The 288,358-nt window shown below is 43.8% G+C and overlaps 1 protein-coding gene across 2 annotated transcripts; it reads left to right on the top strand.

Moving 5' to 3' along the window:
• The first annotated feature begins 63,870 nt into the window (after positions 1 to 63,870).
• On the top strand, positions 63,871 to 275,623 carry PRKACB (protein kinase cAMP-activated catalytic subunit beta). 2 transcript variants are annotated; one of them, XM_069232203.1, is made up of 10 exons: positions 63,871 to 64,324; positions 153,854 to 153,915; positions 172,001 to 172,129; positions 178,833 to 178,931; positions 185,235 to 185,317; positions 188,325 to 188,451; positions 204,429 to 204,524; positions 229,938 to 230,060; positions 266,572 to 266,736; positions 272,955 to 275,623. In XM_069232203.1, exons 1-10 carry the CDS (start codon positions 64,279 to 64,281, stop codon positions 273,078 to 273,080), a joined length of 1,056 nt encoding a protein of 351 aa, XP_069088304.1. In that variant the 5' UTR covers positions 63,871 to 64,278; the 3' UTR covers positions 273,081 to 275,623. The 2 variants fall into 2 exon arrangements, with proteins under 2 accessions (XP_069088304.1, XP_069088303.1); XM_069232202.1 differs by lacking the exon at positions 63,871 to 64,324 and adding an exon at positions 126,582 to 126,858.
• Positions 275,624 to 288,358: the final 12,735 nt, after the last annotated feature.

Genomic DNA, 288,358 nt, shown 5'->3' with positions numbered 1-288,358 from the left:
CGCGGCGCAATCCTGCATTGGTTAACATTGGGCCCTATGGGTCCCAGGAGCTAATGACAATGTACGCTGGCGGTGACGGTACGCACCGCCATGGACGTGACCGCCATTTTCTATCTGTTCACTCACTTGATACCTGATCTTCGACAGGAGAGGACCTACACTGCAAGTGCTGCTGTGACCTCAGTCTGGAAGCGACAATGGCTCATGTGTCTGGGGAAAGGGCCCCTGCCTTCACCACGGAGGAGTTGGAGAAACTAGTGGATGGGGGTCCTCCCCCAGTACACTCTACTCTATGGTCCTCCAGACAAACAGGTAAGTACAATGTGAGCATGCTGTATGGGCAATGCCTGTGTGGAGTGGTGTGGATGTAAGATACGGGGGGAGAATGAGGCGTGCTTGAAACAACGGTGAGTGTATGTGCGTCATGGCAAGGGTAGGAACGAGGGGCAAAGACTGTGACAGTCCGGACGGTTATATCTTCTCCTTTTCCCCTGTACTATTCCTGTAGCACCACCAGAAGAAAGATATTTGGCGTGCTATCGCCAAGGAAGTCCACCACAGACGGAGCACCTACTGCTGGAAAAGATGGGAGGACATTCGCCGCTGGAGCAAGAAGACGGCAGAGGCCCAGCTGGGGGTGGCCTCCCAACGTGGGAGGGGTGCCCGTCGCACCATGACCCCCCTGATGTTCCGGATCCTGGCAGTGGCATACCCGGAGTTGGATGAGCGCTTGAGAGCATCACAGCACCCACAAGAGGGTGAGTACACTCTCATTCAGCTGAATCAGAGTGCATTGGAGGTTTCTGGGTGGGGGAGGTGGGCTGTGGGTACCCCTAGGCCAGGGCGAGTTTTGTAGGCAAGGTCCCTTCGTAAGGCAGGCCATGTGGCACCCCACCCCATCAGTGTTAAGAGCCAACTACACCTAGTCAGGCTCCTGTGACTTCCATGTGTGCAGCAATTGGGCATAGGCCTTGTACCCCATGGCCCTGTGATTAATTAGGGAACTCTAAGTGCATGGTGCACTGTGCCCCTCTCCTCCTCATCTCCCTCCTCCCTCACTGTCACGTCTCCACTCACACCTGCATGCACTACATCTTCAGCCACTACGTCCATCACCAGCACGCCCATCACCACACACCGCTCACGTGCACTCACCACCCCCACTACCATTCACACATCCCCTGTGTCCTCTTCCAGTGTGTCTGTGAGCCCACCTCCCAAAGTACACAAACACAGTCACACACCCACCCAACAGCCATCCACCTCACGACAGCCTCCAGCCCATGCACCTTCACCCAAAGTCAGCAAACGTGCACCTCCTACAACCACTACCTCTTCCTCCACTCCCAAACCCCCTCCATCTATCCATCCCATTGTGTTTAAAAAAACTTTTCCTCTTAAATGTTGACCTCTTCCCTACACCTCCTCCACCCCTTCCATTCCCTAGGGCACGCCTTTCCCGGCCCCAACCCAGCACCTCAGCCACCACATCACCGGGAACAGTGGTGCCAGCAGTAAATGGCTTCTGGGGTGCGCCAAGCAGCAGGGTAGCCAGTGTTACAAGGAGCCAGACCATGAAAAGTCCCCCACCTCAGAAACATAAGAAGGTGGCCACAGCCCGGAGGGAGAAGGGCAAAACACCTGCCACAAAGGGCTCTCCCAGGACAACAGTTGGGAGTGGCAAGACAGCTGCTCCACCATCCAAGGTGGGGAGGGGCAGAGAAAGAAAGGGAAGTCACTGCCAACCTGCACGGCGGACAAGACCGCCACCAGCACTGCTGCCAAGGACACCGCCGCCACCAGCACCGCTTCCCAGGACACCGCCGCCACCAGCACCGCTGCCAAGGACACCACCAGCACCGCTTCCCAGGACACCGCCACCACCAGCACCGCTTCCCAGGACACTGCCGCCACCAGCACCGCTGCCAAGGACACCACCACCACCAGCACCAGCACCGCTGCCAAGGACACCGCCGCCACCAGCACGCTCACTGAACCACCCACCAGCACCGCAGGCAAATGAGTGGCGTAAGCACCGCCGCTACTGAGGCCGCCGCAAGCATAGCCAGCGACCACACCACATCATGTGCCAGTGGCACCACCGCAGACATGGCTGCCATCCCCAGTGGTAAGTTGTACGAAGCTGGTGGTCAGTTTCAGGGGCCTGGACAGCTTCCATGTAGGCCCACCGTCAGTGGATAAAGGCATCCACTACCACAGTCCTTGGCAGGATGAAGCACACTGGGCACAAAGCCCCCTCCAGAACCAGTGGAGTATCCCATCCACTACCTCAGTCCTTGGCAGGATGAAGCACTCTGGGCACAAAGCCCCCTCCAGAACCAGTGGAGAAAGGCATCCACTACCTCAGTCCTTGGCAGGATGAAGCACACTGGGCACAAAGCCCCCTCCAGAACCAGTGGAGAAAGGCATCCACTACCTCAGTCCTTGGCAGGATGAAGCACTCTGGGGACAAAACCCCCTCCAGAAGCAGTGGAGAAAGGCATCCACTACCTCATTCCTTGGCAGGATGAAGCACACTGGGCACAAAGCCCCCTCCACAACCAGTGGAGAAAGGCATCCACTACCTCAGTCCTTGGCAGGATGAAGCACACTGGGCACTAAGCCCCCTCCAGAACCAGTGGAGAAAGGCATCCACTACCTCAGCCCTTGGCAGGATGAAGCACACTGGGCACAAACCCCCCTCCAGAACCAGTGGAGTATCCCATCCACTACCTCAGTGCTTGGCAGGATGAAGCACACTGGGTGCAAAGCCCCCTCCAGAACCAGTAGAGAAAGGCATCCACTACCTCAGTCCTTGGCAGGATGAAGCACTCTGGGCACAAAGCCCCCTCCAGAACCAGTGGAGAAAGGCATCCACTACCTCAGTCCTTTGTTAGGATGAAGCACACTGGGCACAAAGCCCCCTCCAGAACCAGTGGAGATTCACATCCACTACCTCAGTACTTGGCAGGATGAAGCACTCTGGGCACAAAGCCCCCTCCAGAACCAGTGGAGAAAGGCATCCACTACCTCAGTCCTTGGCAGGATGAAGCACACTGGGCACAAAGCCCACTCCAGAACCAGTGGAGAAAGGCATCCACTACCTCAGTCCTTGGTAGGATGAACCACACTGGGCACAAAGCCCCCTCCAGAACCAGTGGAGACTGTTATCCACTTGTGAGACTGTGGTTTTGCACTCCCCAGGATGCAGCAGTGGGTAAACCACCCACTGTAAAGACTTCTGAGACTGTGGCTTTGCACTCCCCAGGATGCAGCAGTGGGCAAACCACCCACTGGAAAGACTTGTGAGACTGTGGCTTTGCACTCCCCAGGATGCAGCAGTGGGCAAACCACCCACTGGAAAGATTTGTGAGACTGTGGCTTTGCACTCCCTAGGATACATCAATGGGCATGGAGCCCCCTCGTGGATCTGGCGTCGTGCACTCATCTGGCTGAGGTGCCCCCTTCCCTTCCCCCTGAGGTTCCTGTTTTATTTTGATCTGATGCCCCTGCAGTGTTTGCTCCGTTTTGATCGGGTATTAAGTGTGTGCCTCGTCCATGCATTTTGGGCCCAGTGGTCTACGGACTATGAATGTCCGGTACATGGACTTGAATTCTTGTTGTATATATTTGTTAATAATGTATATATATTTTTGAGTAATGGATTTTTATTGATTACAATCGTTCAACTCATTTCCTTTTGTCCTTGCATTCTTCCGTGGGGATTTGGGGGTGTAACTGTAATGTATCAACATGTACTTGTGTGTGTGTTGTAGTGGGTGAGGGTGAGGGTGGGGGTGGGGGTGGGGTTGGGGGTTTTGCGTGTCGCGTGTGTATGTCACTCTCTTTTCCCTCCCCTGTGTCGTAGGTGCAGTACTCACCGTGGTCTTCGCCGCCAGCGTTCCTGCTCCTGGTAGAGGAGCAGGAAGACAATGGCAGGTAGAATATGGAGTTCTGGCTCCATCGCGTCCTGGTTCCTCGTGGGGTGTGTAGAGGTGAGCGTTTCCCCTTCCAAGTCCTGTTTCCGTCGTGTTTTTGTTCGCGGTGAATCCGCCCCGGAAAAGGTGGTGGATTGGCCTCTCATGATACTGTGGGCGGTACATTGTCTGCTGCCTGTCTTTTGGCGGTGACCGCCATGCTGTTTGTTTGTACCGCCGTGGCGGTCAGAGTGTTAAAGTGGCTGTCTATGTTGGCGGTTTCCGCCACGGGTGTGATTCCGGCCCTCATTACAACCTTGGCGGTCTTTCACCGCCAGGGCTGTTTTGTCGAAAGCACCACCAACAGGCTGGCGGTGCTTCACTGGGAATTACGACCGTGGCGAAAGCGCTGCGGTCGTACCGCCGGGACCGTCGGTTTCCCGCCACTTTTGAATCAGCGGTTTAAGTCCCCCAGGGCAGTGCTGCTTGCAGCACTGCCCAGGGGAGTACGAGTCCCCCTCCCGCCAGCCTTTTCATGGCGGTTTGAACCGCCATGAAAAGGCTGGCGGAAAGGGGAGTCACGGGGCCCCCTGCCACAGCCCCATGCAGCTATTCACTGTCTGCATAGCAGACAGTTAAAAGTGCAACGGGTGCAAATTTACCACCCACTGGAAAGACTTGTGAGACTGTGGCTTTGCACTCCCCAGGATGCAGCAGTGGGCAAACCACCCACTGGAAAGATTTGTGAGACTGTGGCTTTGCACTCCCTAGGATACATCAATGGGCATGGAGCCCCCTCGTGGATCTGGCGTCGTGCACTCATCTGGCTGAGGTGCCCCCTTCCCTTCCCCCTGAGGTTCCTGTTTTATTTTGATCTGATGCCCCTGCAGTGTTTGCTCCGTTTTGATCGGGTATTAAGTGTGTGCCTCGTCCATGCATTTTGGGCCCAGTGGTCTACGGACTATGAATGTCCGGTACATGGACTTGAATTCTTGTTGTATATATTTGTTAATAATGTATATATATTTTTGAGTAATGGATTTTTATTGATTACAATCGTTCAACTCATTTCCTTTTGTCCTTGCATTCTTCCGTGGGGATTTGGGGGTGTAACTGTAATGTATCAACATGTACTTGTGTGTGTGTTGTAGTGGGTGAGGGTGAGGGTGGGGGTGGGGGTGGGGTTGGGGGTTTTGCGTGTCGCGTGTGTATGTCACTCTCTTTTCCCTCCCCTGTGTCGTAGGTGCAGTACTCACCGTGGTCTTCGCCGCCAGCGTTCCTGCTCCTGGTAGAGGAGCAGGAAGACAATGGCAGGTAGAATATGGAGTTCTGGCTCCATCGCGTCCTGGTTCCTCGTGGGGTGTGTAGAGGTGAGCGTTTCCCCTTCCAAGTCCTGTTTCCGTCGTGTTTTTGTTCGCGGTGAATCCGCCCCGGAAAAGGTGGTGGATTGGCCTCTCATGATACTGTGGGCGGTACATTGTCTGCTGCCTGTCTTTTGGCGGTGACCGCCATGCTGTTTGTTTGTACCGCCGTGGCGGTCAGAGTGTTAAAGTGGCTGTCTATGTTGGCGGTTTCCGCCACGGGTGTGATTCCGGCCCTCATTACAACCTTGGCGGTCTTTCACCGCCAGGGCTGTTTTGTCGAAAGCACCACCAACAGGCTGGCGGTGCTTCACTGGGAATTACGACCGTGGCGAAAGCGCTGCGGTCGTACCGCCGGGACCGTCGGTTTCCCGCCACTTTTGAATCAGCGGTTTAAGTCCCCCAGGGCAGTGCTGCTTGCAGCACTGCCCAGGGGAGTACGAGTCCCCCTCCCGCCAGCCTTTTCATGGCGGTTTGAACCGCCATGAAAAGGCTGGCGGAAAGGGGAGTCACGGGGCCCCCTGCCACAGCCCCATGCAGCTATTCACTGTCTGCATAGCAGACAGTTAAAAGTGCAACGGGTGCAAATTTACCCGTCGCACAGCCGCAACACCGCCGGCTCCATTTGGAGCCGTCTCCCATGTTGCGGCTGAGATCCCCGCTGGGCCGGCAGGCAGAAACCCCCGCGGGAGTGCGGCCGCATTGGCGGAAAGCACCGTCAACAGGCTGGCGGTGCTTCACTGGGAATTAAGACTGCAGCTTTTGTCCCGGTGGTTTAAATCCCCCAGGGCAGCGCTGCCCAGGGGATTACGAGTCCCCCTCCCGCCAGCCTTTTCATGGCGGTTTGAACCGCCATGAAAAGGCTGGTGAAAAGGGGAGTTGTGGGGCCCCCGGGGGCCCCTGCACTGCCTATGCCACTGGCATGGGCAGTGCAGGGGCTCCCTGCCACGGCCCCATGCAGCTTTTCACTGTCTGCATAGCAGACAAAAACATATCATGCATGGTACCCATGGGGCCGGTTCTCCAGTAATAGACCGGGCCATATCCAAAGGAGGGAGGGCGTGGGAAGCATTCCGTAAGTCATGGAAATAATAATGTCAGATGAACAGTTTGAACACCTTTAGATGTAGCAGGATAAAGCAAGCACATTCTATGATGGAAAGATGGGTTAAAAGAATGTGCCAAATTCTCCAAAACCTCGCATCCGTGCCATGAGGCTTAGGTGTTCAAGTGCCAGGATTTGCCGTAGGCGGGTGATCAATTGTGGTAGAAAGGGTGGGGATTGCTGTTTCGAAGCTAAGGCGATCAACTGTCTCGCTGCACAGTAGTCATGCCTGTCAGACCCCGGGGGCTCTATGCCCAGGTTAACTCTGAGGGAGATGGCAGGGATAGGATAACCCAAAACATCCCTAATGTGACTAAGGATCTCCTTCCAGAATATCTGTATAGGGGTGTTGGAAAATGGGTTATTGGTAAGGGCAGGTAGGTACCTACACTTAGCAACAGGCCACTAACCTCCACTAAGGTCCAGTTAGGTCTCAGTAAATTAAACCCAGCTCAACCCTTGCTAGCTTGGCAACGAGCGTCAAGGCTTAACTTAGGAGACAGAGTGTAAAGCATTCAAATATCACAAAACAGTAATTAAATAAATCACAGGAAACAGTTTCAAAATCCAAAACCAATTTATAAAAATAGGTTATATTTTTATCTTTAAAATGACACCAAAATGAATAAAATCGGATCAGGGGAACCGGAGATATGAATTTTTAAAGATTTTTTTTTTTTTTTAGCACCTAGAAACAAAAAGCGCCAATCGAGTCATCTGGTTGCACCTCGACTGGGGCAAAGTCAAAGTTTCAGGCCGACCGCGATGGAGCCCTGCTCGGCTACAGGCCGCGGGAGGCCTCAGTGAAAATGTTACCTTCACACTTAGTCTTTTTTTCGAAGATTTTCTTCAGCGGGACGAACCTGCCAGTCCAATCCGACCTCCTGGAGCCCTTCTCCGGATACGCGATGTGGTGATCCTCGGTGGAGATTTTTACCTTCGGACTTAGTCGTTTTTTCGAGGTGAAAATTCTTCGACCGGGGTAAACCTGGATCTTGATCCGACGTCCATGGAGCCCTTCTCGGATACGCTGGCTGGGAGGTCCCGGTCAACTTTTTACCTTCGGACTTAGGCCCTCATTCTGACCCTGGCGGTCGGTGATAAAGCGGCGGCCAAGCTGCCAACAGGCCGGCGGTCTAAAATATGCAATTCTGACCCTGGCGGGAACCGCCAACACAGCCCGCCGTATTAACACTCCGCCCGCCACGGCGGTACAAACAAACAGCGCGGCGGTCCCCGCCAACAGCCAGGCGGCAGACAATGTACCGCCCACCCTATCACGACCCACCAATCCGCCACCTTTTCCGGGGCGGGAGCACCGCCGATAAGAACACGGCGGAAACAGACTACGAACGGGAAAACGCTCACCTCTACGCACTCCACGCGAGATTCCGGCAGTATGGAACCAGAGTTGCAGGTCATCCCCGCACTCCTATACCTGCTCATATACCAGGAGCACGCCCGGCGGCGCGGAAGACATCGGTGAGTACTGCACCTACGACACAGGGGAGGGAAAAGATTACCGGCACACACCCACCCACCCACACCCACTACAACACACACATCAATGCATTCCCACAGATCACTGTCACAACCCACAAACCACCCCCCTCCGAAATAATGCAAAGACCAAAATAAGAGATCATAAACGGGCAGATATATTGAAATATGTACACCAGTAATCCCAATAAATAAATAAACTATGTACAAAATATACACAGCTACTAAATGTAGTCCAACCACTGTCCGTGGATCACAGGGGTCCTGTGCAAAGGGGCAAGGCCCAGTCCCACGACAAGAACTCCACGGAGAGAACACTGCAGGGGCATCAGAAAGAAAATAGGACAGGCACCTCAGGGGGAAGGGAAGGGGGGGCACCTCAGCCACTTGCGTACACGACGCCAAATCCACGAGGGGACTCCATGACCACTGGGCCATCCTGGGGAGTGCTAAGCCACAGTCCAAACAGTCCATACAGTGGGTGGCCTGCCCACTGGGCCATCCTGGGGAGTGGAAAGCCACAGTCCATACAGTCCATACAGTGGGTGGCCTGCCCACTGGGCCATCCTGGGGAGTGCAAAGCCACTGTCCATACAGTCCATACAGTGGGTGGCCTGCCCACTGGCTCATTCTGGGGAGTGCAAAGCCACAGTCCATACAGTCCATACAGTGGGTGGCCTGCCCACTGGGCCATCCTGGGGAGAGCAAAGCCACAGTCCATACAGTCCATACAGTGGGTGGCCTGCCCACTGGGCCATCCTGGGGAGTGCAAAGCCACTGTCCATACAGTCCATACAGTGGGTGGCCTGCCCACTGGCCCATTCTGGGGAGTGCAAACCCACAGTCCATACAGTCCATACAGTGGGTGGCCTGCCCATTGGGCCATCCTGGGGAGTGCAAAGCCACTGTCCATACAGTCCATACAGTGGGTGGCCTGCCCACTGGGCCATCCTGGGGAGTGCAAAGCCACTGTCCATACAGTCCATACAGTGGTTGGCCTGCCCACTGGGCCATCCTGGGGAGAGCAAAGCCACAGTCCAAACAGTCCATACAGTGGGTGGCCTGCCCACTGGGCCATTCTGGGGAGTGCAAAGCCACGGTCCATACAGTCCATACAGTGGGTGGCCTGCCCACTGGGCCATCCTGGGGAGTGCAAAGCCACGGTCCATACAGTCCATAACAGACCCCACTGCCACTGGAGGAGGCAAGTTGGCCAGAGGACATCCTGCAGCCCTGCCCGAGATAGATCCTGCCCTGCCACGTCTGCCAAAGGGACAGCGGTTCTTGCCTTGAAGGGCCCAGTTCAGTGGTTCTTGAGACGGCGGGGCCCAGTTCAGCGCTCCTTCCCTTGAAGGGCCCAGTTCAGCGGTTCTTGAGACGGCGGGGCCCAGTTCAGCGGTTCTTGAGACGGCGGGGCCCAGTTCAGCGGTTCTTGAGACGGCGGGGCCCAGTTCAGCGGTTCTGGAGACGGCGGGCCCAGTTCAGCGCTCCTTGCCTTGAAGGGCCCAGTTCAGCGGTTCTTGAGACGGCGGGGCCCAGCGGAGCGGTGCTTGAGACGGCGGGGCCCAGTTCAGCAGTTCTTCAGACGGCGGGGCCCAGTTCAGCGCTCCTTGCCTTGAAGGGCCCAGTTCAGCGGTTATTGAGACGGCGGGGCCCAGCGGAGCGGTGCTTGAGACGGCGGGGCCCAGTTCAGCGGTTCTTGAGACGGCGGGGCCCAGTTCAGCGGTTCTGGAGACGGCGGCCGCTCTATGGCCAACTGCTCATTGCCTGGTGGTGCCCTCCTGGGCAGCGGGGATGGTGCTCCTTCAATGCCCACCTGGGCTGTGGGTGGTGGGGCCCTCCTGGCCAGCTGGGCTGGGTCCTCCCTGGGCAGCGGCTATGGGGGTGGTGGGCTCTCCCGGGGCAGCTGTGCCGGTTCCTCCCGGGGCAGCGGCTATGGGGGTTGTGGGCTCCTCCTGGGCAGCAGGCCTGCTGCCTGACCTCTCCGACTTGCTGCCCTTGCCCTCCTTAGTCGTGGGCCTGTGGCCCTTTCCTCCCTTTGGAGCTGTGGCTGGTGACTGTCTCTGGGTGGTGTCCGGGGGGGATGTAGAAGGCGGGCTCCTGCGGCGCCCCTTCCGCCTTCTGCTCCTCTTCCCAGGGGGTGGGCTGGCTGTCCCCTTGCTGCTGGGCGAAGATCCAGACATGCGGGCTGGCGGGCTCCAATACCCCTGCACCCTTGTCAAGGGGGCTGCAGGGCTGGTGGTGGCTGAGGTGCTCTTCTTACCCCGACGAGAAGGAGGGGGGGGCTCAGGGTCAGGAAAGAAGTTAGTAGTGGCGAGGAAGAGTTTCTTGGGACAATGGAGAGTGGTAGGTACAGTGGGAATGGGAGTGGAGGGAGAGGATGTGGTTGTAGGTGAGTCACGTTTGCTGTCTTTGGGTGCAGGTGCAGGAGGGATAGGCTGTCGTGAGGTGGATGGCTGTTGGGTGGGTGGGTGGCTGCGTTTGTGTGGTGTGGAAGAGGGGGTGACAGACACAGTGGGACAGGACACAGGGGACGTGTAAATGGCAGTGGGGGTGGTGACTGCACGTGTGCGGACTGGAGTGGAGGGTGTGCTGGTGATGGAAACACTGGCTGATGGTGAGGTGAATGGAGGTGTGAGTGTAGACGTCACAGGGAGGGAGGAGGGAGACGAGGAGGTGGGGGTCACAGAGGTGGTAGTGACTGTTGGCATGTCTGCATCGGAATGTTGCGTGTGTGAATGTCTGCGTGATCTGTGGTGCTTATGTTTGGATGAGCTTCTCTTGGGTGTTGAGGTGTGTGCAGGCTGGTCTGATGGTGTGGGTGGGACAGGCAGAGGAACAGGAGACTGGGAGGAGGGAGTTAGTAGAGGGAGGCAGGAGACAGGGACAATGGCTGCCGTCAGTGCTGAGGCCAGAGCCTGGAACGATCGCTGATGGGCAGCCTGACCCGAATGAATGCCCTCCAGGTACGCATTGCTGCGATGAACCTCCCTCTCCACCCCCTGGATGGCATTCAAAAGGGTAGTCTGCCCAACAATGAGCGTTCGGAGGAGGTCAATGACATCCTCACTGAGGGCAGCGGGGGTAACAGGGGCAGGGCCTGAGGTGCCTGGGGCGAAGGAGATGCCCGGCTTCCTGGCAGAGCGGGCACGGGGCGAACGCTGAGGGGCTGCTGGGAGGGCGGAGATGGTGCGCTGGGTGGCGGCTGTACCTGTAATGGCGGGGGGCACGGATGGTGCCACCCCCTCAAGGGAGCCCCCTTCCGAGGACGTGTCCGTGTCGCTGCAGGGTCCAGTCGTCCCCGTCGTGGAGCTCCCCTCGCCCTCCGTCTCACTGGTCCAGTCTGACTCTGTGGCATGGCCCTCCCGGGCCATGTGAGATGCAGCTCCCTCCTGCCCCGATGCCACTTCTCCTCCGCCTGATGATGCTGATGCACACAAGCACAGAAAGACAAACAAAAAGGGGGGGGGAGAGAGAAATAAAGGGATATTGAGTACATGGATCTCCGGTACAGTTAGCGGACATGACAGACACAGATGCCCCCTGCACTAAGTTGCGCACTTGGGGTCCGCTACGCATTCCGTGGAACATGCCCTACACGCCTAGAGTTGACAACTGCACCCATGGATGACACGGCCCAGGGATGGCTGTACTGACAAACTACTGAGGGTGGTGGCTGGGGACACAGGGGCTTACGGGGGTGCCCAGCCTACAGATATCGCCCTGGCCTAGGGGGACCCACAGCCCTCCTCCCCCACCCAGACACCTCCACTGCGCGACAACAGAGTAGATAATGCTTGTACTCACCCCCTTGTGTCTGCTGTGCTGCCCTCACGCGCCCATCCAAATCAGGGTAGGCCACCGCCAGGATCCGGAACATCAGGGGGCTCAGTTGACGGCAGGCACCCCGCCTACGTTGGGAGGCCATCCCCAGCAGAGACTCGGCGGTCTTCTTGGTCCGGCGGCGGATGTCCTCCCACCTCTTGCGGCAGTGGGTGCCCCGTCGATGGTGGACCCCCAGGGTCCGGACTTCCTTGGCGATGGCACGCCAAATCCCGATCTTCTCATGGGCGCGGACCTATGTGACACGTACAGGGAGGGAGAAATACCACGTTCAAGTTTGTCGTCATTTTCCTTGCCAGTGGCCCAACGCCCCCCATCCCCGCCAGGCCCCCGCCATGCCCCCCGCCAGGCCCAATATGCCCCCCATCCCCGCCAGGCCCCCCGCCATGCCCCCCGCCAGGCCCAACATGCCCCCCATCCCCGCCATGCCCCCCGCCAGGCCCAACATGCCCCCCATCCCCGCCAGGCCCCCCGCCAGGCCCAACATGCCCCCCATCCCCGCCAGGCCCCCCGCCATGCCCCCCGCCAGGCCCAACATGCCCCCCATCCCCGCCAGGCCCCCCGCCAGGCCCCCCGCCAGGCCCAACATGCCCCCCATCCCCGCCAGGCCCAACATGCCCCCCATCCCCGCCAGGCCCCCCGCCAGGCCCCCAAGCCAGCCAGTGGCCCCAAATCCAGATTGAATTAAACTCACTTGTTGGTCTGGAGGACCGTAGAGTAGCGCATACTGGGGGAGGACCCCATCCACAAGTTTCTCCAACTCCTCTCCAGTGAAGGCAGGGGCCCTTTCCCCAGGCGCAGCAGCCATTGTCCCTTCCAGACCGAGGTCACAGCAACACTTGCAGTATAGGTCCTCTCCTGTGAAAGTTCAAGTCGCAAGTGGATAAGTAGATAGAAAATGGCGGTCACGTCCGCGGCGGTGCGTACCGCGGCGGTGGGTCCCGCCACCGCCGGCGCCCTTCGCCATTGGCTCCTGAAACCCATAGGCTTCAATTTTAACCAATGCGGCTTCGCGCCGCGGTCTTCGCCCGCCGCCCGCCGCGGTGTGCCACGCCAGCGCATTGACCTCACATCCCATTGTCACACTTCACAGGTCAGGCAGCCGCCATTTCCAGGGCCCACATGGCTCAATTTCAACTGCGTCACACAGGCCTAGGCCTTGCATAGCCACTCAGACACGCCATTCACTGCATAGAGAATCGTTTACTGTGCTAGCTGTGAGTACGTACCTGTGGGTTGCTTGACTGTGTGCTCCATGTTGTCCTTCCTAGGCACCGTCCGCTGGGTTGGGCGAGGAGACGGATGAATCCTCCCGTGTACCGACCGCTGGTGGACCTGTCGACAATGGAAGAACGCCACATTATCCTGACCTACCGTCTTAACCGTGCCACTATCCATGAACTGTGTGCCCAGCTGGAGCCCGACCTGATGTCCCCCATCCGCCAACCCACAGGGATTCCCCCTCTGGTGCAGGTCATGTCAGTACTCCATTTCTTGGCAAGTGGGTCATTTCAGACAACAGTGGGAATTGCTTCTGGAATGTCTCAGCCCATGTTTTCGAAGGTGTTATCCAGAGTGTTGTCTGCCCTGATGAAATCCGTGAGGAGCTACATCATTTTCCCTGAGGTGGGCGAATTGGCTACAGTGAAGGGTGATTTCTGCGCCCTTGGACATATTCCCAACGTCATTGGTGCCATTGATGGGACCCATGTGGCTTTGGTTCCCCCAAGAGACAGGGAGCAGGTGTACAGGAACAGAAAAAGTTACCATTCCATGAACATCCAGGTGGTGTGTTTGGCTGACCAGTACATCTCGCATGTAAATGCCAAATTCCCAGGGTCAGTGCATGACGCCTACATCCTAAGGAATAGCAGCATCCCTTACGTGATGGAACAGCTACAGAGACACCGTGTATGGCTAGTGGGGGACTCTGGGTACCCCAACCTGTCGTGGCTACTGACCCCAGTAAGGAATCCCCGGACCAGGGCAGAGGAACGGTACAATGAGGCCCATGGGCGTACTAGGAGGGTGATCGAACGCACCTTTGGCCTCCTAAAGGCCAGGTTTAGGTGCCTGCATATGACAGGTGGATCCCTAATGTACTCACCTAAGAAGGTGTGTCACATCATCGTGGCCTGCTGCATGCTTCACAACCTGGCTTTGCGCCGCCAGGTGCCTTTCCTGCAGGAGGATGGTCGAGACGGTGGTGTTGTGGCAGCGGTGGAACCTGAGGAGAGTGACGAGGAGGAAGACGACGGGGCTGAAACAGACAACAGGGACAGAATCATTGCACAGTACTTCCAATAGGACACAGGTAACATTTCAAAGATAATTTAGTAAATGTGAACTACTCTCCTGCATCTCTGCTGCCTGTCTATTTGCCCCAGTGTATGATGACTGAGTTGTGGCTTTTCCCTCCCTATTTCAGATCTGGGGTCCCCACTACGAGTCCTGTGCTTCGTTTCCCCATGGACTACAGCTTTGTGGCAGCTGTTTGTTGACTTCACCATGTACAAGGACATATTTGCACTGTCATGTCAATTACAATATATTGAAATCACAGCCAGACTCCAGATAGTTTTGTGCAAAATAGGTGTTTATTTAAGTGCTCAAAATGGGATGGGTGGTTTCAAGTGGGTGGGGGCTATGGTGAAGGAATGTCCATGGCAGAGTCCAGAGTAACAGTCACACAGGTGCATTGTCCAGAGGCATGTGGAGAGATGGAGCATGGGCAGTTCAAGGATGGACAGGGTGACAATGTGGGACAGTGGGATGACATCAGGTGGTATCCATTGCTGGCGGGGGTCTTGACATCCTACTCTGTCTTCTTGCGAGATCTCAGGGCCCTCTTGCGGGGTGGTTCTTCTCCTGCAGGAGGTGGGGGTCTGGTGGGCTGCTGCTGTGCGGGGGCCTCCTGTCCACTAGCGCCGGTGGAGGTGGTTGGCTGTTCTTGGTCCAGGCTAGTGGCAGGGGCCCTTGGGTGTTGTTGAGTGTCCGCCCTGGTGTTGACGAGGTCCTGCAGCAGCCCTACCATGGTAACCAGGGTGGTGTTGATGGCTCGGATGTCCTCCCTGTACCCCCGATAGTGTTCCTCCTGCAGTACCTGGATCTCCTGGAACCGGGCCAGTACCGTCGCCATCGTCTCCTGGGAGCGGTTGTATGCTCCCATGATGGTGGTGAGGACCTCGTGGAGAGTGGGTTCCCTGGGCCCGTCCCCCCCCTGTCGCACAGCTGCCCTCCGAGTTGCCCTGTTTCCCTGGGCCTCTGCCCCCTGGCCGGTGTGCCCACTACCACTGCCCCCAGGTCCCTGTTGTTGTTGGGGTGGTGGGTTATCCTGGGTGCCCTGTAGTGGTAGACACACCGCAGATTGACGCGCCCTGGAGACAGAGGCATGGGCCCGCTGGGTGGGAGCTGTGCTGGTGTTCCCAGAGGGGTTTGGGTCTGTAATGGCCTGGGCCTGTGTGAGGGGAACCGACTGTCCAGAGGTCCCCGATGGTCCGGGCTGGTCATCGGTGTCCAGGTCGACAGAGCTGCTGTCATCGCTGACGGCCTCTTGGGTGGGGGGTGTGGAGAATTCTGGCCCCTCCGCCGCGGTGTGTTGACGGTCGGGTCCTGCAGGGGTATAGAGGTATGGTTATAGTTTCAATGTGTGGCATATGGGTGTATCTATGGGTTCTCGTGTCCCCAAGTGCTGGCATTCGTGTGTGGGGGCTTTGGTGAGGGTGGCTTGTGGGGGGGATGTGTATATGCATTGGGCATGCTTTGGTGATGGGTGTCCATGCTTAGTGGACGCATGCAGGCCTAGGTTTTGGGATGTGTGGGTTGTGATGGTGAGACATTGGCGGGGAATAGGTGTGCTGGGGGTGGGGGTGAGGATGGTGGTGGGGGTGAGGATGGTGGTGGGGGTGGGGGTGAGGGTGGGGTTCGAGGATGGGGGTGAGGGTTGGGGTATGATTTGGCATGCAGGTGGGGGGGAAGCAGTAGTGAAGCTTCAACTTACCAGTATCCATTCCTCCGCCGACTCCTGCAAGGCCGTCAGGATGCAGGATGTTCAAGACTTCCTCCTCCCATGATGTGAATTGTGGGGGTTGAGGTGGGGGTCCTCCGCCAGTCTTCTGCACGGCGATGTTGTGCCTGGATACCATGGAACGCACCTTCCCCCGTAGGTCGTTCCATCGCTTCCTGATGTCTTCCCGATTTCTGGGGTGCTGTCCCACAGCGTTGACCCTGTCGACAATCCTCTGCCATAGCTCCGTCCTCCGGGCAATGCTGGTGTATTGTATCTGTGTGCCGAACAGCTGGGGCTCTACCCGAACGATTTCCTCCACCATGACCCTGAGTTCTTCGTCTGTGAAGCGGGGTTGTCTTTGGGGTGCCATGGGGTGGTGTGTATGATGTGTGGGGTGGAGTATGTGTAGTTAAGTGTGTTGAGTGTGGTGGTGTGTGTTGTTTTGTGTGTGGATAGTGTGTGGGTGATTGTGTTGAGTGGCTGTGGCTGTTAGTTTGTGGATGCTGGTGTCTCGCTCTGGCCTTCTTTCAGAATTTTTTTGCGTAGGGGTTTGTGGGTGATGTGGGTGGGTGTTTTATATTGTATTGTGTGTGTGGGAGTGGTGTGTGTATGTGTATCAGGTGTGTGGGATTCAAATCGTCCAATGTGGCTGAGTTTTGTTCGTTTGTGTGTATTCTGACCGCGGCGGTGTGTCCCGCCAATGGAATACCGCGTTTGAATGACCGCCGCGTGGATTCGTGGGTCGTAATGGCATGGGCGTATTTCTGTTGGCGTGGCGGTGGAGGTTTTGTCACCTCCACCTTTCTGCCGACCGCTGGTCTGGCGGTCGGTTGTGGCTGTCGGATTTTCGGAGGTTTGCCTTCTGCGGGTCAGAATGACCGTGGCGGGTTTCCGCGGCCGCGGCGGGGTTATGGCGGTCTTCTGACCGCGGTAAGTGCATTTTACCGCCGGGGTCAGAATGACCACCTTAGTCTCTTTTTCAGAGATTTTCTTTACCGGGACGAACCAGCAAATCAGGCCGGGTCGCGGTTGAGGCAAGCCGGCTAGAGTTGTCGCGGCGGGTCATCCCTCTATGGAGCTTTTTTATAAAAGTTGTCCAAACTTCTCCAAACTTCTGGGGCTTCTCCCAGATGTCCTTTTAAGGTTCTTTTGGGGTCCACAGCTCACCCCAAGGGTCCAGAAGTTCTGAGATGGTCCTTGGGGGGTGCGGACTACAACTCTCAGAATGCACCTGGCGCAAACTCCTTTTTGCCACTGGACAGTGGTCAGCTGGTCGCTTTCTTCAGGAGTTGGTGCAGGGGACTCTGGATAGCAATTTTTCACCTGTAGCAAACAGGGAGTCCCTCCTTGAACCAGTTGAAGCCAGGCAAAGTCCTTCTTGTGGTGAAGCCCAAGAGTGCAGCTGGTGCAGTCCTTCTGAGTGCAGGTTCCAGGTGCAGGCCAGGGGTCCAGCAGGGCAGTCCTTCTTCTTCTGTTGTTCTTCCTTGTTGGATGTGGTAGGGAACTGGGGTGTGGGTGCAGGTCTGCCAGTTTTATCCTTGTTCCAGGGTGAAAAGCAGGGGGGTCCTGGTTCTCCAATCAGGTGCAGGGTCCTTCCCCCTGTGATGACCACTTCCTGGGAAGTGTGGCAAAAATCAATCCCAGGAGGCAACATTCTAAAAAAATCCATCATGGCTGAATCTGATTTTTGGAGGTTACATCTGGCTGAGTCCACCCACTGGTGTGGCTAAAAATAATAAACACACCCCTCTCCTGTCCTCTCCTAATCTAATCAAGGGGGCACCTAGTTGTCTGGGGTTGCAGGATGTGGGGGTGTTGCTGGTTGCTCCAAATGTCCTTCTCTGCCTTTGAAGACCAGTTTGGCAGCCCTCCCCCTTCCTGCCTCACCATCTGCTGAGGGGAGATTCCCTCCCACAGGCACATTCCTTTGTGTGAAGCCAGGCCACTTCACACCTCATCAAGGCAGCTTGGCCAAGCTTCTCGAGGCTGGCCAATCAGAGCACAGTAGCAAAAACAATGCAGGGCTGAAATTGGCAACTTTTCAGGTAAAGTTTAAAACTCTTTACCTGAACAAGTTATATTAAATCCAACAACTGGAAGTTGTGGGATTTATTACAACAATTAATTTGATACTAAACTCTTGGTATGCATCATTTAAGGAGACTTTAAAAATTAAAATAAAGTCTCCCCATTCTAGCCTATGAAGGCCATTTACTACAATGAGGTAAAAACGAATTTGGCTGTTTTTACCTCACCAGGGCTTATAAAACTATTTTTATAAAGTCCCTGCTTATAGTTACATGGCACCCAGCCCTAGGGGCACACAGGGGACACCATAGGGGTGACTTATATGTAAAAATAAGGTAGTTTAAGACTTTGGAACTACTTTTAATCCCAAAGTCGAATTTGTATATAACTTTAATTTAAAAGCAGCCAGCAAGGCAAGCCTGCCTTTAAAATGACACTGGGCACCTCAGCAGTGCACCTATGGGTGTACTACCTATGCTGTGGTCCCTAAACCTACATGCCCTACCATATACTAGGGACTTATAGGTAGGTTAACTTAGCCAATTATAATTAGCCTAATTTGCATATCCATTTTACACAGAGCACAGGCCCTGGGACTGGTTAGCAGTACCCAGGGCACCATCAGAGTCAGGAAAACACCAGCAAAAAGTGGAAAATGGGGGCAAAAAGTTAGGGGGCCTCTGCAATCAGCCCTGTTTTCCCACACAGGGGCATGAGCACCATGTGTATAAAGTCTCCCACATCGTGTGTACATCTCCAGCAATGAGGGGAGGTACCAGGGAAAATGGTGGGTAAGCGAGAAGGAGTATAGTACCATCAGTACATGTGTTTATAAGCTGTTTCCTGCAGGAAGAGGGCTATCGTGCCATCAGTTGTCCCATTGCTTAGGTGTAATATTGACTGCAGTGTCTCTACTCCATAGGGATTGATAGTAGTGTGTAGTCATGTTTGTGGAGTGCTGAAGCGTGGGATATGTGTTAGAGATGAGTCTTTTCTACCCGCTTTACGTCCGAACCAGAGCCTTGAATGGTGTGCAGGGGTGTTTGATCACCGGGTAAGTGGGGTACCTGCAGATACTTCAGCCAGGCTGTATTCGAAAAGCCATATTCCTCTCGACATTGCTCAAATCTCTTTAAGGCAGTAGCCTAAAAAAAGATCCCTCAGTGTCCGACAGTCTTTATTGCACCATGCCCTGAAAGCTTGAGGGAACAGCACGGGGAGAGGGGAGTCTGGGTTTCGGGAGATTGGAGAATGCAGGGAGGGAAAGGTGGTCAGCCCACGTGTTGTTGCCAGCATGCCCTAGATTTCGAGTACTGTCTTAATCAGTGTTGCTCCTTACACGCTATGGGGACAAGCATGCTTTGGGAGCCAGGCTAGGTCCCACAGGGACCTGCAGACTACTCCTCTAGCCATGTGAAACCAGTGGGCTTAACTTTCGCGTGCCACCCAGGCGGATATAAAGCGCAGATGTGCCACCCAATAGTAATCTAAAAGATTGAAGCATGTCAGTCCTCCACTATCTCTAGGTTGCATCAAGAGTGCAGTAGAGATTCAAGGCTTCTTCCCAACCCACACAAACGACCGCAACTCACACTGGAGTAGTTGTACATCACCTTGGGGCAGTTGGGTGGGAAGGGTTTGGAAAAGGTACAGGACCCGAGGGAGAACATTAATTTTGACAACATTAATCCTGCCCAGCCAAGATATATGTTTTTTCACCTTCTAACATCCTCAGTGAGCACATGGCATAGGGGTGACCAGTTGACTGCTGACAAGGTGGTTAATGTAGGCATCAGGGTGAGACCTACATAGGTATTAGTTTTAATACCTGAGTATTAATGAGATTTTGGGTTAATTTTATTTTACAAAAACAGGTATTTAAACAGGTTACAAGGGAAAGCACTTACTTTTAGGTGTGGGTTACATAGGAATAATAGGTGTTTTGGGTGAGTAAGTGTAATAATAATGAGCTTTTTAGGTAAATTTTATTTTACAAAAAGCAGGTATTTTTTAAATGGGTTACAAAGGAGAGCACTTACCTTTAGGTGGGGGTTACTTAGGAATATTAGGGGGTTTGGGTGGGTAAGTGTATTAATACTCAGGTATTATTTTGTAAAACTTGAGTATTTAAACAAGTTTGAATGAAAGCCACTTACTATTAGGAGCGGGTAACCTATTAATAATAGAGGTTATGGGTGGATGAGGGTATTAATACTCCGGTATTAATTTGAAGTTATTATGAGAAAATGTATATTTCATATAATGGGCATACATAGAAAGTTAATTTTAAAAATTTACAAAAAAAACATGATTACAACAATTATTTTGCTTAAAAAACAACATCAACAAAAACACAATCAGACTGAAGTGAAAAACGACAAACTCTTTAGAAAATCAATGTTTTCGATAAAATCAGAGTTAAGTCCAAAAAAAAGGAAATATTTATTTTTTTATAATAGATACTTTTTACAAAGTAAAGGATACATTTCAAAACACTACACAACTTTTCCAAAAAACGTTGTTTAAATCATTTTTCTCAAATAAGTATATTGGTAGAAAAAGTGTCAAATGTCCAATCTCTAGAATAACAACCAAGCAAGAGGTAAGCAAAATAACTTCATAAAGTGCACTGGGGTGTAGGAGCAACAACATTTGCAACCCAAGAATAGATTATGGTAGTATAAGAATGATTTTGAGTAGATTATTTTAGCTCATTGGTAGTTATCTGTACTGTAAGGTAGAAGTGGGGCAGTTCAAAGTTTAATGGTACATGAAAATACATAGATTTTACCCCCAAAATTCTTTCCCATGCATGTTGCGAGAGTTCACCCACATTCCAGACCATTTGGAAAAATCAAACAGAAAGTCACAAATAATTTTAATAATTGCAGAGGATATGTTAAAGACTAGGGACACAAAAAGCTATTTTACTATAAATAATAGTTTAAAAAAAACAATTAAATTAAGGTATAACATGAAAACAGGCAAGTAATGAACCTAGTAGGTAAATATTGTTAGTAGTGTAGGATGTATGCAAGACTGTCAAGGTAGTCTGAAGCTGCAATCAACGAAAACTGTTGCAATTTGGCCAAAAGTAATTTAGAAATGTTCTTACTGTTTTTTTAAACCCATGGGTTCAGGCTGCCTGACGGTGATTGTGCAATTCTCATTTCTTGAAAACTTTGTTTCTTCTTCAAAATTTCCAAGAAATTATACACATTGGGATGGTGTTTTCCAACTGCTTTGCTGAAGGAATTGTGACATCCCTCTAAGGAATTGTTAGGTTTTGTGCCTCCCTTTAAACAGGTTGAGTAGCAGTTTCTCCATCCAATTGCAAACATTTGGCTTCCTCTTGCGACTCGACCTCCTTAGACGACCTTAGAAAGGGAGCCAATGTTTCGTCATTTTGGAGAAAGTAATCAGATTCAGAAATTGCAATGTAAAATTCTTCCACACTGTCAGGAGGCACAAAAGTTAACGCAGTTAATTAAGGTCATTCAAACTGTAGCTTACTATTTCAAAAGTAATCCTCAACTAAGGATGATTTTTGTATTTTACGCCAAAACACCTGAGAAAAGTGAAAAAACATCCTTGAATTTGACATTTGGGGTACAATTTTTTACCATATTATTCATTGATAATTCTAAATCAATTACTTTTTTCTCAGACGTTTACTCATTGTTATGGCTGTTACAACAGATAAAAAGTCTGTATAGGTTGAGGAATGCTTATCAGGTAGTGAATTATACATCAAATGTACAGTTGTATTATTAATGCTAGTGTGAATTGTGTAAATTTGGGAGAAAAGATAGGGTGTGTATGGGGCGTGGATTTAAAGGTCCCATCCATCATCCATATTTCAGAATTCTCAAGGGTTATCAGATCATGTGCCGTGCTAAAAAATACTATTTTTCTTTGAGGATTTTGGTTGTCATGGAGGAGGAATGGTTCATCACTAAAAATTAATGTTAGTACAGGGAGTATAACAATATCAGAGTATGTGTGAGGGGCAACATGCTGCAGATTACTTACCTTTTTTCTTCATTGCACCTTTCTACTGAGGTTAGTAATGGAGGGCATACTGCTAGCAACATACATGGAAATATTTGTGATACCTCCCATAAAACTGACCCACAGGAAAGGAATCATTGGTGGTGGATGCAAGCATTTTATGTGCTGTACATGTTCTCTAAATTCTGTCTCCATTGCAGAGTGTTTAGGTTCAGTTGTACTAATCACAGTCTCCTCCTGAGTAACTCCTCTGAAATACGATGAGCACACACCTCCAATAAGTCCTGGGCTCAGTTATCTTCTCCTTACAGTAAAGATATCTGTTGTATTTTAAAAGTCAGTTTCCTCATGGAGATTTGACATACAAAGCTTGGCGGGAAGCTGCCATCTTGTTCAGGCCTCCAAAAACAAAATGAAAAAAAGAAAAGGCACATTAAGTAAATCTTTTTAGTACAAAAATGAATTGTTTTCTTTTTTTCTGTAGGTTAGGTGGAGAAATAACATGCTATAAGCTCCTGCAAAAGGTGAAAAATTGACAAAGGAAATTTAAGTTTTAAAGACAATGGGCCTGACTTAGAGTTTGGCAGATGATGCTGCTCCGTCACAGACATGACAGACATCCTGTTTGCCATATTATGATTCCAATACATCCTATGGATAGCGTAAAACAGCAGTTGGGATATCTGTTACATTTGTGATAGAGTAACCCATCCAACAAACTCTAAATCAGGTTTAATGTGTCAAGAGTTCCAAATCTACACGTGGCCTTGAAGGCTTAGTGTTTTGTTTCAAACATAGTAATATAGCACAGTTTGCATACAAAACCTGACAGAAATGTAATACCTGGCAGACTGAGAGTATTACATTTAAACCCCAGCCAATGTCCAGCACCTGCCCTGAGGGATGCCCCTAGCAGAGTGGGTATAGAAAATTTGAGCCCCCCAAGCCAGTGTCTGGCACTTGCCTTGAAGGAGGTCCCCAGTGGAGTGGGAATAGCAGATTTGACCCCCGGCCACTGTTCAGCATCTGCCCTCATGGGATGTGCCCAGGGGAGTGGGAATATACATTTTTGGCCCCCTAGCCACTGTCAAGCATCTTCCCTGAGAGACATCCCCAGCAGATTGGGAATAGTAATCTTGACCCCCAACCAGTGTCCCACCTCTGCCCTGATGGACACCCCAAGTGGAGTGGGAATCGTAAATTTGACCCCCAGCACTGTACAGCACCTACCTTGAGGGACACCCTCAGCAGAGTGGGAATAGTAAATTTCACCCCCAGCCAGTTTTCAGCACCTGCCCTGAAGGACACCCCAAGTGGAGTGGGAATAGTACATTTGACCCCTAAGACAGTGTCCAGCACTTGCTCTAAAGAATGCCCCCAGTGGACTGGGAATAGTAAATTTGACCCCCAGCCACTGTCAAGCACCTGCCCTCATGGGACACCCCCAGCGGAGTGGGAATAGTAAATTTTAAACCCCAGCAACTGTCAAACACCTTCCCTGAGGTATGCCCCCCAGTAGAGTGGGATTACTAATTTTGACCCCAACTAGTGTCAAGCACCTACCCAGAGGGATGCCCCCAGTGGAGTGGGAATAGAAAATTTGACCCCAACTAGTGTCCAGCACCTACCCAGAGGGATGCCCCCAGTGGAGTGGGAATAGTAATTTTGACCCCCAGTCAGTGTCCAGCACCTACCATCAAGGACGCCCCCAGCAGAGTGGGAATAGTAAATTTGACACCAGCCACTCTCCAGCACCTACCATGAAGGACTCCCCCTGGGGAATGGGAATAGCACATTTTAGTCCCAGCCACTGTCAAGCACCTTGCCTGATGGATACACCCAGTGGAGTGGGAATAGTAAATTTGAACCCCAGACAGTGTCCAGCACTTGCCCTAAAGAACACCCCCAGTGTAGTGGGAATAGTAAATTTGACTCCCAGCCACTGTCCAGTACCTGCCCTCATAGGATGCCCTCAGCTGAGAGGGAATAGTAAATTTAAAGCCCCAGCCACTGTCAAGCACCTTCCCTGAGGAACGCCTCCAGCAGAGAGGGAACACTAATTTTGATGCCCAGCACCTGCCCTGACGGATGCCCCCAGTGGAGTGGGACTAGAAAATTTGACCCCCCAACCACTGTCCAGCACCTTCCCTGAGGAACACCCCCAATGGAGTGAGAATAATAAATTTGACCCCCAGCCAGTGTCTAGCACTTGCCCTAAAGGACGCCCCCAGTTTAGTGGGGATAGAAAACTTTACCCCCAGCCACTGTCCAGCACATCCACTATTGGGACTATCCTAGCAGAGTGGAAATAGAAAATTTGACCGCCAGCCAGTGTCGAGTACCTACCCTGAGGTATACTCCCAGTGGAGTTGGAATAGTAAATTTGACCCCAGCCAGTGCACAGCACCTACCCTGAAAGACACCCCCAGCAGAGTGGGAATAGTGCATTTAGCCCCCAGCCATTGTCAATCACCTTGCCTGAGAGACGCCCCAGTGAAGTGGGAAGAGTAAATTTGATCCTCAGCCAATCTCCAGCACCTGCCCTAATGGACGACTCCAGCATTGGTAGAATAGTAAATTGACCCCCTCAGTCACTGTCCAGCATCTACCCTGAGAAAGGCCCCCAGCATAGTTAGAATAGTAGAATGTCCCCTAAATCCCTGTCCAGCTCCTGCCCTGATGGACACCACCATAAAAGTTAGATTACTAATTTCACCACTCAGTCACTGTCCAGCAATTGCCCTAAGAGACACCGTCAGCAAAGTTAGAAAAGTAAAATAGTTTCCCAGCTACTTTCTAGCTGTTGCACTGAGGGATACCTCCTGTGGAGTAATTATAATATACAATTAGACACCCAAACAATGCCCAACACCTGCCCAGAGGGATTCCCTCAGCAGAGTAAGAATACAAAGTTAATTTCCCAACAAGTGACTTGCATTTGCCCACATTGGTACCCTAAATCAAGTGACATTAGAAAATTCCCCTCCGTTGCTAAACACAACTGGTCGAACTTAGATGTACGTTTTAATTTTGGAATTATTTTTCATACATTTGATACATTTATGTGTTTGTAAATTATGATAAATGATTACAAAAAAACAGATCAATCGTTTTCTTTTTAAGGAAGAAGCATTATGGTACTGGAAAGCAGGTGAAAGGAAAGTTTGCTTCTACTGCGGGAAAAAATGGCATGTAAATATGGTGAGACACTATTGTTTAAATATTTTGGTAAATTTCCAATGACCAAAATTTTAGCACCTACCCTAAAGTATGGAAACTGCAAATACATTATTAAGAAACATTCTCCCAGACGAGTCATACAACTAAATGAAACCCTCCAGATTGTGTATAGTATGAAGATCTGAGAGAGCACTGAAGCACAGTTACATTACTACTATAATCACCCTGTTAATCTCTAGGACCTCTGAAATAAATGTCATCATCTCCGTTGCTTCACACAGCTGTTAAAATAGTTTTTCACTTCAGCGATGATTTGGGAAAATATTTGTTTGTCCCAATATTATATTGTACCTATCCGGAGAAGTATAGTTGTAAATGTGTAAATAAATAATTATTTCAAAAATAAATTCTATATTTAATTATGTAGCACACAGTAGATTGTGCTTACTTCAATGGTACATCTTTCATAGCCAATAAATAAAGGCAGCAAACAGTGTGTCAAGTTATCTGAAAATATATTAAAAATAAATTCAGAATGCATTTCAAGGTTTTCTCTTAACCAATATAATGTATATATACTTATGAAAAAACTATACTTACTTCAAACACTAGGTGGCACTACCTTAATATACATCTTCTTTTCACTCAAGAGGTCTCAGGCGTACAGTAGTAATTGCGGTCAGAGGGCAACTGAATACAAAATAATGGTGGGCTGCATTTTATACGTTTTTAATAAGGTAAGTAATTTTATAAAAGAAAATATGTTTGTGAATGTATTTTTTAAAAGTAATTCAAACATGGCAGAACAATATATTTTTTTAAATATGTTTCTACTTTGATGTTTCTCATAACAAACATAAAAACATAGACATTTTGGTTTCGGATTTGGTTTCGGAACGTTCCAGATTATTACTGGACAGTAAGTGCTTTAAATGGGCCGGTACTCTCCGGTACTGAGTACCGGCACTTTTTTATTTTGGGAGGGAGAGTACCGGCACATCTCAAGAAAAACGTAATACTTTCAATTGAAGAGTACCGGCACTTCTCAGAAACAAGCAGGCACAGAGTACCTGCACTTTAATTTTTCCATTTCAAGCACTGGGTATGACTATACCTACATTAGTATACTGTATATACGCGCTGGAATGAAACGTTGCAGTGTTGATTTTTAAATCATGTAAGCATTTTTCCAAAGCAGTTACGTTCTGTGGCTTATCCGCAAAGGTCACAAATGTAAATTGGTGAGTAAAAAGTTGTTTTTATATGATGATATGTTTTCAAAGTTAGGTCTTTGTGATACTTTTTGTTGTACTAATGGTAAGCATTAAAAATGTACTCGTCAGATTGCCCTTTGGTAATAAAGTAATTTACATGTTTTCTTATATGATAGTGTGATACTTTCATTCAACATAGAAACTGGTGTTCTAAAGCTGTCTTCGTTATTCCTTGTTTGTCCTAAAAGCCGTTGGAACTAAGGCTTTCGTTATAGTGTCATACAACCCTAGATGACATTCACATTTCCATCACTTCTATGCATGACAGTACATCATGTGGCCATCATCAATGTGGCTTGTGGCTTGTGGCTTGTGTGGCACTCTTAAGGGCACAGTGAGTCATGATATACCTCTCATACAAAAGTTTGGCAAGGCCAGATGTAGGCTGAATGATTTGTGCCACAATACACATTGCTTACAAGATCCTCCAATTACTCAAACAAGATGCATACATATTCATGTTGTTATGCACATACATGTTGAATGACATTTATAACCATTATATCCAAAGATATGTGATTGTATGGTTGTAAAGTTTCCTTGTCTAGATATATGAATGCAACACAAAGAGGATCTATGCCTCAAAACACAACGCACAACACAGTGTGAATGTGTATTACATATAGTACTTTTTTCCAATACCTGCACCACTTACATCCCATTTATGCCACACAAACCGCAACAACAGGCACACCAGAAGTCTAACTGCCACACAGCGGCACATTGTAGTGTGTTAGGAGGGAAAGGATGGTGTTGAACAGAGTCAATTGTGCCTATGAGGTTCTTACCTGTTCCTCTGGTAAGCCACAGAGCTGTACACACAGGGGAAGGGCCTTGTCCACTAGCTTCTCTAGCTACTCTGGAGAGAAGGCAGGGCCCCTTTCACCTGCTGGCTGTGGCATGATTGGTCCTAGAGGCAGCACACAGCAGCTGAAGTGGTGGAGGTGTTGATGGCAGTAATGTCAGTAGTAGGAGTCAAGTTACTGATTTTGCAAAATGCGGTATACACGTACGCCATGTATGCAGTCATCACTGCCAACGGGCACAGCGATTGGCCCTCCACTGCCATAGGCCAAAGGCTGTGTCCTCCGCAGTTACAACCGCCCTCCATGCAGACGACTTCTGCCAGTGGCCACAGCCTGTTCCTCATGTACAGTGAAGTAGGTCAGGCATCTGCCATTTTGGCAGTTGGAAATACAGTACTAGGCCCTGATAAATGTATTCACAGCACGAATATATGCGCTGGATCAACACAAACATTCTAAAGCAAGTTTTGTTTTGTAAGTTTTACTACACAATCATCAGTGTTGTGTGTTGCTGGGCACAGATGGCATATGACCGCGTTGCACTGTCCACCGCCGCTGATGTATTTTTGGTGATCGGAAGAGACAGATACATTTTGAGGGGGCAATTGAACAGTAGATAGTTGGGTGTTGCCATAATCCATGTTGTGGACACATGTGTTGACAATCATGGGGTCACATTTGACCCTTGTGTGGTTGAAAGCTGTGATGTGTACTGGGCGCAATATATTTCTAGTCAGAAATGATTTGTCACAGTTTTGTTGGTATGCATCAGGCATGTTGGTGTGGACACAGTGACCAATGCTCCAAATCATGTATTTTCACACACAGATACCACCTCCAGTGTACCTTCCACTGCCAGACCTTCAAACCATTGAGGACCACAACATCATAAAACTGTACCGCCTGAATAGGAAAACAATAGTGGATTTATGTCGTCAGTTGGAACCAGATCTGATGCCTGCAACCTGGAATCCAACCTGCATACCATCCATTGTTCAACTCATGACAGTATTGCACTTCCTGGCCACAGGGTCCTTCCGATATACAGTGGCCATATCTGGTGGTATGTGCCAATCTATGTTCAGTCTTGTGCTGAGATATTTTAAATCAGCAATGATGAAACACATTGACATCTATATCATGTTCCCCGACATAAGGATTTAGCCAATGTGAAGGCTGACTTCTATGGTTTTGCTCATCTCCCACACGTGGCGGAAGCCATTGATGGCACACATGTTGCCTTGGTGCCACCGCAGGCCAGTGAACAAGTCTATTGCAACAGGAAAAACTTCCATTCTATCAACATGCAAGTTGTCTCCTTGTCGGATCTCTTCATCTCAAACGTCTGTGCCCGGTTCCCTGGTTCAGCCCTTAATTCTTTTATAATGCATAACAGCACCATACCCCACCTGATGTCACAACTGCAACCAGAGAGGGCCTGGCTGGTTGATAAGTAACATCAGTTCTGATTTTGTGTGAGCAGTATCAGGTGCTGCAATAAGGAAGTGAGTGACTCATTGTTGCACTTGTGTCTAATTCCTACACAGGAGATTCAGCATATCCAAACCATCCTTGGTTATTGATGCCGCAAAGAAATCCAACTACACCAGGTGAAATCCTTCAATGAGGCCCAGAGAAGAACACAGCAGCCAGAGGAGTGGGCTCTTGGGGTCCTGAAGGCCAGATTCTGCTGTCTAGACTGGACTGGTGGAGCCCTCCTATACTCACCAGGAAAGTGTGTCAGATCACTATGGCATGCTGCATGCTCCAAACCAACGACCTGCGGAGGAATATCTCTTACATCCCAGAGAAGGGGGAGCCTGCAGTGCCAGCGGGTGAGAATCCTGAAATGCCAAATGAAGATGATAGGGGTGAAGAGAAAGAAGCTGACTTAGGACAAGATCTCATCAACAGCTTCTTCTCACAAGTGTAAGCATGTCGTGATGACATGGCTTGGCCTGTATAAAGAACTGTAGTTGTGATGTTTGGAAATAGTTAGGGAAATAGTTAGGGAGCTGATTCTTAGGCAAAATCAGCCAAAGGCTGTTTGATGAGATAGCTTTTGACATTTTCACATCTTGATGATGTTGTTTTGTTTGTGTTAGATTTATTGCAATCCACTTTGTTTTCCAGATGCTTGCTATGTGATTTGTGTCATATATACGGTTTTATAACTATACACCTTGTTTTGGTCTCTGTTCATGTACCTTCATCATGACATATTCATGTGGACATATCAGAGTTGGTACATTGGCAGGTATGTGATGCTCTTCTGACACACGAAGTGGACATGGATTATTCCAGGGAATGTAAGTCAAAGACTTTGGGTGTAGGAGACATGTTCCAAGACAGCTTGCACAGTGATAGGTTGGAAGTTTAGAAGACTCCACTGGACTTGTTCCTTGTCATGTGGTGGCCCTGGTGCACTATGTGTGTCATCATGTGGTCAGAAAATATGTAATCATAGGCCAAAATCATGTTAGTTACCCTTCACATTGGCTAAACACTATTTTCATATGACCTGTATGTAGCTTTTGAGGAGTTTTATCATTGTAGGCCAAAGTGCCTTGCCACATCAGTGACATGTGTTTGTGTCATACCACCAGATGTACAAGCATTGGATTGCAATGACCCTGTGATCATAAACTGTTGTAATGTTATCTATTTGAGTCTTGCATGATATGATGTTGGATTACTTTTGTGTGGTAGGTGATATGGCTCCAACTGATGACATCAACCACTTTAATGTTTGCCTATTCTACAGAACAATGTCTGACAAAACCCTTCCTTCCATGGTCTAGCGGTCTGTACATGTGAACATGTTTATTTACCCAGTATTATTCAGTCATGTATGATTTGCTATGTTTCAGACATATTGCAGCCAATGTGCTGAACAATGTAATAACATTTCTTCTTTGACAACACCCTTTTATGTCTGTAACACAGTGACTGTGTGTTTGTAATAGGCTCGGTAGTTGGCCCCGATGCTGAAGGCGCTGAAGGTCGGACTGCCTAGCTACAAGACTGCTGGTCTGCCTTTTTGCTTGGTGGGCGGAGGTTCTGCCTGTTCCCATTGTAATACGATGGGCTAGGGAAGGCTGGTGCAGCTGTCTTTTTAAGACCACCAACATGGAGGTCTTGAAGACTGACCACCAAACTCATAATCAGGCCGACTTAGGGCCTGATTACAACCTTGCTGGATGGGATACTCCATCACAAAGTGACAGGTATCCTTGTCCGCCGTTTTACAAGTTCCCTAGGATATAAAGGAACATGTACTACTGCGGACGGGATATCCGTCACATTTGTGATGGAGTATCCCATCCGCCAAGGTCGTAATCAGGCCCTTAATGTTTCTCAGAAATATTTTTCTACACTTTAAATTTCTCCCATTTAAAAAATTAATGTCTTTTTCCGTTATAAATGTAGCATAGTGTCTACTAGCCACTGGGAACAAGAGGTCTGCTGTTGTAAATGTGACACTTTAAAATGGGAGAAAACTTAAATGAAGAGTTAACATAATTATTAAGGTAACTTTTCATTTTATTTTTCTTCCATTTAAAAGCATTCCAAAACATAATTTTGTTCTCATGCTGCAATATTGAGTTGACAAGGGCTTTTATTTAAGAATTAAATACCTCAGTGTTTCATTTCCTCACCTCTGTGCCACAGCCTGGGTAATAAACCCTGGGCACTGCTCATTATCAGTTGAAAGACTCTCCTGTTTTAGAATCACTGTTAGATATGTAATCAGATCCTGAAAATAGCATTCTTATACAGAGCTATAAACATGTAACAACTCCTGGTGGCACTCAAATGACTTAAAGAGACAGCAGGTGAAGGTACAATGAAGTTATTTTTGCTACTATGGTAACAACCCATAAACGCATGTTCCAACGCACTGGTTCTCCAGCTCCAACTGTCAACAGCCGTAGAACAAACAACGACGAGCTGTGATGACTGATGGAACAAAACAGACAAAAAATATGTGGGATTTTAAGTCAGTTGTAAATTCATTGCTAAGATAATGAACACGTGCTATTGAAAAAGTACTGATAAAACCCTGAAGAAGAGAGTGCTCATGAAACACGTATTGGATGCACAAATTGAATTTAAAAGGCTGTACTCTGAGATACTTACCAGGAAAACTCCATTTTATACTCATATATGGATTCTTCTAAAACTATAGATTTAAGAATTTGAAAGACTGTACTTTGGCATATGTTTTATAGAAAAGAAAAGAAATGATATGTTCAGATATATAGCTATGTGACTGTAATTGAAAGTGGATTGTTAAATCCTCCCTGAAAATAATTGTTCTGCACACAGCTGGAACAGAGCAGCTAGTTTATGACAGAGCTCAAGAAGCACAGATATGGAATAAACACAATAGTACAAAATATCAAAACATAAGTAAAACACGGTACATACAAGAACATGACAAAACAAACAACTGCAACACAGTCAATAAAAGTAGTATATCAGTGTATATTTGATATTTTATTTATGATCTCTGCCATTGGAATTATGCCTCATGAGAAGACCAAATTATGTGGCATTGTTCATGAAATTATGTGCAAGAAAAAACAAATTATGCCGCAATTTTTGTGATAGCATTACTTACTTATTTTACAAATTTTGCACATGTTAACTCTGTTCGGGGAAATATTTCACCTCCTTCTTCTAAGTTCAATATTCACATACAGAAATAACGAACTGAAAGGTGACCAGTTAACCTTTGCAAAGGGCCTTCCACCGCGCTACAACATGTATTGCTGCAACTTTATTAACTTTTGATCCATCTGAGCTAGAAACAAAACACATTTTTGTTAAAAAATTCAGAGTATGTGGCAAATGCCATGAATTCATAATTAGTTGGAAAACACATTGCCTGGTGAATCGCGTAATTCCAATGACCCAATTATGATCCTCATGACATCAAACCATTGACAGTGGTGCCATATTCAAGAATAACCAATAAAAATTGTTTGTTTACCATTCATGCACTCATGCTTTTGAAGTGACTTACTGCCTAGGTATTTTCGGTTAACATTAATCAAATCTGAATTTGGACACACATGTGTTGGAGTGTTGATTACTGGACTCGATCCTGTCATTTCAGTCATGTTCCGTGTCTTGTTGAAGGTGTGTATTTGCAGAATGTACATTGTGACATGAAAGTAGAGTGTTCATGCACATAAAGCTGTTTTGGCCTCATGGACAGCTATTCTTCAATGACTGTGACATGATCATTTGTATCTTATTTATTAATTTCTTGGAGTACATGAGTCTGGCCAAACCTAAACGTGTGATTTGCTGTATATGACTCGAAAAGTAAACTTGCCATTTCAATTCATTGAGGAAATCAACCCAAGTGCAAAGCAATTTGGTGTTTTTCAAGTAACAATAGTCCTACATTTCAGAGAAATGCAGATTATTGGAAGGAGAGAAAGGAAATGATGAAATGTTTGTGAGATTAAAGATACTTTAGAGAGTGGTCGTGTAGAGGCAGCATTTACTCAAATATTAAATTAAGTATTTGTATAGTCTAGACAATATTTTTAGTAAATTTGTACAGCCAGATTTAACAAGAAGAAAAAATGTTTGGAAGCATGTGACCTATCTAAGTAGAGCTGATTTCCCATGAGCTCCTGTCTCGATGATGTTGATGCCCTAATTAAATAATTTTTTCTTCTTGACTTTGTGAGTCTTTGTAAGACTCAGTCCAAAGCTGTAGGAAGTTGGCTCTGTATGTGCTATTTCAAAGTAAGGAATAGCATGCACAGAGTCCAAGGGTTCCCCTTAGAGGTAAGATAGTGGCAAAAAGAGATAATACTAATGCTCTATTTTGTGGTAGCGTGATCGAGCAGTAGGCTTATCCAAGGAGTAGTGTTAAGCATTTGTTGTACATACACACAGGCAATAAATGAGGAACACACACTCAGAGACAAATCCAGCCAATAGGTTTTGTTATAGAAAAATATCTTTTCTTAGTTTATTTTAAGAACCACAGGTTCAAATTCTACATGTAATATCTCATTTGAAAGGTATTGCAGGTAAGTACTTTAGGAACTTTGAATAATTACAGTAGCATATATACTTTTCACATAAAACACAAATAGCTGTTTTAAAAGTGGACACAGTGCAATTTTCACAGTTCCTGGGGGAGGTAAAGTATTGTTAGATTTAGCAGGAAAGTAAATTACCTACAGGGTTCAGTTTTGGATCCAAGTTGCCCACCGTTGGGGGTTCAGAGCAACCCCAAAGTTACCACACCAGCAGCTCAGGGCCGGTCAGGTGCAGAGGTCAAAGAAGTGCCCAAAACACATAGGCTTCAATGGAGAGAAGGGGGTGCCCCGGTTCCAGTCTGCCAGCAGGTAAGTACCCGCGTCTTCGGAGGGCAGACCAGGGGGGTTTTGTAGGGCACCGGGGGGGGACACAGGTCCACACAAAAAGTACACCCTCAGCAGCGCGGGGGCGGCCGGGTGCAGTGTGCAAACAAGCGTCGGGTTCTCTGTAGGTTTCAATGGGAGACCAAGGGGTCTCTTCAGCGGTGCAGGCAGGCAAGGGGGGGGCTCCTAGGGGTAGCCACCACCTGGGCAAGGGAGAGGGCCTCCTGGGGGTCACTCCTGCACAGAAGTTCCGATCCTTCAGGTGCTGGGGGCTGCGGGTGCAGGGTCTTTTCCAGCCGTCGGGAAATTAGAGTTCAGGCAGTCGCGGTCAGGGGGAGCCTCGGGATTCCCTCTGCAAGCGTCGCTGTGGGGGCTCAGGGGGGACAACTTTGGTTACTCACGGTCTTGGAGTCGCCGGAGGGTCCTCCCTGAGGTGTTGGTTCTCCACCAGTCGAGTCGGGGTCGCCGGGTGCAGTGTTGCAAGCCTCACGCTTCTTGCGGGGAGTTGCAGGGGTCTTTAAATATGCTCCTTTGAAACAAAGTTGCAGTCCTTTTGGAGCAGTGCCGCTGTCCTCTGGAGTTTCTTGTCTTTCTTGAAGCAGGGCAGTCCTCTGAGGATTCAGAGGTCGCTGGTCCTTGGGAAAGCGTCGCTGGAGCAGGTTTCTTTGGAAGGCAGGAGACAGGCCGGTAGGTCTGGGGCCAAAGCAGTTGGTGTCTTCTTTTCTTCCTCTACAGGGGTCTTTCAGCTCAGCAGTCCTCTTCTTCTTGTAAGTTGCAGGAATCTAAATTCTTAGGTTCAGGGGAGCCCTTAAATACTAAATTTAAGGGCGTGTTTAGGTCTGGGGGGTTAGTAGCCAATGGCTTCTAGCCCTGAGGGTGGGTACACCCTCTTTGTGCCTCCTCCCAAGGGGAGGGGGTCACATTCCTATCCCTATTGGGGGAATCCTCCTTCTACAAGATGGAGGATTTCTAAAAGTCAGAGTCACCTCAGCTCAGGACACCTTAGGGGCTGTCCTGACTGGCCAGTGACTCCTCCTTGTTTTTCTCATTATCTCTCCTGGACTTGCCACCAAAAGTGGGGGCTGGGTCCAGGAGGCGGGCATCTCCACTAGCTAGAGTGCCCTGGGGCATTGTAACACGAAGCTTGAGCCTTTGAAGCTCACTGCTAGGTGTTACAGTTCCTGCAGGGGGGAGGTGTGAAGCACCTCCACCCAGAGCAGGCTTTGTTTCTGTCCTCAGAGAGCACAAAGGCTCTCACCGCATGGGGTCAGAAACTTGTCTCTCAGCAGCTTGCTGGCAGAGACCAGTCAGTCCTGCACTGAACAATTGGGTAAAATACAGGAGGTATCTCTAAGATGCCCTCTGTGTGCATTTTTGAATAAATCCAACACTGGCATCAGTGTGGTTTTATTATTCTGAGAAGTTTGATACTAAACTTCCCAGTATTCAGTGTAGCCATTATGGAGTTGTGGAGTTCGTTTTTGACAGATTCCCAGCCCATATACTCTTATGGCTACCCTGCACTTACAATGTCTAAGGTTTTGCTTAGACACTGTCGGGGCATAGTGCTCGTGCTCATGCACATATGCCCTCACCTGTGGTATAGTGCACCCTGCCTTAGGGCTGTAAGGCCTACTAGAGGGGTGACTTACCTATGCTACAGGCAGTGGGAGGTTGGCATGGCACCCTGAGGGGAGTGCCATGTCGACTTAGTCATTTTCTCCCCACCAGCACACACAAGCTGGCAAGCAGTGTGTCTGTGCTGAGTGAGGGGTCCCTAGGGTGGCATAAGACATGCTGCAGCCCTTAGAGACCTTCCCTGGCATCAGGGCCCTTGGTACCAGGGGTACCAGTTACAAGGGACTTACCTAGGTGCCAGGGTTGTGCCAATTGTGGAAACAATGGTACATTTTAGGTGAAAGAACACGGGTGATGGGGCCTGGTTAGCAGGGTCCCAGCACACTTCTCAGTCAAGTCAGCATCAGTATCAGGCAAAAAGTGGGGGGTAACTGCAACAGGGAGCCATTTCTTTACAAAAGCCAATAAAGAAATCCCTCATAAAATGTTCATTACCTCAAACATAAATAGTCAAAGTCATAATCTGTGAGTGCCACGACTTGAGTGCTTCTTACCGCTATAATCAGCCAGTCTCTAGGCACCACTTGGTTTATTGCTTGTTCTGGATTGACCAAGGTAGGGGTGACACTTTCCAGTAGCCACGGTTCTGCTGATAATAAAACACCAAGCAGAAAAAACCCAACGTGGGAAAAACCTTATAATCAAGGACTCCCTAAAAAAGAAGAACAAACACACAAAAAAGAAGTGGAACAAGCTGCAGGAGGAAAAAGAACAGGAGAAATCCAAAATCACAGGATACAGGAGCGAGTAGCACAAGCAGAAAGGAAGTGTTTGAAACGCAAGGAACAGAAGACCAACTGTGCATATATACTGACAAACAGGAACTGACATGCAGGAAGTATTGAAGACACCATCTTCGATTGGGAAAGACCACATTCAGGTGAATGGGAAAATAGCCATATTATAGAAAGGTAGTGAGCAAAGCATGCAGGGAAAGGAACACAGACTCTTGGGAAGAAGAAACGTGGCTAAAGCAAGGAAAGAAAAAAGGAAGAAAAGAGAAGAAAAGAGGAAAACAGCAAGAACAGATAAGCAACTTAAGAGGGTAAAGAGCGAGGGCAGCGTAAACAGTTCCCAAAGGGAAAGTTTAGCCAAAAAGCGGACCACAGCAGAAACGGCCATCTGAGATGCAGACTGCCGATCTGACCGCAGCCCGTAAGTGAGGCGCCGCCGGTCTTCATGGCGTCAGATTGAGAGGACTAAAATAAAGTCAATCTCTGAATCAAGCCAATAGCCAGACCCAAATACAAAGCAACAGGGACATCTTAAGGATTTTGGGGGCCCTGGGCCAAATGTATTTTGGGGGCCTTTTGAAACAGCTGTGAATTTATGATCCAATTTCAGTTTTTTCATGCCCTCTTTGGCCAGGCCACTGACGGTGCACAGACGTGCTCTCCAAATTCTAAATACGTCTACATCTAATATTTACAGATGGTGATGTGTTTCCAATATTGTAACACAGCATAGACTCATTCATATTATTGCAAATAACGTTAGTGACACCCTCCCATTTCTCACACGTGAGTTCCTGTTTTGATCTAAAATATTTTTTATGTATGTTGCTTGAAACATGAACACATTTCTCTGCGAAATACATGTAATAGACTCTGACACATCACCCACATTAAAAATAAAGAAATAGAAATGGTATTTAAAAAAACCTACTTAACAACTATTCAAGGTCATCAGGGCAAGACTCTTTGCAGGCCAGAGCTGGCTCTCTCTGCCACCTTCCCCAAGAGCTGGAAACACGCAGAAGTCAACGCCCTACTGAAGAAACCTACGGCGGACCCCAGCGACCTGAAGAACTTCCGCCCCATCTCGCTCCTCCCCTTCCCTTCCAAAGTCATAGAGAAGACCATCAACAAGCAACTTACCAACTTCCTGGAAGTCAACAACCTACTCGACCCCTCTCAGTCCGGATTCCGAACCAATCACAGCACAGAAACCGCCCTCATCTCAGTCACAGACGAAATCAGAACTCTGATGGACAACGGAGAAACAGTCGCCCTCATCCTCCTCGACCTCTCGGCTGCCTTTGACACCGTCTGCCACTGAACCCTAATATCCCGCCTCTGCTCCACTGGGATCCAAGGACAGGCCCTGGACTGGATCCCCTCCTTCCTCTCCAACCGCTCCCAAAGAGTCTACCTCCCACCTTTCCGCTCAGACCCCACTGAGATCATCTGTGGCGTCCCACAAGGATCCTCGCTCAGCCCGACTCTCTTCAATGTTTACATGAGCCCCCTCGCCGACATCGTACGCAAACACAACATCAACATCACCTCCTACGCCGACGACACTCAGCTGATACTTTCCCTTACCAAGGACCCCACCAGCGTCAAGACCACCCTGCAAGATGGAATGAAAGACGTCGCAGAATGGATGAAAATCAGCCGTCTGAAACTGAACTCAGACAAAACGGAAGTCCTCATCCTCGGAAACACCCCGTCCGCCTGGGACGACTCCTGGTGGCCCATGGCCCTTGGCACTGCACCAACCCCCTCAGACCACGCACACAACCTCGGATTCATCCTGGACCCACTTCTCACCATGACCAAATAAGTCAACGCCGTATCATCCTCCTGCTTCCTCACCCTCCGCATGCTCCGAAAGATCTTCCGTTGGATCCCCACCAACACCAGAAAGACCGTGACCCACGCCCTCGTCACTAGCCGCCTGGACTACGGTAACACCTTATACGCAGGAACCACTGCTAAACTCCAGAAACGTCTGCAGCTAATTCAAAACGCATCCGCCCGCCTCGTCCGCGACATACCCCGCAACAGCCACATCTCCGCCCACCTGAGACAACTGCACTGGCTTCCCGTCAACAAAAGGATCACCTTCCGACTCCTCACCCACGCACACAAAGCCCTCCACAACAAGGGACCCGAATACCTCAACCGCCGCCTCAGTTTCTACACACCCACCCATCAACTTCGCTCCGCCAACCTCGCTCTCGCCGCCGTCCCTCGCATTCGCCACACCACGGCAGGTGGGAAATCCTTCTCCTACCTGGCGGCCAAGACTTGGAATTCCCTCCCCACCAGCCTCAGGACCACCTCACATTCCGGAGGCAACTCAATACCTGGCTCTTCGAGCAGCAGTAACCCCATCCCCCTAGCGCCTTGAGACCCTCACGGGTGAGTAGCGCGCTTTATAAATGTTTATGATTGATGATTGATTGATATGCCCAGACATGGTTTCCATTCTCACTCTGATACTGGAACCAAGCAATACCTGACTTGTGAGCCCTCGTGCGCGTGAAACAGATCCTAGGGTTCTTGTGTTCTGGTTTAGTGAGAACTTCCCCTGGTAGTGCCGACTGGACTGTTCTCATGAAGAGCAGGATCATGGCTGATTTCCATATGGCTGGTTCTAAACTGAGGTAACATGGTGAGCAAAAGAATGATAGGTTGGAATGCTACCCTGAGTGATTGCCAGGGTTAGACAATTTGTAAGCATCCCTCCTTCCACCTTTTGTGCATTTGATGTATCACCCTATGTGCCAAAAGTATACCCAGACATGAGTCCTTTGCTCACTGTGCCACTGGAACCAAGTTACACCTGTCTAAAGAACCCTTATCAGGATGAAACTGGCTTGTGTTCTGGTCCCTAGAGGACTTCGCCTGGCAATTCGGGCTGGACTGTTTCCATGAGGAGCAGGTTCAAGGCTGATTTGTACGTGGCTGGGTCTAAACTAAGGTGGCATGGTGAGCAAAAGAATGATGCTTTGGGATGCTAACACAAGCAATTGCCAGTGGTTACACAAACTGCAAGCATCACTCCCATTACCCTTTTTGATGTATTGCCCTAAGTGCCAAGGGTATGCCTAGCCGTGAGTCCCATGCTCACTGTGCCACTGAAATCAAGCTATACCTGGCTGATAAGCCCTTACCAGAGTAAAACTAGCTTGTGTTCCAGTTAAGTGAGGACGTGGCCTGGCAGTTTGGGCAGGACTGTTCCCATGAGGAGCAAAGTCAAGGCAGATTTGCAAATGGTTGGGTCCAAACTGAGGTAGAATGGTGAGCAAAAGAATGATGGGTTGGGATGTTACCCATGCTATTGCCAGTGGTTAGACAAATTGTAAGCATCCATCCCATCACCTTTTTTGTGTTTGATGTGCCGCCCTAAGTGGCCAGAGTATGCCCATAAGTGGGTCTCATGCTCACTGTGCCACTGAAACCAAGCTATACCTGGTTGATGAGCCTTTATCTGGGCGATACCGGTCCTGAAGAGTGCTGTGTTCCAGTTCAGTCAGGACTTGGCCTGGCAGTTCAGGCTGGACTGTTCCCATGAGGAGAATGGTCAAGGTTGATTTGCATATGGTTGGGTGACAACAGGGGTAGCATTGTGAGCAAAAGAACTATGGGTTGGGATGCTACTCTGAGGGAATGCCAGTGGTTAGACAAATTACAAGCATCCCTTCCATCACCTTTTCTGTGTTTGAAGCTCATACCTAGGCATGCCTCCTTTTTGACTCCCTAGTAAGGCTGGTACCATACCGAGTGGGAGGTGCGGAATTGACCAAAACTGGTTTAGTGGACAGACAAAGACTTGCCTTCCACCACCAGGCTGGCACTGTGCATAAAAGTAGACCCCACAGACCTATCCTCTGGCTACTCCTGGACCTGTGAAGATCGGAAGGAGGACTGTCCTGCTGTCTGAAACTGAAAAATGACTAAACCTGCTGGCCTTGAACTCAGGAGGCAAGAGGTGGTTCCAAGAATCAGTTGGTTGAACTTCTGTTTAAGGTAAAGGGATATAACAAGCTTCAAAAGACTTCTCACCCTTCAACTGCCTACCTGACCAGTTGTAACTGGACTTTACCTGGAGCCTGCTGCTGACCGATGTTGGAGTGAGTTATAATCCCCGAGTGGTGCCCTCTAGGTCCTGAACCCTTGGATGGTGTAAGAGTGTACTCCTGTTGTGTGGAAACCTGCAAGAAGTGGGATAATAAACATTTTGCCAATTTGCTACCTGGAGAATCAAGCAAGACTGGGATCACCATTGAAGCCACAGCAGTCAATGTCCAATTGCTGGTCAGCCCCAACTCGCTGGTTTGCCCAGCTAATGAAGCAATGACTTCCAGAAAAGTTTCTAAGTCTGAACATAGAAGGCTTCATCAGGACCAATGCTGAGTAGTATCTGATCAACTTTGAGGTCTTCCAGGGGACAGACTTTGGATTTCGTCTGCTCAAAGCTTTCCCTCCTTCATCGATGTCCACAGGGGGTCTCGTCTCTTCAGCAGCCAGTTATCATTGAGCCTGACCTTGGATCCAACTTGCAGCCATCCCTGTTGGCAGCTCATCAATGAGAACTATTATGTCCAAAGCTAAACTTTCCACTGGGACACACCTGGTCCCTGTATACAACCAGTAATCCATCAAGGTCAGACTTATCTTTTGGCTTAGACCCAATCTAGGACCACCAGATAACTGTGGTTGGCAATTTATGTTTTTGGTGCATTGTTTAATTGAAACTTTAAAAATGAATATCTCTGGTTCTAATTATTAGATCTTTTTGACTTCTTGGTATAATTTTATTTATTAAAATATTCTGTATTTTTCTGAAATTGGAATGGAATTTTTCCTGTGTTGTGTCTTCACTTTATTACTGCTTGAGTGCGGCACAAGTACTTTATACATTACCTCTAAGTTAAGCCTGACTTTGTGTCAAGCTACCAGAGAGGGTTAACCACGCATTTATTTAGTGACTTTAGTGGTTCATTGTGACAAAGACTGTAATTATCATTCAAGGTGGGTTCTCACCTCCCTTAACTAGTACTTCAATTTCTTACAAAGTGTGCATATGAAATAGAGGAAAGGACATAACATTTAAATAATACAGAACTACAATAGACACGTTTGCTAATGAATGGTCCCTAGAAAAGCCCTGAGAAAAGGACCTTAACATTTTACAAATTCAGGAACCTCCTGAACATGACTTCCTTGAGAAGAAAACACATTAATACAATTTATTAATACAGATATCATTGCTTAGGCTTCCATTTCACTGATTTTCTGAATTAGAAATCACAAAGAGACATGCACATGGAAATGCCCATCCACATGAAAACCACAGTGCACATTCCTTTTTGCAAATATGAAAAGAAGTAATTGCAGGCCATCTGAGGATTAGTCAGGCTAACTAAACCACATATAAATTAGGCATTTTATTTAGTTAGTAAATATGCTCATACATTGGGAGAAGCATACTCAACTTTATGCCACTCCATAATTCTGGAAGCAAAACATCAACTGACATGTTGACATGTCTAACCAACTTCAGGAAATGTCAATAGAAGCCAGTGCCCTGAACACTGTTCACAACAGCTGAATGAGCGAACATATGGTAAATGTCCAAATGAACTGTCTCTATAAGCTCATCATCTTTAAACAACACAAAGCTAAAACGAGCACCAAGAATCTATAGGAATATTTCAGGTATTTCCTAGCTCAGTAAAACAATCTATTAAACGTACTACCCACACTGTTGCGAAGTGCCTGTATGTGAGCTCTGTGGTCACTTTAGACTAATAGGTGTTTCTCTAGTACACGAGAGGTCAAACAACTCTGAAGCAAAGGACACCATAACTTGGCAGCACACACCCCGGACGGATGAAGACATTGGGGAAGTGAGATATGTACAACAGGCAATGTGACACAAACATGGAATGAGAAATAAAGATGACCTTGTACTACAATACTTATTCATGTGAAGGTTCAGCCAACTGTATCTGGTGCCAAAGGAAGAAACTCTGTGATGCCCCTCATTCTCCAAAGGGGTGAATGCAGGTCAACATAGCTGATGGAAACTGCTGTGCTTGCTTATACAGAGAGGAGATTTCCAGTGGGAGTGGTGTACCTAAAACTGTAGAGGTTAAGCAGACTGTCGGCCTCTGGCTGGGGGATCCCTGAGCATTTCAGGAGTGACAGAGATGAAGAGCATCAGGAATACATTACTTTAAATTAGCTCCCCACAATGTCTCACAGAATCATAGATTTTAGTAGCAATCACTTTAGGAGGTGGCCATCTGAGGCTCAGGTTACCCTAATCTACAAAGGAGCACAAATCACAGCCTAATAGGGCATCCATATTAAAGTGAGGTTCGCACAAGAGTTGTGAATAAAACATTTTTGTTAAACTGCAGCTGTGAAAAAAACAACAAAAACAAATCAATTTCTGTATGAAATGAAATATAACATACAGAATTAATTAGGTGATGTTTAAGTGTACGCTCCTTCAGAAGTAAAATAGTCCTACATGCTTCCAAGTCCACAGCATGTTTCATTTTGTTTTACATATAAAGTAAATATATAAAATGAATTTACATTACTACTTAACATAAAATATTTTAAATATTTATTTACAAGTTGAATATATTTTTTCAAATTTTCCCTAAATTTTACAATAGGCAGACTCCACAGTTCGGGTGGAGATCTCCATATGGTAAAGTGAAGATTTTAGTTAACTAAAAAATAAATATTACAAATACTTTTATGTTAAATAGTAAGGGAGATGCATTTTATTTGTTCACTTTATATGTAGAAAAAAATAGAAAAATGTCACAGCACTATTAAATTATTTTATCTTAAATCTTGCCTTAAAGGAAATATATAAAATTAAATTAAAATCATTTTCTGAAGTTTAAATTAAAAAATAAATTCCTAACTAAAGAAATACAAATGTGCAATAATAATTATTAAAAGTGGTGTATATAATTATTTAGAATTAATGTAATTATTTATTAATAAAATGCATTGTTATATTTTTTTAAATAAAGCAAGGTTATTAAAATATTTTATGGTTAAGTAATGTGTACTTCTTTATAGTTTTAACAATTTATGTTTATTTATATTGTTACCTATTTTAAATCATTTAATTTAACATAATTTCTTGTGGGGTTTTATTATAAGTCTCTAATTCCTTTGCTTTCTAGGGGAGTGCATTTCAGTACCAGTGGATGACAATGTGTGTCACTGGACTTACTAAAAAAATGTGGGTTACTACAAAAGTGTAAGTTACTACAAAAATGTAGACCCAAGCAGAAAAATAATTCAGATGAATTACGGACAATGGCCAAAAGCTTATCAGACTACAAATGACAAATACAGATGTACACAAAGTGGTTCAAAAATATTAGGGCATTCTGGTATGTGCCCTAATGTGACATCAGCTATGAAAAGTAGATTAAACCACTGTGCTTAAACTCGAAAATTTGGAATTTCTGGGAAGCATTAAGGATCAGCAAAAACAGATACTAAGCACATGGTTGTGTTTGCTGAGTTTACATTTCTCAAAGTGGCTTGGTTTATAAGATCTAAATTATTCAATCCTAAAATTGATCTGCACTTTTCATATTAACACCTGCACAAGTAACTTTGTCACTTTGCCTGTTTGCCTGTTTGTCTAGCCAGGTTGCTAGAGTGCATCAGATACTCTGAGGAATTATAGTCGAGATTTCAATGTAAGTTTAAATTTAATCTCTTGTTTTTATCTTTTTAACCTTTTTTTATTACTTTGTTGTTCAAACAGTTAAATAAATAAAGATTACCATAAAGCAATTTGGTGAAGCAGGAGTACCAGCATCACAGTGCAGGACTCCATGTTTCAAGATTCATTACTTTCTCACTACACCATATATTAGTGAGAGTATTTTCAGACAGGTTGTTCTTTTCTGCATGAGTAAAATCAAATGTTTGTTGGTTTACAGTCCTGTTTTCTTTGTTTACATACTTACTACCAGAGTTTACTTTGATTTAAGTATCTCATATGTCCCTTTAAAAAAGGAGCAGAGAAATATGTTCAGAAGCAATAACCCAAAAGTGCACAATTTACCACCAAGTGAGGCTGTGATTAATGAAAATATGTTTTAAGGTTCCACAGTTTCCAACTTGCTATTTGCACAACTGATCTGTGAGTGGTTCCAATTGTCTCAGTTTCAGAAACTACTCACAAAAAATGCTACTGTACCTGAAACCTGCCAATACTTTGAAAAGCAGAGCTCACAACCAGCATATTTTAGTAAAGTGGTAAAGACAGGATTAAATGTCAAATCTCCTTTTACGATGGCTAAAACTTTAGCAGTAAGGGTTGGGTGTTTTGTGTCTGCCCACCTCAGTGAACTGCATACTTTGCTGGACATTCTTTGTCAATTATTTTTTATAATACTTGCTACTTTCACAGAGCCTGTGTCTAAGCACTCCTAATGTTTTTTTAATAAGAGAATAATGACATTAGGAGATTGGGAGGCTGAAGATTCTATTTAATTGTAATTCAATAATCAGGTTACTTCAGTTGTACACTTAACTTACCAAAGGTAGTGATAGAAACCAGAGAAGGCATACCCAGGGAGCAGTAGCGAATTGCCGTCTCTGATAAAGCATAACACAAGTTTGTCAAATCTATGACTCTTCGAGAGGCTAGGGGCGTAAGTAGAGTGCAATATAAAATAAAATACTCAAATATCTTCATTACTCACTGTAAACACCATTGACTCAGCCCGACGCTTTTCAACAGCTACATAACCCCGCTTGCCAAGATCACCAAACAACACGAGCTAAAGATAGTCCCCCACGCCGACAACACCCAACTGATCCTTTCCCTGTCCAAGGACTCTGCTCAAGCCAAGAGGAATTTCCACAATGGGATGAGAGCAGTAGCCACCTGGATGTAGGACAGCTGCCTCAAGCTCAACTCGGATGAGACAGAGATCCTCGTGATCGCCTCCACCCCCTAGGTCTGGAGTGAATCCTGGTGGCCCACCGCTCTGGGTAACGCCCCCGCCCCCACTGACCATGCGTGTAACTTGGTCATCATCCTGGACTCCTCTCTATCGATGACCCACCAAGTCAAGGCCGTCTCTTAGTCATGCTTCCACACCCTCTGACTCATGTGGAAGATTTTCAAACTGATTCCCCTCAACACAAGGAAGACAGTCACCCACAAACTCATCACTAGCAAACTGGACTACAGCAATGCACTCTATGCTGGCATCACCAAGAAACTTAAATCAAGACTACAAAGAGTCCAGAATGCAGCAACCAGACTCATCCTGGACATCCCCCGAAACAGCTGCATCTCCTCCCACCTCAAAGACCTACACTGGCTCCCAGTCGACAAGGGGATCACATACAAATTCCTGATCCACACCCGTAAGGCACTGCACAACATAGGACCGGCATACCTCAACCGCCGCCTCACCTGCTACATACCCAACAGACGCCTCCGTTCCTCCCAGCTCACCCTTGCTGCTGTCCCCAGGATCCAGAAAAGTACAGCAGGAGAAAGATCCTTCTCCTACCTAGAAGCCTGGACATGGAACGCACTACCTCTGAAGCTCAGGCTGACCGCATCACTGAAGTAGTTCAGTAAGGATCTCAAGACCTGGCACTTCGACTGAGCAGCACGCCCACATACAGCGCCTGAGACCCTATGTGTGATTAGCTGTGCTCTACAAATCCTTGACTGATTGATTGATTGATTGATATACATGTTTGGCTTCCCCTATACTCACTCTACAACCCCCCATTCAGCCTGGTGGTAATAATGTGGCCCTCCTTTACACCACACACTATACTTTTTGGCCCCTTGTTAAATGTTTGTGAGTACGCATTCCCTAGATGCTGCAAGCTTTCATATTCAAGTTCAGATACTTTCTTGATAATTCAAATCTAATGACTAGAGACAATGAGCTTTGTACAGGAAATGTAAGTAGATAGTCCATGTTTATACCATGGAGCTGGTATTTGACACAAAAGTACTGCTTGGAGTGTATTTTCTCTTATTTTAAACTGTCTTTTGTCACCAGACAAATATGTAAGCTGCTGACAAAACTTGAATCTTTGTCATTAATATTGTTAAATGTTTTCTCTGTGTTACATACCTACATCTGCAGCAAGTGCAATGGGATGGCTAGGCTCATAGTACAATCTCCCCTGCTGACATTCCATGTCAAAAACCACAAGGGGTTTGTACACAAGTTAGAAGGGTCCCGTCGCTCCACCACTTCAGGACAGGGAGTTTATTGTCTTTGGTAGTAAGATAATGTATTACACCATTTTCTTAAGAGTCTTTCTGTGCTCCTAGTAAGCTGATGATATGGAGAGCTCTTTACCCCTTAGTACAAAAGAAAGGCTCAAAACAATTAGGTATGACTAAGATCGATGGTTTAGAAGAGTCTACCATCAGCTGTGATGTGATTGTCCTATAAAGGAATAACCCTTTCACTTTAGGTCCAGGAGATTGTTGTTATTATTAGTATTCCAATATCTAACGGACATATAAGACTATACTCCATTTTAGTCTTCCGGGTCCAGTACATTCACCAAACATGTACACTACCTTGGCTACTCAAAATCCTTTTCCAGCAATATTCTAAAAATTATCTGAGACCTCAGACTCTTTGAAAGCCCATGGTTTACAGGGATTCAGTGATTTTCTCCAAGGGATCACTTTGGTGTCTGTTGCCTGAAAGTGTAGGCATTGTTCTGGTGCCTTTGGCAGCTCTTTCCTCTATGCTAATCCTCCATTGCTCCAACTTCGCTCCTATTCTCCTCAGCTTCACTCTCAATCTTCCTGCATTTCGTTCTCTCTCCACTGCTTTGACAATCTTGTCCTCCTCAGCTATGTTTCTGATAATCTCACTCACTGTACTATCTGTTCACTTTCCTCTCTCTTTTGTTCTGCCTCTGCTCCAATCTTGACCTCCTCACACAATGTACTCTATCTCTCTATACTCTGCCTCTGCTCGTTTCTTGATCTTACCACAGACAGTCTCTTCTGCCTTACAATGAGCAGTGAGGATCAATATGCCCATGAGCTTCTGGTGTTCTCACCTGCAGCAGTTTTTTGTGCAACTGTGCCCTGGTAGTAAATGAAATATTTATTTCAGGGGATTGCAAGTCACCTGGTAGTTTTGTCTCCAACTTTATGGACACCATCAATCTTTGTTGCCCCCGGCCACACACCATTCTTACTCCATGGTCAAAAAATTGTGATCAGGCACTTTTATAAGCCCCCAAATGTGAACCTCTAGTGAGGTGGCTATGCCAGTTAACTACCTCTCCTTTGCATCACAAAATCCATTTATAAACAGGTTCTGGTCAAACAAGTGTTGCACCATGTACAAAGTTGAGTTCCAACAGATCGAGCCTTCTGTATTGGGGCTTTAATGGAATGTTGATTACTTCTCTAAATGAACCTCAAGCTCTTCTGGGTTTTAAAGGAATGGCTAAAATGATGTGTAGATATAATGTAACTTATGGAAGTAATGTAGGCAGGCAATTTAGAAAAGTATAGATTGCGCCCAATTATGGTTTTCCAATGATTTTATGAAATGTTATTGACAGATCAGACCATTATGTTTTGTAAACATTTTTGTAAAGATTGATTTTATAGTTAATATTTTAATGAGACCCTTTCTTTCAGGAAATGCAAGGGATATTTTTGATGCGTGAACACAGAGTATGTCCCCCTACTCTTGTGAGGTCTAAAAAGAGCACCTTCTGCTTTTTGTGTATACTGGAAATGGTGCCAGTGATAGTGTCCTGGTGATGGTGTCATGATTTCAGACACCTGGTCAATAAGATCTAGTCATGGTGCTATCCTTTTGCTGATGTTCTGGTGTAGGTATTTTATAATGATATTCTGGTGTTAATACGCTATAAATAATATCCCAGTGACTGTGTGACAACATTGATATTGCAATGAAGAAGCACTTTGTTAATGGCGTTGTGATGACAGTCTGGCGATGCTGCTTTTGGGTTAGAGTCAAGACCTGCTAGAAATAAGTAGTACATAGCTAGATTTTTTTATTTATGGGTTTATAGCTAAGGTCATATTAATGACATGGTATAGAATAGTGTGAACATCATGAATGGCTGTGCAAACTGGCGAGCGCATGACAAAAGGTCATGGACCTTATATGACTAAGGTCCGGGTGAATGCTTAGCTGTGGTTCACTGAGGGTGTTGTGCTGGACCATGGTCACTCTGGAGTTCTTGCAGTTCAGTTTAGACTGTGTTGGGAGGCCAAGTGTGGGCTGAAGTTGAATGGGGATCACAGTCCTGCTGCATTTGGTGCCACCATATGGCTGGTGTATGGGCAGGGTTATGGTTATGCTGCATTTGAAAAATTGTAAAATTATTTGTTGTTATTGGCCAGGGGTCATGATCATTCTGTGTTTGCCGGGGGCCATATTGGAAAAGAGTACCAGAAGTGGTATTCTAATGGTAGTGGTGTGTGAATAGTAGGTCTAGTAGCTCTATTTGGCTGGGAGTCAGAGTAGTGCCATGCTTGGATTCAGGGATTTGTAAGAGCAGTGTTTTACCTGGCAGTGAAAAGCTCTGTGATTGGCTTGGGGTTTTGCTGGGTGCTGTGCTTCTTTGGGGAAAATGATGCTGGCTTTCAAAGTGGAGGCAATGCTTGGATGTGTGACAGTGTGGGGATGTATGGGTTGAAGATTGGGATGGTATTGTGAAATGTAGTGAGTCATGGTGGTGCTATGCTTGGCTGGAAATCATGATGATGCTGCATATATGTTGGTTCACAGTGAAATTGTACATGGTCGGGCATCATGCTGAGTGTTCTGCTTGACTAAAGTTCAGGGTACTACTGTGCATGGCTAAGTGTCACATGGAGAGTTTTGCCCGTTTGTGGGTCACAGTGAATAATACACATGGCTGGCAGTCATTTGTGATGAAAAAGACCCTTAACACAGTGTGTTTTGTAATGTTTTGCCCCTCAGTAAACATGATATTAATGTGTGCTTGGTGTGGTCTCTCCCATGATGACATGAGGTCCCAGAGAACAGTTTTGATATTAAGAAGGACGACTAAAGTGTTTATAAAAGTGTTGTACCTGAGTTAATATAAGGATAGGACTCCATCAAGGAACTCCTGTGGAAAGGTGAATAACAAAATGGACTCTGGAAGTAAGCCTGCTCAGGTTCTTTAATGAAACAGGATAGGTCTGGAAACTTTATAGCCTTCTGTTGCAAATTTAAAAAGCTGGATCCAGAGATAGTGGTAGCTACATTTATCCAACATGGTGCTACAGACAACTGACTAACCATGTTTTGTTGAAGCAGCTGAGCATTAGCGTTTTGTGCACTCAGCATTCTAAACAAACAAGGAAACGATACTGTACATACTAGCTGAAGAACACCTCTCTATATGTGTAGAAAGTACAGGTTTTCTGCATAGTCACCCTCTATTTTTCGTCTTTTGCTGGGCCCTATTTTTTTTCTGGCATTAGACATCTCTGCACTTTAACCCTGCTAACCAGTGATAACGTGCTTATGCTCCCCCTCAAAACCTGGTTGAATTGGCATATTTAACTTACATATAAGTCCCTAATATAAAGTACAAAATGGACCCAGGGCCTGTAAGTTAAGTTAAATGTAACTAGTGGACTGCAACACCAATTGTGCCATTCACTACAATATAAAACATACAGAACAGTGTAAAACATGAATTTAGGCCTATTATTGTACCCTGACTGTAGCAGAGTAAAAACAGCAATTTGATCTGTCAAAATAAACCATTTTGACAGGTCAAAATGTTTTTTTAAATATTAATAAGTTACCACTACTTAGGCCTTGACGCCCATAAGGCAAGGTACATATTATTTAAAAGCAGGATATATAGAAATGTAATGTCAATATGTCTTTACAGTGACTAGCACCCAAAAGCTATTTTTCACTGTGGCACGCCTAGCTGTCCTATGTAGAAAACCAGAGTACAGATTAAAATCCTAATGCTTATTCCTTGGGTATGGGACTAGCTAGAAAAATAATTAAACAAGTACTTTTAATAGTTATTAAAATCGAATTCAATAATGAAGTCAGATTTTTAATTAATATTAAGGAAATGTAATTTCAAAAAAGTTACCTTTTTCCTGCCTGAAATTCCTGGAGGCTAAACTTGCATTTGCTCTTCCACTTCTGCCAGTCAGTAATTAGCATTTGAATGGGTGTGAAAATTGTGTGAAGTTCCTCGCAGGACCAAACAATAGGCTAACCTGAATGAGCTGAGATGACTACTCTGAACTGGATAGAATATCGAGGGTGGGACTGTCTGCATCCGTTTTGACATTAATATGTCAAATCCTGCTTGAGTGTCAAACTCTGCCTGACAGGTCTGCTACAGTTACATCTCACACTTTGGGTGTACTTGAAAGGAAGAGAAAAAGGATGCCAACATAATACCTGTGTATCCACTGTCTGGTTGTTGGAAACCCTTTCGTTTTTTCTACCACCGGTCTGTCTCTGGATTTTTACATACAACAATCGGGATGCACTTGAATGGAAGGGAAACATGATACCAGAACAACTCTCAAGTATCTACTGTCTGGTTGCTGGAAAACCCCGCGTTTGTTCTACCAGACTTCTGTTTCTGGGTTTATTGTGGTATCAGTGACTGCTCCAAACTGAATTTTAGTGCTAGGTGTGGGAGGTCATTAGCATTACTATGGTATACTCCACACACACATCGTCAGCACCTGGGATGCTTCTGAAGTATACTCTTGTGGTGAATTGGCAAATCTTTAATGAGGATGAACCTGGCTTGCTTAGCCAACTTATGCTCCATCACGGTCAGTGTCAAATCGGGCCTAGGTCCTAATCTACCCCAACCATAGACCATCATCACATTGTGCTACTAGGAACTAATTCTACTTAAAAGTTTAAAACTGCATACCGCCTTTCACCCGTATTGGATTTTTGTCATCTTGGTGACATTTTGTTTAATAAATTCTAATCAATTTTTCATTGTATGATTTTTATTGTTTTGCATTTCAACTTTATTATTATTTTAGTACTGCATAAATACTTTACACATTGCCTCTAAGTTAAGCATGACTCATCTCTGCCATAGCTACCAGGGTGTTTAGCTCAGGTTTATTTAGTGACTTTGACAGTTAACCCTTACAAGCATTGTGATTATTTAGAGGAGGCAGGTACTTACCACCCTCGACTAATTAGCCATTTTCCTACAAAAAGACATTCTTAAGAGACGGTGCATGAAAGTCTTTTGGTTTAAAATGTCACACCAAAGACTGTGTTGCACAGCGGTAAGATGTTGGCCCAATTGTTGCCTAAATATGGTAGATTTAAAAGGCTGTATCCACATATAGAGGTAAGCATGTTTGTTCAACACAGTGCTACAGTCAACTAACAGTGTTTTTTTAAGTGGCTGGGTGCTCACCAATCTAAACAAATTGGAAAATTAGACTATGGCCCTCATTACAACCTTGGCGGTTAAAGACTGCCAGGGCTGTTTTAGAGGTTGCACCGCCAACAGGCTGGCGGTGCAATCTCGGGTATTACGACCGCTGCAGAAGCACCGCGGTCGCACCGCCGGGACCGGTGGATTTCCGCCACGGTAGTCCCGGCGGATTTAATCTGCCAGGACAGCGCTGCTTGCATCGCTGCCCAGGGGATTACGAGTCCCCTTCCCGCCAGCCTTTTCATGGCGGTAGGAACCGCCATGAAAAGGCTGGCGGAAAGGGGAGTCGCGGGGCCCCTGGGCACAGACAGCCTCCTGGTATCTTCCTGCTTCTCCTTACTCAGGATTGTACCTGCAGACAAAATTCTGTAGTGACCAATTGGGATGGCCTATTTCTCTTTTGTGCCTTTGTCTCTTTCCCTGCTAGAGCACACCAAACTCCACTCTCTACATCCTGCTGATCTTGCAGATCAACCTAGATGGCAGTGTCAGCCTATATGGACTCCACCAACACCCATAAAATCGGAACAGGATGTTGAAATCCAAATTTGGGACTACAAGCCTGGCGTGAGTACTGAGCGGACACCCAGTATTTTTGTGCCAGAACTCCTTACCACAAGAAAGGTGCACACTGGGGTACTTGAGTTATAAAGCTGGGGTTTCTGATGACTAGCATCCTTACCAATCAGGAAAAGACCTGGGAATCGGAATGCATTGCTAAAGGTACTATTTGACTGTGCTTGATGGAAGGCCAGCTGTTGTGAAGAGAGTTGCTGGATATTTCCTATAAAAGAGATGAAAGCTGCTCCGAGGAGAGGATCAAAGCCCCAACATGTGAACTGAGGAAGCTAGAAAATATCCAACAACACTGCAAGGCCTACTGGAGGAGTTTCTTGTTGGCAATTGTGCTGAGGTTTCTCCCTCTGTCCTTCACTCCCAGCGTGCATCGCTAGTTCAGCCACTGGACCTCAAGCTTGCTAGGTCTGTCTACAGAGCTCGGTAACTGTCATGGGGTACAGACTAATCATTCATATCCTGCCTGGCATTTCCAGTACTCTATAGAGACTATGAAGGTATCCACACTGTGACCCCAACTTCATGAAGGTTTGGCGCTGTTGTGCCTGTGACCTGAGAGTGCAGGAAATCCAATCCACGTGCAGCACGTCTTGAAATATGTACCCATAAGTGTGGGGTTCCCAAAGAATCTTCCTACTGAATACAGCCAATCAATTAAAGTGAACTGCGATCCCAGCTTGACCTTTACAATTGTCACACTTACAGTTTCAAATCTCTGTGCATTGCATGGCTGTTGCCCTGTTTCACAATTGGGCCCAGGGATTCCGGTGCATGGGCACCAGTAGCTCGATGCGTTAAGGTGGATTTTTGAGGGCCCTGAAAATACATAACTTGGACCCACCGTCCAGGACAACTTTATTACCATTTTCAGTTACATCATGCCATTGTAAGACTAACAATATTGAACTATAAGTAAGGCTTGACTGGATAAAGGGACCCGGTTAGTCTCGCTGAAGAGTTAACTTCTGAGTCTCGCACTGTAGAGAAGGCCACAAGCAGCAAGAAAAGCATTGTGGATGATCATCGCTGCAGTGTGAAGAGCAGGTCTGGTGTCGCAGACGGTTGCCACTGTAGCACAATGAGTCAGCTGGGAGTCACAGAGGTCTTTGCTTGTGCCTTGTGCTGGCGGTCACAGAGGTTTGTCCTTGCTGCAGCGCGAAGTGTAGATCGCCCATTGCCAGTCATTGCCGGCACTCACTGCAGCAAAAACAGCAGGTCTCACCAGAGCTGAACAATGGCAGTCGTGGTCGACAACAGAATCTTGACATGAAAGGGCCCTGTAGGGTCACTCCCAAACTTTTTGCCTTCCTTCTACCCTTTCTTATGAATTCCTTTTTGTTGGGTTTAGGACTTTAGGCACTTTATCACTGCTAAAGTGCAGGTGTTCTCTCCATAAATAATGGTAACACTGGCATATAACCAACGGGCATATTTAATTTACTAATAAGTCCTTAGTAACGTGCACTACATGTGCTAGGGCCTGTAAAATAAGTTCTAATATTGGGCCTGCAGCACTAATTCTGCTACCCACGTAAGTAGCCCCTTTAACATGTCCTATTACAGAGCCTGTATGTGTAGTTTTAAACTGTCATTTCGACCTGGCAAAGTAAACCATTTCCCAGGCCTAAGTCCTCCTTTTAATACATACATAGCAACCCTATGTTAGGCCCTAGGCAGCCCTAATGGCAGTATGTAGTGTATTTAAAACGTTGGACATCTACCTTTAAGTTTTACATGTCCTGGTAATGAAAAAGTCTTAAATTTGATTTTCGCTACTGCAAAGCTTATCTCTCCCAAAGGATAACACTTGAGTTGCCTTATAATCCTTAACATTGTTAGAGCTGGCATTCTTGGTGTTGTTTTCCCGGTCTTTTTTTGTCTCAGCTTCCCATGCTTTGACTGTGTGCTGGATTCTGTTTTTGCTGTTTTTGGTACTCTGGGCACATTACCACTGCTGACCAGTGCTAAAGTGCAAGTGCTCCCTGTGTAAAATGTATATGTAATTGGCTTTTTCATGATTGGCACATGTGATTTACTAGTGAGTCCCTAGTAAAGTGCACTAGAGGTGCCCAGGGCCTGTAAATCAAATGCTACTAGTGGGCCTGCAGCACTGGTTGTGCCACCCACATGAGTAGCCCTGTAAACATGGCTCAGACCTGCCACTGCAGTGTCTGTGTGTGCAGTTTTAAACTGCCAGTTCGAACTGGCAAGTGCGCCCACTTGTCAGGCCCAAACCTCCCCTTTCCATACATGTAAGGCACCCCTAAGGTAGGCCCTGGGTAGCCCCATGGGCAGGGTGCAGTGCATGTTAAAGGTGGAACACGTACTGATATGTTTTACATGTCCTAACAATGAAATGCTGTCAAATTCGTTTTTCACTGTTGCAAGGCCTATCTCTCTCATAGATTAACATAGGAGCTGCTTTAAATATCTTTTAAGTGCAGTTTTCCTTTGAGAGTAAATAGGAATTTGGAGTTTGGTGTCTGTGAACTCACAATTTAAAAATACATTTTGGTATAGTTGGTTTTTAAATTGTCAGTTTGAAAATGCCATTTTTTCAAAGTATGCATTTTCTTGCTTAAAACATTCTGTGACTCTGCCTACTTGTGTATTCCCTGTCTGGATCAGACTGACAGTTGGGCTCTTTGTCAATCCCCTCTAGACAGTGACACAAAGGGAGCTGGGGTGTAGCCTGTATATCTTGATGGGCCATCTGAGCTAGAGTGGAGGGAGGAGTGGTCACTTACACATTGAAAATGCTGTGCCTGCCCTGACACAATGCAGTCTCCAGCCCACTGGTGTGAGTCTGGAGCTAGGACTAGGCAAGGCAGGATCTTGTGGACAACAGAAACTTTCCTTTGAAGTTTGCCTACTTTAAAGGCAGAAAAGGGTATAAATAGTGGACCCAAAACCCCAGATTTTGTATTACTTCTAAAACCAAGAGGAACCTCTGCCAAGGACAAGAGCTGAAGAGCTGGAGGAGGAGTACTGCCCCTTTGCCTGTGACTGTGCTTTGCTGGGTTGGCCTGAAATTGCTGCTTCTGCCTGAGAGAGAACAAATACTGGACTTTGTGGTATATATTTGCTTTTGAAGAATCTCCAAGGGCTTAGATTGAGCTTCCCTCCTGTTTTGAAGTCTCAGGGCCACCAAAGACTTCTTCTTCCAGCACCTGGACTCTCTGCTGAGAATCCTACCCTACCAAGTGTTGCTCAGCCCCTGGGCCCTTAAGAGGTGTGGTTGGTATTATAAGGACTTAAATCCATGCACAGAACACTGTGCGGGGAAAATTTTGACGCACCACCTGCAAAGCGGCTAAAAAAACTGCACACCATCCGCTTTGTGGCTAAAATCAACGCTCCACCTGCATTGCTGATGGGAGATAAATGGATCGCGGCTGGAGAAACACCCACTTGCAGCTGCTAACGATGAAAACCCCACACAGTGCAGTTTTCAGACACCGTACAACCGGATTTCTCACGCAGCACCAATGGGCATCAAAAATCAACACAAGCCTACGTGGATCACAGGTGCCCTGTCCAGAAATCAACGCGTCGCTCTCTTGCGGTAGGGAAAAATGACGCATCACATATCCAACTGAAAAAGAAATGACACACAGCCTCACTTGTGAGTAAGGAATCAACGCATCACTGACTTTTTTGACGCACGCTGGGCCGTGCGTCTTTATTTTTGATGCAAACCAGGTTCTTTGTGTAAAATCAATGTTCTCACTGTTTTCTATGGAGTAAGACTCTTTTTACTTGGAAAATTCATATCTTGACATGTGTATGTTGGCTTTTTGTCGTTTGGGTCTTGTTTGACTAAGATAAATATTACCTACTTTTCCAAACTCGTGTGGTGTCCATTTTGTAGTGTTTCACTGTATTACTGTGTGTGTTAGTACAAATAATTTACACATTGACTTTGAGATAAGCCTGACTGCTTGTGCCAAGCTACCAAGCAGGTACCCAGGAGTTTTCTAAGTGTGTATCTCCATTACTCTGACTTGAGTGAGGGTCCCTGCTTGGACAGAGTACAAACTGACTGCAAACCAGAGACCACATTTTTAACAAACGTTCAATTGGGAAGGGATAGATTTTTCAAGTTTGGTGTCTCTGGAATCCCAATTTAAAATCACAACTTATGGTGAATGTCAGATTTTAAATCGCAATCTTGAAAATAGCAGTTTTAGAAAGTTGGCATTTCCTTACTTTAGCCATTTGGGGCCATATGCATCAAATGTTTTTCCATTTGCAAGCGGTGCGAATTGCTAAATTCCGCTGTTTGTGAATGCAAAAGTGCCCTTGCAAATGTATGAAAAGCATTGGCAGTCCCATTTTAGGGAATCACAATTTTTGTGATTTCCTAACATTGCGACTCCAAATAGGGAATCGCAATTAGCAATTTCCCAAGCATATGTAACAAGCATTTTCTAATGCGAAATGGGCAACTTTAAGTTGGTGGTAACCATGTGCAATTTTTAAAAATGCATTTTTTAAAGTGCTATCTAGTGTACACATGCTCCTAGGGCATGTGTGTGTTTCACGTGCGCAAATTATTTTTGGGGTGCATCAAAGGGGGCCTAAGGCCCTCGGCACCCTTGGTTTTGCATTTCACAATTTTGCGATTTTCTAATAAGAAATCCCAATTTAGGTAATGCAAAACCATTGACACCTATGGGCATAGGCTGATAGGAACGAATGTTTAAAGGGCTACTTCAGTGGGTAACACAATAATGCTGCAGGCCCACTAGTATCATTTAATTTACAGGCCCTGTGTAGATGGCTACCATTTTACTATGCACTTACACATAAATTAAATATGGCAGTTGTGCATACACCAATGTTACCATGTTTAGGGGAGAAGCTATGCACTTTAGCAATGGTCAGCAGTGATAATGTCCTCAGAGATCTAAGGCCAACAAAAGGAGTTAGAAAAAAGGGAAGGGCAAAAGACAAAAAGGTTGTGGTAACCCTTCAGAGAGGCCCTTTTTCCAATACCCCTGGTTACAAATATAGAATAAAATATAATGAATACAACAAGACCAAAATGACAAAAATCCAACCATTAGAACTGGAGTTATAATTTTTAAAGAATATACCGCAATACAGCGCCTAAAAGCATAAAACGCCAACAGCAGCTATCTGGTCATGATGAACTAGCTCAAAGTCAAATATTCCAGCTGCCGTATCTCGTTTGCGTGGAAGATGATTGCCAGGAGCAAGAAGAGTGTTGCTGGCGGTGGTTAGAAAGGCTAGAGGAGCAAGCCAGGCATCGTGGAAGGGTGGGCAGGAGCCTCGCGTTGGCAGTCCAGGTGAGTGATTGATGCATGCTGAGCGAAGAGAAGAAATTGCGGCAGCTTGTGCCGATTTTCTGTGCAAACAGCACAGTGTCCGGTGCAAACACGCCCAGTTGCAGTTGCAAAAAGCTTAAAAACTTAAATTAAAGAGTTGGAGAGCTATACCAAGGGCCGACTTAGAGGCACCTCTTGGTGGTCGGAAAATCATTGAAAACAGGTCCAGAAGATGTGGGGAGCCTGTTATGTCCCTGAGGCTTGGATCAGGAGGCCAGCAGACTACCCCTTAGAGTCACTCTGGGGGTCCTGGGTTCAAAGATTGGTTGCAGGTCCAGTTCTACTTCCCCGGACAGAAGGTCAGCACAGCAAGGCAGGAGCTCCTTTAGATAAGCAGTCCAGTAGAGTGCAGTCCATATAGCAGCACAGCAGTCCTTCTTCCTGGCAGAGTATCCACACCTCCAGAAGTATACTGAAGTGGTGGTGTCTGAGGTCCTTCTTTTATTCACTGGTGCTCTGGTTCTGCAAACTGAGAGAAGCTTCTAGGCCGTGTCTTTAAAGTGCAAGGAATTCCCTGCCTCCCCTGCCCTGGATCCAAGCTGGCTGAAGTGACAATGCAGAGTTGTTAATCCCATTGTGTAGAGACAGGACACAGCCTATTCAGGTGTAAGCAAGGCTGAACCCAGATCCTCCCTCCTATCCTGCCAGTGATGGCCCATCCAGTCACACTTAAGCTCCCATTGTATGTGGCTTCCTAGGAGGAATACACAATGCCCAACTGCTAATTACACCCAGTCATGTGCATCAAATGGCTGAAGCAAGAAAATGACAACTTTCTAAAAATCAGCATTATCAAAACTATAATTTAAAATCTGATTTAGGGTTTAAAATTAGGATTCCAGAAACACTATACAAGAACCAGTTATCTCTTCCCATTTGGAAATTACACTTATAAAATGTAATAAAGTGGATCCAATGTCATCCTAAGGGAGAGGTAGACCTTGCAGTGGTGAACAATGAATGTAAAACTTAAAAGTACAAGTCCTACTTTTTAAATACATTTTACCCTACCGCCTTCGCTGTCTAGGACAAACCTTAGGGGTGACATATGTATAAAAAAGGAAGGTTTGGACATGGCAAAAAGGTTTATTTTGAAAAGTCCAAATGGCAGGTTAAAACAGCAAACACTAGCTCTGCAATGGCAAGCTACAGACATGTTTAAAAATCTACTTAATTGGATGGCGCAATCAGTGCTGCAGGCCCACTAGGTAGCATTTAGTTTACAGGCCCTAGGCACATGTTTTACCTCTTTACCAGGGTTTTATGAGTAAATTAAATATGCCAATTGAGAATAAGTCAGTAATATCATGTTTTAAGGATTGAGCACATGCACTTTAGCACTGGGTATGAGTGGTAGTGTGTGCAGAGTCCTAATATCATCAATAATGAGATTGTAAAAGATGGTGGAGTGGAGCACAAAGTTGGAGGGGGAGACCATCCTAAGGTGGACAGGTCTAACAGTTTGCAATTTGAAGGAGCCATATTTGCTGGCAATGTGCTATCTATGGGCTGTCAGTTCTTATTCCCTGATTATTATTATTATTATTTTTTTTCTTTTTTGTGATGAGCATTTACAGAACTGTCAGGATTTGAGCAAGTAATATATTAGCTAAGTGACTTTTTTTGAGTTGGCCCCAAAGGATCAAAGTGAGCAAAATGGTTTTGTTGCATAAATTTTTTATGACTGATTTGGGGGCTCGAAAGCACCATTAAAATAAGTTGGTGCTAGACTGTTTTCATTCTTTTTTTTCAATTAAATTAGACAGACTGCAATGTAAACAAGGCTACCTAAGTCAAACGTTCAGATATTGTTAACAGGTTGTTCTAGAAGGTGGGTTTCGATCTTTAATTGCAGATGCCCAATAACTGGTGTGTTACTGAGGCAAATTTTGGGAGTTTTGTCGGTTTGCTGTTTTTCACATTTCAAAGTTCTGGTGGTTTTGCTAAGCACAGTCTGACTGTTTTTCAGAACCCTCCACACTTGGAATTATTGGGATCAAGAGTTAGGGTGAGATTCTTACACACTGAGGTGCTAGACAGGGAAAGGATTTTAGACATTTGGCGGGGTTAATCCAAATGTGATCAGAGAGGTAAGGGCAAGTGAGTAAACATCAGGTGCTTAGGATGGCATGTGTTATGTCCTATAGCAGCATGGCAAGAATTTGGGCATGAATGCTAAAAACAATGATGTACAACGGTGGGGTAAGAGAAGAATATGTTATGGCAGTTGTTCCCCATATTTGCAGAATTGTTTTCAGATGGGGTTTCCTGATTTATTCTATATTTAGGAGAAAATAATCTAGTTCACTTTTAAGGGCTCTTGATGTTGAAGGTGGATTTGTTTCACATCAAACATCTATATGTCGGCACACTTTGAAGGACCAAGATGGTGCAAAAAAGGGGGTGTGGCTGGAGCCCATAAAAATTAATACAACGAAGTATGACCACGAGATGGTCAATAGGGAGATGAAAGAAATTTGCAGGAGTATGGCCTTTGGCATAATTTAACATATACGCATTTGCCAGGAGAACTTTTTGGGCATGATTTATCATTTTTTAGGAAACCCCTATTATTTGCTGGGGTTAAGGGAGGCAACTTGTAAGACTTTGAGTCAGACGTTGTGGGACAAATAGGGGATTACTTAGGCAGGGCAAGATAGAAGGAGCTGGGTAAGAGCTGGAAAACACCTAGCTTCAAGGAGAAGTCATAGATGCCAACATTAGGAAGGAGGACAAATGGAAATTTAAAAAACTAAATCAGGGGAATGTATTTTCCCATTGACTAGCATTGAAAGGGAGGTAATTGAGGTGGGAGAAAGATAAAGTAACTTTTGCTGTACTCCAACTTTTGCTGTGTTTCCCGCTTGAATCGGGTGTTTTGCATTTATGGGAAAGCACACGTCAATTAGATGCCTCTCAAATGGGGTTGAGGACTGAAGTGATAAAACTTCAGTGAGATAGAAGCATTTTTTGTGCGGGGACGATGGAAGTTTACAAAGAGAGTGACGGAACCGTTAGACATTTCTGTATTATTAGTCAATTAGATAGGGGCCTGCAATTTGAGCATAGTACATGTGGCTGGAAAAAATCCAGCAAGCAAAGCGGAGTTTGCTTAAAATTCAAGACCAACTAACAAACACGGGACCTCGTGTTAGCTGTCTGGCTCTTTGCTTCAGGGCGTAACACAAGCTCCGAGAGCATGGTGTGAGGAGCAGGAGCTCCAACCCGTGTTTTCTGGAATTGAGTCCCCACAGTCACCTCAGGGGATACAATATCGAGAAAATAACAGTGAACAACGCATCGAAATGCTGTTTTTTCTCCTTTGACAAACAACTTGCTACAAATGCTCCCGTGTTTTGGAACTAAAGGTTGAAACTGTAACTGGTGCCTGCGCGCCGGGGCCTTCCTTTCGAGGAGAAGGTGGGGCCTTCTTCAAAGTAGATAAATAGATACATTTCAGTAGAAAGGAAATTGGACTGGAAAGATTTACTTGTCTGAACTGCCACTGCCTGGGCGAAGTGTTACAATTATCAGTGTTACAATGCATCACTGCCGAACCCTGTAAGTTTCAGAGGTGAGCAAAGAGAAATAAAGATTACACTGTTACGTTGTTTCCAGAGCTCTACTGTCACTTGCGCCATGCAGTGGTATCCCATTGAGACTTCCACAGAGCTCCTGCAATGCTTTTCTACTCTGACCTTTACTTGTGCCATGAAGTGGTATCCATGGAGCTCGTTCAATGCGCCTCTACCCGGACCTGCAGCATATGCTACTATTCTAGTAAAGCTCCAGGGCACTCTCACAATGCATCTCTAACTTCCCTTCCTTGCACCCTGCATTACCACATCAGGTGTACATCCGTAGAACCCCGACCCTCCCTCCCCACCAACCCAGTGGAGTTCTACCATGAAGAAAACCATGCACAACCATTGGGTTAACAATTTCACGAAGCTCTTGCGGTGCATCTTTACCCTCATTTGTACTCTGGTTTTCTAACCCACCGTGCAGGGTATCTAGCTCTAAATAAATGCAACTACAATATATAATACAAAGTTAATACTATCATTCTGGTAACGTAGCTCGGTTGTCATACATCTACAGCAGAGATATATGTATTAGAAATGCATAGGTTCTGATTTCAGAAGAATAGCACTAAGTAGATAAACACTCATCTCAAGGTAACTATTTAAAGTATATATACATTTTTAAAATGTTCTCATTATAACTGAGGTATTATGTCAATCTATTGTATTCGAAGGGGTTCAACAAAGCCATATTAAAGTATGGAGGATTCTGTGTGCTTTATAAACAGTGTTATGGTACAATAGCTCAGAGATGTGAGAACGTACTACAGAGATCAGTGTGTTCCCTGAGGTGATAGGTTCTTATTTCAATATTATGACTCTGGGAGATCAGCACAGGTTCCAGATGTCTGTGTTACCTGCAGGCCATGTTATGGAGTTACAGTAAAAATAGTATGGCTGGTTATCATTCATGCTACAGAAATCTGGGTGTAACCTAGAGGGTAATTTTTCCGTACCAGTAAAATTCAGCCGTGCAATGTTCCTGCTGAGATTTGTGTGGAGCCTGTTGGTCACAAGTTTCAATCCCAGTGATATAGCGCAGTAAAATAATCAACTCACTGCAGAGATCTCTAATCAGCTTTCAGATCACAGGTTTGACTCTTAGGAGCCACCTCTAAGCCTTTCGTGCTTTTATGGGTAAAAATGTGTTCAATTGATGTGGGTGATAAAAACAATAGGTTTTGAATAGCCCATCCCCCCTTTTCTCCTCCTCACTCATTCTTCAAAAACAGAAACAGTGTGTCTTTTAACCTTTTTATAGTTCAAGGCCATGTAGGTCATGTCAGAAGAGATTTGTCATTATAATGTTTAGGATTGTGGGCAAATTCCATGATTCCCTTCTAGGAAACCATAAATGTTCTGGAACATTTGAGTACATTTTTTCCCCTCTCCAAAACAACAGAAGGTATTTGGAACCTCCCCTCACCTCTTAGATCCCCTAAATATCATGTCTATTTTCCCTTGCTCTCCTTTCCCCATGACAGCAAACCTATTTCGACATTGAACGTGTGTGAGGCTCTAAGTAGATTATCTCAAAGTAAATTAATACACCCTTTTAATAATGCTAAAAGGTTCTTAAATGAACACTCAGTAATGTGTAAGTGAATGTAAACACTACCCTTATGTTTCACTGCCCTGCTGGACCCAGAAATCTAATATTCAGAGGGATACCAAATGAACAAGTAAAAGCTGTCAAAAGTGGACGGTTCAAAGGTACAGGTTCTCAAAATCTTTATGTCACTGGTAACATCAGTGATTAAGCTCATGGGTCGATTTACATAACTTTCTGTACTGAGAAGATGTGCCTTATTAATGGGGATTGCAAGGGCCACATGCATCTCACACCTATTCAGTTAAAGCTTTGTGAATCAGGCTGGATACCGTGGCATAACACAAAATGATAGCCTCCCCTGAAGAATGTGATGAGGGCCCTGAGTCTCCCCTATCTCACAGATACTAATTGGCCTTGGGTTGAATAGTGGTCCACTTACGCCTCATGGACCCATGAAAGCCCTAGGGACCTGTGTTATGCCCCTGGCTGCATAGGAGTTATTTGGGGAAATGTCACTGCTTTCTGAATAGTTGTACGATTTCCATTTAAAAAAAATAAAATAGAAAGACTCAGTAGTACTCTATGGTCTCCATTACAAGTTAAGCAAAATTCCCAATTTGCTGTACCCAGTGCTGTCGGCTGAAAATTGAATTATAGCATGTGTAGGAATATCATGCTTTCAATTTGCTCCACCACCAGGCACTTCACCAGCCAAAGTCAGGTGAAATGTCTGCATGGGAAAAATTTAAAGGATGGGAAGTTGTCACAGGAATCATGAACTGTAAGTCAGAAATACACAGAATTACACCCATTTGTCATGGAACACTGAGTGCAGGTGGGATACCAGAGTATTGCTGCATCTTAGATTTACTGTTAACTTTGGTAATTGTAATTGTGGAGAGGGATACCACAACGATATTTCTGGACCCCCTCAGAATGATGACCAACGTGCTCTCTTACTCACTGCTTTAAATTGAAATTGCGGCAGTGCTGATGCTAGCTATCAAGAGTACCTATTAGCTCCTGGGAAGTGTCGGTACTCTCCTCCTATAAATGTATTGAAGCAGAGCTGAAAAGTGCAGGTACTCCCTCTTTCAAAAAAGTAAAGTGCAGGGACTCAGGACTCGACAGAGACTGCTCACTCAAACCACTATCCTTACTGCTGAAGCCTACTTGAACTTTTCAATGTTAAAATAAGGATCTGGTTACATTTCATATCAGTTTAAAATGCAATGCTAAAAAATGTAAATACATGACATTGCCTGATTTTTCTTTAAATGCACTGCTACGACTGGCATAATAGAAAAGGCATGTCGAAGTTTGTTTGGAGGCTGTGCCTTTTTATCTCTACAAGGATACGGAGTATAGAAAAGATGAGTTTTTTTCTAGGTCATTCTCTGGTCAGAGGGCACCAGCGGAAGTTTACGAGGTTAGAGGGACTCGGGGCTCGATGCGACCCCTCGCTAGCGTGGGTTGGGGTCTCGGTGGTGCTGAGCAAGGCCAGAGATCGCGGCTGTTCCTCGCTGAAGTCTCGGCGGGGCTGTGCTAATGCCGCGGGACGCCCTGCCAGCCGGGAGCACAGCGCGATGTTGTGAAGTCCCCGGAGCTCCCAGGCCCGCCGCGCTAGGTGTGCGCCGCACGCCGCTTGCTAGCCTCTCCCTGGCCCTGCCTCCGCCCCTACTGGACGCTCGTCTCAGGGTCTAATCCGAGAGGGTCGCCCATGACAACCGCCCCCCGGAGTCCCCGGGATCGTTCGTCACTTCCGGTGTGTGCAGAGCCTGTCCGTGGCCGAGGAGCGGGAGCATATCCAGCCGAGAAGAAGGAGGAGGGCCTGGAGGAAGCAGCCACAGCCCGCACCCCTGCAGGCCGGGCTCACCGAGCCGACCGAGGGAGCTCTCCAGGCCGCCGTCTGCCGAGCCATGGGCAACGCGGCCACCGCCAAGAAGGGCAACGAGATCGAGAGTGGTGAGTGCGGCCATTCATTGCAGCCCCGGGCAGGCCCGGCCAGCTCCTGCCCAGCATTGCGCCCGGCCCTACTCCCACCTCCATGGCCTCGGAGTTCCCTGCCCCTTCCTGTCACAGGCGGTTCTCAGCCTCCCCGTCCCTGTGCAAACTAGGTTCGGAGCCGATCGGCTCATGTTGTTGTTTGGCACTGACATGGTGTGCACTGGGCGGGGGCAGATGAAAGTGTGTGTGTCCAGTGGGATGTGGTTAGCTTTCTAGCCGTCAAACTACCCAGGGCGCAAATGTGTTTAAGCAGACCTATATGGAAGACGGGCACCTCACTACTTACTGGGTGTACACATGCGCATGCCGGTCTGACACCTGCGCCTGGTCTGTAGGCCCGGGTCCTTCCTCTAATGGGCAACCATATCCGACACCTGCCTCTAGTCAGGACTGCCCTGGTTTTGCTTTACAATTTGTTCACTTGTGATACGTACGAGTCGAATGCGCGCTGTTTTGCTTGTGTTTGCAGCGCACGCCTGGGTGATAAATGGTGCTATTTGTTTTGAACACGTGGATGATACATGCCTTTCTTGACAGTGATCTGCGTGACGTGGATACTGTTTGTGCCATGCACATCAATCTGGCGCATTCTCTGCATGCTAGTTTGACATTTAGAAAAACCTTCAGGCGTCCGTCACATGTGGGCATGCCTTTCCATCATTTTCGGGCTGTCCTGTTTGTTTCATACGTGTGCTTGTGAGTACCTTCAGGCGAAGTTCTTGCTTCCATGGAAGCTCTTTCACCAAGCTCTTATTACAGCTATAATGCATTTGTTATACATATGCTTGTTCCTGATATGTACGCCCTGTTTGGAGTTCCTGCGTCATGAGTGTAACACATGTGCGTGCCAATCTGACTCCAGATTTCACTGTTTAGATTAATATTCTCTCCTCCACCAGACCTCATTCAACCCTCCCACACACTGATGATGCTTCAAGTGAGTAGCATTGGGCTCAGGCCTTTATGCCTGCAGCAGCACCTGCTGGAATTCACCCCAAGAACGTCTTAACATCACACATTGGATCCCAAAGAAGCGCTGAGTTCTGCCTCATTCCGCAATTATAACAGCTGTAAAGCATAGTGTTAAATGCCCGAATCTTGTTTCCTGTCTCTGAAATTGTCAATTTTGTTAATTGATATCGAAATTGCTGTGGCACTTGCTCATCAAGGAAGTATAAATAAACGGCGTTGCTTGTTCATTGAAACGTTAGCCATAAACAAATCGAAGTTACATCATGGGCACACATTGATCACATTTTTCTAAGTTGTGCAGAATAGCTATGCCGCCATGAAGCTCTCTTCCTTAATAAACATTTTAGTCTTAGATTTTTCAGCACTTTTCTTCCTATTTGGAGGTGATGGCATAGAAAGAAGACAAGCTTCTTACCCTCATTATGTGTAGACTTGCATTCAAAACTGAAACATGATTCTGTAGATAGACCTTTTCCTTCAGCATCATCATAGTTCAGTAATGACAATATTTCACAGTATGCTGCAGGTGTCAATCACTGCTTTCAGAGATCTTTGACCTATATAGGATGGATAGTTCCTGCTGTTCACCAGTTACTAAATGGCCTATATTTGGAGGACATACAGATGGTCATCCGTAGTTTTATATCTTGTACTCTGTTTCGCGTTGGTCATAGGCCCTGATTCAGTTTGTCACAATCCAGGTGCTTTTTATCGTACTAGATAAATAGCAATACCCTCGCGTACGTTATTTATCAAGTGCGATAAATAGCACTGATTAGGTGTTTCTGTGGAGTAACTTGCAGATTATGGTGCCCACTGAACCAAAACCTGAAATGTATGGTAAATATCATACACTTTTTCCCTGTAAAATTCTGTCAGGTTTCACCTGACATTTAACCAGAGATGACATATTTTATGCACCCCGTCATTACTGGTTGTGGTAAATACCACCCAACTCGTAATTGCTACCCCTGTGCAAACCTGTTTACCCTGGTGTCAGAGAACAAAGACTCTGAATATGAGTGTTTCATTGTTTTATGACCCTTTCATAAACTCCTGGAGGAATCCACATCGTTCTTAAATTAAGATAAATGCAGATGTCATGCTACTAAGGAGCATACTTAAAGTATGCAGGTGCCACTGAATGTGTCCCAGTCTTGGCACATTGCATCAGGAAAAAGGTGAGATGCTTTTCAGTGGGGACTCAATAAAAGTTGCTGGAAACATAATGTGTCAGTTTTTAAATATATGCCTTTTGAGTGTATGTAGATTCTCAACATTTCTATGCCTCGAGCCATCATGCACTTGTAATAGCATAATCCCTTTTGAAGTTTCTCGTGAATTAGTGGTTGGTGGTCTTTTTTAGGAACATCTGGAGATGTTAAATGTATTCAAGTAAATCAGGAGATTTGGAAGGTAGAAGGAATCATAGGAGAAAAAAACCTACTGTCCTTGTACTGTAGCAACCCTAACTAACAGGAAACTGATGTCAGTATAAACGGTGGGTAGTCAGCCAACCTCAGGAAAACCAGTAGTTTTGAGAGCAATTTGCATTTTGACATACTGTCATTAGATTCAGCAGCTCGAAAACTTAAAAATGCACCATTGTTAAAGAGTAATCACATAAAAACCATAGACATTTTAATCATATTTTCTATCTTGTAATACTATATATTAATGGCTGATATATGCAAAGACACACATTTGGCTTCTAAACGTATCAAATCATGTAAAAGCCAAAACTGATTAGTGAAACAATGATTTGTCTGTAAGTCAACACATGTTCACAGATAAAACTGACCACTTCTTCAAAGCTTTTTAATCTAAGTTACAATCGTACTACTGGACTAATAGCAAGATGTAATTACTTTTAAATTAACAGCAGAAGTATACTTAATGTATTTCTAAGGCAGAATACCACATGAATAACTACAACAGTTAGGTGTTATTAGGAGCTATATCACTGATATTGCTGCATAACATGTTTGTTTGTTCTCATTTACAAGACTCAAAAAGGGCCCCTCTGATTAAAAACTGTTATCGTAAGTTCATCAGCCATATCAAGTCTAATATTTACAGGAAATAGATTTTCACATGAGCAAATCTACACATGCATATTTGCTCATGCTAAAATACAGTTCACAAATATTTTCTAGGAGTACGATTTCTTGGTCTATCTCTGTAAGTTCTTGTGAATTAATGAAAGCTACTTATTCAAAAACATATAGCATAGGTGCACTTTTGTAACTTTCTTTAAGAATTGGTTCCCTAATTAGGTCTGGCGTTAACAAAGATATTTTGTTTTTATTAAACTTCTATTTCTCTCTCTCTAACGGCTGGCTTTACTGTGAGTGATCGCATTCTTCTCTTACAGAAGGAGCATATTGGCACACATAGTTTTTTCTTCAGTGCCAGGATCTACTGTGGCAATCAGTGTTGTAACGAGCCTGGAGGTCCCACCCTCCAAACTCACTCAGGGCAGGTGCTGCGTTGAGAGGCTCCCCGGGAGGAGGCTGCAGAGCCTTTGTTATGCCATTGGTGGCAATGTGTGCTTTTTGAGACCCCAATTTTTTTCTTTTTCTTTTTTCTTTTTGATAGTGTTTGTTACAGTGGTGAGGACCCGACAAGTCCCACAACAATAAAGTGTAACAAGCCATGTCAAAACAAGACACACATTGACAAAACCAAAAGGCTCCCAAAAATGTTGGCTCGGTTTGATTTGCCAGTGCTTGGTTATTTTCATGCTTTCAATAATCTTATTGTAAATGGTTACACTGATTTTCCATTAGGAATATTGTTTGGAAATACTAACACGCATCAACACATTTAACTAAATGATGTTTCAAAGATATACCACCTAAAATTGAATAGTAGCAAAACTTATTTTCCTACTTGCATTTTTTTTTTAGCATTTTATTTTTGAAAGCAAAGAATCATCACTTTTGCTTACAAGCTTCTGCAAACATTGGCATCTAATCGGAGAGAACTATGGGAGCATTATACTTTGTCTCATAATACTAAACTTTTCAAACATATGTTTACAATTTATTTTTATTATTATTACTATTATTATTTATTTAGTTTTTTACTGGAACCACTGTCAGTAGTGCAGTGTGACCCTAAAACATTTATTTACAGCGCTCACCCTAATAATGAAGGCTTTGATCCATAAATACAAGTTTGAACAACATTAACCTATGGACACACATATTACCTCAACTGCAAACAGTTCCCTTCTCTGTAAACTGGCAGCCAAAGGGTTTGTGCTGCAGGGGTTGGGCCTACTTGTCCCAAGGACAAAATAAACATGAAAACTTGTTGTCCTTGACCTCAAACAATACGTTCCGAGCATCAGGCGATAGGAATTCCACGTCCCTGTTTTAGTTATATATGTTACTGTGATCAAGACCAGTAGGTCGAAACGCGTCAGTGGTGAAGGATGGTGATTTAATCCTGACTGCAATAAAAAGGAATAATTTCCTCCTGGAGTGCGGTGGTGAAGTTGCTTGCAACTGTTTGTTTTTGGATTCATGAGAGGAAATGGTCCATTCCTCACACCTGCACCAACATGAAAGAGCGCGCCAGAAGCAGGACCAGTTTGTTTTCTCATATATATATATATATATATATATATATATATATATATATATATATATACACACGCACATTTTTTTTATATATATTTATGTTTTTTTTCTTTTTACAAAAAAGGCCTTATTTCACATTTCTTTGCACTGTGTACATAATCAGTACATTTAAATCTCTGTTGTAAGCATGTATCAAACACTTCTGAGTTTTCAGGATAATAGTATTTAGTTAAAAACCTAAAAGAAATAGTGAATGGATATTCTAATAAGTTTTATATAATGCAAAATTGAATGAACATGTAGTTATCTATAAATACCTTAAAATGTTGTGTTGTTTCTCAGTTATTAATCATTACCACTAATATTTATTGAGGCTCACAGATGTTTACCCCAAAGTGGCAAGTTTTGGAATATTTTTCATTAGTGGCTCTACTCAAATAGTATGTTGAACATAATTTGTAGGTATTTGTCACTGAAATAGAGTTAGGCAAAGTGGTAGATCAATAAGTAAGTGCATTGTAAGGGAAAAAGTTTCACAATAGCTGACGGCAATACATGAGTCACAAAATAAACATTTAATAAGCTTAACGTCTAACTAAAATAATGTGTGATATCTTTGGCATAGTGTATTTGGCATGGAGTATTAGCTGCCATTGTTAAACACCTTCTATACTCTCCAATTTGATGACATTAGATCGGATGTGACATGTAAATTGAGCATAATACTGTTGCTAGCATCTAGACCAGTGGTTCCCAACCTTTTCACTTCTGTGGACCCCCATTTTGTCAATACTGGAGCCCGGGGACCCCCACTGAATCATTATTGGAACCGGGGGACCCCACTGACTGAATAATGATAGATGCGACCTAATATTATCACATTTTTTAAGCAGCTGCGGACCCCCTGATGAGGCTTTGCGGACCCCCAGGGGTCCCCGGCCCACAGGTTGGGAACCACTGATCTAGACTGTCATCTATGGTTGATAGACTGGATTCAGTTTGGTCACTTCCACTCTCTCTCACAGGAAAAAATACATAAAAGTTATGTTTGAGAGATTGTTAAAGACCTTAAAAACGGCTCAGTGTTTTGTGCATCCTAATAATTTATCACACTCTGTTATTATTATGAAAGAAAATATTTGCTTTGACTGAGTGTCATAAATCCATCATATTAAAAAAAACAGGATTTCTACCATAAAAATGAAGTTTTTTGAGTCTTAGTGCTACTGGAGTTTTTATTGAAGAAATTATTTGATCGGTCGACTTTAGCTTAAAAAAAGTCAATGGCACATAGATATGTTACTAGGTTATAAAGGAGAAACCATTCCATTTCATAGAAACAAAAATGAAAGTAGAATTAGAAACATGAGTGCATTTTTTAAATTGCTGCATTTCACTATGTATGGCAAAACTATCTGTGTTTAGTCTGCCTTTTATTGCTTACAGTTTCTTGATGAACCAAGTTTCTCACACTTTTTTCTCCCTCCCAACCTCATTTGTGTGGGCTTTGGCACGGTACCCCCTCTTTAATTTCAACTGTTTACACTATGCAGTAGTGAATACTTTTGCAGAATAGATCGCTGCATGGTAGTGTTTGTCAAATGTTTTGATTGCTCTCAGAATTTCTCGTCATCTATATTTGAGAATACTTTAGGATGGACAAACTTGTACTTAAAAAAACAAACACAAAATCAAGTAGATGTAAAATGTGCTATTGCAGTTGATAAAATTCTCAATTTGGTAAGTTCCAAACTTGTGTATTCCAAGGTGATCTTATACACTCATTCATATGTTTACTGCAAATAGAAGAACCCCAGGAAGAACACTCCTTCTATAATTCACTTAACTGTGTAGTTTTTATTCCTTTTTAGGTCAAGTGTGCAAGTGCTCTGGCCTGTTGTATTATATCTGTGGGCTTTTCACCACGCCCACCGCACACTCATCACTATCAATCGTTCATGGGCTTGCCTTTTAAAAATCCTTTGTTATCATTGGTAAATGCTTTATGTATGTCCCTCCTTTAGGACAGTTTTGTTATCGTCTTTGCCATCGACCCTGTTACATGGATAATTGTACGTTTGCCGATACGTTTGACTGCAAGCGAACTTCTTTTACTTTTTCAGTCTCTCCTTCGTGCTCACGCTCATGGCAGCCATGGGGCTTTGAATCAACTCGCTTATGTCAACTATTTTTTACTTTTTTTTTTTCAGTTTATGTGGCAAGAAATGTCCAGTTAGAAATTTACAATGCTAATAGTTCTTACTTGAGCAAATGCCAGACACTTTGCATTGCAAATGCTTGTTCATGTGTGTACTCATATTGCTTCAACTCAAATAGTGTATCAAATTTGATAAAGGTATCTGTTGATTTTTGTTGATACATTTGGATACATCTTCTTGCAGTCAAGGTGTTTCAAGAAACCCTTATAGCCTGCCTTAGTGGGCTATACTGGCCATTGAAGGCCCTCTCCAGCATTATAGGGCTGAGCCAAAAGTGAGGGCATGTAACAAGGGAGCTGGACTTTAATGACCAGTATACCCCTCTACTGTGCTCTATACGGCTATTAGAAAATTCCACCCCATTAGAGTGAAATGTCCCAACTAAAAACAAAGGCCCCTTGGGAGACAGACCGGGTTGAAACCACCTGAGGCTCTGAAGCCCTTGTTTCACAGCTCTTGCTGTGAATGTTCAACAATTACAACCATGTGCATAGAGGGCATGGCTATTAACTGTTGAGCATACACAGCAGTTGCTGTGAAAGGAGGCTGAAGAGAGGCCCTGGTTCTCCTTGGGCTCTGCCGAACTGCTTTTAATCGTTCAGTTGTGTCATGGAGACCCAGGCGTTGATCATAATTTCCTCCCTGTCTCCTTTATGATGCTCCAGTGGCGATGTGGGATTAGGAAATTGGAATGCTCCTGTGTGCTGTGCTCCACAGCCTCTGCCTCTGTGTCCTTCCCCTGCCCAAATCTCGTATCCTGGAGAGTCAGGGGAAAACGAGAGGGAGAGGCTATAGGCTAGGACAGTGTAATTTTGAGAGCAGCTTAACTATACCAGTGTTTATAGGTTTCTGCTGCTCCCTAATCTTCAGTGGCACGCTAAACATTCCGCTGTTCTAATGCTACTTACACATTTTATAGAATACGTGATTTTCATCAGGGAATTGCTTTAATGAATCTAATAGTAACCTCCGTTTTATTTGATTTTTCTTCTCGGTTTTCCTCAAGAGTTTATCTTGATAATTGCCATAATTTTGCCACCAATTTAATTACTTTATTATGATAGCCTTTTCCCTAAATCAATTAATGCTCGATCTTGTTTCGCTTGATAAATGTCATCATCATTGTAATTATGGTTTAGACTTAATAGTTTTCTTAAAGGAACATTACTTTTTTGTTTATAAACAACAAAATATAGTTTGTATATTTCGATTTCCTGAATGGTTTAGGCTGTTTTTTTTCCCTCCCTCTACGTAGAGGTCTAGGGTTAAGAAGTGAAATGACTGTCGACTGCACTCAAAGGATAAGCTGACATTTTCCTGATTATATGCACAAAATGGCGGTAATCAATGTGTCACCCTTAAGTACCTTCCCTTATTAACAGGGTGCTATATTTTCATTATTGAATTTTTGGTCTTGTGGCACTGGCTCATTTATTGTGTCCTGTAATCTAGGTGAACTGAATACTTACAATGGCTGCATTTCGGTGATGTAGCTCCTAGTAACAACACCTGTCTGTTTTAAATACCCACATGGTATAATGCCCTAGAAGATTACTAATAATATTTTGGCTGGCTGTTTTGGTTGAGTAAATATTGATAGTAAAAGGTAAATGCCTGTAAATGTTTTTGCATATTTAAATTTATGCATGTATAACCCTTAGTTGTCTGCATCATCTACGCCTGAACACTCTTTTTGTGTCTATCTTTTTGCAGTCATAGTTACAGCCATGGAGAAGTGAGCTTAATGCCATGTCTGCGTGTAACTTGGAGTAATGTGCTATTAAGTAGCGGAAAATGTGTTGGCATAAAGAGAAGATGTTTTCAGATTTTTTTGTGGCTGTTGGTTTAAAGTGACTTTTTTTTAAAAACCTTTGTTTTTTTGCATTTATTGCCGACAAAGCAACACAACAGACAGTGCATGTTAGCAAGTGCAGGTGACATAAAACACATCGAATTTGTCTGACAGTGAGAGCTATCACAGAGTAAATAACATTACATATATCAAGTCCGTGAGCTGACATAAATGACCATTCCCAGAGTGTTGCTTAGGTGCCACTTCTCTCCTATGCAACAAAGCTCTGCATGCCCTGACGTCTCCAGGTCTTCATTGTCTGATTCAGTTTCTGGGTCACTATGTTCATTAAAATTGTCTAACATCAACCTCTAGGCTGCCGAATCCTCAGCAGCTTTTTTGTCAGTGCAGGAAAGATGGGGAAAGATTAGGACATCCCTAATCCACAAGGCCTCACTTGGGACCCGATCCAGCCAATGGCCACTCTCTGTTTGGCTAAGAGCAATGCCAACTGTAGGAGCTCATGTGATATCTTGTATCCCCTAGGCTTCGCCCCCATTCCCATCAGGCAGGCATTGGGTGCTTTGAGGGATGGCAGTGCCCATGGCCCCTCAATTCTATGTGTCACCTCTCTCCAGAAGGTATGTACCATGGTGCATTGCCAAGCCAGATGCAAAAATGTGGCGCTCTCCTCTCCACAGCGCGTACGCCTTGCTGGTATCTATGCTACTTAACCAGGATGGTGTCACATAAGTGCAATGTAAACAATTGAAGTGCAATAATTTAAACCTGCTATTGCAGGAAACCGCTCTCACCAGGCTGCATGTACTTCCCCAATCCGAGTCTGCAATACGTTCCGCCAGGTCCTCCTCCCATGTCGCCCATAGGGTGTTTTCTGGTATGGCATATTGAATGTGTCCTGAACTTCCTAGAAAGTCAGAAAGACCTCTCTCGGGTACAGATCACCCGCTAAGGGGCACCCACCACCCCTCAGTCTTTCCAGGGATATGTCAAGATCAATAGAACAAAAGGGTTCAAGATGGCAAAAGTGTAACTCCCTGTCAAGGAGGGTCCTACACGCTACCTTCTTCACCACTGTCTACCATATCTGTGCTGTGTGGCTCACTAAATAGGAGACTGGAACATCCAATCGGCCGCCTCTTATTACAGCTGTGCTAAAATGTCATCCTCAGTCATGCCCCGTAGGAGCTTTTTTTCCAGTTGTCGGTCTCTACCAGCCACCGAGGAACGTGCTGTAATTGTGCTGTAAAATAACAACGTTGTATGTGTGGTACAGCCAAGCCCCCTTTTCGATTCCCCTCTTCAGAGCCGACAGATCCACCCTTCTGTGCTTTCTTCCTACACTAGCAAGATTAATAAGCTGTTCTAATTTTGAAAAAAATAGCTCCAAGAGGGAACAGTGCGTTGTGGACCAGATACAAGCATCTCAGTAGGAAGATCATTTTGCGATAGCCACTCTCCCCATGACTGATAGGGGCAACATATTCCAGAACTCAGTCGATTCGGCCAGACCTCGCAACACTAATTTAGACGCTGATGCTCAGCCATCGTGCTTGTGACCATAATTCCGAGATACCGGAAACTGTCCCTTTACTATCAGAGTCCTAGGTCAGGCAGCTGTTCTAGATGCAAGGCCAGTCTCCCCACGGGGGAAAAACAGAGTTTTCCTGATGTAAACTTGCAGGCCAGATACTCCACCGAACTCCTCCATGTGCCTAATCAGTAAAGGTACCGCAAATGTAGGTCAGTGGACATATACCAATGTATTGTCTGCATATAGTGAGATTGTGCGAGTCAGCTCTCCCACCCATTTATCTGAGGGCTGCAGTTCCCTGCACAGTAAAATCGCCAAAGGTTTGAGCACCAAGACAGAGAGGAGGGATGAGAGGGAGCAGGTCTCCAAGAACAATCCTCCCAGTCTGACATGGGCTACAGGGTTTGTAAAAAGGATTTGTACCCATTCCCTGAAAATTGGGCTGAAGCCAATCCATTGTAGTACTGTCATGAGATAACTTCACTTGACCATATCAAATACATTTTCTAGGTCAATCGACACATGCGACATGTCCTCATCTACCCCTCCGGTTTCATTAAGTATGTGGGTCGGTTGCAAAACATTGAGAGCCATACTGCGTGCAGGCCTAAATCCACACTTATCCTCCTCAACCAGGTCACGTGTCACTCCCTTCAAGCATTTCACTAGCAATTTACAAAGAACCTTAACATCTGAATTGATCATGATGACTGGTGTGTCTGAGGAGGGGTCCTTAGGGTCACCCCCTGGCTCAACATATGGCATATGATGCCTTGCACCTGGTAGGGATCAGGGTTCTGATTCTCTGCACCTCTGAAAATACCTCCAGTAATTTCTCTGTGAGTGTCTCGGAGTAGATCTGGTAGGATTCTCCCCCAGTGGCATTGGCTCTATTCAGCTCCTGAGGGAGATCTGAGCTTCTCCAGTGTGAGGGCCTCTTCCAAGTCACGTACGCTTTAGGGTGAGAAGCGAGGCAGGGATACCCATGTGAGGGATGCCTCTGTCTAATCCGTCCGACTCTCACCACCCGCACGATAAACGTCCTGAAAGTGTGCTACTAGGGCTGCCGGGATGTTGTCCCGGTTCATTACCACTGGTCCAACAGAGGTCCGCATCCTCAATATGGGTGTGGCCTCGGTACCCGGGCCAAAAGTACTCCTGCTTTATTGCCCTCCGTCAAACGTCGTTCGGATGTGAGAGTGTGCCTATCTAAGGTTTCTCACAGCTCCTGTAAAGAGTGTTGGATACACATAACCTCTCTACATGCAGATGCCGAACCCTTCTCATCTTTATGAAGGGCCGCCAGTCACCTTTCTCGGCTCTCAGTATCCACAGTGAGTTGTTGTGTGACCCCACAGATGGTCCCTATGCAGACCCTTGCATGACTGCCTGAAGGGCTTCCCACTCTGTGTGGTGCCCCTGTTGTTTTTCAAGTAGTCCTGATGTGCGGGTCCCAGGAAGACATTGTTTTGTTAATCAGATTTGTCTGTCAATTCTTATTGTAGTAATAAGATAAGAGCATATATTTATTTTTTGTGTATATTGTCCATTTATCTATAGTAATGAAAACTAGAAAATACGATTAACATTTCGTATATTTTTTTCTAAATTTGATTAGTTTCATGGTTCTACATTCATTATTTATCGTAAGTAGCGTTTGAAATTACATTTTGAATTGGTGGTTCTGTTTATGTTGGCTCTCCAGCACCATTTAAATCGACATAATCAGGAGAGTCCAAACCACTATTATGAAGTCAATATTTGTTCGAAATTGACTGTAGACAGTAGGGTCAGTGGTGAAATCAGTAAAAATAAAATGTATAGCAGTACATTTTGACTCTAAACTGATAACAAAAAACAATCAAAAAGTTGTTTCCATTTTTTAAAAAATTTAAATGTTTGGGCTGAAATACTTTTCAATTGCAAAATAGGTTTGCTGTCCTTGTGCAAGCTAAATAGATAATGCAGACTAAATTAATTCAGTGGGTTGGTACCATACAAGACTTTGCAAAACCAACTGGCGAGCTTGGTTACCTGCAAGTGTGTGGATGATTGCAGGCAAAGTGAGGCAATAGTGCAACCGGTCATTCACCTATTCGTCCACCCATCCACGCACTCACTCATTCAAACATGCACCCATCCATTAACTGATTCTTGCATTCACCCATCCACCATACCACATACAATACTGTCAATCTGTGTACTTTCATGACTAAAAGAAGAGCACTGTTTGTTGGCCTTAGCTTTTTTGCTTCTAAGCTGTTCTAATCCATACCTACCTTACTTTGTGGAAAGCACTTTGCCCTTGCGATCACATCCATCTTAAAGTCTACATAGTTGTTTTAAGCGTTTTTCTATATAACAATCTAATGAACCCAACTCTATTGTTGCTTGGTCCTCTTTGAGTGTGTTGCAGTTGTGGTTAAGCTAAGATAGCTCAGTTGAAACACCTTGAACTAAAGCATGGCCCATGGTCAAGTGCGAAGAATCGAGCTAATTCCTCCCAGAACCACAACTGTACTTTTAGTAATGCAGATGTGTTGCTTTGGAGCGCTTTTCTATGTAATTTCTGTAAAATGTTTTTCACACAAATCCTCATCTCTTCACAATATGCTCAGCAAGTGCCCGTGTCTTTTCGGTTGAAAGATGACTCATGTGAACTTGGCCCTGAAAGATAAGTAAGCTCGTTAGGATAAGGTTTGGTTTTCGAGGAATTAAGTCCAGAATGGAGAAACTGTTTTCTATATCATATAGCAGGATAGCACAAAAACACACATTTTGTGTTGGTCACCACTAGATTATTTTTTCCTGTATACTGAAGAAATTCCTTATGCGTGTGAGCCTGTTTTGGTAATGTGAGGATTGTCCATCCCTCGGTTTTTTTTTTTTATCACAGGAAACACTTTGCAAGAATGTTTTATCTTGAAAAATGTGGTTCTCAAATTGTGGCAAGTTGAAGTACCTGTACACAGTTATTTACCTATCTAAGTATATTGTTTATGGTGAAAAGCTTCCATTTATGAATGCACATTTTTTAATGATGGAATCGGGAATGGTATAGATTTCCACTGAAAATGTTGGTAATCCGTATTGGGTTCACCTGCAAAAATTAGCAAACACTCCAAAACTTGCAGCTTTGTTGTTGCTTATATGACTTTTGCAAGCAGCTTCCCACCCACAAAATGATTGGAGAATTTCCTTTATAAGCTTATCCGGTTTCTAAGTGGAAATGTGATGGGTTACCCCTGAAATAGGAGGAAGGTCATTGGCAAGGGTATAATATTTTCCCCTTGGATAGAAAAACTAAACAAGCCAGAAAACGGGCTTTAGAGTGACATTCACTTGCCGGAATGTAATGCACCAAGTTACAAATCTGCAACAAATGCAGCGTCCCAAAAGTATTTTTTTTTTAAAACTCCATTAAAGTTGAAAATATAAGTTTATGTTTACATTTCCAGCTTTCAGCCAATGGTTTTTCGAGAGTCGTGTCCATAGTTATTATTTCTATTATTCTATTAAATATATTTCGTTCGGTGTCAGCAAGATGCTTGATGTTCAACCAGTACCTGCTGGGAGTAATTTTGATAAAACAAATTTGATATTTTACTTCATCGTTATTAGGCTGGTGGCAAAGCAGTGTGGAAAGTGGTGTTTTATCTATCAGATTTCCAAAATCCTGTTATCGGTTTTTATTTGTCCCCTCAGTGAGGTATACTTTAAAAAAAAATCATCTTATGAATGCAAACATTTTGCTTCTTTCGTATAACAGATTCCTTCAGGATACAGTGCTACCTCGATTTTGTATTTCCTTGATGATTTGAATATGAATGTTTTAGTATGTCACCCTTTAGTGTTAACTTAGGTAAACTCGATCAATGATGTCCTCAAGATGTATTTTCAGAAGGGATTTTCCAAATTATTGGTCCATGAGACACTATTTAAAACAATCATAAATAGCTGTTTTGATAGTGGTAAGGAGCTTTTCTTTGGAAGATGGTGGTACTGAATCACACTTTACATTCCAAGAGTGATCGTTGATAAGGTGTACACTCGGGCATTTCTCTTTCCTTGAACACTTGACACAGGGTGATTTTTCTGGCTAGTTATTCAGTGACGCTGAATGAGAAAATATTGCAACTGAAAATATAATTTGGTACCATTGTTGTAGTAATTGTGGTAGAAACCATGTTTAGCAAAGAGTCATGCCGTTTTTGTTATGCTTTTGTTCTAGTAACAAATGTAGCAAAGTTACAAATTAATATATAGTTTCCAATAACTAGGGAATGAGCTTTGCGAAGGAGGAGCACAGGGGTGGTGTCTAGTTCCTTAGAAAAGAGGCCCCTTTGGTGTCCTAAGCAATCAAGCAGCCCCATGTGACTGCCTGAGTGTCTTGCGTGCTGTGATGCCTTGAGTATCTCATGAGGGTGAGCTGCAAAAAGGCCACCAGAAGTAGTATGTGCCAATGGGAGCAGCACGCTCGGGCAGCAGGCCCCTGCTTCAGAGGCTGGTCGGCAGTCCATTTGCACTTACATTGTTGTGATGCTGTCTGTGTAAGTGATGGGTAGCATGAAGAGGCTGAATGTTAGATGTCTGGAACTAGGCAGGTATAGTGTGGCTGGCGTACTGGGCTCCGTGCCATCCCACCTTGTGAAAGCATAAGACTCGAGCATGGATCTGCATTGAGGACACTGGGGCTGCTGCAGATCAAGATGCTAAATATATGAGAGGGGATTGGTAAGGAAAGGAACGAACAAGAGGAAATGGACAGAAATCATATAAGGAAAGGAGGAAGCAAGGTGGAAAGAGGAGGGGAAGAGAGGACATGCATATAATCTCACCTGCCTTTGAAATGTTTTCCTTCACTCATCTGCATGAATAGACCTTACACCCACAATGGTAATGTGTCAGCATTCGTGGCGAGCAAGACTCCTGGAGAAAGAATTGGTGTGTCTGGCCTTGTGGTTCTTTCCAATCCCTTCCATTGCAACACTCACTGAACAGGCGATAGTTGTCCACATGCCCAGGGGTATAGGAATTCAGCTGTGCTCTGTCATCTCCGAGGAGTTGCAGTGAGCATTAACTAAAACACTAAATTTCACTAAAACTAAAAAATCAGATGTAGCAGAACTATTGAAATGACCACAGTGTGGAGGGTTGGAGAAGTGTACTCGAGTACCTGAGGAGTAAAGTGGAATACTACAGCTGTGTGTATATCTCCAAGTTGAGATGAGAATAGGAGTGGGAGAACAGGAGAGGAATAAGGAAAGGATTGACCATCTGGAAAAGGAAGAGTTGCAAATGGGATAAAAGGAGGTTAAATGGAGAAATCAGAAAAAAATGACTAGGTTTTAGAGATGACTTGCTCAGAGCAACAGTGTTAGCTGTTCAGCAAGAGCAGTAGTACATTGACACATGGACAGATGAGGAGGTACTCATGGGAAATGTGGTAGGAAGATGACTTCTGACGTCCTGCAGACAAGTCCCTTCTTCTACTTTATTATTTCACACTGCGTTGGTTTACTCTTATTCCATATGACACACTTGTGTTCCTTAATGCAGTCCTCAATGATCCTCTTTTACATTTTGTTTTTTTAATTGTCTGTTATGTTATTATCTTTCTGTGTGTGTATAGCTTGTTCTCCACATTGTGCTTTTTTTTTAGTTTCATTTTGTTCCTCTGTTTTCCCTGTCCTCTTTTTTAATACAATTTTTCTCTTATTGTTTTACTACTTCATCTTCCTATTCTCTTTTTTCCTCATACCCCTCTTGTACCTTTTTTGTTTCCTTTTCTCTGCTTCTCCCCCCCCCCCCCCTTTTCGTTTTTTTTCCACACTTATTTTGGTTGTGTACTTTCATCTTCATGCTTGCTGTCTGTTTTATTTCTTTAATTTTTGCCTTTTAGTTTCCATCTTTCAAAATTTTCTTTCGTCTTTTTCTTTTTATCCTGTCTTTGCATTGCTTTCTTCAAGTATTCTTTGCCCTATTTCCAAGTCCTCTGTTCTTCATAGACCTCATTTCACACCCTTAATTCTTCACCATGGCTCTAGTTTTTTATAGTCTGGCTTGACAGTGACGCAGTCACCAGACAAATATGTGAACATTACTAGAGAGTGGCTTTGGCTCCACCCACATGATGGAAGCCAGGAGTATATGTTTTGATTGGGCAGAAGTTGTGTTCTTGTGCAAGAGTTCTTGCCTTCCACAGAGCTGTGATCGTTTTATTTATTTATCCAGCTACCTAAGTGTACATTTCTGGAGCATACACATGACATTAGAATGCTATTAAAGTGTCTTGGATAGCTAGAAAATGTTTGTTTTTCTCTGGCAGAAGTACAGATGATAGGGAGGCATTCATTAACCAATGTGGATCTTTGTCTGGTTTGGTAGTGCAACTGTCACCTGACCGTACAGCCTAAACCAATATGATTCTACAGTTCTTTGCTTCCACATAAATACATATCTATTCCCATACTATTCACATGTGATGCTTCACATTGACATACAACATTCCTTTAAAACCAGACATATTGTCACTGCCAATGCTTTTGTTCCTTTTCTGTCCACCATGCCATAAATCAGTCTCCCACTCTCTAAGTGCCACTTTCTGCTCCATCCGTCTTTCATCATCCTTATCTCCTACCTGCTCTGTACTGCAGCTCAGCATTTCTTCTGACTCCCTTCAGTTTTAAATCCATTACTGTTTCATCAAACTTTCCTCTCTATCTGAACACTTCACCTTGTTCTTATCTCCCTCATTTTCCTTCTTTTCTTTCACTGTCCTGTTCCCTTTTTTTTATCTCAGTAATCAGTTCCCTCCTTTTCTTTACCTACCCTCTCTCGTTGTTAACACTACATCCATAGCAAATAAACACACCCATCAGGCCTTAATACGTGCAACAGGTAGTGAGTGTGAGGGTTGGGGATTATGTAATACACATCTTACCTGAAGTATGGCATTGCACAATTTTGTGCATGTCATAAGAAACAGGCAATCTTCTTTAAATGATTTGTAAAACAAGAACAAATTGGGAATGCAGGTGTTCTCTTTCTGGCCTTAAAAACATGAACGTACAACTTTAGTTCTGGTGATACTTTTATTTATGCTGTTATTAATTTAAGGCTTAGCTGGCATATTCCTTAGGCTGACACCCAAGTGGACTAGAACAGAATGTGTTAGAGACTGGATGGAAGGATGGTGAATAGAGTGTGAAATGGTTGGAAGGGAGATAGGAATCGTAAAAATAAGGAAAGTAATTTATTGGAAGAGGGACTTCAGAGGCAATTTACAAAGTGGCTAAGGACATGGATGAAATTGGGAAGAAGGTAATGAATTGATGGGAAGTAGACAGATGCAATGCTAGAAACGACTGTAGGGGTTAGTGAATGAATGAGGATGGTATTAAAGGTAAGGTGGAAGGGAAAGAAGCAGGGCAGATAAACTGAATTAACAACCAAATTAAAGTAGATCACCCACAACAAAAATGTAGTATTACCGCCTGGATCCATTGATTTGGAAGAAGTGTGGGGCTGAATAAAACCTCACAGAATTAATTTCCTGATACCTATACCTGTTTAGCAGGTTTAAAATACAAGCCAGGAGATTTGCTGAAGGTCTGGCCTTTGGACTGTACTTTTCAATTGAGGCCTGAAGAAGGGCTGTAAACGGAGGGAGAGCCAAGTGCAGGACATGTGTTATTTGTAGAGCGGAATCCCGGCAGTCTTGGGGAGACTGTCCCAGAGGGATACAGAATTCTGAGGCACTGGGCACAGGAACAGTTGCTGTCCTTCCTTGTGGTGTCAAGGGCACTTAGTGCCCTATGAGCCAGATCCGAGATCCTGCCAGCAAAACCAGATACTAGAAGGTGCTGCTCAGATTGGGCATGGTGTGGTGGTAGATTTTAGTGGTGCAGGTATTTGCAAATGAAGCAGGGTGAAGGTGTCAGGCAGACAGTAGCAGTCTGTGAGGAGACCCCTGCCAAGCCTTTACTGTCCAAACCAGAGGGAGCTTGTATGTCTTCGAGGTGGATCACATAGTTCATTCAATCTTTGGAGCAAGCATTTAACAACATTCGTGGCCGGTTACGGTTAAGGATTTGGGTGCCTTCAGCAGTGTTTGAAATTTACAAGAACCTGCACAGAGTTCATGTGTATTCACGTCATTGTTACATCTGGAATTTAAAGTAGAATGTTTGGCAAGTGAGACCCTTTCATCAAAATTCGGATCTTGGGTATCACAGTCCTCTTTAAAGGAAGTGATCTGAAGAGGTGCTCAGCAGTTTATACAGGCTATGGTTCTTACTGAGAACTCAGAGCAGTCGGTTTTGGTTGTCAGAAAACATTTCATGACCACCTGGAAACCTGGGAGGAAGGATGCAGACGGTAGAACAGTTTTGATGGAGCTGGGAGATAGTAGACAAAGGGAGTTGATTACTAAAGATGTGTCAAAGAAAGACATGATGCTGCCTGACTTCAGAATACATGTTTTCCAGATCTGAGTTTGCCCACGTTGAGGCATCAGCAAGCACTGGATGTCAAGAAGAAGCTTTTTGTCTTGGGGATTGAAGCCTTGTTGTATTCCCTGGCTTGTTAGTGAGGATTTCAAGGTATCTATGCTGTTAGGCCACCCATACATTCCTTGCATCTGTGAAGGAGCATGGTGGTGGCTACAAATAGTGTTTCACCCTAATATAAGTGGAGCACTTGTGATACATTGGGTTGACTTTATGATCTGCTGTGGAATACACTTTGAGCTATTCTCATGTGACTGTTTTGTGCCTTTGCCTGTCATAGGTGATTATATGGTTTATTTTACACTGTTATATTGCGTATTTGTTCAGCGGTTCTTACGGGTAGATTAGGTTGAACTCAGTAATTGCATTTTGTTTTTCCTTTTCTCTAACCCTCCTGAGACACCCCCACCACCCTCCCTACGCCCAGCGACCCTAGATTGACAAGAATGATCGTTCGGTAGCACAGTCCTAATACTTAACTGTATTACCTGACCATCATGGAGAGGAGGAGCTTGGCCGAGAGCAATGAGCCTCAGTAAACAGAGAACACAGAGCATTGTGCCTCTAATAGTGATCAGCATCAGTGTTCGGGTCATGATGTAGCGTTTCAGCATGCACTTACAGCTGCAAGACTGACCAGCCTGACATTTGCCAAAGTTCTTACCTCTAATTTTCCGACTCCCCTGATAAGTTCTCGATATGCATTTCTCTGGCAGTGAGAAGTTCTTGAAAAGTATTAGACCCCTTTTTAAAATGCTAAAAAAGTACTGGTAAACGCCTGCTGAAGAGTGTGATACCAGTATTAGAATAGTTCTTTAAAACGTTAAGAATGCAGCAAGCCCACAGTGAAGGGTCCCACATGCTCTTTAATGTGTCTTACAATCTTGTGTACTCTATAAAAAAAAAAAATGGTTCCTGCCAAGGAGAACCTTTTTGAATGTATGGAGGATTACAGCCTAAGCTGAACATTCACAATGTAGGTCTGTAGGGGAATAAAACCTGTATTGAACAATAAATCACAGTAAAATTCTATAAGGGACAATCATCATTTCAAACTTTACATTATGTATTTTTATTATACCAGCATAATATACATTGACAATAGGTTAAAAAGAAATTGCAGTATTGTGCTGAGCTCAGTGCAATATGAGTGTTACAAGGATAGTGTGGAAATGCAGTCACAGAGTCAAAATGTCTTGGGCCTCAAATGTGTGGGTATTTACAACAATTGGCAGCAGTAATTTAGGCCGGGACTTGATCCATTGAGAAGCCTAATTCCAAGGCACTGTCCGAGCCACTTATTGAAAGTCAACATTTCAACCCCATTGGAAGAATCGTAGGGTCATCCTCAAGGTGAAAGGATAGTTCAAAAGCATCTGAGATGACTTAAAACACGAAAAGGACACAAATGGATAGATGTGCCAAGCTGAATCCTGGAAAGTGTCCCAATAAGGATGAAGGGCAGCTTAAATGATTCCAATGTACAAAAGGTAATTGTGGTGAAATTGACCTGTTAAAAAAAGGAATGTGAACATGAGAACCAAAAAGCGACAACTAACAATAGTAAAACATATTTATAAATAGTGTAAGTTTGCCACGGAAGGAACGTTTTCCAGTTAAGTGATTGAATTCACGTTGTCAATTGAAGTCATATATAGTCTTTGAGGGTTTACTTTACTAAATCAAGGCAAAGGCACACCAAGAATTCTAATAATGTATTACAGGTTGTGAAAGATTGAACTTTCTATTAGCACAGAGTTAACTATATGATTGTCCATGTGCCCCAGAGGTATGCACCGTGCTACAACAAACGCTTGCCGAACGGCTGAGCTGAAAAGTACAGCCACTGTCATTTTCTTTGTGTGATTATTTGTACTTGGTCTTTTGAAAAATATAGGGATGCTCCTTGGGCAGTGCTTGAGCATTTTGAATCTTTACTTGTGTTTCTTCTTGAACATCAGACTTTTTAATACAGTAGACATGTTAGACATTAATATGAGTACTCCTCTTTTATTAAAGATCTAGGCTTGCCGACGAATACTCATTTTTGAGAACGGTTTCCTTTGCATTAGAGATGTGTATGCAATGGGCTTGAAAGGCCGACTGAGGAAGGGTTAGCCTTTTAATGTGAGTAATTGACTAAAAAATGGAGAGGTGGCTTGATCATTTTGTTAACACCATTTTTGGTTTATTGTAGAATTTGTTGTAATTAGCATTGGATAAATACTTTCTAATGCTGATATCACATGACCCACAACAATACATTATAGAGAAGGGTACATTGAGCAATCCCAAATATGAGTTCTTCATTGCAGTCATCTGTTATCCTGTTTAATCTGTAACTGCGAGTGCTGATGTGTGAGGTTCAGAATTCAGTGCTAGTACTCTAATACCATCAACCATTAACCTAATCTTGATAGTGATACGTCATATGACCTTTTCAAGTCCCGTTGCTTTGGTTCCCAACTATGTTGCCCCTGATGAGCAATATAAGTAAAAGGCTGGGAAGAGAGGTGATATTGTGCCTCACTGTCCAGGGTTATACATTAATAATTCCATTGATTGCTTTCGTATATAAATCATGATTCTTTTAGGCTAGAAGAACCAGTAAACATATTTTTCCCTCTACAGAAATAAACACTAAAAATAGAACCTAATATTTTAAAATATAAATTGCTTAACATTTAGCACAAATAATCTAGTTTTAGCATACACGTTTTGCTTTCATCCCTATGTAGAATTGCAGCAAGCTTCACTGGAAGGCTTTAAGCAACCTATTCTAATGACAAAATACATAGCAAGTGGTTTGAACTTATGACCCACAAACTTTAAACAATCAGTCTTCCCTGCTAAGACCATGTAGGCTCTTTCCTTCATAACCACCTTTTTCAAACAACTATGAACTATATCCGCATATGCCTATGTGGATAAATATTTTTTTCAGATTATTTGTATATTTCTATTTATTTATAGTTTCTTTGGAAAATATGTATTGCTACTGTCATAACAATAAAATACACACACAATCTTTAAACCTGTCTGACTAAGTATTTTTTACCCATTATGCTAATTATGTATTGTATGTGCATATGTGTGTGTATTCGTGTGTGTGTGTGTGTGTATGTATGTATATATATATATATATTTATATGTGTATATGTTGTTTCTGTACTTGGCATGTTCGTGGATCATTGCATGGCTCCTGGTTTTGGGTTGTTATACTAGATATCTATGAATTCCTGCTCTCATCTTATCACACGTATCTACTCATCTCTCATGTCATGTCTCTATCAAACTATCCTCCATTCTCACTCTGACTCATCCCAAATCCCTTCTACCACCTTCATCTCCTAAATATCTCTGCCTAAGCTCTTCCCTCCACCTCCACATCTAACTCACCAAACGTCACTCTACCTCTGTGACCTCCCACACAACCCTACTAAATTCTCCTGCATTCATCTCACACTGCTACTATGCTCTCCCTAACCCTTCCACATACTCTTCCCCCTCCGCCCCCCTTTATTCATCCCAAGCCTTTGGGTTGAGTAAATTAAGGATATACTCCCAATTAACACTTATGGATTTCTTTCCTCCTCCACCCCTCCATTACTCCAGTCAATCTAACTAACAAACTCTCATATCCGTGGTTCAAATTAACTCATAATAATACTAAACTGTACTCATTATTAAACGATACTAATCCATCACTAATTCTTGTTGGGTCCCGGAGTAGCGTGCTACTCATCGAAAAGCGATTCGACAATACAATACATTTACAATGTAGCCATTGTACCGCAAGACTTGGGTAATCCCCTGTCAGAGTGCCCCATAAAACTATGCATCTCCAATGAACAGATCACCCCCAATAGATAGTTATTTTTGTTTTAGATATTAGTCGCTTTGAACAATAGGCCTAAGATAATATAGCCTTAGAAGCCGCGGTAGCGGGCTCTATCGGCTATTAAAGGCCCTCTCCCGCGTTAAAGGCCCGAGCCTTTGGCTTTGGCTCGGGCCTTTAACAGGGCCTTTAACAAGGGAGAGGGCCTTTAATAGCCGGTAGAGCCCGCTACTGCGGGTTCTAAGGCTATTAGAACATTCTGCCACTCAGGGCAGAATGTTCTATTAAATAAAACAAATTCCTCACGGAGCCTGAGGGGATTAAAATCCCCTCGGGCTCCATGAGGCTTTGTTCACAGCTCTTGCTGTGAACAAAGCGAACATTGGAATGTTGGCGCTGCGGGCTTTTACTGGTCAGTAAAAGCCTGCAGCACTCCATTGTTTTCAATGGAGCTGCCAACGTTCCAGTGTTCTAATAGTAATTACATACTTGTAAAAACAATGTTCCTCATGGGTACAGTTTTGTAGTTTGCTGCGGTTTTAAAAAAAAAAAAAAAAAAAAAAAAAAAAGAAGAAATCAGTCATAGTTCACCTGGAAAACTGCACCAGTATCCAATGCCATAATGCAGGCCCCTGCACCTCTTGGTGCGGGGGAGAGCGATGGTGGGGCAGCACAGTGTGGGGGTAGAGGGGTGGGATTTGCAATGTGGGGCAGGGCGGAGGGCGATGCAACTCTTCAACAATTCAACCCCCGAGCTTTTAACTGGCCCCCTTCAGGGCAGAGTCCATGAACAACTGTGAGATGTGGGAGAAATTGGGGGCCCTAATGACATTCTGCGGGGGGCATCATTTTGTGTTACGCCTCTGTAGGTAGCAGTTTTCCAAGTGTGTTACTGGTTGAGTTATGTTTTTATTCATTAGAGTTTATTATTTCACCAATGTATTCTTGTAATTCTGAAATGTGGAAAGACAGTGATATGTACAATTGTATGCCTTTTTTATCTATTTTTCTCTTTCTTCCATTTGGATTGTTTTCCTTTGTAGAACCCCATACCCTCACAATTTAGTGGACCTACTCCCCTGCAGGGAAGTGGGTACACCACTGTGTTGAGGTAAATCTCCAACCGTTACCAGAATAGGTGTCACTTCAGCCCTTTGCTGAAGTAATTTTCTGAATGTTTCCAGTGTGAGAAGGGGGTCATAGAGGAGTTTGTGAATGCCTACAATCTTGCACGTTTGTGGATGTTCACAAACTTCAAGCCAAATCATGTCTTTAAATTTATATGCTCCAACATTGCATAGTATTTACTACAGTATAAATGGGCACAGTTGTGTGCATACATTTACTCAGTTGTAAAACAATTTATGCCTGGCAGATTTTCTTTTGGGGATAGACCTTCCTGACCATCATATAAAGATGACTCACTGCGATTAGTTATGAACATTTTAATGCCATGCTCACTACACTTACTTGTCTTAGAAATACAGAGATGTATTGTCTTTATTTCTCATTTTAATTTTGTCAGAAATGCTATCTAAAAAGCACGTATGCTCTTTTAAGGTAGTGGAGATGGACATATTGCATTCTGTTAAATTGATAAATGATTGCCAATGGGTCAATCTAAAAAATAGTCTTCAAAGAGTACCAAAAGCACTTAGAAAATGCAAATTGAATGATTTAGTAGTATACAGGTGGAGTCTAATTGTATAGGGGGCGGGTGGCAGCAATATAATGGGGAGGGGCAAGCAACACAAGGGAGTGGCAGGGGATGGAGGTTGGGCAAGAGCTTCGATAGTGAGATGGAAATGGAAAGGAGAAAGCTAAATCTCAGACAGTGGGGGAGGCTTGATAGACTGCAGACATATGCGCTCTTATAAACTGCATGAAGAAAAGTAAAAAAAAAAAAAAAAGTACCTTCAAAGCAGTGGAAATACACTGGCTGCAGACAGGAAGCTGTAGGTGGTCCATTATCCATAGCAGAGACAAACACTAAAACTCTCAGCAGGAAGCAGGAGGCATTGACTAATAATAGGCAAGGAAACGATAGTGACATCAACCCCAACCCTTTAAGCTTTTAGTGTTAAAGAGATTTTGCTGCTAGTGGCAGCGCAAAGACTGTGTGAAGACAAAATCTAGAAGGAGACACCAGTTCTGACTAGTGCAGGTCAGAATGAGATATAGCAAGTTCAGTGTTGTGTCCTTGTGTCCACTGATTACTTGGTGTTTCACTGTAGTTCCATCTATTTTTCCTGGAAAAAGTCTGGCAAATTTTTCTTGTCTGAATGCTTCCATAGAGAGTTTGGAGGAGTGTGTTAACTACAGCGTAATCTTGATTCATGCTTAAAGCTCCGGGTTGTACAGGCATAAGGATTTCCCACTACTCAGAATGCGCACCAGTGAGAAGCCTGGTTTAATTATACATTTATGTTTTGTGCATCTACCAGTATGGAATATGAGGATGTTTTGAAAATGTATTTATTAAAACGAGAGATGTTACAGATGGTGTGAAATGGGTCTTGAAGTAGCGAACCGTGGTTTGGTTGGTGGTCATCGTTTGGATTAATAGTAGTGCAAAGCTGGTCACGTTTAACATCTAGAACCATGTTTTGACCGTCTACATGTACATTTCTTCTGTAGGATTTTTAAAGCATTCATTAGTGGGAAGAGATGGTTGATAAGTTTAGATTTTATTATGTCTTACTGAAATAACTTTATAGGATCCTATTTCCATAGCTGAATGCTTAGTGACATTTTAAATCCAAATGCACTTTTTAATAATAATAATAAAAGCGTGCACTATGGTTGCACATGTTGTTCTTGCCTTGTGGAAATCGAAAAATATTTCCACTATACAGGAACTGTTGGCTTAAATGGTGAATGTTTGTTTGATTAGATTTTGAACCACATTCTTTGCTTCTGAATGGGTCTCTATGATCCAGAAGCTGAAAAGTTTATTATAAGTGATCTTCTTCAAGCATCCTCTTAATATTTGTTATTTATTTTAATATAATTTCTCCTGTTATTCTTCTATTAGGATTCCATTGTACAGATGTTGAATTTGCATTTTAGCAGTGCATTTAGTTTATACATCTGTCTGCATGTACAAAGCCAACCCTTACTTTCCTTAAGTGTTTCTGAAAGTGCACCAATATATTTTTAAAAGTCAAATGATGCTGCTTGCCTTTTTATTGGAAACCAATCTATTGGTTGCACAAGCAATATCCTATCCACATACAATTTTAGGAAGTTATTCCTAAAATATTACTTAGCTGGGGAACAAAAAGCTTTTTTCTGTAAAATGTAGACTATTAGATTCTTGTGGATGCTTGAAGAACTGGCAGAGATATTCCCCTAGTCATACTCCCCACAATCATTACCTGCACATGGCTGCTCTATGGCTGTAATGTTTGAGTCACCTTTATTGCCATAATTGACACAAATTAGCAAATTTTGCTGAACATTTCGCGATTCGTTTAGAAATATACAGTATGACCTTGCTTTATCAAGTAACATGTTGCATGATGCGAGCTTCATCTAAATCTGTAAGGTAGGGGAGCAATTTGTTTTAAGTACATATAAGAGTTGTGGATTCTGAGCATATATGCCTTATAAGCTGTATTGATCTTCAGGAAAAAAAATAGTGTCTTCCCATTGAGGAAATTGTTTATAACAGAATGGCACTATACATTAATAAAAGTAATCTTTTGCATAAGGAAACAAAACTTTTGAAGTGTACTTGAAATTAAGTAGGCCCATAATAATTTCCTGCTCCGGCCTTCTGTATGCATGACTCATTTAAACAATCTAATCTAGTCTGATGGGGAGGGATGGTTTTTTTTAAAATTTATTTTTTTATTGTATTTTGAATAATGTTTTCCCCCAAAACCTGTAATGCCAAAATTATGGATTTGCTTAAACCTCTTTCAAGAGATGCAAATGAGTGTATTTTTTTTCAGTAGTTAATACTGCCTTTAATTGACTCCATTTATGATTTATGTATTCTTTGAAATTTGTAATCTATTGATGACATTTTACCTGTGTATTCTGCTACCAATGTTTGACAAAAGCTGCCTTTCTTCTAAAAGATTGTTGCTTGTGAGCTAAAACTGCATCAACAGACTGCACCATCGAGATAAGCAAACATTTGTTTGATAAATATGTACTTCGATGTGTATTCATAATCATTGAAGTGAACAATATTTACTACTATTTCTAGAGTTTTGTTTTCAGCTTCTTAAATCGTGGATACTCCACAGATCATTATGGACATTTTCTGTTGTAGAAGATTTCAGGGTAATAGATCAAACTCTGCTTGATCATTGTCAGGTTAGGACTATGGAGAATTACTCCGTTTTGCAAGTCATATGTTTAGGAACTGGTTAAGCTAGAAGGACATCTATTGCTGAATTCACACTTTGTTAAAATAAAGAACCTGTTAGACAACATCTTCCAACAGGTTTCAGACTTAAAAGAGAATGTACACAACTGTGACATAAGTCACCCAGTGAGAGACTTTAATTACAACAGAAAACGTGCTTTCTGCCAACAAGAAGACAATTCTAAATATTCAACCCTACATTTTTTATGTAATTTGTCTCATTAAAAAAACCTTTCTTCTCAGCCGTCTGCATTGAACGTTTCTTTGTTTTTTAAACAAAACAGATATGTACGTGTATCTAACAGGTTTCCTGAATTTATCCCTGGGGCTCCTAGGTTGCATCTTATCAAGGGTTACTTTATTTACAATGGTATAAACAATAGGTACTTTTATTTTTCTGGTAGATTTCCCCTATATAAAGTGTAAGTCAAAACGTATCTTATGCCTAGTCCAAGTGTAAGTATAACACTCAAAGGAAAGCATTGGGGGGCTGATTTAAGAAAAGTGCAGCACCACTTTCTTTGTGCCCCTTAGCGCCCTCCCTACCGCCACCATGTGTGCACCATCTTTAAAATACAGCACACCATGGGGCAGGGTAGGTAGCAATAGCATCAGAATTCCTGACGTTATTGATATACTCTGCAGGAGTTGCCCCAAAATGTTTTTGCTACTCCTGCACAGTACATATGGGCCACTTGTATTCAATTGCATGACACCTTTGAATGCCTGCTCTGAGCCTTAAAGGGTCTTAAGAGCCGAAATGTTTTTTTCGGGGGATGGCCCTCTTGCATACATTATGCCTGGCACATGTAAAAAACCACATTAGCATTTTAAAAAATGGTGCTACGGCAGCACCTCTTAAATCAGGCCCTAGGATTGTTATTTGAATGGCCCCAGCTTGAAAAAAGTAAGGGCACTCACAGGTGCATTCTCTTTGACTGTTTTGATCTTTTTTCATTACTTTTGAAAAGTAATAGTGTTATAGGTGGCTCAAAATGTGGCCTTCATTGACTTGCATGAGACTGAGGAAATGGAATAACCGAGAAGTGTGTTCCTTGAGTCACATAAATTAGCCACATGTAGTTATTACGTATTAATTTTAGGTAGAATGTATTGTGTTCAGAACTCAACAGAATGTGGCATGTAAGAAAGTTACCCTGCCACCAGCGCTTAGGTGTCTGTAGTACCACCAGATGATTAGGGAGATAAGAAAGACCTTGCTGAAAAGGGTTATTTTAAGGTGTAATGGTTGTTTATCATAGACTTTTAACTGAGTCCCATCAAAGTTCGATGCTTGTGTAATTTCCATTCTAGGTTGCTACTTGATCTTTTGTCCTGATGAAGACGAGTCTTAAATTACTTTGAGGATCGACACATCAGCAGTTGTTTGCTTGGTCATGAATTAAATATTTTTACACCATGCCCTGAACATTGATGAATGCTAGGGTTTAAAATGACTGTACTTTTGATGACTGCATTTGTTGTTTGTCCATCTGTCGCTTTGTCACTGTCCACTTGTACTGGGCACTAGGAGCACCGATTATCAATAAGTGTGTTTTACCATCTGAAAGTTATCTATTCCGAAATGTGTGTTCTGTTTTAATCTTTTTTCTTTTTGATTTATTCCCCTAATGGGTTGCTTAAGCATACACTTAGGCTCCTGTGAACCACTATTGAGATCTAAATGAATACCTAGGAACCCATTTTTTGTTAATACTTAATAAAGAAACATAGGCATGAGGAATGCAGGGAAAAGCTGAGGTTACCAATATTGTTTTGGTGAGAGATGGTAGTAGTTGACTGAGTGTATAGTATACATTCTATAGTTGGTTACATTTTGGTTGTAAAGTGAACCCAAAATCACTGTAATTTTCAATTTATTGTGAGCTGAATAAACTAAAACCCCAATTCATGCCCTCGCATAAAATGTGAAGAGATGACTACAGATATCAACAAATCCATCATTTAAAAAAAAAAAAAACATAGCCAGCATGTTTCTGTCAGTGCCAATCACTGACCCATCCGTTTATCATGGCATCGCCAAATGCATGAAGCTTTTCTTTAAAAAAAAATAAAAAAATCTGTTTTAATAAATTTTGTTCAAAAGAACAACAAATGAGTCAAAAAACACAGTGCAGTGCAAATCAGTGCGAAACATCAGAGAGTGAACACCACCCCAGATTCAGAGAAGAGTAATTTAACATACAGCAACAACCTGATCAAAGCCAAGCAGCACAACATTGGATACCCTCCAACCCCCTTTGCAAAGGATTCGCTGTGTAACCAATCCCTCATAATATCGTAGATACAACATCATAATAATCCACAGTTGGTTGTCCCATCTTCAGACTCGCAATACAACCCACACGTCAACCCTCATTTTCAGTGCTGCAATCAGAACTGGACTCCTCTGAACCCAAGAAGCATGCCAGTAACTTCCCCCAAGCCATTACATCTCTTAGGGCACCCTCCTCCCTGCGTGTCATTCTCATATTCTGCTCTTCAGCAGCACCCCACTCAAGTACATCATGGATCCAGAGAGGAATAGTAGGACACCCAACACTCATCCAGCAAATAGCCACTCTGCGTCTAGCCAACACCAATGAAAACTGTGAGAATCTATGTGGGATATGCTTGCCTTTGGATCTACACATCACACCTAAAAGACAGGTCAGTGGTGTCGCCTCGAGCCCCAATCCCGTAACCCCATCCGTTATCCGGACCACCTCCCGCCAGAAATGTTGCACCTCACTACAGGACCAAGCCATGTGAAGAAAGTTCGCACCCATCTGCCCACATCGAGGACACCCACCCACCTTTGTCTGGTCAGTCTTGTTGAGGTGAGCAGGCGTGAGATACACACGGTGAAAAAGTTAAAGTGCAAGAGCTTAAATCTGTTGTTACACGAAACCGTGCACAACAACTATAGAGCCATATCCCATTCCGCATCCTCCAAAGGGTCCTCCAGTTCTCAGTCCCATGCCCTATGCACCACACACTCTAACCCTGGTTGATTCCCCCTGAGCGCTTTATAAACCGGCTAATCAAGTGAGATTCCTCCCCCCAGTTTATCAATCCTTTCAACACCTGCTTCCATCCACATCTGCTTCACTGTAAGTATGCACATATGGGACACCCGGCGCAATCCAGACCATCACACCCCTGGCATATGAGGAGTAGGACGAGGAGAACACCTGCCCCGCCACTTTTGTGCCAATTTCTGCGACTCCTCCTCCATCAAATGCGTCTCCTGGAGGCAGGCTATATGAATCTTATGCCGCCTTAGGAAAGAGTGCACCCTGTAATCCATAGTACATGTTTTCAACCCCCTGACATTCCATGTCAGTATGTTAAGTTGTCTTCCCATGTCTATGGTGCAAAAACTCTGTCCTTTGTACTTCTCCTCTCCCCCACCTCTCTCCAGAGTAGAGAAAGCAGTGTAAGTCCATACATGTCCCACACTCATCCACGCACTGCTGATACGACCCACAACCATATGCACAAATGCACTAACAAACCCCAACTCCCAGAACCCTCCCTGGGTAAACAGCAAAACAGCAACCTCAAAACATACTGTAGATCCATGTGTATGTGTGCTGCCAGGACAACAACCCACTCCCTACCACAACAGTGGAAGTAAGCATCCCCACCCCGTTCACAAAAATCAATGTGCCCAGGGATTTTATCAGTTATAGACAAAAACCAGAAAAATTCCCCCCCCCCCCTCCCCCCCCATTTTCTTAATCAGCACCATGCATTACCCCCTGGCATCCCCGCATCCCAGAGAGTCCGAGACTCCGGACCACCTGGAGCGCACCCCGCAGACACAGGCCCAAACCCCCAGGGCTCCCAGTTAGGCAGCACCACCAAGGAGCAGAACAGTTCCAGGTATCAACAGAAACCAAATCCATACGAACGGCCAATGGATCAGTACTTTCTTCAGTTATCTCAGGGACCACAACAGCCATGGTACCGTCCTGTTGAATTTCGACCCTGCCGTCGGCACCGGAAGTTCCCTGAGCAGAAATCTGGGTCTGGCTCTCCCCACGTTCCCTGCAGTCTGTATCATCCACGCCAGAAGTACGAGCAGTCCCCCCGGTGAACCTCACAGAGTGTCGCATGCCCGCCTTGTCCCATATCTCCAACCATCTCCAGACCTCCTCAGGATGGTCAAAGAAGTGTGACGTGTCCCAGAAAGCACTTTTAGTCGCGCCGGATATAGCAACATATATCTGATATTCATGGCACGTAGCTTTGCCTTCACCTCCAGAAAACCTTTCCGGGAGGTCTGAACCTTGTTTGTGTAGTCCGGGTAGATAGAGATCCTACTTTTTTCAAAGACCACCCTTTCAGTCCCTCGGGCACCCCGCAGGATACTGTCCCTATCTTTATAATTCAAGAGGCGCGCAATGATAGCTCTTGCAGGAGCCCCAGGCCAGGGAGGGGTGACCAAAGCCCGGTGTGCTCACTCCACCAAAAACACCCTGGACAGACCCTCAGGCTTCACCACATCCATGATCCATCATTCCGAGGAGCCCTCCGCCCGCTCCGGAAACCCCAAGAGGCGCACGTTGTTCCTACGGGATCTACCCTCAGAGTCCTCCATCCTAGCCTCCAACATCCCGACCGTGGAAGTGACCTGTGCCATCTGTTTGTGTTGAGTGGTTACCTCCGCCTGTAGGTCCACAATGGACCCCTCCGTCACCTTGACCTTGTCAGAGACCTTGCGAAGGTCCATCCGAAGAAGATTCACCTCCACAGCCTCGATCTTCCCCTCAAGGACCACATGTGAGCCCTGTATCGCAACCTGTAGCTCATCGCGAGAGGGCTCCTCCACTGAGGCGGGTGCCTCCAGGACCCCCATACGAGTTTGTCGCTGCGAGCCCGGGGCGGGTGTAGTATATTGCTCCATAGGATTGCCCTGTGAGGCTGCCGACTGTCGATGCCTCCCCATCTCACCGACCAGTCAACAACAGGAAATACAGATCCATAGTACCTTATTCCAAGGATTGCACACTCCCAACAGTGCAGCTGAGGGTCAGATACCCGAGAGCCCCGAGCAACTAACCATAGAGCCACAGCACACAGGGCTTCCCAGGTCCAGAGGCCCAAAAAGCCCAGCAGATATTCCCCACAGATGGACGGTCCCTCAACACACCAACAGACAGGGCCGAAAGCGCAACCCTCCAGGCAGCTTACCAGCAAGGCATCCCGGGTCTCCCAACCAGGGCCAAAGTCCAATTCACCTGCTGGAGCACCCAGGCCACGCTCCAGAACTGCCAGGCTAGCACCACCTCCGCGCCTCCAAAATTGCGCCCATCCAGCACCGATCGAGGCCCGAGCCGAAGGAACCTCCCTGGCTCTGCAGGAGGCCAGCAGGCAACAGGGCGCGGCCTGCGGGTAGCAGGAAACGGCGGCCACCCAAACCGCTGGAAACAGATGTAGGCCCGCAGACCAGCCATCAACCCCAAAAATGGGGGAAAAAAGTCTGCCAAGGGAAGGTCTACCGTGCCCCGTCCAGCCCGATGCTTGCGGCCCAGCACGGGCCCACAACAGGTCTGGGGTGGAGGGAAGCCCTGCAGCACAGTCAATTCAGGAGCCGCTACCTTCACGGCACTGTGTTGTGCCCACAGGAGGGGGGGAGGGGCTCCAAGTCCCCCGAGCACACCTGGATCAATGCAGGATCAGCCGGGACAGAGGAGCTCACTCGGAGCGCTTCCCGTCAGCCATCTTGCCAGGCGCCTCCTCCGTGAAGCTTTTCTTTAGTGATAAAATCAATAACCAGCATCCTCCTTATGGACTTTGAGAATCTTCACTGGGGATCTGAAGAAAAGTCTTCATCTGTTATGCGATAGGACATCAAGTGGAGTGAATTCAGCAGCAGCTGACGGGCAACATGATCTTTCCAGCATGTGACACTGACTGATGTGCATACTAAACTGGCTAACTGAACTAATGTCAAAGAGAGAGACTTCAGTTTTTCGAACATTGACTGGAGGACGCTAGGTGCTTCTGCAACTTGGAGCAGGGAATATATTGATTGTGTGGTACATACTAAATATCATACTACATTGAGCACTTCAGGAATTTATGCTAAATGTCCAGTGACTCAGCTGTGCAAAAACAGTGTATTTTCACTTTAAAATGTTTTGAATTGGGGAGTATCATGGTGTGAACGATGTGCCGGTGAAACAGATTTTAGGCCTTGTAATTAATCCTCCTGTCAAACAGAGGTATTAAAGTGGGTATTTTCATGGGGCTAAGAGCGATAAGCTATGGTGTTTCTTGCAAAAAGGCCTCAACGAATAGTGCCTCCTTAAATTGACACTCTTGAAAAGGCCTAGAAAATACCAGGACATTTGGACTGTGCTGTAAAAAGCGTCACAATCTGCATATTATATCCTGTTGCAGCGGGGATAACGTGAAAAGAGCCCTATGTTTTGATCCTGAGAAATTCAGAGCAGTAGAGCAGGCTGATGTTGTGGCTGCTTCCTTGTGTTTTCTCCTTCCCCACCCACTCTCCAGCATCAGCGTGCTTTTCCTGTGGGTCATAAAAGGCTGCAACACAAGAAGTAGTCTGTTTTCGGTGTCCTATTAACGCATACATTTTTTGAGTGATTTCATGATATGCTGTGTGTGAATAAGATATGATTATTTGTGTCAAGTAACTAAAATTGAAACAAGTGCAAACAATAAATCATAAAATAACGATAGTAAAAAGCATCAATCTAAGAATGTCTAAGCATTAAAACATCACTTTGTAAAACAAGTAATTAGCTTTGAAATAGTTAATGTTAGATGAATGGGAGTATCTTAAAAGGCACAGGAGTCTCTTAACAGCAAGGTATAATGTACAGTTTACACATAGAGATACAACGTGTTCTATATGTGATATCAAAGTAAAATTATTTATTAATAAAGAAATCATGGAAAAAATGAAGTAACAGGGACATATTCATAAGGGAATAACATAAAGTATGGCACTTCCAGCTTATCTGGTATAGTGAAAGGAGAGTACAATCATTTTCCTCAAGTTTAACAAAAAAAAAAAAATATATATATATATATATATATATATATATGTGTTTGCTATCACAAATATTATGTAATAAATAATGATCAAGGCATATTCAATAAACAATAAGAAGATTGGGGCAAAATCAGGTGACCCAGTGCAGTACAGAAAATTAGTGTAAAATTCGAGTAGTACCAGTACTCATACAGAGAACCCTATACAAGTATTCAAAAGAGTTAAGGTAAGACTATTGGTGATGTTTCACTCCTAGCTGATCGTCATCAGGACTCAGAGGATTGTGCCTGAGAAGGACAGATAAGTTGTCATCAGTCGTAATCATGTACCAGCTGAAAGGTAAAAGAAGAAAGGGACGGGGAAGAATGGGGCAGAAAATAATAAGAATAAAAATAAGAAAGTGTTTGAGGAAAATTGAAATTAAATAGTTATGAAAAAAAGAAGAGAATTATTTAGTTGCCAAAAAATAATTGTCACAAGATTTCAGGAGAAGTGATTAAATGGTAAGTGATAAGTAAACAGTAGGATAACACTCATGGAACATACATAAAATATAAAGAAAAGTGAAGGTGATGTGGTGTAAAAAGTAGTAAACTTTCATAGACTAGATACATGAAAGTGATGACACTTGCAATGGAATCTTGGCCAAAATATAATAAGACTCCCACATTTAAAGTTAATCAAGTTGAAGCCAAAAGGAGGGGTTCATTGTGGCACATGAAATCTGGGAATGCTCCTATAACCAAAAGAATATACATTATATTAAAGAGTATGGTAGCTGTTTAATAATTTCATAGTAGCATTTGAGGAATGCAGCTTTACTTGTGCTCTCTTATGGGTATGCAGACGAAATTTGAAACAAAGTAACAAGTATATTTTGGAAGGTGGAACAGCCTCCTAAAGGTGTTACACTGTGCCTTGTCCAGTGTTGAAGTGAAAGCCACTAGGAAGGTATGTTGGTCTTAGGAGAGGTTGGGTAGCAGCTTCGCCTGAGTAACTCTCAGTATGGCCTCAACTGTTGGAGAGTGTAGCTGCTGGTTTATCCTGCATATAGCAAATGTAACTGCTTGAGCCTTCCTGTTAATATGTTTGAGCTGGAGGCTTGGGATGCTTGTGTCCATAAACCAGACACCAATATAGTTATGCTCAGATGTGTGAGAAATCCACTGGTTGCCAAGCCCTCATATTAGATTTTTGTGTCCTTGCCACAAATATCACCTTTGTTTTGGCTGTTTTTGCCACCAATTTCTTTATTATGTTGTAAGCGTTAAGCTCATTAAGAGCACTCTGCCACCCAATTTTCATGTGACTTAATATAAGAAGATCATCGACATATTGAATCAGCGGCAGCCTGGTGGAACCACTCTCCTGTGAAATTGAGTTTCCCCTGGCAAGTGAATGAATTAAACAACACAGCCTTGCTTTAGGTCCAGTGTGGTAGAGATTTGCTTGGTCACCGTGTTGTCTCTGCCGATCTTGATACGGACCCTGCCCCTGAATACAGTGCAATAATAGCACTAAGCAAGTTGGCTGGTATGCCACAATCAGTCAGCTTTCCCAGGAGAAGGTTGCGATCAGCACTGTCAAAAGCAGCCGAATAGTCCACAAAGTATGAGAAAAGCGGTGATCTTGAAAGAATTGAGGCATATTGTGCTTGGTATGACAATATTGTCAATGGTGGAAGAATGGTGTCTGAATCCTGTTTGCTAGAAGGGTATGATACTTGCCTTAGCCACCCATTGCCTAGTTCACAGAGAAGAATTTTGGAATAGGTTTTTGCCTTTACATCCAGCAACGTGATTAGCCTGTATTTATGTAAATTGTAGTTTATCCGCTTTTTGTGGATGGGGTAAAGGATGAATCCCTTCTAGGATTCTGGAATTTTAGCTCTTTCAAAACAGTCAGTGGAAAGGGGAGTGAGGTAAGTGCCCCAAAAGTCTACGTCAGCTTTAGAAAGTGCACCCAGAAGTGTACCAAGCACACTTACATTTTCGTAAAGATTTAAAGTCACATTTAGCACCAAGGAGATTAAGCAATACAAGAGATACCATTGGAGCCTGGAAGATATATACCAGTGCAGTTCATGTACTCCGCTATCTTTCAGATTGTGTTCAAGGCTAAAAAAAATATTAAGCACTAAATGAGACTGTTGGTGTTGGGAATATTTGACGTAATTTAGTAATTTGTTTTCAAGGTTCTAACAACTTCAGATACTGATTTGATTACTTACTTTGCTCTAACTCACTAAAGTCCTAAAGCACTCTTATCAAAGCTTGCAATCCCTCCAATCAGTCAGTTCTCGTTTTGTTTCCTTTGAAAACATAGTCTCTTCTGGGATTCAAACTTTCATTTCAGCAAGCACATTATTGAACAGCACTCTATAGGTTGCCTGAGACTGAGCAGAGCTGTATAGCCACTGATGAAGCTGGTAATTGGCCACCAAGGAGAGGTTTATGGGAGGTAAAAAAAAATCTCCATCCAGGTGATACTGATGTAGCCGGCCCAAGTGTCATGAATTTGAATCAGTTAAGTATATTCATGCCAGCTTTCTAATGGAAGGCAAAGTTTGTATTGCTTGTTTAACAGTACAATATTGAATACTGAATACAAAGTGCTGAATGCAACTCGGGGGAGATCTGCAATTAGAGTTTTGGCAACGTTTATTCATCCACAACAATTAGAAATATTAGTGCAAGACCTTTTACCCCTGTTTACAGCCTGACTCAGGGACGAGAGTGCACACTGTCCCCTCCAGTTTCTGTTTTTTCTTGGATGTTGACAGCTACAAAGTAGCACTGACCTTAATAAACTTTGGGCAGATCAGCCAGTTTCTGGCTCTGCTTCCTGTTCTTCACTCTGCTTTTCCATTTTGCAACCATTTGTCCCTGCTTGCCACTCTACACTCCTTCTATCCTTTCCCTCTCCACTCACCCCAGTGTGATTCTGAGCCCTTTGACTCCTCCCTGCCAGCCCCTCACAGGTTGACTGCCTGAGTCTGCAAATCAGTCCAATAGCTGTGCACTCCTTTGACTATAATCAAAGGGGCCCTAAAGCATCCGCTAAGTCCTAGCGGAAGGGAGAGGATGCCAGCTTTAGATAATCTTTTGTGACAAATTTTGCTTCGGTTCACTGTAAAAAGTTTGTGAATTCTGTGTAATTCGGCTTGCCTTACAAATCTTTACCGCTGGAAGAGGCAGCCTTCCTGCCTTCCTCTTCTCCTCCTCCCCTCTTCTTCCCCTCTTCCCTCCCTACCCACTCTAGCAGACACACGTTGTGTAGTGGAAATCTGAACATATCCTCCAGGTGCACTTACTTAATGGTTGCTCGGTAACCACTAGGCTGGGCTGGCAGGTGAGCCTAAAATTCAGAGAGAAGGTCATGTGACACCACAACCACCCTACATTATCTCTCGTCTCAGGATGTCCAGGCCTGTGTGTTGTGCCAAAGGGCGAAGAGGACAAGTGCGTCTTCCTGGTTGGGGATGTTCATACCTTTGACTCGAAATGCTGCCCATTTTTCTAGTTATCCAAATTAGCCCGAAAACATTGACAACTAAAAACAGTCACTAAAACCAACCCTCACCAACCAACTACTATCCACCTCTACAAAATACTCATAAATAACCTTCTACCCCTCCATCAACATGAGGGCCTCTTCACTTCTACTCAAAATGCAACTCTGTGCTAAGGCTTAAAACAAAACACCTCCCCACAATCGTGCACTCCCTCTTCTTTTCTTTATAAATCCCTCCACCACCTTTTTCTCCACTCTGACTCATGCCAAACCTTTCAGGCTTAAACGTCTGCCTTTACCTCCACTCATACTCACCAAACTTCTTATTATTTGTTCATAATTTCAATAAATATTTCATAGTTTTCTAGTTTTCCTCTCTCGGTTAAGCTATCAATTTCAGTTTTGAGTTCTCCATTCTATTTTTGTAGTTTCCCCATTTTCAATTCCACTTGGTAAAACACTATATGCTTGATACTTTCATATCTCCCAGTCTTCTTTCTCATTTATTTGCATGACTTTAATCCAAATCTTCTTTAGCCAAAAAAAAAAAAAAATGTGTGTGTGTGTGTCTGTGAAGAAGGCCCTGTGAGGCTGAAACACGCCATTGCCGACATCGTATTGCTAATATTGTGTGTCGCGAATAAAACGAAATTGTAGTCCACAAGGTATCGTTGTCCAGCTGGTTATTCATGTGGCAGGACCGTTGAATTTATATGTATATTCACAGAAAAAACAAAGGTTACAGGGATGTTATAGTTAAGCTCACATTTTAAACCTACAAAACCATAGAAATTCACTAGTCCTAGTTGGCTCAAGTAACTATAACTTGTGCCCTAAGGTAACTATAACTCGCGCCCCCACCATGCACAGTTTTTTGGTCAAAAATGTTACTGCACACTTTACATTGATATTATCAAAGATGTCATGAGTGCCGTAATTTATGGGGTAATTAGCAGTGCATGGCGAGGGTGCAAGTTTTAGTTACCTTAGGGCACGATTTATAATTGCTTGAGGTAACTCCAACTATAACTAGTGAATTTCTGTGGTTTCATATGTTTCAAATGTGAGCCTAGCTATAATGTCCCTGTAACCTTGGTTGTTTTACGTACATTTCTATGTTTTTTTAAATTCTATTTGCTAACTATAATGTCCCTGTAACCTTTGTTTTTTTCTGTGAATTTCTATGTTTTTTTATTTTTTTTAACATATAGTAATTTTCATTACAATACGTTAAACCAACCAACCTTCAGCCATGCTCGGTGGCGGTTGGCCACAGTACCAAGGCCAGCCCCCTATAAGTACCCAACTTTGCACTGTGCACGGCCTTCAACCATGCGGAGGGAAGGTTTCCCGCAAGACCTGGCCTGCAATGTTTTCCCATTGTTCAATACAGTCATAATTGTGTTAACCTCTAGTGGGTATAATCTTTTAGGATCAAATCATATTTCTTTATCTAAGGATACTTAAAAAATAAATAAAAACAAAATAAAATTCCTACTAGTAATACTTCAGCTGTCTGTCTCTTAATCTTCTATCATTACCCCAGTGGGTATGTTGTCTGCCTACTGATAACCCTCTTCATCTGCAAAAAATGAGGGAAAAGCACAACAAATAAATAATGCTGTGCAGGTCAATGGCTAGAACCACGGCATTAGATTCCCATGGAGAGGTAGGTAAGGCTGCAGGAAAGGGAGGAAATGGGTAAGAACCACAAAATTGCAGAACACGGGAAGCAAGAGAGGAAAATGCCATCTTCAATCAATCACAGATTGCCAACTCATGTATTCATCATACATAACTGTGCAACTCCTCTTCTGTGTATAGTCCTAGAGGTTTCTTACAATCCATTTCTAATAGGAGAGCAGCTTCGCTTCTCCTCAGTTCTAGTTCTCTAGTTCCACCTCTCCAGTGTTTGGGCACATGTATTAGGCCGCTGTATCTCAGCTTTGTAACATCTTTCTCATGTTCTTTAGCAAAATGTCTAGCCACTGAATTTGTAGCATCCTCTTTCCTTATTGCATTCAGATGTTGTAAAACTCTCTTATGGAGTGGCAAGGTGGTACTCCCTATATACGATTTAAGGCATGGACACTCCAATATGTACACAACAAAGGCTTTCTTAAATGTTATTCTCTCCTTAAGAGTAACCCCTTTCCTGCATTTGGTGTCCTATTCCATTCTATGGTGTCCATGCTAACATGCCTTGCACGTAGTACATTTGACAAAGCCATTTTTAGATTTCAACCATGTACCTCCCGGCTTAACTTGTCTCATTTCACTCTTGACCAGAGGATCTCTCACAGAAGCTGTGCGCATATTCTTGATCTCCTTTCCACCAGATTACCTATGACCTGGTCTCTTCTAACCAGGTGCCAATGTTTATTGAGGGCTGTTCTCACCAAAGCATGTTGTTTGTGTTTTTTTTTTTTTATTAGCATTTTTCAGTGTCCGGTACAGAGGATTCAGGAAGTTCATACAAGAAAACCAGTTTGAATCCATCAACAACTATAACATTCTGGTGCGTTATCACATTGTACTATAGTATGCATCACAGTAACTGACTGGATTGATCAAACCCCATTCTGGAACCACCCAGCTTTCAAAACTTCATCAGGCACCCCCAGGAAGCTTGCATCAAGTCGGGCCCCTGGTTCAGGATAGTAGGTATATAGTCAGTGTTATTAGGTGTGCACTTCTCTTTAACATTAGCGGACATCAGGACATAAGGGCCTCTCTGAGCAATACTGAATAGTGTGGTGCATCTGCCACATGTTGGTGAGCAGCCAATACCTGGAGACCAGTTGGTGTTTGTCACAACATCTGAAGATTGAGGCAGTAGTTCTGCATGGATAGGGAGCTGGTCCCTACAATATATCAAATCCTGCAACCATTCCTTAAATATTGGTGCACGACCTGTGCCCCGTTTGCACACCCGCCTCTTAGCAAGCGGTAGGCTGAGTGAAACATACTAACTGAATCCTGCTTTTATGTCTCCTGTGTGTCCTAACACACCAGTGGTGTGAGGGTGATTGGTTGAATAAACATGAGCGATAGTGCAGTCTCGATTTCCTTCTAGTAGTTCAAAATTTGGGGACATGAGCAGGCCAAATATAGAAAATCTGAACTCTTTATCCCACATCTAGCGCACCTGTCATCTTGGTGAAGATGATATTTGTATAATCTTACTGGAGTAGAATATATCCTGTGGAGGAATTTATAATGGATGATGCGCAATCTCTACTTGAAGTAATGCGCCCTGTCACCTGACAGCAGTAAAGCCATTGTGCATCAGTGAGAGGGGCGTTTAGCTCCAGGTCCCAACCCTCCTGGGCCCTTCCTCCCACATATGCCTGATCTTGTGCTTTGTGATACAAGATAGCCACCAGGCTGCCGCCCTTTCCATATTAAGCAGCACATGTAGTGTACTAAGTGTGAGGGGCTCCTGTGGTGGCAGTTTTAACGTCATTTCTTAGCCTGATGTATAGAAAGACATTTAGCGGTGTCTGTGTCTTGTCAGAAAGCAGTGTTTCAGGGTCCGTAAACTGGACATCTTTATAGAGGTTCCCCCAAGTGTTGATTCTGGCCCCTGTTAGCATATTTTGGCATGTGCTCTTGTATGTAACTGATATGGCAGTTTGATGGTGAAGTGGAACGGAGGGGTGAGTATCTTAGCGACTTTCCAGTCCTTTTTAGTCAAGTGCTTCCATGATGAACTTGTGCAGGCTACACTGAAGTCAAGAGGAGCTACAGAATGTGTCCTAGGGCCAAGGTAGGCGGTGGTAGGGATGGGGGCCATATATCCCTGTTCAATGGCCAGGTGTGGTATGTAAGGTGGAGGCTTGTACCAGTAAATGGCATAGTGAGCTTGGGCGCATAGATAATATAATTCCATGTCTGAATCTTCTAAGCCGCATCATTGAAAGCGCTGAGTAAGCAGTTCCCATTGCAGCTGTGGTTGCTTGCCTGCTCAGGCGAGGCAGATCAGGTGTGTCTTGAACATTTTAAAGAAATGTCTTTCCAGTGAGTGAGGTATGTTAAGGAACAAGGAAAGGCAGTTTTGGCAGAAAAACCATTTTCATGAGGGAATTCTGGTCTGCCAGAGAAAGGGGCAGTGATTCCCAGCGAGTGATGCTGTCCATCAGATTAGACAAGTTAGTGCCATAGTTCAATAATCATTAATGGAGGGTGCTACTAAGGAGTAATGGCGCCCCAATACTCTCTATCCAAAAACTCAAATCTGTTATATCACGGTGCTCTGCACTAGGGTCACACCCCCTAAATACCCTTAAAGGTTAAACAACTTAACCAACAATAAACATGAAAAACGTGAAGGCACACGTGAAAAAGATACAATTAACAGTCACAGTATAAAGTGGCCCACTAATATATTTCAAAACCAAATAATAATTTGTGAATATGATGCTTAATTATTTTATAATCAAGTCCGAATCAAATCTCAAATCAAAATCAGCTGTCCATATTCAATACAATTCATTTCTTTATAATTAAGTCCGGATCCAATCCCAAATTGAAATCAGCTGTCCAAATTCAAAGTCTATTTCAATTGTTGTAGTTCACAATTCCGTATGTTTTTCACTCTTGTACAGATGTCCATCATTCACTCATATATTCATTTGTTGAAGTTCCCAAGAGTTCTTTGTTTACCCGTTCCTAATATTCTCTCCTTTCTTACTTGTACAGATGTCCATCAACACGTGTTTCATCCGGGGAGTACCCCTGGACTTCTTCAGGACCTCCCAACGTGATATAGTTTAGAATCATATGACCTAAATCAAACTAGACAATGCATTCCAAGTTAGAATACCAATACTGCAACATTCAGTCTGCAATCAATAGTGGGAAATGTACATCTTTCCTAGTGAAAAATAATATATATTACATTGAAATATTTATCTTTATATATCATTGTAGTCAAACTAATCTAGTCTTAAAACATCAAACATAATAAGTTCTATTAAATGTATTTAGAACAGCCTTCCTCTGTCCCTCAATGTAAATAATCAAGTTACATAATGTACAACCTTCCTGGCTAGAAATTTAAATGACCAAAACGATTCACATAGTACCATGGGAACTTGTTCTTCTCCTAACTACATCACCTACAACAAATCACATCCTTGTATTTCGCTATAACACAAATCAATTATGACTAGAAATATAATTAAAAATAAATACCTTAGTGTGCCTGTATGTGTAAAATCTTGCTCTCTTTACCTCACAAGCCATTCGTATTATTTTCTTGTTAGTATTCCACTCACCTCCTTTCCTGTAATGATTCCATGTGTATTTAAATATCTGCAACTCGCCATATGCGAAATGGTATCTGTTATAATATAACATGCCAATCAGATTATAGCCTCATAATATCATCAACCCACACTTTCCTTCTCAGTCCCAAACCTTTTTCCCACCTCTATGTACACCGTGTGTCATCAAGTATCCGCGAGTACGCCATCTCCGCAGGTTCGCCGTATCAAACCGAGTGCACCCGACTCGGTTTCCTTTAAAGTACACGTGATTCATCAAAACAAGTGACGGACTACATTTTCTTTAGCGTCCGTGTACTATTAACATAGAAAACGGGCTACCGTTTTTCTTTTGCCTTACCCTTGCTATTTTCTAGCGTACTACCATTACGTATTACCATCATTATTTCGCCAAACGTTCTTAAGGGTTTGAACTATTTAAATGCTTTCTATCTGCCGGGTTACCAAAATATAAGCTCTTAGCCATAGCAAGGTTGTCAACATCCCTAGGAGCACCACGTGTTCCTTATTCATTATATTAGTGTATACTTTATAAAATAATCAGTCTTTCTCACATTAGTTATCTGCCAATCCTAATATTTGCATATATTGTGCTTTACTAACTTCTCCTCCACATAATAATAAATATTCTCCATACAACCCATATTTAGACCATATAATTTAAACAACCTACGTATATTTTTAACAATTATTCCCCCCTATTGATATAATACCCATAACATATCTACTAGTAATCAAAGAGAAATGAGATGAAATAAACTTGATAAGTCAATATCTTTTGTATGGTCTGGATCACTGCTAACATAATATGTTAGAATTAAAAACTACATATCACTAGAAAATCTAACAACATCTCAAATTGTATATCTCATCTTAACTGTCTCCAAGGAAGTACTCCATCTCATTATCTGTATTTAGCCCTTGCTCCACCGCCCCTAATCGCATTATCCATGTTGATTCACTCCTACGAAGGGCCAATTCTCTATTACCCCCTCTCGGATTTAATTCGCAATGATCAAAACCAAAAAATTTAAATGTTTTTAGGTTCCCTTGTGCATCACATATTTTCATATGGGAAGCAATTGGGTATCTTTCATCTTCTTGTCTAAATCGCTCTCCAGTGTTCAGATATTCTAACTTTCAAAGGACGTATCGTGCTTCCCACATAAATTCTATCACATTTTCAGATAATCATATAGATAACATATCTTGTATTGCAATCTATATGTGTCTTTATAATCACTCTCTGCCCATACATATCTAAAAATTCTTTTTTGGCTTGCCAGGCCCATTTACACATTGCACAGGCTCCACATCTGTAGAAACCTGTATTCCGTATTGTAAGCCAATCTGATTTCTTCTTATCCACTAAATAGCTAGGGCTCAAAATATTATTAAGGGTACTTCCCCTCCTAAATGAAACATCTGGTTTAGTGCTAATAAATTTCCTCAATGTTACATCATGAGTAAGTAATGGCCAATGCTTCTTCATTATCTTCAATAGTCTCTACGAGCTTTCTGTGTAATCTAATACAATCCTTACATTCTGAGTACAGTCCTTCTTTATTCCCTTGTCTTTCTTGTATGGCTTAAGTGTCTGCGAGCGAGGAATCTTTAAAATCTTCTCTAAAGATTTATTTATCACCGACCTAGAGTATCCCCTTGTAACAAACCTCTGACCCATGTTTTTGATGACATCATGAAAATCTGAAACTCTACTGCAGTTTCTTCGAGCTCTAACCATCTCTCCTAATGGTATAGCTTCTATTTGGTGCTTTGGGTGTGCACTACGATCACATATATTTCCCACATATGATGATTTGGATGTAGATCTACTCAGAAAATGGCAGGAAGAATTGAAATCAAATTCAAACAAACTTATGGATATCTTAATAGAAAATGTGGAAAGAAACGTTATGAAACTACAATCAGACATTACTGTATTAGAGAAAGAAATTAATGATCTGAATTTAAAGGAGGCTACTGAAAAAAACTATAAGGTTTTGAATGATGTAATTGTAAGGTTTGAGGATGAGATCAAACAGAGAAAAGCTAGAAAGCTGAAGAGAGATGAATCAGATTATATAAATGGGAGAGTATTTACTTTCTCACGTAAATATGATCATTTAGTGAAGAATGTGAGATCTGGAATTGAGTCAAATGACTCTTCGGACTCAGCATCAACATCTAGAAGCAGTTTAGTAACTAACGTTAGTGATCTAGAAGTTTCTGAGACACGTAGTATATCTGACATACAAGTGGTTGGTTTTTTACAAGAATTGAGAAGAATAAAACAGGGCAATTGGGAAACAAATCAAAAAAGGAATTGGCCAGGAAAACCAGAAGGGGAAAAAGAGGAGGCAAAAACCGACACATATTCGGGAATGAGGACAAGATCACGAGACAAGAAGAGTTAAGCACATGTACAGAATTGGAGAATAATGTGGTTAATTTGTCCAATAAACAGTTATCGCATGATATGTTATCACTTTTGAATAAGGGATTGGGTTTTTGTCCATCATCTATGGGGGATATTTGTAGATCAAAAATAGACTTATTTAAATTTGTGAGAAGATTAAAATTGAAGAAATATTTTGAAACACGTATTCCGGGTGCGGAGCTTGTGCTGTCAGGTAAGGTAGCGCAGAGTAAGTTGTCAATTCAAGATATTTACGATACTGTGAGATTAATGACAATAGCAGATTATGAAGAATATCCAATAACATTGTCTAATATACTACAGGATTTAAATATACCATCAGATGTGCACGTTACAAGTGGTTTGAGACAAAAATCCAACTGGATGCCAAGATCTTTAATGGATAATAATATTGAGACATTCTTTAAACTAGTATGGCAAGATCTAGATAAGGAGGAGAAGAAGAAAAGATATTTGAGGAGACCTAACTTGAAGCAATCAGAATATATTGCACTGAAGACTTTAAAGTCAGATAAGGATATAGTTATTAAGAGAGCAGACAAGGGTGGAAATATTGTGGTTATGAACCGCACAGACTATGAGCAAGAGATACATAACCAACTGAGTGATAGCAACTGTTATGAAAAAATTTCACATAATCCGATACCTATACTGACAGGAAAATTAAACAGGATGTTGAGAGACTGGAGGGATAGGAACTTACTAGATGATGAGGAATATCAATATCTACTGGTACATCGTCCTAGATTCCCATGTTTATACACCCTACCGAAGATACATAAAGAGTCAGAGTTTCCACCTGGGAGACCGATTGTCTCCGGTATGGGTGGACCCACTGAGAGGCTTTCCGAATTTGTAGACATATTTCTTCAACCTTTGGTGTCCAATTTGCCCTCTCATATTAAAGATACGAAACATATATTAAGTTTATTATCAGACATCCACTGGGAACCCGGAATGATTATGGTAACTTTAGATATAGTAGCATTATATACTAGTATACAACATACATGTGGATTGAAAGCTATAGAATACATTTTAAATAGAAGATCTGTGAGCTTACTTGAACATACGCAAATGATATTGAGTATGATAGATTTCATATTGAATAACAATTACTTCTTAGTAGGAAATAATTGGTTCAAACAGAAACAGGGAGTAGCAATGGGCTCCAGATTTTCCCCCTCATATGCCAATTTGTATATGGGGTGGTTTGAGGAACATTGGATCTGGGGCCCTGGAACAGCGAAATGGCACCCATATATCTTGTACTGGGGTCGATATATCGATGATTGTTTCATGTTATGGACAGGAGATATAACAGCTCTAAATAGTTTTTGTAAATATCTTAATGAAAATGATGAGAACATTAGATTTACATATAAGTACAGTGAGTCTAGTATAGAATTTCTAGATGTGGAGCTATTTGTGAGTAATGATACGATTGAAAGTAAATTATATCGAAAGCCGACATCCTGTAATACTTTATTACATGCATCTAGTGCACACCCAAAGCACCAAATAGAAGCTATACCATTAGGAGAGATGGTTAGAGCTCGAAGAAACTGCAGTAGAGATTCAGATTTTCATGATGTCATCAAAAACATGGGTCAGAGGTTTGTTACAAGGGGATACTCTAGGTCGGTGATAAATAAATCTTTAGAGAAGATTTTAAAGATTCCTCGCTCGCAGACACTTAAGCCATACACTAAGAAAGACAAGGGAATAAAGAAGGACTGTACTCAGAATGTAAGGATTGTATTAGATTACACAGAAAGCTCGCAGAGGCTATTGAAGATAATGAAGAAGCATTGGCCATTACTTACTCATGATGTAACATTGAGGAAATTTATTAGCACTAAACCAGATGTTTCATTTAGGAGGGGAAGTACCCTTAATAATATTTTGAGCCCTAGCTATTTAGTGGATAAGAAGAAATCAGATTGGCTTACAATACGGAATACAGGTTTCTACAGATGTGGAGCCTGTGCAATGTGTAAATGGGCCTGGCAAGCCAAAAAATAATTTTTAGATATGTATGGGCAGAGAGTGATTATAAAGACACATATAGATTGCAATACAAGATATGTTATCTATATGATTATCTGAAGATGTGATAGAATTTATGTGGGAAGCACGATACGTCCTTTGAAAGTTAGAATATCTGAACACTGGAGAGCGATTTAGACAAGAAGATGAAAGATACCCAATTGCTTCCCATATGAAAATATGTGATGCACAAGGGAACCTAAAAACATTTAAATTTTTTGGTTTTGATCATTGCGAATTAAATCCGAGAGGGGGTAATAGAGAATTGGCCCTTCGTAGGAGAGAATCAACATGGATAATGCGATTAGGGGCGGTGGAGCAAGGGCTAAATACAGATAATGAGATGGAGTACTTCCTTGGAGACAGTTAAGATGAGATATACAATTTGAGATGTTGTTAGATTTTCTAGTGATATGTAGTTTTTAATTCTAACATATTATGTTAGCAGTGATCCAGACCATACAAAAGATATTGACTTATCAAGTTTATTTCATCTCATTTCTCTTTGATTACTAGTAGATATGTTATGGGTATTATATCAATAGGGGGGAATAATTGTTAAAAATATACGTAGGTTGTTTAAATTATATGGTGTAAATATGGGTTGTATGGAGAATATTTATTATTATGTGGAGGAGAAGTTAGTAAAGCACAATATATGCAAATATTAGGATTGGCAGATAACTAATGTGAGAAAGACTGATTATTTTATAAAGTATACACTAATATAATGAATAAGGAACACGTGGTGCTCCTAGGGATGTTGACAACCTTGCTATGGCTAAGAGCTTATATTTTGGTAACCCGACAGATAGAAAGCATTTAAATAGTTCAAACCCTTAAGAACGTTTGGCGAAATAATGATGGTAATACGTAATGGTAGTACGCTAGAAAATAGCAAGGGTAAGGCAAAAGAAAAACGGTAGCCCGTTTTCTATGTTAATAGTACACGGACGCTAAAGAAAATGTAGTCCGTCACTTGTTTTGATGAATCACGTGTACTTTAAAGGAAACCGAGTCGGGTGCACTCGGTTTGATACGGCGAACCTGCGGAGATGGCGTACTCGCTGATACTTGATGACACACGGTGTACTTAGAGGTGGGAAAAAGGTTTGGGACTGAGAAGGAAAGTGTGGGTTGATGATATTATGAGGCTATAATCTGATTGGCATGTTATATTATAACAGATACCATTTCGCATATGGCGAGTTGCAGATATTTAAATACACATGGAATCATTACAGGAAAGGAGGTGAGTGGAATACTAACAAGAAAATAATACGAATGGCTTGTGAGGTAAAGAGAGCAAGATTTTACACATACAGGCACACTAAGGTATTTATTTTTAATTATATTTCTAGTCATAATTGATTTGTGTTATAGCGAAATACAAGGATGTGATTTGTTGTAGGTGATGTAGTTAGGAGAAGAACAAGTTCCCATGGTACTATGTGAATCGTTTTGGTCATTTAAATTTCTAGCCAGGAAGGTTGTGCATTATGTAACTTGATTATTTACATTGAAGGACAGAGGAAGGCTGTTCTAAATACATTTAATAGAACTTATTATGTTTGATGTTTTAAGACTAGATTAGTTTGACTACAATGATATATAAAGATAAATATTTCAATGTAATATATATTATTTTTCACTAGGAAAGATGTACATTTCCCACTATTGATTGCAGACTGAATGTTGCAGTATTGTTATTCTAACTTGGAATGCATTTTCTAGTTTGATTTAGGTCATATGATTCTAAACTATATCACGTTGGGAGGTCCTGAAGAAGTCCAGGGGTACTCCCCGGATGAAACACGTGTTGATGGACATCTGTACAAGTAAGAAAGGAGAGAATATTAGGAACGGGTAAACAAAGAACTCTTGGGAACTTCAACAAATGAATATATGAGTGAATGATGGACATCTGTACAAGAGTGAAAAACATACGGAATTTTGAACTACAACAATTGAAATAGACTTTGAATTTGGACAGCTGATTTCAATTTGGGATTGGATCCGGACTTAATTATAAAGAAATGAATTGTATTGAATATGGACAGCTGATTTTGATTTGAGATTTGATTCGGACTTGATTATAAAATAATTAAGCATCATATTCACAAATTATTATTTGGTTTTGAAATATATTAGTGGGACACTTTATACTGTGACTGTTAATTGTATCTTTTTCACGTGTGCCTTCACGTTTTTCATGTTTAGTGCCATAGTTCGCTTGCAGAAGTTATTCCCTATTTCTGGACACCTCATTGCCCAAATACCTGAGGCTGGAGTTGCACCACTTCAGCGGAAGTCTGGCTGGAATCTCAGAGTGGTTGTGGTTAATGGGAAGATACTAGTTTTCTCCCAATTTATCTCGATGTCTGGCAGTCCACTAAAGTGAACAGATTTCTGAAGTACTGCCTTCAAACTGTCCCGGGGATCTCTAAGGTACAGTGTGATGTCATTCACATACGGCGATACTAATATGTGTCTAGTGGGAGTTCTGATGGCATATTGTCTGTGATGCTGTCTAAGCTTAGCACTAGTGGCTCAGGCACGAGCGCAAACAGCAGGGGTGATAGAAGACACCCCTGTCGTGTCCACCCAGTAATATTGAAAGGTGCTGAATACATGCCATAAATTCGAAGTCTAGCAGTGGGATTGGAATAGAAGAGGGCAATCAACGATAGGAACATCGGGGGGAAGCCCGTCTGCTGGAGCACAACCATCAGGTAATCCCACTCCCGCAAATAGAAGGCCTTAGTGGCATCCAGAACGACTCCAACTGCAGATAGAGCCTGATCAATACTCTGTAGTAAGGCAAAACATTTACGCATGTTGTAGGAAGTAGCCCTACCCAGGATTAACCCTGATTGGTCGGGCCTGACCAAAAAGGTCATCAAAAGGCTAGGGTGGTTTACCAGCACTTTTGCTAGTATTTTGGCATCACAGTTAATCAGCGAGAGGTACCTATACGAGTCACAGGTATCAGCCTGCTTGTTTGGTTTGAATAACTGCAAAAGAATCCCAGTTCTTTATGAATTTGGACCCCAAGATACGATATTTCTAAATGTTACCCAAAGTCTATAAAGGGATCACTTCACCCTTAGGATTCCCTTTTGTCTCTGGGATAGGATCAGTACTCAAACCTTATCAAAATTTTGTGATCATTTCTTCATACCCTTGGTACAAAAGACTCCAACGTACTTGAAAGATACCAAAGAAGCACTGACTTTTTTTGAATGAGATGAAGGTTGACCCAGTCACTGGACTTAAAAGCTCTATATACAAGTGTCCCTCAAGAGGAGACATTAAGGGTGGTGAACACCATCCTTCAGGAGTCAGTTTGTGACTCCATTACTCCCAAGGAATTTGTGATGGATTGTACTCACTTGCACTTACGCCTAACTACTTTGAATATGAAGGATAATTTTATTTCTCCAGTTCCACATGACTTCCACGGGCAGTACTTTTGCCTCAAGTCTAGCCTGTCTGTATGTCTATCTGGAAAGACCTCAAATATGTTCTGAGGAGAACCCTTACTATCATTACATCAGGATGTGGAAAAGATATTTAGATGATGTGCTACTGATATGGCACAGGACAAGAGGAGCAGCGATGGACTTCTCTGCATGGTTGAACAACATTGATCCCTTCCTAAAGTTTACTAGTTCCATGAGCAACAGAATTGCATTTCTTGGATCTGAGTTTTTTTTTTTAAATGTCAAAGAACTTTATACATAGGGGCTTTCTACAAAGCGACAGACAGGAATAATTTACTGCAGTATAGCAGTTTCCATCCAAAGAGCCTACGGGATAATCTCCCAGTAGGTCAATTCCTGCTCCTCTGAAGGAACTGCACCCAGAAAAAAGAATATAAGAAACATTGCACCGCTCCTCATAAAAAAAGCTCAGGGACAGAGGGTACCCACAGAGGCTTATAATTGAAGCAGACAAAAGGGCATGCAGTAGCAATATTGGAGACACATACCAAGAGCCCAAAAGGTAATATAATATGTGGCACTACATTGACCCCACTTTCTAATAAAGTAAAGAAGATGCTAAGGAAACATTGGAAATTCCTAAGAAGAAGGGGGTTTGAATTCAGAAATACCTATGTTTTCCTTTAAACTAGCGAGCATTATACGAGATCAGGTAATTCATACAAGACCAAACAAGGCACAAGCAGCCTTGAGACAAATACTGCTCTGGGATCTTCCCCCGAGTGACAGGACATCACCCGTGCGGAGACTGCAACATTTGCCATTTAACAAAAAAAGAAATAAAACCTGGACTTGGGACTCAGCACAACCTGGGAATTACGAAAATTCTCTAATTGGAACACCAAGGAAGTAGTATACTTATTGATACGTGTATGTGGATTAAAATATGTTGGAATGTCTACCTGACCAGTGAAGATACGCATCAATAAACAAAGGAGCACATTCAGGTGTGAAAAGTCATCAACCAAATTGATGAGTCATTTTCTGGAGACAGGTCATAAAGTGGATGACTTTACTTGGTATGTCATAGAGCATGTAGTAGCATCCGATAAGGGACACAACATGAGCTTTGTTTCCAAGGGAACAAAGATAGGTATTTCGACTCCACACAGATGTTTGGGTTCTCGATGATGATATACCATGGGCTCAGCTGAGTAATGACTAAAACGTTAAGTCATCAACAATCTAGACTATAAAAAGGATGGGATCCGACTGAAAAAAACAATCGGCATTTACACTTATATCCCTCCGAGGCAGTATGGTGGTTTCATTGGTACAAGAACTAATGATTAGTGATCACCTAGAACATTTTTAAAAGATGAGATGCGACCAGACAGAGAAAATCGCCATTCAAGTATAAGGACTGATGACAAAAAACTTAGTAATCACAAATGATCTATGAATATAGAAAAAATGAGAAGCGACTAGACAGAGAAAATACTATGTACACTCATACCGATCTGAGACAAGGTGGGGTAGGTAGCATGGGCATACGTAATTAGATCTGTCTAAAATGAGAGACGTAAGTGGGGTCATAACATGTAAGACCACATACGAAGGAAGACATTTAGACCTTAAAAAACGAATTTGCTAATAATTAGGGCTTTCCTAGGAAATAAAAGTGCAACAATACACCATATAAACTTGAAAAACACTCAGGATGTGTTCTCACGGTGCCTGGTAATACATTTAGAACCAGCAGACAACATTTCCCTTGAGTCCACAGTCTGGGCACCCATGATGACATCATCACGGAGGCCCGAAGGGACTTGTAAAGTACGGAAGACACTTTAAAATACCAGAAGCATGAGTCAGCATGACAGCAGCGGCAGTCCAATGGAGGAACTGGAATTCGCATACATCGAAGAGCCCTCCCTTTGACGAAGTAAGCAGGGTGGGGTAGTCCAATACTAAGGCTGACTCTCGGCCTACCTCCAGAAATGCTGAGAAGGTGTGCGCTCTTCATAATAAAGTGAGCGGGCAAGGAGTTCTGATATCGCAGCAGAACCATGGTGTACTGGGCCCGCTGAAAGTAACACAGACACAGAATGGAGATCAGAAGCACTCCCGGGGGGGGATGCAAGCTGGGTAGGAGGTCCAACATTCAAGCTGATACTAACCTCGCCACAAAAAAATTCTGAGACCGTGTTATTGTGCTGTCCATGAAAAAGAAGGGGCCTTGGGAGTCCGATGACCTGGGCAGAACCACCTGTTTCTAGCCCACCAAAAGTTATGATGGAATGGAGATTGGCTCATTCTGCTGTGTTGAACCGGGCATGGCAGAGCTAGCTTCAGGAGCAGTCACGGCTCATGTATGTAGTAAGGAAGCGTCTACATTGCAGGTTTGCGAGTAGTGCACATATATGGTGAAAAATGAGCAGAGTGTTAGCCTGGGCGTTACCACGACGTGATGTCACGACTCACGTGTTGCTTGCGCCTGGAATCTGCAGATCTAGTGGCGTGGGTCTTGAGGGTTCGGCTTTGACCCAAAAAGGGGCGACTCTTTCTGGTAGCCACGGTGCTGTAGGCAATGGATACGCCAAGAACAGACCGTGACCTTTAGAAAATAGCGCCAGAGGGAAAAAAACCCTTATAAAAAGGGGAAAAAACCTCCAAACAGAATGATTCCTGAAAACAAGAACAAAAGAACAGGAATCAAAAGAACTAAATTCAAATAACACAGAATTGGCGAAATCCAGAACCAAAAGGCAAGGAAATCAGGAGCGAGGACACCATCCGAACAGAAAGTGTTGCAGCGCAAAGAAAAGAAGAAAACACATCCCTTAAATACCAAAAAACAGGAAGTGACCCACAGGAAGAAAAAGGACACCATCTTAGATAGGGAAAAGTACATAGAACAGAATAGAGTAGGAACCATAGAGAATAGGGAATAAGGAATGCTGGGAAGAAAAAGGTAACCTGGGAAGGGGGAAAAGACATAAAGGAAGGTGCAACAAAAAGACCCAAGAAAGAAGAAAAGAAAAAGAAGGAGCAAGAACAGGTAAGAGGGGTCAGGAGACCCCAAAAATGCGGAGGGAGAAAGCAGAGCGAGGCCCTATGCCCATTCTGGGGCCTCGTAAAGTGCAGGGAAGGCTAGGGGCGCGCCGCGTTTTAAAAACGCGATACGCGGCACGAGCCGAACGCCCGGCTTGCGCCGAACCGCGCGACAGTAGGTCCCCCTCCCGAAGGCCCAGGTTTGAGAGGAAATAAACGGTGAAAGCGCTGAATCAGAAGAGGTGCGTGAACAGAAGATGCATCTTCCCAAGAGCATTCACTGAGAGGATAACCCTTCCAATGAATCAGATACTGAAGACGTTTGTGAAAAAGACGAGAGTCACAAATTTCCTGTACCTCATATTCAGGAACATCATCCACTAATACAGGAGGAGGACAAGGAAACTGACGAGAGTAAGGGTCAGGTACGTAAGGTTTGAGCTGAGAAACATGAAAGACTGGATGAATCTTCCATGTATGAGGCAAGTGAAGACGGACAGTGACAGGATTAATCAACTGAAGAATACGGAAAGGCCCGTAGTAGCGAGGTGTGAACTTGTTCTGAGAAAGACGTGAGGGTAAGAATTTGGAAGACAGCCAGACTTTATCTTGCAGATGGTAGTCTGGAGTGGTCCTACGTTTCTTGTCTGCTACTTTCTTCATATATCTCTTGGTGTGTAATAGATTGGATCGAATTAGTCTGTGGATTTGTAGAAGTCGTTTGGAGAGATAAGTAATAGCGGGCAGAGGAGAGGTAGACCGAGGAGAAGTAGGGAAAGAGGTAGGATGAAAGCCATAAGAACAGAAAAAAGAAGTGACCTTGGAGGCACTATGGACAGTATTATTGTAGGAAAATTCAGCAATAGAGAGATAAGTGTTCCAGTTGCTTTGGGTAGAATTGCAAAAACAGCGAAGGTATTGCTCTAATCCTTGGTTCAGACGCTCGGTCTGTCCATTGGTCTGAGGATGGAACCCCGATGACGGGGCTCTATTGATATTAAGTGTTTTACAAAAATATCTCCAAAACCGGGAAATGTACTGAGTTCCTCTATCAGATACAATGGTATGTGGAAGTCCATGGAGACGGAAAATATGATCAATAAATATCTGGCTTAGTTCTTGGGATGTAGGTAGCTTTTTCAGAGCAGTGAAGTGAGCCATCTTAGTAAAGGAATCCACAGTGACCATGATAACCCGGTTTCCTGGCGATGGTGGAAGCGAACACATGAAATCAGTAGAGATGGTGTGCCATGGAGCTGGCGGAACAGGCAAACGCTGGAGCAATCCTGCAGGTCTGGTACGGGGAATCTTGACTTGAGCACATATGGGACATGCCTGAACGTATCTTTCAACATCCAGCTTCCAGGTAGGCCACCAGAAATATTGCGAAAGAAGTTCTTGTGTGGCCTTGATGCCTCTATGACCAGCAACCGGTGAATCACGGCACATTTGTAATGCTTTTTCTCTAACTCTGTTAGAAGGGAGGAATAACAGGTTCTGATAATAATAATATCCTTGTCTCTTATGCAATAAAGGTCTTAGTTTCTCTACTTCGTGATCAGATAGGCTGGAGTATTCCAGTTGTACCTCCTCCAAAAAAGACTGAGCTACTCCAATGATCTTACTAGGTTCCAGTAGATACTGAGATGGGGAAGGAGTCAAATCTGGATAACGGCAAGACAGAGCATCAGCCAGAATGTTTTGGGATCCAGGAATTTAAGTAATGTAAAAATCATACTGACTGAAGAAAAAGGCCCAACGAGCCTGGCGACTATTCTGGCATACAAAATTTCGTAAACATTGTAAATTACGGTGGTCTGTCCTAACCTCAAAAGGCTCCTTGGAACCCATTAGAAACTGTCTCCATTCTAGGCAGGCTGTTTTCAGAGCCAATAATTCCCTTTCAAGTACTGAGTAATGTTGTTCTGCTGTAGAGAGTATATGAGACAAATAGAAAACAGGATGTTCAAGACCATCATCCTCTTGTTGTTGGAGTAAGACAGCTCCAATGGCTCTTTCGGAAGCATCGGTAACTACAATAAATTGTTTGTTGGTATCTGGATGTCTTAAGATAGGAGTTTGAGTGAAAGCCCTCTTTAAATCTTGAAAGGCTGTTTCAGACGCCTTAGTCCAGACAAACCCTTTCGTTAAATTTTCCTTCTTTAAAGTGTGAGTTATGTGGCTAGTCTGTTTCGCAAAGTCTAAGATGAATTGCCGATAAAAGTTTGCTAATCCTAGAAAACATTGTGTTTCTTTAATAGAAGATGGGGAAGGCCAATCTAGAATAGCTTGTACTTTTTCTTGATCCATAGCTATGCCGGTGGGACTTAAATGATAACCCAGATATTTGACTTCCGTTTTGTCGAACTCACACTTTTCTGGTTTGCAAAATAGTTGATTTGCCCGGAGTCTTTGAAGGACTTGTTTCACATGGGAAGAATGGAGTTCGGGATTTCTAGAATAAATAAGAATATCATCTAAGTAAATTACAACTGTCTGGTTTAGAAGGTCAGAAAACACTGAGTCCATAAATCTCTGGAAGATTGCAGGGGCATTAGTGAGACCAAAAGGCATAACTTTGTTTTCAAAGTGACCAAATGGGGTCCTGAAAGCTATTTTCCACTTGTCTCCTTCTTTAATGCGTAAAAGGTGGTAGGCTCCCCGTAGATCTAGTTTGGTAAAACGTTGAGCCCCTCTGACTGCTTCTAGAATATCCCTGATGAGAGGCAAAGGATAACGATCTTTAATAGTTATCTTATTCAGGCCTCGAATATCCAGGCAAGGACGAAGATCCTTTGTCTTCTTGGGTACAAAAAAGAGAGGAGCCCCGGCTGGAGAAGACGATGGAAAAATAAGACCACTCTGTTCATTTTCTTCCAGATACTCTTTTAGAACTTCCTTTTCGGGTTCCGTGAGGGAATACATCCTTCCAAAAGGAACGATAGTGCCAGGTTCCAAGGGAATAGCACAATCGTAGTCTCGATGTGGAGGTAACACAGGTCTGGATGGTTTTTGGAACACATCTTGAAACTCCAAATAGTGTTCAGGGATTCCTTGGACTGTATTAATGGAATAACCGGTAGTACCTTCAGTAATTATTGATCTTTTCGGTGACCAGTACTTGTCGGAAGCAAAACAGTGCTCATGACAAAACTGTGAAGACAAGGAAACAGTCCGGGTTACCCAATTCACATACGGATTATGTCTGATGAACCACGGAATTCCAAGAATGATGGTATGGTTGGGGGAAGTTATGAGATCAAAGGAGATGTGTTCCTGATGGTTACCGATCTGTAAACTCAACATCAGGGTAGTTGTATCAACTGGACCAGAGGATATCAAGGATCCGTCCACTGTGTGCACTTGTTCGGGAATTTCTTTGGGTTGTGTAGGAACTTGTTGAGCAGTGGCCCACGTCTTATCCATGTAAATACCACTAGCACCACAATCTAGTAATGCCATAGTCTTTTCTTGACGGCCGTCAGGAAATTGTAACATGACTGGTAATATGAACAAGGATGTCGTATTGTCATTAAAGGAACTGATGGAAGGTATAGCCGATGATCCCGTCCCCTCCCTTCTTACAGAGGACGGGAAGTGGTGTTTCCCGATGGCCTTGGCGGACGTACAGGACAGGTACGAAGCATGTGACCAGCAGAACCACAGTACAGGCACAACCCTTTCTTTCGTCTGTCTTCCCGCTCGCTAGCAGAGAGCGGGCTTTGAGTAGTATCCACCTGCATGGGTTCTCCTTCGAGGTCTCTAGCAGGAGTGCGAGGTTCCTCAGAACGATGCGGATAAGCTCGTGAAGTACTTGGCTGGGAAGACCCTCTACTCCTTCTCTTCTCCGATCTCCGTTCCTGAAGATGATACTCGATTGAAAGTGCTTGATCCATCAGGCCACAAAGATCTTCCATTCTGGTGGAATGTACTAATTCATCCTTTATTTCTTCTTTGAGTCCTCTACGAAACAAAGTCACCAGAGTACGTTCCACCCAGGTGGTCTCTGCCGCTAGCTGACGAAAACGTGTTATGTATTGGAGGACATCTTGTGAGCCTTGTTGGATGTCGCACAAGGCTTCTTCCGCAGAGGCCTCCAATCCTGGACGACTAAACATTTGTTTGAACCGATTCACGAAGGCGGAATAGTCCGACAATACCGGATCGTTGGATGATACCATTGGGGTTGCCCAGGCCAAGGCAGGACCGGTTAAGGCACTGATCAGATAACCCACCTTTGTCCTGTCATGGGAGAATTGGGTAGGTCGGAAGGCGAAGTATACTGTCAATGCATCAAGGAACTCACGCAGTTTGGTTGGTTCACCGGAGAAGCGCGGGGTAGAAGCGGAAATAGTCGGAACATCACTACTGCGGAAAGCCAAAGCCTGTCGTAACGCAGCATTCTCATTGCGTAGTTGTTGCAATTCTTGAGCTTGTTGCTGAATCGTTGTCAGAAGAGATTGATCCGGATCTGCAGCAGCCACCACTGTGTCATCCATGGTGTTTGAAGACGTCGGAATGGTCTGGCGCTGCAATCTGTCACGACTCACGTGTTGCTTGCGCCTGGAATCTGCAGATCTAGTGGCGTGGGTCTTGAGTGTTTGGCTTTGACCCAAAAAGGGACGACTCTTTCTGGTAGCCACGGTGCTGTAGGCAATGGATACGCCAAGAACAGACCGTGACTTTTAGAAAATAGCGCCAGAGGGAAAAAAAACCTTATAAAAAGGGGAAAAAACCTCCAAACAGAATGATTCCTGAAAACAAGAACAAAAGAACAGGAATCAAAAGAACTAAATTCAAATAACACAGAATTGGCGAAATCCAGAACCAAAAGGCAAGGAAATCAGGAGCGAGGACACCATCCGAACAGAAAGTGTTGCAGAGAAAAGAAAAGAAGAAAACACATCCCTTAAATACCAAAAAACAGGAAGTGACCCACAGGAAGAAAAAGGACACCATCTTACATAGGGAAAAGTACATAGAACAGAATAGAGTAGGAACCATAGAGAATAGGGAATAAGGAATGCTGGGAAGAAAAAGGTAACCTGGGAAGGGGGAAAAGACATAAAGGAAGGTGCAACAAAAAGACCCAAGAAAGAAGAAAAGAAAAAGAAGGAGCAAGAACAGGTAAGAGGGGTCAGGAGACCCCAAAAATGCGGAGGGAGAAAGCAGAGCGAGGCCCCATGCCCATTCTGGGGCCTTGTAAAGTGCAGGAAAGGCTAGGGGCACGCCGCGTTCTAAAAACGCGATGCGCAGTCCGAGCCGAACGCCCGGCTTGCGCCGAACACTCGGCTCGCGCCGCACCACGCGGCGCGACACGACACGTGAGAAGCCCACTACATGAGTCAAGATGCCATGGGGCTACCGGCGACGTGATACTTTAGGTAATGTGTCTTGTGCTGTTTCAATAACTGACTGCATGAATATGGAATCACTGAATGATTAAACCTAAAATAAAGGCATAGAAATTAGAAGCTAGAACATACATGACTGGTCACTATGGGGTGATATAATTGGAAGCTTTAACAAGATTGGTTCTGACTCACTAAGCGCTTAGACAAAGGGGCCAGCAGTATAATACTACCCTGGGAAATTAGGATATATATATAATATATCAGGAATCATGTAATGTAGCCAAAGACTACTAAGTGAAGAGGGTGAAACATCCCAATTACATTGTGATCTTTCCTTTTTTTTTATTACAATTTCATCCTTTCAATGTGTTCTGATTGTAAGTGTGTGACAGTAAGGGATACCTCCCCCTCCTAGTGACTGGGAATTTCTTTGCATGCACTAAAGTGACACACTTACCCTGCAACTGTCAGGGAAAAGTCTCATCACACTTGAGAAGTCTAGCACTAGGTCTTGAGGAACAAACAGTTCACGGTTTTGTGCACCACGTGCAGTGTTGAGTTTTTATGCACTTAAGAGTGAATCACATTGGATGACCATTCCACACAACATAAAATGCTGTTTAGGTTTGCAATATACCATACCAAAGTTTTGATTATCTCTTGTGATCCACGTTTAGGAGACGCATTTAGGACAAGGTAAGAACTAATCTTACCTTGTTGCATGTATTATATCTAAACATGTGTTTGACAGTAGGGACTTTGGACAACTTTCTTTTCTACCCTGAAGAAGGCCGGAGGTCCGTAGACCGAAACATGTTGGCAGGAATCTGAGAAGGTGTGGTGATCCATCATAGATCATGAGCACTCCAATTAGCAGTCCCCCAGGAACACAGGAAGGACTAGCAAAGATTTTATTTAACCCTACCCTGCATCATCCTGCATAAAGCAGTGCCTTTGGATAGATACAGAAGTAGTCCCAACTATACTTTTTATTAATACTGTTGCCCTATTGGCCAGAAAATATTTATTTCTGAGCGCTATGTCCCTAAAGTAGCTAGTTCTCCTGTGGGGATATGGTTAAGAGTACAGGGTTAGTACTGTGTTAACTCTGCGAGATGGACTGGCCTAGGATGAAGCATGCCATGACTGAGGCCTTTCTTTCCATAAAAGGGAGATATCTTCCTGAAGGTACTCTGTATATAGTAAAAACTGAGGAGTGTTGGAAGTGCAGTAGAATCTCGGCCCACATTTGTGCGCCTGTCAAACTTATTTGAGCCTTCTGTCCCTAAGGATCTAGTCAGGAGGCCAGCCTACTAGATCTTAGAGTAACTTTGGGGTCCTGGGTCAGCAGATGCATGTTATTTCCTTCTCACCCAGCAAGAGAGCACTAGGCAGTAGTCCAGCAAAGCAGTAGTCCTGCAGGGCAGCAGTCCTTTCAGCAGCACAGCAGTCCTTTTTCCTGGTAGAGTATCCAAAGGCTCAGAAGTATACTGAAGAGTTGGTGTATGGGGTCCAATATTTATACCTAGTTCTGCCTTTGAAGTGGGAGAGGCTTCTAAAGGTTTACCTTCCAAGTCAACAGGCTTTCCACCCCCCTGCCCTGGCTCCAGAAAACTTACAAAGAAGTTTGTAGCCCTCTATGTAGGCTGGACATAGCCTACTCAAGTGTGAGAAGGGCTGCGCCAAGCTCCGCCCTCCTCCGCTGCCAGTGATGGCCCATTAAGGCACACCTAACCTAAGCCCTCTGTTGTGTCAGGCAGTCTGAGAGGAAAGCAGAAAGCCCAACTGTCAGCTGCACCCCGTCATGTGATGCCCAAACAGGCTACAAACACTAAATGGCTAAGGCAGGTAAATGCCAACTTCCTAAAAATGTTTGTTTCAAAATTGTAATCTAAAATCCGACTTTACCAAAAGAAAGGATTTTTCATTATAGTTCCAAAGACACCAAACATGATTCAATTACCTATTCCCATTTGGAAATTATAGCTTATGAAATGTAATAAGGTAACGCCAATGTTATCCTATGGACGAGGTAAGCCTTGCAGTGGTGAAAAAAGAATGTCAGAGTTTTTCACCACCAGGACAGGAAAGACTTAGAAGTACTTGCAGAATTTGGAGTTCTCCTTTACAAATGCCCTCCTACTTCTTTCCAAAAAGAACTTAAAAGCTTGCTTCTACAATGTAATTGCCTCTTGTAACAGTCTGAGCAATTATTCTCACAGATAAAATGTTTCCTTTATGTAAATTCTCACTTTTCTGCCAGACTTGCTGTTTATTAACTATCTGCATTTATGCAGTTATTATACTATATTATAGTGTTGATGTAACCCAAATATCCTGTTCCACTGTAAAATCTATAAAGCGATCTGCTGCCCAGCTGGGTCTTGTTTGCGCTTTTTAAATTACAACTAATTACATAAATTCCGTATCCGTATATTTACCTCATTTATGTTCATTTTGGATATTCTGACACCCTGACTGAGTTCATTATTTTTTGGTAAGACTAGGACAGCCCAAATTCTTCCCGTTAACATTCATTTCTCTACACCTTAGTAAAGGTATGTTGTCATATCCTATTATAGTCTGTCGAAAGATACTCTTGGCTTTGATGTTCTCAATGGCCTTTTTGTATTAGATACCATGTTTGAGGTTGATACTGTGGCCCACTTCTACACCAGGTCTTACTTGATTGCTTATCCAACCAAACTGTGGCCACCTTTGTGAAACACAGACCGGATTCTTTTGCAATTGTGACTAAACACTTTTGAGTAATATCAGGATAAAGGGCAGTGCATACTTGATATATAAACGGCGGTAATTATTTGCACTATAGTACTTAGTACTGTAGTATTGACTTCAGCTCTATAAAAGTCGAACAAACAGGAGTCTTTTTAAAAAAAAAAAAAAAAAAGCATCAGGGTAAAGGAAACGCAATTGAAGTGGAAATTAAAAGATCCATTATTTAACTTATATTTAACGTTGTATTGGTCTTACTGTGCCGTGATTGTATTTTATAGAAGGATTGGCGATGGCAGCCCTTCCATACCCAGGATTATTGTAATAAATGACAAACTGCTAAAAGTAATTGCTACTAAATTTATCGAGTAGTAAAAAAAAAAAAAGTACAGGCATTCAAATAACCTACTAGTAAAGGAAACTACCATTGTGGTTTTGCTCATGTGACAAACAGGAAGTTTGACTTTTGCAAACGCTTTACTCAAGCTTGCTTTAGAGCGTATCATCCTCTTTGGCACGGTTTAAAAGAAATAACAACTGTGCACCGATGACCACCTACAATGAATTCGTAGGTGTACAGGGTGCTGGGGCGCCATCTACTCGTCAGAAATTAGAAGGGTTTGCAAACAAGATCTTTCGACGCCATTCGAAAGGAGCTCTTCCTGAACAGAAACCTACTCCGGAACATGAAAGTTATCATAGCTCAGAATACAATCTACTCTGGGCCAGATCAAGTAAGTTCGCAGCTAGGATGTAAACTACAAAGATCACATCGTTAGTGATCTCAAATGTTATCTGCATGTTCACAGTTTTAGCAGATTGCAAAGTGTTATTTGGTTGATGGTGTATATTAAATAAATTAGAATTCAAAGTCTGCGTCGTTTGTATTTTTCAAGCCACGCTTTACTTTGGTCTCCAAAATATAAGTAAAGAAATAAGTCCGGGAAAGTAGGTAATGTTTTTTTTTTTTTTTTTTTTTTAGATTCATAGTTTGTGTTACTCCATAAATCGTTTTCTCCTTATTGGATGCTGTAGATAAACGTAATTACTGTTCCCGTGTTGTCTCTCCGAGCTATGTATGGATAGGCTTGCGAGTTAGCAGGGGTGGAAGAGCTCTTCCCCCTGGGCAGCAAATGTAGCAGATTTCGAGTGCCAGAGTCTGTCCATTTTTGTCGGCCATTCTGGCTAAGGGAAATCTGACCCCAAGTCACTCCAGATTTCTTCTCAATCTTTTTTTGTCGAATTTGTGAAACAGCCTGAATTTTCGATAGGCGACTTCGTCCCACTTAACAGGAAAAGTTAATATTTCAAATGGTCATGCTCGAAACTAGTTGCTTTCAGAGAGCAGTGCATAACCGAGGCTAGAAACAATTTTTGAGGAGGGTCGTTGCTTTACTTATTATTTCATTAGAGATTTCTTTTGTACAGGTGCTCAAGCCAATGTAGAACACGGACTGACATGTGACAGGAAGTGCGCTTTTATAGCAAACGTGCATCCCGGGAAAAATAAATATCCGTTAAATAGGTGTTGAGAAAGAGATCGGTTTTGCGGTAACGTGCTGGAGCTCTGCACAGTGACGTTCCTTTCACAAACCATGCTGTAGAGAAAACAACATTTCGCTAGTGGGCAACACATGTAACTATTTTTGGGTGACGCTTCTGCGAAAAGTTACCTAATATTTCATCATCATTTGGAATATGAAGCGCTCCGCTTAATACTGCAGCATTTTAAGAAGCAACACTATTTCAGAAAGCTCATGTTCAGTTTCGTCCTTGGGATACATTGAATCTAGCAGATTTTTTTTTATAAGAGGTACAATGAAAGGGCCTGATTCACAATTGTAAACATACACATTTATATTTACTTCCCTAGAGGTAACACCATCTTTTTGTTGATAACCATTTATGAATGTAGACTTCACCCTTCAAATGAGGCGATGAAGCCTGAACCAGAATTTAGGAGAGTAAAGTTACTACTAGTGGCTTTAAACCTCAAGGTGGAGACTCGCCGCTGGAGTGAGAGCTCCATATGGTAAAATATCAGCAAATTTAATAATGTTCATTAGTTTTTATAAATGTATTTTTTTATGTAAGATTTAAATGTAATTTACTTAAAAATATTTGTTATCCAGGGGTGGCTCCTCCATTAGGGCAGAAGAGTGTTGCCCTCCCGCCAGCAGCAGAAGCTGCAAGACTTTCACAGAGGGGATAATAAACATATCTTATTATCCCCTTGTTGTGAAAGGGGCGGGGCATCTGGGATGAGTCTCAGTGAGGGGGAGTGCTCAGCACTCCCCCCCCCCCCCCCCTCACAGGACATGTATGTTCGGCTGGCCGTCTCAGGCCGGCCAAACACACATGTGCAGTAGGCCCTCTCCTGCACAGGCTCCCAGTCTGCCTGGGAGCCCCCAACCAGGGTGCCCTCAGCAAATCCTGACGCCGCGTTGAGCAGCGTCCGGATTGGACGCAGGGCAGGCTGGGAGCCTGTGCCTTTGTGCAGCCAGCAGGGAAGAGGAGCCCGGGACGGTGTGGAAAAGGTGTTTGTTTATATTTTTATTTAATTTTATTCATTTTTAGATCTCCCACCCCCAACCCACTCCTTTTGAGTGAAGCGAGCCGTGACTGTTGTTATCCGGAAGTAATGAAATATAATTTTACTACGCATTAGCTCATCAAATTAAACATGTATTAAATAATTTAAATATATCAATTTGTTAATACCATTTTATGAAGGATACTTATAACCACAGGTTTCTCACATTGTGAATGCCCCCATCCTCCAGACTAGATCAGGGGATTTTTCTCAGCATTGCTCCTGTGCTCCAGAAGATGGTACCATGTGACTCAGCGTCACCTTCCCCCTGTCCTGGAAGTGACGTCTTAGTTGCATTTAAAGCGCCATCCTTGAGCACAGATGTCAGTTCCTTTCTTTCTATGCCTTCGGGCATGAATCCCCGATCTGGCTCCCAAATTTTCCCTTGTCTTTGAAGAAATTTTAGTTTAAAAATAATTTTTCCCTTGTTAAAGAGACATGCCCCCTTTTAAAACTTGTAGCGAGTGTCGCGTATAGATTTATATGACAGATTCCAAACAGGTAAATCTTTAGTAGCTGGGGTCATTGCACGACTCCAAGGCCTTTGACAACTGTGACCAGATGATTCTCACGTTTATCTGTGAACGTCAAGCTGTATTCTGTGTTACCGAACGCCAAAGAAAGGTGCATACAACCCGCTCCTAGTTGAAGTCAAGGACACGGAGTCTCTCCCACTCTCAAGGCTGTTCCTTAAGGTGCGCCTAGGTCTTGGCCCTGATTTCCTATTCAAGAATGGTTTCCTCAACTAGGACCGATTCAACCGGGTGTCTGGGTCCATCGCAACACTGCTGCAGATAAAGGCCTTTAAAGAGCCATGTTACAGATCTTTGGCACCCTTCCAGCTCTGTCTGGTGACCTTCGGGCCCCACTGATTTGAGGAGGCCTCCAGTTGCGTTAGTGTCAATAACTCTGTTCTTGCCTTCATGTGAGCCTTTTGACCGCTCTCTGAGGTCTGTCCCAGCTCTGGGACCATCTCTCATTCTAACTTCGATCAGATGCCACAACCCCTACCGATCCAGCCCCATCGCCGCTGCCTCTGGCGCCACCTATGTCAGAGGAGGACCCAATTATTTTATTTACATCCAAGATGAATCCGCCATGACCTTGACTGAAGAGGCATCATACACCTAGTCCAACACAGCTGGGTCCACCCTCATTCTAATATATTACCACTTCTCGACAATCTCCCTCAAGCAATCATACCTTCATGGCTCTGGTCCAGAACATAGCCAAAAATGTTTGGGTGATGACAATGGCGATGATGGGATGACTTGTCCCAGTACTGATATGACAACAATCTTCTCATGGACCTACAAAAGACAAATGGCTTAGATACTTCCCCTGACCCTCTGTTGAGTTCTCACTCTTCTGGCTCATCAACTGAAGAATCAGTCTCTTTTGCTGTAGTCATTCGGCCTGCGGCTGAAGTTCTTGACTTAAATCTTCCTTCTGTTATGGTCTGAACTAACCGACTTACTAAGGTTTTACATTTTGGGCAGGCCCACAAAAAAAACACATTGTGGTGGAGTGTAAGGGTTGTTTGTGTGTTTTTGGTAAAAAGAGGAGGAGGGTGTTGGTGGATGATATGATGGAAGACTGACTATATGTTTGGTGGTGACTGAAAGGGGTCTGGTAGGAGGAAGTAGAGGATAGAGCTAGTGTTTTGTTTTAACAGGGAGTGTGTGGATGGATTCAAGTTAAGTATAATGTGGCTTTGTGTTGTGTTGCTAATGTGTGGATTTGTGTAGCACAGAGTGGTGTTTTGTGTGAGAATGAAGGTACAATTGTGTGGTAGTTGGGGTAGAAGGCTGTGTAAGTGTGGACAGCTTCAGCTTCCAAAGTGCTATAGTTTGCCTTCTGTAGCATATTGCCACCCTCTGGGTGGCAGAGCATTGTCTTACAAATGGGTACTCCAAATAGTTTAGCTCGGATAAACCCTGCCATTCATGTCCTACCTATCACATATCCCACCCTCATCAAAGCTGCTTTTGGGGGACCATTTGTTTTGTCCATTGTGCAGCAAGAAGTCCAGACTCCCGGATGAAGAAAGGGCCATGGAGAAGGTTCTGCCATCAAAAATAGAGAATGGATGTTAATCTCAGTATTTCCTGGTGCCGAAAGAGAGCAGTGGCCTTCATCCAAATTTAGATCTTCACACTCCCAACAACAAACAAACAAATTCAAGATGCTCACATTGCACAAGGTTTTATCTGCCTTGGATCCAGGTGACTGGATGATAGCGCTTTACCTGGAGAATGCCTATTTTCGTTTTCATATCCCCGTTCTGCAGTCCCACAGGCGTTACCTGTGGTTCAAGTTGGGTCAAGAGCATTTTAATTATTTGTGCTCTCCTTTTGCCTTACTAATGCCCCTGTTCTGTTCACAGAAGTGATTGCGGTCGTTGTTGTACTGCTTATGAGGTCATCCATGCCAGTCTCCCATATCCCAACAATTGCATTTTTAAAGTGCGCTCATTACAGTCAGTCATAGACCACCTCCAGATGATGGCAAATGTCTTAACATCTTTTGGCTTCTCGATCAATGTGCCAAAGTCTCACCTATGTTATTTGTGAATTCCCCTGTTCATTGGAGCCGTTATGGATATGTTGCAGTTTTGAGCGTCACTCTGGTTCAGCAAGTCCAGGACATTCAGGTCAGTGACCCTGAGGTTTCAGCCTTGGTCCTGGGTCTTGGTGAGAGTATCCCTGAGATTTCATGGCCTTCTGCATCCTGAGTGGACTATGCCGAATGGCACATTCAGGGTCTTCAATGGGATCTGAAGTCTCAGTGGGCTCAGCAGCTAGGGAACTAATCAGATTGACATGTTTTGGTGGAGACTGCAAAAGACCTTCAGTGGTTGCTGCTCAGGTGCAGTTGGGCTGGTGGCAGATCCTCTCTCTACACCACCCAGAGCTAACAGTGGGGACCGATTAATCACTACTGAGTTGGTGAGTCCACCTGAGAGAGGTGGAGATCAAAGGACTCTGGTCTCTGGTACAGACCTGGCTATATTCCAACCTATTAAAGTCTGGGCCACTCAGTTGGCATTAAAGGCCTCATCACAGGTAAGCTGGTTTAGGTTCTTACCGACAACACCACCATGTGGTGCCGCAACAAGCAGGGTATTGTGTGTGCTAGGAGAATCTATTCTTCTGGAGTTGGCTGAACCGTCAGGACCTTTCTGTGGTCATGGACGACCTGGCGGGATCTTTGAATGCCAGGGTGGACTAACTGGTGATTCCTGACAGATCATGAATAGCACCTACACCACAAAGTGGCACTTTCAACAATGGGAAGAGCCCTGGCTCTATCTCTTTGCCACCACTGAGAAAAAGCACTGTCAATACTTTTGCATACTTGAGCTCCTAAGACTCTTCCCTCCTGGAGACATATTCCATGTAGAGTAGCCCTCAGTACACCTGTGTGCCTCGACCTCTCCTGCCTTGATCTCTGAAGATCAGGAGCGACAGGGCCCTAGTAACTTTAGTGGCTTTGGTTTGGGCAAGGAGAGTCTGGTACCCGGAATGACTGGGCATGAGCATTTGTCCTTTAGTAATGCTGTCTGTTCGGCAGCATCTTCTGTCGTAGAAGCAGGGCAGTCTACATCTCCATGCGTGGACAGTACATCATGCTTCCAGTAGTCTTCATTCTGCCTCACTCTTTCAAAGAGGAGGAGACAACTCATCATTTGGGCTTCAAAAGAGCTGTGAACTTTTATATGGATCGTACGAAGGACCTTCTGGTGGGTGATCAGCTCTACGAGAAGTTATATGGGGGAAAGAAGGGTAAGAAAAAAAGTGTAGAAAAAGACTATACAGAGGTTGATTGTTTTCAGTATTGCAATCTTGTACACATTGGCCAAGAAAGAAACCCTGAGGGGAGATTCTACCAGGGGTTCCTGTTCTGGCAGTGATGTGGATGTCACTTCACACCTTCATGAAGCACTGCTGCCTTGATAGCCAGATCCAGCGGGAGAGCACTTTGCAGGACTTTTTGGTTAAGCCATTCCACAGAATCACCACCTTGAGAGGTACTGCTTTGGTATCTATACACAAGCTGAGGAATTTGCAGTTAGAAGTATCTGTCAGAAGAACAAGTTACTTACCTTTGGTAATGCTCTTAGAGGTGGAGCCTCTGTCTAACTGCATATTTCTCACCCACCTCCCTGCTCTGTGGAATGGTCTCTTTTTTCTATTTATAAAAAGGTACCAAGTTAGAGATCTGCAAACCGTCACATCTGTCCAGTTATTGGCTCCGAATACGACACCACAGATACAGTCAAGAAACTGACTAGGATGTAGGATGGAGAGTTGACACTTCTGTATGCCTCTCATGTCACTTCCAGGTGGGATAAAGCTAACTCTGAGCCACACTATATGACCTGCTGGCATGCAAGTGCAATGCTTAGAAAAATCTCGGTATCCCATCTGGGAAATGGAGGGCAGGGTGCAAGGGGGCAGGGCAGGACCAGCAAGCTGATCATGGAGGGCAGGTGGGATGGGCACTGGAACACAACGCATCATGGAGGGCAACAGTGATACTATAATGGCATACACACAGACAACGGAGGAAATGCAGGAAGGGGTCAGAGGCAGCAAGCTGACACAGCGCAGGTGGTAGAGGCTATGGCAGCACAGAAGACCATGCATGGAAGGCAGGAGGAGGGTAAGTAGCAGCACAACAGCCATGGTGGGCAAGAGGGAGAGGGCTCGGCCAAGGACAAAGGACCATGGAAGACAGATGGGAGGGGTAGGGGCTGGACACAGACAAGAGAGAACAGGGGAAGTGGCTTCACAACAGGCCACACATGGCGGGCAGGAAGAGCACTTGCATCACAACAGAGCATGGAGGGCAGAAGGGAGTGGCAGAAAAATGGACCACGGAGGACCGGAGGGAGGGGATAGGGGCATGAAATTTGGACAGGCAAGGTTAGAGGTGGCAGGGACAGTCGGCAGCCATCTCACCATTCCGGGCAGGGTGGAGGGGCAGTGGCAGCTTTACTGAACTGACCTGAGGAGCAGTGGCAGGTCTATTGAACATGGTGAGCAAAGAAGGAGGGAGCAGGGGCATGCACACAGACATCAGAGGGCATGGGAAAGGAGGTAGGGGCAACAAGCTATGCACAGAGACTAAGCAGGTGGACAATGATGGGGCATATAATTGGGCAACAAAGGGCAGGAGTTAGTGGGCAGGGATATCCAGCAAAATAGAGTGCAGTGGCAGCCCATCAGACCATGCAGGACTGGAAGGAGGGGGCTGGTTCATGGACTCAAACAACAAAAGATGGGGAAGAGGTGGATGTGGGAGCAAGCGAACTATTCAGGGCAGTCCGGTAGGGAAGTGTCAGAACAATGGCTACACAACTGTAATGTGGGAGCAGGGGCATGAACTTGGACAATGGATGGCAAAAAGAATGGGGGGCAGGAGCCACAATATTTGGGGGAGCAGCACAATTCCAGACCAGGCCCTGCGTCCAACCCAACCCCCACAGTGCGTTGAGATGGGCATCTTAAGGTAAAAATAAAACCCCTAGAAATTCACTGAAAAAAACAAACATTTCAGCGAAGTTGTAGTTAGGTTCAGATTTTACATGCGCAAAACAATAGAAATTCAGAGTTATTTCAAGTAACTATAATTCATGTCCTAAGGTAACTATAATTTGCTCCCTCGCCATGCACTGCTAATTAACCCAGATATTACATCCCCCATGATGTCTTTTAGGATATCATTGATAATATCACTAATGACTGCAGTAAATTTATGGATTAAAAAACTGCATGGCGAGGGTGTGAGTTATAGTTACATTTGGAAATAACTCTAACTATAACAGCTGAATTTCTGTGGTTTTGTGCATGTAAAATCTGAACCCAAATATAAAGTCCCTGTAAAGTGTGTGTGTGTGTGTGTGTGTTAAGCCCTCTTCTGCCTTTGGCACTTCTTCCCTATAGGTGACAGCATTTTGGTTGAACACATTGCACATTTGTTCAAATGTGAGCACACTCAAGTGTCAAGGCTGGTGAGCACGTCCTTTTGCTTTCTGTTTTTCATTTCTTTCCTTTTCTTATTTTTTTTTGTTTTTTAAGGGCATACCACAGAACCCTGACACTACTTCCGGACCCTCGCTTGTCACTCATTTCATCTGCAGCATGCCACATACCACGTAGCCACTGCACTTAACCCAGGTGGCCATCTTGAAATGGTATTGTCCATTCTGTGATTTTGTTTCACAGTTACAAGATGGCTATGTTTTGCTTCGAAAGGTGATGGTAAATTGAAACTTAACAGAACACTAATTACAACACCTTTGCAAGACAGAAGGATGCTGCTGTACTTCAGATTACTTTTTATTGGAAGCATATGCCCGACATGCTTAGGCAGAGGAGTTGTACTTTAATTCTGATAGAGGATAGAGCTTCTGTATGATGAGGTAATGAGTGCCTAAACTCTCCAGTCGCTGAAGAATCACTGTCTTTTTTTTTTATCAGACATATTGGTTTTGCCATTGCTAGTTGATAACATGAGCCAGATCAAAAAGCAGTTCTGTAATCCAAATAATGCAACATTGTTGAATTTATTCGCCGCTGCGTTGCTTTTATAATTGGTTACATTCAGTCAGAGAATGTCACCAGTTTAGCTAAATCGTGAGGTTTTGTGGTTTACCAATAGTTTCCAAGGAGATGAACTGTTTCCGGTGATAAAAATAAGTGAGCACCCTTGTGACAGTCAAGAATTTGAGTTGAATAAAAATACTTTAAGGTGAGAGTAACTGCTGCTGTGTTGAACTGTACACCAAATGCTTCGATAAATAATGGCTGTGTAGGCTTACAAACTACCTTTAAATTGAGTTTCTGTCCCATTCAGTTGTCAGTTTTATTAACTTACGTATTTTCCGTTCAATGGCATTTAGCATAGTCATTAGAGGAAAAAGTCAGAGGTTTTTGCGTTTGGTTCAAAATACCAGTCAAAACCGCAAATAGAATGGTGTATTGTTTCTAAATGCGTATTGCACTCTGATAGGGGAGACCCAAATTCGACGGCTTTATTAAGGCCAACCTGGCAATTTCCATGTGGCATTGTGTCATAGGATATTGGCTTCCTTCACATGGTCACCTGGTGAAGAGCAGTCATATGGTAGTCGGAAAGACAAACTGGAAACCACTACACAGTTGTGGGTTCCTGCTCATTTTAGGATTCTCTGAATAGCCAATGTCCATTAAGAGGTGCGAAAACACCACAGGACATTGACACACACGTCTGCAAGGAGGGAGAAGGCAGAAGTATCTCTTGGGTAGTTCTCAGGTGAGGCACCGCCCTCCTCATTGTTTTTTTTTCCTCTCCCTAGCCTAGTTGGCAGGTCAGGTTAATGGATGTTGGAGATTCCCCCCCCCCCCTTTTCCAATTAAATTATTTTGTACTTTCTTTCTAGAAGTTAATTGAGAAAGATTCGTTATTTTGTACAAAAGATGAAAGGTCTTTGTTACAGGTCTCTGCTATTCAATATGCATACCAAGATCATGACAATATCTTCCTTATATTGCTTAATTGCCTTTCTTCATTGTAGTGTGGAACTAAAGTAGTTAACTGTATCTCCACTAAATAAGAGTTAGTATACCTTTTAAATATGGTACATATTTGTATACCATAGTTGAGTCATCAGGGACACCACCGCCAGATCTCAGTGTTGCACTAATTGTATAACCCGATGCAGTGATCCATAGATCTGTCCACCTAAGGTTTACTTATGAAATAGTGGTGAAAGAATGGCGCAGCTACATTATTGACTGAAATGCTGATTCATATCAGAGGTTTGACTTATTTGATGCTACAAGAAGAACACGTCAGTCTGTCCTTATGCTTACAGCAAAGGCTATTGAAGTAAAAGCCTGAATTAAATTCCAAAAGGAGCTCTTTATTTCTTGTCTAAACCGAGGTCGGCAATACAGATTATGACACTTAATAGTCAACATCGAACATTCGGATCATCTGTTTTATTGTGTGTTTTTTTTAGAAATATCTTTCTTTTATTTTTTAACAGCGCCTCAGATGGCCAAGGAAAAATAAACAATAGCACACTGTAAATCATCAGTATACGTTCAGCGCCGATAATGCAAAAGACAAACCTAAAAGACAACAATCTCATTCCCCACCACCCCCTTCCTCCCCGCCGAACATCCCACAGACACTAAGTGGGCAATACAAGCGCAAAAGCAATACACCACTGTGAATCCCTCTCTATTCATAGTATCCTCCCTTCCCACCCCTCCATCAGTGTATCTCAGTATTCTGTGTTTTCTCCTCTGTCGGGACTTCCAAGGAATGGAATTGCATCCAGTCTTTCCAAAACTTGCAGAATTTTCAGGGAAACCCCTGCTGGCATAGGTGACTTTCTCAGCCATCATAAATGTGTCCGTGCCTCGTCTCCACCCCTCCAGGGCTGGGCACTCCGGCACTCCTGCACTCCCTAATAACGAGCAGTATCTCTTTTGGCCACCACTAGTCCAAGGTTGCAAAACAATAACTTAGCAAGGGACCAGTCTATGACTCTCATTATGCCCAGAAGAATGAATTTGGGGTCCATTGTTATCTGTTCTGAAACCACCTCTCTGCGTTCCTCCATAATCTCCATCTAGTAGTTCTGGCTCAGCAAGCACCCCCAAATCGTGTGAAGAAAGCTGCCAACCTCCCCTTGACATCTTAAACAATAGGGATTTGGTGGTTTTCCTTCAGCTTGTAGCCTCTGTCTATCATAATATACTCTATGCAGGATCTTGTATTGAATCAGCTGGAGATGCAATCTAATCACCCCTTCTTATGGTTGCATCGATGCCGCCTCCCAATCAACATCTTCTAGCTCCACTGCAGTTTAATCAGGGTATCAGTCATGTTATTATTAATGGTCTTATATGTTAATGAGACGCTCCCCTCCCAAGTTCCTTCATTAACAATCTGCCCTCCAGCGCAGCATACTCCGGGAGCTCCTCCCCCATGAGGCCCTCCTCCTTCCATGCATACTTCAGCTTTGTGTATTGAAGGAATTGCTTCACATTCAAGCCAGATTCTTGTTGAAGCGAGGCAAAGAGCGTAACATCGCCCCCTATTAATAGTTGCCCTATTTTAGGGATTCCCATACTATCCCAAGCCGCAAATCCATATAGTCTTCCCAACTCCGGTAGACACTTCTTCCCACAGTGGAGTCTCTCTCGTCATTTAGCGATGTCAACCCATAGGGGTTGTTACCTTGCCCCAGGCTAGCAGGGCCACCTGTGAAGCTGGGCGAAGACGCCACCTCCCCCCTCCTCCATAAAGATAATGTAGATGTGATTTTCCCTCCCACTGTGACCTCTCTAAACGGAATGTGGGGTGGTCCAATGGGTCGAATACCCAATCCTTAATGTTAATAAGGTGGGCCGCACAATAATACGCTTCTGGGTCTGACAGAGACAATCCTCCAGTATATTGACTGCATTGCAGATTTTTTCAGGGCAATTCTGGGATGGTTCCCTTCCCATAGGAAAAGACGCATGTCCCTCGCCATAGAGTTGAAGACCTCTGGAGAGATCTGAGGATATGTACTTTGCAGAGCATACAACAATTTCAGAAGAGAAATCATTTTAAACCGGGCTATGCACCCCACCAGAGAAAGGCAAAGCCCCTTCCATCTATCCATGTTCACCCTGAGAGCCCTCACCACTCTCCTCAGATTACAGGAATGGTGGAGGGTCCATCTTGTGTCTCATAACCCCCCCCCCCCAGATGTTTGAAACCCTCTTTTGTGTAGTGAAAGCATCAGGGAAGGGAGGGTAAAGTCAGCACTCCCTGCGGAGTGAAGAGGGCTAATTTTTCACCTGTAACAGCACCACATCCAGGTGTATTCTTTTAAAGTATTTGATTTACTAGTTCCCTCTTGACCTTATCTCTCAATCCATTCATGTTCCAGGAGAAGACTGTAAGAGTTTTGTCATCTTCGGTGGAAGCCTTGCCCCTAGTTCCTGTAGGCATCATCTGAGATATGAAGGGGAATGTGGTCCTCCGCTAACAAAGCAACCGAGGCAATGGGGAAATTGAAGGGACAGCGAGAGATCCCTGAAGAGGTTGTCATATGCTCCCGGAGGTGGAAGGGTAGGTAGTTTGGGACCCACCTCGAGACTCAAGCCTGGCCTACGTGACAATTCCTGAACTCTTTGAACAAATAACAGTGCAAACTAAATATCCACAAATATGTCAGCACCCCCATCCTCCCCACTTCTAGGGACCCCCATGACTGTAAAACCCCATGAACTTCTCAACGTGGGCCAAGAGGTCTGTAGCCAACCGCTCCTGAAAGCAGGGACTTGTGTCCTAGCAATAGATAGAAGTCCTTCTCAGAGTCAGCCAGCCCTCGGCAGATGAGCAGGGGGAACCTAGTCCGTAGTCCTCCGGCCCAGGATCACAGCACCTAACACACTGTGTCATTTTCAGCATTGACTGCGGAGGCCTCTGCCGGCAAAGGGGTTCCACTCCGTTCCAGGTGGGCAATAGCTGCTGCCAGAGGATGATGCGCTTCCAATCCGGTTTCGTGGCCCTCATCAGTATCCCCATGCATTGTCTCCAGTACGGCTGTCAGCACTGCTTTTCTTTCTTCTTGTCATAGTCCGGGTGCTGTCCGAGTACAAAGAATGCTCATTTCGCCCCTCCAACTTTACAGGTCTTCATGGTGTACCCACTTCTCCCTATCTCAGTCACGGACATTTCTTCCTAGGGCTCAACCAGTCATTTGGATGGGCATCACTTCTCCCTATGTTACTCAGGACCGCTGCCTGACCCTCTTTCCCCAGCAGTCTTGGTCGTTCCTTCCGCCAAGCCCAGACATCTTCTGGAGTCTGGAAAAAAAATGCTTTTCCTTGGAATAGTACCTTCAGTTTTGCTAAAAAGAGGAGCATGTATTTTAGGTTGAGGCTTCGTAGTTTAGCCTTCACCTAGCCAAAGGTGCACTGTTGTGTCTGAATCTCTTGCATGTAATCGGGGAAGATAGGAAACTTGGATTCTCATGCCGAACTTTCCCCATTATGCTAATTTCTGCTAGAATCTTATCACGGTACTGGAAGTTTAAAAACAAGGCAATCGCTGGTCTTAAGGGGGCCCCAGGGGGAGGTTTGCCCCACAGGGCTCAGTAGGCACACTCAATTACAAAACAAGATGACCGCTTATCAGATGGTATTATTCAGCATATCTAGGGCTCTATATCTTTCGACGAACATTACTTCAGGCCACTTGGACTGATCATTGATTAGAAAAATGGCAAATTGCAGGGCAAATTACCAAAAGGTCCAAACCCCCATTTAGCTAAGCAAAATTGGGGCATTGTGTAATTTGCATAAGACGGGTCTGAGTCTTACATTTCTTATCAGCTGCAGAACATGCTTGACACTGTCTGACCAAGTGGCCTGCATCCATTTCTGACCACCAAGAATGGCTCTGCAACATTTTTTTTTAATGCAGACCTACCCATGGGTCTTGCATGACCCAATTATGACAACTGATCTCAAATGCCCGAAAGAGGCACATACTTGTTATTTTGGAATAATAATTCCCTATTGACACTCAAATTTGATCCTTCTTGTGCAAATGAATGGAGAGAACTTTTAGAACTTTTTCAGGCCAGTCTTCACCAAGATATTTTTAACTAACTTTAGTTCAGTATCTGTTTCGTATTTTGACAGCCATGAACTCTCATCAATTTTAGCATCTTTCAGATAGTGAATCAGTGCATACCCAGGAGATCCAACTGGAAACAGTAGAAATCATTAGAGTCAGTAGCCAAATAGCAGAAGACTTGTGCACAATAATGGTCGATTTCTATAGACCTAGTATAGAGGAATTGGATGAAGAGACGCCCGAGTTTGTGTGTGATTGCCCACTGAAAGTCTGAACCAGGAGCAGTGGGAATCTTTGCAGTCTGACCTGACAGACTCTGATATTACAGTAGCTCTGACCCAAGTACATGCGTGGAGGCTCCTGGCCCCAATGTTCTCCCTACGGAGCTCTTTCGCAAACTGAGTCGGCAAGTGGTGAAACCACTATTATAGGTGCACTTGTGATACTCTGTGTGGGGACTCTGCCACCAGACCTCTGTACAGCAACCATAGTTTTAATATCTAAGGCTGGGTGACAACTAGGTTGTCCTGCAATGCTTAACTGCAGGAACACCACCATTTCTAAAGACACCCTGCAGCAAAAGTCTAAAAATACAATAAGGTCTCTTAAAAGTTCAGGAAGTGTATTTCATTAACACAAAGGCCCATTTCATTTAATACATCAGATTATGTCAGTGCATCGAGAAGTATTTTGTGAAGCTATAGTTTACAAACATAAATTCAAAAACATTAATTCTCCCCCACAACCTGATGATAATGCCAATAGTGAACTAAGAGGCAAGTCAGTTGTTATGTGCATTCTATGGGTGACGTGGTTTCCTATTATACATAAACAGCATTATAGTTTATTACATCAAACACAGAAGAAGGGTTTGTACTGTGTACATCATGAGGTCATGCATTGTGAGATCCTCTTACATACAATAACGAAGAAAAAGGAGAGAAAGTGATAATAAAAATGATTGCCTCAGATCACACAATTTGGTAAAGTGGGTTAGCTGGGATTAAGTCCATGTTTTCTGGTTTCACAATCTGTAATTCAACCTCTAGATATATATGCTTTGCTGACACCTACACCCACTAATCTGCCACAACGTCCACCTCAGAGTCACCCCTCCCTTTGGCCATCGCCCTGCTAGCATCAATGTGGCCCTTGGTCACACCACATACCAAACTTTGTGTCCCCTGTGAAAACGTTTGCAAGTACCCATGTTATAAAGGGACAATTGCAACTACAAATCCCAGCATGCTTAGTGTTTTCTATTGGCGAGAAAAAAAAATAACTCTAAGAATCTACCTTCGTGACACAGTTACTTGACAGCCTTGCATTAACATTAATTAGTTTTATCCCTTAGTAGCAAACACAGTAACCAACCAGAATAATGTGGCACGGCCATCACCTGTTGTACAGTTTTTATGCTGAACCTGGTGTTTTGGGTTTATTCGTGAGATGTGATATCTGCACCAAGAGTTGTTAATTACTGCTGCTAGGTAACAATAAGCCTATCAGCCTTCTCCAGTGTGCCCACGAGGCGAATGAGGTAACGTCCAGGGATGCGTGCAGTAAGGGGATAGGGGTGCAGAACATCTTTAAGATTGTCCTCACTCATAATTTACCATACTGTTTTTATTGCCTTTCTTTGTAATTTGATCACACGTTACGATTCGTTTCATTTTCAACATGCCCTGGCTTGCCTTAGGCATGCTGCAGTTTCCGATTTATCTAACTGCTGCTTTAAAGCTTGTGAACAGAAGCTACTCGGTTGCAAGTTAAATGATAATTCTGATCTAATGTTACCATGGGAACAAGTGCTTGACTTAATCGAGAACATTTTAAACATCCTGGTGTTTTAACACTTCTGCTGCCATTTTGTGAAGCTGTGGGAGCATGTAAGCAATGCTGTCCAGTTCACATTTTTTCTTCTGAGAACAAACAATGAAATACTCTACTATTCGTCGGGGTTTTGTACCTAAAACGGGATTCTAGAAGAGAAGAGCGTTTGGACTGCAGCTAATGCTCTGTTCAGTACCGTACATCTGCCCCTGAGATTAAAATAACTCCCTTACCTTTCGGTCAGATTGTGATCAACATGGTTCGGAATCTTAGCCTTTCAACATGAACAGTAAGTAGATTGAATTATTTTTTATTCCCTTGAATACGCCAAAATTCTTATTGTAAAGCAGATGCTAGTAATAGAACACAATGATAGCGGAAGAAAAAGAAAACCATATATTTCTCGCCCTTTTATAATTGACAAACATATACTAAATGTGCTCATGTTTCTTCTGTTTACAGTATTTTGTTAATGTCTCAAGCATTTGACCTAGTTTAGCGATCTTCAGTTCAGTCCTCTCTAGCTACCCATTTGAGGTATTTGGGGGGGTTTCACTAAGCATGAATTTTAAACGGCTTATCTTGTAAGTTGTATTCATGCACACTTACTTACCTTCGAAGTTAAAAGGGACGTTGTAAACGTGCATTCATGTTAAATTGCATCAGTTCGACCTTTATCATAAAGATAAATGGCATAACGTAAATCTGCTTACATTTCCTCTGTTGACCTCGACATCCTAATAGTACACATTTGTATCGGATCTATTAGGTGAGCCAGGTGGTTTTAGGTGTAAGAGTGAAAAGAATCCGTGATTTTGAGAATTGTAAATAAACCGGTTTATAGTGGCAAATCGTTTTTTTTTTTCCATCACAGGCTATTTAGAAATATATAGTGTAAATTCACAATTAACATGGGCAAAGTAATTATGCTGCTGTCCGGGAGCACATTAGATAGTGTGGGTACCTGGGCTGCTCTGTGCATTGGTGCAAATTCTGAATTGTTTCGAAATTATCATTGAAGTTGCATCAGGATCCCTTGTTCCCACTGTTGTAATCCTTAATTATAAAGATGTTTGAATGAGAAAGGTTATCGATCTACTTCCTTGTTTGTTAGCAATGTAAAATTTGACTAAATATTTAGGATTTGTATGAGAACTGTAGGAGCCTTTAGAGCTGGGGTTCAGCTAGCAGAACAAGCAATAGGCCAAGATTATTCATTAATTATTTGTGTAAAGCCCAAATCATATGGTCTACCTATGCTACATTGGATGACCTGTCAGTTCAACAGCTTGATAGTGTATATTGTCTGAGAATGAGGACATCAGGAGAGAAACATGGTGAGGCATTTGGTTCATTAATTATTTGTGTAAAGCCCAAATCTTCAGTAATGATCTACCTACGCTACATTGGAAGACCTGTCAGCTCGACATCTCAGATCTACAGCTTGATAGTGTACTTGGAGATCAGAAGAGAAACATGGTGAGGCATTTTTAGTGAATGATAGAAAACAGCACAAAATAGGAAGTTGGGTTTGAGACCGGCATGGCTAGCTAATACTTGAATGAAACTGGGGTTGGAAATTATCAGTTTACCTCACAATAGGTTAATGTTAACCAGGACAATCTTTTTTTACTAGACAGGCTAGGGATGGAGGATATTAACTTTGTTCAAGAGTGTGGAATTTAATAAAATATCGACTTGTCTATTGTACATGATCCTTCATTATTCACTTGTCCTGTAAAAAAAAATCTACTTGTCCCTTTGGTGCAATGTAGTGCAACACTTTATGGCAGTAATCTCATTATGTAAGTGCTCTGATAATAGCCTCTATGATTATGCCAGGGCTAATACTGTAGTAGGGCTTGAATACTAGCAATTTCCTTATTTTGTGCTCTTTCTGCAGAGCTACTTATTGGGGCTGGAGGCAGCGATAAGCAAAAGTTCCAGAGTTGTAATGCCCGTTTTAGTCTGTGCAAACCTACTACCTTGCATGTTTTATGGGTTTTCACAAGCTTTTCCCTAATCTTTTCCAAAATTGGGAAAGGCTGGAAATTTACTCCTGAAAAGGGCAGAAGTAAAACTTCTTCCAGGGTTGGGGGAAAAAAAGTGATAAAAGGGAAAGTGAACTTCTAAACTCTCAATATATTTTCACGTGAGGAAATCTACACATGCATATTTGCTTGTGCTAAAATGCAGCTCCAAGTATTTTCTAGAAGAACAATTTTCTAGTCTACTTATATCATGTGAATTAATGAAATATGTAAATCTGCACTTATGTAAAGACATATAGCATGGGTGCACTTTCGTGACTTCCTTTAATAATTGGGCCCTTACTTAGGTCTTGCGTTATCCAAGATAGTTTTTTAAATTAAAATTCTATCTTTCTCTCTATCAGCTGGCTTCATTGTGAGTGATAGCAATTTGTTCTTTCACAAGGAGCATTTTGCACACAAGGTAGTTTTGTTCGGTGCCAGAAACTACAGAGGCAATGTGTGCTGTTTGAGGCCAAAGCATATTTTTGCTTTCTCTCAACGTTTGTTGCAAGGGTGAGGGCCTGGCCGCTCCCACAACAATTTAGTGCTACAAAAGCCATGTCAAAATAAGACACACTTTGACAAAACCAAAAGACTAACCACCAACGTTGGACCTATTGGCTTTGCCAGTGCTTGTTTGCTTCCATGTTCCTCATAATCTTGTTAAAATTGGTTTCACTGATTTTTCCGTTATGAATACTTTTTGGAAATACTAGCATGCATCAAAACATTTCACTGAATGATCCTTCAAAGAAATTGTACTTAAAATTTCACAGTAATTTAGCCAAATGTTTTTTTTCCTAGTTGCATTTTTTTGTGAATGATTTATTTTGAAACCATATAATGGTCAATCTTCCTTTTAAGCTCTCAGGCTTCTGCAAGTATTTGCATCTGATCAGAGAGCATTCTGGGAGCATTACATGTAGCCTTGTATAGTTAAACTTTGCAAACGTGGAACCACTGTCAGCACTGGAGTCTGAGCTCACAACGTGTATTTAGAGCGTTCACCATAATAATAAAGGGTTTGCAATAATGGACCAAAAATACAAGCTCAAACAGCATTAGAATATGGACACACACATTACTTCAACTGTAGATCGTTCCCTTCCCTGCTCCATAATATGGTACTGTAAACTGGCAGCCAAAGGGTTTGTGCTGCAGAGGGTTAGGCCTACTTGTCCCAAGGGCAAAATAAAAGTGAAAACCTGTTGTCCTTGACCCCAAATATTATGTCCTGGCGTCAGGCTAAGGGATTTCAACACCCCTGCGTGTTGGGTACTGAAAAGTTGTTAAGCAGCCTCTCATTCAGGTCCAGGAAGTTCAGGAAGTGAAGCGCCTTGTTGAGGATAAGATCATGAAAGTTAGATATTTTAAGTGGTTGATGGCAGATCTTACTTTGAGGAGAGTTCCCATTAAGCTGGAGAGGAAGAGCACATGGAGTCACTACCAGATGTCTTTGTAATGGGGTGGAGTTTGAAGATGACGGAGCAAGGACATGTGCTGGCTGTGGGAGAAGATATGTGCTAGTGGGTCGATCTACTTAACATTATCCTGGCAGCATGTGTTTGTATCTGAAGGAGTCCTCGTAGTGACATTGCTTTTAATTTGTTGAAGTTATGATTGAACGCCAGGATGTTAGATTGGTTTACCTGAACTATAATCGCCACATTATTATAGATTTTTTAAGTAATCGAGAAATTATGTACCCAAGAGCAGACTACAAGCTTCTGTCTGGCATGAGTCATCATTTGCATGAAGGTCCTTTCCCTTAACCCCTTCGCTGCCAGGCCTTTTCCCCCTCCTGTGCCAAGCCTTTTTTTTGGCTATTTGGGGCAGTTCGCGCTTAGGCCCTCATAACCTTTTGTTCACATAAGCTACCCACGCCAAATTTACGTCCTTTTTTTCCAACATCCTAGGGATTCTAGAGGTATGCAGACTTTGTGGGTTCCCCTGAAGGAGGCCAAGAAATTAGCCAAAATACAGTAAATTTTTGTAACTTTTTTTTAAATGGGGAAAAAAGGGCTGCAGAAGGCAGCTTGTGTTTTTTTCCCCTGAAAATGGCACCAACAAAGGGTTTGTGGTGGCAAGATCACCATCTTCCCAGCTTTCAGGAACAGGCAGACTTGAATTGGAAAACCCAATTTTTCAATACAATTTTGACATTTTACTGGGACATACCCCATTTTTACTATTTTTTTGTGCTTTCAGCCTCCTTCCAGTTAGTGACCAAAATGGGTGAGAAACCAATACTGGATCCCAGAAAGCTAAACATTTCTGAAAAGTAGACAAAATTCTGAATTCAGCAAGGAGACCTTTGTGTAGATCCTACAAGTGTTTCCTACAGAAAATAACAGATGAAATAAAAATATTGAAATTGAGGTGAAAAAAACAGCCATTTTTCTCCACGTTTTACTCTGTAACTTTTTCCTGCGATTTCAGATTTTTGAAAGCAATATACCGTTACGTCAGCTGGACTCTTCTGGTTGCGGGTATATATAGGGCTTTTAGGTTCATCAAGAACTCTAGGTACCCAGAGCCAATAAATGAGCTGCACCTTGCAATGGGTTTTATTCTATACCAGGTATACAGCAATTAATTTGCTGGAATATAAAAAGTGAAAAATAGGTATCACGAAAACCTTTGTATTTCCAAAATGGCCACAAGATAAGGTGTTGAGAAGCAGTGGTTATTTGCACATCTCTGAATTCTGGGGTGCCCATACTAGCATGTGAATTACAGGGCATTTCTCAAATAGACGTCTTTTTTTACACACTGCCTTACATTTGGAAGGAAAAAATTTAGAGAAAGGGGCAATAACACTTGTTTTGCTATTCTGTATTCCCCCAAGTCTCCGATAAAAATGGTACCTCACTTGTGTGGGTAGGCCTGGCGCCCACGAAAGGAAATGGCCCAAAACACAACGTGGACACATCAAATTTTTTCACCGAAACAGAGGTGTTTTTTTTTTTCAAAGTGCCTACCTGTGGATTTTGGACTCTAGCTCAGCCGGCACCTGGTGAAACCTAGCAAACCAGTGCATTTTTGAAAACTAGACACCTAGGGGAATCCAAGATGGGGAGACTTGTAAAATCTGACCAGGTTCTGTTACCCAGAATCCTTTGCAAACCTCAAAATCTGACCAAAAAAACACTTTTTCCTCTCATTTCGGTGACAGAAAGTTCTGGAATCTGAGAGGAGCCACGAATTTCCTTCCACCCAGCGTTCCCCCAAGTCTCCCGATAAAAATGGTACCTCACTTGTGTGGGTAGGCCTAGCGCCCACAAAAGGAAATGGCCCAAAACACAATGTGGACACATCACGTTTTCACAGAAAACAGAGGTGTTTTTTGCAAAGTGCCCACCTGTGGATTTTGGCCTCTAGATCAGCCGGCCCCAGAGTGGGGGCAGAAATGGCCTAAAATAAATTTGCCCCTCCCAACCCCCGCGGGGAGCGACCCTTGCCTACGGGGTCGCTCATCCTGCGTGACATTGGCGAAAAAAAAAAAAGATCCCCAGTGCCTAGTTGTTTCTGCCCCCCTTGGGGGCAGATTGACCTAAAATTGGCCGATTTGCCCCCGAGGGGGGCAGGAATGGTCTAAATACAATTTGACCCCCAGGGGAGCGACCCTTGCCTAATGGGTCGCTCCCCATCTCTAAAACAAAAACAAAAAAACACCAAAAAATATTTAGCCCTGGCGCCTAGAGGATTCTGCCTCCCCCCCCCCCCCCGGGGGCAGATTGGCCTAATAACAATAGGCCGATCTGCCCTCAGAGGGGGCAGAAATGGCCTAAAATAAATTTGCCCCCCAGGGAAACGACCCTTGCCTAAGGGGTCACTTCCCTTGCGTGAAATTCACAGAAAAAAAAACTCCCTGGTGTCTAGTGGTTTCTGTTCCTCAGGCCTCATAAAAATAGGCCAATCTGCCCCCAAGGGGGGCAGAAATGGCCTACATATAATTTGCCCCCTCTAGGGGAGCGACCCTTGCCTAAGGGGTCGCTCCCCACCTGAAAAATATAAAACCAAAAAAAAATACTCCCTGTTGCTAGAGGTTTCTGCCCCCCCCCCCCCCAGGAGCGACCCTTGCCCAAGGTGTCGCTCCCTCATGCCAATTTCATTTAAAAAAAAGACTTCCCTGGTGTCTAGAGGGCGTTTTGACAGCCGGATTGATTGCAATCCGGCTGCCAAAACGCTGAGAGAGATTCAAAGGGAAGGAAATAACTTTCCTTCCCTTTGAAGTCTCTCAGCCTCCTCCACGTGATCGGAAGAGAAACGCTTTTGCATTTCTCTTCCGATGGGAGGAGGCCTTGTGACAATCAGCGCGCACGCTCACGCGCTGATGTCACGGGGGTGGGGGAAGGCAGGGAAGGTCTTCCCCTTCCATCCCTGACTTGGGGGGGGGCAAGGGGGGAACCCCACAGAGGAAGCGCTAGCGCTCCCTCTGGGCTCTGTGCCCAGGACGTAATGGTTACGTCCTGGGCACAGAAGGGGTTAAAGCACAACTCTGCTGCAAATTGGATCCCATTTGTGAAGTTTACCCTGTAACCCCCCTTTAACTGTCACCCTCCCAAACTAAATTCCTGACGCTTGCGCTGATGCACAACTTGACCATTACTCCCCCGTTACTGTTTCAGTGGTACACACACCTTAAGACTCAGTACTGGAGTTGCATCTCACAAATGCATTAGGCAAAGACCATGTGACTAACATACTCGTCTCCGGCTATAGCATCGGACAAACCTGCTGCTGTTGCATCCTGGCCCAACACCACCCCAAGTTCCACAGCGTGCTCCCCCACAAATTGTATAGAGATATCAGGATGTGACAGTTGCAATGTATATGATATTATGACTCCGACATTTATAAAAGTGAAAAACCTCAATAAAAAGAAAAAAAAAAAAAAAAAAAAATGAAAGTCCTTTTTCTTGCTTTGATATTTGTGATATAGAAAATAGTCTGTCTCTCTTTACTCGTATGTAAGATTGAAGTTGATCTTTGCAGTTACATTTGCTGGATGATATCTGAACTTCTTGGGTTTAAAATTCTTTTTACTCTGTTTGGTGTTTACAGATGAGTAATAGAGGATTCCATTGTTGAATTGACTGCAATTGGTAAACCAAGCTCCAGTAGTGTTTTCCATGATGCAAGTGCAGTCTATGCTTGGAGATAGTTTGGGATATAAGGCACCTTTCTGGCTGCTTCTAAAAGCTTGGTGCCATTTCTGGAATGATACATTTGCTGACATTTTTATTCATTACAAGTTACTTTCAGTTGTCTTGACAGAATTATTGTGTAGGCGAGTTTCACAGTTAGGTAGACTTTCCAGTTTCCCTGTCAGGTAGGTACAAGGTTTAAGGTATGTAGCACAATAATAGCATTTGAATAGTCCCACTCTTCAAGAATGGTATTTTCTAGTGCTCATGAATGGGAACATCATAGTCCATTATACCATTTCCCCTGTTATGCACAGTGTTTGTTTGATTGTTTGTTGATGGAAGCTTGACCAGGAGTGTTGAAGTTGCAAAGTAGACATCGAATCTCACAAAAATGCAGGTGAACCTTTAGACACTAACTGGAGTACAGCAACTGTCTGGAGAAGATGATGAGTGAGAATTCTGATTAAGACATGCCTTTAGGATGACCCCTTCCCTCTTGCAAAGTTGAGTGCCTACCTGGCCGGAGAAGCCTGTGACAGTGTTGGAGAAAGGGTGAACCTGAGGGACACCGCACGTTGTGGTTTTGTCAATTTGATGTCCTGGGCGTCTTGCCAATTTCCTTCAACATAACTTCCAGATTCTCTCTTCAGTGATTAATCTCTGTTTATTTTAGAATATGCAGTATGGCAGGTTTTCCATTTTTTGTATAAGTGGTTAGTCTTTTTTGCTGTAAGTAATCTATTGACTTGGAGGCAAGTTTCAAATGAAGTAATGCATGAGATGATTGATCATAACTTTCAATGACAACTCATTTGTTAAATCTCCTTTATAAATCAGAGGAACAACATTTTGAAGCCCCATTGACACTTTCTATGACTTTTGCAGTATTCATTACCACATCGTTCTGGTGAAGTTGCATAGGTCTAACATGGGTAGCCCTTCATGGGCTTTAAAGGCAAGCACAGAAGGAGCTAACTACTTGGATTACTGCATAGACTAATTTATACCTTGACAGATCATCAATCTCGCTCATTCCTTGATTACTCTCTCATACAGAGTGGGATTAAGTCATATTTGTGACCTCATTGACCCCTTAATTTTATTTTATTTTATTGCATGCGAGAAACATCTTATCTCCCTTTATCTTTCTGTTAAAACATCCAAGAATTTATAAAATTCTTCAACCTTTTATTTAATAAATAGCAGTTTTACCATAAATAGTGTACATAACATTATTTTATGTTTGTTGACTTTTCTGATGCACAGAGTTAATTGTAGAATGCATTTTAGGTTGACAGCTGTGGTTTGGACAACATAGTAGGGTGTAGCGCAAGGTGTTGTGCAAATAGTGAGATGATAATTAATGCTGCAAAATATAAGTTGAAAGTCGCCACTGCATCTTACTTAGGGCAAAGGATAGGGAGATACCGAATATTCACTCACACCCAGTATATACTTGTGTTTCCGTAGTAGCACATGTGTACTGTCTGTGGCATGATTGAAAACAACCCTGGCATAGTACATACATGTATTGATGTACCACGTGTAACTAGCACGGTGATGCCTGCCCCTGTCCTAATGAATGCCCTCGTAGTGGCAGTAATTTGTGGCAAACTGTGCAGATTGTTTGCATGTTGATGCTCAGTTGGCGTAATGCAAGTCCTTTTTTGGTATACTTTCGATGTCTGTAGCAGGACACAGCATATCAGAGCCATAATACTGATCATTCTTTCACATAGTGGCCATCGGTGGCATGATGCCACCCATACCTGGCTTAAAACATGCCCTGCTGTAATGCTTATCTTTTTTTAAAGTTGTGTTCTACATTTGACAAAATCTCTTGTATTTGGACAATGTTGCTATTCAAAATATGGATTTGCTTTTTTATAAGGCTGTTGACAGGCTTCCTTTCTTGTCACCACTATTTTTATGCACAGAAGTTGGTTATGCAACCATGACCATGCTTTTCTTACGATTCTTACTTCTGTGTTGCTCTTTGTGGTGACTCTCACCTGTGGGTTTTGACAACCAAACACCACCGTTACATAAAGTGTAATTGAGGCAATTTTAGTGGCTATAATGCTGAAAAATATAGTTATAGATTTCATAGGGGAATAACTGAGGACATAAATGAACCTGGGGTAAACATTGTAGACAAAGACAGCAATAGTCCCTCTGCTAAACAATTGCAACAGAAATCTTTGATGCAGTCGGTACCACAATAAGAAAAAATTATGAATAAGCACTTCAGTCTCAGTGGCATTTGTGGTACGCTATCATGGTTGCATTAATGCCATACATCGAGCGGGAGAAAATGTTCTTGCAAGCCTCCAAATGTTTGGATTCCCCATATGATGTGTTGTAGGAAAAGTACCAGACACCTGCACTAAAGAACATGGAGCCCAAATAGCGAGGCTCTCTCAGGATGGGTGAATTGGCAGAAAGAGTGGAGCACCTGAAAGCTTCGTGCGAGATATAGCACTGATCTTTCTTAAATTTTTTTGTGTGAAGAATTTTCAGACAAACTCACTTTCATAGAAGAATCTCTAGTTCTGTGTCAAAGTTTCGGAAAAAACAACTGATGTGAGGCGCTGTATGGCTTCAGTTTGAAGTTTTCTGGGATTGTTCAATAGGCGAAGAATCCATCAGAAAGAAAGTTATGGTTATTTATTTAATATTTTAATAGCTGTATTGTAAATATCTGGTGAAAAAAATGTTTCATGGGAATTGTGCAAATACCTCTCTATTTATCATGTTGCCAAATATCACATGCTTCATGCGAATAATCTAGATGTACAAACCTTTTTACTTGTCAGCGTGTGAGTTAAATAAAAAAAGGGTTGGGCAGGGTGACAAAAAGCAGCCCTGGCAAAAATGCTCGTACTAGCTTGCTCCCTTCCTCTCCCTGCTCTCTCGCTTCCATCCGTTCATCCTTTTGCTCTTCTCTGCTCTCCCTTGCTCCTGTCTACAGCCTTCCATCCCTTCCTAAATGACAGCACCAGGACCAGCAGCGGCTCTGGGCTTTCTACAACGGCCTCCACTGGCTCCAGCCCACCGGGGAAATCCCAGATGCAATAAGAGGGCAGTCTGGCCCTGTATACAAAATGAACTGTTATACTTCCAGTAAATCTTTGTATTTTTTTATTAAAATACTATCTCACATTTTAAATAAAACCGACCATATTATTCTTGGAATAGTTGGATTTACGGCAGCACCATGCATTCTAATTGCCCTTTTAATACATATGTGACACAGGAGGATTATTTTTCAGATCTTAATCTTAGGTGTGTGTGAAGAGTTTGAGAATAGACCTACCATTTTAAGTGTGATCATTTTCATAAATTAAAGGTAGTCATGATATTACTTAGCAGTTGAACCACGAGGTCCACAAGAGGTGGATTGCTAATCACCCAGAAACAACAGAGACCCAAACCCCAGTATGCAGTGTTAACCAGTGCTTAATTTGTAAATACATGAAAAGGTGCCGGTGCCCACAGCCCACCTCTTTAACACGCGGCTGCTGCAATTAAATGTGCGAACACGGAATACTGAGGCGGCGTAATCCCTAAGCCATCTCAGACCTCTTCAATCCATTTAAAACCACTCCCTGCCCCTTCGGATCACTCTAGCAGCTTTCTACTTTCTCCCATTGTGACGCTTTTTCTTTCTTCTCTTCCTCCGTCTTTCCCAAACGTGTCTTTTGCTCGCAGCAAATGCTTGAGGCTGACGACTAAGCGCCGGCATAAAAAATAAGTGCCGGTGCTCAGCACCGGAAACAACAAGCACAAATTAAGCACTGGTGTTAACCAACTATGGTGGGTACTGACAGGCATCCACCCAGAAACGACAGAGACACGACCCCCGATATACACTATTAAGAAACCAATTTGGGAAGAATGTTAGGTGCTTGTTCCCCTGCACACCAGCATTTCACATTCTCAGTGACACTGTATGTTAGCCATTCCTTTGAAAAGAGTAAAGCTAAAAGTTCCTGTTGGAATTCCTAAACCCACCCTAAAAATCTTGCCGCAGATTTAGCGGTGTGCATTTGCTCCCTCACCATAAGCTTGTCGGTGAGGCAGATTGGACGGTAACACTAACTTTAGTTAAACAAAAAAACTATTGTGGTGAAAAGCATACAGCAAACACAACTCGACTTTCCGTGCGTTAATATAGTATTGTCTGGAAGCTAGTTAAGTATGTATCTCGTGATACAACCTCAGAGTCTGCATGCAGGGGCAGTATATTTGATTGCTGGCATTTTTGCAGTTTTGTTAGAAGGTTATGGACTCAATCTGTCTATCATAGACACTGGTGCCTCATTTGAGATGCGGATAAAACAATATAGTGTGGCAATATGGACTTGGATGTTCTTTCTTAATACTCTTTTCTAATGTTTGTTCGTCTGTTAGTGCAGTTATTTAAGCACCTGACCATTTATGTCTGCTGAAATACTCAAGTGAATTATTTCCTTTTTTTCAGTGAAAGAATTCTTAGCCAAAGCCAAAGAAGACTTTTTAAGAAAATGGGAAAGTCCCCCTCAGGTGAATTCAGTTTCTTATTATTTAGTATTACTGATCTGTTGTTGGTTGCTTTCATTGGAGTTGTGTTCGAGCATATCTTCTTTTACAAATTGTAGAAAAGATTATGTGTTTGTCCAGTAATTTATCTAAGCTCTGATTGTAAGTACAATATGGCACAACAAGATATTTGACTTTTAGATGATCCTGTATATTATGCTGATATTGCAAGCCTCAGAATCTTGTTCTGTGGCCTAACAAATACTGAGCTGGAGCATGTCAGTTAACTTGCAGTAACTTCTTTGAATATACTGGGGTATTTTATTCCTTTTGATAGAGGGCCGTGCACATACAATCAGTGCATACTTTCCTTGTGTGTTAAATTTTCATATAGAATTCTTGTCTCTCGCGCTTTCTTAATTGTTGTTCCCTGTGCCTGTCTTTGCTTATTGCCCGTCCTGTTTTGCAGTGTTCTTTTATTTTTTCTCCTCTCCTGTTATTTTTCTGTACTGTTATTTGTTTACCCTTCCTTTCTTGTTGCAGTTTTTTTATGATTAGTTTGTGAGCAGGTGCACAGAAACACACGTTCATTCATGGTAATGCTCTATGGATGTTGCCGAATACGCAGCCTCTGACAAAAGTCTAATTCAGTGAGAGCTGCCGTTCTTAGACTAATTTAGTATAGTATGAATATTTGTACAGAGCATCATACACCCTATGCACTCTTGACATTACATAGATAAGAGCGAAGAGGAGACAAGAAAAGTTTTTATTCTCTTTCTGAATAAAAGGTGTGAGGATATATTTTTTCAGTTCAAAGGATAAATCATTTCATAGTCAAGGGGACCAGGGTAGAAAAAGCCTCTCTTCTGTAGGAGTATTTATTGAGAAATGTAGTGATAGTAAGTTTGAGGGAGTTTAAGTGGGAATGTAGTTGATAATCTTGGCCTTTAAGAATTCTGAAAGATTTTCATGCAGGCACTTGTATACTAAGCACGGTGTCTTAAAGGTTATTCTGCTATGGGAAGGTAGGCAATGTAGTTTGTACAGGATAGGCTTGGCTGAGGTGAAATTGAGTCCTAACATTGCCAACCTTGCTTTTAGTTTGCAGCCTTTGGTGTTTAGATATGCTAAGATACGAAGAATTACAATAGTATAACCAAAAACCTATTATTGTTGCTATGGCTTTGCTTCTGCTTTCTTCTGAGGTAAGGGGCACAGTATTCTGAGTTATGCCAGTAGAAATTACGTGATCTAATTTGCTGGACCGGCTTTTAAGAGGAGGAAAGGTTCCAGTGTGAATTTTGGGAAAGGGCCACATGAGGAATACCATAGAGAAGGGTTTTTCCCAAAATCAATATTTCAGGTTTATTTCATATTGATTTTGAACCAGTTGTGGTCCATCCAGCTTTTCAAACTACAGAGGTAGTCTTTTAGTCTGTTAGGATTGTCAGTAGTTGAAATTGAATATTAGCTGGATGTTGTCAGCTTAAGTATAATAGCGGCAACCAAAGGTGCTCTAGCTGGAGAATGTAAATATGGAACAAGTTAAACAGAGAGTATATATCCTTGTAGAACACCAGAATTAAGTCAGAGGGTCAAGAACATTTTTCAAGAATAATCCTTTCACACATTTTTTCTTGGAGACAGGTGAGCAATGCGAAGGCATTTCCTTTGATGCCACATTTTTTGAGTTTGTAAATCAGTCTTTTGTGGTCACCATTATTGAGTGCTGCTGATAGAGCTAGGAAATTTTCTGCTGTTAAGTTTTTTTTTTTCAGATGAGAAAGTGGCAGGTGCCCAAACATTCTGTCCTACAAGCAGTGGGTTTGTATATATGCCTGTGTTACAAATACAGACACAAAATGTGTATGCTCTTGCTTCCCATATTAAGTCAAATATAAACAATAACTGGGACAGACAGACCCTTCCGTAGCTGGTGCCTGTGTTGGAAGTCACCTGTTACTCGTAATAAAATTTCTTGCCAATGGTGGCATAGAATTCTCAGTACTGGCAAGTTCTGATGTCAAAGTGTGCTTGCAGTAACATTACAAACGAATTCCCTTTTTTTTAAGACACGATTTATCGATTTTATTATAAAGGTGCATGTGTTTTCATCATTGTTGAATCATTTGAGCATAAACTCTCCACACACATTTCAATTCTGCACACCTACAATTTTGTACATGGCTCCTTAACCAGCCATAATAGTCTGAGCTCTCAGTCAGTACATAAGCAGATTCTGTCCCGTTGTGTCATGCAACCTGGGTGGGTTATTTAATGTGCACTATCATGCCGACCTGACAATACTGAAGTATTTCCACCCAGCTGCCTCTCCACCAAGCCCCCAAGATCCTTGTATTCTTTTTTGGACGACCCTACACCTTGTAAATAGTCTCTTCCCCAACTGCACAGTAATCCATTCTCTTCAATCAATTTGTAGGGGAGGGGCTTCCGCTGAGTGACAGTGTAGGTCTCTATCCCTTTTAGCAGTCATGCATCCTATACATTTTATTAGTTTTGACCTGAAAGGCCATCCCAGCCCGGAAACACAACAAACAATATTACCTTAGGATCTCTGTCCAATGGGAAGCCAATCACTGCCCCCAAAGTGCAGAGGGCCTGGGCCAAATATCTTTGAATTATAGCACACTTACATACCACATTCATTAATGTACCTGTGTCCAAACTGTATCTCAAACACTGTGGACCAGAACTCCTTCCATTTTCCAAAGTCTGCTGGGGTGTAGTACATTCTGTGGCGATCTTTAAACTGAATTGTACAATAATTAACAGTAATGACCAGTGCCTTGCAGCCGTTTTAGCTTCTACCCAGTCTTCTTCATTTAATTCCTTTAGGTCCTGCGCCCATATTTTCCGTAGGGTCGCAAATCGATCTGGTGTACCTGTCACAAGGGCTTTTTAGTTTTGAGAGACTATCTTGTCTTTTATCTTCTCCATAGTCCGTTTCAACTCTAAGGGATTGTATTCCGGGATCGGATGCAATTTATCCTTATTCCCATCCAATACATGACTTAATTGCAGTTATAGAAAGAAGTAAGAACTGTGGAATTTGAACTTGTGTGCAATTTGCTTGTGTTTGATTTACTGACCACATGTCCTCTAGCTTTGTGATCCCTGTTCTGTCCCATCCCTGAACCCCCACCCCATCAAGTAACCTCTTAGAGCAATGTGTCCTGCCACAGGGGTGTCACCTTTGTCATCCTTCCATTGTATCCTATCTAAATAGCTTTTCAAAGGTATTGCCATCGCATTCGGCAGTGATCTCTGGTTTCCCGAGCCATGTAGCACGGACCACAGCAGATTCCCACTGAGAGACTCAATCTCCATTCTGAACGCTGGATCACTCCTGTCCCCAAAAACCCAGTTATTGATGGAACGCAGGTGTTAGGCTCTATAATATAGTTGGATATTCACTGTACCTAGCCCCCTGTCAAAAGTTGATTGTATACACAAGAATACATTCAATAGGGATTGTAAGGTTGGAAACATTTCTGGGGAATTCTATTTGAATAATTCTGCACACAATATCAGAGCTGGGGCAAAGCTATAATTTTGAATAGCGCCACTCTGTTCATCATGTTTAAAGGTAGTTTGGCCCAGATGCCCATGTAGTCCTTGATCTTTTGGTTTCGGCAAATTATGTTGAGGTCCCAAAATTCTTTTTGTTCTGATATGGATAGTCTCCAGTACCAGGACCTGCCCTGGTATACTGCAGATTCCCTCTTCACATCCGCAACCTTTGGATCTACCTGTGATTTGTCCCAATTCATCCTTAGGCAAAGGTTTCGTCATATGCTTTTAAAATAGCGATGAATCTAGGTAGCATGATACTTGGTTGCTGTATAAATACCAATAAATCTTCTGCATGTAGAAAGATGAGATCCTCAAAGCTGCTGTTCCACTCTTTGCCCCAGACTTGGGCGTCTCTTTTTATCCATTCCTATAATGGTTAATTTATTAAGACGAAAAGGTGAGGAGAAGTTGGCAGCGCTGTTGGGATCCGTGTGTTATCTGAAATTTGCAGGACACTGTTCTGTTAATCTAAACTCTCGCCCAAGGGAGCAGTAAACCTCTCTAACACAATGACAGAAGTATGGCGCAAAATTCATACCTTCTAATATCTGCTGAAGAAATAACCATTCCACTGAATCGAAGTCCTTTTCAAAATCCAGTAGTACTAGGGCTGTCTGCTCTTCCAGGAACGCATGAGCGACTGGCCATCTGTGAATGCAGTGCCAAGTCCCCCTCTTGATCAAACACACAGAAGGTAGTAGGAGGAATGCTTTCAGTCAGTTTAATCACTGCCAATCGCTCAAGGTACCGTTCCAGCCCATCGTTCTTTTACCCACCACGCCACCTCAGCTTGGACCCAACTCTATACAATCTCTCCTGACCCAGCTCCAATAGGAATGTTCGAGACCGATCCAGGTCCTCCTTGAACTGGAACACAAGTAACCCAAGGCAGGTTGCACCTTGATTTGCTCTTCATTCGGGTGTAACTTGGTTCCAGTGGAACAGTGAGCAAGGGACCCAGGCTTAGGCATGCCTTTGGTCACCTCAGTTGTATATATCAAACACACAAACTGTGATTGGGGGAACGCTTGAAGTCATTCTAACTACTGGCAATTACTCAGGTAAGCATTCCAGCCCATCGCTCTTTTGCCACACTTGCCACCTCAGTTTGGTCCCAGCCGTATGCAAATTAGTCTTGACCCTGCTCCTATTGGAACAGTCCAGCCCAAACTTCATTGTGTCACCCTAAGTGGGATGATCATGCTCAGACGTGGGTCCATTGCACACTGTGTCACTGGAACCAAGCTGTAACTGGCTGACAAACCATAATCAGGGCAAAACCTGTCCTAGATTGCCTGACTTGGCAGTTTGGCATAAATGATCAATAAGTGTCTCATAAAGCCTGAGATAAGTTCCTTATGAGTTCTCTGTATGTTCAAGTACCAGTCTAAGGTAGAGTCACCAAGAGTCTGATGGTTGTTGCCTTATCTCTGGAGAAGGATTGATTTCAATCGGTGGTATCCGGGAAATTGTGCCGACTCCAGATGAAATTCAAGTTGGTGGTCCGCAAAAGGAACATTCCGTTCATTTTGTATCAGGTTGTTCAGTGTCAAAATGACCTCAACCAACTATAGTGGCCAAGCAGTCGGATGACCATCGATGGTGATATCCACACTCAAAGCAGCCAGTCTGGGGCTTCTAGTGTAGGATGGAAGTAATATGCATATTGTGAGAGATGTAAAGCCACATGATACAGCTCCTGGCAGGAGAGGCGCAAACATCTGGCGTGATGGTAGCATGCAGCCTGGTTGCTTAGAACCTTGAAGTTTCCTCTTGCTAAATACAGCATCAAATCTGAGAGTCAAGTTGCCGGAGTTGTGGCACAGGAACAGAACCTGTTAGCATGGCAAAAACATAATTGTAACGCAGTGCCAAAACCATTTTGATTGTTAAGAACCTGCCCCACAGCAAGCTCAGTAGATGCTGTCATTTTACAATCTTGGCATTTGTGCATTGAGAACATTGATATTGTTGCTCACCATTTGATTAGGTTTGGTACTTAAGAAAACACACAAGTATTTAATTTGCGCTGGCATCCACTTAAACTGACAGCAAATAGGACAGGTTATTGCTGTTGCCGTAAGAAGAGTAAATGCTTCCCCTTGTGTGGAGTTTATAGAGTACCCACTGAAGGCCAAAAACTAATTGACAATTTCCATAAGCGCTGGGATAGAGGTAGCCGACAATGCTATGTTTAACATCATATCTTCCATGTATAGCATGCTGACGTATGTGCTCCTTGTACAGCTTTTCGTATACATTCAGATCTCTGTGAACACCTTTGACTTAAGGATGTGGTGTGGTCTCCAGTCTTATACCTCTGGTGGATTCGTCCCTGATGCTGACTGTGCCACTTGACCTCGCACTGTGTTTGGCTCTGACTTTAGGTATGACACTGAACCCTATACCTCATATTGTGTCGCAAGTCACAATATCAGCGCCACTGATGCCAGGGTGGGAAGCCAATAGTCCTCTCAGATGTCAAAGACCTTCTTGGGTAGAGCATTTGGGACCAGTGTCTGGCTTCGGCACCATGCTAGAAATTGGTCCAACTGTTTTTTTGACCGATGTCCAGCAACCTTTTATGGACACTACTTATGATGGCATGTGCCTTATCGGAGTCAAGGGAGACTCCGAACTGGAGTGCCTTACAGAGTGCAATGCGACAACGCAGTCTCTGGGGTTGAAGCCACTTGTACAGCAGTTTCGGCCCTTTTGAGGCTTCAGAAGGGGATACAAGCAGATGCAACGTCACAGATTGCCTCTACAACAACAAGCCTCCCAAACGTTTTGAGGCAAAGCCCGGGGATCCAGCCGCATGCCTCCAGGCCCTGAGGGACCAGTCACCTGTCCATCACCCGACAGCTGCCACAAAACCAGTTTACATTGATTGCCCTTGGTGGCTCCTGATTGACCAGTAGAAGGCTGTATCACCTTTTAACTCCCTGGGTGGAAAAGCATCACGTCTGACCAATAGGTGCTCCAAATTGTTCAAAATGGTTATTTCCTCCCATTTTCTGCCACCCCTTCTCGAATTACCTCCCACACTGCAACATCTCTTCTCTATTCTCTAATTCAAGCTCTCCTAAACAAAGAAGCCATAGAGAGGATGCTGGCATCAGATCAAGATTTTGTTGTTACTCCTTTCTCTTTTTGGTGATGAAAAAGGGTGGATGCCTCCATCCGGTGATAAATCTTTACCCTCAGAACTGCTTCCTTTGAAAAGATAAGTTTAAAATGCTCACCAGGGCCTAAGTTCTATCTTCCCGTGACAGGAGGTACTGAATGGTGGTGTTGGATTTTCAGAGCACCTATTCCTGCAGCCCTCCAGATGCTACCTGACCTTTCAGATCAGCCAAGAGCACTTTCAGATCTTGGTGCTCCTCTTTGGTCTAACTAGTACACTTTGGTTGTGTTTACAATAGTGCTGCTGATGGTTTGTGCCCATCTGTGGAGGTTGGGAATATATGTCCTCCCATACCTCAACGGCTAGCTGCCAAAAGCAGACTTGCCTCAAACAGTTGTAATCCAGCTCCAGATGATGCCCAACTTGTTGAAATAATTGGGCTTTTCCATCAATGTGCCAAAGTCACGCCTGACTCCTGCACGACGGCTCCATTTCATTGGAGCCATCCTGGACACTCTATTCTTCCAAGCCTTCCCTCCGCCTCAGCAAGTCCAGGGCATTCAGGCTGGACATCCCAATGTTTGAATCTTTCACCTGAGTCTCAATTACAGTGGTTCTGAGGTTTCTTCACCTCTTAGCCTCCTGGATCCTGCTGGTCGACTATGCCAGGTGGCACATGTGGGATCTGACACTTCAGTGGGCTCAACACCAAGGGGACCTTTTGGATTGTATCCAGGTGTGTGAGTAGACTATAAAAGACCTGCAGTTGTGGCTGCCAGACCTCAACTGGACTGGTGTCAGACCTCTCCCTGCCCCACCCAGAGCTAATGGTTGTGAAAGATGCATCGTTGCTTGCTGGGTGAGGTCATCTCATAGAGATGGAGACCAGTATCCTGCAACATCTACCATTTTGCAGGTGCAGTTAGCTAACATACTGTTATTTTGTCTTTGTTGGCCTAGCTATGCCTTGCTGGTTCTCACTTAACTCATCTACACTGTTTGAGCCAATGCACAGCTGTTCATTCAGCCCATTCACACTCAAGTCTATCTTCCTCATAGCCATCATATCAGTTTGTTGCATAAGTTAGCTACAAGTGTTGCCTGCCCATCTGCCGAATCCCAGCTTCTTCCCTGACAAACCTTTACTCAGGATAAAAGCACTGTTCCTACCAAAGGTCATTACTCCAATTCAGATAGAGCAGTCTAACTCCCTGTAAGCTTTCGCTTCCCCACCTCATCCATCTAAAGAGGAAGAAACACCATTGCCTTGATCTGAAGAGAGCCCAGAGCCTCTGCATCGACTGCACCAAGGAACATCACATCAGGTGGGCAATCAACTTGTTGGTTTCCCTGGTGCGAGAAAAGGCAAGGAAAAGAAATGGATAGATTGGCTTAAACACATTAAAATCCATTATGGGCTGATCAAGAAACAGCATTTGGAACATCTTTGCGTTTTTCCTCCAGAGCACAGGCTGCTACCACTGCACTGCCTCACAGTGTGCAAGTCTAGGACATTTGTCAGGCAGCTATGCGAGTGTCAGTTTACATGTTCACAAAATGCTATTGCCTGAATTGTCAGGCCTGGAGGAGGGGCATTCTTCCCAGTCTGTCCTGCAGGATTTCCTGGTCTAAGCCATTCCGCAGACCCACTACCTGGGGAGATACTGCTTGGGTTTCTAATGACAAGGTGATTAATCTGTCTAGCAGATGGCATACTGAGGTAGCCTTAAAAAATTCTAGGACTTGCCTGTGGAAGCTTGATAAGCCATATAATTCAAAGTAAAGTGTCCTCTACTTAAGGAAAGCCGATGACATAACTTCAGTGCAGGGTTGGTATAAGCTCTTGGGCAAAATGTACACTTCATGTGAGTAGCTGCTTCCTGCAGTCACTACGCACGTTTCTTGAGATGGACAGTAATGTTGAAAACACTGTATTTGGTTCTTTGCATAATTCCCCAAAGAAAGTATTGATAGCCACTGTGTCATTCTTTGTGTACGACTGATCATGACTGTATAGATATCTACTTGGTGACCACTGTGACCTGCAGAGTGAATCATAAGTTAGTGTAAAAAAATATCCAAGTTATTGACTGATAAGGCAGGACTTTCCACCGGTCTAATAAGGTGAGAAATTGATTAGTGTAGCATTCACGGTTATTTTCATCTTTTGTTTGGTAAGCTTTAAATTTGCAATGGTTTTTCGTGAATCTGGATTCAGGAAAAACCATAGCACCAAAACAGCCCTCCTGGCCGCAACAGACGACATCCGCTCCCTGCTGGACAAGGGAGAGACGGCGGCACTCATCCTGCTAGACCTCTTGACAACCTTCGACACAGTCTCCCATCACACCCTGATACGAAGACTCCACGAAACCGGAATCAGACAAGGCCCTCGACTGGATCCAGTCCTTCCTCTCTGGCAGAACTCAATGAGTGAGACTTGCCCCTTTCTCGCAGACCCCACACCCACCACCTGCAGAGTTTCCCAGGGATCCTCCCTCAGCCCCACACTGTTTAACGCCGACATGGCCCGCAAGCCACCATCGTCAGAAGCTGCGGAATCAACATCATATCCTACGCCGAAGACACCCAACTCATCCTCTCCATGGAACCCAACAAAGCCAGACACAACTTCCATGAAGGCATGGAAGCAGTCGCCAACTGGATGAGAAACAGCTGCTTTCAACTGAACGCAAACAAGATAGAAGTACTCATCATGGGCCCTCAACCTAAAGCGTGGAAAGACTCCTGGTGGCCACCCAACCTCGGAATCCCCCTCTCCCCCCCCCCCCCCTACCCCCCCACCTTCCTCCCCCCAGCCTAAACCCGCAACCACGGGATCATCCTGGACTCCGATCTCAGCATGAACCATCAAATCAACTTAGTCACCTCCACCTGCTTCCGCACCCTCTGCCTCCTACGAAAGTCAGTCAAATGGATCCCCCTCGAACATAGAAAGACCGTCACACACGCCCTCATCCCCAGCAGACTGCACTGTGGCAACACACTCTATGCCGGAATCAACAAGAAGCTCATCTGCAAACTACAAAACATCCAGAACGCCGCAGCCAGACTGGTCCTGGACCTGCCTCGACACTGCCACATCTTGCAACACCTGCGTACACTGCACTGGCTTTCCATAGAGAAAAAAAAACACCTTCAAGATCCTCACCCACGCACACAGAGCCCTCCACAACACCGGACTAGCCTACGTGAACCAGCAACTCAACCTCCATGTACCCCACTGGACCCTACGCTCAACCCAGCTCTCTCTCGCAGAAGTACCCTGCATCAGGAAAACCACAACAGGCGGACGCTCCTTTTCCTACCTTGCAGCCACCGCCTGGAACGCCCTCAGATAAACCATCTCTCTCCTCAGCTTCACAAAGGAACTGAATACATGGCTTTTTTAAGAATCACCTCAACGGTGAACGCTACACTCCCCACCCCCAAGTGCTTTGAGACCCTAACAGGTGAGTAGTTGCGCATAACAAGCATTGATTGATTGATTGTTTCCTCAGCCATAGTTCTGTATAATGTGTATTTTAGCTTTGTTATCCGTGGTTTCTTTTCCACGCTCACAGTAGATAAAGAGCATAGATTTTCGTATACCCTGTATCTCTTACCCTTTTCAGCAGTGGCGGCTGGCAGCTTTAGGAGGTAGGGGGGGGCAGGCGGGAAACACAAACGCACACAGACAAACACACACAGACAAACACACACAGACCAACACACACAGACCAACACACACAGACAAACACAGACAAACACACACAGACAAACACACACAGACAAACACACACAGACAAACACACACAGACAAACACACACAGACAAACACACACAGACAAACACACACAGACAAACACACACAGACAAACACACACACACACAGACAGACAAACACACACACACACACACATCCATTAACAACACTCATTACATTCAAACATGCACGCACGCACACACCAAACATTCATTTTAAAACATCACACACACAGACATCCATTAACAACACTCATTACATTCAAACATGCACGCATGCACACACCAAACATTCATTTTAAAACATCACACACACACACACCCCACCCCCCCTTCAGCCTTGAGTTCCCAGGAGGGTTTGGACTGCTGCCTTCCCTTATTGGCTGACCTTAGGTCAGTGAGACTGCTGACCCCACCCCACTCTGTGATGAAGTGTCACTGATTGACACTCACCCTGGGTGCTTCAGGGCTTAAACCTGAAGCGCCCAGGTCAAAGTCAATGGGGAGCCGAGGAGGTCACACCCATAGGAGCTGTGACCTCCTCAGCCCAGCAAAGTTCAGCTTAGGCAGCCAATAGTCTGCGCAAATCGTGCATGTCTCACACCTGGCTGTCTGAGCTGAAAATGAAGAGTGCCTGTCAGGCTGACCTTTGTTCAGCCTGACAGACAAACTTCATGAGGGGCAAAAGGTGGGGGTGTGTGGCCCCTATGCCCTAAAGGACGGGCCACGTCTGCTTTTTAGGTTATTGAGTATTGGATAAAACATGTAAAAGAGGTATTTTGTATGTCTTTGTATTACCTACTCAGTTCATATCAGAACGTTGTTGTAATGGCTACAGGACACATACATGCTTTGAAGACACTCCACTGGCTTTCTGTAATAAAAGAGAAAGTTCAAATTAAGATACTGTGCTTTGTCTGAGTCCTTGCATTCTATAGAATACTTATTCCTACCATTTTCAGCAATATGAACTGATATGCTACCTATGGTCTTATCTCCGTCTGCCAGTTAAACTTTTCAGAAGACAGTTGCTCTGTGTCCAGGGCAACTTCGGCAGTATCTTCTGTTGCAGCAAAAGGAGAGGGTTCTCCACCTGAACCTGTCCAGTCCCCGCCTTCTTGCATGGAGATTTAGCAGTGGCAGTTGACAGCTTTTGACCTTCTGTCCGAATTCTGTAACATAATATTGGCAGGCAGATGTCCCTCCACCAAAACGGTTAATGCGGAAGGAATTTGTGACATGGCCCACAGACAAGTCTGTTGACCCTCCCTTCCAACCCTCTCTCTGAGGTCCTATGGTTTATCTTTTCTTTGGTCGGGCCTGGCTCTGCTATGGGCACTCTCAAACGTTATCTGTCTGCATTTCTGATTTTTGTAGTTGTCTGATCAACCTTCCTTGTTTAAGTCTCCTATTGTAAATAAGTTTCTTAAAGGCATTATTTATATGTTTACTCTGTCCCCATTCATTATGCCCCAATGGGATTTGAATTTGGTTCTGAAATTCCTGATGTGCACTTCTTTCAAGCCTTTCCACAATTGTCCTCTTAGGCTTCTCGTATGAAAACAGCCTTCCTTGTGGCCATTATGTCTGCCCGCAGGGTGCGTTGTCATCTAAGTCACCTTACCTTTTCATCTATCCTGACAAAGTGGTGCTTTGCACTAGGGCCTCCTTTCTGCTAAAAGTGGTTACGCCCTTCCATGTAGGCCAATCCATCATCATGCCTATTTTTTCCGCATCCCCAAACCCTTCTAAGGAAAAGAAGAGACTCCAATGTTTGGACCAAAAAAGAGCATTGGCAGTCTACCTTGATCGTACCATAGACTTCCGGGTGGGTGATCAACTCTTTGTTGGTTATGTGAGTGCAAAGAAAGGTTGGGCAGTGCAGAAAAGAACCATATCCAGATGGGTCATATTCTGCATTAAAATGTGCTACGCACTGGCTAAGAAGCAACCCCCTGAAGGTTTGCGTACTCACTCTACCAAAGCTACAGCTGCGACCACTGCACTGGCGTTTCAGTCCTTGACATCTATAAGGTGGCAATGTGGGCATCTCTGCACATGCTTACCAAGTAGTACTTCCTGGACAGTCACGTCCGTAGGGACAGGCACTTTCTCCGTTTGGTCCTGCAGGACTTTCTAGTATGATCTTAATTAGCAGAACCACCTCCAGGTACGGTATTGCTTGGGTATCCATTCTAAATTAAGTAATCTGCAACTAGATGTCTCTATCAGATGGACAAGTTAATTACCTTTGGTAATGGCTTGTATGGTGGAGACAGTATCTAGTTGGAGATTCCTTACCGACCTACCCATCCTTTCTGCTCCATGAGCTGATTTCTAGGGACAGGGACGCCCCTTTCAGGGCCCTAGTTTTGACACACCACTGGTCAGTGTTCTTCATGGCTCGGTGCTTCTGGTGTGGAAAGTTGTGGAAAACTGATGACAGCATGCCGGGGTGGTACCTATATATGACCTGCGATGTCATATCTGGCGAGGAGGATGCAGATGACAAACGCTTAGCCGGTTGATGCCACCTATTGGCACACAGTGGTACTGGTTGAGTAAAATCTCCAAATCGAGACTGGTGCCTAGAGAAATTCTCAGGTAAGGAGTTTGCTACTAGGTATTGTCTCTACCAGATAAGGCATTACCAAAAGTAACTAACTTGTCCTTTGGAGTGAGCCAAGGAGGGATAGAGGAGGTAGGATTTTAGAAAGGGTTATTTGGGAAATCATATTAGAAGAATGAGGTTTGGAGTGAATGGGAGAGTGGGGGTAGAGGATACATTGAGAGAGGCATAGGAAGATTAGTGCATTAGACAAAGTTGAATGTTTTTAGGATCGAGCCTGTGATTGCATGCGCTAGTGCATGCGTCTCGCTCGTAAGACACTGTTAACCAAAAGGGCATGGACCCCATCCTTTGCTTCCCATTTGTTGGCTTGTGTGGCACGCTCCTTTATAGCCCTGTAATTGGTCACTGCAGGCCTAGCATCATTTCCGTTCCTTTCTGTAGAGCAGGGACCAAGCAGTGATTGATTCAACTTAATCAGTGTCTGTCTGCTGCTTGACGTACTTCTTTTTAGGTCAAGCATAACCACGCCCATCACTACTACTCGTTCATGGGCTTGCCCTTTAAAAATCCTTTATCATCATTGGTAAATGGTTTACATATGTTCTTCTCTGGGGCGGTTTCGTTACTGCCTTTGACATCAACCCTGTTGCATGGCTAATTGCACTTTTGCCCATACATTTGACTGCAAGCAACCTTCTTTTTCCTTTTGTGTGTCTCCTTCATGCTCATGGCGTGGCGCTGTGAATCAGCTCACTAATGTGATACTTTTACTTGCCAATTTCCAATTTATGTGGCAAGAAAAGTCCGGTTAGGAGTTTACAATGCTACTAGCTCCAACTCGAGCAAATGCAAGACTCATTGCATTGCACATGCTTGTTAACTTCTGGAGCCCTGCAAACAGAAGACGTGTGACCGGCAAAAACGTGCCCAGCAGGACAAACACAATTGCAAAGTATTATTTTCAGTAATTAAATTGTTTCTTTTATTTTGACAACTATTCTTTGCTCACTTTGCACTCCTGTTTTGTTTTTGCTCATTGGCGCTAGCTGTTAACAAAAGAGGACAATTATCTTGTCCTAAATATTGCAAAGTGACATTGTTTCTTTCCTATGTGTAATTTCCTAAATTATGCTTTAACACATAATCATGCAGTACACCCCACTCCGCACCACTCAGCCCTACTCCAATCCACTGCACCTCACCGCAGTCCAATCCGCCCCACCCAGTCCAATCCATCCCACCCCACACCCATCCAATCCATCCCACTCCAATCCAGTCCTCCCTACCCCGGTCGAAACCACTCACCCCAATTCAATCTACCCCAATCCAGTCGACCTGACTCCAATCTGCCCCACTCCAATCCACCCCACCTCACCCACACCAATCCACACCACTCCTGTGCAGTCCACCCTACTCCAATCCAATCCATCACACTCCAGTACAATCCATTCCAATCTTTCCCACACCAAACCAATCCACCACGCTCCAGTCCAATCCACCCCACTCCAATCCAAACCAATCCACCCCACTCCAATCCAGCCCAATCCAATTGACCATACTGCAGTCTAATCCACTCCACTCCACCCCACTCCACCCCACAGCAATCCAGTAAACTCCACTCCACCCCGCTCCACTACAGTCCACCACAATCCACCCCACTCCAATCCACTACTTTCTAATCCAGTTCACCCACCCCAATCCACTATATCCCAATCCAATCTACCCACTCCAATCAAATACACCCACTCAAAACCATTTCACCAAATTCCAATGCAATCCACCCCACTATAATCTAATCCACTCACCCTACTGCAGTACAACTCAATCCAGTCCACCCCTCTCCAATCCACCTTATTGCACCCCTCTACAGTCCAATCCACCCCATCCCACTCCAATCCACCTATCCTTCTCCAATCCTCTCCACTCCATTCCACTCCAGTTCAGTCCACCCCACTCCAATCCACCCCAATTATCCCCATCTAATCACATCATTCACTCCAATCCACCCTTCTCCAATCTTCCTCACCTCAGTACAATCCACCCACTCCAATCTACCCAACTTCAGTCCAGTCCACCCCAATGCTCCCTACCCCACTCCAGTCCACCGCACCTCAGTTAAGGTTTCCCCATCCAATCCACCACACTCCATTTCAGTCCACCCCACTCCAATACCCCAGTCAAATCCACCCAGTCAAATCCACCCCACCCAATCTATCCTAACCCACACCAATCTATCCTAACCCACACCAATCTATCCTAACCCACACCAATCCACCCCAACCCACACCAATCCACCCCAGAATTCAAAAACTACAATCCACTTCACCCCACTCCAATCCAAACCACTCATTCAGTGCAATCCATGCCAGTCCACCACTCTCCAATCCTCCCACCACAGTCCAGTCCACCCCCACCAATTCACCGCAATCCGATAATCCATACGCTAATCCACCGCAATCCAACCCCCCCTTACCCACACCAAACTACCCTACTCCTGTCTAATCCACCCTATAACAGTCCAATCCAATCCACCTCACGCCAAACTAATCCACCCCACTCTAATCGAAAATAATCCACTCCAGTGCAAAACAATACACCCTACTCTAATCTACCCTACTCCAGTCCACCCCACTCTAATCTAGCCCAATCCAATCAACCCTACTCAGTCTAAACCACCCCACTCCACCAACTCCAATCCACCTCCACACCAATCCAATCCACCTCCACACCAATCCAATCCACCCCACACCAATCCATTCCACCCCAATCCTCCACACTCCAATCTCATCCACCCCACATCAGTCTTATCCGCCCCATTCCAATCCACCCACTCCAATACAACCGATTTTAATCCAGTCCACCCCACTCAAATCCACCCCAACCCAATCCACCACAATCCAATCCAGTACCTTCAAACCCACCCCAGTCCAAGCCAATCCACCCTAATCCAGTCCACCCACTCAAATCCTTTCTACTGAATTCCAGTACAGTCCACCCCACTCCATTCTAATCCACCCACCCACTCCAGTCATCCCATTCTAGTCCAATCCCTATTAATGCACCCCACGCCAGTCCATTCCATCCCACTCCAATCCAATTTACTCCCATCCACCCTTCTAATCCACCCAGCCCTAATCCAACCCACCCCATTTTATCTACCCCACTCAATCCAATCTACCCCACTCCAGTCTAATCCTCCCCACCTCAATAGAATTCTCTCCAATCCACCCCAATACAGTTGTCCCCACCCCACTCCAATCCAATCCACCCCACTCAATTCCACGCCACCCAAATCCACCCCATTTCAGTCCTCCCCACTCCAATCTACCCACTCCAATCCACTCATCTCCAATCTACCCCCTCCAACTTAACCACCCTGCTCCATCCTACCCCAATCCACCCACTCAGCTCCAATCATCTCACTCTACTTTAATCCACCCCACTCCCATCCGTCCACCACACACTACCCCTGCCCAATCTACCCCACCCAATCCAGTCCACCACACTCCAGTCAAATTAACCCCTCTTCAGTCAAATCCACCCTTCTTCAGTCGAATCAGCCCCAGTCCAGTCCACCCCATTCAGTCCAGTCTACCCCACTCCACCCCAAACCAGTCCATTCCCATCCAATCCAGCCCACTCAGATCCGTTCCATCCCACTCCACTCTCATCCAGTCCAATCCGCCCCACCCCACTTCAGGCCAGTCCACCCAGCCCAAAGCACCCCACTCCAGTCCAGTTCAATCCACCCACCCCTTTTCCAGCCCAGTCCAATCCAATCAACCAGAATCCAATCCAGTCCTCTCCGATACAGTGTAAACCACACCACATCCCTCCAAACCACCCCCTGCACTCCAGTCCACACCAGTCCCCTCCTCTCCACCCCACTCCAGTCCTATCATTCCAATCCTCCCACTCCAATCTTCCCCATTTCAGTCCACTCCCACTCCACCCCAGTCCAATCCACGCCACTAACTCAGTCCACTCCAACCTATTCCACCCCACCCACCTCTGTCACGCCACTCTACAACACTGCACTCCACGACACGCCCTGCAACTAAACCACTGAACTCTTCTCCCCTCTACTCCACTTTTCTCCCGCTACTTCACTCTACAACGCTGCATGCCACTAACATTTAGCCGTGCTAAACAGCAGCCACACCGGTGTACAACATGGCTAAAACACAGTGACAAAGCTAATAGCTCTTGTATAGGCGTGACCTATCGGTTTTGCCAGTACTTATTTTTTTCTTCTCCTTCTACAGAAGGATTAAAGTAAAGTCTTGCTTCTTGGTCTCTTTGGTATTTTTCATATTCCAGCTGGCACTAGTCATTCGGTGTGATATGAGTGATGATGTCAATTTTTACTTTCATTGCCAGGGAAGGTTTGACCTAACCCTGTGCAATGCATTGGTATGCTGTCATTATTAGGTCCGTGATGTGGTTGAGATTGCATGTGAGGGTCGGCTGGCCAATACAAGCTTGAAATTATCTATAAGGGCATCTCCCAGGCTATCAACCCATAGAGTGATTAGACCGCGTTTGGGTGGGGAGCGTACCTACCTAACGCATTTTGTATGCGCCACGGGTCTAAATAATCTTAAGAAGACCTTTGAGATCCATTTCTAGGCAGAGATAATTTTTCCACTCGACCTTTATCTGTTGAATGTAAAGCTGTGTGTAGAGCTTCAAAACAGGCCTACACTTTGTCTTCTAGTGAAAAGAATTTAGCAAAAATGTATCCACTGTTGACCATTTAAACTCCTTATTGGTATGCAGTCATCAACTAGGGTCACTGCACCAGTTTTTAATCCATAGGTAAACATATTTACCGAATTTTTTTTTGGGATGTCAGTAAATCATAGACGATTATGATATTTGGTTTTTAAGTACACGCCGCTCATTAGTAAACCCTAATCACAATTACAGAAATTAAACTTCAGGTAAAGGAGTACATGTATTTTGTTTGAAATAAAAAGCAAAGTGTTTATCGCCATCTTAATGTAAAATGTCAACTCTGTGTCTAAAATAATTTTGTTTGCCTTTAGAATACCGCAAGCCTAGATGATTTTGAACGACAAAAGACCCTAGGGACGGGTTCTTTTGGCAGAGTGATGCTGGTGAAACATAAAGGTGCAGACCAGTATTATGCAATGAAGATACTGGATAAACAGAAGGTCAGCCATTGCCTTTCGGGTAGTGCAGTGTTTAATTTGGTGCTCTAGTTTCTTCAAAATATGTGTAACGTAATCGTTCATTTATTTAAACACGAGCACTAAAATGTGATCATTTGTAGTGTAACCTGTTTAACATTTTACTGCAAGTTATTATTAATTAATAAGGCGATGCACTTTTCACATCCCATGTCATTTTAATGTCCTTAATGCTGGTATAGACAAGTTGATCAAAATGGAAAAAGATGTCAGTATATGCTGTGCACACCCTTGCGTTCTTTGAAGTGTATGTGAGTGCATGTAATTTGTATAGCATCTAGCTTTATAAATGTGTTTTCTCTCACCTATAACTTTTAAATCATTTCGTAAACCATGCAGGAGCTATTCGTGGACTATTCCGTGCTTGTGTGCAAGGCTCCTAAGGCTTTACTGGGGCTAATTATTACAGATCTACTGTTTTGATATGCTGTCGATCAAAAATGCTGGGAAAGTTAAGACCATGGTTGTGGAGGGGTCGTGGTAGATTAATAATCTTTTCCAGTCTATTAAGTGCAAACAATTGAAGTGGCTTCTTTTGCCCTGGTGCTGTAACATGGTTCCCTAGATGCATCAAATGGAGGAGACTCCTTCTTAACTAGTGAAAAAAAAGAAAAATCCACATGTTTGGAAGCCTAAACATGTGTCTCCAAACTAGGGCCCGTGGGCCTTATCCGGCCCTCTACACGATTTCATCCGTCCCTCTGTTGTTATCTGCAGTTAAGTAATTTATTATTTTGTCAGAGCATTTTTTTGTTTGACATTTTTATTCATTGTATATCATTTCTTATATTAAGCACAGCATTGTATCTTTGTAATTGCCACATTTCTCTTATGTTCTGAATCATATGATAATTGCAAAAAAAGGTCCAAGTAAACCTTATTGAACCTTTTACATTTTATTCTTTCATTCATCAATCTGATTTTTATTGACCAGCGAATACTTGTGAAATTTTCGATGTGGCCCTTGTACTGAAAAGTTTGAAGACCTCTGGCCTAAAGTCCAGTCAGTGCTTAATGCAAAAGTACCAAGCAGCACAGCAGAAGATAAATCATAGTTGTCATTTCAACTGGCCAGGGCTCTCGTTAGGAAATGGTCAGTTGGAGCAAAGAGCTACACTTTATATCAAATGACCCTACTTAAAATACATTTTCTCTCACTGCAAATCAGTGAAGCTTGATCATATGGCAAAAAAATGTTCTCTCAATGAAAACTTAACTAATGTGCAGCACAAAAAATTGCAAGGTCTCAAAAGCATTGACAAAGATTATTGAAAACCATTCAATATGTGCATTATACATTCAATATGTGTACTGGCACCTGTATTATGAGTCTAGAAACACCTTAAAATAATAAATTAAGAATATGTAATGGATCACAAAGTGTCAGACATCTAGGACTGATTACATTCTAACTGTATTGATACATACCATTTATACAATCAATTATTAAATGTATAAATCCATTATTGTACAACGATGCTATGGGACTCCAACCTTTACCTATGATAGTTATGCAATCAGCCTGTACATAACCTCGCTCTAGTGAGTGGTCTCGATTTGCAAAGTTCCACTATATAGGAGGTTATCATTAAATAATAATAGGTGGGCCCATATACTGGTAAAAAAACAACCATATTTGGAGATGTTAATTCTAATCAACACTATATGTAAGGTGCTGGAAGACTAATGCATCAGAAAAATTAAACAAAACCATAAATCATGCCAAGGACCACATATCATCCAAATCATTTAAACCATTAGCAGCAATGCGGTTCTCTGACATTTTCCCTCAGTTATATCCAAGACTGGTGAAATAGAACCACCCCTGAGATTATGCTGTGCAACAAAAATGTCTTACCAACTCAACCAGTCTTCAGAGTGGTTCATATTTCTGTAGTGATCAACCATTGGTGCCCCTTCACAAGACGTTTAATCCGAGACTTTTTTTGAAGTATTTGTGTCTTAACAGACTGTGTTATTTGGCCTAGATTTCCATTATCACAGGGGCATTTCACAAAATACACAATGCTCCTTGTATTGCAGTTGGAAAATTTGGTTTGTTTGTGCACAATACCATTAAGTGTTACATGTTTTGCATCGCTGGTAAATCTACAGACTAAACCGTTTTCACACCTAAAATGACCGTCTGTTAGGGGTAGGCTTAGCATTTCTGAAATATTTCTCATTCTGTAAGCAGTCCTAGTCACTATGACTAGTTGTTGGGGCAAATTCTTTCCTTTTTTAAAAGAGAGTAGTGGTTTTGAGATGTCAAAATTTGACATGATATCCAAATGTTTTTATTATTACATTTCACTGTTTTAGTTTTGGGATTGTAGGTCAAGACCATGTAAACAGGATATTGTTAGTTCTGTATTTGGGCACCAGGAGTGTTTTGCCTGGGATATACCACACTCTTTACTAAGATGCTCTTACAAGTTTTTAGGTCACAGACTAGACATCTTGGGGACTTTTGGAAAGCTGACCCAAGACTGTATTGGGCCCGGTGCTTGCCACTGGTGTTGTGGTTTGTAACTCAGTTTCTTGCTTTCCATTTGCTGGCTTTGTTTTAGGCTGTCCAGTTTAAGTGCATACCTTTTCAAGCCCATGCTTTATTTACAGTATTGTTCTGAGCTCTCCCTTTCACTAAACAGGCCTGTAAATCTTGTTATTATCTCGTCACATTTGCTGTGCATTCAAAGACCCAAGTCAAATGTCAGGCGCTGTCTTTCGAGGGAGCTTGTTTACTCTTCTTTCGCTGACTCCAAAGTGAGAGGATTTATTTAACAATCTTGCTGGATACTGGGGATAGGAAGGAGTTTTTTTTCTAGTGCACAACAACATTTAAATGAACTGTTTAAGCATTTCACAATATATCATAATTAGAAATTGTTATTTCTGAAGTGTGTTGGAAGCAAATCCTTATGTAATCAAAACGGATCATTAAACTAGGTGATGCAATTTCACACATTTTCGTCTGTGCACTGTAAAGTTTTATTAGTAAAACTGTATGTCTGTGGAAATGTAATGGTCATTTCAATTGAAAATGTTTTGTCTTTAATGGCAGTGTGGTACCACACCATGAACACTCTGTGCCGCTCCACTCTCCTCTGCACCACTCCACACCACTGCACTCTACTCTGTACCACTCCACTTTGCACTCCACGGCACTGCATTCCACACCACTTCATGCTATACCTCTCTACTCTCCCCTTTACGACTTTACTCTCTGCCACTGCATTCTTCGCCACTCTAAACCACTGCGCTCTATGCCCCTTCACTCTGCACCACTTGACGCCATTACACTCTGCCAGTCTATGCAACTGCACTCTACCCTGCACCACTGTACCCCACTTCACTCTACTCTGAAACTATCTACTCTGCACCACTGCACTCTACACCGCTCTGCTTCACTCTGCACCACTGCGCTCTATAACACTCTACTCTTAACCACTGCACTCTACAACACTGCATCACTGTACTCTGACACTTCTCTCCACACCACTCTTATCCTCTTTGCACCATTGCACTGACACTCTACATACTGTGCAACACTGCACTCTCCACCACTATTCTCTGCACCACTCTGTGCTTCTCTAATCTGCACCACTCTACGCCACTGCACTCTGTGCCACTCACCTCTACTTTGCACTCTACCCCACTCCACACTGCCACTCGACTTTACTCTGTGCCACTGCCCTCTGCATCACTCAACTCTATACCACTCCACACCCCTCTACTCTGTGCCATTCTAATCTGTGCCACTTTACTCTACACCACTCTAATTTTTGCCACTGCATTCTATGAAGCTGCATTGTGTGCCGCTGAATTCAATGCCACTCCACTCTGTGCCACTCCACTCTGCAACACTTTACTCCACTCTGCAGCACTTGACTCCACTCTGCGTATGACACTCCTCACCACTGTCCTCTATGCCACTAACTTTTAGCCATTCTGAACAGCAGCCACGTATTGGCTTTGCCAGTGCTTGTTAATGATAGCCTCTGTTTACTACATTCTTGAAGCTGTCATTCTTACTGGTACAGTTCCTCCTAATGCAGAGGAATTGACTCTACGAAAGATTTTCTTTTAGTGTTCTCGCATGTTTAAACAAAGTGCAGAAGAGTATTACGGTCTGCGAGTTTGGTGAATAGGCTAACTGCCAGTTTGTCCAGAGGTTGAGCAAACTGACTGTGTTTGAATAATATGTAATAGTGAATCTGAAATCCTCAGTCCTCTGTTTTAACCATTCACGAAAACTGAACAGGCTAGTATGCGGTCCTGTCCAGATCATAATACCATTGCCAGTATAACAATACCAATTTTAATAAATGGTCTAAAGGGGTTATCAGTACTGTAAATCCACTTTTTTTCCTTAAAAAAATGACATGAAAAGTTTGGCTATCTCCAAGGCAAAGCTACAGCCCATCTCTGTACTTCTGATTTGTAAAACAAGTCATTTTTGAAGGCGAAAAAATGTTTTTTTTAAACACATAGAGGCTAATTCAAACAAAAATTATGTAAAGACCTTATGTGGTTCTGATCTTGAATTGATCACAGCAACTGCTTTGTCTTTAGGGGTATTGGTCTACAGTTCTTCGGTATAAAATGTCACAAAGGGATTTTTTGTATTGTCGAATGATGACCCCTCCACTTTATCAATGAGATCATTGAATCTCCCTCATAGATCTCTGTCGTGCACACAAATAGTTATAGAAAAAATTCGAAATCTTTGGGAGGGGGGAGCCCCAAGCTGAAATAAGCAGTCTTTCTGGGGATATATTTAGGTCTTTATGTACTTGTGGTAAAATATAGATGATTGGAGTGCAAATGTCCTTTTTATTAAAAAATCCATCCTAATTGCAACAGATCCAACCTTCTTCCAGCAGTCGTGGCTTAAGTTCTTTGGTCTTACCCGCTAATTGTGGTGTGGGGTGTTTTTGAACTGTCGATAGTGTACTGTATTAACCCTTTTGCTGCCAGTCCTTTTCCCCCTCCTGTGCCAAGCTTTTTTTCACGCTTAGGCCCTCATATCTTTTTGTTCACACAAACTAAAACACTTCAAATTTGCATCCCTTTTTCCAGCATCCTAGGGATTCTAAAGATACCCAGAGTTTGTGGGTTCCCCTGGAGGAGACCAAGAAATTAGCCAAAATACATCTAAAATGTTGTGTTTTGGGAAAAATGGGAAAAAGGGCTGCAGAAGAAATAATGTGGTTTTTCCCCTGCAAGTGGCCTTAACAAAGGGAGTACAGTTCTAAAATCAGCATCTTCACAGCTTTTAGGAACAGGCAGACGTGAATCAGAAAACCACTTTTTTCAACACACTTTTGGCATTTTACTAGGACATACCCTATTTCTACAGTTTTTTGTGCTTTCATCCTCCTTCTAGTTAGTGACAGAAATGGGTGTGAAACCAATTGTGTACCCGGACAGCTAAACATTTCTGAAAAGTAGACCAAATTCTGAACTCAGCAAGGGGTCATTTGTGTAGCTCCTGCAGGTTTTGCCACGTAAAATAACAACTGAAATTAAAAAAAATGAAATTGAGGTGAAAAAAAACAGCCATTTCTGTCCACATTTTACTCTGTAACTTTTCCCTGCGATGTCAGAGTTTCAAAAGCAATATACCATTATGTCTGCTGGACTCCTATAGTTGCGGGGATATATAGGGCTTGTAGGTTCACCTTGCAATGTATTTTAATGGTATACCGGGTATACAGCAATTCATTTGGTAAAATATAAAAAAAGTGCTGTACCACTACAGTATTTAGCAGTGCTTTAGTGCACAGTCCTAAACCAGCATAAATACATTTGAAAAAATGGGGTTCCACAACAAAAATGATGTCCTTTCTTATACACACTAATGAATAAAAAAAGGGAATGGTGATCTATATTATATTAATATATAAATAAATGTATATACAGCAGGCTAGGTGTATATTAAAAAAGTAATATAAAAAATGCTAAGGAAATAGTTTGAAAGTGAGGTTACCCTGGGGAGGAGAGGGTTGGCTCCACTCAAAAGGAAACACTTATCCAGTACATTAGAAAAACAAGTACAATTAAAATAAAAAAGTTTTGTGAGGCCTACCAAAGAAGCCAAAAACAAAAATATATATATATAGTATAAGTACATACACATCAATAATTAAAAAATATGAATTAATATTAGTGGTGCCACTTCTCATTATGCAGAGGGAGTATTGCTGGGAAAATTCTCCAGTTAGGTGTCACAGGATACTCTTGAAATGAGGAATCTGAGCCTAGATAGGATATCCACCAAAAGAGTTTTGTCAGAGGTAAGTAACTTGTTCATCTCCACATAAAGGTATCCCTCCTTCCTCTATAACAACCATGTGCACTTTCTTTTTCACAAGACTCTGTCGCTGTATGAAAGTGGTTTCAAGAATTTGTATACCCTTAGAATGCCTGTAATTGTACGGATAGTGCATGAAACTTTGCTCCCTGTGTACTGTCCACTGTACCATGGCACATGGTCAATATTTGCCATTTACAAAGAAATATCTATTGAAATATCCTCTTAGTGCCTTGGTTTGCCTTAAAATGGGTGTTGTACATATGAAAACTTTTCTTACAATTCTTCCTCTGACATGTTTGTGGTTGATGTTGAGCGAGTCACTTTAAGCATGTCTTCCTTTCTTTGTAGGTTGTAAAACTGAAACAAATAGAACACACACTGAATGAAAAAAGAATTTTGCAAGCAGTGAATTTTCCTTTTCTAGTGCGGTTGGAGTATTCGTTTAAGGTAAACCATGTTTTCTGTGGGCATATGTGTTTTTTTATGAAAGTGTTGTCCGGGAAAACAATTATTTCCCTGTCATTTATCGATTGAATTCATAAATGTATCTAACTCATGTTTGTGTTTATGCTTGAATAGACTATTGCAGAAAAATACATCTTCAGCTTGAGAATCCCATACACCAAAGTCACTACACATATCAAAACACAAGAGAAGGCACATTGGATAATGTCTTTAACTAGCAGTTCATTTTGAGGTTACCTAGATTAAGAGGTCAGTGCTTTTCATTGAGATGTCTACTGGGTGATTGGTCACTGTTACTCTATGTTGCATGACCATATACAGAAACGTTTAGATATGTGCTTGTACAATTTATATTTAATGGGGGATGAGCCACAATCTTTGCCAAAGGGGCCATAAAAATATTAAAAAGCATAGGGCTTAAAGATGAGCCCTGTGGAACCCCACAGGTGAAAGAAAAAATGTTGAAAAAGTATGCCCGATCAAGGACTTGAAAAGTCCTCTGATTCAAATAAGATGAAAACCATTTAAGGCTGGTACCCTCAATTCCCATTTGAAAAATTCTGTGAAGTAAGATTTCATGATCCACAGTGTCAAAAGCGGCACTCGGTTCAAGTAAAATGATTGCATGCATATCCAACCGCATCTAAACGTTGTCAAGTGTCTCAAGTAACAGCCAGCAGGGCAGTTTGGAAGATTATGCTCCTCAAGAAAGCCTGATGCTATAGGGAGAAGAGCAATTGGTCTGTAGTTACAGATTAGTGTTGTATCAAGTCTGGGTTTTTTTTTTTAGTAGGGGCTTGGCGACAGCATGTTTCCAGTGTTGCGGTAGATGCCCAAAAAACAGTTGTTAAGAACATTGGTTAGCACAGGCATTACAACATCCGATCCTAAGGCTAAGATGGATGAGGGGATGGGTCCAAAGGAGATCCAGACTTTATAGAACAAAGGTAATGACCTACTATGTCTTCCCTCAGGGGCTGAAAAACTGAGAGTAGGGCTCTAGAAGACTGTGAGTCAGCATTAGGGCGTAACTTATACTCATACAAATAATTGCTGGAGAGAGTTGCCTGAATGTCAGATATTTTCATATAGAAACAGGCTAACTCATTACTGTGTTCCTTAGAGCCTTCAATTACATTACTGGGTGAGGGAGGCTGTCATTTCCTTAAAAATTAAAAAGATCTCTCTTGGGGAATGGGAGGACTTGGCTATCCTAGAGGTATAAAACGATGCCTGCGCAACCATAATTTCCGCATGAAAGGATCTAATTGCATTCCTGTAGCCTATTTTCAAGACTGGATCATAAGTCTTTCTCCACTTACTCTCCATCCGCTTACATAATACAATATATAACATTGGAGTTCTGACAATTAGTCCTAGTCCTCAGATGAACAGTTTTTTTATTGTACTGAAAAGTGTCAGATACCATGGCTTGAGCACAAGCATGGCACTCTCCACACCGGTAGTTACTTAATACAGGATTGGCTCCTGTTATAATTTTCTGAGTAAATGCATTAACTCTCATGAATTTAGCTTGGACCAATTTGTCTAGCAAATTTGAGTTTCTCTTAAAAGCGAACATAGGTCTAGGGAGAGGGGCATAGTTATCGGCTATATATTTCAATGGGAATTAATAATTCCCTGTATTTTGTTATTAATGTTATAATGTCTCGCAACGCATACCATTCTCGATTGTTCATGTTTTTTGGTGTGGTTCAAATAGGGTATCCCGATCATAATATTTTGCCCTTTTATAGGCATCATGAATTACCCTGTATGGATAACCTCTCTTTAAAAATTCCTCCTTCAGTGTCTTAGCATTTCTGTCATATTCAATCATATTGCTACAGTTCCTCCGTACCCTGAGGAATTGATTGAACGGGATGCTCTATTGTTGACATCTGGGGTGGAAGCTTTCAAAGTGGAATAGTGTTTTCCTGGCTGTAGGTTTAGTGTACAGGGTTCCTTGTAGGCGTCCCTATTTGTAAAAAATTTGAATATCTGGGAATTCTACCTTCCGATTATTACCATTAGGACTGGGCACCGACAGTCTGGTATCCTGAGCTGCTGAGCATGTCCATCAATCCTCTGATCAGACTGCCCCTTCGGGAAGATCTTCAGTCACAGCATCAGGGACGTGTTCTTCACCCGAACCTGTCCACTCTCTGACTTCTTGTGTGGAGATTGAGCGGCAACAGTTGATACATTTTGACCTTCCTCCCGAAGTCTGTAACGTCATCTTGGCAACCAGGCATCTCTCCACCAAAACTGTATATGCATGTCATTGGAAGAAATGTGTGGCATGGTGCACAGACTAGTCTGTTGATCCACTTTCTGCCCCTCTTTCTGAGATTCTACTGTTAATTATTTCACTTCCGATGCTGGGCAGGACTCTGCAGGACTTTATCTAACATTTCTGCCTTTTTGCGGTTGCCTAATCAACCGTCTTTGTTTGTCTGCAATTGTACATGGGTTCCTCAAAGGTCTTACTCATCTCTTCCCTCCTTCCCCATTGATTATGCCCCAATGGGATCTTAATTTGGTTCTGACTTTTTTGATGTTCGCTCCTTTTGAGCCTCTTCAAAACTATCCCTTCAGTCTTCTTAGATTGAAAACAGCCTCCCTTGTGGCAATTACATCTGCACGCAGAGTGAGTGAGTTGAAGGCCTTATCATTTAAACCACCTTTCCTCTCTATCTATCCTTACAAAGTGGTGCTTCACACTAGGGCCTCTTTTCTGCCAAAAGTAGTCACGCCTTTTTCATCTAGGCCAATCAATTACTTCGTCTACTTTTTACTCACCCTCGTACCTTTCTAAGAAAAAGGAGAGACTACACCGCCTGGACCCAAAAAGAGCTTTGACTTTCTACCTTGATCGAATGAAAGAGTTCCGGGTGGACGACCAACTCTTTGTGGGAAATGTGAGTGCAAAGAAAGGCTTGGCAGTGCAGAAGCGAACCACCCCCCTTTGGGTCATACTGTGCATCAAGATCTGCAACGCACTGCCCATGAAGCAACCTCCCTGGGGGCATGCAGGTTCATTCCACCCGAGCTAAAGCTGCAACCACTGCTTTAGCATGCGGAGTTTAGGTCCTGGACATCTGCCAGGTAATAATGTGGGCATCTCTGTTTACCAGATAATACTTTCTGCATAGTCAGGTCCTAGGGATGGGCACTTTGTCCATTCATTCCTGCAGGACTTCCATGTTTAAAATTGGTTTGCAGGCCCACCTCCAGGAATGGTATTGCTTGGATATCTTTTCAAAGGTAAGGAATCTGCAGCTAGAAGTCTCTATCAGATGGACAAGTTGCATACTTTTGGTAACGCCTTATCTGATAGAGACTGTATCTAGCTGCAGATTCCTTACTGACCCCTACCCATCCTCTGGCTCTACGAATGTATTTCTAGGGGCAGGGACTTCCCTTTCAGGGCCCTGTTTTGACCACCAGCGGTCAGTGTTCTTCATGGCTCTGCGCTTTTGCTGTGGAAAGTCATGAAAAGAAACTGATGTTGGTGAGCCTGGGTGGTGCTTATACAGGAGCTGCAACATCATTTCCAGTGTTGACGACACCGATGACTGACACGGAGCCGATCGACTCAACCTACCAGCACACGGGTTACTACTCAGGATAATCTTACAGACCCAGTGTGACGCCTGGGGAGTTTTCGAAGGTAAGGAATCTGCAGCTAGATGTAGTCTCTACCAGATAAGGTGGTACCGAAGATAAGTAACTTGTCCTTTTTTTTTATAAAGGAAGGAATCAAATCGAATCATCTCTTAGGTAAGGGCCGATACCTCGCTCTTTCGATTTGGGGCGGGGGAGGGGGGAGGAAGTCATCAGGGGAGTTTGACATAGGAGGATTTTGGTCTTTGGCAGAGACCTGTCTCTGCATTAGCCTGTTGGAGTTGTGAGCCATACGCCTGCCGCTGAAAGCCTTCATATCATACAATAAAACAAAACAAGACTAGTACTGCATAAAGCAAGTGAGTGGTCCAGTGGTTCCGGAGTTGGAAGGATTGCCAGGGCATATCCCTAGTTGGGAACCACCTTGCGGAATCTTTGAATGCCGGGGCAGAAGAACTCAGCCTGGCAGCACCTGCCGGATCACGAATGACAGTTACACTATGTGGTGGTACATGGCATCTTCCAGCAATGCGGAGAACCCTGGCTAGATCTTTTCACCACCATTGATAGCCCGCAATGTCAAAACATTTGTGCGTTGTCATTTTCAAGAAGGCTGTCTTTTTTTGGGGGGTGCATCATTGGTAGGTTGGAGAATGGGACTCCCCTATGTCTTAGTGCTGCTGCCTCTCCTGCCCCAAATTCTGAAGAAGTGAGAACAACCAAGCTTAAGTCATCCTACTGGCTCTGGTTTGGGCTAAGAGTATGTGGTAACTGGATCTTCCAAGTATGAGCATCTGTCCCCCAATTAGGCTTCAAGAAGATCTCGTGTTGCAGTAGCAAGACTACGTCCTGCACCCAGACCTTCACATTCGGCACCTCCATGTGTAGAAATTGAAAGGCGGTAATTGACTGCGTTCAATCTTCCTCCCGAGATCATGAATGTTATCCTTGCTGCTAGGAATCCTTGTTCAGTCTGATTATGCAGGGCACTAGTACAAGTTTGCAGCCTTGTGTGGCACCCACAATACCAAACTGTTTCAGGTCAAACTGTCGGATGTCTTGTTTGCTTTAGCCATTCCTATAGACCCACCAATGTGGCAGGGTGCTCTTTTGCCATCTGTGCTAAAGGTGAGAAATCTGTATTTAGAAGTATCAATCAGAAGATCAGGTTACTTACTATCTGTAACTCTCTTTTAGGTGTATACTTGACTAGCCACTTATTCCTCACCACCCTCCCACCTCCCCATTCTGCAAATTGATTTATTTTTCCAAACCTAAAAGGTTCCAAATTAAAGATCTGCACATTGGAACTTTTGATCATTGTTGAGCTCTTCATCTGATGGTGAGGGCAGAATACAGAAAGAAATTGATATAGATTTACAATGGTGGAACTTTTATGTGAATTCTTAATCACTTCTGGGCAGAATTAAGTCAACACGGAGCTGCATGGTGTCTTCTACCTGTGAGAACAATGCTGTTTGTTTTCTGGATCTATTCCGGCACCTGGAGATGTTGGATAGGTGAGGAATCCGCGTTAACGTAACCACCAGAAAGATTGCTTTGGAAGGTAAGTAACTTGTTCTTGAATACTTAATTTGTGCTGGTGGTTGCAGGTAGTGAGCACCCGTACTCATTTCAGGGAACCAGGATTGATATTTCTTCACCAGACTTTGACAAACAGCAAATGAGAAGAGAGCAAAAATAAAAGGACGAAGTCGAGAAACACATTTAAAAAAAGTGCAGAAAGGGAAACGCAGGGTGAAAAAGGGAGAAAGCATGGCTAAAAATGAACTTGCAAGTGTCAGACAGGGGCAGGAATTGTGAAACAAAGAGTCATGACGTGGAATTGAGGCTAAATAGCCTTGGAATTCTACAACACCGGTATTCAGCACCACCGGTGGTGGGCTTCTAAGAAAAAAAAACATTGGTCCTCTGCATTTATGTATTATGTTTCCAGTTAGGCACTCTAGATAGCTAGAGCTCAGAGGCAGTAGATGGCTTTGAATTCCATGTGCAGTGATTTAAACAGAACGGGACTTTGTGAAACCAGCCTAGAGAGCGAGAGAGCCAGAGCCCTCCTGCTCCTAGGCTTTTTATTTTTAAAATGTAACTCTGCTGTGCAGATTGCCCTGCTCTGAAGTAACGCCCCTAGCATCTCTGAAAAAAGGGGCAATAAGGCTATCACAGCGGTTACTTATGCTTTGTGTTGTACATTCTTTAATAAGATTTCATAGCATCCATACAATTTAACATATTCATATTTCCCGAAGCCGATTTAACGTACTGTTCGTGTGCAATTATTCCACTCGTAGTCAAAAACTGATTAGTGAAGTATTGTACAATATGATTTCAAATTCCTGACAAATGTAATAAATACACTAAGAGCTTTGTCTTTTTCATTTTTGTATTGAACCGGTTTGTACATGGCCTAAAGTACTAGCTCCCACAGTCACACGGTGCCAAAGTATGTGCGTATAATGTGATGCACATCTGCCCAAGGCCCTCTTTTGTGATGTTTACAGGAAAACGTCCCCTTGCGTAGCAATCGCCTTTCCTATTTGTTTTAAATTGGAATGGCAAAAACTACATTTTAAATAATGTTTTCTCAAACTTGTTTGACTCTTTACATAACTATTATACGTGTATCCTCATTTTTAGGACAACTCCAATTTATACATGGTTATGGAATATGTCCCTGGTGGTGAAATGTTTTCACATTTAAGGCGAATTGGAAGGTTCAGGTAAGCAACATTTATTACGTTTGAAGGTAATAAATAATTAAATATCAGGATACATGCACAACCTCTTTAAGTCTATTGTTACTGAAAATGGCAGGTAAATATAGGTACACACACCTTAGTCCGAATCGTTTTACTGATTATGGCTGTGGCTGCTAGCCTTAGGCCCATGCAAAGTCTAGTTGCCTGTGGCCCTTTCCTGCCTCTATATGCAGCACAGTGCCTTCTGCATTGGCCCATTCCTTCATTTCCTGCAGCCGTATACGGTTTGTTGGGCTCTTGACACACTTCTAGTTCTGGGGTTTCTGTTGTTTTGCTAGTATTAGCTCCAAATAAGCAGATAGCCCCAGGAGATTACTTCCCTGAGGGAACAGAGAATGTTTCTGTCCCTTGCATCACATATTGTTACTGCCTTTTCTTCACAGTATTCCCTTAAATTCGGACAGTCCCACACCATATGATAAAATGCAGCATCATGGTGTAAGCATCTAGTGCTAGTAGAATGCACCCTGGGTACATTCTTTCAATTCCCTTTAGTGTGCCCTATGTGTGGGGTACAGCTGAAATCAGGCCAAATATTGCAATTTTAGAGAATTTAGGAACATTTAGCAGTGTTCTCCCCATTCTTCTGTCTGTAAATTCTCAATACAGGTGTTTTCAAATTTGTCAGTCTAATAGCACGTTTTTGTGTACTTGTGTTCTTATTTTTTATGTGTTCTCTCCATTTCAACATGTAGATTTTTATAAATGCTGTCACAACATCATTTATGTCCTCGTCAGAGACGGGTTGATTTATTACATTGTTATAGTGCAGGGGCTGAAAGGTAACTTTATTAGTCAACTGTCATTTCTGCTCATTTCTGTATAATTATACATTCATTGTCATTTGTTTAGGGTAGTTCCTGCTTACGCTATTACTTTTACTTCTGAAAAACAGTTTTTCTCATGCCTCTTTAATGTGCACTGTTAAACTATTTTCAGAGATGCACTTTATCTTCTCTCTCTGTTGAAATTCTGTTTGCATCCTACTAATTCATACTTTGTTATTGGTGTCCTCTGTTATGTGGCCCAGTTAAACAGTTGAATAAATAGTGATACTCACTGTCACTTCCAGGGAATTAGAGCTACTGATACTAGATAATTAGGTGTATATCCGAAACCTAAAGATGAGACTAAAGACCTATTCCCATTATCTTTATAAGGTAATGCAATTCTGCTTCACCATACATTCTCTATATGATTAGATTGCAGTTAATTACAATTGTGCCATAAACAGATTTGCATAACTAGGTGCTTCAAGTTAACTAAGCCAAGGCAGTCCTGCCAATTTAACAGTAGTAACTATGATTAAGTATAATTCACTGAAGAGTCACACAAACTTTGTACTTCGGTCACATGGGGCTATTCATTCTGTTCCTCTTTCTCACTTTGGTTAAGCCCTTAATGTAAGGTATAGTGTGCCCATGCTTCGTATGTCCCACATAACTAATACTGATGTCAACACTAGAGGCAGTGCCAGCATGTTCCATTATCTGTGCTCTCTCTTATATGTAGTAAGTCTGAATTAACTATAAATAAATAAAAAAAGAAAATCCCCAGCCTCCTATAGCTCCCAGAAGTAGCATAATTTCCTTCAAAACAGATCTCCCTTTTGTTTCTTCAGATTGTTGTGACGTTCCCATTCTCTGTATAACACTGGAACTTTGGAGTGAGTGAATTGTTCTCTGAAATGTTCTAGTACTTTCTGTCGACCATGAAGTTGTAGAAGTGGCGATACTGTTCCCACCTTTAGAAAGTCTCAGTGTTAATTCTCACCCTTTCAACAGAGTATTGTAGCCTCTTTGTCTGGAAAGTGACTAGTGTCACTAGAAATCATACTGAAACCCTTTCACATGAAAATCCATTATGACTGAACAGATTGTGTTGAAAGACTGCCGTGCTCTAACTCCATCCTCCACTAGCTAGTTGAGACCAGCTAATAACCAGATAATGTCAGTGCCTTCTTTTGGCTTTTGCCAGGATCCCCCACGGATCAGAAGACCATCTGGCCTAGAACACCGCTTGAAAGGAACTAGGTGGTAGCAGTGCTATCCAATAACAAATGTTAGGAGTGCAAGCCTGGGTCGTCCCCCTCAACTCGTATATATAATTGTATGGTCTCCAGCAGAAGCTGCTGTTACCTCATTAATTTCATTTTAGCATGCTCTGACACACTGTTTTTCATAGCTCATTTATGTTTAAAGGCAGCTAGATAGTTTAAATAAAACTTTGTATTTGGTGTTTTAGGGTAATATATATGTATTTTGCAGTTTTGGTGTTGTGCAGATTTACTAAATTATAGAATCATGTTAAAAGTTGAGTTATATGTATCTGAATGATACCCGTTTTCGGTAGCACTGCTATTAAGTTTCAAGTTATTTCTTTAAGCTGACTTAGTGCCTGCTTTTAAACTGTGGGAATTCACTTTCCGACTCCACAGCTTCCATCAGCGACACCTAGGCAGCAGAATGAATATTGCTGTACAATAAACAATGTCTTACAATGTGCAAGTAGTTAATATATTACCAGTTCTTTTTAGTTAAGTTCCTTAAAATGTTCTTGGGTCAGACCTACACTAGTAAAGCTTTACAAAAAATAGTAAAGTCAAACCATTACAGCAGAGCGCATGAGACTGGTACCGGTTTTGAAGACCTCTGTCCACAGCAGAGGCCCAGACTCCAAAGTTCTAAATAAAATAAATATGGGGAACATGCAAAGGATTAATGCATTTCTTTGCAACAGTTATTGCATTTACCCATACTTGATGCAACTAACTGGGAATCTTTGCATGAAGCATCATTTTTCTGATAGGCTAGGTTAGCACAGTCTGAAATAGAACAGTGTGCACCCTGTTCATCTTGTTCTTTTTACTGTTGCAGACAAATCTAAGGTCAAACCCTGAGATAAGTAATATGTTTGCATGTAAGACCATTTGACAACATGAAGATGATCATTTTCTATTGCTTCACAGTGAACCTCATGCACGGTTTTATGCAGCTCAGATAGTACTGACGTTTGAATACCTCCATTCGTTAGACCTAATCTACAGAGATCTAAAACCAGAAAATTTATTAATTGATCAACAAGGATACATCCAGGTATGGACTAGTCAATTATTGAGTAATGAAATAAATTAAAGTGAATGTCAGGTAGTTGTGTTTTTTATTGGACAGATGCGATATTTAGAAAATAAACCTATTCGAATGTTTGCTGTGCTAAAGATCTGTTTAATGTATTAATAAAACAGGTGCCTTTCTAAAGTTAATTTAAATGTGTTTAATCCATATCTTCATTTTATTGTTAAGTGCATCACGGATTAATAGTATTCCACAAATAGATTGCTGTGCCTAATAAAGGATGCACATGCATGTCTGCCACTTCCCTTTGAGAATTAATGACTTACTTGTAACTAATTTGTCTTTCTTCCATAAGAAGAGGACCCAATTTGTATATAATTGTTTTCAGAAATATTAGTATTATGGTATGTGTAAGATTTCTGCTAATGTCTCTGGGCTTGGATATTTTCCTACATTTTCCTATAGGATAACTTATAGTGAACCCACAAAGGTGGTATTCTTATTAGAAGAACCATGGTCATGAGAGATCTTTAATATTGTACAGAGAAGTTTCAATAGGCGTTGTGGTACAGATAGAATGAAAGCTAGTTTTGTGAAGTAAGGGTTTGCTTCCAGTATGTATGTTGTTTTGAAACTTCCCTGGGTAACAAAATAGACACTCATCTGTTTTTCTTTCAAGAGGATGGAATAAATATCAACCCAATTAATATAGTTGTACAAGTTACCAAGAGCCTTGTAGCACAATGCTTCCACGGGGTGCTGAGGTGAAATAATTATTTTTGTTACGTTACAGTGTCAGTCTCATTTTACTTGAGGCCATTTCTTTCTGCGGTTTTTAGTTGTTGAAAACAGCCTCACAGATATCCTGTTACATGATGTATTTCTCCTAGACTTTAATTATATTGTAGGTGCACGCAGTATATTTTGCCTGAGCTATTAAACTATCCTTCTCTGTACATTAATAGACAGTCTTCTTTTATAATTTATTTTGAATTTGAAAGCTGGAAAAATGTTTAAAGGAAAAATGCATCAAAATTCATCTTTGCCATTGTTGTTTATACAAACCTAAATGAAGAGATTGAGTTTTTCCATGCACCTGGATCTCTTTAGAAGTATGAGATGGGCTTTGTTCCCATTGTGAACCTGAACAGTACAGATTTGGGACGTTAGTTAATTTATTGTGTATTCAGATTCTTCTACAAATCTAACCCATATTTAGGAGTGGGGCTTACGAGAGACTGTCCCCTCCTTACAAAAACCCACGGTCAGACTGGAGGAACGTATTGAAGATGCAGAGGGAAGGCCCAGGCGAAACAACTTGCATTACATAGGTTTGCCTGGAAACGCGGAGGGGCAGTCTGCAGAACTTTTCCTTAAAGATTGGCTTACCACAGCCCTACACCCACAGAAACTGTCTAAATGTTTCACCATTGAAAGGGCACACCAGGTGCTGGTTCCCCCACCGCGCCCCGGCATGTCGCCGCAAGCCCTCTTTGCTCTCCTGTTCCATTTTCGGGACTGAGACACAATTTGAAAATGCATACATCTGAGGGGACCACCAAAGTTTGAGGGTCGGCTGATCACTGTGTTCCCGGACTATAAAAAGAAAGTCCAGAACCAGTGCAAAACCTTTCTCGACGTAAGAAAGCGACACAGTGACTTAAACCTGCACTACAATCTGATGTTCCGTGCAAAATGACGAGTCGTGCATGATGGGAAAGTGCTCTTTTTCTACAAGACAGATGATGCCAGTGACTGGGTGGACACAGTGGCTGGGGCTTACACCCAGACATCTGCAAAATCTGGATCATCACCTTCGAACATGCAATGGCACTTGTCCCTCATCCAAAGGAAAAGTAGGAGAGACAGACGAGTGATTACAACTGGGGTCCATGGCCGTATTGAGGTGTGCTCAGATGGCACCCTTAGAGAGGCAGACATAGTGCCCCCCCACAAGTGACTCTTTTCTGAGCCAATGCAGTGACCCTAAAACGGGAACAGACAGCGCCTAGAGGAAATACACCTGAGTACAGAGTGTCATAGGGCAAGTAAACGTGATCATGGAAAGGTGGTAAGAAAAAATAGGTGGACCATGGGGTAGATAGGGCACCCCTGGGTGCACTGCTGCGGTCCCTGGTGTCATTGTAAAGGCAGGTCTGCCTTGCTGGCTGCACTTAAGTCAAAATGAACCCCACATTCGACTTTTGAACTAAAAGTACATGCAGAGTCTCAAACTACCTTATTTGAACAAGCATTAGACTCTGTCCTGTTGGACTACCTTTGGGGTGTACTTGAAACGGTAGGGCTGGGATAAAAATTCAGAAAACTGATAAAATTGTTATACACTGACTAGAATGCTAGAGTGCAGATGGGCAGTGTGGTCTCTTTCTCCTTGCAATTAAGCTGCGGTACATGGCAGGGATGCCCCCCTGTCACCCCTGTTATTTGCCCTGGCTATGGAGCTGGCGGCTGCGCCATTGCACTGCACATTGTGACCTTGGGGATTCCGGTGGGGGGAACAACACGTCATATATGCTGATGATGCGTTCGTATATTTGTGAAACCCTGAAGAATCTATTCCAGTGCCCTTATGTGTCTTAAAGAAGTTCAGGAAAGTATCGGGCCTAAGAGTGAACGCTAATAAGTCCCATCTACTGCCTTTGAGTTCGCTGTCTATATTGAGTCCTGAGGCACCTCTGGTTATGAGAGACTGAGGGGCTACACTGTTTGGGCATACTAATTGCCTACACGGAACAGGGGTCCTTGGCGCTGAATCTGGGCAAAATCTTTGGAGGACTTAAAAAAAATCGATACGTTTTGGAAAGATCTCCCCATCTCATTAATGGGTAGAGTCTCACTGGTTAGGATGGTGGTGTTACCAGTGTGTCTCTGTACCGTTCATGGGACCCTATACGAGATCCCCAGAAAGATATTTATTGAACTGGATAAATTAATTGTTGACTTGCTCTGGCCCACCAAAAGAATATGGATAAGCGCCTCTTTGTTGAAACAGACCTGGGACCGGGGGATTGGAAGTTCCTAACATTGAGCTCTACTATCTAGTGCCTCAACTGCAACACGTGGTGCACTGGCTAGATGAGTAAGATAACTGGGAGAAGAGACTTCTATGAGGCACTCATGCAGAGCACACGCTCCCTGAATTGCTCATGTGCGGTGCTCGGATACCAGCAGAGATGCCGGCCCTGATACCAAATGTGCAATGGGTGTGGGAATGTGCGGTGACAAAAATCATGTGTATGCACGTGATAAGCCTTTCTGGGTGCTGTAAGCATTTGCATTCCTGGCGGAGGTGATTCCTGTGAAAAAATGGTAAGAGGGTGACTGTGAGGTATTAGGAGACATATACCTAGGTGGCCAGTTCATTACATGGGAAAAGGCGATGGCTTAGTTCTCCCGTGAAATATGACCTTGTTTTCCAGCGGAACCTTTGCCGTTAGAGACACTGACAGCACTGCTCATGCTGGCTGGGTGATGTAGACTACTTCGCATCTGTATCGTGTGCAGCAGGATGAGCTACCAAAGAAACTCCCAGCTGCACAAAGTAGATGCGAGGAGGTGCTTGACGAACCACTTACAGAAAGAGATTGGAAAACGATCCATATATGTGTGTGTACCGTTAGCTCAAATGCCCGCTTTAAACTTATGCAGTATAACTATGTGCATCAGACCAATCTTGCCCAAAGATATTGCACGCTGTTTACCCCTCGCACGCTGATCAATGTACTAGGTGTGGGTCCCCTGCTGTGGACTTCACACTTGTGGTGTGGAGCTGTCCCTTAATGACCCCCTACTGGAGGAACGTTGTGCAAAGCTTGAACGATACACCTTGCTGGGAGGTTCCATTTGCCCCAAGTGAGATGATGTTGTGTTTGCTCCCTGCTCCAGCTGCTAGGAAACTCAGTTGCAAATTTTTATTGCTAGACTTGGAGTTGGCAAAGCAATGCATTGCCATCGGATGGAGGGGATCTTAACCCAAAGTTATGCTGAGTGACTGCGAGATATGTCTGAGTGGGCAGTGGCTGAAGCAGTAAGAATGAAACGTGAGACATGGTGAACGGCTGGAAAATGACCTGGCCGCCTGGGATCAGATGGTGTCAAATCTGCTTGCTACTGATTGGATGGCTACAGAGGCAGGGAACTAGCCTATAACAGGAGAGCACACATATGGGGCAGTTTCTGTTTGAGCTGATGCCCTGCAGGCTGCGCTCTCTGATAGGTCTGACATGGAGAAAATTAGAGAAACTCTGATGATAATAGTCTTAACCGGATGCAGTAGTGGTGCTACACTTCTAGACCAACTGCTTCTAAATAGACCACTTGTAAATACAGGACATACCCTCAGGTTGAATGGTATGTAGCTAAGGTGGGTGGGGGAAGTTGGGAACATTTTTGAGTAAGTTGCATGTTGGGATATCGCTGAATACATCCTAGTGCAAAGTAATTTAAATGTAATGTTTTGATCCTATGAAACGTTTATTATAAAAATGGAGAAAAACTATCTACACCGTTTTTTAGGAAAGGATTTTCATTTGAGTGATGTCTTGTGTTCCTTTGTCTCCTTTACAGCACCAACAGTGTTTGATAGCTACAGATTTTGTGGGTTTCACCTTCAACATATGGGTACCACCACCAGCTCAATAAACCTACTCTGTTTAGGACAAACACAGTATAAAGGAGTCATTATTGAAGCCGTGGTAGCTATGACGAAAGCAACAGGCAATCCCCAGAGAAGTGTGTGCTTAGTTCAAGCAGTACCAACAATGTCATATTATAGAACACAACACGATAAAATTAGCAAATCAATTTAGAAAAATATAGAAGCAATATTGTAAACAAAGACATCAATTTAGAATAAGGGGGACTGGAAATAAGATTTTTTTTTTTTTAAGTTTTGGATCAAAAAAGGCTAATCAGAGGTCAGTGCTCATGGTTGACTGCTACCAAAGTATGATTTCTGGCTGTCCGCTGTGGAGTGGAGATTAGACACACCAAGCGGGAAAACCCAGTCAACGTTTTTGACTTTTCACTTTGTCTTGTGTTTGGAAGGCAAAATCTTCCTGTGTGCTAGTGTCCAAGGCTGTGGCTGGCAAAGGCCCATTGAAGTATAATATGTTGTCTCCCAGCTCCCTCTAACAATATTTGTTTTGGCACCAGCAGCTCTAAGTGGGACAAATCCAGATTTTGTTGCCAGTGAGGTTGCTTTGTGGGTGGGATTGATTTGCTAATTTACCCCATCGAAGGTTTTATCTCCGACTTAATCACTTTTTTGATGTTGAAATAATTCAGAGGACTAAAGCAGCAAGTTGTAGCCAGCCAAGGATCTGGCACTGGATACCTTTGCCATGAGTTCCTGCTGAACCAGTTTTAGGGCACACAATAAAGGTCTGAGCAGGATGAACCTAGATTTCTTGCCCCCCTTCGGTGCAACTTCCCTGGGTACCTTCAGTACCCTGTGCAGTTCACCAGAGGGGAAAAAGACAATCACAAATTTTGTAAGTTCTAGGAAAGTTCTTCCTGGTAACTGCTTCATCCAGGTCTTCTGCAGGGTCCAGTCCCCAGTAGTCAGCTGGGCCGTCTTGAATTTGAGTCATTTAGTTAGAAGGTGGGTCATTAGTTGACTGACACACACACACACACACACACACACGTATACTTCTCTTCCCAAGAGGAAATATAATCCAACAACCCACATGGCAAAATGTTTACTTGTATCCCAATGCAATGTTCGACTGTAACTTGGGAGTGAGAACACCAAATTGTTGCAATAAAGTACATCTACTTTGATCAATGGAGGCTGTCACTCTCATTACTCAGATAAGCATGAACAAGAACATGCAAGGGCATGTTGAAATGATTTGTGCGCTTATGATTTCTCCTGATTAACAATCTGTAATACCATCCTGCACCCCCAGAGGGTGCCTTGTCATGTTACCTTTCCCAAGGCATACCTTTTGCCACAATACTGGGACCACACATTTTCAAAATCCACTTAGCATAACATGCTACCATTTCTACCCTTGCTGTAAAAACTTGCAATTACAGCCTTTCGCCCCTACAGGGCCAAGTTCCACAAGCCAAGAACAAAAGTTCCAGCAGGGACGTTCCTATAAATTAATTCAACCCTTGGGGGGGTGGGGGGGTATCATTCTTTTGGCCCACCCAACCTAGGGTAGACACACTTAACTTTGTATTAGATAGAGGCTGTGCTGCTCCTGCAGCTCCCCCTATCAGTGGGCTTGTGGTTGGTGGTGACCCCATCTTCCTGGGACAACCACAAGCTGGAAAGGGACCAAACCAACCCGTAGTGCCTTGCAAGGCGTTATGGGGCTTGGTGCATATTTGATTAGCGGCTCTCCCGTGGTCCAGAGGAGAGCCGCTTCACTTTCATTTGAAGCTTCTTGATGCGACCTCACGCTGCTTTCCTCTTACTTCATGGTGTTTCAGGTCTCTTTCGGACACCCCCATTTTGCGGCCTCGTAGGAGAGCAGTGCAGAGGGCCCCAACTTCTCTCATCCTCAGGGGTGTCCAGTTCCACCAGGACACCCCTGTCATGCTGCCTGTTGGAGACCAGTGTGAGGAACCAACCCCCAGTGCCTTTGGGGGTGTCTGGCACCAAGAGGACAACCAACACCCGCCCCTGTTATGCCTCCTTGTTGGAGGACAGCTTGGGGAGCCCACCCCTGCTCCTGCAGGTAGACGTGCACTGTGGCTCAGCCCTCCCCACTCCCACCACTGCTGAGCACTGGGAATGGGGACAGTGGGCGGGCCCAGCCATCCTGCTGCTGCAGGGCCCATGGATGGGCCCTAGGCCTCTTCTTTGCTGGATCTTCACCGAGAGTGTAGTGGCACTCTCCAGCTTTTCTTTGGTGCAGGGACCCCCGGGATGGGGTTTGAGGCCCCCCTTGCCAACTGCTGGGGGTGCAATGGCACCCCTTGACTTCATCTTCTGGACGGGGCCCTGGGATGACGTCCAGGGCTGCCTTCACTCAGATTCATGGGGAGCTCGACAGCGTTTCCCGGCTTCTTCAGCTGCTGGCCCCACCCACAGCCGGCGGCCATCTTCGCAGGGGAGTGACGGTGTCCCCTGGCTTCTCTTCTTTGCGGGGCCCCAGGATGCGTTCCATGGCCCCCTTTCACCACCTTCACGGGGAGCACAATGGCACTCTCTGGCTATACTTTGGGGCTGCGGCCACCTCATATTTTCACGGGGAGCACAATGATGCTTTCTGGCTTTCCTTCGGCCGCACGGGGCCCCTGGATGGGGTCTGGTGCCCCTTCACCATTGCAACGAGGGGGAGTTTGTGATGGCACTCCCACCCCGCTCACCCACCCTCTTGGTCTCATGAGGGGGCCAGTTTCCACAGGGCCCCAGGATGGGGTCCGGAGCCCCTTCAATGGGGGGGGGTGTGACAGCCCTGCCCGCACTCCTCTTCTTCTTGGCCTACCCCAGGGGCACAATCTGGAACAGCGACAGAGCCCCACGCGCTTCGGCGTTCGCTCCTGGAAGGTCATTTAGTCCTCTGGGTGGGGAAGGAGTGGGGATTGGGTCAAAAAGGGAGTGGGGAGGGATGGGGGCAGGTAAAGGGGGCTGGCTTACCTGGCACGCACCTCTCTGGGTCTGAAATCATTCAGGGGCAGTAGGAGGATTCTTCTTACCAGTTGTCCATGATGCCCGTCTTCAGTCCCAGTGTCCTGCATGGAAGCACAGCCAAGAGAGAGAGCCCTCCCCTGTGCAAGACCTTTTAAGTGGGGGCAGAAGTGACCAGCAGGCTTGTACCTCTGGTCTATCCAGATGTGCCACATCACTTCCTTGCCCCGTCCCCTCCTTAACGCACAGTCTTCTGGGATAGTTCAAAATTGCATCATCCAGGAGTTAGGTGCCACATGTGCTCTGAAAATCTCTACCCCTCCCCTCTGACAGGGACTCTCAGGCGTGTTCCTGGCACAGAATGACAACTGGCTGATTGATGCAGGGCCCTGCTCGGACAGCTGGACAGAGCAATATAAGGCCCTTATTCGGAGTTGAATCAGAGAAAGATGACATTCCTGGATGACCCATAAGTTGTACAGTTATGCTTTTGTAACATACTGCATTATTAGTTTCATACAGGTTACAGTGTACATTGCTGAGACTCTGAAGTCTGTGGATCCTAGGGAACTGGAGTTGCACCCTAGGCCATCCTTTCCCATTGACATTTAATGAAGTGTCTCTACATTGAAAAGACAGTAAGCACACTATCTATTCCTTATGTGTACCCCATCTCATAGTGCCTACCGCAGGTCACCACCCACTCTGCATAGTCCCTCCTGCACCAGGCTACCTAAGCACAGTTCTTGGCCTGCTCACACCAGGAATCCTCCCCGCGCAGTCCTCTCACAGGTGCACACGTGTGTGCACATGTGATCACGTGTAACCAGCCCTGGACCTCCTACCCTTGCTGCATCACAGCAGTCTTTGCTTAATAAGGCGGCACCAGCGGTAAACAAACGCAGTCCATTTTACCATACGTTTACTGTGGGTGAGTCCCAAGCTATGAGGCTCCCTCACAGTAAAAGGTCAAAAACCAGGTAATCAAAAGCAAAAAATCTAGGCAGACTAGATAGTCAGCACCGTCCTCTCACAAATTTTGTAACCTGTTTCTATGTGGAGATAGAGAATTAACATTTTAATCCAATCTATGCTTACTTAGGAAAAGTTCCTGCAATGCCAAAGCAGTGAAATAGGTTTTAGCTTTTATTTCACTGTGCGGGTACACCAACCCAAATCTAAAAATAGGTTTTCCTACTACAGTGCAGTTAAACTGAAGCCAAGCCAGAGCATAGTGATACTCTTGGCAAACAGATTGTAGTCATGGGGTGTAAATACACACACTGCTGCCCAAATATTACGTTTAAACTTTTCTGCTTATTTACAGAGGACTTTTAGGGAAGTTGTCAGTCAGATATGGAAGTTCCAATGTACAGTGCTTTTTAAAGAGGAAGTGCAAGGTTTTTACTACTGCTTATTGTTGTTAAAGTGCACAGTTCCTAAAACCAGCAAAAATAGTGTATGTAAAAAGGTGAAAGTTTTGAAGTGGCTATGCAGAAAAGGCAGATTTGCAACACCAAGATTTTTCTTTGTTAGGGAAGGTTATCAGTTCATTGTGATTTTTATATCCCTCCATAGACAATATACATGTGTGAGTTATTATTACTAATGGTTCTAACAACAATAGGCCTGGTGCCTGCATTGTGCCCTTTGAAGAGTAATTGGTATGATTTGCTAGCACTGCCTAATGCTGAACCCCTGCCTGCCCTTACACAGCTTGGAAAGCATGAGAAGGCTTTTCACACTTTCCCTGCACAGAAATCTGTCTTTTAGTTCTAACCAATGGAGGATTATTCTATGAGAGGATGCTTCCGTATAGAACAGAAAGCAAATTTCTCAAGTGCTTGCCTACCTGACAGTGCAAGGGCTGCTGGTTTAAGCAGTTATGTACAGGGATTTGTGTGCATGCTCTTGATTAACGTCAGCACTACAACTTTCAGACTTAAATCTCCACAGCAGTGGTTAGATGGCATTGCTTTCCTTTTGTTTATTATGCGTTTTCTTACCTTTTTTTTTTTTTTTTTACTTTTCAGATACGTCTGCAAAGTTGTGACAGCAAATTTTATCCTGCAATAGTCTAAATATTCTAATCTCTGAACTTTGAATGTCAGAAATGCATTCATAACTTATTTTTATTACATTTATACAGTTGTTGCAGAGGGCTTTAAAGAAGGATGCTTTTCCAAGAGAAAAATTGTTTACCTTATTATGAGGAATGGCAGTATAGATAAAATGATTAATATACAAAGATAGAAATAATTAGAATAAACAGAAATGTATAGAAAGCATTGGCAAAGTCAATAGGTCTCGCCTACACAAGAGCTATTGGTTTTGAGAATGTATTTTTGCCATGTTGTACACCAGTGTGGCTGCTGTTCATCATGGCTAAATGTTAGTAGCATGGAGTGTAGTGGGGGAGTAGAGTGTAGTAGACTGGATTTGTTGAAGTAAGAGTGGAGTGGGGAGGTTAGAGTGCCATAGAGTTGAGTAGAGGGGAATATAATTAATTGGTTCAGTTGCAGAGAGTGTCGTAGAGTTGGGTGGAATGGGTTGAGGTAGTGGGGTTGATTGGATTGGAGTAGATTGGGGTAGAATGGGCTGGATTGGAGTTGGGTGGACTAGATGGAGTGGATTGGACTGGATTGGGTTTACTGGGTGGGGTGGGGTGGATTGGGTTGGAGTGGTGTGGATTGAAATGGGGTGAAGTAGTTTGGATTGGAGTGGGTCAAAATGGGGTGAGGTAGATTGGAGTGGCCTGTATTAGATCAGTTTGTGGTGGGTGGATTGGGTTGAAGTGATAGGACTGGGGTTGGGTGGATTGTATTGGAATGATAGGACTGGTTTTGGGTGGAATGGATTAGAGTAAGGTAGGTGTTTTAGGGTGGGGTGGATTAGAGTGGAGTGGGAACATTTACTGGACTGGAGGGGAGTAATTGGTCTGGTCTAGACTGGAGAGGTGTGGATTGGACTGGAGGGGGTGGATTGGACTGGAGGGGGTACATTGGACTGGAGGGGGTACATTGAATAAGGGTGGAGTGGACTAGAGTGGGGTGGGGCGGACTGGAGTGGGTTGGATTGAAGTGGGGTGGACTGAACTGAGGTGGGATGGGTTAGATTGGGTTAGAGTTGGGTGGACTCAAGTAGAGTGGGGCGGATTGGACTGCAGTGGGGTGTTGTAGACTAGACTGGGGTGGATTGGAGTGGCCTGGAAGGGGTGAATTAGGTTGGAGTGGGGTGGATTGAAATGAGGTGGGGTGTATTCAGTTGGGGTGGACTGGGTTGTGTGGATTTAAGTGGGGTGGGGAGCGTTGGATTGGATTGAGGTGGACGGGGTTGGACTGGAGAGGGGTGAATTGGATTGAGGTGGAGGTGGGTGAAATGGATTGAGCGGGTATACTGGAGCAGGGTGGATTGAATTGGGGTGGATTGGATTGGCATGGGGTAGATTCCAGTGGGGTGGAGTGCATTGGAGTAAGGTGGATTGGATTGAGTGGGGGTGAATTGGATTGAAGGATAGATTGGATTTGGCTGATTTGGATTATTATGGGGTAGATTGGATTGGAGTGTGGCAAATTGGAGTAGGATGGGTTGAGAGGGTTGGAGTGGATTGTTTTGACTGAGTGGAAGAGAATGGAGTGTACTGCACAATTAAGTGTTAAAGCTTCCTGTCAAAGTGCACATAAGAAAGAAACAATGTTGCTTTGCAATTTTTAGAAAAGATAATCCTCATCCTTTGTGGACAGGGCCCACAAGCAAAAACAAAAGAAAACATGAGTGCAAAGTGAGAAACGAAGACTTGGCAAAAAAAGAAGTTAACTATAGGAAGTAAATCTTTGCAATTTTGTTTGTCCTATTGGGCATGTTCTCGCCAGTCACACATCTTCTATTTGCATGGCACTAAAAGGTAAAAATAACAAAATAGTACCTCATTCATGTAGGGAGCAGTGGACGGACACTGATTAAGTTGAATCAAACAGTGCTTGTCCCTGTTCAACAGAGAGGAACGGAAGTGAGGCTAGACCTTCAGTGACCAATTATGAGGCTTTAAAGATGAGTGCCAGCCATGCCTACAAACGATAAATGGCGTGCAGGCTCCAAGCCCTTATTATTAACATTAGTATCTCACAAGCAAGACTCATGCATTAACGCATGCTCTTGCAGACTCGACCATAAAAATAGTAAAGGGGTGAGAAAAGGGGAATAACCACAACTACAGATTGAAAACAACATTTACGCACATACTAGCAGTGAACATGGAGAATGGTTAAGTCAGTACATCTTCCATTATTGAGCCATTTATGGTAGTGATAATGAAATAACAGGCTCATCAATTCTCTATAGTATATTTCGTAGGACAAGGGTGACCAACTGGGCTTTAGATTGGAGTTCCATATGCTAGGTAAACTTACCAGGAAGGAATGCTTCATTGTGTTTGATTTCTTAAAAGCTGGAAAACTCCAGAATTTCAGGTAAGTTAAAGAAAAAGGAGCACAATAAGTCCAAGAATGGCTTACCCTCTTCCCATCACTGTATCAGGAAACGTCATGTGGACGTCGGTCTACCTCCAGATCTCTGCTGCCCACCACCGAACCCACTCTGAGTTCCTTGGCTCTTTGGTGGATCTGAAATAAATTCAAGCCTTCAGATTGGCTGTGTTGCAGAATTCTGCCGGCCAGTCCACTCCGGATGGCGTTCGGAGGACCACTTGTCTGTTCCTTAACAAGAGAAGGGAGCCATGGAGAGGGTATCAGATCCGATGTTACGACTGGCTGCTACTGTTGTTACTTTTTGGTGCCAAAGAAGGACGGAGGATTTTGTCCTATTCTAGATCCCCCCCCGTCCCTGAACTTCTTCCTCAAGTTCAAGATGCTCACTTTGGCCTACGCTTTGTCTACCCTTGATCGAGGTGACTGATGGTAGCAGTGGAGTTGCAGGATGCCTATTTCCATATCCCTGTCCTGCAATCTCACATGCACTACTTGTGGTTTCAGATGGACAGTGAGCACTTTCAGTTTTCTGTGCTCCACTGTGGCTTCACCAGTGCCCCCTGGGTGTTCACGAAAGTGACTGTGGCAGTTGAAGTCTTTCCATATCTGGATAACTGGTTGCTAAAGGAGATCTCGCCTCAAACAGTTGTGAACCACCTCCAGACAATGACCGACCTGTTAACATCCCTGGGATTTACCGTCAGTGTGCCGGTGTCACTCTGGACTCCTTCATAGAAGCTCCCTTTCATGCAGCCGTCCTCGACACAGTGCTGTTTCAAGCCTTCCCTCAACAAGTCATTCTTATTCAGGACATTATCCAGTTGTTTCAACCCTTGAACTGGATCTCCGTGAGAGCAACTCTGTGGCTTCTTGGCCACCTGCATCCTGCTAGTGGACCACACCAGGGTGACATACAGGGCTCTTCAGTAAGATCTGGCGTCTCAATGGACTCCTCAGAAAGAAAACCTCTCAGATTTCATCCAGATGTCAGAGAAGACTGCAAAAAATCATCAGTGGTAGCTGCTAAACTGCAGTTGGACTGTTGAGAGAGCCCTCCTTCTACCCCACCAATAACGAACATTAGTGATGGATGCATTGCTACCATGTTGGGAAAGCCACCGGGCAGAGTTGGGGTTTGGAAGACACTGGTCTCTGACTGACCTCCACATCAACCTGTTGAAGTTGCAGGTGATTTGCTTGACATTAGAGGCATATTTTCCTCCAAATCTAGAAGGAACTGGTGCTGATCCTTACGGACAACTCTGCCATGTGACACTGCCACAAGCAGGGTGGGTTGGAGCCGTGAGTCCTGTGCCTCTGATGCCGGTTGAGCCCTCTGGGCATCAGCTTGAATGTACGACACCTGGCTGGATCTTTAAACTCGAGAGCAGACAAATTAAGCTGCATTGCCTGACATATCACAAATACCGCTACACTTTTAAGTTAAGTGGCACAGGGTATCTTCCATCAATTGGGAGAACCCTGTCTTTACCTTTTAAACCTGCGGAGAATGTGCAATGTCTAAACTTTTGCACGTTAGAGTTCCCTGAGGCATTTCTCCCTCAGAGATGCATTTTGGTTGAATTTAAACCTGGGAATCCTGTATGCCTTCCCGTCACTACCTCTCCTGCCCAAAGTTCTTAATATGGATAGGAACGACTGGGCAGAGGTCATCCTAGTGGTTGCGAATTGAGCCAGGAGAATGCGGTACCCAGGACCTCTGGCCATGAGCCTCTGTCCTCCGATCTAGCTGCCAGTTCTGGAGGATTTTCTGTTGCAGGAGTGAAGCGGTATCCTGCATCCAAGCTTGCACATCTTACACCTCCTGAAGATTGAGCACCGACAGCAAACAGCTTTTCAACTTAATTCCAAGTTAGTAAATGTTGCACTGGTGGCCAGGTTGCCCTGTGTCAAAACCATCTACACTAGATCCTAGGAGAGGTTTGCTGTGTGGAATGCTACTAGGCATTTCCAACCCCTGCAAGACCAGGTATAGGATATCCTCTTTTTATTATCTTTGATGGGTCTACAAAGGCTGTGGTGACAATTTTTTTGTTTTTAACTTGATTTTCATTTTCGACAACCATACAGTATGAAATAACATGATAGTCACTGGTGAAGTACATAATTTACAAATGCATGCAATACAAGTGCCATAGAGCATAGCAAAAAAAATCTAAGATTGCATGATGTTTCTTACTGCTATAGAAAAATACAATAGCAATCAAAACATTGATTGTCTGACATCAGCACCTTCTATCCCAGGGAGGCTCCCAAAGCTGGTCCTTTTTGCCCTGAATTCTATACATTAATACTTCCCAATGTCTCTAATAGTGCATAGGTTTGGCACACGCAGCATAACATGCACAGATCCATACATTCGAAAGGCATCTGCCGTCAAGAGTGTGCCATCTCAGTTGACCCCACTTCCACCTCCCCCAACCACACCTGCACCATTTCTAACAAGGAACACTTGGGAGGGTCCCCAAATGTCTTTCGGGCAGTTGTGATTCGGTATGAGTTTGTGATATGCATCGGATTGAGTGTTCTATTATGTCATATCTGCATGCTATTCCTGCAGTGTTGAGAGCAGGCCATTGCCCAGCACATCGCTGTTCTACGCCTTGCTGGCAAGAAACCAAAGGCAACAAGGCACACTTTTAGTTCTTCAGGAGCTCTCTATCATAACCCAGTAGTGTTAGTAAGTAGTTGGACTCTGTGGTTTCACCCGTGATCTCCTGAAGCGCTCCCAAGATTGTGGACCAAAAATGTTGCACACCTGGGCAAAACCAGGCCACGTGTGCAAATCCTGCACCATCTACCCCACAGCGAAGGCAGCAGGAGCTATTGGGTTTACCGCAGTGAACCAATCGAGCCAGAGTATAATATATTTGCTTAAGGAACTTGAAGTAAATCAGTCTGTCGGCTGTTGAAATAAATGGTCTGGACACCTGAGCAGCAATAAGTCAATTGCTCTCCACTAATTTTCAAGTCCAGTTCCTCCTGCCAGTCCAGTCAGCCCTTGACAGCTCCAGGCCATTGTGCCTCCTGCAAGTATGAATACAATGTGGCTATCATGCCCTGCGGCGTCGGTGCCCGTAGCAAATATGTTAGAGCGGGTAACTCCTGAGGTCCTGCCTGGGACTCCCCCAGGAACTCCTGATTCATATGATGTGCCCTATAGTAATGGAACTGAGCAAGGGCGGTGGGTACATTGGGATGTGCACTCACCTGATTCCAACCTCAAAGGAATCTCCCATCTGGCCTAATCCCAACCCCTGTGTTGCATTCGTCGCTGTCCTTTCCTACCCCCAATTGTGCACCACTTTAGTGTTATCAGCGGGAAATAAAGCAGTGCCTCGCCCTACAGTCCCCCCATCTTTTTCCATGTATATTTTGTGGCGCCCAAGAGGTCAAAGGTGTGGCAGTGCCATGCAGGCCTATTGAAAAGGGTCTTAGGCAGAGTGAGCAGTAGAGCGCCATCACTTCAGCCAGAGGTGAGGCAAGTTCCCGGGTCCTTGCAGCCAATAATGGGCGAAAATGCAGTGTGCAGTTCTGTAATAAGCTTCCAGGTCTGGGGTGTTCAAATGATCCATGACGTAGTGGAGAGAAAGCGTGTTCCAACTCATTCACTGTTGCTTCCCGAGCCAAGGCGAGTACACCATTGTGTATCAATTCCATATTCTACTATCCATTTTTATGTTGTATTTATTGTGTGCATGTGCAAGTGTTTTCCTACACAATCTAAAATGTTCAGCTTTTTCCACACAGACCCAAACATCAAGCTGCTGTTGTGAGCCACAAAAACATTAAAATGAGTGCTTTGAATCATTTTGTTTATCAGTATTGCTCCCTCAGCTGTGTTGAGCCCTGTCTGATGTGTTTTCTTATCTTAAAATTAGGTCACAGATTTTGGGTTTGCCAAAAGAGTAAAAGGCAGAACATGGACGTTATGTGGCACTCCAGAATACCTAGCACCAGAAATAATTCTTAGCAAGGTAATGTATGGTATTACTGAACTTTAAATATCATGATTGTAGACATTGGTATATGACATTTCATAGAGGAGTAACTTAGTTGCAAAGCAGTAGAGGGCTGTGAAGTTACTGGGGGAGGGCTTCAGGGGGATGAGAGCAGAGGTTATTGGCAAGAAGTGGGGTGGGAAGGACAGAGGTGTATTGGTGGAGCTGCAGAGGGGGCATTCCAGAAAGGCACACTCTGAGATGTTGCTTGTACCCCAAGGTTTTGGCCTCTTTTCTAAAGTAGAGGAAGTTCTTCGTGTTATTCACAGAGGGCAGAGCAGTAGAAAGTCTGGCCCCTTTTTGTCTTCTGCTCCTAAGATTTTATGGTTATTTCAAGTGTAAAACACAGAAATATACAGTTTTTAACTGGTAGGATAACAACAAAGGTGTTAATAGCTCAGTCTCAGATTTCAAAAGCAGGCCTTCATCACTTGCTGCAGTGTGAAGTGAATGTATATCCCACCAAAGTCATGCATTGAATTTGAAAACCCAGAGCAGTTAGGAAATTGACATTATATTTTATGTATGAAGTTTTCTGTTACTTGCACTATTTTGCATTGTAATTTCTGTTTAATCCTTAATTTATTCACATAGACCCCACTGGCTTACTGAACAAATTGTCTCTTCTGTTCACCAGCAGACATAAAGAAATATGTTTTCAATGGCATGTGTGGCTGTAGATACACATGCTTTGCATAAGTCCTCTATCTGGTGTTGGGTCTGGAGTGTTGCAAGTTGTTTTTGTTCAATTAATCTTTTAGAGTCACAAGACCTTGTGACTCCTCCACTCAGTGATACAGTGCATGGGCAGTGAGTCCTTTGTTAGATTGTTTTCTCTCTGCCATCGGGTTCGGACGTGTCTTACTCTCACACTAGTATTCCTTGGCTCTGTCTATTCCAAACTGTTCTTTTCCATCTTTTTTTTTAGCAACGGTATTGTAATTCGATCACGTTTTTCTCCATCTAACATAGTTGACCCAAATTTCTGCATCAGGACTCGACTCATTGCCCTTAGGGCGTCCGTGCCCCTTTTGGACCTACCATTCCACCTAGTGTTAGGACATACACTGCTGATGGAGTGACTCCATTTCGGTTTTCCTTTTGATGCGATTCGAAATTCCCACACACCGACCAAAACCTGGTGTGTTACTTGTGCCTCTTTCCGGACCATAAAGAAGAAAGCTAGTGACGCCTGTCTGTCTTTTTGATTCAAAAAGACCCTCCATGACAGTAGAGTGCGTCAGTTGGAGATGGCATCGAAGACATCAGACAACACTCCTGATATTTTCTGGGAAGAGCACACCAGGAGGTTGAACACAAGGAGGCCTTCTCCATAGAAGATTCGGAGTTGGACGTCCAATTCGACATAGAAAGTCAGCCCCTCACCTCAACGCAACCTGGGAGTACATCAGCCCCCAACTCCTATACAAAGACTTCAAAGAAGACCCACAAACAGGCCGTCAGACTGCCATTGCTTTCCAGTCCTAGTCGGATCCGAAAGATACCTTCGGATGCCTGCCTTCCGGCTCTGCAATGAAAATAGCTAAGACTAAGCCTTCCTCAGCATTGACCTCCATTTCGGCAGCGTCCCACATAGCCTCCGGATCGACTCCAGCGTTTGATCAAGTGTTTCAGCACTGACCAAGAAGCCTTCAATTTCCATTTTGGAGCCGATGGTTTAGGTTCAACACAAGATTTCCACTCCAAAAACGTTGGAATCAAAGATTTTGCCTTTCAGAGACTCCAATCACTCCTCAGAAGCAGAATCTCCAGTGGAGCTCATCCTAGAAGTAATGGACACTCACCAGCACCAGCTCCATATCCAAAAAGGGACAGGAAGAATAATTGCTTCCCCCATTCCAGTTAAGAGAAAACTTACTTTTCTAGAGGCCATGGACACTGTTCCTCCACCTAAAAAGTTCTACAAGGACAAGGCTCCAGTTCGACCCCAGTCTTCTCCTCCACACTTTCCTGTGCTCCCTTCTATTCCTCCACCACCTCCTCAATCTCCTGCACCTATTACCGAGCCACAAATTTCTCCACAAGGTTCACCTCCACCTCAAAGAGATGCTTTAGGGGACATGCCACGGATACTGACCTGTGGAATTTTACCAAATGACCCTGATCTATATCCCATACGCCTGTCACTTCCTAAAGACGCAACTTCATATCAGCAGGTCATAGCACGGACAGCTGCATATCACAACGTACAAATGCACATTGACCCTATTGAGGAGGATTTCCTCTTTGATGCACTGACTAGTACCCATAAAGAAAGTCAGTTTTTACCCATTCTACAGGCATGCTTAGACATGCCACTGGTTTTTTTAATGAACCTGTTACGTCAAGAGTTATCACCCCAAGGCATATAAGGCAGCACCCACAGACCCTATATTTGTTCTCAATTCCCTCCTGACTCAGTAGTCGTCTGCACAGTACAGAAATGAGCCAACAGCCAATCAACAGAAGATGCATCTCTCCCTGATAAGTAGAGCAAAAAGCTAGATGCTGCAGGGAAAAGTTGGCTGCTCAAGCTGCCAGTCATTGGCATGTCGCCAACTCCTAGCCACTTTTAGCATGATACGACAGGGCCTACTGGGACGAAAAGGAGGATCATCTATAATACCTCCTAGAGGAACATTGAAAAAGGGTTCAGGAAATATTTTCTGAGGGTCAAACCATTTCCAACAATTCCATCAGGTGTGCAACTGATACCGCAGCATGCAGTATTAATACTAGCATTATTATGAGCAGGCAGTTCTTAACATGCCTTTCAACAGGGAACACTTGTTTGGTCATGAAGTCGATAACACCATAGACAAACTCAGAAAGGACTCTGAGACAGCAAAGGCCAATGCTCACCACACCACAAAGGGGGTAAGTTTAGTCATCAACAGTTCAGGCGAGGCTTCAAACCCTCCTCACTGAACCTTCCACCTCACAGAGCAAACAAGACATTCATTTCTATAATGGAGGTTTCTTCAGAGTTTCATACAGAGGTGCAAACAATAAAGATAGAGGAAGGACACCCAGCTCTGAGGATCTACCTCAATCAGATGCCAGACTACTTGCACCTTTCACTGGCTCACTCTTCTCCAGTAGGGGCAAGACTAGTTAATTTACACTCACAGTGGTTCAATATCAGCACAGATCAGTGGGTTCTCTCAATTATCCAACATGGTTACTATCTGGAGTTCACGTTCACTCCATCAAACATTCCCCCTGCACTCACAAACTCTCACAAGACCATCTTACTCTCTTGAAAGAAGAGGTACAATCCCTTCTTCTCAAAGGGGCTACAGAGCCAGTTCCCCTCTCAGAGCAAGGGCTAGGAGTATATTCCCTATACTGCCTCATACCAAAGACAGTTGGGTTACAAAGACCTAGTCTGGATCTCAGGCCACTCAACCTATACATTCTCACAGATCATTTCCATATGGTCACTCTTCAAGATGTCATTCCACTCTTACAACAAGGTGACTTCATGACAGCTTTAGATCTGAAGGACACATACTTACTTTCACATTCCTATTCATTCAGCACACAGCAAATACCTCAGTTTTGTCATTGCGGGAAATAATTATCAATTCAAGGTCTTACCATTCGAGGTCACAACTGCTCCCAGGATCTTCACAAAATATCTAGCAGTAGTTGCAGCATTCCTTGGAAGACAACACATCCATGTCTTCCTGTACTTGGATGACTGGCTCAATAAAGCTCTTAACATCCAGCAGTGTCAGAGTCACGCTCAGATCACTGTAGACCTCCTTCACACCCTGGGATTCACAACCAGCCTTCTCAAATCTATCTCCAACCTTTACAGATACAGCCTTATCTGGGGGCAATTCTCAATGCGCACTCAGGGTTGACATATCCAAGCCCAGCTCGAATTCAGACTTTTCCAACTTTCCTTCGCCAGCTACAGGAAAACCAAAATGACATAGTGAGATTAGTGATGCAGCTACTAGGGATGGCGGCATCCTGCCTTGCCATCATTCCCCGCGCCAGACTACACATGCGCCCCTTACAGCAGTGTCTGTCTCACCAGTGGTCTCGGTCACAGGGTAATCTCCAAGATCTAGTGTTGTTGGACTGCAAGAATCATCACTCTCTGCAATGGTGGAATTTCCCCAACCTCTCCAAGGGGCAACCATCTCTGGACCCTGTGCCTCAAATCACTCTCACTACAGACTCATCACAGACAAGTTGGGGAGCTCACCTCAGCAACCTCAAGATGCATTGTATATGGGATCCCATTCAACAAGCTTCTTACATCAACTACCTGGAATTACAGGCAGTCTTCCTAGCAGTCAAAGTCTTTCTGCCACAACTTCCCACAAAGTAGTTCTAGTTCATACAGACAACATGACAGCCATGCTTTACCTGCAGAAACACGGGGGGCATATTCTCCTCAATTGTCCCTTCTTGCTCAGACAGTCTGGAAATGGGCAATTCACCATCACATTCACTTACTGGCAGAGTATCTCCCAGGCATGGACAACCAGTTTGCAGACCTCCTCAGCAGGATGCAGCAACAAGTCCAGGAAAGGGAACTCCACCCACAAGTCCTTCACCAGTACTTTCATAGGTGGGGAACACCACAAATAGATCTCTTCATCACTGCAGAAAATTCAAAATCTCAAAACTTCGCACCCAGATACCCACACCCTCAGTCCATGGGCAATAATCTATGGATGAATTGGTCAGGGAAACTTGCTTACACTTTTCCGCCTTTCCCACTTATTCCATCTCTAGTTCGCAAACTAAGACAAATCTCACTCACAATGATCCTCCCAGCTCCCACGTGGGCATGTCAACCTTGTTTCACAACACTATTGGATCTATCTCTAGTTCCTCACAAGAAACTTCCCAACAGGCTGGACCATCTCACTCAAAGTCAAGGTCAGATCAGACCCCAAAACGCTCAATCTTGCCATATGCTCCATAAGTCATAGAGTTTGGTTATTTGTTACTTTCCTCAGAATGTATAGAAATTCTTAGGGAGGCAAGTAAACCTACTACTAGACAGTGTTATGCAGCAAAATGGAAACATTTTATCTGTTACTGTCAACCCAAACCCATTGACGCACTCAAAGCCTCAGTTCAAGACATTATCTGCTGCATTTGCAAATTGCAAACTTACCTTACTTCGTCTCCATTTGGCAGCTATGGCTGTTTACCTCCAAAACAGGCAGCATATTTGTTTGTTTAGAATCCCAGTTATCAAAGCTTTATGGAAGGCCTCAAGAGTCATTCCACCCAGGGTTCCCCCAGCGTGCAAACAATAAAGATAGAGGATCTACCTCCATCAGATGCCAGTGACTGCTTGCACCTTCCACTGGCTCGCTCTTCTCCTGTAACCTTAACGTTGTACTTACTAGGTTCACGGGTCCACCATTTGAGCCTACGCATACCTGTCCTTTACAATTCTTCTCCTGGAAAGTAGCTATTACTTCACTAAGATGTGTAAGTGAACGCCAAGCTCTAAGTTTGTTAGAACCATTCTTCCAGTTACACAGAAATAGGGTAGTTCTTCGAACAAACCCTAAGTACCTTCCAAACATAATTTTGCCATTCCACATCAATCAATCAATTGATTTACCAGTCTTTTGCCCACAACCAGACTCAATTGAAGAGAGAGCTCTTCACATACTAAATGTTAAAAGGGCTCATACATATTATATTGACAGAACCAAACAGTTTAGGAAATCCGAACAACTTTTTGTAGCATTTGCAATGTCTCATAAAGGTAACCCAATATTAAAAAATGGCACAGCCAGATGGAATAGTCAAATGTATTCATACTTGCTATGTCAAAGAAAGAAGGCAGTCACAACTCAGATGACAGATGGGAGCTCCATTATATTGAGAGAAACACACATTTACAGAATTTAGAAAATAACTTGTATTTGTATTTTAAATTACATCGAAAACACCTAAGTGTAATAACTTACAAACATACAAATGTGTGTCTAAAACCAGGAACCCAAACTAAAGACCATATTAGAAACAATCAAGTTTGCTCACTGCATTCACATTAAAAAGGTTTCCAATAACCACAACGTAAGTGACCTAAACCATCAATTGTCCATTTTAATAACCCAATTCATATCAACGGGTTATGTTACTAGGTTCACCAATGAAAGTTGGTGACATTTTGACCCTCTAACAGATAAGGGGTCTTATCATGACCAATAGAAGGCAGGACTGTGTCCACTAATCATATACCAATTAGAGTAGTGACCAGGAAACCAGAAAAACACCAACCTAACAGGGAGGAAACCAGCACCCAGGTGAAAATACAACATGCGTGATCAGAGAGAAAAAAAAATACTCACAGGGGTTTTAAAACTGTATAAATTGTGAACCAAGAGAAGACCAATTAATATAAGAGGGGGCCCGTATGGCGTTACTCTGAGCGAAGGCGTGCTGCTTCGGGTGGATTCTCCTCCCAGCACATTTTTGTAATTAGACATTTTGATATCTCCAGTACCGTTCCAGTCAATTCCTACACAGTATTCCTTCTTGTCACAGTGACGTTAGTGAGCCTTTAAAATGCTCTCAGTGCACAATTGGTAAATTATTTCTCTATAGTGTTATTATATAATGCTCAATTGGAGTTACTGACTCTGAATGTGCTTTTTTGTTTTTTTTACTATACAGCAACATGATTCCCTTTTACATTGTGAGAACCTTAATTGGGGGTAAGCTACTTTCTTTATGATTCTGACTTCCTTGTCCATTCAAGCCCCATTTTATATTAATTGGTGTTTAGACAGTGTTAAGGCCTGTGTGAGTATTTTTTTCTCTCTGGATCACACACACCATGTTTTCACATGGATGCTGGTTTCCGCCCTATTAGGTTGGTGTTTTTCTGTTTTCTTGTTCACTTCTCTAATTGGTATACCATTAGTGGACACACTCCTATTAAAATTGTTTTTGTCTATTATAGGTGTCCTTTTATCTCTTGGTCCTGATGAGACTCATCTGTTAGAGGGCCGAAACGCCGTCATCTTCCATTGCTGAACCTAGTAACATAACCCTTTCATATGAATCGGGTTACTAACATTGACAATTGATCGTTTAGGTCACTGATGTTGTTGCTATTGGAACCCTTTTTAATGTGAATGCGGTGAACAAACTTGATTGTTTGTAATATGGTGTTTGTTTTGGGTTCCTGGTTTTGGACACCAATTTGTATGTTTGTAAGTCATTACTCATAGGTGTTTTTGATGTAATTTAAATACAAATATAATTTTTTCTTTAAATTATGGAAATGTGTGTTTCTCTAAATATAATGTAGCTCCCTTCTGTCATGTAAATTGTGATTATTCAGACATCTTTTTTGTTTCATTGAATATATATATATATATATATATATATATATATATATATATATATATATATATATATATATATATATATACAAAAAAGTATAGAGAACTCTGGGTAGTTCCCAAGTCTAGGTGGAGAGCAGCTCTAGTAAGGAGCACCCTGCAACACCAGCGACACTCTAGATTTGCTCACCTCAAATGTCTGTTTATCTAGCAAAAAATTTAAGCATTGGATCAGCACAGTGCTATCCACGCCGAGCTAGATAATGATAAAGTCAGGGATTTGTTTTGATATATATATAAAATCGTTGGACAAAAACCAATGTATTTTGACATATATTGCATGTTCCTGGTTCCTTGTTACTAGGGTGACCCTTGTTGAGGTTTACAATAGGTTTTAGTATCAAGCAAAAGAACATAATTGACTCCACAACCAAAGTAGATGCTTGTGTGTTAGCCTTTTGGTTACTGTAGCTATTTGCTTCCATATTTTGGTTTATGACTACCACAAAAACATATTAATTTGGGCAAAAGAGCAGGGCAGAGATGCACTTTATTGAATGCTGGCACAGCCACCTGCACATTTAGCATTGTGTGGATTTTTGGGAGGTGGCTATTGCTCTTTTGCTGAGGTTTGCATAGTTTATATGGATGCAAACTATGATTGTTCATTAGACAGAGAGTGCATCCCTCAAGCCAATCCACTGTCATCAGTTTGTGATTGTCTTATGAACGTTTTTATGTTAGTCTCCTCAAGTTCAACCATATAAAAAGTGCCTACTGTTTATAAAATGAAATTTGTACATCTATGGATAGTCTCAACAATTTAAACATGTGTGAAATCCTGAAAAAACAGACATAGAAGGAAAATGTTACTTACCCAGTAGACATCTGTTTGTGGCATGTAGTGCTGTAGATTCACATGTTTTGCATAAGTCTGCCATCTAGTGGTGCGTCCGAAGTGTTGCAAGTTGTTTCTATTTGAAGAGTGTTTTCGAGTCACAAGACCAAATTGACTACTCCTCTTAGTGATACTGGGCATGGGCATCAAGTCCTTTGTTAGATTGTTTTCCCGTAAGCGGGTGAGGTAAGGAATAAATAGAGAGTAGAGAGAAAGAGATATCCATGCAGTGTATTTACATAAATACAATATTTATATAAAAATGCAGCTACAATGGCCACAGGCATCTGGGGAGGAGGGAGGGTGCATGTGAATTTACAACACTACATGCCAAGAACAGATGTCTACTGGGTAAGTAACATTTTCCGTTCAATGGCATGTGTGGCTGTAGATACACATGCTTTGCATAGACTGTAAAGCAGTCCCACCCAAGTAAGCAGTGGCTATCCTGTAGGAGTTGGAGTTGCTTGAAAAACTGTATTGAGCACAGCTTGGCCAACATTAGCTTGTTGATGTGCTAAAATATCTACACAAGTGTTTAGTAAATGTATGGGGGGTAGACCAAGCAGCAGCTTTACCTATGTCATCTATTGGGATGTTCCCTAAAAAGGCCATAAAAGCCCCTTTTTTCTGGTGGAATATGCTCTGGGAGTAATGGGTAACTGTCTTCAGATATCTTTTGTGTTTCATTGAATATCTATGTATCATTGGACAACTACCAAGTTTTTTACATTTATGATGCTAAATCTTCGGCACTCAAAGCACTACCATCATTAATGTGATCCATTGTTTTTTAATTAACAAAAATGCTTTAAAGATTTTCAGTTCTCCCAAAAGGAAGCTAGTGATCTCCATGTGGATTTTTAATGTTATGTTCAAATATTCTCCTTAGGCTGTGGAATCCCCAGAAAGTCTGGCACAGTATAATTATGCAACTTTTCAAAGTTTCTGGAGCAACTCCTCTTAGTGACTTCTAAGGCTCCAAGAACATCAGACGCAGCACTTAAGAGCCAGGTTTCACTCCATCAGAGGCCATGCATAGGGTCCAGTTTTTACTGGTTAGCTTGGTACTTAAGGCCACTAGCAGCTTATGTCTCCTTGGACGCACTGGAGGGCAGTCATCTTACCTAGACTCCACTTCTTAGTCCTGAGCAGCTGGTCCACCGATTTAGGTCTTCACAAAAGTCTCAAACAGCAAGTCACGTCCTCTTCAGTTCTTCTGCCACCCCAGAAAGTGTTCTAATGAGCTGCTACTTGTCTAGGTTTCAATAGTCAGTGGGTGGTGGGGTCACACCCAACCAATGAGAAAAAAGTTTCCAGAGGCAACCCTTCCCACTTTTGTAGCTGATCCTGTTTTCCTTGCTGTAAAATACCCCACAGTACACTATTGTGAGGCAAATTCAGCATGTCAGACTCTTTCTGCACCAGAAGGGAGTTTGTGTGCCAGCAAAGGGGTTTCTTAGGGAAATGAGCAGTCCACAGCTACACCATCACACCAAATCAGTTTGGGGATCAGCTCCCCCTCCCATTGGGATGTTGCCAAACTGGTTACAAAGGGCCTATGGAACAAAAGTCTTATCTTCCCCAGGTATCCTGTTACACTTAACTTTGAATGAGCTGGCCTCACCCTGGTCCATTTCAAGTTAATGAAGTTCCTGAGTCATCCAAGGCGCCTTTTCAGAGCTAATATCTCCCACACTCCTCATACCAAGGCCTTCCTGGGAAAAGTCCTAAGCCATTATTTCTGCTCCTGTAGCAGTTTTCAAACCTCAATAATCTGAAGCACTGGCAAAGCCATTGACCAGCAGATTAAAACTAATTAGCCTACTGGAGGCTTAGGCAGGTAAAGTGTAACTTTTTAAATGTTATTTTCCCTAAATATGTACTGAAAATCTAACTTATCTTAATTAACATTAGAAATTGTGGTTTAAGTGTTTCTTTAGGCTACCCCAATCCAAAGTTCCCAAATGTATTATTTTATTTCAATTGTAGTTTTTCTCACAAGACAGCTACAGCCTTAGCAGTGAAAATATCTTTTTGGGGGCTAGTCATTAATAGCTCTTTAAATTTATTAAGTTCTGTGGCAGCAGCTATTAAGTAACCACTTCTTACCAAGTTATTGGGCTTCCAAGCTGTGGCTTGTCACACTTGTCCACTCTCACAGCAGTTCTGAACTCACTAGAGAATCTTTCTACATACAATTTACTTCTTTTCACTGTCCTTCTGGGTTTTAGACCTTGCTGTTTTGTCAAATTCCAAATCGTCACGAGGTTGATGATACAGAGTAAAATTACCAAATTTTGGATGCTGTCTCTGTGAGCAAGCAACCTGAACTGGCATTTATATAACCTGTCCTGTTGTATTGCCTTGTGTGAAGTTGAGCACATATCAAATCTTCAACAAGGCTAAATTATAGCCACTTCTAAAAGAATGCGTACAGTGTCCGGGATCCCATCAGAAAAGCTTGCACTGAAGGTGTACACTGCAGCCATGATCAGCATGTTCTCCTCCTTTCTCTTTGATGACATGTAGCAATCCACAATCTAATTATTGTCTGTGTATGGTGGGAAAACAAATCTCCAAACCAACAGTATACTCACCCACTTAATCGTGCTCTTGTGTATGTTACTGTGCCATACTGCCACTTTGCAAGCCACCACTATTCACGCCATCACAGGTTGTGCCATCTAGTGCCAATATCCCCAAGGCTGGTAGGACAAGAATTCCCTCTTTTGTCTTGAGAAAAGGGAGTTCACCAGAATGTTTGTCTTGTGTTCGAGGTGCCTTGGCAACCCCATCACATACACTATATGAAGGACCAGTTCTGAATGTACGGGCCTGTGTCTTTCTGTTTCATCAAGCAGGTGTTTTCCCATTTTGAATGTCTTTCCAGGATCTTATGTCTTTCAATCTAAAACAGCTTCTTAACTGCCACCACCTTTAGTTTTTCTGTCCTTAACTCATGTGGTGTGCATGCATATGTTCAGACTATTGATATTTGTATGACTGTACTTGTACCTAACTGTGAGATTATCTCACAGGTAAATGATGGTGTTCTCCGAGATTGGATCTTTCATAGATTTACATGTTTGAATCATTCCCCGTCATTGAAGTGGGAGTCCCACTGTACCATAGTAAAGCAGTATGTAGCAATACCATAGCCATTACTGGCAAAGCGGAGTTAATTCAATAACCTATGTCATTTTTTAAAAGGTACCAAATTTGTAACTAAAACCGACATCACCCTCTAGAACACTACCAACGGAGGCAGTTTCCCTCAGATTTTATACCGCACATCCTACAAGGGAGTCTCCCTGAGCTCTACTCAGTTCTTTTTCTTCTGCTCAAAACCATCAGGATGTCTGATACTTCAAAGAAAGGTCTCTTTTGATCCTGCAGATCTGATGGGAAGATGAGATTACATGTGGACAACCCACATAAGGAATACCTCTACTACCTTCATCTTAAGCACACTGTGAAGGATTGTAAGGTCTGCCACATGTTTTCATCCAAGACATTGCGTGATAGAGAGGCAAGGCTTTTGCTATGGCTCCAGAAGGTGAAAAATATAACTTCAGGTGAGGAGAGTGACACTTCTGTTAAGCCTCAGAATAGAGATAGGTCCCAGGACCCAGGTACCTTTGAGGAGAAAAGAAAGGTGCAAAAGACTTACCATCCTCCGTCTCAGAAAAGGAGAAAATACAATTCTCCTCAAAAAGTGTGTCCTCAGCACCTACCACTCTATCCACCAAGTCTTCCAGGCGCCCGCAAACATTTTCAGAACAGTCGATGTTGAGACCCAACAGTGACACGCTCCCCGTCGATGGCCTATACAGCAATGATCACCACTGTCTCTTCGTCAGCAGCGTCGACGACGAAGCTGACAGTCTCATCCATTAAAGTGCCCATACCGTCCACTTTTATCTCCTTGTTGGTGAAAATTCCTTTATTACCTCTGACGAGCCCACCGTCGATGCACTCTCCATCGTCGACGAAGCTCTCGTCATTGACATCACCATTGACGAGGCTCTCAGCGTCACCACCACCGTTGATGAAGCACTTGTCGATACCACAGATGGAAACAATGATTCATTCGTCGATGACCATAAAAAGTTCCAAATCTTTTCTACAGCCTCATGACACTTCCCCTAGCAACATATCCCCATATCCATCCAAGCATATGCTGGATGAGTTAGATAACTCAGAAGATGAAGGACCATACGGAGACGCACATAGTCTATCAGAGTTGCAAGTAAAATATCAAGATAATGATGAGGAGGAACAGGAATCTTCCTATGGACATTATTATGATTGGTATTACAAACGCCAACATCCATACTATCCTGATCAATCAGAACCTCCACCTCCTCCAAGTGGAGTACAACTACCTGTTTCACTGGTCCATGACCTGCAGGCAGTGCTGCAGGACTACTGCAAAAGGTTCACAGACACTGCGCAGTAACTGCAAAAATTTCCTCCAGCACCACTACCTGTTCCATCCACTCCCAAACCTATGCCACTGCATGTGACACCAAGAATGACGCAACCTCTAATATTGCTCTACCGCCAAGGAAGAATCCAGCATCTACCTCTGAAGACAACAGGGAAGAGGGTGAGATTCATGACACCCATCCACCTCATGAGTGGGATGAATATGTAATCCCACCAGCACTGCATCCCTTGGATTCCCCTCCTGAAGATATAGGGGGTTTCCACAATTTAACGGAAAGGGCAGCAGCACGTTTTGATCAACCTATCTCTGTGAAGCAATCTGATTGCTTCTTGTATGATTTCAAGTAGCAGATGTGTAAATCTGTAAGGGCTATCCCAATTATAGACCACAACTGGGACGAGGGCATCAACCTCATGAAAACTCCAGCATCTGTGGCGGCTTTGGTGCCACATATTGATAAGAAATACAGGGCCCCTGACGACTCTCCCACCTGCCTCATAGGGCACCCCAAAGCAGATTCTGTTGTATCACAAGTGGCACAACGCTGATCGAAAAATCCTACCACTCCTATTTCTACTTCACCCGATACGGAGGGCAAACAATTAGATAAAATTGGGAAACATTTTTCCACTATGTCTGCCATTTCTGTTTGTGTAGCCAATTCCTTAGCCATCTGGGCTGCTACGATAGACAAATGTGGTCAGAGCTTGGAGCATTGATTGACTTAATACCTAAGGATCTAAAGTCTGAGGCTCAAAAAGAATTGCAAGGGGGGACCGCGCATCTTCAGAAATAATAGATTGTGCAATGGATATTGCTTCTAATTGCTGCAGACAGTTAGCAGGAGCTGCTGTCTTGCGAAGACTGGGATGGCTGAAATCTACATCTTATAGACCAGAAGTTCAAACTAAAATTCTTGACATGGCATACGCTGGGGAAACACTGTTAGATAAACACATTGATGATGCCTTACTCGCCATCAAAACCAACGCGGAAACGGCAAAGTTGCTGGGCACATTGCAGTACCGGAAAATTCCCTTTCAAGGAGGTTGTGGAAGGGGTTTTCCTTCCTACAGAGGAACGTTCCAGTGTTATCATGAATACCAACAGCTGTACCACCATCCATCTGAGTCCACCTACACAAAGCAGACACCCTGGCGCAAGCAGCCCACCCAGTCCAGAGAGGGCGTTCATAGACAATGATTTCAGCTGGGTGCCAGCTACCACACCCTTATCTCACCCTGTGGGTGAGAACATTTCAAACCATCGTCAGTGGAGGAAAATTACATCAGACAAGTGAGTATTGGACCTGGCGACCTACGGTCATACCCTCAAGTTTGTTCAGAGATCACCAAACAGCCGTCCAAAGGGTTTGCATCCCCCCCTCCTTCACTTATTGCAGAATGAAGCCCTCATCAAGCTCACCAAGGGGAGCAATCGGGAGGGGGGTACCCTTCAAACAGAGGAACCCAGGTTTCTATTCTACTCTTATTTGTTTCCTCATCAAGAAGAAATCAAGAGAATGGAGCCCCATTTTGGATCTCAGGCAGCTCAACAAGTTCTTAAGGAAACAATTGTTCCATAGGGTCACTCTGTCAGATATCCTTCATCTCTTAAAACACAGGGTCTTCATGACAACTCTCGATTTGCAGTATGCATATTTCCACATTCCTATCCACACCAAACATTGCAAGTACCTTCGCTTCCCAGTAGCTGGCACCCATTACTTTTTCAAAGTTGTACCATTTGGCCTCAAATCCGCCCCAAATGCCTGTCACCAGTAGCAGCTGTCCTCAGAGAACAAGGTCACCAGGTGTTCCCCTCCCTGGATGACTGGCTGTTAAAAGCGCAAACACATATGCAAGCTTCCACAGCCACTCAAGATTGCATTACATTATTCCATAAATTGGGACTAATACTGAACCTTCAGAAATCAATTCCTGTCCCACATCAACAAACAGTATTTCTCTGCTCAGTCCTCAATACCAGGCAAGAAAAAGCCTTTCTTTCCCTAGAGAGGCAGCAAAAACTAGTACAGTTAGCCTTAAAAATGTCAAGAAGAAAAGTCCGCTTCAGTGCGTCTGTACAAATCGTTGCTAGGAATGATGTCATCTGCTATATATCTCGTACACCTAGCACGCCTGAAGATGAGGCCTCTACAGGAATAGTTACAGCTCCAATGGATACAGACAGAGGGATCTTTTGACAACTCAATCACAGTAACCCCAAGAATGGTCCAAGCTCTGGCCTGGTGGACTCATCTATCTCATGTCTCCAAGGGTCTCTCTTTTCTACCCCTAATTCCAGATTTCAGCATAACAACAGATGCCTATCTAGAAGGTTGGGGTGGACATTCCCAGGATCTGCAAATCCAAAGCAAATAGTCTGCCTCCCAGAAGTCCAAGCATATAAATCACCTAGAGCTCAAAGCTATTTTCCTCACTCTTCAGGCTTGTTACCCTGCATACAAGGTTTTCTGGTGCTGGTACGGACATAAAACACCACAAACATGCACTATGTGAACAAGCAGGGCAGAATCCGATCTCTAGCTTTATCCCAGGAGGCACAGGACTTATGGGTCTGGCTGACACTGCACAACCTCACCCTCAAGGCGAAGCATGTCGCTGGAATGAGCAATATTCTGGCAGACACACTCAGCAGAGTCATGGAAGATTATCACCAATGGGAATTAGACCAAGACGAATTGAACAGAATTTTTCACCTCTTGGGAAAACCTGATTTAGACCTCTTTGCCACGAGTGACAACAGCAAATGCCACTTCTACGCAAGTCGGCACTCACTCCTGGGATCATGGGGGAATATGTTTTGGATAAGATGGTCGGGGATATTTGCGTACACTTTTCCCTCCATCCCCATGATCCTGAGAGTTCTCGACAAGATGAAGGTAGAAAGATGCCAATTGATTCTCATTGCTCCTCAGTGGCCCAGACCGTTCTGATTCACCTGGCTTCTCCCATGCCCACACTACTAATGAGGAAATAGGGCCAGATTCTGCACCCCGATTCACACACACTACGATTATGTGCATGGCTCCTGAATTCCATGAATTTCAAAATGTAAACTTTCCCCTGGAATGCAGAGACATTTTAGCAAGGGCAGAATCAACCAATAGATCCTACAAACTGTAGTGGAAAAGATTCTGCATATGGTGTCAGAAGAACAATTTACACCCATTAGAAGCAACACTGGAACAAATATTACCTTACCTGCTGTTGCTAGCATGTTCAGGTCTAGTATGTACATCTGTTAAAGTACATCTGGCAGCAATCTCCAGGCATAGGCGTTCTACCCCCTACTCGTACCCTCTGCTCCAAAAGAATAATCAAACAGTTTACAAAAGGACTCATCTGGGTTGTCCCTCCGGTATGTCCTTCTCCACCGGAGTGGCAGCTTAATATTTTCCTCTCCCAGCTCATCAAACAACCTTTTAAACTGATTAATAAATCCACCTTGAAATTCCCTGCCTGGAAAGTAGCCACTCTTCTCACGCTAAAATCTGCTTGAAGGGTGTGTGAGATTCAGGCTTTCACAACCCAAGAGCCTTTTCTCCATTTCACAAAGGATACTCTTATTTGACAAACTAATCCAAAATGTATTCCTACAGTGCCCTCTTGGTTCCACCGTAATGAACCAGACATTTACGAACATTTGTTTCGAATCCAACGATCCCAGCAGAGCAGTCTCTGCACACACTAGACGTAAAAAGATGTATCAAGTTCAACTTGCATCGCACCAAACAGTTATGAAAATCACAGCAACTCTTCATTGCATATGGGCAAGCTGAACAGGGCATGGCTGTTACAAAGGCAAATATTGCCAGATGGATCTCATCAAACATACAGTTTTCACCATTCCAAGGTGGGCAAACCTCTGTCTTCTAAGACAAAGGCACATTCTAGAAGAGCTATCCCCACATCACCTACCTTTTTCACAGGCATGTCTTTGGGAAAAATCTCCCGCGCTGCAAGATGGAAGAGCGTCCACACCTTCATGCGGCACTGTTGCTTAGATTCAGCACATAAGAGTGATGCAGCAGTGGGCCAAGTAGTTCTATGACATCTGTTTCAGTGAGGTTAAGCCTCTGTCTTTTTTTAATGAATTTAAAGCCTTTGATTGCACACTGAGTATATCCTACTACATTTAGAAGTTTATTACTTGTATAATTATGATTCTTGTCATTATTACTATTATTCACAGTTTTATAATTTTGGTCATTACTGTTGTGCTCATTATCTAAAAACCCACCATCCGCATGAGGTGTTTGGACTGCACTGCATAAAAGTCTACATACTGCTTGCTATTCTGATTCAAGCATATGAATCTATGAAAGATTCAATACTGGAGAAGAAGAAAAGTTTCTTACCTGTAACTATAGGTTCGATGGCATATGTTGCTGCAGATACACATGTTTCGCACAGTCCGCTGCCTGGTGTTGGGCTCGGAGTATTACAAGTTGTTTTTCTTCGAAGAAGTCTTTTTTGGTCACGGGACCGAAGGACTCCTCCCTCTTCGGCTCCATTGCGCATGGGCGTCGACTCCATCTTAGATTGTTTTTTTCCGCTGTCGGGTTCGGACGTATTCCTTTTCGCTCCGTGTTTTGGTTCGGAAAGTTAGTCAGAATCTCGGAAGAAAGCGTCGGTATTGTTCCGTTCGGTATCGGGATAGTTAGGTACATCGACACCGATCATCGGAAGATTTTGGGGTAGCTTCGATCCCCCGTCGGGGCCTGGTCGGCCCGACCGCGTGCGACATCGAAGCCGATGGAACGGACCCCGTTTCGTTTCTGCCCAAAATGTCACAGTAAGTATCCTTATACAGATCAGCACTTGGTCTGTAACTTGTGCTTGTCCCCCGAGCACAAGGAGGATACCTGTGAGGCCTGTCGAGCCTTCCGGTCCAGAAAAACACTCCGGGACCGAAGAGCCAGGCGTCTACAAATGGCGCCCACGCCGACAAAACAACGTTTCGATGACGAAGAGGAAACATTCTCGGTTCCGGAATCAGAATCCGGAGACTCCGACGTCGAACAACAGCAACAAAGAGTGAGTAAGACGTCGAAAATTAAAACCATCGAGAAGACAAAAGCCCAGGGGACGCCACTGCCAACAGGCCATGGCTCGACCCATAAAACCGGCGAGCCGTCGAAGGCGCCGAAAAAGGGCACGCCCATAGCGAAGACACCCGACTCCGGTCGAGGGACCGCCATGGAGCAACCTCGGAGCCGAGATAGCGGCTCCGAGAGGCAAAAACAAGATGCCGGCACCGAAAAACATCGGCACCGAGACACCCTGCCGAAAGCCACAAAAATTCTGTCGGTGCCGAAGCCGAAAAAAGATTCTCTCTCGGCGCCGAAAAGTTCCACACCTCCATCCTACACAGAGGAACAAGGAATAAGTGGCCAGATGCACAGATTTGGACAAGAGCTCCAAAGTGTAGAATCAGACTACACACAAAAGAGACTGTACATCCAGCAAGACACAGGGAAGATATCAACCCTTCCCCCAATAATGAGAAAAAGAAGGATCGGACTTCTCAAGGATGACTCACAACCACAAGCCAAAGTGGTTAAAAAAGTCACGCCTCCGCCCTCTCCACCACAACAGGCATCGCCGGCACAAACACCGCCACAAATGCACTCACCAGCGCAAACTACCATAAGTCAAGATAATCAGGATCAAGACGCTTGGGACCTATATGACACCCCAGTGCCGGACAATGATCCCGATTCATACCCCACAAAGCCGTCACCGCCAGAGGACAGTACCTCATACTCGCAACTGGTGGCTAGGGCAGCAGAATTCCACAATGTCCAACTGCATTCCGATCCTATAGAGGATGATTTTTTATTTAACACCCTCTCGGCTACACATAGCAAATATCAATGTCTCCCAATGCTACCAGGGATGTTACGGCACGCAAAACAAATTTTTGAAGAGCCCGTAAAATCAAGAGCCATCACCCCAAGGGTGGATAAGAAATACAAACCACCACCCACAGACCCAGTGTTTATTACTTCGCAGTTACCACCTGACTCCGTAGTAGTAGGGGCAGCTCGCAAAAGAGCAAATTCCCATACATCTGGCGACGCCCCACATCCGGACAAAGAAAGCAGAAAATTTGATGCGGCAGGAAAAAGAGTAGCATCACAGGCAGCCAACCAGTGGCGCATCGCAAATTCTCAAGCGCTGCTGGCCCGATATGACCGCGCACACTGGGATGAGATGCAACTTCTCATAGACCATCTTCCACAGGAATACCAAAAAAGGGCACAGCAAATAGTTGAAGAGGGACAAACGATCTCAAACAATCAAATCCGCTCTTCAATGGACGCAGCCGATACTGCAGCGAGAACAGTCAACACTGCTGTCACCATAAGGAGACACGCTTGGCTCCGCACTTCAGGCTTCAAACCGGAAATCCAGCAGGCTGTCCTTAATATGCCCTTCAACGAGAAACAACTTTTTGGCCCTGAAGTAGACACAGCCATTGAAAAACTTAAAAAGGACACAGACGCGGCCAAAGCCATGGGCGCACTCTACTCCCCGCAGAGCAGAGGCTCTTTTAGAAAAACTCCATTTAGAGGGGGGTTTCGTGGCCAACCCACAGACACCACCAGCCAACAAACCAGAACCACACCATATCAGGGTTCATTCCAAAGAGGAGGTTTCAGGGGATATAGAGGGGGTCAATTCCCAAGGAGTAGGGGAAGATTCCAGACTCCAAAAACACCTCCACCTAAACAGTGACTTTCAAGTCACACAACCCCTTCACTCAACACCAGTGGGGGGAAGACTAAGCCAATTCTACCAATCTTGGCAGCAGATTACAACAGACAATTGGGTATTAGCAATAATCCAACATGGCTATTGCATAGAATTCCACAAATTCCCACCAAACATCCCTCCAAAAACACGCAAAATGTCACCTCAACATTTAGAACTTTTAGGACTAGAAGTTCAAGCACTACTGCAAAAGGATGCAATAGAGTTAGTACCAGTACAACAAAAAAACACAGGAGTTTACTCCCTGTACTTTCTAATTCCAAAAAAAGACAAAACATTAAGACCAATATTAGATCTCAGGACACTAAATACCTACATCATATCGGACCACTTTCACATGGTCACACTACAAGACATCATTCCACTGCTCAAACAGCAAGATTACATGACCACATTAGACCTAAAAGATGCGTACTTTCATATACCGATACACCCTTCTCACAGAAAGTACCTAAGGTTCGTATTCAAAGGAATACATTACCAATTCAAAGTGTTGCCATTCGGAATAACAACTGCACCAAGAGAATTCACAAAATGTCTAGCAGTAGTAGCAGCACATATCAGGAGACAACAGATACATGTGTTTCCTTACCTAGACGATTGGCTAATCAAGACCAACACAGTAAAAAAGTGCACAAACGACACCACATATGTCATACAAACCCTTCACAAACTGGGTTTCTCCATCAACTATACAAAGTCACACCTCGAACCGTGTCAGACACAACAATATCTAGGGGCAACCATCAACACATCAAAAGGAATTGCCACTCCAAGTCCACAAAGAGTGCAAGCATTCCACAAGGTAATAAGTGCTATGTTTCCAAACCAAAAGATACAAGCAAAATTTGTGCTAAAACTTCTAGGCATGATGTCATCATGCATAGCCATTGTCCCAAACGCAAGACTACACATGCGACCCTTACAACAGTGCCTAGCATCACAATGGTCACAGGCACAGGGTCAACTTCAAGATCTGCTGTTGGTAGACCGCCAAACATACCTCTCGCTTCTATGGTGGAACAGCAACAATTTAAACAAAGGGCGGACATTTCAGGACCCAGTGCCTCAATACGTTATAACAACAGATGCTTCCATGACAGGGTGGGGAGCACACCTCAATCACCACAGCATTCAAGGACAATGGGATGTACACCAAACAAAATTTCATATCAATTACCTAGAACTGTTAGCAGTATTTCTAGCGTTAAAAGCCTTTCAACCCATAATAACACACAAATACATTCTTGTCAAAACAGACAACATGACAACAATGTATTATTTAAACAAACAAGGAGGAACACACTCAACACAATTGTGTCTCCTAACACAAAAAATATGGCAGTGGGCGACTCACAACAACATTCGCCTAATAGCACAATTTATTCCAGGGATCCAAAACCAACTAGCAGACAACCTTTCGCGAGACCACCAACAAGTCCACGAATGGGAAATTCACCCCCAAGTTCTGAACAAGTACTTTCAAATTTGGGGAACACCCCAGATAGATTTGTTCGCAACAAAAGAAAACGCAAAATGCCAAAACTTCGCATCCAGGTACCCACACCGCGAATCACAAGGCAATGCTCTATGGATGAGTTGGTCAGGGATATTTGCATACGCTTTTCCCCCTCTCCCTCTCCTTCCATATCTAGTAAACAAGTTGAGTCAAAACCAACTCAAACTCATACTGATAGCACCCACATGGGCAAGACAACCTTGGTATACAACTCTACTAGACCTTTCACTAGTACCGCATGTCAAACTACCCAACAGACCAGATCTGTTAACACAACACAAACAACAGATCAGGCATCCAAACCCAGCATCATTGAATCTGGCAATTTGGCTCCTGAAATCCTAGAATTCGGACACTTAGACCTCACACAAGAATGTATGGAGGTCATAAAACAAGCTAGAAAAGCTTCCACTAGACACTGCTATGCATCTAAGTGGAAAAGATTTGTTTGCTACTGCCATACCAATCAAATCCAACCATTGCATGCCTCTACAAAGGACATAGTGGGATACTTAATACATTTGCAAAAAGCGAATCTCGCTTTTTCATCTATAAAAATACACCTCGCAGCAATATCTGCTTACTTACAAACTACTCATTCATCGTCTCTATTTAGAATACCAGTTATTAAAGCATTCATGGAAGGGCTAAAAAGAATTATACCACCAAGAACACCACCAGTTCCTTCATGGAACCTTAACATCGTCTTAACAAGACTCATGGGTCCACCTTTCGAACCCATGCATTCCTGTGAAATGCAATATCTAACCTGGAAAGTCGCATTTCTCATTGCAATCACATCCCTCAGAAGAGTAAGTGAAATACAGGCATTTACCATACAAGAACCATTTATTCAAATACACAAAAATAAAATAGTTCTAAGAACAAATCCAAAATTTCTACCAAAAGTAATCTCACCATTCCATTTAAATCAAACAGTAGAATTGCCAGTGTTCTTCCCACAACCAGATTCCGTGGCTGAAAGGGCACTACATACATTAGACATCAAAAGAGCACTAATGTACTACATTGACAGAACAAAGCTAATCAGGAAAACAAAACAACTGTTCATAGCTTTTCAAAAACCACACATAGGAAATCCAATCTCTAAACAAGGCATTGCTAGATGGATAGTCAGATGTATTCAAACATGCTATCTTAAAGCCAAAAGAGAATTGCCTATTACACCAAAGGCACACTCAACCAGAAAGAAAGGTGCTACAATGGCCTTTCTAGGAAACATTCCTATGAGCGAAATATGTAAGGCTGCAACCTGGTCTACGCCTCATACATTTACTAAACACTACTGTGTAGACGTACTAAATGCACAACAAGCTACAGTGGGCCAAGCTGTACTAAGAACATTATTCCAAACTACTTCAACTCCTACAGGCTAAACCACCGCTTTTAGGGGAGGTAACTGCTTTATAGTCTATGCGAAACATGTGTATCTGCAGCAACAAATGCCATCGAACTGAAAATGTCACTTACCCAGTGTACATCTGTTCGTGGCATTAGTCGCTGCAGATTCACATGTGCCCTCCCGCCTCCCCGGGAAGCCTGTAGCCGTTTAGAAGTACATCTTAAATCTTAAACATTTGTACATTTGTAAATAATTATTATAAACTTTTTATGTACATACGTATTCACTCCATTGCATGGGCACTATTTATAGCAAACAACTCCATCCTCACCCTCTGCGGGGAAAACAATCTAAGATGGAGTCGACGCCCATGCGCAATGGAGCCGAAGAGGGAGGAGTCCTTCGGTCCCGTGACCAAAAAAGACTTCTTCGAAGAAAAACAACTTGTAATACTCCGAGCCCAACACCAGGCAGCGGACTGTGCGAAACATGTGAATCTGCAGCGACTAATGCCACGAACAGATGTACACTGGGTAAGTGACATTTTCATTCTCCAGTATTGGTGTCTTTCATAGATTCACATGTGATCCACCCTCTTCCCCTCAGATGCTCCCTTCATGTATTGGGATATTGACTTCCCACTTATGCTCGATAATCTGAATGAAACTGCCTCTGTTAGGAGTGATCTAGAGGGTGCTTTTGCCTCAGTAGTTATAGTTTCAAATCTGGTCCTTTTCCAAAGGGACATAGATAGGCTATTGAATTGACTCTGCATTGCCATTATGGCCTATGGTATTACTACATACTGCTTTACTATGGTACCATGGACTCCCACGTCGATGATGGGGAACGACTCAAGCACGTGAATCTGTGAAAGATACCAATACTGTATCTTACAATTACAGGTAAGTAACTTATTTTCTTTTTCTTCTACCCTGGCTAGCAAAATCCTACAGTTCCATAGTACCTTAGACAGAGAGTGGCCCCACAGTGAATGAGTGTCCTCCAGCGCGGTTGAACAGTACTGATATGAGCAACCAGCCTCCACATACAGTCAGGGATGCACTTTGTGCAACTGAAACTGCAGTAGCAGATGGCCAGTCAGACTTGCCATGCTATGTACACTTCACAGCCATGATTCAGCTCTGTGCACTGAGGGGGTGGACTGATTTTGCTGCATGTAGGACTTCATATGAAACCCCCAGTGGGGCAGCCCATCTTTCAGAGGAAAGGGGGTGCGACCCTGCAGTCACTTCTGCCCCTCTAATGCCCACAGATTTGTCCTGTTCCCCCTTGGGCATGGTAATTCTGAGTGCTTTACCGAGGAAAGTGGCACATTCAATTGTGAATGTTCTATTAGCTTAGCCCTATCAAGTGTTGGTGAATGTGCACTGGGCGTTCTTTTCACCTCACACTAGAAGCCCGGCTCACAGTGCTTAGGTAACTGTTAGACTCCGTCCCCTTTCCCGACTAAGCGATTCATCCGAGCCTCTGCACATCCAACAGTGGCATGAGTTTTTCACCTGGGAGAAGAGACCTGGTGCACAGGGTGGCATGTGAGGTCAGTCCAACCCTATCAGGGTGTCCGCCATTCTGTGTGTGTTCTTTTATGCTGTAGAAACTTAGCACAACAATAGACATGGGATGGCACAGCTGTTTACCACCCTCCGTGTCTGCCCTGAAAACCTCCTATTACTTGTCTGTCACACCGCAGCACGTCTCTTTATCTGCCACCAGTGCTGCTTATGCTCAAAGTTCTCGGCCCCCTACTCGCATCTCAGATTCACTGCTTTAGTGTGCAGTCCTCATCTGGAATTTCCTCAAGTGGGTGATGGAGAAGGACTGCTAATTTTGTCTTCCTTTGTTGTGGTGTCAAGACTGTGCAGCAGCTGGAAAGTCTGCCCCCTGGAACACAGTATGTAGGGCGAGGGAAAGCTGCTCATGTTTGTGTCAGAAAGCGAAGCAAGAACATGTTTTCTAATTTGTGCTTGCTGACTACCCCACAGGGAAGCATTTCAAAATAAAATCCACCTTTTCTCTCCATTCAAGCTCATCCAGTCACACCACCCCCACATCATGCTAGGAACGGAAGACCGGGATACCCTTTAAAATGTCAGTGTGTCCATTTCAGATTCAAGTTTAATTAGGTAATTTTAATTGTGTACTCCATATAATCAAAGAAGTAATTGTATTATACATAATAGGGCAGGCTTTTGAGGTGTTTATTCCTTTCCCATTGCCCTTAGTCATGGTGTATGGGTGCCATGTACTTGCATCTAATAAACATGTGTGATCTAGTTACTTAGGCATAGCCCTTCAAGGCTGAAACCATGGTTTGCAAATCTTTGCAGCCCACTTGAATCCTTTTTACTATTCTTGGGCATCTGAAGTAACAGGACACTTATTTAACAGTGCCAAATGTTTATATAATTGCCAGCACTACTCATGTCAACTCTAGATTGGTAAAATCACAATTCCTAAAATGAAGCTCGGTGCAAACATGAGTGCAACAGTTCAAATATACCTATTAAATATGAGTGCACTGAAAACCTAACAAGATTGATAATGGTGTGTTCTTCTAGACTTTCTATCTTAATGACCATCTTTACAGTTCACCTTAGTTGTTTGATATTTATTAAACATACCTGCCTCCTTCCTGTTTGTCATTGTTGATTCAGATGAAATATTATGTTGGGAAAAGCAAGATAGTATTTGGTTACAATAAATGCAAGATGGATCATTAGCTAGGATCTCAGAACTGATTTGTTGATGTAGCATGCAGGGCAGTCCGTTGCAGCAGGGCAAAGTCCATTAACGATTTCATTACTGTGAGGTCAATAACATGTTATTTACAGTGCTTTGAGTGAAAAGTAGATGTGTAGAGCACCATCTGAAGAACACGTCATTATTAAATGAACCCCCATGTCTACAAAAAGAGACCATGTGATTATTCACGTTTTATACTGACGCTTTGAAAAACAGTTTTGATATCAAAGCACATTTTTTTGTGTTGTAGGGCTACAACAAAGCAGTGGATTGGTGGGCATTAGGAGTTTTAATCTACGAAATGGCAGCTGGATATCCTCCATTCTTTGCAGATCAGCCAATTCAAATTTATGAAAAGATTGTTTCTGGAAAGGTGGGTATTCTCAAGCTTCTAATTTCTTAACATAAATCGTGCCATGTTCATTGTCATAAGCAAAGAGCACAGGTCTAAGAGACCCTACAGTAGTAGGGTCTATTTAAATGTATACCATAGTATAAAGCACACCCTTTTTCTCAAATGTAAAATGTTTTTGTATTGATACCAGGCATAGGTGCTATAAAGTTGGGTACAGTAAAATAGTCAAAAGGAAAACAAGGACTAAACTTGGAAAATGTTGTTATGTTATGTTCATTTGTATAGCGCACTGATCACCCAATGGGATATCCAGGCGCTTGTGCAATGTGTGTGATCTCAAGGTGCCTATATGAAGAGCCAGGTCTTCAGCCTCCTGTGGAACTCAGGCGAGGAGGAGGCTCTGATGTGTTGAGGGAGGTAATTCCATGTCTTGGGTGCGTTGTAGGAGAAGGAGCTACCTCCTTTTATGTTTTTGTGAATTGGGTGCATATGTGAGAGTGAGGCACACTGAAATTTTCTTGCGCTTTTGAATTGGGAGCCAGTGAATCATACTGAGGTGCAGTGTTATGTGGGAGGTCAAGTAAAAGTCTTGTAGTTGCGTTCTGGATGGTCTGTAGTCTGCGTAGGAGTTGTTTGGAGTTTCTGGTGTAGAGTACCAGTCCTTTAGTTGAATGAGAGTCATTTCCTAGTAGGTAACGGTCTAATAAGTATGCATTTTTTATCACATTATCAGGTACAAAATCTGTTTTCTTCACCCAAAACGAATATTGTTGGAAAAATATTTGGGTACTTTAGGTCTACTAGCAACTATTGTAACCCGCTGTCTTTATCATGCATTCAGGTGTGCTATTAATTTTGAAATGTTCTTTTGGTAGCTCAGTGTAACACAACTCCATATTCTATAGATATATAAAATCACATCTGTATGTGCCCATCTGAGTGTATGCAAAATTATCTTGCAGAAAGTGCCACGCTTGAGAATCTCAAATGGCCAACTCATAGTTTGACCATTTTTAACTCTCCGAATCAACATCACTGATTGCGTTAGGACACTTGCTGATTTCAACCCTTGAACTGGTATCGGAATGGGATCATAAGAGGGCAAAAAGGTTGAAAACAGGATGGGTAAGGGAGGAGCCTCAATTGGCGTGGTTACTGACATGAAATTAGAGTGGAAGGTGGACACTGGTAACAAGACAATACGAAAAACAAATCTTATCTTCCCATCAATGCATGCTACGTGACACATCAGTGACCTATCTTTCATGCCCAAAGGGGCAGTGAACTCACTGAAAGGAACAGTGAGCAGGCTCTGGGTGATGGGGCAGGAAAGTGAAAGCATGTATCTGCGCAAGCAAAAGTGTCCCAGTGATGAACCTACCTCAATGAAAGAGTGAACTCCCACACGCAACCTCCGATCAGCCAACCTCGCCCTAGCCACAGTCCCCCGCATCCAACGAACCACCACAGGAGGCAGGTCCTTCTCCTACCTCTCCCCCAAAACCTGGAACTCCCTCCCCACCAACCTTCGCAAAACCAAAGACCTCCTGCTCTTCAGAAAGAACCTCAAGACATGGTTGTTCGAACAGTGACCCCCCACTTGCCCCCCCCGACCCTTCCCCGCAAGCGCCTTGAGACCCTCACAAGTGAGTAGCGCGCTCTATAAATTTTTTTGATTGATTGATTGATTAATGATTCAACTTGCTAAAACCGCTTTTCCAGTCTGGAGTCTAGCCAGTTCCTAAACGTCTTTTGCACTACGCTGTGCTCTAGGCAAGGAGCAATGCAGTGTCCTTACAATAACCTGGGTGTAACCATATGCTTTTTGGAACTTGTGGTCGCTGAGAGAATAGCATTAACAGTCTCTATGATATTAGCAGCTGCAGTTTAGACTTTGCCTTGACCCAGCGCACATCTCACAAAAAATAAACAGGTAGTTATGCATGCCGATACACAGCAGAGAAGAAGTAAACGGCGGGACTCTGGAATCTCCATCTCCACTTCATGTCATTCTTTCCTCGCTTTTACATTGGCTAAACCATGAATGTGCCTTTGAGACCTCTAAACTGCAGTCTTCATGACATCATAATTTTTTCCACTTTTTGGCTCTGAACATCCAAACTATTGACCTCAGGAGAAAGTCTTGCTGTCCTCATGTCAATTTCTTCCTCTCTTAGGTCACATGTTTGCACCTGTAATAGACAAATGTACTACAAGGTGTGGCTTGTGGATCAATACATCTATTCTGGCCTGCCTTTCACAAGGCTGTTTTGCTTTCCCCTCTTCTGATTAACCTGAAATCTCATATTAATTATTGTGGGCCAGAACCGTGCCATGCAGCATATTGACATTTATTTTTCAGGTCACTTATACATGTTGTATTTCTTCATATTTTGTTTCTTAAAAGCAATCTCACCAAACTGGGAAGCACACTTCTGTGAATCCATCATTTTTTCTGGCCGATTCAAGGGCACAATGACACTCTCATACCTTTCCAGCTCCTTGTACCCTCTAGTGACATCTGCAGATACATTTCAGTAGTGCTTGTTCTATGAAGGAAAGATAGATAAGGTCACCTATTGTTGCGTGTTATGAATTAAGCGTGCCTTCTGTTTAGTCAACAAAACGGTTCTCAAAGTTCTTCATGTAGATAACCAGAGATGGTCCCATTCTCTCTCCTGGGCTGTTTGTTTCTCTTTTAACAATGTTTTACTGTTTAAAAAAAAAAAAGCAGTTCAGTTAACAACCAAGAAACTTTGTGACATACACTATAACATATATGGGCTTCCATGAAGTCTGTTTTATACATTGCCCCTTCTCCTTTTGTCGTCCATCCCCATGACTTTTCCCTCCTCATTACAGGATTAAAACTGGCTATACTTATAAAAATAAGAAAATAAGGCTTCCCTACCCTTTCACTACAGGTAGCTTTTTATATGCCTAAAATAGTCTAATATAACAAGACATTTCAGGGAATATTCTATTAAATCTCCATAGAACAATATGTATTCCTTGTCTCTACGTATGATTATTGGCAGCCCACAAATAAACTTTAAGCCAGTACTGTGTCCTACGTATACAAACAGTATTTCATATTAAACTTTAAATTATTTCCTGTCTAGCAAGGAAACCACCCCAGATCCTCTTAAACTTGAACAACTGGTCATTTATTTGTTGGATTATCGTATGAGGTTATGTGGGACATTTCTTGCATCTGTATGTCTACTGTCAGGCACTTTGCGGTCCTCCATAGCCGCAAATTACTGAGCGTGGTTTTGGTTGTAGCTGTTGCAAATCCATTGCCAATATTGTGATGCGACATCCGGGAGTGTGGCTGTATTATGTAGCATCCCAGCAGAAATTGTCAACTCACCAGAGAGATCTAAAACACTTGTCACTCCCCTCCAAATGCCTGGTCAATATGTGTGCAGCCTGACATTACCAAGTTGTGAGAAATTGGGTTGTTGATTTAGGGAGAAGAAAACCCTACTCAAGCAATAACCACAGTCCTTGTCAGTCTGAACCACAAAGGTCACTGATTTACCTGTGCTTAACCCTCTGGTAGTTTGGCACAAAAGCAGTCGGGCTCGACTTAGAGGAAATGTGTAAAGTATTTATGCAGCACGCATACAATAAATTGAAAACACAACACAAGAAACATCATACACTAATTTAGAAAAATAAAGAAACATTCAGTAAATAAAATTATACCAAAATGAATTAAATCCAATCAGTAGAACCTGAGTTATGAATTGTTAAAGTGTTTAGCGAAATCTAGCTTCTAAAAGATCAAAACACCAACATCTAGTGGCATGAGACCTGGGAAAAGTCACCTGCAGACTCAGACATTTGTTTGAAGAAAAGTCCAGGAAAAGGTAGAGTTCAGTTGGGCAAGGTAGCAGGCTATGTACAAGGAGGTGGAGTCATCACTGATGAGTGCTGGATGAGGAAAAATCTCGGAGCAGAAGAAGCTGGATTTCCAGGTTGAAGAGAGGTTGTCTTCGTCGATGGGGAGCCTGTTGCTTTTGAGCACAGTGACCTTCAAACTTAAACAACTTTTTGGAATTGGAAAACCGCGAGCATGGCGAAGCCACAAGCCATTGCTGTAAAGGCTGTAAAGGGCTCAACAAGGCTGGATACCATCACTGAAAGGGCCATTTGAACAGGTATGCTGCAAAGAAGAATGTAGAGGGAACAACCAGCGATGCATGTTGGCGGACCGGCTGGCAAGTAGATACCAGTCATCTGTTGGTCTTCTGACACTGTTTGGTGAAATCTTTTCAAAGTCCCAACTTTTAGGGTTCGGCAGGAGCAGCACCTCTAGCACCACTTCCAGTGGTCCATGATCTGGGCACCAATAGGAGGGTTAGTTCTCATTCCAGAAGAGGCCAGTTGTACGGTTCAAGGTCTCTTGAGCTTGAAATGTCCCTGTAGTTCACACAGAAGACCCGCCAACTAGCCCTTAGAGTCACTCTGGTAGTCCTGGGCTCAAGCACCAAGGCAAGCCTCTAGCAAAATGGCAGTCCTCTGGAGAGCAAGGCAGTCCACAAGCAGCAGGATTCATCCTCTGATAGCAGCATGACAGTCCTCCAGCATTCAGCTAGAGGGAAGTCTTCTCTGGGTCCAAGCAGACATTCTGAAGTCTTACACAGCTCCAGCATTGTGCTGAAAAGTTATTCAGAGGGTCCAATATTTATACCTGGTGTCAGCCTTCGAAATGGGGGGAACATCCTGACTACCCCTACCTCTGTTTCTGAAAAGTTCTTCCATACCAGGGCTCCATGAAGTCTGGGGTGACAAAAGTCTTGTGTTGGGTTCCTTTGTGTGTGCTGGGGGCAAGCCCTTTGAAATGTAATTGGGAACAGCTCTGCCTCCAACCATCCTGGCAGGATGGCCCATCCTACAAACCCTAGTCCCTCTTTGTCCCTCTGCGGGAGGAATACACAAGGCCCAACAGCAAAGCTGTTAAGTCATGTGACCCAGGACTCTGGCAGCAGACAAACAAGGGTTAGGGCAAGAAAATGCAAACTTTCTAAGAGTGGTATTTTCAGACTTGTGACTTAAAATCCAACATTACCATTAAAGAGGATTTTAAATTACAATTCATTTTAAATGAAATATGGTAACCCAATGTTATTTAATGGAAGTGATAGGTCTTACAGTAGTCAAAAACGAGTTTAGGAGTTTTTAACTACTAAGACATGTAAAACTTACAAACACATGTCCTGCTTTTTAAATGCAATGTGCCCTGCGCGTCGGCCTTTAAGGCATACCTTAGGGGTGGTAACTTGCCTTTATTAAAAAAGAAAGGTTTGGATCTGGTTTATTTTCCCAGGTTGGAATGGCAGTTTTAAAACAGCTAGACTGGATCCGTAAAAACATTTTCAGTAGTACCTCTGCACGTCAGTAGAGGGCGCTGTGCAACTCTGTATCAACTTCATCCACCGTATATGACGTTGACTGAGTCCATATAATCCCTCCTCAGACAGGCTGAAATCAGTTTCTTCTTTTCCACGCTGCAAAGTGGATCCAAAGAAGCGGTTCCTCTGGCTGTTTTTTGGTCTCCCTTTTTCACCAGTTGGAACAGTGTGTATGCCTTCTGGCTTTAAAAGTCTTGTGGGTCCTGTGCTCGACTGATGTCGGTTATGGACCCTATTCTGCCTGTATGTGGTGCTTAGGCACCCACCAGGACACCAAAGATTGCAATGCCTGGCAACAGTTGAATCCTAAAGCGTTGAGGGAGCGGCGGATGAAGCTCCTGGCAGCGTGGTTGTTGCAATCTTCCCAGGACTGCTGTAGGTGTCGGAGTCCTTCTCCTTCCAAAACCCGTGCGAACACTCCAGGAGTCATTCAAGTGTGGCTCCAGCGACCTCTCAAGGTAAGCCTCAATCGCAGTTGAAGTCTCATCCTCCTATGGGTTCACCACCCCCACGCAGCTCCACCCATTCTTCTGAGGACAAGTCTGTGCAGGAGCCCACCCAGTGTCTCATGGTTTTTCCAGGCACCTGGGCAACTCTGGCCCAGATGCGGGACTATTACCCATCTATGCATGCCACTTTTGGGACTACCCCTCCCTCTAAAGCCTCTTCGGGCCCTAATGAGGTGAAAGGCGCCCGGATGGCATCTTCACCAGCGGCTTCGTCCTCGGTGCCTGTCGGCCTCCCTGAGTCGGTTAAGTGCTGGTTCATGGTCTCCTACGGCTTCCACCTTCCGCGCCTAATTCTTCTCTACCAGCTCCATTATCAGCGTTGAGTTCGGACTTGCGGCCTTCAGTGGTGGTGGCAACCTCGATTTGGCTTGATGCCCGGATAGGCATCTCTCCGGAGTCAAATGACAAACCTTCAGAGTCAAGGTCTCACATTCTCAAAATCAGTCAATGTTGATCCCGATGCCAGGAGCGGCGCCGATGGAGACGGCCATCTTTAATTCTTAACCTAGTTCTTCTGGGGCCCACCCTCCAGTTCCTTATTTGGAAGGGCACGGTTTGAATTGTCAGCCTCCCATTGCCGACACCATTCTGCTTCCACAATCAGATTGGTTGTTTGAATTGGGCAATGCTAGTTCCCTGGACTCCTCCCCAGCATTCGTCCTTGTGTCATCCCCAGGGGTTACTTCAGAGACACGTTTTGCTCTAGCAGACATGTTAAAATGTGTTTTGGAATTGTTACACTTAAAACTTTCTACTGTTCATTTGTCCACTGACCCTTTATTTGATTTCTTACATCCTGACTAGTCTTCTGTGGAGCTGGTCCTTCCTTATTGTGAGGCTCTTTATGATATCCTCTTGGGGGTTTGGGCCCAACTGGTATCTGGCCTCCCTGTGGGGTGCTCTAGTTCACATAGACACAGACCAGCCCGAAGGATCCATTTTCCCTCTGTTGGCATCCAAATACTAAAAGCTTTGTAGTGCAAACTTCTTTAGCTGCACATAGTCTTACGCATGTTCCTCCTCTCCCACCAGAGCGATGAAAATCCACCTACCATGCTTCTGGTAGGCGGATTTTCACCTCATCTAGCTCTGCCTTGGGTTTAATCAACACTTCCTGTTTACTTGCTCACTTCTCCCATGTTTTGTGGGACTCAGTGGAGCGCATTTTGCGTTTTCTACCTGATGAGGCTAGGAATGTTCTTGTTCCCTTTGTACAGGATTGTCAGCAAGCTTCCAAGCTTAGTATCACATGTGGTATGGATAGCACTGATTCTGTTCAGTGGCTCTGTGTCTGAGAGCATGGTTGCATTCCTCCAATTTTTCAGAAGCTGTGTAGGCATCCTTACTTGACATGCCTTTTGATAGCATCTCACTTTTTAGTGTGCATGCCGACTCAGCTTTACGCTGCTTCATAGACGCTCATGGTGGCACTCCGTCTTAAAGCTTTGTGGTGGTACAGGGTCCTCCTCTGTATTGCTTTCTTTACTTTGTTCAGGGGCAGTTTTTATTCCCCTGTTGCATTTTTTTACCTCCTTTATGGGTGGGGAGTTTCTTGCTTCCAGTGTGACACCCGATGTGGTGTTCCTGCTCCTCACAGGTGCTTTTTCTTATTATATTACAAAATACCCAGTTCCCTAGTTGGTATTCCTGCATATGCAGGTGTACGTTCTTTTTCCACTTGTCGTGGACATATTCTGTTTTTTCTAATGAGCCTGTTTTGGTCTCATTCCTCTTAGAGAGGAGTTTTCTGTTGCCTTTGCTTATGGGTGTTTCACCTAAAAGATTTGCTATCTAGGGGGTCCTACCTCATGTGAGAGTCGTTTTTGGTTCCCTGCTCTTGAGCAATTGCTTTTGGCCATCTTCTATGGGGACCTTGTTAGGTACTTCTTTTGGGAGTAGTTACTCTATGGTTCCTTGCTTATGTAAGGACTCAATTGGTAAGTTCGATCTTTCCTCCATTTTTTTATTTTTTTTTGGGTGGGTGACACCTCTGTTTTTAGTCCTCTCCTTTCCCAATGGGTGCCAGCAGGTGTTCAGCTTTCAAATTCATGCCACATCTTCCTTTGAAAGTGTTCCTTATTATTCCTTGTTATTGCGTCATTTTTGTTTATCTACAATGCAGAGGGTACACTACATCGCCCTAATGGTGCACCTATTCCATTTCTGATTTTCTCATCGACTGCAATATTCTCTTTGTGCATTGGTCCACGTGTTTTTGTTTGACCATATGCCACAGTATTTGTCCTCTTCATGAACATAGTAGTCCTTCTTCTGATCCTATATATTCTTCCTTCGTACATATATATCTTTATATATATGTTCGATGGCATCTGTCGCTGTAGATACGCATGTTCTGCAATAGCTCGCCATCTGGTGTTGGGCCGGAGTGTTACAAGTTGTTTTTCTTCGAAGAAGTCTTTCGAGTCACGGGACCGAGTGACTCCTCCTTTTGTCTCCATTGCGCATGGGCGTCGACTCCATCTTCGATTGTTTTTTTTCCGCCATCGGGTTCGGACGTGTTCCTGTCGCTCCGAGTTTCGGAACGGAAAATTAGCTAATTTCGGAAGATTTTCGTCGGTATTGTTGCGTTCGGGATCGGCGTACTTACATTCAACACCGCATCGAAGATCGAAGAGCTCCGGTGCCCTTCGGGGTAGTTTTTCGATCCTCCGTCGGGGCCTGGTCGGCCCGACCGCGTGCTGAAGAACGCCGATTAACGGACCCCGTTTCGTTTCTGCCCCAAATGCCACAATAAATACCCCTACACAGACCAACACTTGGTCTGCAACCTGTGCCTGTCACCTGAGCACAGCGAAGACACCTGCGAGGCCTGTCGTGCGTTCCGGTCCCGAAAAACACTCCGAGACCGTCGAGCCAGAAGACTTCAGATGGCGTCCGCACCGACAGCCCAACGGGAGTTCGAGGAACAGGAAGAGGAAGGTACCTTCTCGATCCAGGACTCAGACTCCGAAGAATTCGACGATACACAAACCGTGAGTAAGACGTCGAAAACCACACAGAGAAACATTTACAAGGCCCAGGGGACGCCACTGCCACCAGGCCATGGCTCGACCCATAAATTCGGTGATCGACCGTCGGCACCGAAAAAGGCCCAAACAGTGCCGAGATCGTCCGACTCCGGTCGAGACACCGGCACGCAGCCTTCTCGGGACCGAGAAAGTGCTGGAGACAAGCCTCGACACCGAGATGCCGGTGTGGACACAGCTCGACGCCGAGACAGCGGCACCGAAACAGATCGACGCCGAGAGGTTTCGGCCCCGAAAAGGAAAAAAGTCACCTCGGAGCCGAAAAAACACGCAGACAAAGTTTCGATGCCGAAACAAACTGCAAGCGACCCAGCTTCAGGCTCTTATACAGAAGAGCACTCGCTAACCTCCCAAATGCAGAAGCATAGGTTTGAGGAAGAGCTACAAGCAACTGATGTGGACCATACGCAAAAGCGTATCTTCATTCAGCAGGGGACAGGAAAAATAAGCACCCTTCCCCCCATTAGGAGAAAGAGGAGGTTGGAGTTCCAGACGGAACAAACACCACAACCAAAAGTGGTGAAAAGAGTTACACCACCACCCTCTCCTCCGCCCGTGATTGACGTTTCACCAGCACAAACTCCATCACACTCCCCAGCTCACACCACCATGAGCCAGGGTGACCAAGATCAGGACGCATGGGACCTATACGATGCCCCAGTGTCAGATAACAGCCCGGAGGCATACCCTACAAAGCCATCTCCACCAGAAGACAGCACCGCGTACTCTCAGGTGGTGGCTAGAGCAGCACAATTTCACCACGTAAGCCTCCACTCAGAACAGGTCGAGGATGATTTCTTATTCAACACACTCTCCTCCACCCACAGCTCATACCAAAGCCTGCCTATGCTCCCTGGTATGCTCCGGCACGCAAAAGACATATTTAAGGAGCCGGTCAAAAGTAGGGCAATCACACCAAGGGTGGAAAAAAAGTATAAGCCGCCTCCTACGGACCCGGTTTTCATCACTACACAGCTGCCACCAGACTCTGTTGTTGTAGGAGCAGCTAGGAAAAGGGCCAACTCCCACACATCTGGAGATGCACCACCCCCAGATAAAGAAAGCCGCAAGTTCGATGCAGCTGGTAAGAGAGTCGCAGCACAAGCTGCAAACCAGTGGCGCATCGCGAACTCCCAGGCACTACTTGCGCGCTATGACAGAGCCCACTGGGACGAGATGCAACATCTCATTGAACATCTGCCCAAGGACTTACAAAATAGGGCAAAGCAAGTGGTCGAGGAAGGACAGACCATTTCCAACAACCAGATCCGCTCCTCCATGGACACTGCAGATACAGCTGCACGGACAATTAATACATCTGTAACTATCAGAAGGCATGCATGGCTCCGAACGTCTGGATTTAAACCAGAGATTCAACAAGCAGTTCTCAATATGCCTTTTAATGAAAAAGAACTGTTCGGTCCAGAAGTGGACACAGCGATTGAGAAACTCAAAAAAGATACGGACACTGCCAAAGCCATGGGCGCACTCTACTCCCCGCAGAGCAGAGGAAATTACAGCACATTCCGTAAAACGCCCTTTCGAGGGGGGTTTCGAGGTCAAAGCACACAAGCCAGCACCTCACAAGCCACACCGCCAAGTTACCAGGGACAGTATAGAGGAGGTTTTCGGGGACAATATAGAGGAGGGCAATTCCCTAGAAATAGAGGAAGATTTCAAAGCCCCAAAGCCCCTACTACTAAACAGTGACTCACAGGTCACTCACCCCCTCCACACAACACCAGTGGGGGGAAGAATAGGTCATTATTACAAAGCATGGGAGGAAATCACTACAGACACTTGGGTTCTAGCGATTATCCAACATGGTTATTGCATAGAATTTCTACAATTCCCTCCAAACATACCACCAAAAGCACAAAATTTAACAACACACCATTCCAATCTCCTGGAGATAGAAGTGCAGGCACTATTGCAAAAGAATGCAATCGAATTAGTGCCAAACACACAAATAAACACAGGAGTTTACTCACTGTACTTTCTGATACCAAAGAAGGACAAAACACTGAGACCAATCCTAGACCTCAGAGTAGTGAACACTTTCATCAAATCAGACCACTTCCACATGGTCACACTACAAGAAGTATTGCCATTGCTAAAACTGCACGACTACATGGCAACCTTAGACCTCAAGGATGCTTATTTCCATATACCAATACACCCATCGCACAGGAAATACCTAAGGTTTGTATTCAAAGGCATACATTACCAATTCAAGGTACTGCCTTTCGGATTAACAACCGCACCAAGAGTCTTTACCAAATGTCTAGCGGTAGTCGCAGCACACATAAGAAGGCAGCAGATACATGTGTTCCCATATCTAGACGACTGGCTAATCAAGGCCCATTCGTTAATAGAGTGCTCAAATCACACAAATCATATCATACAAACCCTCTTCAAACTAGGGTTCACCGTCAATTTCACAAAATCCAAAATTCTGCCACGCAGGGTACAACAATACCTGGGAGCCATAATAGACACATCAAAAGGAGTAGCCACTCCAAGTCCACAAAGAATTCAAAATTTCAACACCATCATACAACGCATGTATCCAACACAAAAGATACAAGCAAAGATGGTATTACAACTCCTAGGCATGATGTCATCATGCATAGCCATTGTCCCAAACGCAAGACTGCACATGAGGCCCTTACAACAATGCCTAGCATCACAGTGGTCTCAGGCACAGGGTCACCTTCTAGATCTGGTGTTAATAGACCGCCAAACTTACCTCTCGCTTCTGTGGTGGAACAACATAAATTTAAACAAGGGGCGGCCTTTCCAAGACCCAGTGCCACAATACGTAATAACAACAGATGCTTCCATGACAGGGTGGGGAGCACACCTCGATCAACACAGCATACAAGGACAATGGAACGTACATCAAACAAAACTGCATATCAATCACCTAGAACTTCTAGCAGTTTTTCAAGCACTAAAAGCTTTCCAACCAATAATAGTTCACAAATACATTCTCGTCAAAACAGACAACATGACAACAATGTATTATCTAAACAAGCAGGGGGGGACGCACTCCACGCAGTTAAGCCTGCTAGCACAAAAAAATTGGCATTGGGCAATTCACAACCAAATTCGCCTAATTGCACAGTTTATACCAGGGATACAAAATCAACTCGCAGACAATCTCTCTCGAGACCACCAACAGGTCCACGAATGGGAAATTCACCCCCAAATTCTGAACACTTATTTCAAACTCTGGGGAACACCTCAGATAGACTTGTTTGCGACAAGGGAGAACGCAAAATGCCAAAACTTCGCATCCAGATACCCACACAAACAATCCCAAAGCAATGCCTTATGGATGAACTGGTCAGGGATATTTGCTTACGCTTTTCCTCCTCTCCCTCTCCTTCCTTACCTAGTAAACAAATTCAGTCAAAGCAAACTCAAACTCATATTGATAGCACCAACTTGGGCAAGGCAACCCTGGTACACAACGCTGCTAGACCTATCAGTGGTACCCTGCATCAAATTGCCCAACAGGCCAGATCTGTTGACACAGCACAACCAAAAGATCAGACACCCAGATCCAGCATCGCTGAATCTAGCAATCTGGCTCCTGAAATCCTAGAATTCGGGCACTTACAACTTACCCAAGAATGTATGGAAGTCATAAAACAAGCAAGAAGGCCATCCACCAGGCACTGCTATGCAAGTAAATGGAAGAGGTTTGTTTGCTACTGCCATATTAATCAAATACAACCATTACACACAACTCCAGAACATGTAGTGGGTTACTTGCTTCACTTACAAAAATCTAACCTAGCTTTCTCTTCCATTAAGATTCACCTTGCAGCAATATCTGCATACCTGCAAACTACCTATTCAACTTCCCTATATAAAATACCAGTCATTAAAGCATTCATGGAGGGCCTTAGGAGAATTATACCACCAAGAACACTTCCTGTTCCTTCATGGAACCTAAATGTTGTCCTAACTAGACTTATGGGTCCACCTTTTGAACCCATGCACTCCTGCGAAATACAGTTCCTAACCTGGAAGGTGGCATTTCTCATCGCCATTACTTCCCTAAGAAGAGTAAGCGAGATTCAGGCATTTACTATACAGGAACCTTTTATACAACTACACAAAAATAAAGACGTCCTAAGGACCAATCCTAAATTTTTGCCAAAGGTTATTTCACCGTTCCATCTAAATCAAACAGTGGAACTTCCAGTGTTCTTTCCACAGCCAGATACCGTAGCTGAAAGGGCACTACATACGTTAGATGTCAAAAGAGCATTAATGTATTACATTGACAGAACAAAAAACATCAGAAAGACTAAACAACTCTTTATTGCATTTCAAAAACCTCACGCAGGAAACCCAATTTCAAAACAAGGTATAGCCAGATGGATAGTTAAATGCATCCAAATCTGCTACCTTAAAGCTAAACGACAGCTGCCCATTACACCAAGGGCACACTCAACCAGAAAGAAAGGTGCTACCATGGCCTTTCTAGGAAACATCCCAATGCAAGAAATATGTAAGGCAGCCACATGGTCTACGCCTCACACATTCACCAAGCACTACTGTGTAGACGTGTTATCCGCACAACAAGCCACAGTAGGTCAAGCTGTATTAAGAACATTATTTCAGACTACTTCCACTCCTACAGGCTGATCCACCGCTTTTGGGGAAATAACTGCTTACTAGTCTATGCAGAACATGCGTATCTACAGCGACAGATGCCATCGAACTGAAAATGTCACTTACCCAGTGTACATCTGTTCGTGGCATCAGTTGCAGTAGATTCGCATGTGCCCACCCGCCTCCCCGGGAGCCTGTAGCAGTTTGGAAGTTACCTTCAATTATTTATATATGTATCATCTCAACCTTAAATAGGTGCATACTTAGTCACTCCATTGCATGGGCACTATTACTACAATTCAACTCCTACCTCACCCTCTGCGGAGAAAAACAATCGAAGATGGAGTCGACGCCCATGCGCAATGGAGACAAAAGGAGGAGTCACTCGGTCCCGTGACTCGAAAGACTTCTTCGAAGAAAAACAACTTGTAACACTCCGGCCCAACACCAGATGGCGAGCTATTGCAGAACATGCGAATCTACTGCGACTGATGCCACGAACAGATGTACACTGGGTAAGTGACATTTTCAATATATTTGATGGCATGTGTAGCTGTAGATACACATGCTTTACGTAAGTCCGCCATCTAGTTTTGGGCTCGGAGTGTTACAAGTTGTTTTTCTTCAAAATTGTTTTTCCCTGAGTCATAGGATCGAGTGACTCCTCCTCTTGGGGATACTGCACATGGGCATCGAGTGCTTTGTTAGATTGTTTTCTTTCATCCGTCATGTTCAGACTTGTTTCCTCTCGCTCCAGTATATCTCGGTTCGGTATTAGCTGAACTTTTCCCTAACTTTCTATAAACGTCTGTATAGTTTTGATCGCCTTTTCCACTCAGAAGCTGATCCGATTGTAGTTGTCTGGGTCGATTGCACGCCCTTAGGGACGACCTCGCCCTTTCTGGGCCTACTTCGACATGTTGCAGTCAAACAATTTTAGGCTGATGGAATGGACTCTGTTTTGGTATTACCCTCAGTCATGCCAAATTTCATACACGATCAACATTTGGTGTGCAGTCTTTGCCTGTTTCCGGATCACAGAGAAGGAAACTGTGACGCTTGCCAGTCGTTTCGATCCAAAAGGACTGTTGGGGATCAAAGAGCGCATCAAATGGAGATGGCATCCAAGTGGTCACAGCACACACCCAACATCTTTGGGGACAAACATGAGCAAGAAGAAGTGGCTCAGCGTGTAACCGTTTCCATCGCAGACTCCGATTCCGATCAAGATGTCAACAGCCAATCCATCCCACCGGTGCAGTACGATAGTACACAAGGCCCGTCCCACCACCCAAAGACAATTAAAAAGACTTCTGCATTGGTCTTCGGTCCTCCACTGCCTTCAAGCCATGGTCGGACCCGAAAAATACATTCAGATGACCAACCCTTGGGTTCTGCACCGCAACAAAAGACCAAACTCCATTTGGCAAACAGCATGCCACATCTGTTTCAGTATCAAGCTGAAAATCTGACTCTTCCACCTCGGAGCTGAAAAAAGTAACAGTGCCTTCAGAGCCGACATTTTCGGCTCGACTGAAGCATTTGGTATCCAAGCTTTCGGAGCTGAAACCTGTCGGTGTTATATATGCTCCAGCTACTTGAGGAGTCCTCAGAGATACAGCCCGTATTGGAAGTTATGGACAGTAAACAGCGAAAGATCCATATTCATAAGGATACTGGAAGGATCATAGCCTCTTCTCCTCCAGTAATCAAAAGAAAATGAACTTTTCAAGAAACTTTAGATGCTGGGCCTCCACGTACTAAAATCGTTAAACAAAAGGAGAAACAAAAGGCATCACAGCAGCCTTCACCGCCATATTCTCCATCCCTTCCTGCTTCTCTACCACTACCTTCACCTGCTCATTCTCTCCACAAGAATCTCTTGTTTCATCACATAGGGATGATTTATCTGATCCTCAAGAGGATGTAGATCCATGGGATATATATGAGAGATCACATTCTTCTCAATGATCCTGATTTATACCCAGCAAGGCCATCTCCCCCTGATGATACCACTGCCTACGATCAGGTTAAAGCCAGGGTAGCTGCGCATCATAATATACAATTACATACAGATCCCATTGAGGATAATTTTTTATTTAGCACCTTAACGTCTACTCACAAAGAGTATCAGTGTCTCCCTATGCTTCCACTCATGCTTTGTCATAGTAGTACTCTTGCTTTAGGCAAGACTGCTGGTTTAAGGATGACAGTACTTATGTTTGTAGAAGACTAAGCCAGTCCTACAACAAGTCACAACTGTTGGCCTAACCCTCCAGGCTCACAAGCAGCACCTCACCAAAAACCCAAACAGTAAAAGGTGATTTGTGGCAGCCTTTATGCATGGACTCAAGAGTGTGGCATCTCAGGGAATGTCATGAATAAACGGAGATCACCCTTTCTCACATAAACACCATGTCTCAATCAAACACAGGCAATGGAGAGGATGCAGTAAAGTTCCAATAGGTTTTATTTAGCAAAACTGCAATCTGAGATTAGTTGCATGGGCTGCAATGATTAGGTTAATGAACAGTGCAGGAAACAGAATGGTAAAGACAAGAATCATTAATACACCCACCATCTTGCATTAACATGTAATGACATGAAGTATGAGATATGTCCTAATACCCTAGCAAAATAAGCGTAACCTCTAACTTAAAAAAGAGCTATGTATGTTAAACCTAATCTGCCATGAGAAGAGCCCTCAACCCTCGTTACCTTGGAATGAGGTCTCTAGCTCAGGCTCCGTAGGGACACGACGACTGGGTCAGCGTCAAGGCGGCATGCAGCAGCGATGGCATCTGATCGGAATCCCTCAGACTATCGGTTTAAGTGAGGAGTATTTACACAGATCTGCTTGGACCCCTGACTTAGGTCTGTTCCCAAACATTAGATAAAAAGACATGCTTGGGACGGTAATTTATATAAACGATTCCCTCAAAAGCATGAAGAGGGAAAGTACCTAATGTGAACAGTTTGTTTATCTTTGTCGCTTTATATTGACGCCTTAGCACGTTGGCATGGATAACGCAACCTAAAACATGGGCCTAAATAAAAACAAGCCAGCCATCTTAAAAGATTTTATTAAATATATGCGCTAAAACAGAGCGAGCTAAGTAGGGTAAAAGTCACTAGGTGACGGGGGCATGGGTCTGCAAGCAAAAGGCTAAGCTAACTCCTGTATCCCATTAAAACAAACAAGGATTCACTACACCCTCCCCATTGCTGTAACAAGTATGACGCCATAACTTGACCCCACCGAAGGTGAATGAATCCAAATGCTAAAAATGCTCTGGACTAAAAGCTAAAAGCATAAAACTAGGTAAAAAATCACATTTAAAAACGTGTTAAAATCAATAGCTAAAAAAACATACAAAGAGATAGGTCGACCATGACAAGCACAGCAGGCCAAAGTAAGGGCAGAAAATGTACACTTTGGATTTGTTGTAATAAGCCAATCATCAAATTGTCTAACATCTCTTGAAGAGCATCTTCTAAGCCATCGAATGGAAAGGACCTCAGGAAAGAGGCCACATCGTCAGATGTTAGATTGATCACAGGATAGGCAGACGGATCCATGGAGCAGTAGTGCGTAGTAGTCTCTTGTGCAGGTCCACCTGCAGAAGTGGCATCCTCCATAGTGCCAAAAGGAGCCAAATAGTTCACCAAGGGTGGCTCATAAGTGGCCTCGCGAATCAGCCTTACTCTCAAGGGGCATGACTGTGAATGAACCCTCATCGGGTACATCAGCAGTGCTTGGCCTACAGAGGGAGATACACTGTAGGCAAGTGTTCTAAGAGGTACCATATGCAGCGAAATGCTGGTTGCATGCAGCAGAGGAGTGGTCGGGATGACAATGACCAATCACGCTCCAATTCCTCCAGCAAGGAAGTATCGAAGACCTGAACCATGCGTTCACAGTACAGTACAGTACTGGTGGCAGCGGTTCCATTGCTTTGTGTAGCTGAAAAGACACAACCACTGCCAATCAGAAGAAATAGCAGCAGTATTCTGCCAATCAATGTCAAAATAATAGGAAAGCCGCCAAACACACTTGAAAAGAGTGAATGGATGGCTGATGGGATGACTCCAAAGACACAAAGGAAGATGGACACAAATCCAGACCCAACAGCCTTAAGGAAGTGAACAATCCCAGTAGCACTCGAGGCATTGAAAATTCTGGATACCAGTTCTCCAAAGTGCTTGGGGAAGTTAGTATTTAATAGGCTGATGATCTCGCAATCTCGAGGGCAAACGTCTCTCTAGCTGATTTCAACGCGACTTGAAACAGTAGCTCCTTTAGTCTGCTCAGCTTGTGATAGTTTACAATAACAGTATCAATGTGAGGCCAAATTTCTGATACTTTTATCTTTTGTGTAAGGGGGGGAATAAAACATGTCCACAACACATAAAGGCCTTAGAGACTGAAATTGCGTAGGCAATTCCTGGTCGCATACCGCAACAGCTTTGGTCGCTCAGCACCACATAACTTCAGTTCGAAAGTACATGAAATGCTGGTCGAATCAAAGTACCCTTCAGAAAACGGGCCAAGTACACGACCCCTCATTGCAAAGGCCATGAAGGGACACCTGCTTGCAGATCATTGAATGACTAACAGTAGTCTCATATTGGCTTCCACTAAGAAAGACCTTTGTTTTGCCATTCATACATTTATAATCAAAGGGCAACTCTCACTCTTCTTTAATATAGCTATCACCTAGTTGCTCGTACCTGCCTATGGCAAGATGTTTCAGGCATTTCTAAAAGTGGAAATGGGCAGATTAATGATGCCATGTAGGAGCCATACTGTTGAAGGACTCTCTGCAACTGTGAAAAGGCATCTTTTCTAACTTCTCTATATGAAGCATGGTGAAACTTGCTTCCCTTTTAGCCATTGTCTGCTGTTCCCTGGATAAATTAAAGGCGGTGACCAATTCACTACCGTTAATGTACCTCCATGGAATGTGGCCATTTTTCAATGTCTATAATGTCCAACCTAACCGCATTATGGAACGCAGCTGACTTTATCCTTGATATAAAAGGGACATGTCTGTCTGAATATTATCAATCACAGACAACACTGTTTGTTAGGGAATAAATCCTGTTGGACAGAGTATTTATGCCATTATCAACAACAGCTAAAGCCTTTTCTAAGTTTTCTTGTCTATCTGCCTTAAACGCACAGCAATTTCTATCTGATCCAGATCTCATTATACATATCACAGATGAATCTTTTAGAGCGTGGCTTTCTAGGACCTAGCAAAAACTCCTGTAAGTCTACTTCTTCAGAAAGAGTGTAAAGATGTTCCTTAACTGCGGCTAACATGTTAGACTGTACCCATTGTTGGCACAGTTTACCCACACTGTATGTTGTAACTATACCCGTGTGTTGACCTGAGACAAAACAAGGGCCTGGCTGGCTAATCTTTAAACCCCCTGAGGAATTAAAAAAATGTGTCTGACATGCATTAGTGTCTATTGGCCAAATCAACCACCTGCCGGGACTGGAAAGTGAAGAGTTAGAGGTACCAGCATGAAACTTTTCATCAAGCTCTTCCTCAGTGACATTCAGGAAGAATTGTCAAACATTAAACTTTGCTGGTGTGGGGATAGTGAACGTGTTAATTTCTTTTATTTTTGCTAACCCCAGACAGGATGTCAGTTGAATGGTGTCATTTAAAAAGATAATTTGCTCGGGAATCAGGCATGCTCTACATAAAGCTTCCCTACCCTGAATAAATCAGCTTTGTATCAGTTAGCAAAATGTTCCTAATTTTGGAAGAAGGGAACTTGAAATATGACTCAAGATGTTTTGTATCATGCCCAGAAAAATAAGTGAATTTATCTGTATAATGTTTTGGGCTTCCCACTGGTGGTGTTCAACATTGTTTCCCACTGTGTGTTGTTAAGTACTGGTCTGTGTCAAGTGGCACGGTGCAGGTAGTAATGTCCCCAGTTATTGTAACAGAACAATCCCCCATAATTCATTGTATGTCTATATACATCATCACTTTCAAATACCAAGTAGTCCTTCATTTCAGTTAACATAAAATCAACTCTCTGGACATCCCAATCATCTGATAAAACACCAGGTGTAATTACGTCAGTCATAGAACTTTTGAATACATATGGAATTTGAATAACCTCAGTAGGCCCGTATATATCGAATGGAACGTTGATCCACACAATCTAGTCCCATCAGGAAATGGTATAGCTGAAATGTTCATAAGGGACAAGTCTCTTCGGACCTTATGTGAGGAATGATATGGAGTCAAGTCTTCATCCACAAGCTCAACTAAGGAGCGTTCAGGAAGGTAATGACCATTTATGAGCAAAAAAACTGTCACAAAACCAATCCATTAAAACAATGCAAAAAACGTCAAGCAGAACCATAAATATTTCCATTGGCGAGTTAAATAGTTATTTCTTATGGATACAACTACCTGTGGATTCCTCACCTAATGAATACTCCCACTGCGCCAGCATTCGACGGAAATCTTCTTCCTAGCTTCTGCACGTCGACGAGGACGTCACATTTGCCCACGCGACGCCATCTGACATCATACAGGCAATAAGAGGTCCTCGCCGACGTCAGTTCCCTTTTTTCCATGCCATTCGAAATGGTTATCTTCGAGGGAGCTACTGTTCCTGTTCGGCAGTTACAGTGTGTTTTTGGCTGTGTGTTTTTTCTCTGAGGTTACTATGTCTCAGAGGAAGTCTGGTTTTAAGCCCTGTCGAGAATGTGGGGGCAAAATGTCGGTTACTGACCCACATTCGGACTGTTTGTGGTGTTTGAGTTCCGACCATGATGTGGCCAGGTGTGATTCATGTCAGCACATGAATCCGAAAGCCCTGAAGGAGCGAGAGGCCAAACTTTTTATGGCAAAGTCGAACAGAAAGGAGAAGAGGCGTCATAGAAAATCCTCCTCGCCGCCGGTCGAGTAAGGAGAGGTCTCAGTCGAGGTCGCCATCGACTCGGCGTCGGAAGACTTGGGAGGTCAGTCCCACAGTCACTCCTCATCCATCGACGCCGTAGCCTTCTCCAGCCTCACTGACTTCGCCCGGGTCTTCGGACCAGCCGCCTTCAGTATTTGAGGTGCCACAGCCTCAAATGTTCTCACTGACGTTGCAGACGTCGAGGTCGGCGTCGCCTTTGATCCAGGCACCCCAGTATCTGGCTTTTCTGGCCCCTGGAGCCGATAATACCGCATTTTTAAATGCAATGTTTTCCTTCTTTCAGCAGATGGCTCCAGGTGGGGCACCGGCGGGGCCTTCGGGTCCTTTGGCTTTCAGTTTGGGTACTCCGGCTCCGCTGCGACCAGCACCCTTCATGCCCTTTCTCCTCTTGGGGAACGTGGGCTCTGCGCCGGTGTCGGCTCCGGTGGCTCCAGAGGCTTCGGCTCTGGAGGTTTCGGCTCCATCTGCTTCGGTGTTTCGGCCAGTGACGGCGTCTGGGCCTTCTGTGACTCCGAGGCAGTCTTCTCTTCATCCGACTCCTGGTTCGGCGTCGAAGCTACCTGTGGCGCCTGTTGACCCGACGTCGGACGGATCCGATGATCGGCGTCGCTCTTCGACATCTGCTGACGCCATGTCGACGCCGAGGATTGAGGAGAGGCTGCATTCGAGGAGACGTGCTCTCCGTCTCTTGGAAGAACAAGAGTATCAGCAGGCCCTGGAGGAAGGAGAAATTGAGGACTCTGGCGAGGGTCTTCATGGGCTGGACACAGCTAGTGGCCTTGATACTTCCCCTGAGTGGGACTTGTCATCTCCAGGGAAGTATACTGAAGAGGCGGCCACTTTTCATGCTGTGATAAAGAAGGCAGCTAACTTCCTGGAACTGCCTTTGCCGGTATCTGAGGCGAAGCAAAATTTGCTGACTGAGGTTTTACATCCGGCCTCTACATCAGCAGAACCTCTTTTGCCATTTAACGAGGCGCTGCTGGAACCTGTGTTTGAGGTCTGGAAGAAGCCGGTATCTTCCTCGGCTGTCAATAGGTCTGTGGCCAGGAGGTATCGGGCTGCACCAACTGACCCTGGCTTTCTTTCCAGACACCCTACGCCTGAAAGCTTGGTGGTCCAGGCTTCCTGTTCGACAAGATCTGCGCCTGGATCTTTTCCATCAGTGCCGGCGGGCAGGGACTCCAAAAAGATGGATCTGCAATCAAAGAAAGTGTTCTCGTCATGTAGCATGGCGTTAAAGTCCACCAATGCTACGTGTATTTTGGGGAGGTACATTTATGCTCTGATGGACGAGATAACATCTGCGCATACAGAGGTTCCTCAACGGCTGTTGAATCTCGTGTCAGACGCTCAAGCTGCTGCAACCCAGGTTATCCAATCTGGGTTGGATACAACTGACTCGGTGGCCAGAGCGATGGGCACGGCTGTGGTTGCGAGAAGACAAGCTTGGCTTCGCAACTCAGGGTTCTCTTCGGATGTGCAGTCGACCCTGTTGGACCTCCCTTTTGATGGGGACAAGCTCTATGGTGCCAAGGCAGATTCGGCTTTGGAGAGGTTTAAGGAGAGCAGGGCCACGGCCAAGTCGTTAGGACTACAAGCCACTTCTTCTGCCTCCTCCAGATTTTTTAGGAGGTTTCGAGGATATGGTCGTGGCTCATCCTCTTCCTCCTTTCGGGGGAAATTCCAACAGCCTACCTCTTCTCTCACCTATAGGTCTTTTAGAGGGAGGGGTAGGGTTCGTACCAGGGGAGCCTCTCGGCAGCACTCTGCCTCTTCGTCTGGAGGGGTGCAGCAGGGGAAGCAGCCTTAGGCTTCCACCAATTCCCACTCACTCCTCTCCTGTAGGGGGAAGGTTACTGTATTTTCTTCGCAAGTGGGAGGTCATCACATCAGACGCCTGGGTTACCAGCATTGTGAGAAAAGGCTACACCCTTCCCTTTCGGGAGTTTCCGTCCCCCATCCCGCCCCGCCCATCTTATTGTTCAGAAGAACACCTCCTGTTGTTAGAACAGGAGGTTCAAGTCCTCCTTTTAAAGGGCGTGGTGGAGTTGGTTCCAGAGCAGGAAAAGGGTCAAGGTTGTTATTCAAGGTACTTCCTGATTCCCAAGAAGGATGGTCGGTTGAGACCAATCCTGGACCTGAGGGTGTTGAATTGGTTCCTCAAACAGGAAAAGTTCAAGATGCTGACCCTAGCTCAGGTGCTTTTGGCGTTGAACAAGGGAGATTGGATGGTGTCTGTCGACTTGCAGGATGCTTATTTTCATATCCCGATACTCAAGTCGCACAGGAAGTATCTCCGGTTTCTGGTAGGGTCGCAGCACTATCAGTTTGCGGTCCTCCCGTTTGGTCTTACTTCAGCACCTCGAGTCTTCACGAAGGTGATGTCGGTGGTTACGGCAGAGCTCAGAAGGAAGGGGATAGCAGTATTCCCTTACTTGGATGACTGGTTGATCAAAGCCAAGTCCCCGGAGCTTGTGCTGCATTATCTGCAGTCGACAACCCAGTTGTTGTTCGACCTGGGCTTTTCGGTGAACGTGCCCAATTTCACCTAGAGCCCTCTCAACGCCTCCTGTTCATAGGGGCAGTACTGGATACAACATTGAATCGAGCCTTTCCTCCGCCTCAGCGGATTCAAGACATTTAGGCGTTGGTTCCAATGTTTCAAAGTGGAGCGGTCATTCCAGTCCCCAAGGTCCTACGTCTGCTCGGTCTGTTTGCCTCCTGCATTCTGTTGGTCACGCATGCTCGCTGGCACATGAGGGCTCTTCAGTGGTGCCTCCGAAGGCAGTGGTCTCAACACAAAGGAGATCTCGAAGGTTCTGTCAGGATCTCCAGAGATGCTGCCACGGATTTGAAGTGGTGGATTGTGGACGACAATCTTTTCCGGGGAAGGCCGTTCACGCAGCCTCCACCAGTGACCACGGTCATAACGGATGCTTCCACTCTAGGGTGGGGAGCTCATCTGGGGGACCTGGAGATCAAAGGGCTTTGGTCTCCAGAGGAACAGATGTTTCATATCAATCTGTTAGAGTTACGGGCTGTACGTCTGGCTCTCAAGGCCTTCCTCCCATCCCTTCGCGGTCCGTCGGTTCAGGTCCTGACGGACAATACTACTGCGATGTGGTATATAAACAAGCAGGGAGGAGTGGGGTCGTACCTTCTCTGCAGAGAAGCTCTTCGGCTATGGTCCTGGGCAAAGGACCATCAGATTTGCTTGGTAGCTAATCATCTGGCCGGAGTCTTGAATGTACGTGCGGACAGTCTCAGTCGTCGTTTCTCGACCGACCACGAGTGGCGTCTCCATCCAGATCAAGTCCGGTTAATCTTCCAGATGTGGGGGTTTCCTCGGATAGATCTGTTTGCCACCCGGGAGAACTCGCACTGCCCGTTATTATGCAGCCTCCAGTATCCGGTACAAGGTGCGTTGGGGGACGCGTTTCAGATGACCTGGTGCGACCAGTTGCTTTACGCGTTTCCCCCCATACCCTTGATTCCTCGAGTATTGAGGAAAATATGCCAAGACCGGGCCCAAGTAATCTTAATTGCTCCGGATTGGCCAAGGAGGGTGTGGTATTCCGACCTTCTCCAACTCTCACTGGGCCCTCCGCTCCGTCTCCCTCTCAGGGCAGACCTCCTCTCGCAGTCTCAGGGGCAGGTTTAACACCCCAACCTCCAGAGCCTGCACCTTCATGCCTGGAGATTGAACGGGGCAACCTGAGTTCCTTTTCTCTCCCGCCTGAGGTAGTGGATGTTATCTTAGCGGCCAGGCGACACTCCACTAAATCTATCTACGCTAATAGGTGATCTAAATTTGTGGTATGGTGTGGAGAGAGACAGATTGATCCCTTACGTGCTCATTTGTCAGACGTTTTATCTTTTGCTTTGTCTTTAGCACAGAGGGGTTGTGCAGTGGCTACTATTAAAGGTTACTTGTCTGCCTTGTCAGCCTTCATTTGTCTTCCAGACCAGCCTTCGTTATTTAAATCTCCTATAGTACTTAGATTCTTGAAGGGCCTTATGAATAAATTCCCTCCAGCTCCTTTCGTTATGCCTCAATGGGATTTGACATTGGTCCTAGCTTTCCTTATGGGGTCCCCTTTTGAGCCTATGCATTCTTGCCCCTTAAGATTGTTAGTTCTTAAAACAGTTTTCCTGGTTGCTATAACTTCTGCAAGGAGAGTGAGTGAGTTGTAGGTAAAACCCCCTTATACAACTTTTTATGGGGATAAGGTGGTGTTGAGGACCAAGGCTGCTTTCCTTCCGAAGGTTGTTTCACCCTTTCATTTGGCCCAGACAATTACTCTATCCACGTTCTATCCTCCGCCTCATCCTTCAAAGGAAGAAGAGAGACTTCACCGTTTGGACCCAAAGAGGGCGCTAAGCTTTTACATAGACAGGACAAAGGATTTCAGGCTGGAGGATCAGCTTTTCATCGGCTACGTGGGAAAGAGGAGAGGAAAGGCAGTCCACAAGAGAACACTTTCCAGGTGGGTTGTTCTTTGCATTAAAATGTGTTACTCTTTGGCAAGGAAGGATCCTCCTGATGGTATTAGAGCTCATTCCACCAGAGCTAAGTCGGCCACTTCGGCCTTAGCCAGGGGTGTTCCTGTGGTCGATATCTGCAAGGCCGCAAATTGGTCGTCCCTTCACACTTTTGCGAAACATTACTGTTTGGACTCTGAGGTCAGAAGGGATGGCCATTTTGCACGGTCAGTGCTGCAGGGTTTCTTGGTTTGACCATTCAGGCACCCACCACTGGGCGCGGTACTGCTTTGGGACTCTATTCATTAGGTGAGGAATCCACAGGTAGTTGTATCCATCAGAAGAACGAGTTACTTACCTTCGGTAACGACTTTTCTGGTGGATACATTAGCTACCTGTGGATTCCTCACGGTCCCACCCGCCTCCCCGTTGCCTGTCTGGTCTAACCAAGTAATTCTTGAGTGTGCTTCTCTTGGTTTTGAGGACTTGTATATATTCTGTATATATATTCATATGTATATATATATTGCTCATATATTTATTTATTTGTTTAAAAAAAAAAAGAGAAGAATTACGTTCTTAGAATTATGTATTTATTTGGAATTTTCATTAAATATTGCTATTTGTTCTTTTATCTCAATGGCCTATTATTCTCAGGCACGTAAAAAAATTTGGTACTGATGTCGGCACGTCGGCAAGGACCTCTTATTGCCTGTATGACGTCAGACGGCGTCGCGTGGGCAAATGTGACGTCCTTGTCGACGTGCAGAAGCTAGGAAGAAGATTTCCGTCGAATGCTGGCGCAGTGGGAGTATTCATTAGGTGAGGAATCCACAGGTAGCTAATGTATCCACCAGAAAAGTCGTTACCGAAGGTAAGTAACTCGTTCGTTTAAGCCATAGGGACAGCTTACGTGTCTTAAAAACATCTTAAATTACTGGAGTGGATGAGTTTGAAGAAAAATCATCACTGTCAATGAAATGACCAGAGGCAGTCTCTGCAAATGCAGGAGCAGGTGCATTACTGGTGGGTGGATCCACTTTGCGTAGAGACTCATAGTGGATGGTGTCATCAGTCTGTGTAGTGTTGGTGTAGAAAACAGCCAAATCTTGGGCAGGTGCTGTCGTTGAAGTGGTAACTGGAATAAGCAAAAACTAATTTTCTGCCCTCCCCACGTTCAAGGACGTATTTGTAGCATCGTTAGACATAGTTGTACTGTCCGAAGTAGTGTTGTTATTTCTACTTTGAAGAGGTATATCCCGTTGGGTAGTGAGAGGGGACCGGGAACTACCCAAGGGACCTCTGGGTCTACTGTGCAGGATCGACCACATTGTGAACTTTGATTTCATCAGTGGAAATGAATCTGTTTGCTATGGAACCACGCAGTGGCGGTAATATGACTACCTTGTACTCCCAGGACTGGGACCGGTGCTCTGTAGGATGGACTGCATTCCTTCTTCACATTGATCTTCTCACAAACCAGATCCCCGACTTTAGGAATCCAGCCAGTGGAAGTTGTTGGTAAATCCCTTAGTCCTAAGGTGGCAGCCCTGGCGGATGATTTATCATTACGAAATTGCTGAAGCTCCTGTAAAACAGTAAGACTTTCATTTATGTCAAAAGGTGTGTTTCCGGGCCACCAAACCAGGGCCATCAAGATCTGGGACATATAGGTATCCTAAAGAGAACCTCATAGGGAGTGCGTCCGCCCAGGGACCGTCTTGACAGATTATTCAGTGCTCTCTCGACCCCATAAAGGTGATGAAGTCAGCTGCGGCCAGAACCTATTAATTTAGCTGTTAAGGACTACTTTAGATCACTGTTCCGCCTCTCCACAACCGAATTTCCCTCAGGATGGTATGGTGAAGAGTAATGGAGTTCAACACCCATCGTCCCCATGGTGTCCCTGAATGCCTCAGAGGCAAATGCAGAGCCCTGGTCCAAATGGAATACTGCAACAGCATATGTATAGGTAAAGATAAGCAAGTCTTTTCATAACAGTTCCAGCGTCAGCCGACTGCTGAGGCCATACCCACAGGAATCTAGAACAAGAATCTACAGCGACTAGGATGTATTTGTATGGACCATCCGGTTGAAGTGGACTGCAATGGTCCAGGTGCACACATTGTAGTGCCATGTTGGACACTAAGAGGGATGTCTGTGGTGGGCATTTGATGTTTGAGCCCTTAATTTGCTGGCAAATGTAACAACAAAGGACGTATTGTTTTGTTTATTTTTATAGACCGGGCCAGCAGAAGCGTTTCTGTTAGAGTGTTACTGTGGCTGAGATACCAGCATGAGCAAAAGCGATACCCTCATGTGCAGCTTTTATTAGATCTAATTTCTGGTCTTGGTTGGGGATCGCTCGATCTCCAACCCCAGGAAATGTTGCGTAGGCAACATTCTGTGCACTGATGTGGTAAGAATATTTTGTAGGGTATGCTTTTGGAAGGGACTTGACTTCAGCCGAGGCTTTCACGGCAGTCAGAATTTCATTATCCCATCTCATCTGAGAAAGAGTCACTGCAGCCACAGAAGCCGTAGCTATTGCAGATTTGGCTGCTTTGTTAGCCAAAGTGTTGGGGATAATGTGTACTCCTACACGTTGGTGGCCCAATGTATGTACTACATGGACACACAGTAGCTTATCCTTGAGATCAGCCACCCTCCTGCACAATGTTTTGTGTTGTATAGTGTTCGATTTGGAATCTCTAAACCTGTTCAGTTTCCAATGATTGATGTAATCATTGTATGACTGGACGCAATAGTGTGAGTCACAGACAAAGTCAGCAATTCTGGCTCGGTGTGTTCTAGCGCCATATAAAGGCTTTGAGTTCAGCCAGCTGAGCTGTGCAGTCCTCTAAGATCTGCTTGTAGGTATTGTGAGGGTGGAAAATGCCATCCTTCATCACTCCACTCACAGCTGCGCAAGTGGCTGAATATTGATGTTTCGTACCTACAGCTGGTTGTGCTGAACCATCAGTGTAAATGACAGTATGGTATCTGTCAAGTGGCAAGATATCTACGGGAGCGGGGTACTTCTGTTCGTATTGGAGAAATTCTTGTGTCTGAAGTTTTGGATCAAAGATGTACTCCACATCGGTGGCAATCAGGGAGGTTGCCCACTGAATCCAGTGTGGATGTAATGCTTTAGCATTAGGAACGCTTGCTTTGGTGACGGCCTTCAAGGCTGGCACCGGGGTAACGACAGTGATGCGTTTCCCTTGGGCAAGTGGCCTCTTCTTAATGATATCCATTTGAACTGCATTTAGAATTTCTTCTGTAGGTGCAAAACGTTGTTCTGCATTGGAGTATAAATGTGATTTTTAAGCTATAGGCACTGTGTCGCCCTTGCTAAAGGTGACATAATTAAACCCAGGTGCGCCAGGAATTATTCTGATGACCAAATGTGTCTTGTTGTCACGTGTGTGCAAGTGTTTTGCTTCTAGCATGTCATGTTGCAATTCCCAAAGGATGCATGTGTGTTCAACTGTCCAGTTTCTGCTAGAAAAATCAGGGTGTATTAAGTCATAGAAGGGCTTGATATGTTGTGCATAGTCAGGAATATATGTTCTACCAAAATTAAAGAAACCAAGTAAAGACTGTAGTTTTTTAAGAGTGTTAGGTGGGTGGAGTTGTACACATTTCTCTAGAAAGTGTGGGCCAGGCTCTTCCCCTCGTTTGATAGCTCGTATCCCAGGAACAGTAAACTGAGAAATGCTATTTTAGTTTTTCTAAAATTGAATTTGTAGCCAAGGGCTGCGAATCCTAAAACGATCCGATCGACCCTTGCAAGATGAATGTTGAGGTCGTCATCTGAGATAGATGTCATCCACGTAGGACAACACCTCAGAATCAATATCATGTAATATTGATGTTACACGGGCTGAGAACAGCCCTGGGCTTTTCTTGTAGCCTTGGGGCAAACGACAAAAGCGTTTTTGTGAGCCAAATGAGAATGCACTCGGTTCCCGACTTTCGTGTGCTAAATTCTGGCAGAAAAACCCATTGGAAATATTTAAAGTTTTTTTGTATTTTTTGTGCACTATGTTGTTAATCAGTGCTGTACTGTGAATTTTGTATAGCGTATGTATGTGTATGACTGTGTCTATAACCTAAGACTATTCTGTAGGAATGGTCTGGCTTTGCAACAGGAAATAACTGGTTATTCATTGCAGAGACGCAGGGCTCAATTGCTCCCTGGCACTCGAGCTGAGTGAAGATCTCCCTCACTGGAGCTTTTGCTTCATGTTTCATAGGATATTGTGGCTGAGGTTGGGGTGTAGACCTGATGGGTATTACATGACAAGGAGAGTCCTTGTCCCAACCTACATTATTGCGGTACAACGCAGGTGCCTGCTCTAAAGACCAGTTGACAACGTGGGCTTGTTTTACCGCTTCTGGAACAAGATCAGAGAAAGAAGGCAAAATTACATCTTCCCCATGTGGGGATTTACGGATGTGCTCTGGTGGCCAGTCCCTTTTGGTCAGCAGGATATCGCAACTAAGTTCATCCCAAAATATCACACCAATGGGGCGCTCTACGTCTCCCTCAATTTGTATGTTCAAATCATTAACCCTGTTTGGTGGGATAAAGCGCCCATCCGCAGTCTCAACTGCAATGAAATTGTTAGTTGCTGTTGCATCAAGAAGATCTTTCAGACTCTGGCAACATATTGTGACCTCTGCTGCGCTGTCTAACAGTCACTGCCCACGTCTTGTTCTTCAGCAGTGTTCTCAAGTGTACTGGCATTTTTAATTGACAGTGCTGCCAACTTTTTCTTTTTAAAGTGTGGCTTTTGTTGTGGGGACTTTTCTTCTTTTCTGTCTGAAGACTGTGGTGAGTCTTTCTTCTGTTTCACGTATTCATGACATCGATCAGGACGGCCCCCTCTCTCGCTAAGTCTATCTGGTGCATCCTGAAAGGAATGAGAGGGACATGAATCAGTATATCTGTCAGGAGCTTTTTATAATTTCTCTATTTCTGAGAGAGTATCTCCTTTTGGAGTTCTCCAGATGTGGAGAATCTACTCTCTGATTTCATCTATCTTTAAATTGTTATTGTTTATCGCAGTGCTTCTTAGAATCCTCATGTGCTTGTTTAGTACCTCCTTTAGGGGTGCTACTCTGTATTTCAAGCTCCTTCGGTTTGGCTCCCAAACTATCCCACCCTATACTTATATAGATGTCGGAAATAATTTTTGGTAGCTCTTTCTCCCGATCCAAATGTGTAATCTCTCGGAGACGCTGGATATATAGCCAGTGCTACCACTTCTCCTTTGATATTACTGAGTATAATTGAGGAGATCGCATCAAAGTTATGCATTAATTTCATCCCCAAATCTAGGGCTGGTGCAGCCCGTGCTCATTCTGTATTTGTTTTAACACTTACAGTAAATTGGCAAGTGTCGGGGTACCATGTGTGGTAGTATAAATTGCAGCGAAGACTGTACCCAATGTGGCACAGTCATCCACTTAGGAAACCATCCCGAAGGGCAAGCACATTGTGAGAATTTCTCTTGTGGTCCTGTATGGGGAAACACAGCTTCCAGCTGATTTGTTTTCTGGGTTATCCAGAACTGTATTTTCTCCTGTTCCGTGGATACCTTACCGATGATAGTTTGTACTGTTTGTGGATTAGTCTCAGTAGCCAATTGACATCCAGTAGGTGCTGGTGGTGCTCGACGCCCTGGTGTAGTGTTCAAAGTTCGCATTACGAACGGCACAAGTCGTCTATAGAGTGTTACTAGTTCAAGATATAAGTTTTGCAGGTCTCCTGCCTGCATATGTTGTATATCTGGGTGAGGTGTGTATGTGGCAAACCTAGGCCACGTTGGTCCTTCATTACCAAAGGGACCTAATCTCATGAGCTGTATTGCATGTGGTAGGGCGCCTCCAAACCAGTTCTGATGCTCCTGATAAGTGAGCGGTATTTCATGATACTGGTATGCTTGCTTCCTTATTGGGTAATTTGCAAATCTGGATGTATGGAATGTGTATGTAGTGTTGTCTTCCTTGGGAAAGTGTACCCAGGAACAAAATGCTAACCGTTGTAGGATTGCGAACTTTTCAGCACACCTAACAAGGTACGACAGAGCTCATTGAGATCAGATGGAAGAATTGTTGCAGTATCTTCCACCAGGGCCTCAAAAAAGGGCACAACAAATAGTAGCTGAAGGACAGGCTATTTCTAATAACCAAATCAGATCTGCTATAGAAGCAGCTGATACAGCAGTAAGGGGAGTCAACACCAGCATCATCATTAGGAGATATGCATGGCTTAGGGCTTCAGGTTTTAAGCCAGAGATACAACAAGCAGTATTAAATATTCCTTTTGATAAACATCATTTATTTGGGTCAGAAGTTGATACTACAATAGGCAAGCTCAAAAAGGACTCAGACAGCTAAAGCTTATACACTACACCCACTCAGCCCATTTTCTAGGCCACAATTTAGGGGTGGTTTCAAATCATAAAAACTTTATTTCGGCATCCAGTGCCATAAAAGTCGCATAGCGCCACAATAAATAATGGGTTAGAATTCATAAAATAGGTTGGGTTGAAATAAATAAGAAAAATGGTAGTGCACGAAATGCAGTACAATAAAAAGAATATGGCATAACATAGTTCCAAGATACAGTATTGGACAAAGATAGACATGTATAACTACAAAGACTTGGGGCTGGACTGTCTTAGTCGATTTCCTTCTGGTGCGCCACATTCCCCCGAGAACTTTGGCAACTGCAATGCAAATGGGCGGACTGGAGTCTGATTTTAAGATTCTCATGGCCGCAGCATGATCTCGGGTCCCAAGCCGTTTGCAAGTTGGCATGAGCCATTTCCTTCGTTGGTGAGCGTAGGATGGACAAACAAAGAAAACATGAGCATTTGACTCCTGGTACAGGGTACAGCAGGGGCATAAGTTGTAAAGGTATTAAGAGGGAGGTAACCAAATCTGAACTGCATATAGAGCTTCCTATCGGTCGTATCTAAAATGCAGTCCAGCTAAGGTTCTAGCGACCAGGTAGATTTGAAGTCCAGAAACTCGCTAGATAGACGCCCTAGTGAGAGCGATTGAGATATTTACTGGCATACCCACTCCCAATAGCAGGACTTCTCTTTCTTTGGTCGGTAGTGGCCCTGTGTGTGGAAAATTCCACGAGTTTCCCATCCCAATGGCAATTAATGCGGAGTTAACTGAGTGGATTCACCTGATCTTGTTGGAGGTATCCAAAGAGCAAACTTCCCTAAACGCGGTGGCATAGGGAGAAAGTTCGGGAGTTGCCATGATTCTCCTCCAGAACAGCAGCGGCCTAAGACCAGCTATAGCGCCTAGTGGTTTGCGGGCCAGATCCATGTTCAGAGGAAGAAGCAGGGTGCTTGGGGGTAGAGAGGTGAGTTTTCTCATAAACATATTCTCTATACAGGTGAGTTCCCTTACATCCTCCAAGCCCCAGAGCTGCGCTAACTGACTTTAAGTTATAGATGTGGAGAGCAGCAGCTATTGGTTGTGATGTTGAGGCATAGTGCTCGGTATGGGCTTTGTAGGACATTGAGTCTGATAGTTTGATCCCCAGGTAATCGAAGGTGTTGACTAGTTCTAGTTTTGGACCCACCTAGGAAAAGGTTCCCCCTATGTGACCTGTGGGGGTTCATGACCATGACCTTGGTTTTAGAGCTGTTTATTTCTAGGCCTCTTGTGGAGCAGAAGTCATTAAATCGATTCAACGAGGAATGGAGGCCCATCAGGATTTTGAACACCATCAGGATGTCATCTGCGAACAAAAGTAACGTGATCTTTTTGTTGCCTAGGTCTAGTGCATCAGAGGGCTGCTAGGTGAGATGATTGATGAGCTGATTGAAATAAAGGGAAAAAAGAGTGAGTGCTAGTACTCAGCCCTGCTGAATGCCCATGACTACTTGAATTGGATCGGTGAGATCGCCCTGGTTCCCCCAGCGTATTTTTGCATAGTTGGCCAGCCTGGAGTGGTGATAAAATGCCTTTCTCATTGATCCAATCTTGGATTTTCGATAGTAGTGCACAACAGAATACCTTTTGTACTGTATCTATAAGGCTAATGGGCCTATAGTTGGCGGGTAAAGACCTGTCACCTTTCTTGTAAATGGGTATTACCTCGGCACCCCTCCAGGACTCAGGAATGGGAGCTCTCCTGACAATTGCATTGGATAGAAGGAGAATGTAATCGCCCATTTGTCGATGTTGTAAAGGAAGAGGTCTCCAGGGAATGCCGTCCGGGCCAGCAGCTTTCAATCAAACTATGTTGTCAATTGCTTCTCGGATGTCTCCCAAGTTGAACAGACCATCCCCATAGATGGTACTCGGCTGGGGTTGGGCTGAGATGGTTACGAGTTGGCTTTTGACATTATAGAGGGAGTTGAAATGGTGGAACCAATCTGAGGGCATGATGTTATTGCTAATTGCAGGGGCCCCCTTTAGGTTTCTTTTGCAAATTATGGCCGAAAAAGATCTGGAGTCCCTGTGTGCACTTGCAACCCTCAGGAGGCTCCATCTTACCTCCTCCCAGTCCTTCCTGGTCTTGTTCTGCATCTATCTGTACTGGTTCCGCAGCAACCTAACTCGGGCGACATCCATACTGTATGTTTGAGTGTGCTAATTAGCCTTGTTCCTGCCAGCCGGCAGTCCCGATTGTACCAATTAACCCCCTTGCGGGAAGAAGCACTGCCGGAATTATGAGCAGCTGGCAGGGATAGGAGCTGTTCCAATCTTTGGAAAAACTCACTGTGAACATCGATTAGGGAGGAACAGCTTCCCACATCCTCTCCCATCGTAGATATCCATAATACACAAAGTGTCAGGTCCAAATCGATGGAAGAGAGAATGTCGTCTCGCAGGATCACCTTGTTCCATCTAAGTCGCTGTCTTGTTCTCAGCTTGAACCACTTTGGCTACTTTGGTAGTGGTTGTTGCTGGGGGCGCCCTGCCCCACTGTGACTCTAAATTGAGACAGTGCATTGTGGTCACTGTCCGTTCGAGTCCGGACTATCATGTCATCAACCAAGTGCCAATATCTAAGGTCCATCAATATATAGTCGATGTGGCTCTTCCCTTGTGAACCAGTGAACGTGTGGGTGGCATGCTTATTTGATTTGGTTCTTCCATTTACAGCCCTCAGACCTTTGCCGATGGTCAGGCCGTTAAGTTGAAGGGCGGCCGAGTGCCACTTCTTAATGGGGGGGAGTTCCAACCTGCGTATGTGCCAAATGTTAACTTCTTCCCTGAGATCATCCACATGGTCCAGACCGAGGGGTTCAAAGGTGGTATTAAAGTCCCCCGCTACAATAAGGGCATGTTTGGAGGGTCTTTCGCCCAGTTGGGTCTCTAGGGGCTGCAGGGTCACAGAGCGGTTGGTGCCCCTTGTCCCCCTGGCATAGATGTTAAAAATGTCAGTGGCAGTGGGCCCTGTTCCCTTGAGGCTAATACCAAGGAAGTCAGGGGTGTCGGTGGGTATCATTTTCACTACACACTGTAGTGCGATTTTTACCCAAATTAGGAGACCCCCGATGGGCGGCCCGCCTTGCTGGCCGCGGTGGGTATATGGTAGGTTGCATAGCCGGGTTTATGGGCAGGTTCAATTAGCCAGGCCTCCTGGAAGATACATATATCGTATTGGTCGAGGAAAAGTCGGCCTGAATCATGGTCATAATTGTAATAAGTAGAGATTATCAAAACATATACAATTATCATATAGACCTTAATCAGAAATAAACTTTTGGCGTTAGACTGTAATGCTCAAAACCCCTAGAGGGCACCATAACAAAAATATAATTTGTAAAAAAAACATTGTAATGTAACCATATTGTTAGCCCTTAGAGGCCATAACCCCATAAAAAACAAGTGGGGAGAGCATTCTTGGCCTTAAATCTGATTTTGTTTTGCTGCGGAAATTGTTTCCTGCACTCTATGGTCAATTACTGGATGTGCGAGGACACTGAATGTGTGGTGTAGTCATGGGTAGTACGGACTTCCGTGACAGTCACGTCAGGTGAGCGGTCCTTGATCTTTCATCATTCGGGAACGAAACTCTTGCTGTTGCAAAGCATGTTTGTATGCACTAAAAATGGAAAGTAGAGATTCCAACACATCTGTCTACAGGCTACGTTTTTTCGTGTATGAGGCACGGATGGAGGGGGGATGGGAAAAAGCAGGGAGGGGGAATATTTTAAAAAACCGCCAATTAACAGTGGAAACTAAAAAACACTGGCTAAATCAATTAAATGGTCTCCGGGGTCGCTTCCCAGCTGCATTAACTGCTGTGGTGCCTGTGTGCCAACTGCGCCTACCGCAGAGCTCCTGACAGTTTAGAAAAGTGCTGGTTGAAATAATGGCACATTCAGCAATTACTGGAGGGAGGCATGAATGTAAATAGTAGAATGCAAGGGCAAGTGTTTTATGAGTCACTTCAGAGGTCACTGACCGATGATAACAGCTGAAGGTGTGCTGTACTGGATGGAACCAACTTACGAACAGAGATTTCCTTGGAAAACGCACATATGAAGCCACAGCCGAAGCCAGTGACACCACATGGCGCAAAACAAGCAACAAACAGGGAATGGGAATAGAAGGTGGAGTAAGGTGATGGGCAAGCCACAAAGTGGAATGTGACGCAGGAACAAAACAGTTTGCAATGTCTTAAACCGCAAAGTGGCATGGCCCCCCAGGGCATGGAGAGACAAAATAAAAAACATCACTACCTGGTCTTCATGCAAAGTGCTCCAATACCAGTGTTCAGGTTTGCGCTGCATTAGACTTGTAAGGGCCATGTCCGCTTTGAGCATTAATGCGAAGGAGAGAGACAAAATTGTTAAAAAGTAGTTCACCCACAGTTAAGTATAATGGCAATTGTGTAATTATCCATGTAACAGGGTCACTCCCAAAGGCGGTAACAAAACCTACCCCAGGCAGGACAAACATGAAACATTTACTAACAACGTGCAGGGATTTTTGAGAGGCAAGTCCACAAACAAATAAAAGTGATGGGAGTGGTTAAACCCCACAGATAGATAACAACACTTCGGAAACCTGCGCTTGTGCACTGCTACGCTTGACCTAAAAAGATTTACAAAGCCAAAAGGCCAGCAACCCATGCCAAACCTCTTGGCTTTGCCAGTGCTTGCTTACTTTTGTCCTGAAAATCAGTGTCCTTTACTGGTAACTTGCCACAATTCATTTCTTTTTTAATCCAGTTCTTGTTTTTATCCACCTTTAATTAAATTGTACACTTTTGGAATTAGCACAGCCCCTTAGAAAACTGATAAACATTAATTAATTGAATTACCATATTTGCCAGAGCTTGTCTAAATCTTTGCCTTCTCTTGGAAGTTTTGGAGAACAGAAATATCCTTGTTATTTCATACAGAAATGTTTTATATCAGTTTGCTTACCTTTCCTTTGTACAGGGCGCATTGTTTGGATAATATAATGTGTGGTTATGTTTGTATAGGTACGGTTTCCATCACACTTCAGTTCAGACCTAAAAGATCTACTAAGGAATCTTCTACAAGTAGACTTGACCAAGCGATATGGAAATCTCAAGAATGGTGTTAATGACATAAAGAACCACAAGTGGTTTGCTACTACAGACTGGATTGCCATTTACCAGCGAAAGGTATCTTTGTTTCATGTTACCTAAACTGTGGTATGTATGGTTGGTGATGTCCTTTGTGAGTTGAATTTCAGTGCAGCACTCTTAAAATTCATTCTTAATTTTATTTTATTTGTAAAAGTACCCTTTAGAGTTAATGTGGGCTGTGATATGAGAAGTGAGTGGAGTTGCTGGCTTTGCAGTTCTGAATAGTGAATCAGTTGCTTTAGAAACTTGTCTCATTACAAAGATTTACTTAATGCAACTAATCATTTTTCAAGAAAAGGAAACACAGCCAAGGTTACTGGGAAAGGGGTTGCCAGGACATAGCTGTTATATTATGATGCTATTCTAGATATTTTGCAGTTCTGTAATGTGCTCCAACAAACACCATATAAATGCAGGTTCTAATGTATTTTAATGAAAAAAAAGGTTTCAGTGGACAATAGGGTTATAATGAACTATTTGCTTCACTTTACATAATTGCGTTTAGTATGCTGTCTGCCTCATGATCTGTCTTCTAATATAACAGTGACTGCTTGCTCTTTCTACCATTATTACACCTAAGATGAAATAACCCTGATACAGACATAATCCAGTGCACCCACAAAAGCAAGCTATCCCACATAAGCTGCCAGCTCTGTATGCACAAATAAGCACAATTTATCTGAGCAAATTACAGACATAGATGCAGTCAGTCTAGTTATCACAGAAATCTGACTCAGAGAGAACATGGCACCTAATCCTCATTAATATGTCACACCTGGATATCGTACAGCCACCGAATAGCCTATTGTGACCACCACCTTTAAGCATTCCATAACCCTCTCTAAGGAAGAAGACAATGCAATACATGGTGGTGAAGCCCTTTGTATTACTTGTAATTTTCTGTTCCCTTCAAACAAAGAAGTCTTTACTGATCCCTTTCTAGATGGGCTATCATGTATAACAGTTAAATATTCCAATAAATGTATCATTGGTGATGTAACTTCTGCTACGAAAAAATGTAATAAGCCTCAGTCAAATGCTATCATATCCAGCCTAGACACAACCTAACGTAATAGTCTCTGTACCTACTCATGTACTACATCATACCTTTGATGTCATCTTTTGCAATCTAGAACTAATTACTATCTGAAAAATCACTCATTTAAGTGTGCCGATCTCCACATTGTGACCTTCGCACAGGATTCTACAATAAAGGTCAATAGACCGCCACTTCATGGCATCATCCTACAGACTAATGAGCAACTTGAACATGGACAATATGGAAAACGGCAAACATCAACATAAGAACACGAAACTCAATAGAAATGTGGTTAACCTCAGCCTTAGAGATCCTAATCCTGAAGCAAATGTCAAAACAATGCAGCAAGAAAAATAAAGCTCCTTCGTTGAATGGACAACTAAAAATATAACATTTCAAATTTCTAAAATTTAAAGCACTTGGTAAAAAGCCAAAATCACCCATAGTAAAATGTACCTACACAACAGACTTATCAAATCAATAATAAAAAAAGACTTAAAAATCCCCCTACACAAATAGGATTTACGGTACCCGGTACTCCTCAAAGATCTCTCCTGAATTTTGTAATCAAGAACGTAGCCAAAACACCATTCTCAACTCCCAAGATCTTTCAAATAAGGTAGCTGCTCATTACATAAAGTGGGCACTCTGGACATACATATGGCTGAATTTTATGATCTTGTAAAATCCAGAAACCAAGCCAGCTGTCCATCGCATCTTTGCCCTCTGCAACTCTTAGCAGTAGCATCAGCAGTAACGTCCTCAATTCCTTCAGAAAAAAATACCAAATACTCCCAACAAAGTAACTTAAGTTTAATGCTAAACCATGTCTAATGAATCCACCACACATGAAAAAATCAGTTGCAGGGGCTTCCTTCTCCTTACAGGCTGCCAAACTGTGGACTTTATCCAGCAGACATAAGACTGACTGAGGAGTATCTGAAATTCAAAAGCATGGTTAAGAGTTTGCTATTTCTAACAAAACCACTAGAAAGCATATGTAGGACTCATCCGCAAAAATAGGGCACAACACAAACACCAGCACACCTAATAATTCCACCATACAAGACAGAAACCTTTGGAGACACTTCCTTCCCTGTACAGGCTGTCAAAATATGGAATCCGTCTCCAAGCAAATATATTAAGGACAAAAGACCACCTGAAGTTCAAAAAAATGGTTTAAGAGTTAGCTATTCCCATTACAACCATCAGAAAGCATATTTAGGATTAATTCCCCAAATTAAGACTAAACATAAATACATGTGGCTCTATGTACAATAGATACCCTCTTTTATTCTCAAACTCTGCAAAAAGAGAACTTCAATGCCATCACCAATAAATTCACGATGAGAACAGCACCACATACAACTCGAAAGAACTGCACCGGCTAATTCAACACATCTTGTAAAAACCATCCAGCCAGCATGATACCAAACCAGATTTCCTTTTTTAATCTCCTCCACATCACCATTTGTTGCAGGTCTATAAATTCCTCTTTCCCATCATCCTTTCTAGCATGCGATCTACCATGTTGCTGTATCCATGTCAAATGTCCCATAAACCATCTGTGCATCCCTCATACATTTTGCATGAAGCAATCTCAAACTTCACTAGCAGCAAGTCTTAATCCATTATGTAAAACTGGTACCCCACTCAACTCTTTTAGCCTCCATCTCCTTACACCAACTCTATGTCAACTAACTTAAACAGTTTAATGTGTGCAAGCATTTAGGTGTAGAACTCAAAACAAAAACCTGTAAACCTGACCTCAGGAATACTGTGTGATTCAGCTTCCATATAAGGGCCACTAGCTTTGAATACACTTACTGCAAATAAACATTGTATTGATCACTTGCATTGAGTTCTAGTGTAACGTGATACTATTTGAAATAGCACTTTAACACCTTGACTGGGATAGTAAGCAGTATATAAATGCTATTACAATATAATACAATACTTGCTCATATTTTCCCTCAAAATAAGTAGACTCCTCCAATCCCAGTATCAAGACTTGACTCTAATTAATTTAATTATTACAGTCTATTTTTTACTACTCCAGTCTCCTGTATTATGTAAAGGACGTAACTGCTGTATTTAAAAACTTAAGGTTGAGTTATGATGTCATAATGCTTGCTGCTAGATATGGCAGCCAAGGTGAAAGGTATGACAAGGACCATCATTACAGCTGCAGTTTAAACACTTTTCATTCTTATGATCTTTTTTCTAAAATTAACCGGGATCAGCAATATGGAAAGGTGCATTGTAACAATTTATGATTTTTGCAGCTATAGTTCATTACAGGAAAGAATGAATTGCTTTGCATATTATGCGGCTGTTTTTTGAAACTTTGATTTCTATTCAACATATTGTAATATGTTTTACAACAAATTATTAACAGCATTTGGGTGTTTTTAATTTTGCACTACAGATCCTCATTTATTCTTCATATCTGAAATCATATTGTCTCTTTCATATGAAAGAGCACAACACCAAGGATTTAAGTAGCTTCTGGTCTATTTGATGGTGTGACCATGTGTTACAAGGAATAAAATACCCTCTTACCTTTGTTAACAGGAAATTGTGAATGATTATGCAGTTCCTTGTCCTTATAGAGGAACTCAGACTTTGTTCTCCTTCCTGTCCTATGTTCAGTTTAGTTAAAACATGTCTGAACCAATGTTTTTCATAATGTTCCTGAACCACCTGTAGTTGAAGTCATATTTCACGATGGGGTGCAGGGCTTTTCAAAATCTCTGCCCTTGGGCACTCGGTGATTCCCTCCTTTTTTAGTTTGCTTGATGGTCTGTTCTTAAGCTAGTGGACAGATGTTGAGCAGAGGTTCACTGGTAGAGACTTAATTAGATATCACTTTCTGCAGGGAAGCGTGGTCTTTGCCCCCCTTTTTGTGGGAACACTGCCTAGACTTTGAATTTAATCCTACCATCTGGTAGGTTTGATGAGGTCCTGTTTCTAAAAGTGAAGGCCCACGCTCGTTGCCTATGCCTGCAGTCTTTGTAGTCTAGCAGTGAGATTCTAGAGTGGATAAAAGTTGATGTTACAGCACTCATGCCAATAAGGTGCTCTCAACCCTCAGTTTTGTGGTTGATGTGGAGAGTTTTGAGGATTTTTCACAAGAAGCAAATGATCCAAGTGTCGATCCACTTTGCCACTGCAGTGCCTTGTGGGACAAAAGTGAGGTCAAGTTCAAAAACATACCTAGTCTCCTACTCAAGGCCTTTCATTCACCATCCCCTCCTTGGCCTCACACACATCCATCTCCTAAGTCAGCACAATAGTTTTCTTACTCTGATATCACCTAGTCAAACCTAGACAGTCCCTAATATCACCAAGACCCCTGTCTTTCCACTGTCACATCCAGGAGAGGTAATAACCCTTGGTGTAGTTATTGTGTTGACCCTGTCAGTGACCCTGACTTCATTCCCTACACTGGTAAGGCCTCTCCACCATATGATAACACCGCCCACCATGCAGTCATACAAAAAGTAGCACAGCACCACAAGGTGAAACTCTGTGGTAGAGAAGGAGGAGGACATTTTAGTCCAGACCATTCTCGGGACCGCAAGATCTGGCCAATATCTCCTCACATATGGAACATATTTAAGACCTGTGCAGACAACTTTAAAGACCCCATGAAGGTTAAGGTTGTCACTCCCTGAATTGAGAAAAAGTATAAGGCAGCCCCAGAAAACCAGATTTATATCAGGTGCCAGGTCCTTCCTGACTCTCTGGTTTTCCACACTGAATGAAAGAGGGCTGCAGCTCAGGTGATGGAGGATGCTCCTCTTCCAGATAGGAAGATAATGCTGGGAAGCCAGTGGCTTTGGAAGTGGTCACATAGTGCAGGGTCATTAACTCTGTTAGATGGCGCTCCAGGTATGATCTCCATCACTGAGAGGAGAATGAGGAGCTAGTTAAACACTTCCCTGAAGCATTCCTAATGATTGGGCAAAGACTGGTTGCAGAAGGAAAGAGGATAACACAAACATCAAGTGTATGTACAACCCTACCAGTAGCGCTTCGCAAGAGATTAACACCAGCATCCTTTTAAGGGGCGATGCCTGGCTCAGTCTTCGGGTCAGACCTACAGTTCAAGATCTGATCATTACCCGTTTGATGAGGCACATTATTATTCGCCCCACCGTAGAACACAAAGCTGGAAAAGATTAAAAAGAACACTGAGAATGTTATGGGCACTCTGCAGACTTCACCACTAAGATCTTCCTTCCAAAAACTGCAGGTGAAGAGATGCTTCAAGTCATCTCCATGGCAGTGGTATCACCAGCATCGGAGACCAAAGCCCTTCAGGAAAGGTGGATAACATGGCAATGGAAGAGACAACAGTAGATGTGGCTTCAGCAAGGGCACCTCTGCCTCTAAGAAGTGGCTCACAGTTCAGTGACTTTCCCCGCCCCTCCCCAAAACTCACACACATCTGTCAGGGGAAGGTTGAGTTCTTCCTGTAAGGATAGGAGGAAATAACCTCCCATACATAGGTGCTCTTGTGGGGTTCAGCACTACATCACTAAGCATATGATCTCACCAGCATGCAATCAGTTGAGAACATCCGCAACTGCTTCAGGAGATAATGAAGACCCTTTTTAGAAAGAAGCCATATAGTTAGTTCTCCCTCACCAGCATGTACTTGCAGATCCTCAAAGAACTCTGTGGCCTATCGTACATCTCAGGCCCCTGAATGGCTAAATTCTTTTGGAGCAGTTTTGCATGACCTGGGACCACATGATGGCCCTTGACCGCAAGGACTGCTACTTTCACATCTAAAAATCTTACTTTGAAGGGAAACGATAGTAACATGTATAATTTGCAGTGCCAGTTTGTAACAATCAAATGTACATTTTGCCACCCTAAAACCTGCAACACACTTGTTTACTCTAGAAGAATGCAAACCTGGTTTTGCGGCATGTAGTTTCCCTTTTAGTGCAGCAGTGTACTCTGATAGAGGTGTGACAGTTAAAGTCTTAATGAGGAGGCCACCTCTCAAGAAATGTTTTATGTCTTCCTTTTTGACACAGTAATAATATGTTTCCAATCCTTTTAGAGTGAGAAATCTGCATGGAAATTTCAATATCTTTTTTTCTGGTTTAAGCATGGTTTTCGTGTAGTATTGTTATAGGCCACGCCAAATATTGTTTGTGATTATTAAGTCCTATTTTAACTCAAAACCTGTTTTTTCTAGGTTGAAGCGCCATTCATACCAAAGTGTAGGGGACCTGGAGATACCAGCAACTTTGATGATTATGAAGAAGAAGACATTCGCGTCTCTCTGACAGAGAAATGTGCAAAAGAATTTGCAGATTTTTAGAATGTATGAGAACAAGATTACATCAGGGCTCACATTGGGAATTTTGCACTCTGTACCAGATGGGGTGGAGCTAAGAACATCCTTTGTCAAAACAGTTACCTAGTTCCTTCATTCCACAAGACTGACAGAAGTCTTTAATGCCATCTTCCACTTGTGCAGTTTGCACCAGCTCTTTTAAGTAGGCACGATTAAGCAAAAGATTTGTGCTGTGACACAGAAAAGAAAAGTAGACCACTAACCTTGTGTGTATGTATATATTTATATAAATGCACACACTTGTATGCATTACATTACACACACAATATTCCAACAATGTTCCCTTTTATTTTGATAATCTGTTACTTGTCTTTATACGAGAGAAAGGGGAGGTTTTGCAGTTTGTGTGATCGTTACTGATCTGAACGATGAGTGTTCTTTAAGGTCTATGCCAGCCAATCATTTTTGTCAATCTTGGTGTGAGGCTGCAACTTAAAGTAGCCTTTTAACATGACACTCAGCCAGCAACAAGCTAACAGTTTTGCCATTGTTTTGAACTGTTTCTTGTAAATGCCATATAGTTGTATATTAATTGTATAACAAATCAAGAAAATCTTCCTTAGGACTGACCAAAATGGGACAGAATACACTTGGAACTGATTAATTAGGATAGTTGGCACCTGTGCCTTGGTTTCCCTTATATCTGACGCTGTTTATTGCTGCCTTCCTGCTGCCTTCTTCTGCAGGCAGTGTATTAGCATTGAATAGTCAAGCTTATGGTGTCAGGCACACTGCTTCCTAAAGGCAGATTCTTTCTAGCTGGTTTTCATTTAGCCTTATTCTGCACTATCTTGGTTTTTAGATGCCGTTAGATTCACTCATGTACACATGCATTGATCAGTATTTTTAATAGAACAATAACATTTGCTGTTCAACCTTCTCTGTTCAAATTTGTTTTGGGAAAGGTCAGCACTGTTACTTTTGTTTTGAACTATTTCTTGTCCACACCATATATTAATTATGTAAAAAAGATAATCAATAATGTGTTCCTTGTGGATGACCAAAACTGCTTAGGTAGAATACATTTGAAACTTATAGATTAGAGTAGTTGGCCCATGTGCCTTGGTCTTCATGAATCTTGATTGATTTCTATTACTGCATTTGTACCTACCCACCATACCTTCTCCGGTCATCTAATTTGTATAACATAGCCAACCTTAAGCGTATCAGGTACACAAGCTGATGCAGGCAGAGTATTTCCACTAGTTTTCATTTAATTGTGTATTAATGGTTGACACATTTGGCGGGTTGTGTTTACTTTTAATACTTGGAGCCTTCAACTCTTAAAAATATATTTTGGCCAGTATTTTATTAGAACCTGATTAAATTAGAACTATTGGATTGCTCTGGCCAATCATTTTCAATTAGACAGAGTCTTTACTAAACATAATGTTGGCGATTAGCTATGACAAAAAAAATGGTTTACGAGCTGCAAACTAATCTTGTGGATACATTTCTAGATGGATGTGGTTATTTTCTGTTAGCTGTTAAGAATAAAAGGTTATTGCCAAGTTTTATTCTGGTATACTATATTAGTAAACCGAGGACGAAGCACTGCTAAGATCACTGTTTTTTGTTGCAGTGCTTTGTGTGGAAAAGGAGACAAAGTTAAAAACTGCCAGAGTTGTGTTTCTTTTTGTTGTTTTTTTAAATATTATTTAGTACTCTGTGTTATGTTCACTTACAACCAGCTTTCTTTCAATGAAATGAACTGTTTCAATGCAAAGGAATGCACAGTAACACCTGTTTATGGCATTAGATTAGCTATTGTATTCTCACCAACTGACTTAAAGGGTATTGCCGCCATGTGCTAACTTTCAGCACTTTTGACATTTATTTCAGTGTTTGACTCAGTGGCTCTCCACTTTTCTGCTTTTAAAATGTACCATTGCAAATTTTATTTGTTCACTTAATCATGGATATCTCAGTGACCTGTCTTAAAACAGCACATGTGGACAGTTTAAAATAAACTAGGCTTATGTTTTAAGATCCAGTTACATGCATACAGGAATAAATTGTTTTTATTAAACTGATCTGTATTGCTCTATAATCATTGTACCTGTTAACATGCCAATGGAAATAGCTCACTGGCATGATTCCCTTTTATTCTGTGTGACACTCCTTTAAGAAAAGCCTTTGTAGACATTTTACATACCAGTAAGAGATGTACTAGCCAACATTCTGTATGTCTTTAGGTCGTTACGCATTTTTGCACAACAAATTCATTAGGCGGCTGACACCGATTGGAGTCTTTGTCCACCCATATTTACATATGTGCAAGAAAAGTATATGATACTTTGCTGTAGCAAATTTTATGTATCAAAATATATATATATGCCACCTTAATAAATTAAAAATTATTTGTATGAAAATGTTAAAATCTTTTGTATTTCATTTAGAATGACGATCTGCTGTGTAAGCTAGCTGTATGCGATAAATTCTACAGTAACTTTGTTGTCATTTCTGAACTTAAAATATTTTAATAAATGCTGGAGATCACAATTTGATTATGAAATATGTTCTCAGTAATTATGTGAGTTATTGCGATCTGAAATGAGGTATTTGTCAATTTCTCAAATACTAGATAATCGCATCCAACTTGACTTTTGGAAGATGGGTAGTAGTATTTAAAAGTATTCCTTTTAATTATAAGTCTATACTTCGAGAGGAAGTCTTTCTTAAAATATGTTGACCATTTGTAAATTATAACAATATAGAGTACCTGCATAAAGAGTAGATAAGTAATGTAATAGCTCTTCTAGTGAAAAATGGTTTTCAATTCCCCAACTGATAACACATTGTTTTACTTTTTAAACAAGGACTAACTATTTTGGGTCAACTAACTGTTCACATACATATATTGCAAAATAATATATTTTCTGTTTTTATTTCTTTGTGAAATACATTTGCTACCCACTTTTAACTCAGGGTTTCTTAACGTCTTGATTAAAACATATGTAACTACTTTGAACACCTGGATCACAACTTGCAGAATTAAGCTTGGATTTACCATCTTTAAAGATCAAATGTATGAAGGCCCTATGCTTGATATCATGTCTGTATTACCAGTTTGTAAAATTGTGGCAATTAACCTAAACATTGTGAAATTCTAGAGAAAATTCAGAAAATGAATACATTTGCAGATGAATCACTGTAATGTTAGCTTGCAGAGTATGGAATTATTTTGTTTTACAAATGGTAGAAAGTCTGCTAAGGTGTAAATGGCTAAACATTCACAATTTTGTGAAATTTTGGAATTAAGAATTTCAACCCATTATCCAGTATAATTAAAAATGTTCAACCCTTACTTTCACCTCCGTTGTAACAACTGAGGAGAGGATGAGCATTCTTGTTTTTAGTAGTTTTTCATTAATTTGACTTCGGCGAGAACTTCAGTTACACTTTTGCCTCTATTGTGCCCTGCTACAAGTTACCTCTTTAAAAATAAGTTATGTTTTTCTGTCTGAGCAGTAGATTTAATCATTTGGTGATGGGAGGAAAATATATTAATATGTTTTTGTAAACAACAGGATAGGAAATGCAAACATATTTAGTAGTGATGAGTACAATTTGCAAATGAGATGTGCTGTTCAGGTAATCTTTGCTGAACAGTTCAGAAGGGGAAATCTACTTATATAGAAATATAGCAAACTTAAATTTCCGCACCATTGAAATTCTAATGCAACTGTTCAAGATTGAGGCATTCATTAAACATGGTTATGCAGTGAATCAAGACATATGTTTTTTATAATTGATTCAGTTTTGGGGTTTCTTGCGGAAGCTATCCCTTTCTATCGTTAATTTATGCCTTATTTGTACCAGAAGTTTGTGTTCTTTAGAGGTGAGGAGAACCCAGATTTCATGCCACCGATGTGTACATCACTGAGCTGTTGATTAGGCATTTAAAAAATGGTTTCAAACCAAGATGTGTGATGTGCCGTCTTTTCTTAGGAGAAAGCACAAGAATGATTGAATTCTCCTTTCAAGCACTTGCAATATATAGTAATTACTGGTGGGGTAAAAAGCAGGCCAATGTACAGGTTCTATTTGATCATTCTGTTCTGTTGAGCAGTGCATGCCAAAAGTCTTGAGGTATATATGAGCACAGTTGTGAATTATCAGCAGTTCACATGTTGGTCATTTTAAATATTCACTTATTAAATAGAGTTAAACCGCATTTGTGAAAATAAACAAAAATATGAAATTTCTCTTATTATTTTCAATAAACATTTTTGTGTTTGTAAAGAACATGTTTAGCGAGCTAACTACTTGAAAATAAATATGTAATATGAAACACTTGTAATGGGTAACATGCATAATGTGCTTAGATTGCTTTTGGCCTCTTAGTTTATGTCAACACCTTCACCGATGGCAATATTGGGCCATACTACACGATCTCCAGTTATGTAAGCTCTCTCCTTTGTAGCCTCATAATGTCTGCAGTGGATGAAAGACATTGGTTGTCCTCACAATTATTACTGTAAGAATCAGGGAAAAAACAATATGAAACCAATGAAGATTAAACCATGAGATGTGAAGAAATGCTTTGAACAGAATGGTTTGTCATTATAGTTATAAATACTGATTATTTGCATATGTTGTACTACTTCATATTACAAGGCATAACCTACCTTTGGCTTTTCCCACTCCCTGGCAATAGGGTTTGACCTCCTAATACTCGTAAATTAAAAAAACGATATCTTCAAAACAACTCGGCATGCTTGGGGCTATTTGGAGGTGTACATACTTTTCATTCACTTGTCAATGAATAATAATGCAGATCTGTTGCAGGTCTGATATGTAGCATTCTATTGAGAATATACATCAATCCTTTATTCTGAATAATAGTGATTTGTGTAAAATATGTGTGCAATTTAAGCATTTCTCTATACCATTAAATGGTGAATCCTAAAAACTGTTACATTACATTTTAAAAACATTTTATTCACCTTGCGGTATGTTGATTCCTTCTCCATAGTAAGTGGATTCATCATACCAGATTTGTCATACTACTCAATGTTTTGGAAATAATTTAATGCTAACAGTTGTTTTACTAGGTATATTTTCAATGGTAAAAACTGTTTTACTGGGTATATTTTCTTGATTTTCATTCACCTTGTGCTGTGATTCCTATTCTCTTGTACGTGGATTTATCATACCAGATTTACAATCACAGAATGTTTTGAAAAAAAATGCTGGACTATACTTTGTGGTTGTTTTCTGTCCAACGAAGGAAGCAACACACAATTAAGTAGTCACAAATGTAGTATTTAAGAAAATACCTTTCCAATGTTAAACATATTCTGTGTATGGATATGAGGGAATTTTGAAATTGGTCTATTCATGGTACAGCTAGCAGTGGGCTTTTAACTACAAATAGTATGTTTTTAGGGTACTAAAATGATGTGATACTATGGCATTTACTGCATAATTATGAACATACTGCACAAGTTAAATAACTTGCTGCATAATTTTCAAATTTCAACGTGAAATACTGTTTCTAACTCAAATGGATCAAAATAATTGCATGATTTGCCTTTTCCTGCTCCCTACATTAGATAACCATGTTGCCTCTTATTTAATCATCCCTTGCTGCAGTCATAGATGCCCTTACATTGATAACGCTGTACAGAGTAGTTTGTGGCCTGTGGGGCTGTCATTAGAGTGATTATACCCATATTGCTCAAAGGTGCAATAGTGAAGATACTGGCCCTGGAGAAAGGAGTGGTTGCTATTCTCTGCTATTTCTTCATTCAAAAAGGATTGGGCCTCAGTCCTATCTTTGACCTCCCTTCCTATTAAGGCCTTTCTATGGAAAGACATGAGACATGTTCACATTGGTCAAGATCTTTTCTGCTTTGGACTTGCGCAATTGGATGGTGTCCCTGGGCTTGCAGGACATACATTTTCACATACCCGTCCTGCAATCCTACAGGCATTAACCTGCATTTCAAGGTTGGCTCGCAGCACTTTTCATTTACTGTGCTTCCCTTCAAACTCACCTGTCCTCCTCAGGTGTTCATGAAAGTGATTGTCAATATCTTATAAAGACTTCTAGCTGCAGATTCTTTACCTTTGAATTTCCCCCAGGCATCAGACTGGAAGATTGTTGTGAACAGTACCCCTGCACGCCGGTCGGTGGTCGATCTGCTCCACGTATCATTGTCATCTGCGCTGGAAGTGGCATCCACATCACCCATATATAGGCACCACTTCGGCGCGCTGACTTCAGTTCTTTTCTTCCCATGCCAGTTAGCGCAGATCTGGAGAGAGATACCCTCTGTCACTTTTTGACAGGCTTTATTCAATGTTTTGACAACCCTTTCTTTGGGTTTTTTCCTACATGTGTGTTGAAGAAATATATTTTCAGGAACACAGGTTTTAAACAGTGTGGCGGCTGTCACTGCGCCATGTCTGTTATGGACCCACACCTTGGGTGTCTATGGTGTATGGGGTGCGACCGTGACTGTGAGTCGTGTTCCAAATGCCGGGCTGTGGCATCGAAGTCTTTGAGGGAGCGGTCCCTAAAGCTGCTAGCGGCCCAGCAGGTGACTCCACATCCGTCTGGGTCGAGGGGAAGGTCCCGGGCCCTCTGCTACGATGGGCCCTCATGGACCTGATCAGGGATCCAGACTGGCACTGGTCATGCCAACATGTTCTTCCCCCACACTGATGTCCTCAGCACTGCCTGCACCCACCGGCGTCGCCAACCCCATTAGGATCCCGGAATACAAGTCTGAGTCGACTGACACCAGCTATGGCACTAACAGGATCCGAGTGTCTTAGGTCACTGTGTCAGCCCTATTCTTAAGGGGTAGGCCTCAGGGAAGAATGGGAGCGGTCACTGAACTCTTTAGAATACCAGAGAGAAGGCCAGAACATGGACTGGTGTGAGCAATTGGGTGATGCCAACGGACTGGATGCGTCGTCAGATACCGGCATGCATTCTCCCCCTATCAAAGCTACGGAGGAGTGAGCTACATACACTATGGTGGCGAAGAGGGAGGCTGAGGTCCTGGAGCACAGGGAATCCAAGAGGCTGGATTGCTTCGGTAAGAAGATGTTTTCTTCCACTAGCCTTGCGGTCTGGAAACACTGCATTCTTATTGGGCTGTCATTACCACACTCTGTAGGGATACAGTTGAACAGGTGCTGCCACAGGTCCCGGAGGAGGCCTGGGCCATTCTCTTCCAAGCCATCAAGGATGGGAGAGATGCAGCCAAGTTCACTATTCGCTGTGGTTGAGACGCAACCGACTCAGTGGGCAGAGTGGTTTCCTCAACAGTGGTGCTCCGACACCACACCCGGCCAAGAACATTCGGCTTTTCAGGGGTTGTACAGGCGTCCCTCATGGACATGCCCTTTCATGACAACTGTCTCTTTGGAGACAAGGTCGACTCAGCACCCGAGCGCTTTAATGAATCAAGGGCTACGTCCATGTCCTTGGGCCTCTCAGCCACCCACGTCAACCCCAGTCTGCCTTTCACTGCTTTCATGGCTATTTCAGCCCTTTTCTGGCTATTGTCCCACGCACACTTCCCAGTCTTGTCATGGAAACGGTTCTTACCAACCCCATGGGTCGGGTAGCCGGCGGTCTGCACAAACACCACACTCCACCCTCCCCAACCCCCATACCGATTGACAGCTGCAGCCTCTAAGCCCTCCTAATCTTGCTCTTCAAGGTAATTGGCCTCCAATTGGTTGCAGACTCCACCATCATCTCCACCCCTGGCAGTCCGTAACATCGGACAGGTGAGTCTTACATATCATTCGGAGTGGCTACTCACTCCCCATCAAATCTACTCCTCCCTCCATCCATCTTGCAGACGGTGGATCATCTGCCCTTGCTCTGCAAGAAAGTCAAGGTTCTCTTGGCCAAGGAAGCAATATAGAGGGTTCCAGTGCCAGTAGTAGGCTAAGGTTGCTATTCAGAAAGGAGAAATTCAAGATGCTAACATTGGCTCAGGTCTTGTCTCCCCTGGATCCAGCAGACTGGATGGTAGCGTTGGACTTGCAGGAAGCCTATCTTCAAATCCACCCCCCTTCTAACCTACAGGTTTTAGTTGCGGTTCATTGTAGGCCACAAGAACTTTCAGTTTACTGTGCTCCCCTTTGGCCTTACCAGTGCCCTTAGAGCGTTCACCAAGGTGATGGCGGTGGTCGCAGCTCAACTGCACGGATCAGGGGTGTCAGTCTTCCCCTATTGCAATGACTGGCTGCTGAAGGTGGGCTAGCTCCAGGCTGTTATCTCCCACCTCCAGACAATGGCAAACTGCATTCACTTGGGGTTTACTATAAATATGAAGTCACACCTTACTCCCTCTCAGACACTTTTTTTCATCTTAGCTGTTCTGGATAACGAACATTTTCAGGCTTCTCCTTCCTTGCAGTGAGTCCAGGATATTCAGGCTATGATACCTATGCTTCAATCCTGGGAGGGGGCAGCCCCCTGGGAGAGGTGACGATCAGAGTACTCTGGTCTCTGGGGAATCTCGACTTCCCATAAACATGCTGGAGTTCTGTGCAATCCGACTAGCATTGAAAGCCTTTCTACCCTCCATCAGGGGAAAGCTAGTGCACATGTTAATGGACAAGACCACCTTCATGTGGTACTGCAACAAACGGGGTGGGAAGGGGTCATAGACCCTATGTCAAGAGGCTTTGTGGCTCTGGACATGTCTGGAACAGCAGGGCATATCCCTGGTGGTTCAACATCTGGCAGGTTGAGCACCGATGTGGATGTCTAGCGGATCTCGAGTAGCATCTCCATGTGGCGGTGAGGCAAGTTCATTTTAAGCAGTGGGGAGAGACTTGGATAGATCTTTTTGCCTCTGCATTGAACATGCAATGTCCGCAGTTCTGCACATTGGCGATCCAAAGGGGGCTCTTGCTTTGAGACACTTCATTTCATGTGGAGCTCAGGCCTCCAGTATGCCTTTCCACCCATACCACTCCTGCCCAGAGTGCTCAAGAAGATCAGGGACGACCGGGCCTAAGTCATCCTTGTGGCTCCGGACTGGACACAGAGAGACTCATATCCCAAGCTTTTGAACAAGAGCATTGATACTCCTATGAGGATGCCTCTTTGGGTGGAGTTGCCACAGCAGCAGGGGAGGGTCCTCCACCAGAACCAGTCAACTCTCTGCCTTCTTGTGAGGAGATTGAGCAGCAAATGTTGACTGCTTTCGACCTTCCTCATGAAGTCTGCAGTGTTATTTTTAGCAGCTAGGCATCCATCTACCAAATGGTATACGCCTGCCGATTGAGAAAATTTGTATTGTGTTGTATAGAAAAGTCTATTGACCCTCTTTCTGCTTCTCTTTCTGACGTCCTTCTTTTTATTCTTACCCTTGCACAGCAGGGCTCTGCTTTGGGTACTCTAAAGGTTTATCTTTCTGCTCTGTCTGCCTTCTAGAGGCTTTGTGACAAAACTGCTTTAATTCAATCCCCCATTGTAAATAGATTGCTGAAGACATCTGCCTAGAAGGTAAGCTGCAGGCTTCATCATCCAAGCCTCCCTACTTGGCCATTTTTCCAGACAAACTGGTGCTTCGCACTAGGGCCTCTTTACTACTGAAAGTACCATTTCATGTGGGGTAGTCTGTCACCCTGCCCACATTTACAATCCCCCACATCCCTCTAAAGAATAGGAGTGACACCACCATCTGGACCCAAAAATAGCATTGTTCTACCTTGAGCGCACAAAAGAGTTTGGGTCGATGACCAAATCCTTGTGGGGTATGGTGGTGCGCAGAAAGGTCGGGATGTGCAGAAACGGACCATCTCCCAATGGGTCATTCTCTGCATCAAAATTTGCTATGCACTGACCCTAGTCTGGACACACCAGTGTCTGTGTGCTTCATAGCTCCACGCTCCTGGCATGGAAAGTTGTGAAGAGTGATTGATGTGAGCCACGATGGTGCCTATGTGGGTGCTGCGGTCGTCGCAATGCAGACAGTGGTGCACAGAGACCGATCGATGTCACCTACCTGCACGTGGAGTACTTCTCACAAAATCTTCTGGATCCAGTCTGATACCTGGGAAAATTCAAAGCTAAGGAATCTGCGAATAGATATAGTCTCGACAAGCTAAGGCATTATCGAAGGTAAGTAACTTGTTCGTCGTTGCCCATCTTGGGAGGTTGGGATTCACTGTATTCCTGTAACTTGATAACTGGCTGCTGAATGCGGCCTTGCTGCCATTAGTCATGGACCTGCACCAGATGGCTGCGGAACTCCTGACATCATTGGGGTTGCACTATAAATAAGCCATAGTCCCACTTGATTCCCTCTCAAATGCTTCCATTCTTTGGCACAATTATGGATAGAAGTGGAGCTTATAGCTATCCCTCGGCAGCAAAGAGCCAATGACATTCAGCTGTGGTTCTGAAATTTCACGCTTGCTCCTGGATCTAGGTGAGAATCCTTGGCTTCTTGGCCTGTTAGCCTTATGCATCCTTCTTGTTAAATACAACAGGTGGCACATGTCAGCAGACAATACAGTAGAACAGAGTCCAAGTGAGCCCAGCACTAAGGCCACCCACTTGTCTGATACCATCCAGACCTCAGAGGAGGTAGCTAAAGATCTACAGTGGTGGATGACCAGCACAGTTTGTCCCAGACAGCAGTCCGGGTTTCACCAGGAGCAGAGTGATAGACGCATCACTGATGTGTTATGGGGTTGTCACTTAGGCAGTGTTGAGATCCAAGGAGACTGATCCAGTGGAGGGACAGCTACACATCCATCTTCTGGAGGTGTGGTTGTTCTTCAATCTTTTAAGGCCTTCCTACTGTCCATCAAGCAGAGGCTAGTGCAGCTTCTCCCAGACAACATCATCAGTATGTAGTACTGCAATAAACCGAGCCGAGTACTAGACCTGTGCCAGGAGGCCATACACTTATGGACATGATTGAAGTGTTGAGACATCTTCCTAGATGGAAATTACCAGGTGCAGCGCTGAATACCAGAGCGGGCAAACAAAGCAGATGTCTTGCAGAATATGAATTGTAGCTATGTCCTGAGGTAATATAAGGCTTCTTTCACCTGTGGTCCAAACCCTGGCTAGATGTCTTCGCTACTGTCCTGAACGGCAGTGCCATCAGTATTGCGCTTTAGAGTTAACGTAAGTACACTGTTTAGGAAACACGTTCCTCCTGGGTTGGAACAACCAACTCTTGTATTCCTTTCTGCCACTTTCTGTCCTGTCTCGAGTTCTGAAGATCAGCAATGATTGGGTCTAGGTCATCCTGGTGGCTCTGCATATAGCCAGGAAAGATGGTAGGCTGAATTCCTGAGCGTGTGCATCTGACGTCTGATCAGGCTATCACTCCAGCATGACTTCCTGTCTCAGCAGCAAGGCAGAGTCCTCTACCACAACCTGCCCAGCTCAATGCACACCTTGAGGCCTGGAGGCTAAATGACTTCAATTGACTGCATTTGATTTGTCACCTGAAGTGATGGATGTCATCCTCACTGCCTGCTGACACTTCACAAATTCTGTTTATGCCAAGAACCTGGGCAAATTAGTGACCTGGTCAGGTGCCCAGAATACAAATCCTTTGCAGGCAAAGTTGTTGGGCGTCCTTTTATTTGTTTTGCCTTTAGCCCAGCAGGTCTTGGCAGCGCACACTATAAAATGTTACATTTCAGCCCTTTTAGCCTTTCTGATTTTGCCTGACAAACCATCCTTGTTCAAATCACTTTCTGTGATAATTTATTAAAGTTTTAATACTTTTCCCCCCCCCACTATGTCTGATGTCACAGTGAGGCCTTAACGTGGCCTTGACACTCATGTATATGCCCTTCGAGATGAAGCATAGCTGCTCACTGCATTTCCTGACCTGGAAGACTGTTGTTCTGATTGCATTTGTCAGATCATCACATGTGAGAACTGCAAGCACTTTCAGCAGAGAGCCTCCATCAGTTGAACCCCAAAAAGGGCTCTGAGCTTTTATGTGGATCGTAGCAAGGATCATCAAATGGACAATCAGCTTTTGTGGGGCTTTCCAAAAGCAAGGAAGAGAAGACTGTGCAGAAGAGGACCTTGTCAAGGGTGATATTCTCCTGCATTAAGGTCTGCTATGTACTTAACAATTGGCTCCTCCACCCAGAACTCTTCATTTCTGCCAGGTTCCAATGTCTGTTTGTGCATATGTTCACAAAGCATTGCTTCCTTGGAAGACAGGTCTGGCAGAAAGGACACAAACTGTTCAGTTCTGCAGGATTTTTTGTATTTGAGTCCGCTCTACAGCCTTTGAAAGCCTTTGGAAAGTAAATGTTTTTCTCAGGTAGCTTGACTTGAGCAATGTTAAAATAGTTGTACCACAGCTTGGACCTTGGACCATGGATTATTGTACCTGGCCACACAACTCCACCAGCAGTGTATAAAGTTTAGGGGCTATTCCAGAAGCCTAGCTTACCAGCTGTTCCAACCTTCCGAACTAGTGTAACAGTAAATGCAGCATTTTTAGGGCAAAGGCTATGGCCTTTCACACCTGCATGGATTGGACAGCTATACTCCTGATCTAACTCCCATACTGCTTTGATTTGCTCTCAGGCCTACAACTAGCAGATAGGGGACAGGAAACAATATTTCATCTCCAGCTGGAAATACATCACGCAAATGTGATGGTTATGCAAATGGTTTAAAAGGGTTGCGTCCTGCCTTTCATCTTGCCCTACCTCTTTTTCGCACCAAAACACCAAAATGATTTTCATCAAACTGTGCCAGTATCTTGTATTTGATCTCCTGCTGGTCGAAGACGATATCAAGTACGTGCCTGACTGATAGGAACGAAGAGTGCTATTCAGGGTTCTTAACTCACCAAAGCACAAGGCCATATATGAGACCTGTGGCCATTGAATGCCTTTCTGAAGAAGAATGAATCTAAAATGCTTCTTTGGGTCCAGATTATCTCTGATATTGAACCCAGGGACTGGATAATGTCCCTGGACTTGCAGGTTGCATATTTTCATATAGTAGTCCTGCAGACCCATGGGCATTACTAGTGGCTCACAGTGGAATAAGAACATTTCCATTTTCAGTTCTGTCCTTTAGTCTTTTTTTTTGGACCCTTGGGTCATAACAGTGGTCGCAGCTCATCTTTAAGAGTCAGGAATACATGTATTCCCTGCACCTCAACAACTAGCTCTGGAAGGTGGGCTTTTCACAGCCTGTCACAAACCCCTTCTAGACAGCGGCCATTGATCTCTTTAGGTTGTTTAATCAATAATCCATTGTCTCACTCAGGCCCTTTAATAAAGACTCCCTCCATAATGTCTATTCTGAACACAATAGTGTTCAAGGCTTTTCCACTGTTGCAACAAGTGTGGGACAGTCACAGTATGATCCCAATGTTTTAGGTTCAGACCTGGGTCTCAGTGAGGATGGTTTTGGGGCTTCTACGGCATCACTCCTTGTGCATCCTCCTCATCCTGTATGCTGCTGGCACATGCACACCTTTCAACAGTAAGGTTTAAATGGGCCCAGAACCAACTTTGCCTCCAACACTGTTCAGATCTTATATGGGTCAGGATTTCATGTGGTGGCAGATGAGCACCAACCTAACTTTTTGCAGACCACTCTCCCTTACATTCCCAGACTTTATGATTAGGACAGACATGTCACGTCTGAGGTAGTGGGGGTCATCTGGGCAAGGTAGAGATCAGAGGCTTCTGGTCTCCAGTGGAGGGCTAGCTTCACATAACCTTTTGAAGGTTTAAATAGTCCTTTAGGCCCTCATGGCTTTCCTGCCATTAGGGAAGGCTGGCACCGGCCCCAAGAATCAACCAGACTATTGTCTGGTATTGCAGTAAGGGCGGGGTCCTGAATCCTGTTCAAGGAGACTCAACATATGTGGAGATGGATGGACCAGCAGGACTTTTTTTTTAGTTAGCTAACCACTTAGCAGGGCCCTTTATCAGCCAAGTTGACAAGCTGAGCTGACGTCTGCTGGTGGAGGACCATAAGTGGCGTCTCCATCCCGAGGTGCCACAGGGTGTCTTCGGTCAATGGGACATTTCCTGGGTAGATCTGTTTGCCACTACCAAACACACAATGTTGAAATGTTTGCTCACTGGAGTTTCCTCCCAAAGGTCATAATTAGACACATTTTGTCTGTGGTGTGACACTGGTCTCCTTTACTTGCTTCCATCACTGCCTCACCTACCTCTGGTTCTGAGGAATGTCAAGACAGACCCCATCAAAGTCATCCTGATTTGGCCAAGAGTGCATGATACCCAGAGCTCTTGAGTCAAAGCATTTATCCTCTGATCTGACTACCTCTTCAGGAGGACCTACTGCCTCAGCAACAGGGTAGGGTCCTCCTTAGGAATATCAGCAATCTACACCTCAGTGATTAGAGATTGAGCAGCAACAGCTAAACTGTTTTGAACCTGAAGTGATAGATGTCATTCTTGCGGCCAGACACTGTCCACAAAAATCCATGTATTTCAGGTGCTGGGAAAAATATACAGTGTGTTGTTAGGTATGTCATCTAGACCTTTTTGCAGACCAAACTCTTTGGTGTATTGTTTGTTTCGTAGTTAGCTCAGCAGAGCCATGCAGTGGGCAAAGTTAAATGTTACTTGTTTGAACCTGCAAAATGTTTGTTTGGCAAACTAACTCTCTCTTTAAATTGTTAAGAAATTTCTGATTGATGTGTATGTTCCCTCTGTCGCGTAGGCTCTCGTTATTCTAATGAGACTACTGGATTTGGGTGGCAGAATCACTTGCATTGTGGGGGACTGAGTCTGAATCCACTACAGGTGACACCTGTCGGCCTAATCTGGGGTTTGCTCCGGATAAAAAGCAGTGCCTTATCTCTACCCAAGAGCAGGGATGATTGGGCAGCCGAGCACATCACACAATTGACTACTCAGGGAAATCATGGTCACTCAGATGGCATCTGTTTCTCAGTTACGTTATTCTCACATATACAAAGACAATCAGAGGCAGTATATGTTTAAATAAGGTTTTAATGAAGAAACTACATCTTACATAATAAAGCAGGTACTGCAATAACTAGGATGATGAAGCATGACAGGACTAAAATTGTGACAAGGAGAGTAAAGCATAAAAATAACGCTACCATATTGTCACTAGAATCACTAAAATAATTCCTACCTAGGCTATGTTAGAGCACAGCATGTTAAGCTCTAGTTCTGCCCTTCAGGTTCCCCTGGGAAAAAATCACCCCTCATCCCTGAGCAAGAGGCCTGTAGTCTACATAAGAAACTGTAGT

Source organism: Pleurodeles waltl, chromosome 4_2, assembly GCF_031143425.1.
Source record: "Pleurodeles waltl isolate 20211129_DDA chromosome 4_2, aPleWal1.hap1.20221129, whole genome shotgun sequence".
NCBI lineage: Eukaryota > Metazoa > Chordata > Amphibia > Caudata > Salamandridae > Pleurodeles > Pleurodeles waltl.
The sequence above is the reverse complement of the archived record's forward strand: the minus strand, read 5'-3'. Positions and strand labels throughout refer to the sequence as shown.

Bases quoted from the DNA above. Each gene is read 5' to 3' on its own strand.
- PRKACB (XM_069232202.1), top strand. From the start codon at position 126,672: ATGACCACCTACAATGAATTCGTAGGTGTACAGGGTGCTGGGGCGCCA. The intron at 126,859-153,853 runs GTAAGTTCGCAG...CCTTTTTTTCAG, and splicing joins TCTACTCTGGGCCAGATCAA to TGAAAGAATTCTTAGCCAAA. The intron at 153,916-172,000 runs GTGAATTCAGTT...GTTTGCCTTTAG, and splicing joins AATGGGAAAGTCCCCCTCAG to AATACCGCAAGCCTAGATGA.